This window comes from Nyctereutes procyonoides, unplaced genomic scaffold, assembly GCF_905146905.1.
Source record: "Nyctereutes procyonoides isolate TBG_1078 unplaced genomic scaffold, NYPRO_anot_genome, whole genome shotgun sequence".
Lineage (NCBI taxonomy): Eukaryota > Metazoa > Chordata > Mammalia > Carnivora > Canidae > Nyctereutes > Nyctereutes procyonoides.
The window spans coordinates 32,718,309-32,992,747 of NW_026575020.1; the positions used below are offsets into that span (position 1 = coordinate 32,718,309).

A 274,439-nucleotide genomic window follows, 5' to 3' on the forward strand; every position below is an offset into this window, starting at 1 on the left:
TGCGGAATTTCTGAAGACGAGAGCAGAGGAATCCGTCTGTGCTTCAGAGAGGCTCCCCAGCTCCCACCTTTGGGGGCAGCTGGAAAAAGAAGCTGGGAACACAGGCACCGCATTCCTCATGGATGAAGCACTGTCCCCAGCAGGGAGGAAGTGGTGGCAAACGGCCTGAGTGACTATAGCCTCTCAGTGGCTCCGTGAAGTCGCTTAGACTGATTGTGTTTGACAAGCCTGGTACTCAGTCAGGGCCACAGGACTGTGCACAGCCCCGAATACTGCCGTTGGCTGACGGAGACCACGGGCTATGTCTTCTTCCTCACACTGTCCCTTTCCTTCTTAGCTGGAGGAGGACACCACTGCCCCAGCTGGGCAGCCCTGGGACACAGAGATGAGGAGCCCCTGCCCTGCCCTGCCCTGCCCAGAGAACTTCTGGGTGGTTTCCTCCTGCCCATGACTGCACGCCATCTTCCCCAGAGCCTTTATTGTCTGGTGCAGACTCAGGAGGGATGAAGGCCACAGAGAAGCAGCAGCCTCTCGGGCCCTGGAGTCATTGCTGGAGAAACAGGGCAGCCATCGGGTTCCACACACAGAGGGCAGGGAGAGGACCAACCAGAGGAACCACAAGGAAGAGCCGCCAGGGGGACATGGGTGTGAAGGTGGTGGGGGCAGGAGGCTGTCTGTCCCAGGGACGGTCCACAGTCACAGACAATCCACTCGCGTGTGTGCCTGGCATCATCCTGGGACTCAGCAGACACTGGATGGGTGTTTGAGTCAATGAATAAGAGAGAGAGAGAGAGAGAGAGAGAGAGAGAGAGAGAGAGAGAGAATTCTCTGAGCAAATGCAATTCTCTCCTTCTCCCTAACTCCTTGGCCTCGTGACCACCCTTGGCTTCCCCTCACACCTACTCTGGATCCGGGTTGCTGGCCAGGGTTTGTGTGGTGTGATATGGGTCGTGGATGCACATCACATCGGTGACCTGCACCTGGAACTGGAAGAACGAGGGGACGGCACTTCCTGGCCTACAGGCCCTCCAGAGGCCAGTGTTGTATTAGGGCTTCCTTCCTCGCTGCCCACTCTTGGCCAAGGACGCCTTGTGTAGAGAGAGCTTGGGTGGCTGTCCAGGGCCGAGCCACTGCTTGCAGCTAGGATTTGCATGGGGTTTGTCTTGAACTTGGAATCCGCTCATTCACACCTGACTTCAGTTCCTCCCAGACCGGCTCTCCCCCTGTCACGCTCACACACACACCGGACTGGGATCTTTGGGGCCTGGCGCACAGCGCGATACACGACACAGGTTGGCTGAGCGGGTCAACCCATCACATCTGCTGCTGGCACACTGCTTCTGTCAAGTCTCTGCAGCGAAATAGCCCTCAAAGCCTGGTTTTTAGTTTTATTTTTTTTTTTTTGTTAATAGTTAATATTTTGGGACACTTAGGTTCATTGCAAAACTGAGTGGGAAGTACGGAGATTTCCTGTATTGCCCTGCCCCCCAACCCCATGCACAGCCAACCCCATCATCTGCACCCCCCCCGCCCCAGCCTGGTGTATCTGTTCCAGTGCACAAACCTGCTCTGACTCATTACTATCACCCAACCACGTACCCTGTAGCTCACGTCAGGGCTCGCTCTGGTGCTGCACATTCAATGGGTTTGGGCAAATGTATGATGACACATACCCACCCATATAGTGTCCACCCTTTACAGAGTCGTTTCACTGCCCTAAAATCCCCTGTGCTCTGTGCTTACCCCACTGTCTCCTCAACCCCTGGCAACCACTGGCCCTTTTGCTGTTGCCATAAACACCCACATGCAGGTTTTCACGTGATCATAAATCTTCAGCTCCCTTGGATAAATACCAAGGAGTGTGGTTGCTGGATTGTATGGCAAGAGGATGCTTAGCTTTGTAAGAAACAGCCAAAGTGTCTTCCAAAGTGGCTGCACCACGCTGCATTCCTACCGACAGTGAATGAGAGTTCCTGCTGCTCCACATCCTTGGCAGCATTTGATGTCGGCGCTCCAGCTCTGGGCCATTCTACTACACATGTAGTGCTAGCTCACTGTTTTGCATTTCCCTGATGACGTGTGATGTGGAACATCTTTTCATGGGCTCATTCGCCCATCTGTGTATCTTCTTCGTGAGCTGTCTGCTCATGTCTTTTTTTTTTAATTTTTTTTGTCTGCTCATGTCTTTTGCCCGTTTATTGTAACTGAAGTGTAGTTGACATGCAAAGTTATATTGGTTTCAGGTATCCCAACAGAGAGATTCCACATTTACAGACAGTGACCACCATGAGCGAGCTGGCTGCCCTCTGTCACCATATACAGTAATTACAATATTATTTACTATCTTCCTTATACTGTGCTCTTCTGGCCATTTTATTTTATTTTATTTTAATAAATTTTTATTTATTTATGATAGTCAGAGAGAGAGAGAGAGAGAGAGAGAGAGAGGCAGAGACACAGGCAGAGGGAGAAGCAGGCTCCATGCACTGGGAGCCCGACGTGGGATTCGATCCTGGGTCTCCAGGATCGCGCCCTGGGCCAAAGGCAGGCGCCAAACTGCTGCGCCACCCAGGGATCCCTCTTCTGGCCATTTTAAATCAAGTGGTTCACTTTCTGATTGTTGAGTTTTAAAAGTTCTTTGTGTATTGAGGGTAACAGTCCCTTATTAGCTGTGTCTTTTGCAAATATTTTCTCCATGTCTGTGGCTTCTCTTCTCATTCTCTTGACATTGTCATTCACAGAAGCAGAAGGCTCTAATTTTAAAGCAGTTTAGCTTCATTTCTTTCATTGATTGCTTCTTTGGTGTTGTATCTGAAAAGTCATCTCCAAACCCAAGGTCATCTGGATTTTCTCTTATGTGATCTTCTAGGGGTTTTATAGCTTTGCATTTTATATTTGGTCTATGATCCATTTTGAGTTAATTTTTGTGAAAGGTGTAACATCTGTGTTTAGATTCATTGTTTGTATGTGAGCATCCAGTTGTTGGGCACCATTTGTTGAAAGATTGTCTTTGCTCCATTATACTGCTCTGCCCCTTTGTCCAAAGCTTTATTCTTAGTATTTGATTCACCATGTGTCATATTCTTTGGATATACCATAATATATTTAGCCAGTTTTCATTTTGGATGTTGATTTTGAGTTTTTTAATCATTGTGCAGGTGACAGGCATCATGTCGTGTATTTGCCTTGACCTGCCATCCTTGGGGTGCCATTCTACGAGGGGAATTTCAAGGTCAAAGTATTGAAATACTTTTGTAGCTCGTAGTACAAAATGCCAAATTGTCCTCTGGAAATCAAGAATCAGTTCACTATTAATGGGAAATGTCCATCTTCCCAAAGCTTGCCAACACTGGATTATTCCTGAAAAATCTGAATGAGTCTTGAAGTTATATACTCTTCAGTGTACATTTCTCTGACTACTGGTGAACTTGAACATTGATTTCACAAGTCTGCTGAAGAATTTTGGTATACATTTTCTCCTCCTATCTCCCGAAACCTATGCTTTATTGATCTGTGAAACTCTTGAAAAGCAAAGGATATGAATCTTTGTTTCTCTTACAATTTCCACGTGTTTTACCCAGTTTATCTTTGCCTTTTACTTTGGTTCACCATGTTCTATTACAAACAGAAGTTTAAGTAGTTTAACATTTTCTTTTTTGTCTTCTGCCTTTCTTTTTACACTTATAAATGTCTTTCCCACCTGGAGACTGCATAAATATTGTATCCTACTTTTAATGTTGTTCTGTGTCTTCACTTTTTACTTTTGGCACTTTGATTCATCTGGACTCTGTTCTGGCATAAGATAGAACCCTAACTGACCATTTTTCTGAAGAAGTAACTAATTATCCAACCATTGGCTGCTCTAGGAAGAGTTCTTTCTATCCCACTGATTTGAAAAGCTACTATTACAGGGCCTATTTATAGACCTTTTATTTCATTTTACTGATCTCTAGTTGTGACATGAGAGGGGGCCACACATTTAAAGTATTGAAGATTTATATCATGATTTAATGCATATTAATAAAAATTCTCAGAGAAACAGAACCAATAGGACACATGTGCAGACAGATAAGTTAGATAACTATGAGAGGAGATTTATTATAGGCATTGGTTCACAACAGTATGGAGGCTGAGAAGTTCCAGGATCTGCCTTCAAGAACCAGGAAAGCCAGTGGTAGAATTCAGTCCAGGATCAAAGACCTGGGAATTAAGGGGCTGATGGTATAAGTCTCGGGGTGAGTCTGAGGTCCTGAGACACAGGAATGCTAAGGTCTGAGGGCAGAGGATGGACATCTCAGCTCAAGCAGAGAAATCAAAGTCTCCTTTCCTCTACTTTTTGTTCTATTAGGGTCCTCTGCAGATTGGATGATGCCCGCCCCACCCCCACTGTGCATTTGGGAGGGTGATCTTTACTCAGTTCACAGACTGAAATGCTAATCTCTTCCAGAAACACTCTCAAGATGTGCCCAGTGTAATGTTTTAACAGGCAACTGGCATCCCTTAGCCCAGTCAAGCAGACATCTGACATTAACCATCACAGTGTGGGACAGTGTATGTCATCATTCAGTACTCTTTTTCCCAAAAGATCTTGACTACTAGTCTTTATTCTTTGGGATTAATTTTTAAATCGCTTAGTCAAAGTTCCCTCTTAGCAAGAAAGAAAGGATTCCCTGAAGTAAAACAACTCTGTTTAAGCAGAAACCTGTGCATCAGAATGGGCCTTCACCACATTGACATCAAGTGAAAATTAGCTTCTGTGTTATGGCCTTCCAGGATCCAGGGGACAACCACAGCCTGCCCAAGGAGATTCTAAGACAGCCCATCATTGGGACTCTAAAAGACTCATATCAGTTTGATTAGACATACCCACATGCCCTCGGGCAGTTGGAAAAAACATTTATGATGAATTTGGCACTGACTGGAGAAAAAAAATTCTTCTTGAGAATTCATAAACACAAGCCAGTGCTTACATGGTTTGCAGCACAAGTTCACACTACCTGGGTGGTCCAAAGAGCCTCAACCTAAAAATTTAGCTTACTGTGGCCATGAATTGGCAGCACTTTGAAGTACTTGACAGAAGTGAGTATAAACCCTCTCTGAAGAAATTCACCTTCAAATCAGGTCTCAAAGAACTCTACCAAGTGAAACCACTTCAAGGGGTTGGGGTCTGTAGTCAAAATTACATTATACATGAAGAAACATGGCCCCATGAATAAGACCCAACAGAAAACAAAACACAGTAACTGGAAGAATCACACATCAGACTTCACATACTGGAAGTAGGAGAGAAGAATTTATGTTTGATATGTTTAAAGAAATAAGTGAGATTAAAATAGGGGTAAAGAGAGGGTATAAAAAATTGACCAAGAAGATTTTTTAAAGATCAAATATAATCACTAAAAAGGAAAATCATTCCAACCGAAATTGCAAACTCAGTGGATGAGTTTAACTACAGATGAAACACAATTAAAGAAAGAATCAATAAGCTGAGAAATGGAGCAGTAAAAATTACCCTGAATATAGCACAGAAAGAAAAGCTGTGTAAGATCTTAGAGATGAGAGTGATAGGAATTGAGTGAAGAGACTTAACTCACATTTAATCTGAAGGAGAAGGGACAATATCTGGTGAAAACAAGGCTAAGAATTCCAAGAACCAATGAAAAACACCAATCCTCATATTCATTGAGCCTGTTGAATCCAAAGCAGGACAAATAAAATCCACTCTGCACTCAGAGACATAGGAATGAAAATGCAGAATGCCAAAGAATAAAAGAAGATCTTAAAAGGACTAAAGGAGACAACTTTATTATGAGGAATAACAGTTACATTGACACCTACCTTATCAACACCAATAGCAGATATCAGAAGAGAGTGGAATCATTACTTTTTGGGGGAAAAAAAAAGCTTTGTGCATACTGAAAGAAAATAATCTTTCAGGAATAAGGGAAAAATAAAAACATTTTTAGACAAACGAAAATTTCTCTATCAACAAATCTTCCCTAGAAGAGACTGCAGAGGATGTAGTTCAGGTCGAATGATGGTCATCTCAGGTGGGAGATGAGACAGAAGGAGAAATAGTGACCAAAGAAAGTGGTACCTCTGTGGCAAATGTAATTAGACATTGGCTGTGCAAAATAATAAACATGCCTTACAGAGTTTTAAAAATTGTAATAATAGAATAGTCAGAAAATGAGAAATGATTTGAAGTAGTGTTTTAAATCTTCATTGTTTGAAAATAAATATATTAATTGACTGAATTTTGATAAGTTCATTGTATATGTTAAAATGTTTAGGGAGCCATTAATAGTAGCAAAATTTATGTAACTACAAAGGGAAAGTTGAAATTAAAATATATCAGTAATAGGAGGGAAGTAGGAGAGAGAAGAAAAACCAGAGGCAAGATAAATACCAAATAAAGGACAGAAATGAATCCACATATCAGTGATTAAAATGAATGTAAATGGAATAAAAATTCCATTAAAAGATGAAGATTTCCAAGCCCTGTTTTTAAGAAATCCAATGATAAGTTATTTAAAAGAGAGATATCTAAAACATGAGGGTAGACCAAGTAAACATTAATAATAAAAAAATGACAGATGAATCACAGATGAGAAGACTTTAGACAAAAGAATCTTTACCAGGGTAATTTTCCCCCCAAATGCAAGAATTTGACGCTAGTTTAACTCCATTACACCCATAACCTTTGTACTATTGTTGCCATAAAGTCTGCTCTTTCCTGCATTGTCATCCCATTTCTTATAGTGTGTGAATACTAGTGGCAAACTCTTGAAGGTTTTCTCTTATTATGTGAAAACATCGTTAGGGGCACCTAGATGGCTCATTCAGTTAAGTGTCTGCCTTTGGCTCAGGTCATGATCTCGGGGTCCTGGGATTGAGCCCTGAGTCAGGCTCCCTGCTCAGTGGGGAGCCTGCTTCTCCCTCTCCCTCTAGCCACCCCCTCCACTCCTGCTCTCTCACTCTATCTCAAATAAATAAAAAACATCTTTATTTTATTTCATTTTATGAAATTTCTTTCACCAGTTATAGAATTCTATTTTGGCATTTTTCTTCTTCAAGCATTTTGAAAGTACCATTCCATCGTCTTTTGGTTTCCATGGCTCTGCTGAGAAGTCAGCCATCATGCTTACTGCTGCTTCTTTGAAGATTATGGGCTCCTCCTTCGTGCCATGCCCTGTGGGCTGCTTTTAAGATTTCATTTATGATTTTTGGCATTTTGACCATGATGTGCCTAAGAGACTAATAAATCAAGAATTCCAAAGTATCTAATTCACTGAGGAGCTGATACAGTGGACTGACAAAAAGATTTTTATGGAGACTTGTAAATTAATTCTAAAATTTAGATGGAAACACAAAGGGCCTAGAGTAAATGGCCAAAATAGTTTTGGAGAAGAAAAGGAGAGTTTATACTCCCCAAGTTCAAGACTCATTATAAAGTTAACAGTCCTTAGGGCATGGGGTTTTGGTGCAAAAAAAGACAGATCAGTGGAATAAAATAGAGAATCTGGAAATAGGCTTATATAGGACCAGCTGAATTTAGTTCATTAAATGATAGACATTCATTATCATCAGTGATGGGAAAGTGCAAAGTAAATAAAAAAAAAAGTACACGCTTTCACACCTACCATATGGGTAAAACTTATAAAAATATGAATTTTGGCAAATTGTAAAACAGCAAACATTCTTATAATTGCTTCTCGGAACATAAATTGGTTCAACTTCTGTGGAACAAGAGCATATAATATCATGTTGAGTAGGTACATACCCTGTGACCCAGCAAATCCACGAGAGAATGTGGCTTTAGGATGTCTACCCATGAGCACTCACAAAAGAACTGCTTACAGTGACAACTTGTGAAAAATCACCCAAATACCCATCAACAGTGGAATGGGCACAGAAATAGGATTAGGTTCATATAATGGAGTATTGCAAAAGGGTGAAGATGAATGATAAAGCTGCATTCAACAAAATAGATGACTCTCAAAAATTAAAGTTTGGTCAAAAATGCAGGAGGTGGAGAAATACATAGCGAGAGTACACTCATCAATTTCAAGAGCATAGAAATCCAAGCATTTGGGATATAAGAATATGAGGTAGGTCACCTGGGTGGCTCAGTGGTTGAATGTTTGCTTTTGGCTCAGGGAGTGATCCCGGGGTCCTGGGATCAAGTCCCACATCAGGCTCCCCGCAGGGAGCCTGCTTCTCCCTCTGCCTGTGTCTCTGCCTCTCTCTGTGTGTCTCTCATAAATAAATAAATAAAATCTTAAAAAAATAAGAATGTGAGGTAAAGTTATATGGTGCCATGGGAATGGTAGGATGAAATTTGGAAGTGGGTTCCCTCCAAGGGAGAAAGTAGAGGGCTGGAGAGGGTGCACGGGGTGATGTCCTGTGTCCTCCCCGGGGGTTGGGGTCTGGGTCTTTGCTGTACTTTTTTGTTATACATGACAATGACTTAAGAATTGTAATTTTTAATCAACCTAGTGTTTGGTGAAAACCTTTTTTTAAGAAAATTGCAAAGAGGGATCCCTGGGTGGCGCAGTGGTTTGGCGCCTGTCTTTGGCCCAGGGCGCGATCCTGGAGACCCAGGATCGAATCCCACGTTGGGCTCCCGGTGCATGGAGCCTGATTCTCCCTCTGCCTGTGTCTCTGCCTCTCTCTCTCTCTCTCTCTCTCTCTCTCTCTCTGACTGTCATAAATAAATAAAAATTTAAAAAAAAGAAAATTGCAAAGATGGGAATAATCTCCTAACATTCCTACCTGGTTCTGGCATATTAATCACTTAGCACAGTACTCATTTGATCTACTCTTTTTATTTGGGCTTTTTCCATGTAAATTCATAGGGGAGGCTGTTTGTCGTGAGGCAATGCTTTGCAGAAATTAAGGCCACACTCTCGTGTGTGTACCCTCTGGGTTTGAACTCTGTTCCTGACTCACACCAGCTGTGCCTCGGTTTTCCTTATGTAAAGCAGGTGATAATAATTTTATTCATGCCATTCAACAAATAAAATGCTTCAGGCACTATTTGACCCATAGACGCGCTCTTAATGCTAGTTTTTACTTTCCATTTGTTTGATTTCGACAGAAGGATTATGCAGGTGCATAAAGTGAATTGAAAAGCTTGCATTCCTTTTGTGGTTTGTAGCCATGTGGATAGTCTGGGGATGAAGAGTTCTAGTATGGTAGGATTCCACTAAGAATTCCGAGTGTTTGAAAAAACTGTCATGAAACCGTCAGGGCCCAGAGCTTTTTTGTTGTTTAAAGTGTCGCTCAGACAAGCTCTTTTCCTGTTTCTTCCTGTTGCTTGGGTCTCCCACTTCCTGAAGCACACTGTGTTAGCTGCCTCCCCTGTGTCTCCTTCCCATTCGCTGATGGGCTTGGGAGCTTGCCCTCCTCTGTGTTGTCCATGTCCTCCAGGAACACGGCTGTGCTAGTTTGAGGCAAAAGCCCATGTGTTACAACTGGATTTGGGGCCATGGCCCCTGGAGTGGACAGGAGCGGCAGGCTTTGGGAGGCCTTGCACCTGCTCACTCCAGAGGGAGAAAGGGAAGAATCCATCCCCTGGCCCTGCTCCCTTCGGCCAAAGGGTCACCGTGGGGCATCACCACCTGCAGGTGGGGCTCCAGGTGGCTCGTGCTCGGCTCTGAGTGGCGTTCACAGCAGCGTCCTGAGCCTTTGCCTGGACAGGAAAGCTGGAAGTGGGAGTTGGGAGCATAAGGGGCCAGCAGATGGGGGAGGCCCAGAGTGTCTTTGGCAGCGCCTGAGTCTTATCCGGTTCCATGGCCCCGTCCCTGTCCCAGCCAGTCATGGTGGTTGTGCTCCTGCTCCCTGGAACTGGGGTGGGAATTGTGGCAGAGTGGCAGTCCCGGGAAAGAGCTGAGCTTTTCAGACAGTCCTCAGAAAGACCTAGTGCTCCTGACACTGGTGTGATGCTGGGGGCAGCCTGGGGCCCAGGAGGGCAGTGGGGAGAGCTGGAGTGCGCCCAGGTTTCGAAGGTGCCCCTGAGCTGCTGAGTTGGCCAGCCCTGCAGCCTCCTAAACTTAGCCCCTCCTTGCCCCCCCCAGCCCCCGACATTGTACCCTTGGGCCCTGGGCCTTTAGCTAGACCCCATGACTGCCCACAAAGCCTCCTAGCAGCTCAGACCAGGGTTCCTACTCCTGAGCCCCGCAGAATGTCACACCCTGCTGCTTTGAATGAAATCCTGCAGCCCCTTCCTTCTGCTGGCATCACTGCCTCCGGAATTCCAGGGCCTGTCAGGCCTGCTGGTCCTCCCCCATGCCCGAGAGAGAGCCCATCTCAGCTTCCATTTCATCTCTGAAGACACAGAAAGGAGCAGACCCTCCACCTCCTGTCCCTGTGGCCATGGGAGCCCTCGGACGCATGCACTGCCCTCTCTCCTTCACCCCTGCAGGGCTCCCCTTTCCATCCTAGCTCCAGTCGCTTTTATGAGCGTCCCGCAGGCCTGCACATGTGAGTCCCGGTGGCCAGGACGCCGAGCGCTGGCTCCCGCGCCTGATGCTCAGCCCAGCTGCTCCAAGCCCGCCGGGCCGGCCGGAACCCTCCTTGGCTCTGCTCAGCCCTGCTCTTGGTTCTCCTGCCAGAGAACGGAGCCAGTGATTTCCATTTTCTCAAGTTCACCGGCATTTGTTTGTCCTCAGGCTCATTCACTTCCCTTCCTCGGGACTCTGGGACGTGCCTCGCCTGCCTGGCCGCCTGGCGACCAGGGTGGATGTGGAGTCCAGGTGGTTCCCGTGCAGGCGCCAGGCCCCAGCCCACCTTGCTCTGAGGGTGGCGTGGGTCAGTCCAGGTGGCTGGAAACACCCGCTGGGCTTTGGCCTCTTTGTGGGGGGAAGAGGGGCACACAGGCTTTGGGGTCAGTCGTGGGTCCTGCGGGGATGGTCTAGCAGCTTCTGAGAGAAGTGTGAGAAAGAAGTCGTGTGAAGGATGTGTAGCAGCATGGGTCGAGGGCCTGGCAGGGAGCGGGGTGAGCAGGTGGCCGCAGCTGCACCCCTGCTGCCTGCTGGCTTCACCGCCCTGGGGGCCAGCCTTGCCTCTGGCTACTCTGTGTAGCACCCTGCCCTGGGCGGTGCTGGCCTCTGCCCTGCAATCTGACCAGGTGGCGGCAGGACCTCGCTGATGAGCCTGCGATCAATGGGGGAGTCGGGGTTCACCCAGACCTCATGGGGTACCCGCTGGCGCCTCTTGTCTTCACCATGGTAGACTCTAAGGAATGGGGGTCCTGGCCCGTGTGTGGCCTTGGAACCCCCAGACTGGGTGCAAGCGTGAGGGCTAGAGGGACACACAGGGACCCAGTGACAGCATCCGTGGCGCCCTTTTGTCAGCTTTGACAGGACACAGCACAGTTCCGGTTCCTCCCCCAGGTGGAGCAGGATCACCCAGGTGTGGCTCACCCGGGTGTGCGTGGCAGCCTCCTGCCTGGACCTCTGGTGTGGGGTATAGGGAAGTCGACCTCTGGAAAGACAGACTGTCAGCTTTGGGCTCCCCCGCTTTACCAGGAATCGTCCCTGACACTTGCTGCGTTAGGAGGAGCACTGCTTCGTGGAGACCAGACCAGATTGGATCCGTCCTGAGGACAGAGGAGCCCAGGACAAGACTCAGCTAGGGAGAGGTGCTCCATGCCAGCCCTGGAGGTCACCGGGCACCACCCACTGGACACATGTCTGTGGGTCACTGGGGTCCTCCTCACTCACAGGCTCATGAAGGAGATGACCCACGGGGCACACGGGAGCCAGGATTTGAACCTGCAGCCGCCGGAAGCCGAAGCCCATCTGTTTCCCCTGGACAGTCCTCTCTGATGTGTAGGGTTGGGCTTGAAGAGGACTTTGGGGGCAGGCTCAGTAGGCTGGCAGTGCTGGAATTGGACTCTAGAACAACACCTAGTCCAGTTGCTCCTTTGAAGGCAGATAGAGAGCCAGCCCAGAGCAGGTGACTGGCGTGCCAAGGCCTCTGGCCAGCTGGTTGCTGGGATGGTCCCCGGCCTGACTTGCGGTCAGCTGAGCTGGCACTGGGTGCCCAGCCCAAATTGGGTGCTCCTCACCTGTGTTCCCATCACCCCCAGTCTTCTCCAGTGTGGTGTGCACTCCAGTTGGTCATGATTTTAGGACACACTCAGCTCTTTATACCCACAGGGAAATCCTTTGCAAGGGGCCCTGTGTCTTGTCTGCACATTTTCCTGAGCAAGTGTGAGTGATAAGCAGAGCCGCGCTGGTACATCCGTGTGGATCCGTGGAGCCTGCTGGGGGCAGAGCACAGTGGGGCTTGGTCAGGGCATCCCAGGTCCCTGCGGGCACCCTGGGTTTTGGCCAGGGGAGCTCAGCCAGGGCTGCCTGGGCCTCGTCTTGGAGGCTGCCAGCCCACACGACCTCCGGGGCTCCACCCTCGCCCGCAGCCGACGTGTCCTGCCCTCGGATGAAGCCCTGGGCCGCTGCCTGCCTGGAATCCTAATTGTGACCCCACCTCAGCAACCCCAGATGGAGAGTCTAGTAATTGTGGTTCTCGGGACTCTCTCTGCTGACCTCCAAGTACCAGTTTGGAAGGGCAGATTTATGGATGGGCGTGAAATTGCCATCTTGAGAGAAGGCACAGGCAGGGCTATAAATAGGGCAGCCCGTCCCAGAGGGTAGGACCCTTCCTCAGGGGAGGGTGTCACAGACCAGTGTTGTGCCTGAGGGCAGGACAGCACAGCTGTTGAGCCAGGCCTGGCGGACGGACGTCCTGTCCTGACGGGATTCAGACATGCCAAGTGGCTCCTGTTCTGATAAGCAACGGCCCAGAGGCTTTCCTGACATCACTGTCACATTTTTGGTGACCTTTCTCACCAAGTGGGATTACCCCAGGCCACTAATTAATCCGGCTCTATTCCTGTTCCCTTCTCACTGGCCTGCAGACACCCCCTCCCTCTCCCAGGGGGAGAACTGTGTCTCTTCTCACGTGTGTCCTGGGACAGAGGCTGATGGGGCTGAGCCCCCTCCCACCATCAGGGCATACGACCCAGGACAGGCCACAGTTGCAGCATCAAGGGCTTTGGGGTGGTTGTCCTAGGAATGCCACCATGGCATCACAACGGGACAGATCTGCTAGCACAGCTGCAAAAGGACGTGCTGGGGGGCAAGGCCAACAAATATGGTGCACAGGCCAGATCCACCTGTTGCCTGCGTGTGGCCCATGCGCTATGGATGCTTTTCCATTTTTAGCTGCTTGTTTAGAAGAAGAAGATGAGGACTATTTTATGACACATAAAAATTACATGAAATTCAAATTTCAAGGTCCAGGAGCAAAGTTTTGTTGGAACACAGCCGTACCCATTATTATTATCCGTGTCTGTTTTCACCCTACAACCATGGAGCTGCATAGTTGCGCCAGATTTTTAGATGATGCCAAATGTATTTACCGTGTAACCCTTTACAGAGAAAGTTACTGACGCTTCTAGATCACGGATCTGAACTTGTAAGGGCCGTGGGCCTCTGAGCATCTGTAGTCATTCTCCCTGGAGAAGGTCCTGGGCACCTGAGCACACCCATACGCACAGCTGGAGGAGGGGTGAGACTGGCCAGAAAGGCCAGCCGGGGACTCTACCCAGATCCCGGGATGTCTGTGGCTCTCAACTGAAGGTAGTTTGGCCCCCAGGGGGCATGTGACCACATCTGGATTGGCTGTGTTTTGCCTCAAGTGGGAGCTGCTGGCATTCAATGGGTGGAGTTGGGATGGTGCTCGGGCCTGCGGTGCACAGGATGGCCCACAGCTGAGAGCCTCTGGCCCCATGTCCCCGTGGAGGCTGTGCACCTGCTGTGGAGAAGCATGATCCCCATCTGTGCAGGAGTCGGTGGACCTGTATCGGTGGGACGCAGCAGAAATGGCTCAAGGGGCAGCAGGGCCAGGGTGGTGGCCCTGCTATGATGAGCTGCACCCACCCACGGCTGTTCCCATGTGTCTCCTGTGCGCCGGGCCCTGTGCTCGGGCTCCAGGAGCGGGGATGAAGAAGGCTGGCTCATCCTTTTGGTTCATTCTAATGCCAGTTGGCGGACAGAAATCCACTATTGAGGGCAGACGAGGCCCTTAGTGGTGAACAGCTCCGCACCCGCCATGGCTTCCTGCGTGCCCACCGTCCTCGAAACAAGGGTGCCTACACTCCACCCTGGATGGCCCCATGCACTCCTTGCAGCGGACAAGACAGCCCGTCAGGCCCTGGCCTCCAGTCATCCACTTGGCAAGGCTTTTCTTCCTGGGAAAGCATCCTTCCCCCACCTCTCCCCCTCCCCCTCCCTCTTTCCTCCCCCTCCCCTGTCCTTCCTCCCTCTTTCCCCCACCCCCTCCCTCCTTCCCCTCTCTTTCCCCCCCTTCCTCCTCCTCCCTCCTTTCCCCTTCCATCCCCCCCCCCCCCCCCCCCGTCCATCCTCCCTTTCTCCTCCCCCTTCCTCCTTCCCTCTCTCTCTTTCCCCCTCCCTCCACTTCCCTCCTTCCCCCATTCTCCTCCTGCCCTCCCCGCCTGCCCTGCTCTGCCCTCTCTCTTTCTCCTTCCAGAATTAGTTTCAGCCTCCTGTGGACACACACTACTTTTTTTTCCAGCTTCTCAGGTGGAGCTTTTTGGGGTGCACTGCTGTGAGCTGCAGACTGAGCCCCTCAAGGGCAGGGCCTGTGCTCAGGGCCTCTTCATAGCTGCCATGCCCAGCCCTGGAGACAGCCTGGGCTGATGTTCCACAGCCCTGTGATGGCTGAACGGGGGCCCAGAGCCGTCTGACAGCATGATAGGCATGTGGCCATGTGAGAGAGGCTGGCTGTGGATGGGGACCACCGTGAGCTCCGGTAACTGGGGAGGGATCCTTGGCTGTGGCGGGCCTGCTGCAGGAGGAAGGGCAGGGCTGCCCTGGGCTGGCAGGGCCAGCGACAGACATTCAGAGCCCTCCTCTGGGTCACACTGATGAATTTTCCAGAACTCAAATGAATCCAGAGCGGACTTTACAAAGTCTGAATGGACAGAAATAAGCATCAGTTGTGTGGAGACCAAGGGCCTGACTCAAGCCAAACTGTATGATTCATTTTCAAGAAACTGGTTTTTGGCTCCCTTGCCAGTTCACTCTGTTTGAAAGTCATTTCCATTAAAACATTCTGGAGGGTTGAGGCTATTTTTCAGTGGACAGGGCGCATGCTGAGCTCCATGGCAATTACTGTGTTTCTGAGCCACTGGTTTTAGCGTGGAAATGACTACTTCTGTGCTGCTGCATGCCCAGAGTGCACGATGGTGATCTGGGGAGGCTGGGAGACCCCCTCACCCCGCGGACGTGGAAGCCTCAGAGATGCAGATGGAAAATGGACTGAGCCTTTGGGGCCAGCCGGGCCTGCTCAGTTGATGATGAACATACGTGAGGGAGATCTTGGAGCCAAAGCTCCACGAACGGGGGGCTCGTTCGTAGCTGCAGGGTATGGGGTGAGTCGATGGGTTTCAGTTGCCTCCTGCGTGCAGAGTGTCTATTAGCTTAGTATGTTACTCATCAGATTCACCCAAAGCTTCTTAAACATACAAATCCTGGGCTTTACTATCTGGGCTCCACTGAGCAGAACCTCTAGGGCTGGAGCACGGGGCTCTGCATCTACCCCGTGTCCTGGGTGATTGTGGGCCTGTTCAGGTTCTGAATTTACACTGTCCAGAGTCCAGTAGAACTCCATGTATATCAGCAGAAACCTTTTATATCTGTGCTGTGCATTCGTGGCTGCTAGCTGCCCGTGGCCACCGGCTGTTTGACGTGTGGCTAGTGCAAGTGATGAACTGGATTTTGATTCTAACTTGATTTTAATGAATTTTAATTTGACATTTCAAGAGCTGTGTGTCACGGGTGGTGGGTGGCATTGGGCAGCACAGCTGTGGAAGGACAGCGCTGGTTAGGCCCCGGGCCTCAGGAGCACCATGCAAGGGTCAGGTGTAAATTTTACAGTGGAGACTTGTAGAGTGTGTGGTGTGTGCCCGGTAGGGAGAAATGCGTCATATGAGCTGTTCCAGTTCATTTTCACCAGAACCCAGGAGGGAGGAGCTCAAGTTCAGAGGTGACGGTAAATTGTTGAGGCCACGAGACTGGTCAGGATTTTGTTTGCCTGTGTCTCCCACCATTTGAAGATTCCCACTAACGTGCAGGAGTAAGATAGTTGGCTGTTCCATGTTTGGGTATTCAGATTCTCTCAGATATTCTTTTTTCAGAACTGGAATGGGGCTGGAGAGAGGGGAACCCAAACCCCAAACCTTGTAAAAGAGAATGGGATGAAAATATCAGCTGGCCATCTGGTCTACCTCTCATTGCGTCTATGACAGAGTCACTGCCAGCTTTCCAGAAGCCTCCGGGATACTTTAGAAGTGCTGCAGCAGTGACCATGGGGTCTCAGGAAGGCCAACACCACCCAAGCTTACTTGCTGGCATTCTGCTCAACCTGGCTCAATATCTCTCCTTTTTGCACCTGAATGAGGCTCTCATACTCAGAGTCTACCTGCCTCAAGATTTGCGTGGCTCCAGCCACACCCTTTAGTCACAGCCTGGCCCTGCCGTGGGGTGGAGTGTGTGACGTGCCCTTTGACTCCTCCACACTCCGGCCATTGGGAACAGTCTGTCCCTGCAGGGGATGGGAGCTGCCTCAGTGCTGCCAGATGCCCCCATCCAGGCACAGCTGCTTGGTGCCCAGAGTGACAGAGACTTTCCTGCCCATTGACTCACTCAGCCTGGAGGGTACAGCAGACGGGTGCAGAATCTCACCAGAGCAGTCGGTTTCAACCCAAAGAGGAGGAGGAAAAGTAGGTCAGCCATTTGAATGAGGCAATGAGCTGACCCCACAGGCCCTCCTCCTGGAGCTAATGCTTTCTTGAAGAGACCCAGCAGCCACTCAAAGTCACAACTCCGTGTGCGTTGGAACGTAAGCCTGCACATCCCTTCTGAAGCAGTAGCATGGTTTCACCGACCCTGGTCAAGCCTAAAGGTGGCCTTGACACAGAGACAATTAGTTCGGGTACCCTACACAGCAAGGGTGTCGGGAGCAGGAAGGTAATGACGGAGACTGGGAGTCGGCTGTGGCGCTGGGGAGGCTGGACCAAATCGCAGCCGAGATGCTTCCTCCTCCTCCCCAAGCCTCAGGTTTTGGGGAGGCAAAGGTGACAGTGTCCACATGCTAGGTTTGCTGCAAGAGTAAGACAGGATTTTGCGTCTCAAGTATCTTCATAGTGCTCGGCAGAGAGCAGACACTCAATTCCTGGCATCTTTTACTTGCACTGGGCCATGACTTTTGTGTCATGGGAGCAGCCATTCTACATGAGAACGAAGACTGACCCAGGGGCTGGGATCCCAGGGCGTTTCACGTGTGGCACCAATGTGGGGCTTCCACGCATCTTCTCATTCCTCCTCTGAGTTTCTTGAGCAGTACAAAAGAAATAATATGTTCGAAAGCACTGTATAGACAAGAAGCAAACAGAAGGAACTATTTCCATCCATTGGATAATAACTGTCATTTTTTTTCTGACTTTAACTTAGGATTGATCTTCAGAGAAATGCATCATTGTCCCCTCCAAAGACAGTCTACCTGGTTTAAAATCCATTATTGTTTTAACATGTTTAAAAAGGAGACAAAATGGCATGCTTTGTATCTAGGTTGTCCGGTTGCTGATCTGAATGAAAGCCCATAGATTGCAAACCTGGCCCCAGACCCCCCTGGGACAGGTGACAGTGAGCCTCACCATCCCTGGTGCCTCAGTCAAGGACGATGATAAGGAACCCACCTCCACGGGTGTTTGCCAAGGACCTAAGGTGATGACCTTGGCACTTAGCCCAGCTTTGAGGTTCTACAACTTGATGGACAAAAGGGGCCTGTTGGTCAACATGCCTTGAATGCCTGGCACATGCAGATGGCCAAACAGGAGGGGTTGGGCACCCCTAGGATGAGAGTGTAGGAGGGATCCATTCTCTATGAAAGCATCTGAAAATACGCTGAGTATGGAGAGGCTCTCAGACCAGAAAATCCCCAGGAAGGGTCTCTGCAGTGCTAAGACACACGTGGAACAATAGTAAAATGGTTTCCCCCAAACATCTACCCAGTGCTGCTTCTGTGCTTCTCTGGCACACATGAAATAGCTCCTTTTCCATGGGACAGTCCTTCAAACCTCTGAAGACAGCTGTTTAGAAAAGGCAGCCTCTTAGGAAAGCAGATGGCCGCCCCACAGGAAATCTGGGCTTTTACAGTGGATAAGGGGAAGATCCTGCCTCCCATCCTCCCCTGAGGGCTGGATAGATCACCGAAAGCTTCTGGAGAAAGATGGCGGCCACCTTCTGGGGCTCAAGGAAGTACACCAAGGTCAGGAACCAGCTTAGGGTTACTGGCCAGTGGTTAATGACTGACTCTTTAAGGAGAAAGGCCCAGATGGGTGCTGTCTGCCAATTTCCGGGGTGTGAAAACTCCCACCATGGCCCATTTCAGGAAGCCAGCTGTTGGAGTCTGGACACCCCAGTGCCAGCCCAACACTGAGCCTCTCCTCGAGTGTCTGCAAGTGAATGGATCTTGGGACAGTCCATCAGGGTCAAGAGTAGATTTTCCAGAATCTGCAGAAGTGAAAGAGAGGGGGCTGTCTGTTGGGCAGTGAGAGGGGCTCCCATCAGCTCTCAAATCATGACCAGTGCCTGCTTCCCTGTTGGACTCCCCCAACCCGGCCATAGCCTGATCGATACTAGCAGATGTGGGCCTGATTTTATCCCACAGAATCCTCAGGATGGTTCTGGGAGGCTGGGATGAGGCACAGAGAGGTGAAGTGTCCTTGCCAGGGTGTGCGATGGCTCCCACGAAGCACTTCTGCTCCTTGCCTCTCTCTCCTAAGTTGGGGTAGGGGTCAGCTAGGGTGCCCGGGGGTGGGGGAGGGTGCAGGGCAGCCAGAGGTAGCAGCAGAGGGGCGGTAGGGGGTGGGGGAGGAGCGAGGAGGCGGGAGTGTGGAGGGGCAGGGGGGCCAGGGCAGAGACCCGAGGTCCTCCCCACACCTCCCTTTTTCTCTGTCCTTCCAGCCCCATCCCCTGCACAAAACTCACAGCTGTCCTGGGGTGGAGGTGGGGAGGCAGTTGAGGCTGCAGGAGGGGAAAGTCTGCACCAGGGTTTCTGCTGGTTCCCATTAAAACAAATCTCCTTGTTGACAAAAATAAAGACGCCCGAATCGACGCCAGCGTTTGCCCTCAGCCCCGTGGCTTTTATTCTCCTGCAAGGAGCTGGATCCCATGTTCCAAGCTGGCGCGGCCCTCGGGCTTCAAAGGGGACATTCCTAAGCAGGCAGGGGCTTTGGCTGGGTGCCCTGGTGAATGAAAGTGCCCCCCTGGGGGAGCAGCCGGAGATGCCAGGCCCAGGGTCTCATTAGCAGCTCACACATTCTGTTTCATTTTCCTCAGCGCGGAGTCTGGACTTCCCTGAGCTGAGACGTGGGACGTGAAGGCCGGGTGGACGGTGGTGATGAGCTCGGGCTGCAGAGTCAGCGTGTTGAGCTCAGGCGGGTTGGCCGGCCTGAGATGTCACCAGTGGGTGTCAGGCTCAGGGCGCCTGGATGGGGGACCCTGTGTCACCCGGGGCTCGGGCTGGGGGGAGTTCGGTGAATCTCTCTTATCTTAGAGCTTTGGGTCTGATGATGGGGACGTGGGGGCCACCTGTCCAGTGTGTCTGGGTCCCACAGCTGCCACAGCAGAGTGCCAGAGACAGGGGGGCTTACAGCAGAAACTCATTCTGTCCCAGTTCTGAGGTCAGAAGGAAGTCTGCAGTCAGGTCCCTCCTGGCCTTCCCAGCTCCTGGGGGTGGCCGCATCCTCCAGCCTCTGCCTGCGTGCTCACACGGCCTCCCCCTTCCTTCTGGTGCCTCTCCTCCACCTGACTCTTATGAGGACACTTGTCTTGGACGTAGGGCCACCCTTTGCCTCTCTGAGCCCACCCTCTCCTCCTCTTGGGTCTGGTGCTATATCCCCAGTGCATTTAGGGAGGCCCAGGCCCAGGCCCAGTGCCTTCTCCCATATCCTTCACCCCCAGGGAGGAGACAGGTGCCCCAGGAGTCACTGGGCCATGTCAGCTGAGGGGTCTGGGCACAAGCCACACCTGCCACCTGGTCTGTCCACTTCCCCAGACTCTCTCCCAGGTGCCCTCTGCTCTGGGCCTGTCCACGCGGCTGAGGCTGCAGGGGAGGGGCCTTCCTCATCTCCCTCAGCTTCTGCGGGCCCCAGATGTCCTGTGGCTCATGGCAGTGTCTCTGCAGTCTCTGCTTGAGCTGACCCATCATCTTGCCTTCTGTTTGTCTGTCTTTAATCCTCTCCTGTCTTCCTCTTCCAAGGACACTTCCATGGCATTTAGGGCCCAGCTGGCCAAACCAAGATGATCTCCTTATCTCAAAGCCCTTAACTCAAGCACATCTGCACAGACCCTTTTCCCAAATAAGGGCACATTGTAGGTTCTGGGGATTAGGACATAGAATTGTCTTTGGGAGCCACTGTCAGCCTCCGGCAGCCAGACCCACTGGGGGTCCCCCTGTTAGCTCTGTACCCACGCCTTCTGCACGCTCCTGCCCTGCCCCCCCCAACTCAGGGCCCCGTCCCCGCCCCGCCCCCCATGTCAGGGCAGATCTTATCTGTACCGTTTCTGCTGGAAGGCAGTATGGGCAGAGCATGCATCTGGGGTGGATGGGCCTGGAATGTGACCCTGGCTCCTCCAGCTAAGAACCCGATGGGTCCCAATTCCAGAAATGCTCTAGCTTGAATTCTGACCTGCACATCACAAGCATCCTCCCACTGGCTCTGCTCAAAGGTTCTGAGGAGCAAATGAGTTCGATCTCTGGGTTGGACTCCAGTGTGAGATACTCATTCAAACTTCTACATTCCCTTTTATTTCCTCTTATGGAAGAAAATTTAATGTGGGAGCTATTTCCATTAAAAACATTAGTTTTAATACTAAAAATGAAAACAAATAAAACTGGACCCTACTGGAAAAAACAACAATCCCAGCCGGTGTTTGGCACACCCGGGCAGTGTGCCGTCGCACGCAGGCTTCGACCAGGCTGCCCTGTCCTCTTGCCAACTTGAGCCCTGCCATTGGGGATGTCCCCTGCTCTCAGGCCGCAGGAAGCACAGGGGCTTTTCTACACTTGCACTGAGCTGCACAGAGGTGCCATTCACACCACGGCTGGCTTCCGTGGGTCTTCTCAGCCTCACCGGTGGGGCAGCAGCTCCAGCACCATGATGGGTTGATGGTGGCTCCTGGAAATAGGACCTCGTTTAAAAAGGTGACGGGCTGAGATCCTAGTCAACCTTGTACACCCAGAAGACCCTCTGCTCCAGGCTTCACGGACATCTCCACCTTTGCCTCCCTATGTGGGGTGTCATGTGCTGGGGAAGATCCAATCAGGTCCCGTGTGGGGTGCCACCACAGGCACCCTGGAATTGCTATTTGAATCTGGGGAGCAGCCCGCTGACCACTGGGTAGCTCTCTTTACCTGTACAGATGCTTCTTTGTAAGAGCTAACTAAAGAGATGTTTCCAACTGTATTTTTCCTGGGCTGCAAACCCAGCTTTTATCTATAAGACATCCTCTGGGAGGGTAAGAACTCCAGCAAGTCACAGCCTGGAAGATGTGTATCCGCATTGCACTGTCTGGGTAATTGCAAACTCACTCTCTGTGTCTAGAGTCTTATTGGGCGTCCATCCTGGACTGTTTCGCTTGGAATTTCTATTATCCTGCAAAGTTTACTTGGCCCCTGATAGGAACATTGAGGTTCAGTAAAACCAGGCCTTTGTAAGCATGACACCGAAACCAAGCACAGTGAGGGGCCGCTCCAGCTGATTCAGCCAGGGTGGCATGGCTGGCTGGTGCTGGGCAAGCACCCCTGCATGCTCTGCAATGTGCACTGCCGCTCAATGAGGCGGCCCTGCCGCTGTGGAGAACCCCCCTTCCTGGTCTCCCGCTGACGCCCTGAAGCGCTGATGGAAGAACTTCAGCCTCCTGCAGGCTAGTGTGTTTGGTCTGAATGATGGTGCCCGTGACCGTGACTGTGACTGGTGTGCTCTTGTAGAGTGGTGGTCCTGGCGCCCTTGGGTCCTGAATGTGAGCTCTGGAAGCAAGTAGTTCCCAGAAGGAGCAGGGCTCTGGGTTGGTTGGGGTTGGTGGGGTGGGTATGGGCCTTCACTTCTCAGAGCTGTGGAGGTTTGGATGTGCATGGAGGAGAGCCTCACGGGGAAATCATTTGCATAAGCCCATGGAATTTGAGGTGGAATGAGGGGATGAGGCCCCCCCCCCCCCAGCTCTGAGTGAACACCCGGGCCACAGCACAAGATCCTGATTCCCTGTGTGGCTCTTTCCAGAGCATCCCCACATGCTGTCTGGTTCACTCAGTGGATCAGACAATGGGTTGGCCCAGGGATGCCAATATAAGGCCCTGAGGCTGGCCTGCTGGAGCTGGAGGGAGATGTGTCCATGGCCATGTGGCCTTCTGAGACCTGACTCCCATGATGCTCCAGTGCATCTGCTCACCCACAGACTGTGGCAAAGACAGTGCCGTGCTCCTCTGCACGCCCTGTGCATTTTGGTCCAGGGGTCCGGAAGCAGGCCAGCGACACTTCTTCACAGGAAGGGTAGGGAAGGAGAGAGGAGGATCTGAGAAGGACTCAGGAGACGGCTGTGTCTCAGCCTGTGTGCTGTCCCCCACTCCTCAGCCAGTGTGGACGGCGTCACAGACTAGACGCTCAACTCTGTGTTGCCAAAGGAGCGAGATCATTGGCAGGGCTGGACCAGCCTCCAGGGTGAGATACCATCGGAGGTCCCTCCTGCTGAGACACGGTCCCACCCCCACTCCCATGGGCGTCAGAATGCCCCTATTGTTCTGGAAAACACAGTGCCCTGGATTCCTCCGAAAGGCCCATAGACTGGGATTGCTGAGGTACTGTGGGCTGCAGTGTGCTCCCTTCATTCCTGTGTTGAGGCCCTGACCGCCAACACTCCTGAAAGTGACTGTGGTGATGGGTCCTTTAAAGAGATGATAAGGTTAAAAAAAAATCATCTTCATTTAAGGTGAACTTATCCAATATGACGGTCGTCCTTATAGGAGGAATTTAGGACACAGGAAAAGAAGGAGGATGGCGGTGGGGGAGGGGTAGAAGGCCCTCTACACCCAGAGAGAGGCCTCAGAAGAACCAGTGACACCTTGACTTAGGACTTCCAGCCCCAGGACCCACTGTGAGAGAGTAGTCTCTTCTATTTATGCCCCAGCCCCTGGCACTTTGTGATGGCTGCCCCAGCAGACTGCCGACTGGGGGAGCCTGTTGTTGGGCCCATCAGCCCTTCCTGCCCTCTTCCACTGAGTCCTCTTTGAATGAGGAACGCGTTGAAAACAGGGTGATGATGGGCAGCCCGGGTGGCTCAGCGGTTTGGCGCTGCCTGCAGCCCAGGGCATGATCCTGGAGATCCGGGATGGAGTCCCATGTCAGGCCCCCTGCGTGGAGCCTGCTTCTCCCTCTGCCAGTGTCTCTGCCTCTCTCTCTGTCATGAATAAATAAATAAAATCTTAAAAAAAAAAAAAAGAAAAGAAAAAGAAAACAAGATGATGAAGGACATGCTGTGTCCTTGGCCTTTAAAGTGATGAATTTTGCTGGTACTTGTTCAGAGGTTACCCTGGGATTAATAGTACCAGGCCCCGGTGTGGAGGGAGAGCCCCCCAGGAGCGGCCCAGCATGCCGAGAGCCACAGCCGCACAGTTCAGTGGAGGACTCACTCGTGGCTGCCACTGGGGTCCTAGCCGAGTCTGTGGCTCCCATCTCAGGTCAGCACCTACAGGTGAGGGATGCAGGTTTGGAGCGTCCTCCTCGGGCAGCCAAAGGGAACTCACCCCGGGGATACCTCTAACATCTGTGGGTCGGTGTGGGGGCAGCACTAGCCACTCACTGTGCTGGCGGCAGTCCCCCCAGGTGCCCTGGGTTCACCTTGATGCCAGCAGACTGTGACCTCTTGGAGGGCAAGCAGATACCTGGGCTCCTCCCCCCTTGTCCTAGGGGCTGTGAGCTTCCACCTGCAGAGGGGGATGGAGAGAAGGAACCCTGGGAATGGGCCAGCCATTTCCCAGCCAGGCAATGACTGTGGGAGGCTGAGCAGCCCCCTAGACGGAGGCTGAGGGCTTAAACAGCCTGGGGAGGGCAACACCCAGTGCTCGCATGGATGCTCTGTTGAGAACCATGACTCTGCTGCCTACACAGTATGTGAGGTTTGCTTACAGCGACGGGAGGGCAAGCTGGGTGGTTGGATCCCAGGTGCAAAATTCGGTGCACAGCTGGCCTGTCCCACTGTCCATTGGGCACCATGGGAAGAGTGGCTGGGTGCACAAAGCCCTGGATGGTGGTGAGTCCCTCCCATGACTCGAAGTCCAGGTGCTGGGATGGGCCAGCCAGAAGGTGTGGGAAGGCTACGTGCACACAGGTGGCCACTCCCTACACTGGTGGGTGATGGAGTCTCTGTGCGGCTGTCAGGCCCATGCCGAAAGGACCCTGGCATCTTGCTCACTGCAGACTCTCCTGAGCCAAGAGCAAAATAGTTTTCACAGGCCGTCCGTTTCAATCCATTGCAGGAGGGCCAGGGCAGGGATGCTGACCTTGGGGTCAGCTACCACCAGTCACTGCTGTGTGAATCTGGGCCAGGTGAGCAGCATATTTCATGTCCGAAAGGAAGTCTGCATGTGAATTCTGGCTCCACCACAGATGAGCTGGTACTTTGAGTAAGTCTCTGACCCTCTTGGGTCCCCTATGGGGCGGCTGACCTCACTGTGCCCATGGACATTCAGATCATGACCCAAATAGTCATGTTGTTCTCTTACAGTCCTGGGCTGGCAGGTCAGGCCACTCAGTTTGAGAACTTTTCTCTGAATTTCCTGGTGGGATGGAAACTTGCCTCCCAACCTGGCTCCAGGCTTGGATGGAGAGGAAACTCACCTTTGTCAGCTTGGCCAAGACATCACACTCCTTGCTCTTCAGGGATAGGATCAAACCCATCTGGCCTGTCTGCTCACGGCCACGAGCTGCAAGGCTTCTCATTGCCGAGAGGCAGCCTGGGTGGCCAGTCGCCTGATGGAGGCCCGTGTGACTGTCTGAGAAGGAGTGCCTCGTGTCCTTGCGGAAAAGCTGGAACTCCTCCCTTAAATCTGTACTATTCCCTGGTAACCAAGCCACTGACCTATGTCAGCACCCCAAGTTGTGGAGGGAGGCTGGCCTTCCCACTGGTGGGGAGCACTCTAGGCGCCAGACAGTGCTGGGGGCTGTGGTCTCAGGAGTGTCAGGTGCAATGTCTCATTAAAAGGCATAAAAAAAGGACCAGCTCCAGCTTAGCCCCCCCCCACCCCTCATACATAAACACATGCACACAACACACACACACACACACACACACACACACACACACACACACACTTCCCCTGACCATATATATGATTAATGGAGGTTGGAAAAAAAAAAAAGGGAAAGAAAGTGTTGCTTTACTTAATGTATCTTGTGTATCTTGTACCTCTCCCCCCATCTTGTCCTCTCTGTGTACTGTCCACATCTGGAGGGGTGCACCTGGCAGATAGGAAGCTGACTGTGAAGTTGGGGGCAGCCACCTGCCACCTACCTCAGGAAGCAGCATGTAGCCATCCCAGCAAAGCTAACTCCCCCATCCTTGTTTCTAGAACGGTGGAGGTTAAGGGGATTTGGGGAGTCTCCCACCATTCTGGAGATGGAACTGCAGACCGGGGAGCTGGCCCCAGCCCTGTCCCAGCACCAGGGCAGGAGCTGTTTGCTCAAGGAGGTGGGGGTGGGACAGCTCTGGGGCTTCAAGTCCTTTCATCCACCTTCACCCCTTCTCTTTTTCAGAACCCCGGGCTAAAGCTCTCCCAGAAGGGAAGATTCCTGGGGTGGGGGTGGGGGGGCTGATGGGAAGGGCAGAGACCTCCCCAGGCCTGAAGAAGTAAAGGCAGGTGTCCATCAGGAGTCCCCAGGGCAGCAGGTCCTGACCCCTCGCTCCTTTGCCCGCTGTCACCTCCCCAAGGGGCATCTTCTCTGGTTTCCTTTCGTGGCAGAGGGGTCACCAGGACGTAGGCAGGAGCGAGGAGAGGGGTGGGGGTTGCAGGCCGGCTTCGCCTGATTAAGATCCCAGATGTGCAACCTCCAGGCTCACTGAGGGACCCTTGGGAAGTCAGACCCTAACTTGGGCTCCCACGCCCAATCTGTGGCGAGGGGGAAGGGGGGAAGGTGGAGGGCGGGTCCTCCGGGCGGGATGACAAGTCGGCCACAGTCTTGGGCGCCCCGATCTGGCTGGAGTGGAAATTCAGTCTCCACCCAGAAGAGGAGCTCGGAACTCCTCCACGTAAAAGAAAAAGTTGGGCTGCGCTGCAACTTTTTTTTTTTTTTTTTGTAACCCAAAGTGATCGAACTCGGGGCCCCTCCGGTGTGGCTCCGGGGAGAGGGCCGGGAGGGGGCACCGCGGCGGGAAGGGTCGGGGGCGCGGGTGGGCCGCAGGGCGCGTCGGCGCGCGCTCGCTGGGAGACGGAGGCCGCCCCCGCCCCCGCCCCCGCCCCCAGCCCCGCGTCGCCCCCGCGCCGCGCGGCCCCGGGCCGGCCCCTTCCTCGCCGCGACTCGCCCGCTGGCCCCACCCCCTCGCCCGCGGCGCCCAGTGGGAGGCGGGGGCGGCCCTGCCGAGCGCGGCGCCGGGCTCTGATTTGCTGCGGGCGCGGGGGATCGACAGCCGCGGCGGGTGCCGTCCCGGAGGGAGGGAGCGAGGGCGGGAGGGCAGGGGGAAAAAGCGCTCGGCGCCCGAGGCGAGGTCGGCACTCCCGTCCCCGCGGCTGGCGCAGGACCTCCCTCGAGCGGAGCGCCCACGGGGAGCGGGTCGCGGGGCGGCGGCGGCGGCCAGGAGGCGGCGAGAAGGAGTCGGAGGAGGCGACGAGGCGAGGAGGCGAGCGCGCGGGCCGAGCGGGGTCCCGGCCGCCCCGCGGACCAGAGTCGACCCCCGCCCGTGGGCGAGCGCGCCCGTCGGCCTCGGCCCGAGGGGGAACGCGGCGCCCGCTCCCCATGACTCCCTAGGGCGCGCGGTCCCGCCGAGTCCGCTCCCTCCCGGGCCGTGCCCCGCGCCCCTGCGTCCCCGCGCGCCCCGACCCGCGCCCCGCGGCATGGACGTCCACACCCGCTGGAAAGCGCGCAGCCCGCCGCGCCCGGGCGCCCCGCTGCTGTCCTCGCCGCCGCCGCCGCTGCTGCTGCTGCTGCTGCTGCTGCTGTGGGCGCCGCCTCCGAGCCGCGCAGGTAAGGCGCGGGGCGCGGGGCGCGGGGCGCGGGGGCGCCTGTCATCCCCGGCCTCCCGCGCCGTCCCCCGGGCTCGGGCCGCCGCGGGCCGCCCTCCGAGTGCGCGTCCTGGGCGCCGGGCAGCGGGACGCGCCGGCTGGGACCCCGCGGCCACGGGGCGTTGGGGCGCGGAGGGCCGTCCACGAGGCCGGCAAACTTTGTCCTGAAAGAGAGCTGCTCCCACATCACTCGCGCCGGGCAGCACCACTTCCTCTCCTGAAACCTGGGAAGGGTCGCCCCCTAGAGTCACAGCCCGTCAACTCCGGCCGGGCTCCTGGAGTCAGGGGACCGTGGTCCCTGGTAGGGGAGTCCCAGAAGCTTGAGCTCGAGCACCGCCCCCCCTCGGGGCTTGCACTGCCCGCCTCCAGGCTGGGTCTCTGCTTTCCTAGAGTCTTGCAATCCTGGCCGCGAGGTGCCGTGGGATACTCGGGATACCCAGGAGCCCTGCTCCTAATCCCACCCCAAAACCTCCTAACCCCTCCGGGAGGCAGTTTTTCTTGGGTTTGCCTTCCAGAGATGGGGGGCGTGGAGCAGAGCCAGGAGATGGTGGTGGAGGTCGGGCAGAGTGGCTCAGATGGTGCACAGATGGGGCATTCCTCCTGCCAGAGGTCTGACTTGGAAGGCGCCCTCTCCCTTGGGGAGGCTGGCGGCTGGCGACTCCCTCCAGCTCAGCCTTCTGACCGGACAGTGGATTCTGAGCATCACCTTGGTGGTTACCTGTGGGATGGGCCTTCACACATCAGAGGCCCCAGAAAACCCCCAGAGTCCCCATTAACAGGTGGGGAGGCAAGGCTCATAGCTGCTGCTGTGAGGTCAGGGAAAGTGGGGGGTACAGGGGTGGGGCAGTGGGCTCAGCTGGACCAGCTGGCCCTCCTGCTCCACCGCCCACCCCTTTCCCTCCGCCACTTTGTAATTTGAAGCCCTGTGGGAAGAGTCACTTTCTATGTTCCACTTGCCAGTTAAGATCCTCTCTCCCTTTCTCCTGGCATGCTGAGTGTGTGGTGGGCCAAAGGGGACGAGCAGGAGTCAGGGTGTCCAGCCAACAGGGGCCAGGGGAGACAAGGGGTGCCTAGCCTAGCTCTGGGAACCTGGCGCCCTATCCCCTTGCTGAGCTAACTGACTTGGCAATTCTCCCCGGGGATCAGTTGAAGGTGGAGGACAGTCGTGGTCTCCGGGAAGGTGGTCTGGATTCCACTGGGGGATGTGGTCAGGGGGCCCCACGGTGACCTTAGCCCCTTCCTGCTCCTCAGGTGGGCTTTCCCATGTGCCAGAGCACAGGAGGGAACCCTTCCGGGGAGCTTCCACCCCACGCAGCTGGGGCTGGGTGCTGGCTGGGGAGGGCGCCTTTGCCAGGTTTGCGCTGGCTCTGCCCCTGTGGTCCGGCCCCTGCCTGGATCCCCGCGTCCCCGAGGGCCGACGGCGGCTCCTTGGAAGCCGAATCGCGGCACAGGGGTCCAGGGCTTGCACCCTTGGCTTTGGTCAGACAGTGCGCAGCGTGTGAGCAGCCGCTGTTCTGAGCGGGTTCCCAGACGGGTCCCCACCTCCCAGGGTGGGAGCGGTTTTGAAGTCCCGGGCAGGGCAGCGCGCGGCCGGGCGGGCGGCTGCGCACCCCCGATGCGGGAGGCGGGCGGGAGCCTGTTCTCTCCATTTTGGGACGCGCCAGATGTTTTCCGAGTTTTCTCTGAACATGGCCCCTTTTTCCTACCTTCTCCTTGGCCAAGTGTGTGAAGGAATGAAAAGTAAGATTGCATTTGGGGCCGGTTAAGATTGTAACGGGCGGAGGGGAATATGTGAAATGAAACATGACCCCAATATTTGGAAATTGAGGTCATCTCCTCGGCCGGGCATTGGTCGACTCCGGTCACGTGACGGCTTCTCGCAATAATTTTGTGGGAAGAGTTGTCCAAGTTTTGTGGGACTTGACAGGTCTGAAATGGTTAACTTTCCTCTGACTCAATCGAGTTGGCTGGAAAGACACCCTTTCCATCCGTTCCCCTTCCCCTCCTCCCCAGAAGGGAGCAGTCAGTGGGAGGAGTTCGGGAGCCAGGCCTGCCCGCCCCCCAGGAGCCCTCTCCCCCATCTGGTCCACATTTCAGTGGCTGGAGGGGCGGGGGCTGCGGTCAGTGCCCCGCGGCCGTGACCACCCAGCAGTGGCCGCGGGCAGGAGAGCCTTCCGCTGTGACGCTGCTCCAGGGCTGTTTTGGGGTGCTGGCCACAGCCTGCCCGGTACCCCACCCTTCAGATATTTCTGGACCTCCCCGCGGCCCCGCCCTTAGCCCGGCACAGCTGATGCCCGCCCCGCCCCGCCCCTGCCCTCCGGCCGTCTGGCCCCGCCTCCTCCCCAACACAGACGCGCCGGGTGGAGCCCAGGGGGCGGGGAGCAGATGCCCCCTGCCCTCCCCCGCCCTCCCCCGCCCCCTACTTAATAGCAGGACAGCGGGAGGCCAGACTAGCTTGAGCCCCGAGGGTCAAGAATGAGTCACCCACACCGGGAGGCACCCACACGCTGGAGCCCTGGGCTTGCACTTAGGGAGCGGGGCGGGAGGGGGCGGGATCCCTCCCCGAGAGCTTTGCTCGCGGGCACCCTCGTGATGGATGCGCTGGCACCTGTCGCCCTGGGCCCCCAGCATCTCAAGGGACCCCTACCCGAGTCTGCGGGATAAGGGACCCCAGGTGCTGGGCCTTGAGTGCCCTTCTATCCGCTGCAGGCGAGGCTGCGCCTCAGCATTTCAGGCGTAGAGGGGAAGCGGGGATACCCCTTCACCTCCATTTACCAGCACTCCCCAGGGAGGCCTGTGCCCCAGCAGCAGGCTGGGGGTGGGGCGGTGGGGGGGGGCGTCCACCATCTGTGGCCCCAGGGTGAGCCACAGCGTTTCAGCCCCTCCTTCCTGCCCACCTCCCTCCACCCCTTCCTTCCTTCCTTCCTTCCTTCCTTCCTTCCTTCCTTCCTTCCTTCCTTCCTTCCTTCCTTCCTCTTTCCTCCCTTCCTTCCTTCCTTCCTTCCTTCCTTCCTTCCTTCCTTCCTTCCTTCCTTCCTTCCTTCCTTCCTCTTTCCCTTCTCCCTCCTCCCCCTTCCTCTCTCCCTCCCTGCACTCCTTCCTTCTTTCCTTCCTTCTTCCCCCCACCCCTTCCCTCCCTCCCTCCACCCCTCCTCCCTTTCCTCCCCTCTCCCCCCTCCTTCCTTTTTCACTGGAATGCCTTTGAGAGGGACCACATTGACTGCAGTCTCTACTCCTGTTCCATCTCTCCCTTTCACTCACCCTCAGGACCTGCCTGGACTCTGGAGGCCTGGCCTGGAGGATTATGGGAGGACAGAGGTGCAGGGGATGGGGTTCCTCACTGCAGGACCTCTAAGTCTTCTGGGAGGAGCACAGGGCTTTGTTTCACTGTTCATTTTTCTGCCAAGTATCTCTTTAAATAGTCTGGGGCCCCATTGGGAGATCTGGGGAAGCTTCCTGGAGGAGGTGATGCTAAACTTGATCTTCTCCGATCTTCTTCTCCGTTTTCTTGTTCCCCTTCCTTGGCAGGTGCCCTCATGCACCTCTGGCTTGGTTCTCACCCACCCCTCATTCTTGGCAGGACATCCCAAACTCTGCTGTGGTGTTTGGTGTTCTCTGGGGCTGCTTCCTTGGCTGGAAAGCCCCACGATAGCTCGGTTGGCAGGGCGCCCCCAGCTCTGCTTGTCGTGGGAGGGCTGTGCCAGCAGAAGTGGCTGCTGTGAGAAACATGGGGTCTCTGCAAGGGATGAATGGGGACCCGGGGGCTTCCTTAACCCTCTCTGCCCCTGCGGGTGAGGCTGCTGCTCCAGAGTAGTTGGATGAGTTCTGCAGACAGGCCATGGCTGGGGATGGGGGGCTCCTGTGCTGGGGAACAAGCAGTTAGGCGCAGGAGGGGGTATCTGGTGGCTGAACCCCAAGCGCAGCATTGATAGTTGGGGAGGGGCCTGTGCCAACTGTGTGTTTGCCTCTGAGACCCACTCGAGGTGGCTGGTCTGGGCCAGTCACCCTGCCTCATCTTTCCTGTCTTTTCCGGCTGGTTGTGTGGAATACCTGATGTAGACTGAGCCCCTGAGTCAGGAACGACATGATGTGGCTGCTCTTCTGGATGGTGTTTTTGCAAAAGGAATGGAGCACTGTGTTGCCACAGACCCCCTGTTGCCATCCCAGGAGCAGCACAGCAGAGGGACATGTGGCTGTCCCAGGAGGCACTAGGCACTAGTCCTTGGTCCTTGGACAGCCACACCTCTCCATCCTTCCCACAGGGCTCTCATCCCCAGGCTGGGTCCTCTCATCTCCACATCACTTCCTGGGCCATTTGCATAGGTCCCATGAGGCAGCATATGTGAACATGCTTGACAAGAGCCCCTTGGAGGGCTGGACACACGTGTATGTGTTTCTGGGTGTGTGTGTCCGAGTATGTGCACGTGTATGATGTGCAGATTTGCATGGACCGTGTGTCCGTATGTCATGTGTTGGTGTGTATGTTTGTGGGTGTATGTATGCATGTGTTTACGGGGTTTCCCGGTCCCTGGGGTGTCTGGGGAGCCTGGGGTAAGGTGACATTTCTGTCCTTACCATGGACCAGTGGGAGACACAGAGATGAACCGTGGCCAGGAGGTCTGCTGGGGACCCACGAGGCTGGGGGTCCTGTGGCAGGGCAGGTAGGGTCCTGCTGGGCCTGATCATTTGATGCAATGTTTTTACTCACATGAGGGCGATGTGATATTGTAGTTTCTCTTTCCCCCCTTATTTTGGCTCCCCCCATAGAAGCCACTCCTCTGTTGTCTGCACTCTGCCAAATGTTCCTTTTCAGGTTTCTGGCCTGGCTCAGCTTGTGGGGATCCTGAGGTCTGCAGGTGGAGCTAGCTTTGGCCCTTCTCACAGGCAGACCTGCCTCTGCTGTGGGCACAGCATGAGGACCAGGTGTGGGTGATGCTCAGGGCAGCCGGGCTGGAGGCACACAGCCTGGATTTAGACCCTGGCTCCACTCCTACCGATGGTGCCTTTAACACCACTGTGCCTCAGTTTCCCCATCTTGAAGAAAGGAATGATGATCATAAGTCCCGCAGGGTTCTTTGTGTGGGTTCAATGCATAATGTATGCAGAGCACAGAGTGAGCCCAGTTACCACCGTTTGTCCTGCCCAGACCCTGACGCAGCATGAGGCAGTGGGTATGGGGCCCAGGGCCGAGTTCCTGGCCCTGCTCAGTGGCTGGCCGTGTGAGGGACTCCTCTCTCCTGCGGACAGTGTCACATCAGTGCCTCCCTCGTGGGAGAAACAAGAGAGGTGATGCAGAAAGTGTCCCCTGGTGAGTTTATTAGACCACTTGCCAGGACTTCTGTGGTGTTGAGGCTGGGCGTGGAGATAGCTTCCCTTCCTCCCAGGCCACCCCCACTTTACAAGGAGGAATTGGGGTGCAGGGATGGGAACTGATCTGCCCCCATTCCACCTCAAGGACTCCAGTTTTCTGCCTCCGTGACATGCCCATGAGTGACCACTGGTGCCCTGGATGTGTTTGTGCTGGGGTGGGCGCAGGTGGGGGCTTTGGCAGCTCAAATGCTGCCTGCGCTGCCCCAGGTGGCTGGAAAGCCATGTATGGAACAGATGAATGCACACTTGGATGTGAGTGGGTGTGTGTGGCTGGTGGTGTGGGTCATGGGGGTCACACAGTCTGAGGCATCATCCCATCAGCTTTGACTCACCCAGTAGTTTTCTGGCAGATTCCCCAACCTAAGTAATAGCCCCACATTAGAAGTAAATGTCGCCATTCTTTGGTGATTCAGGCCTAGGAAATGGGACCACAGTCTGACCCAGTTTCTCCAAAGTTTCATGCCACAGAGCTCCAGGGGGGCGCTGCAGTGTCTCTGTGCATGGTCTGGGGGTACCTTTGTTTTCTGTTTCCCACACCTGTGATCCTATGGGGGCGGCACTCATCTGGCCTAGTTTGCCTTGCCAATAGGGATCCTGATGACCTCTTTACTATTCTACCCAATGCCACAAAATGCCATCAGAATGTGTGCATGCAGCAGAATTGGTCTCACATGGTAAAACTCGGAGCCCGCATTGGAAACAGTGATCTCACAATGACAGAGAGTGAGCGTTTTAACGTCACTGGGAGGCAGGAAGCAATCTTCTGGAGGGATCTGGAGTGGTGGTGCATATGCCTGAAGTGTTGGGGGACCTCCAGTGCGACTCGGACCTGTGCGGGGCATGGGGCACGGGTGGCAGGTGCATGGCTGAGTGGCAGATGAGCGTGCTGCAGGCCTCGGGAGCTTCCAGTGCGGTGGGGGCATCAGACTCCGCGCAGGTGATTGGGTCCAGTGGAGGGCAAGGTGGGAGGTGCTTGTGGAACATTCACCTGCAAGGGCTGCCACCGGCTAATCAGAGGGGAGGCACCTTCCAGCCACGGGGTGCTGGCCAATCAGAGGCCAGGCTGCTTTGTCAGACTCTGCTGTCCTGCCCAGAGCGAGTTAGAAGAGTTAGAAGGGAGGCGGGGGAGGCAGGTGTCCCTCCGAGGACCAGATGGCACTTTTCCAGGTGTGTCCCCCTGGATCCTGTACATCTTTAGGGAGGCCCTGTCCCGGGGGTCCCTGGAGCACCTGTGGTCCTCCCTCCGGCCCTGCAGTGGGTGGGGCTGGTTCCATCCTGCAGAGGCAGCCCACGGCCCCCTGGCTCCCAGTGACCAGGGCCCTCAGGATGGTGTGGGACCATCACAGATGCTGGTGTGCCAGGCGAGGGGACTTCGAGGTTTGGGGCTTTGTTTCTGGGTGGTGGCTGCCCTGCCCATGGGGGGTCTTCTGGGAGCCTTGGCATCCCTGTCTCCTTTGTTTCTGATGCTGAGCTGCTCAGTTCCTGCTGCACCAAGCCGGGCCGAAGGTCAAGGCCTTCTTGGGTAGGACAGCGGGGCAGTTGTGCACCCAGTGGGCGCCTGGAGCCCTGGACTGCTAGGAGGGCCACTAGGGAAGGGCCACCTCTCACCCAGGAGCTCAGTTTGGTCCCAGGAAGGCCAAGCTGTATTGGGGCTTCTCCCATCCTCCAGGTCTTGGGGAGAAGTGACCGTGACCTCCTCTCTGTTCAGTTTGTTCCTTGCTTTACTCTGTTCTGTGTTTTCTGGAGACGGTGTGCAGTGCCGAGGGGAGCTCCAGGTTCATCCTGGGGAGGAAGGTGAAGGAGGTGGCCTGGGCAGGGGGCAGCTCCCCGTGGGGACATGCTGTCCTTCTGAGGAGAGTGCAGCAGCATCCCAGCTGGTGTAATGCAGTGGAGGAAGGGACCAGGCTTCTGTGCCTCTTAGGCTGAAAATGCTCGTATCCCAGGGCAGGGGTGACTAGCAGTTCCTAGGATGGAAGTTCCAAAACAGGATTTCTGAATGGAATTATTTTCCAGGGAAGTACTTTGTCATTCAGATTTATAGTTGAGATAAGAGCTGTTATCTCAGAAAGCGCTACTTGCATAGTGGCTCCATTTCACTGACCGCTGGAACCTGTGGATCCTCCTTAGGCACCTGGTGTGGTGGGGCCAGTGTGGGGTGGGCGCCGCTGGGTGGATGAGTGCAGCGAGTGTGCTCTGGGGGAGGAGCTGGAGTCAGCCCAGAGCTGGGGAGCGTTGGGGGCAGACTGGTGCTCCCTCAGGGTCATCCTCTTTCCCCGGAACAGGTCAGTGGCAGGTTTCAGCATAAATGATGGTGGGGACACTTAGGAGCAGAGATGGGCCAGGAGGGAAGAAGGGGCGGCAGGCGCTCCCCTTCCCTGTGTCTGCTCTGCTTTCTTTGGTGTGGCCCCAGTGATCAGGGGAAATTTCAAAGGTAGCACCACAACTCCCACAATCCACATGGGCTGGGCCAGCGTGTGCCCACTGCTAACCCACTCCTCTCCACCCCAACGACTGTGACACTGACCGCTGCGTCACACTTAGCTGGAGACTCTGCTGGCTATGTTCAGCCCAGGACTTCCTCTCTGAGATGTGTCTGTGCGGGAGGGAAGATGAGCATCTCCACCTGAGGGACATGGAGATGAGCAAAGAGTTCCGTGTCCTGGTTTTTAGCTCCCCTAGGGGCTGGGAGGGCGGGGAGCCTGGTCCTATGGTCTGTGCCCAGTGCCCAGGCTCAGCGTGGGTATCTAAGCACCGAGGAGCACCTCACAGTTTCCCCATCTGTGAAATGGGCATAAACCAGTGCCTGTCTCCGAAGCCTGCTGGAAGGATGGGAGGAAATCAGTCAGGACTTGCCTAAGGACTGTCATGGTGCTGGTTCTGGCAGTTATTACTACGGGTGTTGAGTGCTGGATGTGAATGTAGGGCCTCTGTGTTGGTAGTTACTGGGGGAGCTCATTCAGGCCTTGGAGCTGAGCCACTTGGGGTTTGGTAAGGTGCCAAGGGAGAGAAGGCATCACCCATCCTTGTCCTCTTTAGGCCCAAGGAGGACGGGCTGGATTCATGGTGCAGGCTCTGGGCTCTCCACCTGCTGCAGGCCCTGAGTGGGATATTCCTGAGACAGGAGGACACTGGGTGCACTGGTTACGTGAGGCTCTGTGTCCCCGGGGCAGTTGGGGTGCTGGGGCCTGAGAGCAGAGGACAGCGTGTGGCCAGGAGAGGCTCAGCCTGACTGCAGGGAGGCCAGAGGCCCCGCCCTGCTGCCCGGTCACTGTCACTTCAGCTGGAACAGGGTTCCCCTGCCCCTCAGGGATGTCCCAGCCCCAAGGGGTGGTCCTGAGGCAGCAGCTCTGCAGACATTTTGCAGAAGGCTGGGGCTCCCTGGGTCTGGGACCCTGGCCTGGTTCCCTGGTGCTTTCTGGGGTTGACTGGGAGCAACAGAGGTGGGGGGGGGGCAGGTCCAGTTTCCTGTGAGGTGAGGCTTTGAGTGGGCTCAGCGGGGGATCCCCAAAAAACGAGGATGGGAGCAGCACCTCCTCTGGCTGCCCCTCTCCATGGGAGGCCAGCCCCCATCCCTCCTGCAGTCTGCCACTTCTTTGACTTTTGAAAAGGAGGTTCAGGAGATGAGGGTGGGAAGCACAGATGAGTCAGCACCCAGGGAATAGGAGAGTGGCTTCCGAGGCCCAGAGAGCAGGGTGGGGACTCCTGGCTGTGTGACCTGCAGTGCTTTGCTGGACCTCTCTGATCCGAGTTAGCTTATCTCCAAATCGGAGACAATAGCACCAGGCAGGAGGGTGGTGGTGGTGGGGGGGGCAGGGATTAGTGCTGGTGACCTGTGCGTGGACATCGAGCCCTTAGCGGGGTGTCCTGCATTCTGTGTTCAGGGCAGTAGGGCAGGAGGAGTCATGTTAATCCAAGGTCAGAGTTGTCACTGTAGTCGTTAGCATGTCACAATAACATCATATATCGTTGTTATTACTGGCAGAGCTCGGGGAGGCAGGAATCGTCAGGGAAAAGCGGGAATAAAGCTTCTGCTTGCAGGTGCAGGGCTTAGCTGGATTGAGAGGCGGCTGGCCAGCTTGTGCAAAGGGACCAGCTAGTGACGGAGGGGCGCATCCAGGAGGGGTCAGAGTGCATTGGACAGATGATACTCTCCAGGGTGGGGGGTGCTGTCCAAGTTTCTACTGCACTGAATACCCTGGAGCTACTTCAGGCCCATTTCCTTGGTCTAGGGTGGGGGGGGGGGCAGGGGCGGAGACCCCGGCAGCGGACATGCCCAGGGTCCTGGGGAAGGAACTGGAGGTCATTCTGGGAATCAGTGGTCTGGCCTCTAACCTCAGGGTTGTTTTGCTGACTCATCAACTCAGAACTGGAGGGCTTTGGGGTTCTGGGGGCTGTAGGCTGCTGAGATATAGAGGGACCAGACCCCTGGGGTGGGCTTTGTTGCCCAGTGGCCTGCAGCTAGGAGGGGAACCCGGTGGTCTTGGATCTCCACCATCAGGGGGACGGTGCATGAACCTTGTGGATTCCTCCTGGGATTCACAGCCTGAGGCTCTCAGGTCTGTCCCAGGGTTCCTTCCGTCCCAGGTAGGTTTGATGGCCATTGGGACACCCACCATCCTGTGCAGGCTGATGGTACCCGGGATGGAAAGTGCTGGAACCCAGCCTCCAGAGTCCATGGTTTTCACCTGCATGCCACAAACTGTGGAGCTTTCCAAATTCTTAATGCTTCCTTGCTCACCAGAAATACAGTGAAAGCTGCTTCAAAGTGAGGACACTCCCTGTGTTCCTCCCTTGGTGGCTTCCTTCTACATCTGAGCCACCAGGATCTGCCCAGGCAGAGGAGTGTGCTGGGGGCAGTATAGGCCAGGCCTGAGTCGGGTCTCCCGGCTCTGAATCAGCCCAGCCTTCCCCTCCCTGCAGTGCCCTTGGCCCTCCATGTGGACAGGCCCCCAGCTCCCGTTCCAGAGCCTGTCCCATTATAAACAGCAGGCTGGCCCTGGAGCAGGGTCTGTGGCCATGGGGAGGGCTGCTGTCCAGGGGCTGGAAGGCACAGGTGGGGGGTTCTTCTTCCCCCAAGAGGGCTGGGGACAGGGGACAGGCCATTTGGCCTGAATGGCCTACAGGTCCTCGGGCCTGCCCGCTGTTCTGGCCTGCTACAGGTCAGCTGGGGGAGAGTCAGGCTCTGGGCCGGGCGGGGGGTGTTTCTTAGCACCCCACAGCTTCCCCTGGTGAATGGAGTTAGGAAGAGCAGGAGGGAGGCGTGCTTGCTTGCGAAGGGTCTTCCTTCTGTGTCTGTGTGCCTTCTCCTGAGGGCTTTCTCACTGTTTTGCGCCGATGACATCCTCCCAAGGTGAAAGGCCTCACCTCTGTTCTACAGGCCAGAAGACTGAGGCCCAGGAAAGCCCTGCCTCTAGTAAGTGGCAGAGTCGCACCCTCTGAAACAGCATCTCTGTTATGGAGATCTGATTTTGTACAGCCTCTTGGGAACAGGCTCTGTGTGTGGAGTCAGAGGTCAGAGGGCAGACCTCACAGCGGGCAGGAGTGGGGGGTGGCTTTGGGCCCCATCAGAGGCAAGGCCACCTGCTTCTTCTCTGGGGTCTTCGTCCCAGCAGCAGTGGGGAGGGCAGTGGGGAGTGGGGGTTGGTGAAGCCTGATGGTCACCGGGGGTGACCTCTCTGCCTGTCATCTGTCTCCCCAGGTCCTGGTGGGGGTGGGGGCTCCCGGGTCCGAGTTCAGGATGCAGCACCCCTGGGTCCTGGGTCCCACGGCATCCTCCCCATGCCTCTGAGACAGGCTCTGTGGCTCTGTGTTTGGCCGAGGAGAGAGTGTTTGTAGGAGGGGGTGAGCTGCCTGGGTCTGAGTCAGTTTTTCCATCTTAGCGGGAAGGAAGGAAAGGGGAGAAAGGATCACAGCCAGGTAGGTCTTGCCTGTTTAATATCAGTGGACACACAATGAGAGAGACCTGTGGGGATCTGGGCCAGTAAGCCAAACGTTGTAAAAGACTAGGGTGGGGTCACCCCCAGCAGTCGTGCCCTCTCTCCAAGGGCCCCATGGGGGTTGAGCATCTGGTCTGATGTCCCGAGAGCTCAGCTGGGGTGGCTCAGCTGCAGCCTCTCCTTGGCCAGGGGAAGCTAGGCTAGGACCTGACCCACATCTTTAAACCAGGAACATCGCAGTCAAGGAAAATAAAAGCCCTGTGAGAGAACCAGGGCCCCGAGGCCTGATTTCTGAGCCCACACTTTGTCTTATTAGCCCATCGCCTATGATGGATCCGAAAAGCCAGAGGCAGTGTGCAGGACCAGGAGCAGAAGAGTTCTCCTCTTGGTTTCCTCTTGAAATGGGTCGCGAGTCCTAGAGGATTGTTCAGTCCCTCAGAATCTTTGCTGCTTGGGTCACACACCCACCCCGCTGTGCAGGCCAGACAGTGTGACTTGGAAAGATTTAGGGGATCTCCATTTATTTGAAACCAAGGGAGTAGGGCTTGTGTGTGTGTGGTGCTGGGCAGACTTGGTGCCGGGGCCATGTCCACAGGCCCCAAACTTCACGGCTGGGTGTGGGGGTGGTTCAGCCAGAGCCTGGGCTAGACGTGCAAAGACCCAGATGGGGTGTGCGGGGCTGGTGCTGTGGCTCTCCAGGTTCGACCTTGCTCTAATGTGCCTCAGTTTCCCCATGTGCACAGTGGAGCTGAGGATGCCAGCCTCATGGGTTTCAGGAGGCAGGATTTAGAGCTGAGAAAACGGGCGGGGTCTGTGGGCCTCGTGGCCTGGCACAGTGCCCGGGGCGGGCACAGGTGGTCGTGAGGTCGAACCAAGAGCCCCTCACAGACTCTCGGGGTGCTGGCCGATGTGTTCTGAGCTGGATTTCTGAAGGCAGGTGGGTGGGCTTGAAGGGGCCCGGGCTATTCTGGGTGGGAAGGAGGGTACTGTGCCGGCTGGCAGAGGCAGGGACTCGGGATGGGGTGACCCCTGCAGGGGCTGGGGGAGAGAGGAGGCACAGGATTTGGGATTTGGTCCTGCTGGTGTGGAAGACCGCCTCCTGTGGGTGCTCAGGCGAGGGACCAAGTCCAGGAGTCTGCTGGGTTGGGGTCTGTGGCCTGAGTGCCTACCGGATCACCCCACGCTGATGTCAATCTGCACTCAGGGATGTGCCACCAGGCTTCACGCAGCAGTCTGACCATCCCAGGTCTCTTGAAGGATCCCCAAGCAAATGACCAGTTTGTGGTGGGGTGTGTGCATGCACGTGTGACATGAGCAGGCGTGAGCACCATCCTGCTGGTATCTCTGCTCCCGGGAACACAGAGCTGGTCGATGCCCCAAATGCCTCCTGCATTCTGGGGGCTTTACGCTCAGAATTGCTTGCTCCATCCACCAACCCCAGGGGTGGGGTGGGGGGGGTCAGTACTGTGGGGCTTTGTCCGGTGACTCAGCTAACCAGGGGCAGGCCTGAGATTCCAACATGGCTCTGAGCAGCACCCTGGGCCACCTCCTCCTGCCAACCCCCTCCCACTTTGTCTTCTGGATAATTTCCCAGCTGCCACTCGGCTCCTTAGCTGCCATCTCTCCAGATGACCCTCTCCAGACCTACTCACCTCAGGCTCCTTTAATTCCGGGATCAATCATCTCCATCCTGTAAATAACTTCCAGAAACCCTGTCAGCCCTGTTTTGGAATTCCTTAAGTGCTATGAGCTCTGCTTGCTCTATCCAGACCACTTCTCTTCTGGGCTCTTCCCTTGAACCATTTCTGTTCTGCAGAACTTCCAAGTGAGCGATGGGGTGTCTCCTGGTGCCTTAAGGGTACTGCCTCCTGCTCCCCCACCCTGCCCGGAAGGCTGGGATCACGGACACCCCGCTCCAAGCTGCCTCCCCGGCGCGGCTCCTTTGGCAGGGCCTGGACGAGCTCCTCTGCGTCCACCCCTGGTTCTCACGGTCTAGCCCTCCCTGGACTGAATTTAGGCCCCAGTGGAGGCACTGGGCTCTGGGCATGTGCCTTTCTCCATAAACATTGCAGTCTGGTCAATATCTTGGCAAGAAAATAAAAAACAAAAGTCCTCCAAAGAGGGGTAGTCTGGTGTTTTTCCAGTCACTTATTAAAATATTTCCTGATGTGATTTCTACAGTAGTATAAACAGCCAGTGAGGAGCTGCCCCCCCAGAGTGGCCCCAACACCCGTGGCTGGTCTGGGCAGCCCATCTCTGGGGCATGTCAGGCTCCAGGCTCGCGCATTTTTCTCTGACGACTCATGCTTGCTCTCCATCTTGCTGCGCCTTCTTCCCCTCTGTGATCCCCAGCGCCTTGGGAAACTCTGGGCTGCAGTGTCCCGCCCAGATGGGCCCAGCTGTAGGCTCCACTCCCTCTCGGAGGAGCCTTTCCCAGACTGGCCAGCACCCAGTGCTGTGTGTCCAGGGTCCCCCCAGGGATGCGCCTGCCCCTTCCTCGAGCTGCTCTTCCAGGAGCCACTCTCCACCCTCATGTCCTGTCCTGTGGCTCCTGGGCCCTCACGTCCCTTTTCTGTCCTGCTCCTGGCCTCTGCCGTCACAGCTCTCCAAGGAGGGGCAATGTGGCAGCTGCCCATTTGGATGGGAGAGAGATGACTGTCACAGAACACTCTGGCTCAGACCTGGTGCCCTGGATCTGGCGTTAATCCCATGTCCGCTGGGCCGCACAGTCTGTGTCCAGGTCTGTAATTGGACTCCGGAGCTGCTAGCAAGGGAAGGGCCTCATGTGTGTGTGCAGCACACCTGCTGGTGCCCTGCCTGTGGTGCTAGGCTGCGGTCAGAAAGGTGCTGGCACTACTCTCTCTGAATAAACTTGGGGGATACGGTGCGGCCTCCTGTGGCATCGAAGGTATTGTGTGCAGCTTTGCCAAGGGGGTGGTTGAAGACAACTCCTTCCTAAAATGTAGTTCAGCATTTGCTGAGCACCACTGTGTGCACGCTGCTGTGCCCAGTGAATCTGATGCAGGGCCCCTTGAAGGGCACACAGCCTGGCCCCAGGGGGAAGGAGGGGAAGTCCTGGGCTCCTGGTCCCGTGGTCAGTGCACGGTGGCTCCTGGCTTGCCTCCGTCTAAGCAAGGCTCGCCTCCCTTGCGCTGCCCCATCCTGACACCCCAGGAGAGGGAGGGCAGTGCTTGTTGAATGCTGGGGACACTGGGATCAGAGGTCACTTGAGGACCCCCGCTAATGGCATGGGCCAGGTCAGGACCAGGCTGGCCCCTGACCCATCTGGCTCAGTGTCCCCTGCTGCCTCCTTCCTGAACTCTCCTGGGTTTGCACAGTGGCTCTGAGGGCATGTTGGAGCCAGGCTGCTAGTTTGCCTGAGTGGGGACTGGGTGTGTTGACACTTGGGGGTATGCTGATGCTGCCCAGGGCTTCTGGGGGACACGGTGCCAACACTCAGAGGAGAGGCAAGGCCTGGAGGTGTGAGGGGAGCCCCCGGCAGGCCGTGTGGGGAGGGGTGAGTCCTCTCCTTAATGTCTTCCCCCTCTCCTTTTTTGTTCTTTAACTATGTATGTTTTTAAATGAAAACGGATACGTTTTCATTATAGTCATTTTGGAAAACACAGAAAAGTATACAGAAGACAATAGAAATCACCCAAACTCAACCTCTGCTGGGTGTGAGCATGAAGAGTAAGGGAGAGAGGGGAGCACATGGTGGCTGGTCTGGAAATTAGGGCACCTCCACGGAAGGTGGGGGGGGCTCATCCCCACCCAGCATTCTCTCCCTGAAGGCGAAGGCCCTGGAGTTCCGGCCCAGCTCATCTGGACTTTCTTCCTTCACTTTATAAGGACAGCATTCTGTTCTCCGTCATGACTGCTGTAAAAAGCCAGATTCACTGGCAGTGTCTTCCGTGGTTAGACATTGGGTCATTTCCATTTTTGATATTATAAGTGCCTGCGAGTTTGTGAAGCAGGCATGTCTTGAATATTACTTGAGCTGCTCTCCAGCTGCTCTGGGTGGGAGGGAGGGAGGGAGGATGTGTCTGGGAGCACAGAGACACCCCCCCCCTTTGTGGGACGTGAAGGGGGCTGGGTAGCCTTGGCTCTGTGGGTTTTTAGGCACAGCACCCATAGGAATTCAGGGTTTGATAAAGGCAGCATTCATGTTGGCTGGGAAAGAAAGGATTAGTCATTGAAATGGGCTGGGGTAGAAAAGACACCACCTGGGAGAAGGAAGCTGGACCCTGCCTTCTTCTTGCACCAAAATGCATTCCAGATGGAGCAAAGATGGGAACTTTGCAGATGAAACCCTGGAGCTACCAGAAGAAACTGTGGGAGACTGGGTGTTACAAGCTGGGGGTGGAAATGCCATCCCGGTATAACAGAAACCCCAGAAGTTGTAAAAGAAAAAAAAGTTTTACTCCATTAAAAGTCAAGAGTTTTCCTCAGGCTAAAAGAAAACCCCAAACGACCAATCAGTTAAAAAAAAAAAAAAAAAAAAAAAAAGGAATAGGAGCATGGATCACAGAGAAGGGATTGATGTGCTGCAATACTTAAAACTCCTGTAAATCAATAAGAAAAGGCCAGGAAGCTCCCTATTCCCCCTGCAAAATGGACAAAAGACACATATAGTTCTTAGGAAACACAATACAGATAGTTTGTAAATGCACAAGATGATGCTTACTCCCTGGAAAAAGGAATGCAGGTGAAAGCCCAGGGAGATCCCTCCCCCTGCCCACCCACCTGGCCAGATGAGCAAGGAACAGACATCGAACAACACGCACTGTTGACTCCAGGAGGTGCGGGGAAGTGGGTGTTCTCGAAGTTCCCCCTTCTATGAAAGGCAGAGGCAGTATCTCCCTGAATATTAAAATAAAATGCATGTGCTCCTGGACCTGGCAATGCCGCTGGGTCTTGACATTTTCCCTAATGGTACGCGCACACCTGTGTGCGGACACCTGTACGGCGGGGTAGCACCATGTGGAAGTGGCCTGGTCCCGCCATGGGGGCCGTTTGGATAAGAACATCCTGCAGCTAAGAGAATTCTGCTAAGAGAATAGGGCTCTCTTGGTTTTGTGCATCCCGAGAGGGATGGGTCTCCCAGGTACTTTAAAGAAGAGAAGCAAGGTGAGGAGTGCTTCCGTGCTGTGAATCCACCTCTGTGAAAAAGGGAAAACACGTGTCTGGGCTTAGCTATCAGAGATGATGAGGATGGACACACGAGTGTGGGGACTCGTGCTTTGCACCGGAGTGGGCGGCTGGGTGCCGGCGTCCTGTGAGCTGGGCGGAGGGCTCCTTGGAGTGCCTGGGTGGCTGCGAGGTGGGCAGGTGTGCTGCTGACGGGCGGGCGGGCACGTGTGGGCTGGCTGCGCTGCGAGCCTTGGCCTTTCCTGCTGGCAGGCAGCTGCTCTCGGCTGGAATGCCTCGGTCAATTGAAAAAGTTTGTGGTTAAAAAAAAAAAGGAAAGAAAGAAGGAAAGAAATGAGCTATTCAGGAAGGGGCTGAACAGACGACAGGGCATGTAATAGAGATCTTTTGACAGTAGGAACATGCGAGTGTAGAAGAGCCGAAATTGTCCTCCACAACCCAATCTACTCGTGCAGGCGGGGAAACTGAGGCTGCTGATACCTCCTGGAGTCCCACAGCAAGTTCACAGAGTCCATAGACATTGTCTGTTTTAATCCTGAGGTAGATGCTGACAGTGCACATTTCACAAACATGGAGGAGTTGCCCTGCACTGCCCGGCTGAGCGCGGGGTCTGGGATTCAGGAGGGTCCTGCAGTCCCCCAGCACCCCACACCGCGGGCGGTGGGGCCTTGCCCCTTGCAATGCCCACCTGGGGCCCGAAGGCTCGTGCATCCTACCTTCTGCGCAGGTGGCAGCAGTCATGCTGTGAATGGCACCTGCCCCCAGACTGTCCTGCAGATGGAGCTGGGCTGGGTCCTGGGCATCCTCAGGCTGGGGTTGGTGGGAAAAAAAAACAGATGACCACAGATGTGACAGCTTTGACCTGGGAAATGTTCTATGTGATGGTGCTTGAGCTCATGTGCGGTAGTGCAATGGTGGGTGTGGCCCTTGACCTCCAACCCCTTGAGCACCGTCCTGCCTGGATGGTCACCCACTGCGTCATCTCCCCACGCTCCCTTGCCAGGGCAGGGCATGGTCTTTCCAACTGTCCAATAGCTGGGACATCTGCTGTCACTCGGCTTGCCCCTTACCACAGTTCAAGTCACCAGGGTCCTTGGAGTCTCACTTGCCAGCTGATTCTCTGCTCACCCCTGGAAGGCCAGTCTGGACATGAGGCTTTGGGGGGTCCTCAGCTGGTGAGCTAAGGGAGGGGGCTTTGTGGTGTCAGAGAACAACAGAGAGTCCTCTGCCCTAGAGAAGCTGATGCCCCCATTTGTTCCCCAGGGCCCTTCATGTCTTGTTTCTACAAGATCACCACTGGGAAGTCCACCTTGGTCCCCAAACTTCAGCCACTAGTATTCCCACAGGGGAGTTGGTCTGTCCTGGTGGAGCGCAGAGCTGAGACCCCCGTGTTCGCTCACTCATCTGAGAATGGCAGGGTGTGCCAGGCATGTGGCCTAATCATGGCCCCAGATGCTGGACACTAAAATGAGCATGGGCTCCCTGCCCTTGAGCCCCACATCTGGGTGGGATTGGACTGTCACAGGAATATGTTATAGGTCTGTTTGGTTGAACCATGGGGAAGTGGCATTTTATGGGCCAAAATGGCCCAGCAGCCATTTCACGTGGTTTAATCTAGTTCTCCCAAGAGGGAGCACAAAGGAGGGCCAGCAGTTCAGCGTGGGGACCTAAGGACACGTGTCCCTAGAGTGACTGTGTCTGAGCTTGAGGTCTACAAGGTCAGTGGGGACTCACGAGGAGTGGTGGTTGGGGCAATAGGATTGGAGGTTGGAGGATTCCAACTACAGGGAAATGGAATGTGCAACCCCCTTCATGCTGTGTGACCTTGGTCTTTGAATTTGGGGTCTGGTGTGACTGGAGCATAGCAAGAGCACAGGGGCAGGGGAAAGAGTGGCAAGAGATAAGGCTTTGGTGCCTGTAGTTCAGTTTACATTGGCAAAGGTGAATTCCTATCTTTATCCACCATGCATCTACACATTCACCTGCACAGTGTGCCTGCCCACTCATCTGTCCACCTACTCATCCATGCCATTAACCCACCCACTCATTCCCTCATCCATCCAGACCATCAACCCATTCCTCCACCCACCCATCCATCCACCATCAACTCATTCCTCCACCCACCCATCCATCCAGACCATCAACCCATTCCTCCATCCACCCATCCATCCAGACCATCAACCCATTCCTCCACCCACCCATCCAGAACATTTATCCATTCTTCCACCCACCCATCATCCAGGCCACAAATCTGTCCACTCATCCATCCAAACCATCAACCAATTCCACCACTCAGCCATCCATCCAGACCGTCATCCCATTCCTCCACCCACCCATCATCCAGACCATCAACCCATTCCACCACTCAGTCATCCATCCAGACCATCATCCCATTCCTCCACCTAACCACCCACCCATCCATTCAGACCACAAATCTGTCTACCCACCCATGGATCCAGACCATGAGTCTACCCCACCCCCCAGCCCCCATCCTTCCTTCCATCATGGCACTGGGCTGCCCTCTCTACCACACCACATTCCACTTCCACGTCAGGGTGATATGACCCTGCAGATGTCCACTCTCACTCTGGGGACAGAGGGTGAGGAGAGGCTTGAGGGTGAGGAGAGGCTGACTCACTTTAGCTTCTGAGTGCTTACTTAGTATAGTTCCAGGCACAACTGGATTCTCTGGCTGTGTGTGCCGGCTTGAATCAAGAGCCTGGATGCTTTGGGCCGCAGCAGTGGCACACAGTGCAGCCAGGATAACAGTGAGGCACCGCCCATGTGTCAGGGGTTCACTGAGGAAGGGGGCCCATGGCTCTGGACTCACTGGGGAGGTGGGAGGTGGATGTGCTCTTAGCAGAGGTGGGAAAAGGATGGTGGGGGAGCAAGGGAAGCTGTGCAGCTGACCGTGAAATGTCAGAGAAACTCTGTCTAGGGAATGGGGAGGTGGACTGTCTATGTTTCAGGATATTTGGTTATAGATTCCGAAATTCTACTAATTCCCCAAATACCTTTGTTAGCTTTTCTCAACTATAAAAGTAAAGCATACTTATTATGGCAAATTTGGGAAACATAAAACTGCCTTTCACTTTTCTGTTCTTAGTCTGTTTGGGCTGCTATAATAAAATACCACTGACTGGGTGGCTTCTAAACCACAAAGGTTTATTTCTCATGGTTCCAGAGGCCCAGAAGTCCAAGGTCAAGAGCCAGCATGGCTAGGGGAGGACACTTCTTCCGGTTCAGAGCTGGTGCCTTCTCACTGTGTTCTCATGTGGTGGAGGGGATGAGGGAGCTCTCTGGAGCCACTATCTTTGGGGCTGACGATTTCACCGTATGAATTTGGGGGAGGGAGGTCATGAGTATTCAGTGGCACAGCCCTCACGCTTTCCCCTTTCCCTGGCTCAGCTCTGGTAGAAATAGGGTTGCACCTGTCCTGGTCACAGACACTTCCCGTGTCATTACCAGCTGTAAACATCCCCCATGGCCCCCACCATTCGCTGTATACTTGCACTGGACTTTACCTCTCTGCTCCCCTCGTGTTGGACTTGGGGTGTTTCCAGTTGCTTGCTGTTCTAAATAACACCTGGATGAACATCTTTCTGGTAAATCCTTTCTGCCTCTCATTATTTCCTTGGGGTGGATTCCTAGACTCTGACTCATGGCATCAGAACTGAGGAATGTTTTAAAGCCTTTTTATTGCGGAGGCCATTCTAGCCAGCAGCAGGCACTTGTTGCTGGAGCTCCTGTGCCTTGGGCCACATTACCCTGGGTACCGACCCCAGGTGGGCCCATGTGATAGAGCGGGGGTACCCGTGCTGTGAGCTGGGCATTATCCCCTGTGCTCCTGGGGGGCAGAGGGGCTCTGTCATGTAAAGCTTGTGACCTGGCTGGGCTGCCTGGGCCTGTAGGGCTTTGGTTTCCTCATCTGGAACGTGGAGCAGCACTTCCTATCCCACAGTGTATCCTCAGAGCTGGGTTCTTTTTCTTTTTTTTTTTTTTTTAAAGATTTTATTTATTTATTCATAGAGACACACACAGAGAGAGAAAGGCAGAGACACAGGCAGAAGGAGAAGCAGGCTCCATGCAGGGAGCCTGACGTGGGACTCAATCCCAGGTCTCCAGGATCACACCCCGGGCTGCAGGCGGCACTAAACCGCTGTGCCACCGGGGTTGCCCAGAGCTGGGTTCTTAATAATACTTATGCATCATGTATGTTTAGAGCACTAGTTGTCTCCTCCCACTTAGTCCGAAGACATAAGGGAATCTCCAGGACCAAATGGACAATTAGTAGATGCTCATTGTCTCTCCCTATGCCCCCTTCCTCTCTGGTTGTCATGCATTTGCTGCGTCCCTGCCGTGGCCCACTGAGAAGACAGTGGTATTGAGTCCTGCTGACCATAGGGTCCCCTCCCCACCAGGCAGTCACATGGAATGAGTGTGTACTGGAGCAGCAGTGCGGGGGGTGGGGAGGGTTGGGGCTGGTGTTGGGGGTGCGACCGGGGTGGGTGGGAGAGAGGGCTGGCCTGGGCAGGCCCAGGTGTGAAGGGAAGGGCCTGCTTTCATTCGGGTAGTCTCCTAGATGAATTCTTGCTGATGAGCCACCCAGTAGCGAAGGTGGGCTTCATGTAGACCTGCCCACTCTTGTACTTTGCCAGTGTTTGGAGGTACTGACTGAGCCCAGGGTTGTGGAATCTGTGGAGCCTGCACTTGCCACCCCTGGTGAGGTAGGGGGTGGAGGTTGGAACTCCACTTCGTCAATCTGCCAGGCGTGGGCCCAGAGAGTCCAGTGGAACTGGGGGTGGTAGGCTCAGGGGTGAGGGCTGTGCAGGCCAGTTCTGAGTCCTGCCATTACTTTGTGGTGCCTCCTTTGGGGGAGTTCAGTAGTTTTGCACAGTTCTGTGATCATTTGGTGTCCATGTGGCTTTTAGTCATAGTAAGAGTGTTCTGAAGACTTGCTTGGCTCTAGTAATTTAAAAATGCCTTCTGGTCCTGGGGGAAGTAACATAACATATTCCTCCAAAGGTCAGAGTGACCCAGTGCAATATTCTTTTACTTGGATCATATAATTGAATAGCATAATTTCAGAGCTGAATCCTAGAATCAACAAAACTGCACTAGGATCTATCTGTGGCCACGCTCTGGACTGTGTAAGGAGCATTCAAATGGGTATGCAGGGCTTGACTGGATAGACACTGGCTTTAATTTGTAACAGGAAATATTCCTCTTAATTTCACTTATCACATTGTTTGCTTTGTGATATTTAATAGGTGTGACACCATCTCCAAGGGCTAATTTTCTTCTGTTTCTAAAGTTGTCTCTTCCAATGAGAATTTTAAGGCAGCCAATATCAGCGCTGGAAAACCAGTGAGCCAGCAGACACATTTGCCTTTTGTCCACGTTTCAGTCCGGAAGGACAGGGGTGAGGTAGACTTGGGCCTTAGTGGGGTGGGGGAGGGGTGGAGTGGGAGAGTGTGCAGAGGCATGGTGTGGGGTGGCCCACTCCAAATGTGAGACTCAAGAAATGTAACATTCCTGAGAAGTGCAAACACAGTTTTGTTTTATAAGGTTAAAAATTGCCTACTACCAAGGCAAAGGTGAAAAGAAAGCTCTGACAGTCTTGCAGGTTTGGTTTAGGTGAACATGGAAAGAGGACAACTATTTAATCATAGTGCCATTTCCTGTGGGACACTAATTGGCATTTATGATTCCATTGATTTGTTATAAAGGCAATACACACCCGTCCTAGAACTGTTGAAAGCTACTAAACAGTATAAGGAGAAAAATAAAAATGAACCATGATCCCTTCCTTGTTTGAACCATGATTGTGGTGATTGTTTCTTCTATTGAGTGTAGCAAAATAAATTACCAGCGGAACATTTTGATATATTTATTTTCCATTATTTGTTTCATGCCCGCATTTACAAAATTGGAATTACAGGTTACTTTGTAATAGCTTTAAACTTAAAATATGCATAAATCTCAGTAAATGAGGAGTAAAAGGGAATTCCATCAACCTGATAAAGGACATTGATGTAAAATCTACATGCTGATTTCTCTGCTCCCTGGGATCAGGGACATGGCGAGGACACCTGCTCCCACCTTGCCTATTCAACATTGTATGGTGATCCTGGACAGTGCAATAAGGCAAGAAAAGGAAATATGAGGCATGTGGGTTGGAAAGGGAGAAGTGAAACTTCCTTTACTTGCAGGCCACATAATTGTTGATGTTAAAAACTCTATGGGCTTTTTAAGGAAGCATCCAGAAGTAGTAAGTTTAGCATGGTCACAGAAGTCAATGCCAATACAAAAAGTCACTCATATGTCTAGAGTGTAAAGATGAACAGTTGGAAATAGAAATTTAAGCCACCACTGCTGGGGCATTAAAAATACAAAATACTTAGAGATATATTTGACAAGATAATTGTGCACTGGAAATTGTAAAACATCATTTAGAGGTATTAAAGAAAGTCTGAAGAGTTGGAGAGGTATACCGTGCTCATAGACAAGAGGATCTAATATTGCAAAGGTATCATTTTAATCCACAACTGATCTAGAGATTCCGTGTAATGCCAATTAAAATCCCAGAAGGCATTTTTGAAAAATAGACATTGGCAAGTTGATCCTGAAATGTACATGGAAAGGCAAAGGACCTAAAATAAAAAAAAAAAAAGAATTTTGAAAAAGAAGAATTTAAAGGTCTTCTGTTATATGATTATAGGACTTACTATAAAGTTACCATGATTAAAGCATTCTGGTGTTGACATATAGACATGTAGAGCAAGGGAACAAAAGAGAGTCTATAAATAGTCTCACTCCTATATGATTTTTGACAATGGTGCTAAGAAATTTCAGCGGCAAGAGGGTAGTCTTTAGGACAAATGGTGCTGGAACAACTAGACATCCATTTGCAAAATAAATAAATAAATAAATAAACCTGGATCCTTTACTTCAAATCATATATAAAAATTAGGTTGGATCATAGGTGCAAGTGTGAGATTTAAAACTATAAAAATATAACAAGAAAGAAAACACTCCCTTCCTGTTATCTTGAGTTAGTCAAAAATTTCTCGGAAAGTGCACAAGAAGTATGAACCGTAAAAAAATCGACACATTGGACTTGATTGAATTAAGTGCTTCTGCTCTTCAAAAGACACTGTTAGGAAAATGAGAGGGTAAGCCACAGATTGAACTAAAATGTTTGCAAAAACACACATGTAATAAACACATCTAGAAGAGATAAGGGAATGTTGTAGCTCAACAGTGAAAAGACAGATGACCCAATTTAAAGCCAGGCAGAAGAGTTGAACAGACATTTCATCAAAAAAAAAAAAAAATGAATGGTGCATTTGCATATGGAAAGATGCTTCACAGCTGCAGTCATCAGGGAATTACAGATGAAGCCCACAAGCGGGTACCAGAGCACACACAAGCATTGGCGAGTATGTGGAGAAACTGTCATACATTATTGGTGGCAGTGCAAGCTGGTGCAGTCACTTGGGAGGACAGTTTGGCAGGTTTTTATAAAGTCAATCATACTTACAGGGGGCCCAGCAATTCCACTCCTACGCATTTACCCCAGAGACATGAAAACATATGTCTGTGGAAAGACACACGTGTGAATGTTCACATGCTGCTTTATTACCCCAAACTGTGAACAACACAAGTGCCCATCAGTGGGGAGATGGCGAAGCAAACTGTGGTTGACCCATGTGGTAGAATACTTGACAGCAATAGCCAGAGTGGGCACATGAGCATTGTGGGTTCAGAAGTGTTATGTTAAGTGGAAGGCACAGACACAAAAGACTATATGGGGTGCGATTCTATTCATGTGGCATTTGGAAAAAGGCAAAACTATATATAAAAGAAAAGTTAGTGGTTCTTAGAGGCTGGGGGTGGAAGAAGGACATAAGGAGACTTTTTGAGGTGATAGAAATATTCTATATTGTGATGGTGGTGGATGGTTACAGGACCACACATTGGTCAGATTCTCTGGGCTATACACTTACAAAGAAAGAGGTTTTTTTAAAGATTTTATTTATTCATTCATGAGAGACACAGACACAGAGAGAGAGGCAGAGACACAGGCAGAAGGAGAAGCAGGCTCCATGCAGGGAGCCCGATGTGGGACTCGATCCCGGGTCTCCAGGACCACACCCTGGGCCAAAGGTGGTGCTAAACCACTGAGCCACCCGGGCTGCCCAAAGAATGAGTTCTAAAGAATGAATTTTACTACATGCAAATTATACCTCCAAAACCCTGACTTAAATTATTTTAAAAAAATGGGGCACCTGGGTGACTTAGTTAAGCATCTGCCTTTGGCTTAGGTCATGAACTCAGGGCACTGGGATCGACCCCAAGTCGGGCTCTCTGCTCATTGGGGAGTCTGCTTTTTCTCTTCTTCTGCCCCTCCCTCCACTTGTACGCATTCTATCTCTCTCAAATAAATGAATAAAATCTTAAAAAACACCTGGGAACATTTCCCCAGAGGATTAAATATTCCTTTATTACTAATATTAGTGATTACTTAATTAAGCATTAGTAATATTAGTTAACATTAACATAACAATACATAAAGTTAATGAGTGTAGATATTGTGGTTTTCAGATGTACAGTAATATGTTCTTATCCCCCTCCTCCCCAAGTTGGAACATTTAGTTTCTTTCCGTGTTTTTGGCGTTGCACATGATTTTGTGGTGAGGGTCTTGAAATTTTTATACCTCTCTGTCACTCGGTGTTGGAGGTAAACTCCACTGGGTGGAGAGAGTGAACGCTCCCAGCATTTTCAGTACCAAGTCACACTGTCTCTTAGAAGATGTCAATTTGGGATCCCATCTGCACAGAATGAGAATTTTCATCCTTGCCAAACTTTAGTACATTAAAAAAATATTTTGCCAGTTTGATGGGAGACAAAAGAATCTTGCTTTTACTTGGGTTTATTTGGCTACTAGTGACATTGAACATGATTTATTTGCTTGTTTCCCTCCTTTTTAGCTGCAAGAGTTTCATACACATCTATTGGGAGTATTGCTGTTGTAAATCTCAGCCCCTATTTGTTGCTGGTTTATTGTGATTGTCCTTTGCTACCTTAAAACCAACCAGAACTTACTGTCTAAAGAGCGGTCCTCTACTTTAGCAATCCTAGTTGGCTCCGGAGCCTGCGAATGGGGCCAGCAGGCAGGGGCTCTATGTTGCCCGGGCATCTGGTTGAGCTGCTGCACCGGGGCCAGTGAGGTGGCCCTGGGTCCTGGCTGGGGGCTTGGGTTCCCTTCATGGGGCCCCTCGAGGGGCTGCTTGGGCTTCGTTGCAGCATGGAGACTGGGTCCCAGAAACACTGTTCTAAGCTGCTTTAAGCCAGGACCCACAAACCAGCACACAGCACCTCCACGACTCGTCACATGGTCACAGAAACCAGCCCTGCCCCATTCAAGAGAGCATAGATAGCATCTCTTACTGGGCACTTGTGTTAAAGAATTTGTGGCTATTATAAAACTGGACCCTTGAAAAATGTGTTTTGGTATTTTGTGTGTGTGTGTGTGTGTGTTTTTAAGATTTATTTATTTATTTATTCATGAGAAAGAGAGAGAGAGGCAGGGACACAGGCAGAAGGAGAAGCAGGCTCCTTGTAGGGAGCCTGATGCAGGGCTCGATCCCAGATTCCAGGATCACGACCTGAGCTGAGGGCAAGCGCCCAGCTGCTGAGCCACCCAGGCATCCCTGTTGTGGTTGTTAATACAATTATGTAGGTTTTCTGAGGCTGTATTGAGCATTTTTCATAAGTGGGGGTGTATATAGACACATGAGCAGATGTACCCTTTTACCTTCTACACGTGCTCAGCCCCTGCCCAGACAGAAGCCCCTCACTGTTCGGCTGGTATTTTTCTGGGCCTTTCTGTGTGTGCATTTACATGACATGGTTTCAGGTTACATAGACAGCTTTTATTTATTTTAACATGAAAGGGATGGCGCTCTGTGAATGTTTTTGTGATTTGCTCTTTTCACTTAGTGATATGTCTTGACTGTCTGTCTGGGTCAGGCCAACAAGACCAGTCCCTTCCTGTCCAGTCTCTACAGAGGATTTCAGCAGGCAGCTTGTTTATTTTACCAGCTCCCAGCTGGTGGGCTTTTACCTGGTTTCCATTCTTTGCTGCTCTAAATGACTCTGCCTTACACCTTTGCAAGCTTTCTGTAGAATTCAGCCCTAATAGAGGAGAGGGGATCAGAAGGTCAATATGTATGTGCTTCCTAACTGGGCTGCTGTGGAATTGTCCCTAAAGGGTTTTCTCCCTTACTGGATTTATCTTGAGTCCACAGAACACACATCTCATCACTTGTATGTCTGTTGGTTCTGTTCAATGGCTGGTTGGATGGTTAGTTGGTTGGTTGGTTGGGTGGTTGGTTGATTGGTTGGGTGGTTGATTGGTTGGTTGGTTGGGTGGTTGGTTGGTTAGTTAGTTAGTTCACTGTACTATGCATCTATTCTGGGCTAAGCTCTCTCCTCCCACTGTGACTATGGGTGACACCCTTCTCTCAAGGAGCTAACAGTCCAGGAGATGGTAGGTCCCTTGGGGCACCTCCTACCAGCCCAGTGTGGAGAGGGCATGGTGTGTGCAGACTGTGGTGTGGTGCTGGGGTGTCATGGTTAATGATGGGGCCTCTTGCTCTCCTTGAGCTTCATGAAGGAAATGGATCTCTTGTGGACACGACTGTGACTTGTCATGATAACTCTTGAGGGAAGGAAGGAGCCTGATAATCTAGTGTTGTTGGTGCTACTGATTTTGGCTACCATTCAAGGCTTCCTAGGAAAGCCAGGTCCTATTATACCCCTTTTATAGCAGGGAAACTGAGGCTCAGGGTGGTGGAGCTGCTATTGGTTTTGGGATATGCTAGCACCTGATTCCGTGGTATGTCCATTTATTTAGTTCTGAGTCTTGATATGCAGGCCATGGCCACATGCAGAAAGGCCATGCACCTTTGGTGTGCAGGGCCAGTGGGCTGGAAATGCTCAGGCCAGTGCAACTGACATTGCCTGAACTCTGGAATGTTGGGAGGGTTCGTGCAGAAATGATACAGACTTTCCACATGTGCTCAATGCCCAGTAGACCCCAGAGGATATTGCTGCACAAATGAGGCCCCCCAGCATCCCAGTGACATTTCATGGAGCCGGTGGTGAGTCTGTTCTGGGCTGGTACAGTTTTGGCCCATGCCCGCCCTCCCTCATCCGCGAGGCACCCTGAGTGCTCCCTGGGTGCTGGGCCTGGGCGAGGCTGAGGATGCAGAGGGCCCCCTGCCAGTGTGACCCCAGCTGGCCCGATGGCAGCCAGCCCACCCTCTGGGCCTCGTGGAAGCAGGTGGGGCCCCGCAGAGCCTGCGCCTGCAAACGCAGCCAACCCCAGCCCGGTGGAATGTGGCGCTTGGTGCCATCCCCCACCCCTTCCCTTCAGAACAAGGAGATAAATTACCTCAGAGGAAACTAAGATTAATCATCTGGTTCCCCATCACGCCTGCAGGCTCCGCTCCTGGACCGGCTCCTGCTGGCAGCGCCTGTGTGCGCCCAGCCCTGGCCGCCTCCTCTGGCCCACACCATCTCTGCAGCGGCCCCAGGACTCCTGTCCATGCCCTCTTCTGTCAACGGCCGTCCCATGGGGTGGGGGACACATGTAAGCCCCTTTGTTTCCTTTCCATGAGGCCAGATGGAAAGCAGAGATGATGGATGAGAGGAGGAAGGTGCTAAGTGGATGCCGTGAGGAGCTGGACATGTACCCCTGCTCCTCAGGCCAGCAAGAAGATTGTCCTTCAGTTGTGACATTTGCTGTCACTCCTAGGGTGCTCGAGTCCTAGTCTGGTCCGGAGCACCCATAGTCTTTGGCATAATGGGAGCCCAGCCTCCTCTGTGAGGCCTAGCTGCGCTCTGACATCCCCGTGCTGCCCTGCTTGTGGGGGGATTACCCCCTTGTGTGGCCCCAGGCAAGCCTTGGGGGGGGCTTCTGTGTGCTCCCGTAGGATGTCTGCCTTCCTGTCCGCTCCTCCTGCAGGCCTTCTTCCCAGTGATGTGTGTGTGTTGAGGCTTCTCTTCTCATCTGGAGGGTCGGCAGGCTTGGCCACATGTGAGCGCCCTCGGCCTGGGTGCTGGCATGTACATGTGTTTGGGCCCCGTGAGGGCACCTGGCCAGCCGACGGCCACAGTGTGGGGTGATGCGGAGGTGCCAGAGTCCAGACCCTTGGGTCAGCCCCAACTAGGGGTGTAAGATGAGGGTCATAGCCTAAGGAGTGAGTTTCAGACTAGTCCCACCTCTCCTGGGGCTGACCAGCAGGATGACCCCCCCCCCGCAGTCCCCCCTTTAGGAACATTGTGTTCCTAAATAGGGTGGTGTGGATGTACATTGGGCACCTGGGGCCTCGGCTGCCCTCTCCCTGGGTCATGGGGGCACACGGTGGGCACCCAGGGCTGCGGCTGCCCCTCAGGTTAGAGTATGGGGATGCATAGCGGGTGCCCGGGGCCTCAGCTGTCCCCGGCCCCTGCCAGGCTCACTGTACTTGCAGCCCCAGGGTGTCACCTGTTGGGAGGCCCTTGGAGGAGAGGTAGTAGCTGGTGCCAGCTCCGTGACACTGCACCTGCCTCTCCACCTGCTGCTCTCCTGTGCTCTCTGGAGTCTGTGTGCATCCTGGCTGCTATCACTCCTCACTGATTCCCCATTTCCTGGGCATTGCTGGGCAGCTGGGTGGCCGGCAATGACAGCCCAAGTGATCTGACGGGACTCACACCCCTCCAGGGCAACAGGTGCAGCGTGAACAGGATGCCACGGGCATTTGCTGGGAGGAAAAGGCTGGCTAGGCCGCTGTGATGGAGCTCACAGGCCTGGGGCTTCTCCCAAGGCTGAGCTGTGGCCTGGGGGGCTTCTGGGCCCCAGGAGGATGGAGCAGAGATGGAGTTTCCTGGCAGCAGGGGTGGGTGGGGCATGTGGGCTGAGGGCATCCTGCATCTGGCCCTGACCCCCAGTGGCTCTGTGATGGCCTCCAGGTCACCTCTGCTCTCTGCTGTCTGGAAGACCTTCTTAGCTCGTCCTTCCCTTGCCAAGACAACCCTTCACCCTCAGAACGCTGCCATGAAGGTGCAGTGAGGGGCAGGATTGGGCCATCCTCCTCGCTGCCTGAGAGGCTCTTGTGTTTGCTCAGGGAAGGAGTATGGTCCTGCCCTCCTCCCCACACTCTATGGGGGTGGTTGTGGGGGGCAGGGGAGGTGCTTGGTGTTGTCCAGGAGTTTCCGCTCAGGCTGGTGCTGCCCATGCCATGGGGCCATGCATGCCCCAGGCCCACGCCCACCACCATCCCAGGGCAGGCCACCCTCGCAGTATCCCTTCCCTTTCACAGATGGTGACGGGGAGCCCCTGGGTTGGAACCCACTTTCTCCAGGGCCACAAGGCTTGTGGCTGGGGGAGCTGGAACCAGAGGCATATCCATCAACCCTAATTCTGGGGCCTTTAGAGGCCCCTGGGGAGGCAGCATCAGGTAGGCCTGTGCTGGCCATCCAGTCCGGGAGATAGATGCTGCCCCAACGATTTGCACAAATAGTCACACACAATGAAGCTGCCTCCTTCAGTGAAAACATCCCCCAGAAAGCCCTGAGCTCCTCCTTAGAAACTGAGAAATAGGCCTGAAGCAGTGGACGAGCCTGGTGATGTTGAGCATTGCAGGGAAGGCTGAAGGGGTCCTGGCTGGAGGGGTGGGGCCAGCAAGTCCCTGCCAGTTGCGGTCTCCATGCCATGCAGGCCCTTGTGTGAGGCATGCAGGGTGAACAGAGCCAGGCTTGAATCCAGCCCCATCGAGCTGCAAAACTGCCTGCAGGGAGGCCAGGAGTTCTGAGGCCACGTGGGGGGCAGGTCCCTGGGGGTTTGAGCATGGTGGTCATGCCGTGCACTGCGCAAGCCCAGGACTGTGTTCTCAGGGACTTTAATGGAGTCATCCTTGCAACGCTGTGGTCTTGGTGGGGTGGCAGCCGGTGAGAGCCAGGCTCCCTGGGCGGGACCCTGATGTTGGCAGAGGAGCTCATTCTCAGTGATGGGAGCCACTGAAGGGTGGGTGTTCAGGGACCTGTCTTCCCAGTGTGGCAGCAAGCCCCACCTGCCCCAAGGTGATGGGCCAGGGCTCTGTCTCTGACCCCCACAGCCTGGGCGTGGGGAGGGGAGCCTTGGGAGATGGCCTGTTCCAGGCCCATGGTGCATTTGCTACCCACTGCCCTTTTGCTTTGTTCCCATAGTTTGGTCACTGAAGAGGAATGTCAGTTCCAGCCTCCAGAGGCTTGTTTGTTTTTTCAACCTGCTGTGCTGGCCTCCTTGATGGGCCCATGGAGGGCTGGTGGGGGTGCCTCAGCCCTGGGGCGGGGCGGGGGTGCTCTGCCCACCCTGCTTGCTGCCCTCCTTCCCCCCTCCCCACCTCCACCCCCGGAAGCAGAGGGGGGACCTGGTGAGGACAGAGTGAGAGCAGGTGTGCCAGGTGTGCTCCTGCAGGCCGCGGGGAGGGGGGGCAGGGGCGGGCACTCCCCCGACTCCAGGCAGGGGCCACCCCGGGTGGCAATGGCCTTGAGCCTCCTCCGGGCGCCAAGGCGGTATGGGGCCCTCCTGAGTTCTGCAGCCCAGGAGAGCCGATGGATGTGGCACAGGAGCTCGATGTTACCTCCACTAGTGGAAGGACACATCTCCAGGAGCTGTGAGGTGTCCACATGCGCTGTGCTTCAGGGACCCCGATGTGTGTCACCTGCCTCTGCCAAGTGGCAGCTGGTTCAGGACTGGCATGGATCAGAAGCTGAGGGTGGCCCTGTCACAGCCCCAGCTGGCCAGTCCCCTTCTCCACACATACTCACTTTTGGAATAAAGGGCCCTGCCCCAGGGTATCTGTGATCCTTCTAGCTATGACATTAGACAGTTCTGAGGGTTTTGAAGGCATAAACCTTGGTGGTCATTTTGAGAACTCTTGTATTTTCCTTTGGTGACGATGTGGACTCCGAAGTGTGCAGAACCCCCTCCCTGGGCACATCCTGTTAGGGGCACCCAGCAGCCTGTAGGCACTGGGCAGGAGTAGGCCCTGGTCTCTGTCAAGAGATTGGTGCTGGAAATGTGGGCAATGGCCTTGGAGGGAGAGCCATGGAGTTCTGGGGCTGGGGACCTGGGGGCCCCAGCACAGGGACCAAGTCCCACTGGGTGCCAAGGATGCAGGCTGCATGCCTCACACCTCCCAGCAGCCCTGCCTGGGGCCTGCGGTCTTGAGTGTTTGTGCACGTGTCAGGAGGCCACAGCCTTCCTTCACCTGTGAAGGCCGGTGTGCAGACAGGGGCTGTGCAGCTAACCCTGGGGCAGAGATAGACCAGCCCACACCAGCACCTGTGCACAGAGATCCCCGAGCCCAGGGGCTGACGGAGCCCATCCCTGTGGGGGATGCTGCTGATGGTCACCTGATGAGATAAAGGTGCTGTGGTGCCCCCACCCATCCTGCTTGGGCCTGGGCTCTGGTGGAAGCCTGCGACCTGAGAAGGGACCCAGGGCCCTGGGGATCTGCAGGTGGATGGGATGGCATTGGCAAGGACACCCTGATAGGAGAGTAGTGGTGGGCATGGCTCTAACTTGGGGGCCCCGGGACTCGGGGGACGGAGGTAAAGGTCCCCTCCCAGAGGGGTTCCGGTCATGAGTGGAATCCAAGGGCACATTATGGTTCCAGGCCTGGAGAGTAGGTTCTGATAATCCTACCCTCCTCCCTGAGCCCTGGAGGCAACAGTTAGCCCTCGCGCCATCTGGCCGTGGACAGACAGAGCCAGGGACTCACAGGAAGTCTTTGCCAATAGCAAGTGTTTGAGAAAGGCAAATAAATAAATAAATAAATAAATAAATAAATAAATAAATAAATAAATAAATAAATAAATAAATAAATAAATAATAAATAGAGGACTTTGAGCCCAAGGCCGGCTAGCATAGGCAGCCCTGGTGTGCAAGGTGGGGCTGTGTCCTGCCCTCTCGAGGCTCGCTGGCTGGGTGACCATGTGACCCGCTGGCAGTTGGACCCTGAGTGCCCTGGGTGTGCTCAGCTCACCCTTGGTGGCTGCTTTGGTGTCTCGTGTCCTGCAGCCGTGAAATGAGGGGTGTGGAGCGCCGCCATCCCCGATCCACAGGGGCCCCAGGTAGCTGACTTTCCCAGTGACTGTGCAAAGTGCTTCTGGGGGTGGCAGAGGTCACCCTGGTGTCGCTGGTGGACACGTCGCCCCTGGCCGTGGAAACGTTTGGCTCCTTAGCCCACCACTTGTAAGATTTGTCTCTGGGTCCTCTGCATCCTGGTCGGGGCCGCTCACTCCTGCACGGGCTCATCGGGAGACCCCTTGGTGGGTCCCTGCTATGCTTCTGTATTTGGGGGTCACTGCTGTGGCTCCTACATTTCTTTCCTGGGTCCTGGTGCTGCCTTGTGGGGACTTGGCACCTGGAGCTCAGCCACCTCAGTGCTAGGACCCTGTGTGTCCCTGAGCCTCACTGCCGGGGGGGGTCTGGGAAGTGCGGTTTTCAGCTCCCCAGGCTCTGCAAGGTGGGAAGGCACGGGAGCCTGAGTGGGACCAGGGTGCCTGCTGCTCCCAGAATGCGGTGGCCCGGGTGTGGTGAGCATGGCGTGGTCTCATCCTGGTGGCCTGCTTTGCACACTTGGGTCGGGTGTGGGGGCTGCATGGCTGGTTCCCTCTCTGTCTCCACCGGCGGCTGGGACATGCAGGGGTGCTGCCCACCTGGCTGTCATGGAGGGAAGAGGAGGGAGGGCTTGCTGCTTTTCCAGGGAATGTACCAGGGCAGTCTTTGTTGCCAGGGATCCTCTCACCAGCCTTGGCAACCTCCTCCCTGGTGGGGTAACCTCAAGACCTCCTCCCTGGTGGGGTGACATGGGGCTCAAACCCAGGAGCACCTGTCCCCCAAACCAGCGCTACTCCCAGCACCATCCTCATCCTGACAGAGGCTCCAAGGGCCCTGGTTTCTCAAGAAACCTCCTTTTGAAGGGGAGGCTCCTATGTCAGTGGGAAGGAGAGTCCACGGAAGTCCTGTCCTGCCAGATGCCTCCCAGGCCCTTCCCATACCTTCCATAAAACTTGAAGATTTTTTTTAGCTCTGGCACAGGGAGCCCCTGGCCAGCAGGAGGGGTGGCCTTTTCAATTTGTTTAGCAGAGGCCTGTAAATATGTTCCTGAGGCTTCTGGAAAACAGCTCTCTCCCATCAACAATTGAGAAAACAGGTTTGCAGGCTGCCCATCTGGGAAGAGCATCACCAGCTAGTGGGACGGGAGCCCAAGAAACCCCAGCCGCGATCTGTGATCTCTCCCCTTGGCTGCTGCCCGTCTTGGAACTGAGTCTCAGAGATGAGCCAGAGCTTGGTGCCGTGTCGCTGTGGCAGGTGAGCCAGCGGCTGGCATGGCCCATCTCTTCCCACGGGCCGTGTCCAGGCCTGGGCTCTGCTGGGATCTGCATGGATGTCGAGTGGACAGGCACACTGTGAGGGCTGTGGGGAGCCTGTGGGCTGGGGGCAGGGGTCACCGGTGCCACACCAATGCTGGGGGGGGAGCTGACTATGCGGTGTGAGGTCTGGGCCCTGGGTAGGAGCCCAGAGCCACCCAGGAAAATCACAGAGGCCACAAGAAGCAGTGATTCTATCCACGAGTAGAGGTCCTGGGTCCCCACGCTGTCCCCTCCTTAAGGGTTCCCTCCCATCCTCATATTCCCTCGGTTGCAGTGACAGGTCTGCAGCCAAGCTGAGCTGTGGAAGTGACTCCGCTGGGGGCAGAGCTCTGGGATCTGGGTGCCCTGGTGCCTTGCAGGGAACCGTGGGCGGGGGTGCATTTCGTGGTGAAGGAAAGCATCCCCATGTTCTTGGAGCCAGGCCCAGGAGGCTGTCCCGCCCATCCCAGCGCGTCACCGTGTGGCACTGGCACCTGCCAGGGCACCATCCACTGCCCTGAACGCCATGGACCCTTGCGGGCATGGGGTCTCTGTCAGGGCCTTGCTGGACAAGCAGTGGGGGTGCACAGCTTCGGGGTCCCCACATGCCCCCACTCTCTGCCCCCGATGGTTATGCTGAGCTCCAGGTGTAGCAGCTGGCTGCAGGATTCCCGGGACCCGCAAAGGGGAAACCGATACTGTGGCGGGAGGGGTTGTTTCTCACCTCAAATCCTCCACCCATGTTAGACAAGCAAGGCTTTCCTCTTGAGCGAGTCTCAGGCATGTAGTCACCCCTCTGGGGAGGAAGGAGGGTGAGCCAGTGAGCTGGAGAGCCTGTGCCAGTCTTGCGGTCGCCCCCCGCACTGGGTGCTCATTTTATAGTAGCAGGTGTTGAGTCTAAGCCAAGCTGCCCTAAATGTAGGGAGGAACGTGCTGGCTAACGTAGAGGTTCGTTCTTCAGGCACGGCTTGATCCAGGGGTGCGAGCTCTGTGGCAGGAGCCCGTCTCTCTCTCTCCCAGGAGAGGGCTGCCTGCAGCTCCCCATTCATAGTCCATGTGCGGGACCAGCAGAGCAGAGAGGATTGCTCTTTCCTGGAGGAAGAGGCCCAGGATGGAGCCCTGTGGGGCCTGGGCCACTTACGGGCTACCTGGGCACCAACCACGTGGGATGGGAGGTGCTGTGCCCTGATTTGCCCGGTGGAGCTGGAGCTCACATACCCAGTGGTGGGGGCGGGACCAGTCATCAGCCCCACCCACACCCCCGCAGACAGGTGGGTGCTGGCCCCTGGGCTCCCCAAAACCCCAGGGCAGTACCTGCTGCTCACAGGGCCTGTCACTCCAACTCCCAAGTTGGGGTTTATTTTCTCTGCTGGAATGACTGGGGCTTCTTGTCTGTAGTAATGGGAGCTGAGCTTTTCCCCATGAAATGGCCTTTGTTTAGGGCAGGTGTGTGGATCCCAGGCCTGTAGTTTTCAGAGCCTGGAGGTCCTCGCTCTCCCCACTGTGAAGGAGGGAGCCAGGGGCACGGGGAGGCTGTCTCGTCTCTTGCTGAAGGAAGTGCCCTGGCGGAATGCCGTTGGAATGCCCTTGGGAGCTGCTGCCCTGCCCCCCATGGAGGGTTCGGAACTTTCTGGAAGGGATGCAGGGACCTGCTCCTCCCATGTCCTTGGTTCTGCACTGTCTTGCTTGTAAGCATAGGTCTTCTAGGGGAAGTGGAAACTGGCTCTTTGCTATAAACAGTTATGGGAAAAATCACCTTTTAATTGGATAATGATGGGGGGTCGCGTGGGCTCTGCGGGCTCTGTGTCCTAGTCACACAGGATGTGCTGACCCCGGGACCCATACAGCAGAACCCACGAGCCATCAGTGCCCCTGCTCCAGAAGACCTTCTTCCAGGGTCGCTCCCATCAGCAGTGGGGTCCTCGCGGCTTGCGTTCGGGGCGGCTTTCCCACAACCGGGCCAGGGGAGGGTGACTGGGAGCAGGCGTTGGACAGCACCGGCCAGCGGAGGATGCAGAGTGGAGGGGCCGTATCTGCAAAGTTGGGGTGGGGGCGGCCGTGGGCTGTTGCCAGCAGGGGTCTCCTCCTGGTGTGTGGCTGTGGTGGGAGCTGGGCCAGAGTGCGGTTCTGGGGACCCCGATGTGTGCCGCCCCATGCCCCCGAGCGCCTGGCCCCTCGGTTGGTCCTGAGCTGGTTCCCATTCTCCTAATCTGTCCGGGTGCTCCTGGGTGGGCGGCAGGTGCCGTGTGGTGCTCCTCACCTCACCCATAGCTAACCCCCCACCTCCCATTGCCATTTCAGCTCAGCCAGCGGATCTCCTGAAGGTCCTAGATTTTCACAACTTGCCTGATGGAATAACAAAGACAACAGGTTTCTGTGCTACGCGGAGATCTTCCAAAGGCCCAGACGTCGCTTACAGAGTCACGAAAGATGCCCAGCTCAGCGCGCCCACCAAGCAGTTGTATCCTGGTAAGAGACGTGTGTGTGTGTTCAGGCAGGTGGGTGGTGGGTGGTGGGGACAGGTGTGCATGTTCTGTTGGAGGCAATGGCTCTACCTCCCACCTCCAGCCAGGCGCAGAGCTGGAAGACTGTATGGTGGGAGAGGCACGCGTGGTTTTGCTGGAAGCTCTTCTAAGGAGGCTGGTTTGGTGTCATTCTAGTGAAAATGGCCCAGTGGATATCACCCCCCCCCCCCCGAGGTGGGCATGTGAGGCCTCATCTATTCCCCTGGCTTTTCCCAGGCAGGTGTATCTCCAGCTGTAGACAGGCTGCCAGGACTCCAAATGCAAAAAGGTGATGCATGGTTCTGCTGTGATGAGGTTGAGAGAGACCTGGGGTCATGGGAAAGGAAGTGCTCCCACACAGAGGCTTAATTGGGGCAGTGACATTAAGAGACACATGAATCACACGTTGGGGCTCCCAGCAAGAGGGTGCAAGCTTTTAATGAGAAGCAACTGCCAAGGGCCAGATCTCTGCTTTTAATTACGTGCCCGGAGTGGGGGGCAATGTTGGCTGCTAAGATGCAGTGCCTGGTTGTCCCCGTTGACTGGCTGTGGACGCTCTGTGACACCCCCTCCCCATACCCCGACCCCCTCAGGGCTTATCTGAATGTGAGTAATAGCCAATGATTGATCACCTCTCACCTCTGCCTTAAATGAGCTTGTTCTGGTTTAGATCAGAAAGGGAGCAGGGGACCAGGCAGGTATGCTCACCTTCGGAGATGTTCTGTAATTAGTGGAAGACCTGGCTGTGACCCCGACCTGTGACCCCGACGTTGGGCGGTAGCGGCGTCTCTGTGCTCCCACATCCCCACGGGGTCCCCAAGGACACACTCTTTCGGGGCAGTTTATTTGCTTCCGATGCCCCTTGCACTCAGCCAGGCTTTATTTAATTTTTTGAAAGATTTCATTTATTTATTCGAGAGAGAGAGAGAGTGTGAGATTGAGCAGAGGAGGGGTAGAGGGAGAGGGGGAGGGAGAAGCAGACTCCCTGTGGACTCAATCTCAGGACCCCGGATCAGGACCCGAGTGGAAGGCTGATGCTTCACCCCCTGAGCCGCCCAGGTACCCATCAGCTTGCTTTTAGTCCATGGGGCCCTTAGGAGTCTGTTTCCGAGAGATGCCGGGTCGGCCCTTTCCAAGAAGGTCACTGGGGGATACCCTCATTTGGGTAGATGAGGTCAGTGGGGGGCCCAGGTCGCCTCTGGACCTCTCAGGAGTGTATTTCTGCATGCCCAGCCGCCCTGGGCTGCAGACAAGGTCACTCCCCGCAGATCGCCTCCATTCTCCACGTCCCCAGAACACTTCCTCCCCTTTGGGGCTGAGCCTATGTTCCAGAATCATCCGCCAGGTGCCTGCTCTCATTTCTGTCTGGAAGCTGCCCATGTCCTGCCCCACATTCCCCATCCCAGAGAGAGGGCATCTCAGAGAAGGGCTCCGGGGGGGGGGCGGCTGCTTATCTCAAGGCAAGAAATTGCATGATCTCAGGAGATAGACTCATCACTGGGGATCTAGTCTGGATCCCTCAGCAGGCAGACAGGATGTAGGTTTGAAGCCTTCATTCTCCCTGAGCTCTCAAATCAGTGACTCAATTAGACACTGAGCGTGTAAACACACTGGCAGGGTCTTCTGGTCACAATTAGCGTGTGGAGCAGAATGGGTCCCGGCACAGCCAGTGCCTCGTCCAAGCCACATAAAGCTGGAGGTCACCGCGGGCTGATCTGACTAGGAATTTCTACGGGGTCCCCTCTCCAAACCCCACAGTGAGTCCTCAAAAGCTGCCAGGGGTGTGCCTCCAGGTCAGGGTGGTATGATGTGGCCTCAGGTGTGAGGAGGCACACAGCTTCTGTCCCTTCTCTCTGGGAGCCTCTGAGGGAGCCGGATGCCTGTCGGCCTCCTCACTGTGGGGCCCGTCTCCCGGGGCCAGGGTGGCGCGGCTGCACCTTAGCAGCCTGTGTCTCCTGGAAGGGGTGCGTGGTCAGGTGGCTGCTCGCTGCAAGGCCGGGGCACGATGGCCTGAGCTGAGCATGAACGTCTCTGAACGACTCTTTGAGCAAAGGGAAGTCCATGTCCAGGTGACTGTGGCCATGACAGGAAGACCTCAGAGTTGTCCAGTTGTTCTGGAGACACGGGGACCCCCTTCACAGGCTCACAGAGGAGTGCTCGGTGGCCAGGGCCAAGCAGCTCTTTGGGAGCCTTTGTAGGGCTTGCCCTACCTCCAGAGGGGTGCAGGTGGGCAGCTCAGTGCTGCCAGATGGAGACATGTGTCCTCCCTGATTCCAAGACAGCTTCCTCATCTTGCTTACAGCCAGTGGGCAGGTCCTGAGGTCAGTGGGACCCTGGAGCTCCCGTGCACCCATGGACCTTTCCAAACAGTTGGCCCTGGTGGCCCATAAGGATTAAGGCAGAGCCCAGAACTGTGATGCTTTGGGGGGAGAGCATGGCACTGCTTGCCTGGGGATCCCCTGGCCTTGCCACCCTCTGCCCAGGGGCAGGGGACATGGTGTCAAGGGAAGACGGGCCTGATACCCTAGGAGATGCCATCGTGGGCCCTCGAGAATGCAGGAAGCCATGTGTCCCATCAGGGCCTCCCCAGTTTCCTGGATGGGCATCTGCCCTGGGGCCCAGTACCAGGTGCTCCTGCAGCCATGGAACCGGCACGGCCACATCCTCACTGCCCCCTCTGAAGACTCCAGAACATGGCAGGCTTCCCCATGATCACAGGCTTCCTCTGTGATCTCCTCTGTTCTCGTGCTTCAGATTGGGGTCCTCTCTCCATTTTATCCTCTACCTGGCAACCTCATGGCCACAGAGATGCCCTTCATGTTCAGGACCTGAAGCAGGGGTGGGATGCGGCCACAACCCCCCCCCCCCTTAGGCCTTTGCCCCAGACCTTCCCTGCAGGTGGGCCTGGGCCACCACATCAGCTCCTGCCCAGTAGAACGTCCCATCCAGGAGCTGCTGGCTTATGGGACTCGGTTTATTTAACAGATGCTTTTATTAACTTCCTACTGTATACCCAAACTGCCCCAGTGCCCTTGAGCCTCAGCACAGTGAGAAGGAAATGACCTCAGGAAGCAATTGGGCCTCTGCCTGAACCTGCCTCTCTCCTCTATGACTTTGAGAAATCAAGTAGGAAGAGTGGGACCCAGACACAGATGTCTGGCCCAGATGGCCCAGATGGTGTGGGTCAGCATCCGGCTCACATCATGCCTGGCCTAGGCCATCTCTGGAGTGACAATTCAGCCACTGTTGTTTTGCTAGCAGGGAGATTCGTGTCAGACATAATGTACCCCCTCAGGCGCTCTGAGCTGAGATCTACCCCCAGGGATGTGTGAACCTTGGGTCGTGGCATCCTCACGAGCTGGAGAGAGTGGGCCGTGGCCGTCCCCAGGCCGTGCTCCATGCCAGGAAGGGGGCACCCCCTGTCTCTGCCCTTCTCTGTATTTAAGATGGGATGACAGCTGTAGGGTGTCTGAGCTGGGGATGGGGCAGGTGACCCTAGAGATGAGCGCTGCCCTTGATGTGAGCAGTGGCCTCCCCAGGGCCTCAGGTTGACAGCCCCCGCCGGGCCCTTTGGTGCCCTTTCACCCCCAGGGACCCAGTGGGGTCCCGAGGTCCTGCCCTGGCCTTGCTGCAGAGTCTCCCCTTTGGTGGTTCTGCTGGTGGCTTCTCTGACTCTGGTACATCCCCCATTTGGAGGATGGTGCAGAGCTGGTGGCTGTGACTGCTGATCTCTGCACACCTCTTCCCAAAGGCTTCCTGTCTATATGGAAGGGTGGCCTGGGTGGCTCCTCAGGGAAACCAGCCTGTCCCAGTGGAGGGAGAGGCCAGGGCACCCCAAGTGGCAGATGGACAGATGCAGCCTGAGCCCCGGGCAGGGGGCCCTGGGCCTCTCCCTGAGGGTGTCTGAGCTGGGGCTTTGGGGCTTGTGGGGCTGATTTTTCAGCGGCTTTCTTTCTCCCCCTTGGGACCTCACAGGAGTCCCTGAGCTGGCCTTGGAGGGCCAGTCGGTCTCCCTGTAGGGGGCAGCTTTGGCTTCTCTCGCCCTTGGCTCGCCCTGGCAGCCCTCCCCACCCTGGGTCCTGCAGAGGTCACAGAGGTCACACTGCCCCCTACCCCCACCCCCAGGGGAGCCTTAGGACGCCCTGGGCCTGGTGCCTGGGGACCCCCTGGTTCCCAGCATGTGCCCCTCCAGTGGGCAGCAGCCAAGGCCAGCTGCCTGGCCACATGGCACTTCTGTCAGCAGAGGGCGCCCAGGGATAGCGTCCCTGCTGGAAGCTGCAGGGACCCCAACTCTGTTGCCCCCCTGGCCTCTGCCTGGCTGCTTGACCTTGTGAACAGTGGGTCTGATAACAGGGTCACCCCTTCCCCAGGCCCATTAGCCCGGTTCACAGCCCCTCTAGAGTGAGGGTGCTCGTGCTGACGCCTCTCCGAGCACTGCTCCTCCGGGCAGGTTTGCAGAGCGTCTCCAGGTGGTGGCTCCCCTGTGGAGGGAGGGACTGGCCACGCTCTCCGCCCCCCACCCCCTCGCCACCTGGGCCCTGGGCAGAGCTGCTGTCCTCGCCAGGGGGATGGATGGGTGGGGGATAGGCTGGGATTTCCCGTGGTGGTGGCCGAGGTGGCGCGGCCGTGTGGGCAGGTCTGGGGTATGCACTCGGCGGGGTGGCCCGGGTCTGGCAGTTCATGACTTTGTGTTGTTTCTGTCTTGAGTTGTAAGGAGCATTGCCTGCCATTAACATACGGAGTTTGTCTTTTTTTTCTTCCTTTTTAAAATTTGGGTTGAAGTCTTTTGATTTTTTCCTACTTAAAAAAAAAAAAATTATTTGAGAGAGAGAGCACTAGCCAGGGGAAGGGGGCAGAGGGAGAAGGAGAAGCAGGGAGCCCCATGCAGGACTCGACCCCAGGACCCTGGGATCATGACCTGAGCTGAAGACAGATGCTTCACTGATTGAGCACCCCCCGTCGTCCTTCTTTCTACTTTTCTTCTGTTTTGTGTATCAGCCAGGAAATGTGGTCCCTGCCTCGGACCTTCCTCCCCTACTCTCTCTCCTGCTATTGAGCTATAGGAACTGAGGAGATGACACTCAGGGCTCACTGCTGGAAGGACCACTCAGGTTTGCACTTAAACTGCGCCTCCAAGAGGGTAGGCTTGGTCATGTGGTGCTAGGGAAGGGCTGCAGGAACAGTTTAATAAGGGGCAGGTGTGCAGTAGCAGATGGCTGTGCACCACCATATGTACCACAAGTTGCCAGGTCCCCGAGCTGGTTTGTCTGTGGAGCTGTGGCTGGGTGTAGTTAGAGCTTCCCGACTGACTTCTTATCTCTGTCTACCGTTACAGCGTCTTCATTTCCGGAGGATTTCTCCATTCTAACCACTGTGAAAGCCAAGAAAGGCAGCCAGGCCTTCCTGGTCTCCATCTACAACGAGCAGGGCATTCAGCAGATTGGCCTGGAAATGGGCCGCTCTCCGGTCTTCCTCTATGAGGACCACACAGGGAAACCAGGCCCAGAGGATTACCCCCTCTTCAGGGGCATCAACCTGTCGGATGGCAAGTAAGTGGGCACTGCTCAGTGACCCAGTCCTACTGCTCCTGGGGTTCTGGGCAGGCCAACTGAAACCTGCTGGCAGGTGAGGGACCTTATGGCAGGATGTGCTTTATGAAAAGCAGGATGGTGCCACCATGTCCATAGGCGGGCATCAAGCAGAGATGGGACTGGGCTCAAGTTCGGGGGGCCAGGGTCCTGGTCTTAGGACATACTCCCTGCCTTTCTTCTCCCTGGGCCTCTGCTTCCCCTTCAAATGCATTGAAGCATCTCAAACGCTAGACTCCTAGTCTCACAAGCGACATAAAAGATTGTGCAGTTGTATCCCTCTTCTTCTAGGGTACGGACCCATTGGATGTGTGGGCAAATGATTTAAAAAAAAAAAAGAAAAAGAAAAGTCTTTCCAGAATTTCTTTGTTGGGGATCTACCTAAATGCTGGGAGTATGAATGTCAGCTCTTTCACAGCTGACATATCTGAGGCCATGTGTGTGATCCTGGAAGCCCCTCAGGAGGTGGTTCCTTCCATCCATCCTTTCATCCTTCTATCCATCCATCCATCCTGCCATCCATCATCCATCCCGCCATCCATCCATCTATCCATCCTTCCTTCCATCCCACCACTTTCCAGCAAACCCCACCTTCTCCAGCCACCTGCAGCTCCCCACAAGGTTTTGGGGGGTTCACTGAGACAGAACCATGGGATACCCCCTGCTCTTGGCCTGCTGGCGAGCCTGCACTCAGGGTGGCCCCATGAGCTCCCAGGTCCAGACAGGTGAGCTTGTCTGGGAGGCGAGAGGTTGAAGGCCTCCATAGCCTGAGCGGGTCTCCCAGGGGTACGCCGTGTGGCTGGGATCTGCGCCCAACCTGGTCTGATGGCAGAGGCTCAGTTCAGAGCTGCCCAGCCCCACCACGACAGTGCAGGAAATAGTGGTTTGCTGCAGGTCACCTGCACTGGCGTTCTGGAACACAAGCCCCCTCACTCACCTGGGCCATTCCTTTGCAGGTGGCACAGGATCGCTCTCAGCATCCACAAGAAAAATGTCACCTTGATCTTGGACTGTAAAAAGAAGACCACCAAACCCCTGGACCGCAGTGATCACCCCATGATAGATGTCAATGGCATCATCGTGTTTGGCACCCGGATCCTAGATGAGGAAGTATTTGAGGTGAGGTGGAAGGGAGGCTGTCCCAGGGCCTCCTGGGATGTGCGCTGGTGAGTGGTCACTCCTGGATACAGCCACGATGGCTGCTGTTGGCTGCCTATCTCCTCCTCGGGGACAGCTGGCATTTCAACGTGGCCTCTGCCGCTGTCCCAAGAAGTGTTTGTAGCCTGTGGGAGTGCAGAGGCTACATGAGGACGGCAGGGTCCCCCCTCATCTGAGGAGTCCAGGCATGAGCTTGGCAAGGGCAGGGCTTTGGTGAGTGTGGCCCAGGGCTTGTAGACACATGTGGACTCCTGACTTCTGGTATCTGAGGGTCGTCCCGGAAAGGGGTCAGCTGCAGGTAGGGGGACAGTAGGCTGGAGCTGGGCTGGGGGTGGGAACCACCAGCCTTCGGAGGTGCCCTCCCTATGCCCTTGTGCAGCCTGGAAACTGGCTTCCCAGGGAAATGCCTCAGGGACGGGGAAGGGGGCTGAGCAGAGTGCACCTGGGAGCCCCCACTTCAACCTGCAGTTCTGCATTTGTCTCCTTTGAAGATTGGGGTTCAGCGTAAGACAGCATTATAGGACTCTGTCTTACCAGAAGGAGGTCACCTCTGCAGAGGACCAGTGGTTCCCAGATGCCCCAGGGGAGAGCCCTGGAATCACCTGGGGACCCTTGAAAGTTCAGATGCTTAGGCTTTGATCCTGAGGTTCCCAGGCCTCAGACCTGCAGCAGGGCCCTGGGATCTGCATTCAAGAAGGCTCTTCAGGTGGCCTGTGGCCCCTCTGGCTTGGGCGAGGTGACAGCCAGGACCCCTCCACTGGACTTCTTTCTTTTTCATATTCGGGCTCTCTGGAAGGAGATTTGGCTGCCCCCAGGGTACCATGGCTAAAGCGTCTTTGGAGACCACCACGCTGGATGGTATCTGAGGGCTGTCCCAGCTCTTGGATTTTATCCTTGGGGTCCCCAGGGACAGGAGGATGGTGCAGCATTTCCCCTTGACATTCCTGAGCGCCAGCATGTGCTCCCTGGAAGTGCACACCCCCTTGGCCATGTTTGGGAGGCCTGCCCTCTGCCCATCAGCCCTGTGCTCACACCTGACATGGGGTCTCAGATCTGTGCATCTCCTTGGTGAATTGAGACCTGTCCCAGGCTGGACAGGTGTTGAGTGGATCCCGGTGCTCTGTGGGGGCACCAGAGGGAGAGAGTGTGCACCCATGGTTCCCATTTCTATTCTAGTTATGGCGACGCCTCTGAAGGTTCCAGGGTCAGCTGGTGGGGATGTGGTCAGGCCATAGCTTTGCGCAGGTGAAGAATAACTTCCCAAAGTCTCATGTTTCTGAAAAGTCATCATGGGGCATGTGGTATGACCACGAGACATCTCAGGAGGGCGGCTGGCCCGGGCAGGCCCTCTCCTCTGTTGCATGCTGGATTTGGGGCCTCCAGCAAGTTGCTCTAGTACTTCTTAGCCTCAGCTTCCCCGTCTGTGCCGTGGGATCACGAGTGCACTGTGTCACATGGTTGTGGCTCACTGCGTCCCTCAGGGTAAGTGCTTGACAAGCGTTAGCTGCTGGGTTTGGATTTGAGATCAGCTCCAAGGCAGGTGGAAAGGCAGGACAGAGCCCAGTAGGTACGATGGACAAGTGAGGATCAGAACAGCCACAGCTCCCTGAAAACAGGGTGAGAGGGCTGCAAAGAGAAGGCTGGGAGCTGGTGCATGAAGGTGGGTCCAGGGTCTCCAGTGGGTGTGGCAGGCCTGGGTGTGGCAGGCCTCGGCGTGTCCGGGATGCAGGGCGGGATGGAGCCCGGAACCTGCTGGGGCTGCCACGTCCTGCAAGTTCTACAGATCCTCCCTCTGGGCACATTTCTGACCAGACTTGTCCAGAAACCTAGGATGAATTATTGCAGGATGGCTGGGGCTGTGAAAGCCACCTGGGGTGGCTTTGGGGCTCTCCTTGGGGAGCTGTCTTGGGGAGACAGAGGCAAGGGGTCACATAGGCTGGGATTGAGTTATCGCCGGTATAGATCCCTTGTGGGTGACAGGATCCAGGTGAAGCAGGGGACGTTGGTGAGCTTTAGGACTACCACCTGTATGATGTGGGGACCGGTAACAGCATTGCGAGGGATGTCGGGGGGCTCACTGGGGCCCATGTGTGAAGCCCATGTGTGACGGGGAGCCAGGGTCACTGCGGACATACTGCCCATGTTCCTGTTGATTCAAGTCCTGGATCCGGAGGCAGGAAGGTGTGCTGGGGCTGGGCCGTGGCATTGCGGGCTTGAATTAATTTCCTGCGTGGTTGCTTTTCTGTGCTGGGTGACATCTCTAATTTCTGGTGCCTCTTGAGTGCCCATGTGTGCCTGTTACTGTACAGATTCAGGAATAAGCTGTATCTAGCTTTATGAGAATCAGGATCCTACAGCAAATCTTGCTTCCCTGGTATTCTGACCGAGCCCGAAGGAGCTGTGTTCCCAGGAGCAGAAATACGGACACCGTGTTGCTGTAGGGAGGCACTGGGAGAGGTCGGGGTCCCAGTCCCTGCCGTACCGCTTACTGCTGCCGGATGTGGGGTGGGCTGCGTTCCCTGCCCCAGACTTGGGGTGCCCGTCTGCGACACAGGTCGGCGGTCATGTACACCCCGCAGGGCGTGGGAGAGACGCGGCACAGGCTTCTCACTGTGGCTGCGGATGGAGACTGCAGGTCGGGAATGCGTTGGGAAGGGCTGGCGTCCTGTCTGGGCCCAGGCGGCTGCCAGGAATGGGAGGTTTTGTGGATGGCGAGGTGTTCATGCTCTGTGGGAGCTGTTTTCCCAGACCCGGGCTTTCCTGGCTGTTAAGCCCGCTCACTGTGGAAAAGGTGACCTTTCTCTTGCAGCGGAGACCAGGGATAGGGGGGATGCGGTGGTGCCTCAGTGGCCTCGGAGCATTTTGTCTTGCTCTTCTCTTCCCGAAGTGGTGATGGATGGAGCTGGGTGCGTTGGGCTTCGAGGCCCACCCGCCCAGAGTCTCATGGCAAGGAAGGAAGAGGAATACTTTTTTTTTTTCTTTTGAAACAGAAGTGACTTCACTCTTTCCACCAGATTTCAAATAATGGCCTTCCCCATCTTCTCTTGGCTTCTCTAGAAGCTCTTCTGAACGGGGAAGGGGGGGTGGCACTGTTGAAAAATATTTCTCCAGCAGCCTTGTTCTTCCCCTGGAAGGATGCCTTCCCCTCTTTAGAAGCTGCTTTGTCCCACAGCTCCACAAGGGCCTGGGTGAGCAGGAAGGATCTGGGGTGCCCCGGGGAGTGCCCATCAGCACTGGCGCACACCCTAAGTACCATGCATGCACCCTGAGTACCTGAGTACTGTTCTCAGATGGAGGTTTATGAAACTCCAGGGAGCCTATTGGGGCACCAGGGGTTTTCCTGGGGTGCATGAGGCCCCACAGGGGCTGCCTTGTCCAAAGTGAAGTGCTGTCCGGGGTGCAAGGCTGGCACAGGGACCATTGGAGCCACGGTGAAGCCTTCCTCCCAGCAGTCACCTGGGGCTGCCCCACTGGATGGGGGACAGGACATCCTGGTCCCTCCGGAAGCCACCCCAGGAGGGAGGGAGATGCATACAAAGGTCCCACGGGCCTCGGGCCCCCTCCACTTCCTTTCTGGCTGATAACCAGGGGCCCTTTGCTAAACCTCTCCAAGCCCACGTTCTCATCTGGAAAATGGGTGAGTAGGCTAACGCTGTGGATGGAATCTGTGACATGCTGGCACCCCCCGGGCCACTGTAAACCTCGCTGACCCAGACCCTTGGTGGTCGGAGCCAAGGCCATCCTGAGGCCCCTTTGGCTCTTGGTCACTGTTCACCTGCCAGAGGCCTCACCAATGGTTGTGAGTCACACACACTGTCTATGTGGCAGCTTGGGGTCACTGCTGTCCCTTCCCTCCTCTTGTCCAGACTCAGCTTGCAGGTCCAGTGCCAGGACCCTGGCCTCAGAGATAAGGGTCTCCAGCTTGGCAGGCAGAGAGCCCATCTGGAAGGGCTGGCTGAGGGCATGTACACCTGAGCTGGGGTTAGCGCTCCTGGGCCCTGCCATCCCCGCCCCACTGGGGCATGAGCTGTGAGTGGCTGTCCTTGCCCCTACTCCCTCCCCGGCAGGGCCCGGCCCCTGCCCCCGGTCAGGCGGCCAGGCCATCCTAGGGGTGGGGTGGGGTGAGCCAGAGGGGCGCAGGCTGGCTGGCCTGGCTGCTGCCTTGCAGCCCGGCTCGCAGATCCCTGGCCACACGTTCTGAGGTGCAGAGCACACTCTGCAGGGCTGCTCTGGGGTGCTGGGCCACCACTGTATCCTGGGGCGTTGTGTGTCCCGTGTCTGTGTGCTGGGGTCCCGGGGCCTCACTCCTGCCCCCCTCCCTGGTGGACTGAGGGCCCACTGTGAGGGGAGGTCGGGACTGTTGGTCAGAAGTGGGGTCTGGCGGGCCTCCCCGTGCAGGAAAAAGTCTTGTTTTCCTCCAGGGCTTAGGAACGAGCTTTGTGTTTTTGGAAACATGAGCGAGAGTGCCAGGGAGAGTGAGTATATCTGGCAGGAGGTGGGAAGTGGTTGTTTTCCTTCCGTGGTGGAGCCAGGTGGGAGGCCAGCCAGGTCAGTGCTGGCCTGTGGGCCCGCGACCATACTCACCAAGTGCTCTGCCCTCCCATCAAGCCTTGCCACTCCTGGGATGCTGGCACCAGAGAGGACTAACAGCCTATGGAGGTTACCCAGCAAAGCTACAGGGGAGCAGGGCTGGGTCCCGGATCTGTGGTTGCCGGGAGCCTGACAGCCCTGCCCTGATGTCACGACGGCAGAGCGGGGTGCCACCCTCCCAGCAGCCCGTGCCTCTTTCTCTCCCCCTGACCAACGAAACTGGGACCTCAGAACCCTGGGTCCCCCCTTCCCCAGCCAGGGAATCCCAGGAGGCTCCCGATGATGATGCTGGTAGGAGCTTGTTCCCATGGGAACATCACACTGCCCTGACCTGTGGGGTCTGTGAAGGCCCAGAACCTTCCAGGAAGAGCCAGCACAAGCTGCTTGCAGGGTCACCGACAACCTGAGCTGGCCTTCTCTCGTCCCCCGGCCCCTGCTCTAAGACACAGGCTGATTGGGGGACCCGGCATACCCCTGCCCACCCCGGGCTCATCTGCGGGCCTGGCACTGGCGGCTATTCCACATGGAGGGGTCTGGAAGGTGGGGCTCGGCCAGGGGAGGAGAGGGCCTCTGTGGTAGGAAGACCCTTCTCTTCGGTGGTTCACGGGGGAATGGGAGGGAGGCCCACCCCGGGGATGGAGAAGGGGACGGGGGATGGGGAGCCAGGGAGTTCTGGGCCAGGAGCCAAACCCACTTCTAAGCTGTGGTATGTTTCAAGGGGCAACAAGACCAAACAGGTGGCAAATGGGCTTTCTGTGCAAACCCTCGGGTGCCGGCGGGACAAAGATGGCATCACCCCCGAGGGACGGTCCTCCTGTCTGTCCACCCGCCTTTCATTTGGAAAGACAAGGGGTTTACCTCATCCTGATTCCCATTTTCCAGAGGCCTGGCTTTTCCACTGACATGTTCTTTCCTGGAATCCAGCTTTCCTGGGGCAGGAGCGGGCTTCTGCTGGGCAGGGCTTTCTTAGCTGTCCACAGGGCAGCCAGGATCCCTGTTGGGGTGCAGAGCTGCCCTCCCCCGATGGGCCCAGGCTGTGACCTCTGAGCCCTGGGCCTTTCCAGGGGCCATCCCGTCACCTGCCACAGGGCTGCACGCAGGGGACGCAGGGCTGGGGAAACCATGTCTGGTGGGCTCTGAGCCAACAGACGTGTAATCGGTCAATGGGGGGGCGGTCAGAGCGTGAGGAAATGCACAGGGATGGCAGGGCGAGCAGAGCATCTGGGCCGTGACTTGAGAGGTGCAGAGCTAGTTCCAGCACCTGCCCTGTGCCCTGTGGCCCCAGGGGCTGCCTGCTGGGGGACCCATTGTCTCTGTGCTGCCCTGTGACCCTGAGGGTTGCCTGCTGGGGGACCCGTTGCCTCCGTGGTGCCCCATGCCCTGTGACCCCGGAGGCTGCCTGCTGGGGGGCCGGTTCTCTCCGTGGGCACCAGGGCAGCAGCATGGCCCAGCTGGATCTGAAGCACCTCCCTCCTGTGCTTTGTTGTTCATCTGTTCCATCAGCATCCCTACCGTCATTTTGACCCAAATTTCTCTGTGGAAAGGAACCCGCAGAGGTGTTCTGGAATGTGCTTATCCTGCCCTTGGAAGGTGACCGAGAGCGGTGCATCTGTGGGGCTGGTGGGACCCAATCCGAGCTCATACTCAGGCACCAGGCGGATGTGACACGGGGAATCTCTCCCTGTGCCCCCCCACATTCCCACCAGTCAGCAGTGTTCAGTCTGGCATCCCCTGCACCCCCTGTCCCCATCCCCCCTCCTGGTCCCTGAGTGTTTCTCCAGTTGGTGTGGCCAGTTAGACCCATGCTGGGAGCAGGAGGGGCCAGCCTCTGCAGCAGACCCGGCGGGGACTGTGGCTCTGTCTGGAATACCTGCCAGCACGTTCCATTGCTCTGCTGTGAGACTGGTGCTGCAGCCTGAGCCCGCGCCAGATGTGGTCCTCCTGTCTGTGCCCCAAGCCCAAGCTGTGCGGCCACGCAGGCATTCTGAGCACAGGACTCCATCCCTACCCTGCCCTCCCCTGGCCAGGCTGGCGTGGTCCAGTGTGTAGGCCCTCCGACTGGCATGCAGGACAGCAGAGGAGGGAGCCTGCCTGCATGGCACGCTGTCCCTGGTCTAAACCCATGTACCCTGACTTTAGATGGGGCCGTGGAAGCCCCCAGGGTAAGTTGTAGGACTGAGGTAGGGCCCTGGGGGAGAGGGCCACAACTCACACCTCTGTGATCGCAGATTGTGCATCCTGGGTGAGCCCTGCAGCCGCCAGAGTGCAGTGGACGGGCCTGGTCCATCTGACTGTGCCCAGGCTCACATCTTCCCAGTCCCTGACTTTCCTTAGTGTCCCTCTCAGCTTCCCCTAGGAGCACCTCCCTGCAGTGTCTGGCGGTGTGAGGCCCTGCCCCGTACCCACCCAGGCAGCTCTCAGGTGGGGATCCCCGGGGGTGCAGCAGGGGCAGGAGTAGGCGAGGTCAGAGTCTCTCGGCCAGGTCTGCAGCGCTGCCCACGTCCCAGGAACCTTCCCTAATTCCTGGGAAGGGCAGGGATACTGCAGTTCCCACGAGTCTCCACAATGTGGTGGCTCAGAAAGATAAAAATTGAGTCTCTCCTGGTCCTGGAGGCCAAGAGTCTGATGTGTGCTCCCTCCAGAGGACTCGGGGGTGGGGGTCCTTCCTGCCTCTCCCAGTGCCTAGTGGCCCTGGCGTCCCATGGCTCTTGGTCCCATCCTTAAAGGTCTGATTCCATCTGCACGTGGCTTCTCCTCCCTTGTCTGGCTGCTCCTTGTCTGTCTTCTAAGGAAGGACACTTCCCAGGGGACTTAGAGCCACCATCATCCAGGACAGTCTCACCTCGAGACCCTTAATTTCCTAATGGCTGCAACAACCCTGTTCCCAGATAAGGCTCTGTTCCTAGAGTTTGGGGGTTCAGACTTGGAGCTGTCTTTTGGGGTCACTATCTAGTGTGGAAGAGGGTTCACCCAGGAATCCCTCTAGGGCATGTGTGGTGCTTAATTAAGAGCTCTTCTCTGGGCTTGACCATTTGGTTGGTTTCAAATTGAGGCTTTCTTGGGCTGTTGAGTCGGGTCTGGCTGTTGAGTGCTCTGGCGAGACGGTAACCTCTTCCCGGCTTGGACAGGCGACTGACTGGCCCATGAGGACAATGTGCAGGGCGTTGGAGGTATATTTTTATCTCCAGTTCAGGTCCAGCAAGGGCTGGGCAGTGGACAGTGCTGGGCCTGGACTCCTGCCTGGTGTAGGTGGCCAGCAGCCTGCTGGCTGGGGGTCAGTGACCAGCTGGGCATTGGGCATTGGGCAGGATGGCTCTCTAATGGAGGCGGGAGCTGGGTGACAGTGGGTCTCATGTCACTGATGTCTTTGCCGAGGGGCTTCCCTGGGATTGTGCCTCGAGTGGTCGGGGTGTTTGGGGTGGGGACCAAGCTCTGAGGATGTGCCCCTGGAGCTGGCCTGGGTTTTGCTGGGTGCTCATGATCCCTGTTGAGCAGAGCAGCTGGGGTGGGCCGTCCCCTCTATATGGGGTGGGGGACGGTGGTGGCACCTAGGATGGGTCAGGGAGACCCCACAGAGTCAGGAAGGCCCTGCTTCTGCCCACATGCTATGGGGCCTGGCATCTCCTGCTTCCTGGCCTGAAAGGGCTTCAGGTTTGTTCCATGGAAACTGTGAGCAGCAGGACCCTGTCCCAGCCTGGGGGGCTGATGCAGGGCCAGAAGCCCAGCCTTTGTGATGTGCAGAGTCTGTGGGGAGGATTGGCGCCGGGGTTCCAGGGAGGGAATGCCATTTCAAGGTCATCTGCAGTGCTGCAGCGGTATGGGTACGGTAGGCCCATTGGTGTAGGGGAGGAGGATCGATGGCCTTCCTGGAGGGGCAGGGCATTGCAGCCGATGCTTCCAGATGATGCTATACTTCCGGATGGAGTCCTGCTGTATAGCCCATGGTGGTGTGTGGCGGTGGTTGAGGAGAGCCCCCTTGCCTGTGCTTGGAGCCATCCGTGTTGGTGACCAGAGGGCAAGGGGCCACGCTGTGTGTGTAGAGGGGACTTTTTCTTTCCTGCTGCCAGCTGTCAGGGCCGTGGGGAAGCTGCAGCCTCACCCTGGCTTCCACTTGCCGTTGGCCCAGGTTTGGGCTGGCCTGGGACTCAGTTTCCTTGTGCAGCAGATGGGGCTGCCATTGTGAGTGTCCGGGGAGGTGGTGCCTGACGACACTCCCAGCCCAGCCGCACTCCTCATCCCACATGCTGTTGGTGGGCCCGCCACTGTGCACATGTGTTGCCATGAATTGCCAGACTCTCCGCACTGCGCTGGGGGACACGAGCTGTGCATGTTGTGGTCTCAGTGATGATGAGGATTGTTACTGGCGCTACCATCCCTGTGTCACAGGTGGGAGAATCAGAGTGGGGTGGGCAGGTCTGCAAGGCCAGCCGGCAGGTGGGGGAACTGGCATCCACCCCATCCTGCAGACGGCCCATCCACAGGCTGCAGTCGTGGAGGTGTTTGGAAGCTCTCAGTGCTGGGAGGACAGGTGCCGTGAGGCCTGCATCTCATCGCCCCTGCGTCCAAGGAGCCCGGGCAGCAGCTCGAGTGAGGAGGCTTGTCCAGAAACCCCAAGGCCCTGGATGGGGCAGTGGCTGTGCCTCCAAACCTACTCCCTGTGTTCTGTTTGGAAAAGCAAATCATAGTAACAGCCCTCCTGGAGTTAAGGAGGGTGCCTCCTGCCCTGACTGCCCATAGTCTCATCCTGATCGTGGCCCCGATGATTCTTCATAGCAGCCCAGGACGAGGAGTGTGTGCCATGTTGGCTTCTCAGTGCTCATGGGCTGCCTGGGTTCCAGAGAGGAACCTGCCCAGGGTTGCACAGCAGGGAATTGCAGGGCTGGACTTGGTGCCCAGGTGTGAACCCTGTCCTGGATCAGAAGGATATTCCAATTTCCCTGTGAGTTAGCTGCACTGACCCAGCCCGTCTCTGTCGTGTCCAGTAGTGGCTTTTTTTTTTTTTAAGATTTTATTCATTTATTCATGAAAGACACAGAGAGAGAAAGACAGAGACATAGGCAGAGGGAGAAGCAGGCTCCAGGCGGGGAGCCTGACATGGGACTCGATCCCGAGACCGTGGATCACACCCTGAGCCAGGGACAGGTGCTCAACTGCTGAGCCACCCAGGAGTCCCCCAGCAGTGGCTTTTTGCAGCTGGGGGTGGGGGCAGGTTGGGCTGTAGCACAGGACCCTGGCTGGAGCCATGGCCCTGTTGGTGCCTGGCCCTCACCCTGCAGCCTGAAGTGAGGGTGGATTGTGGTGCAGCGTCCTCTCAGTGGGGGGAGTGCTGGTCTGGGGCATGTGGAGCAGCCCGGCCTCCCAGCCACCCTCATAGCCGGGACAAGCGTGTTCTGCATGCAAGTGAGAACCTTCCAGTGGGTGTGCATGTGCAGAGGGACCCCAGTTAGGCCTGACTATCATAGATGATGCCAAGTTACTTTTTTGGTTGACAGATGAGTCTCAGAAAGGTCTTTTAAGCTTGGACCATGCTCTGGAGCCAAGGAAATGAAATTCAGTGGAGGATGAATATGTTTCTGCATTTGGGTTCAAAACAGCCAGCTATGCCCGAGTGGACCAGGGGGATGGTGGTGAAGCATGTCCTGTGGAGGAGATGGAGGGGTCTGTGCATGCCACGTCCATTAGTGACTTCTGTGTGATATGGTGCTATGGTGATACATTTGGGACAGAGGGCTGGATGGTGGCTGGCGTGGACCGTGCCCAGTGGGGGCTGAGCTGAAGAGCTGGGGTTTGAGCCCAGGGTGGGCAAGGCGGGGTGGAGAGAGCTGGTGCCCAGTGGTGGAGAGACTCATCCAGGGGGATAGGGACCACATGGTGGCAGAGCGAGGACCCCAGAGAGGCTATGTGTGGTTGTGAACCTTTAGCATCTACCTCCTCTGCCTGGGCCCAGCTCTGGGGCCACCCCCTCCAGGATGCCTTCCTTGACACTCTCCCCCCCCTGCCCCAGGAGCTGGTCACTCGGTCACCTGGGCTGCCTCCTGAGGAAGCACTAAAGTTTGAGACTTGCAGCCAGAGACTCTGATTTCTTTGTGTCCATAAATGTCATGATGGGGGTGCTAAAGATGCTGAGTGAGTGAGTGAGAGAATGGCTAATCAGACCTTCCTGTAGGAGACATTGAAGAGACTTGGTCTGGGTTTGAGGGCTGATGGCATGGTGGTGGTAGTGCTGGTGTTGGTAGTAACGGTACTGGTGTTGGTGTTGGTAGTAAGGGTAATGGCGGTGGTAGTAACGGTGGTGGTGGTGGTGGTAGTGATGCTGCTGTTGGTAGTGATGCTGGTACTGGTGGTGGTAGTGCTGCTGTTGGTGGTAATGGTGATGGTTAGTAATGGTGATGGTGGTAGTGATACTGGTGTTGGTAGTGATAGTGGTGGTGGTGGTGGTGATGCTGGTGATGCTGGTGGTGTTCATCTGCCCAGGCCCCCCGGGTGCCAGGCCCGCTGAGTTTTCCCTCACGTACCATCACACTCTGTCCTCAGGACACTTCCGCCAGGCAGGCCTCATCATTGTCTTTCACAAATGAACCAATGGAGGCCTAGCTCCAGGCCCCACAGCTGGTAGGAGAAAGATCCAGCACCCCAGCCATGGTGATTGGTGCCCCGTGCCTCTGTACTGTGGCCCATGCTTTTGAGCAGTTTGTCACAAAGTACATGTCACTCACCTCATGCTTGGAGATCTCCCCATGCCCTGTGGTCAGCTCAGTGTCCACGGGCTCATTGCTTTGAAAATCCAGAAGGAGGGCAGCCCGGGTGGCTCAGAGGTTTAGTGCCACCTTCAGCCACAGGGCCTGATCCTAGAGACCCGGGATCGAGTCCCACGTCGGGATCCCTGAATGAAGCCTGCTTCTCCCTGTGCCTGTGTCTCTGCCTCTCTCTCTCTGTGTCTCTCATGAATAAATAAAATCTTAAAAAAAAAAAAAAAGGTCCAGAGTGGGGAGGAAGTGATAGCTTCACTGGTGTGCTGCCCAGGGGGCTGGTGTGGACCTGTGTGGCTAGGCTGGTGGCTAAATGTCCAGAGTGATGTGTCCAGGGCCACACCACCGGAGGGGGAGGATGTGAGACTGGGCCCTGCAGGGAATCTCAGGGGCTTTTGAGGAGGCGGGCCTAATAGCCTGGCCCCGGCCACTGGCTCTGCTTCCTGTCCCTCACTCTGGGGATGGGCTGTTCTCTCTGAGTTCACTAAGCTGACCCTTCAGTCATTGTGGCCAGTTTCAGGGTCTGATGAGGCTGGGACTTGATACCCTACCCCCTGCCACTGTGCCTGGGGCCTGTTGTGGAGATGCGTGTGTGAGCAGACACGACCCTAGACACCCTGCCTGGTGGCACAGGTGGTAACTGAACCGGGGCCAGAGGTGGCCATGTAGTGGGGAAGGTCACAGACTGGGACCACTGGCCAGGCAGCACCTGGAGGGGAGCAGGAGCAGTCTCCTGCCTCGTGGACATATTTGCAGTGTTAAGCTTACTCTCAGACTCTGTGGGTCCTCCAAAAATCATGGAAAAATTTGTTTCAACCTCTTCTGGCTGGGGGCCTTTCTTTTCCAATGCATGTGAGTCACAGGTGAGTAGTCACATAGGATTTTAAACGTGGCTTATTGGGTCCCAAGAGCTTGAACAGAGAAATACGGTGACCTTTTATGTGTGAAGTCTCCAGGGCACCATGGAAGGGGCTGTAGGAGGGCACCCTGGCATCCCCTGGCTGCTGCGTGTTGGTCACGGTGGCCGGAATCCCAAGGCTCCCCCGGGGAGGTGAGCTTTGCCAAGTGGACGATGGTGCTTCGTGCCTGTGTGCATCCCTGGAGCTCTGTGTGTCCCCGAGCTGAGTTACTTGTTGGCAGATGCCGTCCTGCCCCCGCTCCTGTTCAGAGGCTGGGTGGGCTCCCCTCTCCCAGCAACCCCGAGCCTGGTGCTGCTTCCCCCCTCAGATGTGCAAACCGTGGCTTGGTGCCTTTTGGGTTGGAATGGAAACACTGTATGCTAGTGTCCCCACTGCCTTCCTCCGCTGTTCAATGAGAGCCGACCGAGCTGGGGCCCCTGTACGTCTCCACGGTGCAGGTGGCTGCGCCCCGGCGGGGAGTGGAGGCAGGGCCAGCTGCCCCTTGGGGATGACCTGGGAGTTCTGTTGAAAGGAGAGATGCTGAAATCCGGGCCCCGGGAGGGGACAGAAGGTGGCGTGTGACTTGAGGGGCAGCCGCATGGATGCGCCAGGTGGGGATGCCCCCTCCGTTGGGCAGACTTTGACTTCTGGCTCCACAGACCCCCAAGGCTGCAGAGCTCTCCAACAAAAACTTTGCAATTTCCTCGGCTCACAGCAGAAATGCAGGCTGGATGAAATCTCATTATCAGAAAAGCAGAACCGACTCCCTCAGCAAAATGCTTGTGGCTCAACGAGCGCCAAGGACAACATGAGCCCTGCTGTGTCCGAGTGCCTGATGCCGGTCTGTCCCAGCAGGAGGAAGGCCGCTGATTGTCACCTCAGGCATCGAGGCTGTGCTGCGGAGCAGAGTGGCCTTGATGACCACCAGGCACCAGAGCAGAAGCTTCCAGGGGCTGGGCAGAACTTTCCTGACTGACAGGGGGCAGACATAAGGCACGTAGGAGGAGAAATCGGTGATTGGCATCAAGGGAGACTGACAACAGTGAGCACGTGTTTCTCTGGCAGGGGATCTGGGCCACCTCCAGGTAAGCTGCGGGCCTGGGGCCCAGGGGTGGACTCAGGTGCTGCTTCCACCCTGGAGGCTCCTGTGCCCTTGCACCGAGCACCGGGGTGAAGCCATGATGGCTGGACAAGCAGCCCCCCCGCCTTGAACTCCATGGAGGCCAGGCTGCTCTGGGGCGGCAGCTACAGCACAGTGATGGGAGCCCCTCACTCTGTACCCTTGTGAGAGAGACCCCTCCTCTCTGAGCCTCAGTGTGTGCACCTGCAAAATGGGGATAAGAGAAGACACAGGATGAGACCACCTGTGTGAGTAGAGGAGCCACGATGAGGCACATTGGAGCATGCCGTCGTGGGGAGGGGGCCAGGGTCTCCCACTGCAGCCCTGGGACTGGATGGCTGTTGCTGAGGGAGGGGACCAGGGCGCAGGTAGGACAGCTGCCCGGCCAGTGTGGGTAGGGAGCATGACGCCCACTGTCAGGCCATGAGTGGGGCAAGTGCCCTGTGCTTCTGTGGGGAGGCTGGAGGGCGCAGGAGGAGCTGCGTCTTTGGGGGGCCAGGACTTTGTGCACAGCGAGGACAAAGCTAGGCAAGGCTCTGTGCAGGGGGAGGGCTTCTCCTGTCTCAAGGGTGGAGGGGCCGGTCCTCAGGGGTGGTCTGGGGGTGGAGGGTATGGGGAGCAGTGTGATGGGGCTGCGAGTAGGGAGGCCTGAAGCCAGAGAGTGCAGGGGGAGACTGGTATGGTGTGGGAACGCTCCATGGACTCTGACTGCTGTTGGGGAGGTGGCGGTGGCGGCTCAAGTGTAAGAGAGCAGTGGAATGCCACAGGAGTGAGGAACACGCAGTGGGTCTTTCTGGAAAGTTCCTGGACCCCACTGCCTCAGTTTCCCCATCTGTGAATGGGGGTTGTGGGGAGGCTCAGGAGAGACCCACCCAGGAGGTGCCCAGCCACAGGCCTGTTGCTACTTCCTTCAGAGTAGAAGGACTCTTGGCCTTGGATCCTGGAGGTCACCTGCCCCTCAGGCCCCGGGGCCCACGGGGGGACCTGCCCCCCTGACCTCACACTCCTAGTCTGTAAGGTGAGACCATTTACCATGTCTAGAGTTTTGACCTTTATAGCACAACCCTGTAAACCCTTTCTTAACCAGCATCTTATGGGGCAGCCTGGCATGTAAAACCTGTTGGGGACCCCAGGCTCCTGCGTGGGACCACTTTTGAGAAGCTGCAGCAGGGCTGAACTCCCAGGTCCCTGCATCCCGAGGGAGCCCAAGGGGCAGGGAGGCCGTGGGAGCAGGATGCCTGCCCAGCGCTCCCAGGTGTGCCCTGCCAAGAGAAGGCACCGCCCCAGACGGTGAACAGCTCTTGGTTCTAGTTGGGTAACAATCTTGGTTACTGATGGGGTTCACAGAATCACTGAATCATGAATCTCTAGGCCTTAGAGGGAGCCCTGCAGTCTGGCAGCTGACCTTTTCCTGGCTTGCCACTCCCGGGGACAGTGGGAGCATGGGCCATCCCAGGGAGTGGGCCTGGGCCAGAGTGGGAGGCCTCCTCCCCACACTTGGTCACTCCTGGGTGCTCCTGCACACACACACACACACACACACACACACACACACACACGTACAACCCCAGACAACTCCAGATCTTGCAGGGGGGGGGCCATGAATCTTGGAGTTTGGGGGTTGATAGGCTAGTGTCAGGGTAGGAGCAGCAGACTCTTCCAAGGTCAAGGCCAGGGTGGTTGAGGGTTTCTAGTCAGAGTCCCCACCCCCCTGACCCCAGAGGACAGCTGGGTGGAAAAAACCCTGGGCTGCCCTCACTGCTTCCAGGTGGCCAGGGAACCTGCTGGCAACTCTGACCGTTAGCCAGCCTCATAGAGCTGGTGTTTGGCTTCCGAGTGCCCTGGGCTGGGTCCTGAGAAGCTGCAGACCCAGGGCTTTGCCGTGTGTGCTCCTTGTATCCAGGGTGGGGGCATCCCAATTCGGACCCTGGCTCCATCCAGCCTCCTGCCTCATTCCCCCAGACACAGACACAGGGTGGTTCTGCTGACCGCGCCCACTGGGCCCAAGGGGCCAAGTCTAAGTGCAGTGGGGGCCTTTGTGCTGGGCCCCCAGCATCGCCCACCAGCAGCCACTGAGAAGGGCTTTGCTGGGAAGGGGGACCCATGGAGTGAATCTTGGGGTCTGTGGTTTGGAGCTTGCCTCATATCATAGGGGGTGTCATGAAAACGCTCTCAAAATAGTCACAAAGTTGTGAGCATTCATGCGACATGTGAAAGACAGCGTGAACTAGCTTAGAGCCAGCCAAGGGGCGGGCAGTCTCCAAGGTGCTGGGTCACAGCTGCTGGAGGCCCCTGGGCTGGGAAGGATTCTCAGGTTGTGTCTGGTCCCTGGGGGACAACATCTCTGCAAAGAGCACATGGGTATTCGACACCCCAACCTAAAAAAACTGCGTGTGCAGGGAAGGGGTTGGCAGGAGTCCTGGACGAGGGGCCTCCGAGAGGCTCGGACCCACCCCTCCGCTTCCCCTTCTCACCGTGGCACGGGCGATAGATAGATCCCTGCCTTTTAAGAGATGTGCCCACAGAACAAAGGGGCACATGTTTTTGGTGTAGAACCCCCCTTGGGGGTTTGTGGGTGGAATGATTTTCAACAAATGTAGGTGTCCACAGAAGAGGGTGGGCCCTGGGAAGGAAGGGGGCTTCATGCTCTCAGGGCCCTGTGGCCCGGCCTGTAGCTGATCATGTGATTGCATGTTCCCTCTGCGGTTTGGGGAGTGGGCGAGGCAGGCAGGGGGCCGGGGCTGGCTGAGGGTCAGGTCAGCACCTACTGCGTGCCGGGTTCCAGAGCACCAAGAGAGTCCACAGGAAGTGCCCGGCCCTCCCTCCGCCTGTTTGTGGATGCTTTTGCCCCAGCCTCTAGCATTGCTTGCTGTCTGGTGCTGGGAGCAGCATGGGCCATCTCGTGGAGGCCTGTGAAGCCTGGTTCTGGGCGAGGCGCCCTGGGTCCAGAGACACAGATGTGTCACTCATTGCCATGGCCTGAGGACTTGGGCTCTCCGTGGAGGCAGACCCTTTACCAGATGGCTATGGTCCCATGTGCCAGCTGCTTGACTGAGGGGCACACCGGGTACCCGCAGCCACAGCTACACCCAAAGACCCCTGAGCCTCTTCTTCCTTCCAGAGACTGCGTTCAGAGAACATATATTCAGATGTCAAATTGCCAGTCAAAAGAAGAAAATATTTTATTTGAATTGGATGAAATTTGAACTAGAAGCCATGTTGCTTAATGAAAATGTGTGGTTTTGATTCACTATTCCTGTCATATGGTTCTTGTCTGCTGGAGAGTTTACAACATGGATGGGCCAGGAGCTCTGACATCCAAAAGGAGAGAGAGAGAGGCAGAGGGGACAAAGAGGAGGGAGAGAGGCAGGGAAAGGGGGTGACAGACGGAGGGAGGGAGGGAGGTGGGCAGCTCTGCCAGTCACAGGGATGAGCACACCAGAGCCTGGCGAGGGGAGCCCTGCTTTGGGTGCAAGAATGTTTTCACAGGAGTCTCTTCAGAGCCCTCTGTGTGGAGACAGGTCAGCTTGGGGGAGTTCTAAGCTCCTTGCCCATCCTCAAACCCAAGTTGGGAGGGGGGCACATGATTTGGACCCATGTCTCAGGGACCAGGTAGGATGGGTCTTTTCTGGACCCTGAGCCTGTCACCCAGTGGTGCCACTGAGTCATCCCCACTTTACCCCATCTCTGAGCCAGCTTTCCCACAAAAGCTTTGGGAAGCCAGGGAGGGCAGTGATCCTGTCTCTCAGAGTAGCTGGCACTTCGCTTCACAGACCCCGGGAGGCCATCTGGGGATCCACACTTAGTGACTTTGAGTGGCACATCCTCTCAGCCTTCCACTGTCCAGCCTCTTCCAGGGTCCAGCACAGAGAACAGTTCACACACTTTTGGGCAAACAAAGGGCAAGGAGGGAGGGCATAGCTTCCTTTCTTGGGAAGGAAGCACCACCACCTTTGCAAAATGAGCACCACCCCTTTGGTGGTGCTCACAGCTACCATGTTTCTCTTGCTTCACTCATGGCTTTGTCTTGAGGAGCAAAACGTGCCTTTTGTTGGATCATGGGAGAGAGGGTGTGCAGGAGCAGGGGTAACCTCGAGTCTCTGGACAGAAAGGGGTAGTGGGACACAAGGGGCATCAGTGACAACGAGATGAATACATTGTCTGGGTATGCATATTATCTTACCCACGGGGCACAAGCCAAGTGCAAAGATTTAGAGAGAGTGTGGACACTGCCAGGCAGTGGTTCTGGGCCATGGCTACGTCTCTGTGTGTGATGCAGGGACTGGCACTTAATAGGTGCTCAATAATTGCTATTGGACGAATAGATGGATGGATGGATGGTAGATAGTGAATGGTTGATGGATGGTGGATTGGTGGATGGAAGGATAGATGGTAGAAACATGGTGAATAGATGATGGGTGGTGGGTGGTTGATGGATGGATGATGGATGGATGGATGGATGGGTGGATGGGTGATTGGATGGTTGAATGGATGGTGGATGGATGGTGGATGGATGGGTGGATGGTGGATGGATAGATAGATAATGGATGGGTGATGGATGGATGGATGATGGATAGATGGTACATAGATGATAAGTGGATGATGGATGGTGGATGGGTAAATGATGAGTGGATGGATGGTTGGTTGGGTTGATAGATGGTGGATGATGGATGGGTGATGGATGAATGTGGGTGACTAGATGGATGATGGATGATGATGGATGGATGGATAGATGGTGAATGGATGGTGGATGGATGGATGTTTTGTGGATGGATAGATTGATGGTTTGATGAGTGGTGGATGAATGGATGGATTGATAGTGTATGGACATATGGATGTGCATGTGGCAGGATGAACTCTGTCAAAGACCTCAGTGCCTGGCACAGCCCCTAATTATCCTTCACTGGGCACCATCTTTAATGACCTAGTCTCAACATTGGGCATGTTTGTCCATATTCCTCCTTCTCCGTGAGCCCAGCATGTCATGTAGTGATGGATACTGTGCAGGCTGCATTGAGCCCCACCTCATCTGCTGTGTGACTAAGGTCACCAGGCAGGTGACCTCAGGGCTTCAGTTTTCTTAGTTTCAGATGGGAATTAATAGAACACCCTTCATAGAGTTCTTGTGGGTCCAAAGGGAGGGACAGCAGGCAGTTTCTTTGCCCAGTACCTGGTGTATAGTAAACACTATTTAAACATTAGTCATTAATAAAACCATTATGATATCAGGTTATATCCATCTGATTGGGGCCCAAAGATCCTCTGCCAGGGAGATGTCAAACATTTGATAACATTCATGAGACCTATGGTTCTTGTTCCCATTTGTTTGTCTGCTGTTGACACATCTTGAGGAGAAGAATATGGAATAGAATTGTTGCATACTTTTCCCATCTGACATAGTGGGGCTGTTGGCTGCCATGACAGTGAGCTAGAATGATCAGTGGTTGGCAGTGTAGGCTCATCCAGGTGGTAGCACGTGTCTGTACTTGATTCCCTTTCATGGCTGCATAATATTCCAGGGTATAGATGGACCATAATTCGCTTATCTATTCATGCATTGATGGACATTTGGGCTGTTCCCACCTCTTGGCTATTGAGAATACTGCTGTGAGCATGGGTGTCTGTGGACTTACTTGAATACCTATTGCAACTCTTTCTTGAGTGGATTGTTTACCTGTCCTAGTTCATAGGATTAGACTTTCTGGGTCATGTTGTATTTTCTTCTTTAAAAATAAGTCCCATCCCACCCCATAGTTAGGGATGACAGGGAAGAAGGCAGCATATCTCCAAGCCCCCATAGTTTAGGGTGCAGTTTGTAGTTTGCATTTATCACTCACAGTTCACAAAAACTCTGAGTACATGGCTGGCACCTGACAGGTAACCAACAGGTGTCTGATGAATGGATAGAAGGGTGGGTGGGGGGGATGGATGGATGGGTAGGTGGGTGGATGGATGGACAGATGGATGGATGGGTGGATGGATGGATGGGTAGGTGGGTGGATGGAGGGATGGATGGATGGATGGATGGATAGGTGGGTGGCTGGAGGGATGGATGGAGGGATGGATGGATAGGTGGGTGGATGGAGGGATGGATGGAGGGATGGGTAGGTGGGTGGATGGAGGGATGGATGGATGGATAGGTGGGTGGATGGAGGGATGGATGGATGGATGGATGGATGGATGGATGGGTAGGTGGTGGATGGAGGGATGGATGGATGGATGGAGGGATGGAGGGATGGATAGGTGGGTGGATGGAGGGATGGATGGATGGATGGGTAGGTGGGTGGATGGAGGGGATGGATGGAGGGATGGATGGATGGATGGGTAGGTGGGTGGGTGGGCAGGCCATTCTAACTTGAGTGATTAGAGATAGCAGCTCCCTGAGAGAAAGGCTGGTCCTGATGACAAGCTCCCCCCAGGGCGTGTCTGGGCTACTCACCACTTGCCTCCCAGATCTGCATGTGAGTCCCCTGTGCGCCACTTATTCAAGGGCTTTTGTCCTTTTCCAGGGTGACATCCAGCAGCTGCTCTTTGTCTCGGACCACCGGGCGGCTTACGATTACTGCGAGCACTACAGCCCGGACTGTGACACCGCTGTCCCTGACACGCCCCAGTCACAAGACCCCAACCCTGATGAATACGTGAGTCAGCGCCCCTGGTTCATGGTGGGCTTGTAGGCAGACTCTTGGAAAGGGGGCAGGTCAGGCGGGCAGGCAGGGGTAGAGGGATACAACCCCATTTAAAATAAACCCGCCCGGCAAGAATCCGAGGCTCATGGTCGGTGAAGCCTCCTCACCCCCTTGCCCCACACAGGGCAGCACCTTCTTTAAGCCTACTGGCAATTCTCTGCACCATTTTCAAGTGAAGATCCTCTCCCATCACCCGGTCACCAGGGACTCCCATCTTCTGTCACATTCTATCTGCTGTTATGACCCCTCAGAAAAAAGGAAGGGAGGCCCTCTTGAAGCCAAGGTGCTGTGACCCAGGCAGGTCTTTGAAGCCCGGGCTGAGTCCCTGCCGCTGAGGCCCCCTGGCCTGACCCCTGTCCCTATTTTAGGGGTGACACCTTCTCTGTCACTCTGGTTTGGGGCAGGGGACTCTGAGTGTCAGCAGCATTGCCACAGCACCCCCCAGTTAGGCTGGCCATCCTGGCCTTTGGTGGTAAAGGATCAGAATGTCTGCCCCCTTTAGGAGTCAACTTTCTCTGAAGGGGACCTGGGCCCCTCATCCCCTCCCTCATGCTTCTCATGAGGCTGACTCAGCTTCTTGGGGCCACAGACAGGTTCGTGCCTGGGGTGGGGTGCAACTTTCTGGGGTCCACTCTTCCTGGCTGAACCTAGATGGTGAGGATAGCAGCTGGGCTCCTTGTGGGGTCTCACCTTCCTCACATGGCCCCCACCTGCTTTCAGTACCCGGAAGGAGATGGAGAAGGTGATACTTACTACTACGAGTATCCCTACTACGAGGACACAGATGACCCCAGCAAGGAGCCTACCCCCACCAAGAAGCCTGTGGAAGCTGCTAGAGAGACCACGGAGATCGCCGAGGTCTGTGCGGGTGGGCTGCTGGGAGCTGCAGGCCACGGGGGGGAGGCTGGGAGACAGGGAGCTCAGCAGGCCACCAGGGACCCCGGGGGCTGGTGACCATCTGTGTGTCATGCCCCCCGGGGAGGCTGGGCAGGGGGCTCTCCACCTGACATGCTGCCAGGAGATGTAGGTGTGAAGGGGAGCGTGTTGCTCTGGTCTGAGGTCTAACTTTTAAACCTGGAGATACAGTTCACCTTTTTGGTGCAGGATTGGGGTTTTTTAGGGGGTTTAGGCTCTGGGCAGCACTCCCTGTGGCTGGCCATCTCCCCGCATGGACGGTAGCCTCTGCGCCCGGGGTCTGCGGGCTCTTGGTTGGCCACGGGGCCATGCTGTGTGTCCTCTCATGATTCCCCACTCTGTCCCCGGCCCTCAGGAGCAGACCCCACCCACCACGGCAGCCCCTGCAGTGCCTGACATCAGTGAGAGGGCTGGGAAGGAGGAGGACCCTGGCATTGGAGACTACGACTACATGCCCAGTGAGGACTACTACACACCTGCCCCTTATGATGACATGAACTACAACGAGGGCTTCGAGAACCCCGACCAGTCCCCTGACCATGGCGCAGGGGCCGAGGTCCCCACCAGCACAGTCAGCACCACCAACGGCTCCAATGTAATTGCTTATATTCTGAGCGGGCTTGGGGCAGGCGCTGTAGGGCTGGGGGGCTCGGGGCTCCCTCTTTTCTCTGCTTCTGACCTCGGGGGTCCTGGGCTGGCTTTCTGGTTCCCAGACCCTCAGACCCCGGCCCCCAGGGGTGCTGAGCAGCCTTAGGGTCCACGGTTCACTGAGCACATGTCACTGTTTCTGTTTCCCATCTGCAAATTGGGTGGAATGAGCCCCACCCACGCAGACTCTCAGGGTTCAGGTGGGGATGGGTGAGGACATGCATGTTTGCACCATCTCTCTCTGTGGCCTGAGGGGGCCAGCAGGACAAGGGTGGAAGCTGAGGGTCTGGACCAGCAGAGGAGGCACGGGGCCCACTCATGCCGGATATGACCGTGGGCTTTCCTACCTGGCTCCATGCCTCGTCCACTGGCCTGGGAGAGTTTCGTCTCCTCCGGATCCCAGTTGTCATTCACAGGGTGGCACAGGTCGGCCCCTAGGGGTTGTTGGCAGGTTTTCAGATGAGGGAGGAGCTTAGCACAGTGCGCTACACACAGCGAATGCTTCAAAGTAGGCATTGCAGGACGCCAGGCCCTTGACGGCCACAGAGCAGACACCTCTTTCTGATGGGTGCGACCCCTCTGTCAGTGGGATAGGGTAGGGGGCATGTCACCCCAAGATGCAAGGCCCTGGGCCAGGGCACCTGACAGCACACTGACTTCCCCACAGTGTGCAGCCCTAGCTGGCCACGGGGTCCTGTGGGGCTTGGGGTGAAGTCTCCCTGTGGCAAGAGGATGTGTGAAGAGGCTGCTGGGGCCCAAGAGCTGCCCCAACACATTCGACCTGGCTCCAAGGAGGCCCCGTCCTTGGCATCCCCGGGCTGTGGGGCTGGGGAGGGAGGGGGTCTCTGTCCAATGCCGCACTATCCTCCGGTGACCCCTCTTGTCCCTTCCTGCCCAGCCTGCCCCGCCTCCTGAGGATGACCTGGAAGGGGAGTTTACAGAAGAAACCATCCGGAACCTGGATGAGACCTACTATGACCCCTACTATGACCCCACTGTCTCCCCGTCGGAGATAGGGCCGGGCATGCCTGCCAACCAGGACACCATCTACGAAGGGGTGAGAGGCCGCGGGGGCACCTTCCACTGGTACCTTTGGGGCCTGGGGAGGGCGGGCTGTGAGTGGCCCCTGCTTGGTGACTGCAGGGCCTTCCCTTTCCTCCTCTGCTCATCCTCTGTCCACCTGTGTTTTGTGAACCCAGATCGAAGGACCCCGAGGCGAGAAGGGTCAAAAGGGAGAACCTGCCATCATCGAACCAGTAAGGCATTTTCTTATCCCCTCTCTGAGGTCACGGGGCTGCAAGACATGTGGGTCGTGCAGGTCAAGGCCTAGCCAGTGGCGCCGTTCATGGACGCTACACACCGTTTGTGGCTGAGGCTTGAGCAAAGGGGCTCAGGTGGGGGAATGTTCCTGGCCATGACGGAGGCGCCCCTGCCTGGGACTCCAGCTGGTCAGACCTCTGTGCTGTGCGCCTGTGGTCTGGGCACCTCGTTGGGCACCTGCTGGGATGAAAGAGCTTGTGTGAAGGAGGGGAGCCCCTCCAGAGGGGTCAGAGGGTTCACAGGGCACCTCAGATCTAGGCTGGGCAGCACCGGGGGTTAACTGTGGACCCAGCCGCTCCCAGGCCTGGCGTGGCCACCGTGTGGGGTACATTGGTGGAAGCCAGCAATGTGTGGCAGGCTGTCCGTAAAGCCATGGCCGGGGAACTTGAGGAACTCACCCTGCTGGGCGCGGCGTCACAGAGAGTAGACACGATGGCTACTGATGGAGTGGGGGGCTCATGGTCGGGGCCCAGGAGCCGCTTCCTGCTGCCATGGGAGCACGGCTGGGAGCACTGAGGTCCACCCCAAGGCCCGAGAACTGCTGAGGTCAGGCCCTGACCAGGCGGCGAGGCTCCACGTGATCGGCGGGCGGGCCGGCAGCTGCCTGTGGTGGTGAGGCAGTGCGCGCCGGGCGGTGGCTGTGGACATGACAGCGGGGAGGGCCTGGCCGAGGCCCACCCTGCCACGTTGTTCAAGTGCCGGAGGGAGGAGGCCAGTGGCCTGCCCCGAGGCCGGTCACAAGGCGGAGCTGGGCTGAGGGTGGTTCCTGGTGTTGCAGCCTGGGACAGGACATTGTAGATCCCAGGACGTTAGGCCCCTGGATTCCTGGGATGGGGAATTTTGTGGCCTCCATCCTCCCATGGTCCTGGGAAGGTGCTTTTAAAGCCTTGACCTTGGTCTCCCCCAGAGAGACCTGAAGCCCCATGGCCAGGGCAGACGGGACGTGGCCCATCTCTGGGGTGGAACACCCAGCGGGCAGAGTTTCAGCAGCGCCCTTGCGGCTTGGCTCTATGCCTGGCCTTACAAGCATCCGGATGATGGTGAAGGCAGCCCGTGCGGCTCTGTTTTCCCTCTGGGACTGTCCAGGGGTGGGATCCATCAGCCCCACGGGGCTGTGGCCTCTGGACACACGTCCTTTCTCAGGCTGAGAACATCCCCTTCCAGTGCTCTCTGCGGGTCTGAGGAAGATGGCTTATCTGAGGGTAATGTGGGTGCAGGAGAAGGGTGAGCTGGGGGAAGCACGGTGCAGCCAGCAGCTGGGGAGGGGGTGCCCCAGAAGGACAGTGAGTGTGCCGCAGCTGCTATAGGGTGCCCTGGCCAGAGGTGAGCTCTCGCTGGCCTGAGCCTGGCTGGTCTCACTAACCACACGCACATTTCCCCAGATATCCTAGTCCCCAGATGGACCTGCTCTTGACTCAGGGTGCCTTTTATGGGGTCCAGCACAGACAGCGTGTCTACACAAAGTCTGCCTCGTGTCATGAGGGAAACTGAGGCATCTGGACGCAGCTCGGGGAGGGCTCCCTCCTCTGGCCCTGGCGTTCAGCACTGCCCCGCCCCAGCCCATTCTGCTTGTCTGCCAACCCCTTGCTGGGCCCCTGGGGACACTGTGTAAATAGTTGGAATCTCTCAACCCAGAGATGCCCTCAAAGTCTTAGCTCCATAAACAGATGGCCGAGGCCTGGGAGCCGGCTGGTGTGGGCCTCGCAGCAGACTACTGACCACAGAGGGTGGGGTGGCCGCTGCTCTGTCTGTCCCCACCCCGCTCCAGCACCTGCCCTCTGGGAAGAGGGGCTCGTCATGTCAGTGGAGCCCTCGGAAACCAGCTCTTTCTTGCCCTCCGAGCCGCACCTCCTGTCATTCAGCAGCCGGTCAGCAGCTCCTGGAAAGGGCAGCCGCCCTTTCAATTGAGGGGATTTGGGTTTGTGGGTGTCCTGGGACCCCAGGAACTAATCCTCAGACTCAGTGTCTTGTGTCCCCTGGTGAACATCCCGGGCGGCACACGGATCACCGGCTCTCTTCTCCCCTGGGGTTTGATAGAAAGACTTTTGTGCGTGCTTTGAGGGGCGGAGGCACCTGCATTGAGAGCTGTTTTCAGCTGGGCCACGACTACCCTCCCTGCTGAATTCGGGGAAGGTGTCTGCACCCTGGTGGTGGTGGGGTGTGTGTGTGGACTGGCCTAGCACCCCAGAGAGGGCCACCGCTCTCCCTCGTCAGCTGAGCCTTTCTCCCTGCACTGAGCCCTTTTGTCCTGGTGTCTGGCTTCCTTCCCTGGCCTCCATGGACACCTCTGGTCCAGCTTCCATGGAGATCTGTGGCCAATGTTGCCCCAGCTCCCCGAGAACCATGCCAGCATGTCTGGGAAGACATGGCAGGCCCTGGGGCCCGCCGAGGCCAGAGATTGATCCCAGCTCCATGGCCAAGCCTCCCCAGCTGCCTTTGTCAGAGGAGGCAATTTGAAAGCTGTTTGGAGGAGCTGTCTGTGTGCATCCTGAGCACACGTAGTCCTCTGAGTACACATCTGTGTAAACACGCCTTCGTGGTGGCAGGGAGCCCTGGAGGGGAGGCTGGGGGGTCGCAGGGCCCCGCGGCCTGGTGCCCCTCTCCCGTGCGGGTCTTTGAGCTTCGGCTGGGTGTGCACCTGTCCCCCTTGGGAGGCTGTCCCACATGTCTCAAGAGCACTGTCCACTGTGGAAGGACTGTCTGAGCACAGCAGCTCACACCATCCCTAGAGGGAAGCAATCTATGTTTCCTCTGCTCTGGGGGAAGTGGGGGCAGGAGGCCCCCGTCCTTGGCCATAAGTGTGGCTGAAGCTAGGCCAGGCAGATCCTAGCTGGTCCCAGGATGCCCAGCTCCCTCTGCTGCTGCCTTCTCAGCAAGCAAAGCCCTGCAGGGGGCAGGAGACCCCTGCCCTCCCGCACGGTGGTACATTGTCTCAGAGCCCCCTCAAGTGGGTGTGAGACACAGAGGACATTGGAGGTGCCTGGCCCTGGTATCCACTGGGCAGGAGGGAAGGGAGTCCTGCCCTGGGAAGGGGCTGGAAGTGGGGGCACCCCAGTCAGGGAGCCCTGTCTGCTGACCCCTCTGCTACCCACATGGCCTCTCTGGGGTCCAGGCTGATGGGGTGGGGGGCAGGAGGCCTTGTCCCCACTTGGGGGTGAAGACCGTAAGGGTGGGGGGGGGCAGCGGCAGGGAGAGGGGCTTGAGAGGGAGGGCGGCCGAGGGTCCCGTGGACTTGGCAGTCCTTATGCTCTGGGCTGCTGGTGGGCATGCATCCTGACTGTGGTCCTCCTGGAGTCATTCTTTGCAGCCACTATGGGGTGAGCTGACCTCTCATGGGGTCATCCTCACCAGCAGGGTCTGCTGGGATCTCAGGAGCCATGGGCCCTGGGGTCTCAGACACCATCTCCTGTCTTTTCCAGGGCATGCTCATGGAGGGGCCGCCTGGCCCTGAAGGTCCTGCAGTGAGTGTTGTGCTTAGTTCCCCAGGCCTGTGGGAGGTGCTGGGGGTGGTGGGGAATCAGTGACACCCCTTAAAGGGCCTCGATGGAAAAGAGGGGGTGCTCACTGCCCTTTGCAGGCCCCCCGGGGCCCAGCACCATCTGGGCCCACCTCCATCCTTCCAGAATCAAGGTGGGATGGGGTGTTGCCCTATGGCTGTATCTTTGAATTCTGTCCTGACTTTGTTTTTAATTCCAGGGTCTCCCAGGACCTCCAGGAACGATGGGCCCCACTGGCCAAGTGGGTGACCCTGGAGAAAGGGTAAGGGGTGACTCTGCTTGCTGGGATCACCTGCTCCATGGGCTTGTCTGTGGGTCTTCCACTTTGTGGCTGCCATGCTTAAATGTGCAGAGGCAGCCGGTGTGTCAGTGTCCATCTCCACCCTGCCCCTGGCCTGTCAACCTCTCACACCACCCCCCCTTCCTATGTCTGTGTCTATGGATGTTTAGGGAGCTTGACTACTTCCTGGCCCTGTGCCTGGGACAGGTGACACCTGCAAGGGCAGACCCGGCCGGCCCGAGTCCCACGGAGGCTGTTGTGGTCGGCTCAAGGAGGGCCCTGCGGCCCGCGTTAGCATAACGGAATTGACAGTGCTGTGAGGGTCATGTGGGTTTAGGATCTGCATTGACCCTTCCTTCCTCAGTATGTGAGCTTCATGGGACTTGATTTCCCCTCATTCTGTCTTCCTTGTTGGAAATCAAGCAACAGTATGGGAGAGCTTGCTCTGGGTCAAAGGGACCCATCCCGGGGATCCCCCTGGTCATAATGACCTGTCCTGGGGTCACCCCTGGTCAAAGAGATGCATCCTGAGGTCCCCAGATCAAAGGGATATGTCCCCCAGTCAAAAGGACCCCTCATGCCTCCCCCCTGACCATCAGAGAGACTTGTTCTGGGTTTCCTGGTCAAAGGGATACATCCTAAGGTCACCCAAAGGGACGTGTCCCCAAGTTAAAGGAACTCATCCTGGGGCCTCCTGGTTAAAGGGACCTGTCTGGGTTCTCCCGGTCAAAGGGACCTGTCCCTGAGTCAAAGGGACCTGTTTGGGCACCCCATGGTCAAAGAGACATGTTCCCAGGTCAGAGGGACCCGTCCTGCGCCCCCTTGGTCATAAGGACACGTCCCCGGGTCCCAATGGTCCTGGTTGCTGTGGAGCCATGAGGGCTGAGCCCACAATTTCAGTGTGACACCCCGTGGAGCTCTAGGGTACTGCAGCCTCAGGGGCTCTTGGCCAGCGTGGCTTGTGTTTTGTGTCGGTTTTTCCTGCCGGTCTGACGAGTATGGATGTGAGCACAGTCAGATCCAAAGCTAGTAGCAGATGACTAAGCAGCGGACAGGAGAGACCAGGGGCATGTGTGTGTGTGTCCTAGGGGACGTTCATCCCCAGGGCTGGGCACATGGCCCGGAGAGCATGGCCTTAAGGGTGTGGGTGGGTCAGTGGCTGGGTCAGTGGTCAAGTCTGTGGCTGGGTCTGGTCTGTGGGGAGGTGGCTGGGGTCTGCTCCCAAGGCAGCCTGGCGGGCAGCCAGGCTCTGGGGCTCCAGAGTGGTGCTGGAGCCAGGGGGCGGGGTGCCCCATCCTGCGTGCAGGTGAGCACTGAGTGCACCTTCCAGATGGCGTCGATGAGGGTCAGCAGCAGGTTAGCGCTGCAGGAGGTGGTGGCGCTCCTCCGTGTGGCCGGTGACCTCTGGGGAGCAACATTCCCGGCTATGCTGATTATCTATAGCTGGTGGCTCTAGGGGCACACAGAAGGTGGGTCTTTCTCCGTGGTGGAGTCGGGGGGACCGGGATGGCCTTCCCACACCTCCCGGCCCCTCCCCTCTGCCTCATGGCCCCAACTGCAGACATGGGGGCCGCTGCTCCACCCCAGCTCCAGGACCAGACAGCTTGGGTTCTGCAGTCTGTGCCCCAGCTTGCTCTGGACACCATGTCCCCAAAGGTCTGTGTGAGTGGGGGCGACGGCAAGAGGCATCACGGTACCTCGGGACCCCCGTTGAGCATGACTGAGTCCAGTTGTCAGCAAGGGAGGAGCACATGGTATGGTCCCAGAGGGGCAGGAGGAGATGCTGTCCATGGTGTGCATGACATGGTCAGTTGGCCTCTGTGTCGCTGCAAGTGTCCATCCCTCCGCCCACCATCCAGCGATCACACAGTGCTGGGCATGGTCTAGTGCCAAGGACTGTCCACTGTCCAGCGGTCACATGATGCCAGCCATGGTCTAGCACCAAGGATGCACTCTTCCCCACTTGGTCCCTGCCTTTGGGCTGAGCCTGGACAGGGCCAGTGGTGGGTAGCCAGCTGGGGCTTTGTGTACCCCAGACCCCTGACAGCGGAATATCATTGTTTTAAGCAATTGGTATCTCTTAGGTTCAAGCCCAGATCCAGGAGCCTGGGGACTGAGCATGGGGTCAGCAGAGAGACCCATTCCTCTAATGTGTGCTGTCCCAGGGGTTGGAGGGAAACCTACAGCCCACTGGCTGTCCCAGCACCTTTCCAGGTGGAGGTGGGAGCTGGTTTAGGAGCTGAGCACTGCCCACCGCTCCAGGCCCTGCTTAAGCCATCCTTGTCGGGGGAGCTATCCCTGCTCACAGCTCAGCCTCCTCCCAATGCCCAGCTTTCCCAGATGTCTGCTATTTAGCTGGCAAGGGACCCCAGCTGCACAGTCAGGATTCTACACTGACACCACTAGTAGGGACCTCAGAATCCCTTTGGGGGAAGTGGAAAACTTCTCCATCTTCTTACGTTTTGTGATTGGGGAGTGCAAATTAAACTGACCAAAGACCGTGTTGATAGAAGAAAAGGCACATGCTTGTATTACTATTTTAAGTTTCACACATACACGGAGCATCCCAGAAAGGCAGTGCGAACTCAGAGAAGCAGCCTGACCTGAGTGCTCAGGTTCCGTTTCAACCGAGGGTGACCCATGGGGGAGCAGCGACTAGCAAAATACGGGGTGACCAAGGGAAGGGAAAGGTCATTTTGGTAAGGTCTGCTTACGTAGACTTCTGTCCGTGCTGGCTCCCAGTCCCCAGTGGTGGGGTTTCTCCTCCCTGTCCTGGTGCAGAGGACAGTGGGGATACTGGGTGCCATCTTCATGAAGGGAAACGTACGCGCTCTCCTTCTAGGAGGCTGAGGGGGGTGCAGAGGATGTCCATGGATCCTCGGCTGCCTTTGGCTCAGAATAGTCCTTACAGCAGCATGGTGTGTTTTGGGGCAGCACATCCTGATCCCCTCCACCTGCTTGGTTGGGCTCACTTGCTTGTCTGTATGGGAGAGGTCTGGAAGGATCCTGCCCTCCCCCAGCCGGGTTCTACCATCCTGGGATTCTCCAGCCTTTCCTATTACTAATTATCAAGTAGTTCTCTCTCTCTCTCTCTTTTTTTGAAGGTCTATTCATTTATTTTAGAAAGAGAGGGAGGGAGAGAGAGAGAGAACTCTGTTCAGCACAGAGCCAATGCAGGGCTCAATCTCACGACCCCGAGATCAGGACCTGAGCCCAAACTAAGAGTTGGTCACTTAACCAATGAACCACCCAGGCACCCCAATTAGTAATTAGTTCTCATCTAACCTTGACTGGCCGAGCCTGGCTTCCTAACTGGATAGATGGCCGCCAGCTCCCCAAGCCTTGCCCGTGGGTGGTGTCACCGGTGAGAAGGGACCTGAGCCATCACCCCATCCATGCCCCCTTGGTGACAGATGGGCAGGCCCAGCCGTGCAGGCCGAGGGGAGGCAGGGCAGGGCTGGAGCTGGTCTGGCCCCACTCTCCTGGCAGGCGGGTGGGGACACCCCCATTCCTTCCTCAGGGGCTTAGAAGGAAGCCGAGGACAAGAGAGCCGGGTGTCCTGAGGGCACTGGAAGATCCCTTGGGAGAGGAGGCTGAGTGCTCCCCGATTCCAGACATACATCTCCTATCACGATGCTTCATGTCCAGGACGGAGGCCCATTCCTACAGCAGTGCCTCCCTCCATGCAGAATGCGATGCACATCGTAGCCTCGGGGCAGGAGTGGCAAGGGAGGCCCACTCCATCCGTCCCTGGCCGCCTCGTGTGCTCCAGCAGCCCCACAGGGTCTCACTGCCTCCCCACCCCCTGGAAAGCGTGCTTCACAGGTGCCCCTGGCATCCCTGGCACCACCGCTGTGCCACCATGTCCCCTCCTGGCTGGCTGGACTTCCGCCCAGCACCAAGGGAAGGATGCAGGCTAGGCCCCTGCACTATGACAGGCAGAGTCCATTGAGGACCGTGTGAAGCTTGAGCTTCACAGGAGCCATTTCAAGTGCCATTGCCGCAGGTGGCGAGGCAGGTTGGTTTCTTTGCTGTCCCCCTGTCTCCTGGGGATGGGCGTGCGGGTCTGCTCTCCCCTCTCCCTGAGGGCTCCGGGGTGTCAGGACCTCTTATGGGACCACCGTTCAACCCCCAACAGCTGGTTGTTCACATGTACTCCCCCCACCCCCCACCGCAGCCAGGCATCTCTGTGCTTGAGCTCCCAAGGCAGGTCACAGATGGGGTGGGCCTCCCTTGCCGCTGCCGCCCAGCTGGGTAGACGTGCATCCAATTCTGCAGGGAGGGAGACTCTCGTCCCTTGGCATCGCTCTGGTTGTGGTGGAGAGGGTGCCTTCCAGGGCCTTCCCAGCCTGAGCGGGGCTGCAGGCCCAGCATTGTGGCTCCAAAAGAGCAGGGAGGGAGGACACACAGCAGGAGGGTCTTTGGGAGTGGAAGGTGGACAAGGGGCCGCCCCCCGCGTGTCCCAGCTTCCAGTGCCACACGGGTGCACGCAAACCATGAAGACACACAGGGACGGCGTCTGTTCCCTGGGAGACACGGACTATAACACCTGAAGTTGGGGTTTGATTTGGGACCAACTCCCAGGCTTAAGACTCAGCAGCGGGCAGCACCTAGGTTTCCAAGAGGAAAACTTGTTCCCGATGTTTTCTTTTCCATACCTACTTCTCATCTTCTGAGGATTTTTTCCGATATGGCCGAGGCAAGGGCCGTGCCCGTGAGCAGTTCTTTGATACAGAGGTTCTGCTTGCAAGGTTCCCTGAGAAAGCTGTTCACATGCCCCCCACCACAGGACGTGCCCTCAGAGGGCAGGTGGGGGCAAAGACGAGCCCCTCGTGCGTGGGAAACTCTACAGCTGTTAAACAGAATGAGGCCAAGTTCATAATAGGCCGTAGTGTGCAGGGAAGAGAAAGAGCAGATTGCAGGACAGGGTGCTGGGGGGGGGCAGGTTGGAGGGGGTGACCTCCTGGCAAAGGAGAGGCATCCCCCGAGGCCCTTGCCGCGGAGACCTGTGGGTGCGCTCTGTGTCGCCAGCCATCGTGCGTGCTGCCCGCTGTCCCTACAGTGCAGAGCTCCAGCGTTGGGTCCTCCTGCGGGGAGGAGAGGGAGCTTTCCCTTTCCATTTTGTATAAATCGTGTTATACAACAGCTCATGAGAGCAAGGAGTGCGTCTACAGTAAAATAACCAGAGAAGAGAGAAGCAGGTGTTTGTTCAGGCGCGGACTGTTCTGGGATCGTTCCCGGAGAGCCGCAGATTCTCCGTCTTGGCTGGGAACCGGGACCTGATCTGTCTCCCCCGCCTGGAGCATCGCACCGGTGCTGTGGGCGCTCTTGCCGGAGCGCGGCCGAGCTTGGTGCAGAGTGCTGGACCCAACACCATGGCCTGTCGTGGGGTATGGCTCGTGGGGGTCCCTTTCCATCCGGAAGAGGGAGTCAAACCTCCATCTGTGTGCAGAGCAAATCTGCACCCCAGGCTGGTGGGAGTCTGCTGGGATCTATGAAGGAGCCATGCTCATAGAATGTTTCGGGTTTTTTTTTGAAGATAGTGTCATACTCGTTTTACACTTGTAGAGTCCCGCGAGGGCCAGAGTCAGTCCAGAGACTGCAAGGGGTGTCTGCCTGGACCCTGCCTCAGACCAGATTGATGGGGTCTGTGGGGGCCATGGTGTCATCTCCATGCACATGGGCTCTTGAACTTGCTCGAGAGGGGTGTGTATCCTGTGCACATTCCTCGCGTCTGTCCAGCAAGCGGACGCTTAGACCGCCTCCTGTCCAAGTGACCACATGCAGCGTCGGTGGGGGCTGGGTCACAAAGGGCACCTCACTGGCAGGTGGAGGACATGGGCCTTGGGGGCCAGGGGGCGGCCTCACCTGCTGGCATGCAGGCCTGAAGGACACATTCCTGGATGGTAGAGGCCCTGGCTTGGTCTGCTACACAAGTCCTGGAGTCACCTCTGTCCCTGCAGTCCCCGGATTGCAGTCTCCCTCCTCTCTGCTCCTGCAGATCCCTCTGGGTCCAGCTAAGAGCCCATTTGTCCTCATCCCTTTCCCCCTAGAAGCCTTTCCTCATCCTCAGCCCATGGCCAGTGCCCCTCCCTTCCCTGCACTTGGCTTCTGGAACATTCCACGCCATGGGGTCTTGCTTTTCTGTGCTTGCCTCCTAACTTTCCTCGTGGGCTGCAGCTCTGACCTCCTTGTCTGGACATAGCCCTGGTCCATCCCTGTTGCATTCTCACCCAGCTGCCTTGGGTCCTCTGTCCACAGGGTCCCCCTGGACGCCCAGGCCTTCCTGGGGCTGATGGGCTGCCTGGCCCTCCCGGAACCATGCTCATGCTGCCTGTGAGTATCCTTCATTGTGGGTGTGGGTGGCTGGGGTGGGTGGGCTCAGGGCTCGAGATGTGGTGGAAAGGGGGCCCTGAGCTCTGGGTCCGAGGGGGCCATCCCTTGCCACGGAGTCACTCTGATGTGGGCCAGCCATCTTGTAGAAATAGGCTCCTCTGGAATGGACCCTGGTTGGTTGAGGCCTCCAGCTCTCTGCAGGCGCCCAGGGCTGCCCTGTCTAACAGGCGGGAAGTCTGGCTCTGCAAGGAAGCTGAGTGGCATCTGTACATCTCCACTGCGACCTCCATGTGAGCATGCTACCGGCCAGTCCCACCTTGTGCCTGACCTGCCCTTGACCGTGTGGTGTCATCTCCTTTACTGGGAGCCCAGGTCCAGGAGGGCAAGTGTGTGGCACTTGCTGACACTGGGACATCAGTCTTCTGGCTGGTGACCCGGTGCTGCCCAGGAGGCTGGGCACAGCCTGGGGAGACCCCGTGTGAAGCCAGGACCTTCCTGGCTAGGCCTCCCCGCTGCAGGCATTTGCACTGGGCCCTTGGCTCTTTTTTGCAAGAGCTAGGGGCTGCAGGGTTGCAGAGTGAGGTGCCGCAGAAGCCAGAAAGTTTTTCCCAGACTTGGGGCAGGTGTCCAGGTGGCCCCAGGGCTGAGGCTGGCAGGTGGGGCTAGGGCTGTATGTCCCAGGAGGGGCCCGGCGCCAGATGCTGTCCAACCAGACTCCCCCAAGGCTCTGCTGTCACCTCAGGGGCCCTGGGGTCCAGTGTGGGCACCCTCATCAGTGCCTCCGTTGACCTTCTGACTTAACACCCACAGTTCCGCTTCGGAGGGGGTGGCGATGCCGGCTCCAAAGGTCCCATGGTGTCGGCTCAGGAGTCCCAGGCTCAAGCAATTCTGCAGCAGGCTAGGGTAAGTGGTCCTGCCGCCCTGGTGCCCTGGGGTCCAGGGAGGGGTGTGTGTGCTCACCTCTGGGGGATCAGGATGCTGAGGGGACATGCGCTTGTCTAGCTGGGAACCCAGGCTAGCCTTGGGAAGGGGCAGGGAGGTGTCTCAGGGCTCATCCATGCTGAGGGACCAGGCTCCTGGATATGGATGTGCAGGGGCCACCTGCTGTTCCCCATGGGGCTCCAGGGGTGGAGAGACCTGGAAGTGGCTCGCTGCAGGGAGTGGGGCTGAGTCAGAGCCCCTGGGGCTCCCAAGGAGTGTTTGCTCCCTGACTGCTCCACTCTCTGCAAATCAGCCGAGTAGTGAGCCGAGGTTTTCATGGATAATGCGTCAGATTGGAGACTGCAGATGACAAGAGCAAACCCCAGTTCTGTGGGATGGGTGGTGGGTGATCCTTCCGTGGAGCATTGCCTCTAATGGGGCAACTCAGGACGCTTCTGAATAATTCCTTGTTTGGACAATATTTATGTGGCTCTGGCGCAGCGGAGGTGATGTTAATGATCAGAACGTATGGATAATTACAGGATGGCTTGAGTATTGAGCTGTTGCCATGGAATAAAGCATCCGTGTGATGCAACGCAGTGCCGTGCGTGACGAACCCCATAGCCTGCGGCTGGATTTACTGGCTGGGCCTGCCCGGCTGGCCTTTTAATCTGAGTGCTTTAATTGAAGCCAAATGGATGATGGGCTTACAAGATTTTATAATGCAAACAAATCTTTTCCAAAATGAAAATGGCACCGTGCAGGGGCTGGGGGGTAGGGAACTGAGTGCCAGGAGAACTGAGCAGAGGAGATCCTTCAGGAAGGGGGATTGGGCTGGGCTGGGCTGGGGTACGTGGGAGCTGGGCCCTGGAGCCGGGCCCTGGGTGGGGCAGGACAGGTGGCGGTCAGGGGTGCCCTAGGAAGGTATCCATGTGAGGTCTGCAGGTGATGGTGAGCTCCAACAGCTCGCTGTTCCGGGACTTACTTTTTTTACCCACGGAGGGCCCCCAGAACTTTCCCCCACTGCTGGAGGGTGCCGGACGTGTCTCTGGGGTGGGGGGAAGTGTGGTGCTGATGTTGAACATGAGTGCACAAGGGTGTGGGTGCTGGCTGGGGAGGAAGGAAGAGGTCGGCACCCAGGGGGTGGAGTGATGGTCCCCACAGGGGGGACCCCACCCCCGGGTTCTACCCCCACCTCTCCCTCAGCCTTGGTCCTGGGTTTCTGGAGCTCCATCCACCCCCCTCCTGCAGACGCCCCCGTTGGGCCTTCCCTGCCCGGCGGAGGCTCCCCTGCTAGCACCAGCTGTTTCTCAGCCTGCCCCGTTTTCTCTTGCAGCTGGCACTGCGGGGGCCGGCTGGCCCAATGGGTCTTACGGGGAGACCGGGCCCCATGGTGAGTCCTTGGTGGGAAAGAGTGGGGGAGTCTGGTGAGGGCTGGGGCATCCTTTGAGCTCCCAGCTCATCCAGAGAGGGCACACTTCAAGCTCCTATCAAGCACTGATTCTATCAGTGGCACCCCAGTAGACACTGGGGCCCCGGGTATGGGTGGGGTGGGAGGCTGTGGTGGCCGGGGTGCTGGGAAGCCTACCACACCTGCTCTGGCTGTGACCTAGGGAGCCCCAAGCCTTTCTTTCTGACTGTCTTCATCCTTTACAATCATGTTTCCAAAGTTGGGAGTACTTTGGGGGCAGATCTGGGATTCCTTGCGCCGCCCCCTCCCCAGCTGCACAAGCTGTGTGGTGTGTGTGTGCCCAGGCACACTCAGGGTTGGCAGACGAGGTCCCTAGGGAGTGCGGGTGGCCTTTGCAGTTTGCAGGGAGATGGAGGATTTAAACGTGCCCCCCCACCCCGGTTCCCTGGGGTGGACTTGGCTCTCTGCCCTTCCCTGTCTGTGGTGGCTCAGGGCTGCTCCTGCCCCATCATGGCCTGGCGATGCCCACGCATGGCCCTGAGCTGGGGGCTGTGATGGACCCCAGTCATTGTTCTAGAGATAGACAAATGCTTGTGAGGGCTTCGTGGTCCTCATACCATATGCTCCACTGACCATTTTGTTTAAAACCAAGAACACATCTGCGTAACTGGGCAGTTAACTGCTCATCCCTCGGGCTCTGTCCAGGGCAGGCAGGCTGGGCTCCGGGGGCTGAGAGCTCTGTGGGTTCTCAGCGGGAGCCCTGCCCCATGGAGCGACCCCCCCCCCCTGGGGTCTGTGTGATGTGCATTCCTTAACCCAGACCCTGTCTCCCTAGGGCCCTCCGGGCAGTGGAGGTCTGAAGGGAGAGCCGGGAGACATGGGGCCTCAGGTATGTAGGCACCTGCCCTTGCTGCTTGGAGGGGCCCTCCTGGGCACCAGAGGTGGTGGCCACCAGAATGGGGGACACAGCGCTGCATTTTCTCAAGGAAGCCGGTGGGAACTGTCATGGTTTTGTGCAGCATGTGCTGCATGTGGGCGTGCGGCAGAAATAGCTGCGGGGAACAGGCTGGCTGTGCCTTGTTGGGCCCTCACTTGGGCAGCAGGTCCTGTGCCCTGCCCGGAGCTGCTTGTGAGCCGCCTCTGCCGGCTTGCTGAGCATGGGACCAGGCTTTGCTCTTTCCTCTGAGGAACATGGACGCAGCCTGACCCTGTGCTATCTCTGATTCCTGACAGGGTCCCCGAGGTGTGCAGGGCCCGCCTGGCCCCGCCGGAAAGCCTGGAAGAAGGGTGAGTTTAGTGGCTCGGGGACAGCAGCCGGGTCACGCTGGGGGGTGGGGGTGTGTGGCGGGTCTGCTGGTGCCTCCGGTGCCAGGCCTGAGGCCTAAAGCCTGGATTCTCCACTCTCCTCTGAGGGCAGCTATTTTCAAGGCCCAACACCCTTCCCCAGGATGGGAGCTACACCACAGGTGCTCTGCATGCTGGGGCTGGTAACAGCTTGCCCGCCTCTGCTGCTCTGGCCTCTGGCCTCCATCCTGAGCACCTTAATTTTATTTATCAAACATTTTCATGGAGGCAAGTTCCTGGGCCCTTTGGGGGCAAGTATGGAGAAGACAGAGTGATGGGTGGACCTTATTTCCATGGGGTGGCCTCGTTTCCCCAGAAATGGCCTTGGTCTGGGGGGAAAATGGCCCAGTGGATATATGGACCCCTGACGACTTTGGTAGGCAGTGGATCTACTGAATGGAACTAGTTTGTTTCCATGTGACTGTGGCTGCTGAACAGGGTGTGCATTTACAGGTTAGTATGAATTAATGATCCCCATCCAGAGCAGCCAGGGAGAATCTGATGGGCTCATGTCATGCTCTGCTGAGTGGGTCTTTCCAGCCAGAGGAGGCTTCTAGGGGGAAGAGAGGGCTTATTCCCAGGGTGTCCTTGTCCGGCTGTCCCCTGGGGCTGCCCATGCCCCTTTGCTTGGACAGTGTGCAGGTGGACAGGGCTCCTTGGGGGGGGGGGCGGGCTGACAGTAGTCGTGAGCCAGAGTGATGGGGGCATGGTGCTCGTGTGGCTGTCAGGACATGGGTTCCGATGCGTGGGGGATGCAGGCCCCAGGCAGAGTCGGACCCACATCTCCACACGGCCTGCTGATGCCAGATTTGGTGACTCTTGGGTGACAGCCAGGGGTTCATCTTGGATCCGATTCCAGAAAAGGTTTTATTTCATTAAAGATTTCTGTGAGTCTCTGTAAGTGCTTTGTGTCCTGTGTCCCCTGGGGATGGTTCCTGGGCAGACAGGAGGGTGACAGAGAGACGGAGGGGCAGGGAAGGCAGAGAGCCGGTCCTCCCACAGCTGGCAGGGTTCCTCGGCCCGGGGTGAGAGCACCCTGTCTGCAGGAGGAGAGGTGGCAGGAAGCCGGAGGGGCTGCACTGGCCTGGCTGCTTCTCTGGCCGGAGCCCTGGCTGTGACCGTGGGAGCAGCCGCGTGTCCTGCCAGGAAGCCTCCTTTGGTTTCTGAGTGTGTGCATACCTGTGGCGCCCCGCGCCCGCCCTCATTGGTCCCCCCCCCCCGCCCCGTTCCCCTGGCTTGGCTTCTGCGTTTTGCCCTGGAGCTGCGTTGCCTGGGCACCTTTCCTGAGGTGACGTTTCATCCCTGGCAGCTCCACATAACCTTTAACCCCGAGGAAGACAGACCATCTTCTTGTGGTCACCCTGGTCCCTGGCTTCTTTCCTTCTCTGCTGCTGCCCTGTTGCCCCCATTTTCCAAACTTTCTCTGTGCTTGGTGGTGAGTGGCCCAGTGACAGCCTCGTTTGACCAGGGGCTCACGGGACACGGGGAGGAGAGCGGGTGTTGATCTGGCTCAGCCCTTCACACTCGGCTAGCTGACATTGCTCGTTAGTGAGTTGGCACCTGGCTGAGTCCCTGGCCCTGGCCAGGTGGCCTCAAACCTGGCGGGGCTCTCCTGGGGTGATCCTGGGGCCTGCCCTTCATCCTTGTGGCCGGCCGGGTGGAGCCCGTGGGCTTGTCCCTGGCAGTTTGCTGGAAATACCCGGAGGTCCCAGGAGCAGCCTCCATGGATGCAGCATCTTGCTCACAGTGGGCAGCTGTGTGGCTTTCATGAGACAAGCCACCACCGTGGGGCCCAGTTTCTTTCGTAGTCGCTTGGACTAATCCTAGGTGCTTGCTTTCTGAGACTCTCCAGCCAGCAGTCTGGCTTCTGGATGGAGGAAGGGAAGTGGGCTGCGTATTGCGGCTGAGGCATGATCTCTCGAGAGCCACAGACCCCCAGACTCCCAGGCCCGTGGGCGGATGGACAGCGTTGCCTGGCTGCCCTCCTGCCACATGGTCTTACCCCCAAACACAGAGAGGCAGGTAGTATTACCTCTATCTGGCACTTCAGATGGCAAGGCCCAGGAGGACTGGAACCACATCAAGAGGCGTGGAGCAGTTCCAGACCCCAGGCCTGGGTCCTCCCGGCCAGCCTGGCCACATGGGGCTATGTGGCTCAGCTTAGCCTCACCGGAAGCCACCACTCGCCAGTCCCCATGACAGCTTGCCTCCTGTGTTCCAGGGCCGAGCTGGGAGTGACGGAGCCAGAGGGATGCCCGGACAAACTGGCCCCAAGGTAGGCTACACTCACCACCTCCCTGTGTTCTGGGACCATGGCCGCCATCACTGTTGTCATGCTGGTGACGTGGCCAACGTGTTGGTTACACGGTGGATGTAATTTTGGTCACAAGTAATGACTAATGACATTCATGCTCACCTGGGGAGGGGACCTGGGGGGTGAGGAAGGCTCTGCATGGATCCGTCTTTCTGATGTGTTGGCATGAGGATGGACGGGGCTGGTGGGGTGAGTGTCACAAGCAGGTGTGACAGCTGCAGCTGGTTTGCTCAGGGGGCAAATTTGCTCCTTTCAAGAGAGTGGTGAATGTAGGGGGGCAGGGGGCATCCCAGTTATGGAAACCATTCATTCATGGACAAGCAACAGGATCCCACATGGGGGTCAACACAGGAATGCCAAGTGCGCAGGGCAGGGGGCCTTCTTGTCCAGTTTTGGGATGTCTGCCCCTCATTGCAGGGAGCGAGTAGACACTGCATATGGGTCACTGCAGGGCTCATATCTTGGCTCTGGGAGAGCTGTCCTGGGCAGTGTGTGGTGCCAGAGGAAAGGCTTACTTCTCCAGGGAGCACACCATGCTGTGGATGGTCATCTGGACTGGGTGGAGATGGGTTACCAGCCCTGCTGGGTGTCCGAGACACCTGTTCATGCTGTAACTGGTGCGGACGAGCTCAGATGCTCCCTGTGCATCCTGAGCTCACATGAGGCTCTGGTCTCACGTCCCCGGGGCGGCAGGATGGAAGAAAGGCTTCTTGGGTCACTCCCAGTAGACCATGGTCTTCTTCCAACCGACCTGAACTAGCCTGTGCTCAGCCTCACCCCACATGGTTTTGCGATGGCCATGAGACAGGGCAGGGTGGCCAGGGAGCCAGTGTCCCTGAGGGCCAGTGCCGGCCCATCTGCTGGGTAGTATGTGCGCTGAGGGTGTAGTGGCAAACAGGACAGGCACACATGGAGGTGCTGCCGTGGTCACTTGGCCAGCAAGACTCAGAGTCTGTGGCCCAAGGACAAAAGTCACCTCTGTGTTTCTGGCCTTTGTTGGTGTTTGTGGGGAAAAGAGCCTGGGAACCTGGATCCAAGGCAGTGGAACACATGGTGTGTGGAAGCCGGTGGTCACCACATGTGAAGTTCCTGGGGCCCGGGGTGCACTGACACTGCCTGAGCCGTGGCCGAGGGAGAGCAGCTGAGTCGTGTGCGTGGCATGGTCTCTGAGCAGCCTCTCTGTCCCCCTTGCAGGGTGACCGTGGCTTCGATGGCCTGGCTGGACTGCCGGGAGAGAAGGGCCACCGGGTAAGTGTCCTGTCGGAGTGTCCCTGGCACAGAGGTCCCGGTGGAGTCCACACAGTGGATGTTATTTCTTGGGAGGCCCTTCCAGACAGCTGGGGCTGGGTGCCCTCTGGTCTGGGGGGGGGGGGGGGTCACTAAGGAGACTCCGGGTGGGAGAGTGGAAACCAGTGCTGACATGATGCCTTTGTTGGTGGGGGGTCAGCCCAGAGGAAGCTTGTTTCTTCTCTGTGGCTTCTGATGGAAGAGCCCGGCAGGCCTGGCACCCTGGTGGTGCTGATGGGCGAGGGGGGAGCCTTCCTCAGAGACGCCCGCTGCCTGATAAACGGGGCCTGTCATGCCCTCGGTGAAGCGATTTCCAAGCTGCCAAGGACCCTTTGCAGCATCAGTGGTGACTTGGGGCAGCTGGGCATGACCCACGTGGTGCAGTGACAAGGGTGGGCCACGTGCTGTGGCTGGCAGCCCCGGTCTCTCCATGTGATGGCCCCGTGCTGCTCATCGGACATTTTCTCCCTTCCCTGCCCTGTGAGAAGCAGACCATGTCTCTTCTGTACTTCAGCACGTAGTGGACACATGTGCATGTGTGTACACGCATGCACACACACGTTTGTTGGCTGTGTCAGGGGGTTTAGCCATCACGTCCCATGGGGCGTTGAGAGAGGGCTGCAGTAATGTACCAAAGCTGCGTTGTCCACAGTATCCAACCATGACATGGAGACTGGACACAGACAGCCACCACGTTGGGGCCAGTGGGATCCACAGATGTGCATTCATTGAGCACCAGCTGTGTCTGAGGCCTGAAGTGGCCTTGGGCGGGAGGTGGGCTGGCGCTAACCCTTAGGACACTGGCTGTCCAGGATGGTAGCTCTTTCTTGGGGGATCCAGTGGGCTGGGGGTCTTCTTGCTTCCCATAGAGAAGCGGACAAGGGTTGCTCAGGCCCCGCTGCCATGTCCTGAGGTCCCAGGGTGCCCCACGTCCGTGGATCTGCCTGGCCCTACTAGAGCCAGTCAAGCAAACCGGCCTCCCCACACCAGTCTCCCAAATGGCCTCCTGTGGCCCCAGAGTCTCCATGGGCTCAGGATCTCCAGTGTCAGAATCACAGGAAGATGGATGGGCATTTGGGACAGTCATGTGCGGCTGCTCCCGAGTGCTTGACGCTGACCCCTCTTGACTTCTCAGGGTGACCCTGGTCCTTCTGGGCCACCGGGACCTCCAGGAGACGATGGAGAACGGGTATGTACCCTCCTGTCTGCCCCCTCGGGGGGTCTGGGCTAGAAACCACTGGGAAATGCCAGTAGCTATGCGTTTGGCCACCAGGCATGAGGCTAGGGGAGGAGGGGTTGTGGAGGGCATAGCCATGGGATGTGGGGACAGGCCACATGCCACTTCTGAGGATAAAGCAGGTGAAAATTTGTAGCTTGACTGTTGGTCCTGTGCTGCGTGGCGTCCTGGAGCTGCTTTCACTTGCCACTGGTCGCAGAAAGAGGGCCCTTTGGGGAGGCAGGTGCCCAGGTCACCATGAAGGAGGGGTGTCAGGAGAGGTCATGAGCTCAGGGTCTCGGATTGTCTCATGGTCCGGGGGTACGCTGGGGGGTGGCGGAGCCCGGAGATCTGGGGGCTGGGTGGAGAGTCTGGGACAGACCGTCCTTGGTCTGGAGGCCGGTTGGGCAGCTGGCTGGGTGTGTGCAGCGGGAACGATGCTGTGCCTGAGTTTGGACCACGCCTGGAGCTGGGCCTCCCCCGGGGGCTCTGCAGAGTCCCCATGTCTGTCAGGTGTGTCTTCCTGGGGCTGCAGGCTCAGTGTCAGACCAAAGCACAGTTATCCTGAGGCAGAGGAGCTTGGGGGTGGTTAAGTCCCCCATACACCCCAGTCACTTACACTGTGTCCCAGGTATTAGGGGTGTTTTAGGGAAAAGGTTTGAAGCCCTGTGAATAAGAGGAGCAGGTGAGGCATGGGAAGGCCAGGCCCTGGTGGCCACCAGCTCTCAGACTGGTCTTGTCAGGGCACCTTCTCCTATCTGGGCCCCCACGCAGCTCACTGCACTATGAGAAAGGAGGGGAGGGCCCTTCTGGGTATCTGCACCTCTCGAATCAGGAGGTGTGTGCGTGTGTGTGTGTGTGTGTGTGTGTGTGTGTGTGTATACATAACATATGTGCTTGTGTGTGAGTGTGCAGGGTACTTATGACTGCATGTGCATGCACAGTATCCACCCGTGCAGGCCTGGCTGTGTGTACGCATTCGTGTGTGTGTGTGTGTGTGTGTGTGTGTGTGTGTGTGTGTGTGGTGAAGAGAAGGGAGCAGTGTGTTGATCGAGAGCAGCAGAGTGCTGACAAGCAGCTCCTGACCTGGGACCAGTGGAGCCTCAGCAGCATTTCCTTCTCCAGCCAGAAGGAAAAGACTCATCTTGGTTCCTCCCCCAGCTGTGTTTAGGGCCCTGGCAGAGAGGTTAGGGTACCTTGGGGTTGGCCCAGGGGATCTGGTGACCGTCTCTCACTCCTTCCCACCTCAGCTCTGTCACTTGTGTTCCAGTCTGTCATTTACCCCTCTTCTCTCCCCCCTCCCTCCCTCTCTCCCTTCCCCCCTCTTCCTCCCTTGGCCCTTCCCCCTCCTTCCCTAACACCTGTCATCTCCCCCCTCCCTCCTTCCGCGTCTCTCCCCCTCCCTCCCTCCTTCCCTATCACCTGTCATCTCCTCTCTCTCCCCCTCCCTCCTCCCCACCACCCTGTCCTATTTTCTATCTCTTTCTAGCTTTCATCCCTCCATCATTCACTCCTGTCCTTCCCCATCAGGGTAACCAAATCTTTGCTCCCGTGATTCCTCCCGTGCAGCTTTTTCCTCATTGGAGCTGTGGTTTGTACCATCCTGAGCAGAGTGTCCCAGGGCCCCAGATCCCACCTTTTCCCTGCAGCTTTCTGGGAGTGAGGACATTCAGGCCTTCCCAGCAGGTCCCAGGGCTGGTAAATCTGGCATAGGCTGAAGTGGCCCCGGGACAAAGCATCCTTCTGCACAGCCTCAGGGAACATTGTCTCTCTGTCTGGGCTTCTAGAACTTGTCCCTAAAATCCTGCCTCTTTTCTCCCCAACAGGGTGATGATGGAGAAGTTGGGCCCAGAGGACTGCCTGGGGAACCTGTAAGTCTTGATTGGGTTCTGTCTCAGCATGGAGATGGGCTACCTGAGGAAGCCAGGCAGGGCAGAAGCAGGGACTGACCCAGAGTGTAGATTAGAGGGGGGTCAGCCTTGGGACAGACACATCTGGGAGATTCTCAAGGAAGGAAAAAGAGCACATTGGAAAGGCTAGTAGGGCAGATATGACCTTCCACAGAGGAAGAAGCTGAGACTGGAAGGGGTGTGATTGGGACTCCAGGCTGCAGGCATGGTGGGTGTCCAGGGCTATCATGGTGGGTGTCCGGGGTCATCATGGTGGAAGTCTGGGGTCATCATGGTGGGAGTCCAGAGCCATCATGGTAAGTGTTCAGGGTCATCATGGGGGGTGTCCAGGGTCATCATGGGAGGTGTCTAGGGTCATCATGGTGGGAGGCCAGGGCCATCACAAGGGGAGTCAGCGCCACCGTGGTGGGTATCCGGGGCCATCATGGTGGTGTCCAGGCTGCAGGCATGGTAGACACCCAGAGCACACCAGGCACATGTCCAGGGGCAATTGCAGGGACTGATCAGACAGTTTGCCATCCCTTCTCGTGTCTACACCTCCCAGAAATGGAGCCTTCCTTCAGGGTGGCCCTGCCATGGCATCAAACTGCTTTTTTCCCCAAGCTGACCTCTACCCAAGTAGAGGGTCACCTTCATTGGTGACAAAGAACACCATGGTTACTTTTCGAATGTCTCATTTTTGTTGTCCACGTCGCTGTGGCCTTTTGCATCTAGTGATGTTAATCGAGGACACGTACTGTGAACATGGCACAGAGAGAGAGCCCAGGGTTGTGCTCACACGTTTACTGGGGACTAAATTATACCCTGGATGACTGATGAGCCGCTAAGGAGAATCCATTACGCAGTCCTCTCCCTAACATGCACCTAAGCGATACCTCTGGGTTATTAACTCCTAGAAAGCATTTACAGGGCCAGGTATTTAAATAATGAAGGGAACAGTTCCATGGTAATGAGCAGGGGAAGATTCTTCTTCCATGGCCTCTGAAGAGCGTCCATCAACATTAAGGGTGCTCATGCCTTGGTTAAGGGGTGGGTGATCCCCCAGCAGGTGAGGCGGGTGTGAGTGGTTCATGATGGGGCTCCTGCATGTGGTGAGCAATGACTCTGCTATGTCACCTTTTAAATCTCCTGATCTGTGCTGGAGTCGGCACTGCCTTGAGGCTGTGTCCTCGGCCTGCTCATGGGGCTGTCCCTCCATGTACCCCTTGCCACAGGAGAGGGAGAGGCTGAGCTCTGGGCTCTTGTATCCCAGAGAAAACCTGAGCCCTGTGCTTAGTCTCTGTATTTGGTCACCATGTCCCCATCAGTGTGTCCTCCCTCCACCTTCTGGTGTCAGACATGCAGCCGCATGGAGGGATGTGAGAGGGAGCAGTAACGAGACAGGGACAAAAGTGTGCCATGCAGCAGAGCGTCTTTGTGGCCTCTGAGGGGAGAGCTTTTGTGTGCACCTGCCCTGAGCAAGGGTGAAAGAGCCCCCTTGACTTGAAAGGCTCCCCTTGCTCTGAGGGTGCCCTTCAATCTCCTGTCTGAGCCACTGGTTAATTCTGGGCTCCTGCCTCTGCTTCCCAGAGCCCAGGTGGAGACTGAGGTGGGGTGAGGAAGTGAGGCAGGTGAGGACGGTGTGCTGGCCACGCCTCCCAGGGAGATGTGGACACCTGTGTGGCGACAGAGGCTCTGGGAGGAATGGGGCTGCAGGATTTGCCACGAGGCAGGGCCAGAGTGGGGATTCTTGACCAAGTGTGAACAGTCCTTGCTCTTTCCTCTTGCAGGGACCGCGTGGTCTGTTGGGGCCAAAGGGGCCCCCAGGCCCTCCTGGACCTCCGGTAAGGCGTGTCACCTTGTACACTTGCCCAGGGCTAGTTGAGGGGGGGCTCTGATGCTCCCAGGTCGAGGAAGCCCCCCTGCAGGTGTAGCCTCAAGCATGGAGACAGAGGCCTGCTGGCTGTAGGGCTCTCTGCTTTCTCATGCGGCACATGCCATTACAAACAGGCCCCAGATGCCTCGTGTCCCCCTTTGGAGACCTTGCAGCAGCTCCTGTGAAAGATCTGTTGGGAGGCAGCGTGTGGTCCTGGCGGGGCTCTGCCCTGGTGGGTGGCTTCCCTTGGCCTGCCCTGCCTGATGCTGGGGCCTGGCAGCTCCACTGACCCCAGGCCCATCAACCCTTGCCCCTCCCCAGAGGGTGTGTTATCCCCAGACACGTGGCCAGGACGCCAAGCCGGGTCGCATGGGGTTCTCCCTGTGAGCGTCACGAATTCTTTAGCATTCTGTCTTGTTTTTTGCTTTTCTTTCAATCTCATCCAGGGTGTAACGGGTATGGACGGCCAACCAGGCCCAAAAGGAAACGTGGTAAGTCCCGGGGGTCTGCCGCCCGGCTGTTGCCGGCAAACCTGGTGGGGATCCGAGGAGGAGGCCACGGCCCTGAGCCCCGGCCCCCACGGAGCCAGCCGTGGGAGAGCTCACAGCCACGGTCCCATGGCTGTGCTTGCTGCCGCCAGAGCCAGGCCACAGCTGTGCAGGTGTAGAGGGACCTGCCTTCTCCCTGCCCTGTGCTCTCTCTGGTGATGAGCGTGGACTATGAGCCAAGCCCACGACAGATAGGTCCCATGACTCTACTGGGGGACTTGAGCGCATTTTGGGGAATGTTCTACCAAATGGAATACTTTCTGGTCCGTTCCTTTCACGGGCTCCTTCCTGGTGGCCATCTGGCTGCACCGGCAGAGACAACTGAGTGCTGCTGGCATCGGGGTCAGCATGGAGGGCCTTGCAGGTGCCAGGGCCTGGTTCCCCTCTGCCGTGGGGCCACCTGCCTCCTCCTGCCTGGGCACGGTCCTCTGACACTGCTGTTGGGCTGATAGCACGTTGTTCTCCTGCCGGCCCCCTGAAGTCCCCATCCCTTGCTTCTGTTCCCTCTAGGGCCCCCAGGGAGAGCCTGGCCCCCCGGGACAGCAGGGTAACCCAGGCGCCCAGGTAAGCCAGCAGCAGCGGGCAGTGGGCGGGGCAGGTGTTCGGTGGGGTGTCCTGGGCCCTGTGCTGCCAGTCCCGGCCAAAGGGACCTACAGCCTGGATGTGACCTAGAACCGAGTCGTTGGTGTGCAGATGAGGGGGAGGGTGCTGGGGGGAGGTGGACAAGGGGTGGGGAGGAGTTGGGAGCCAACTTCCTTGACCTTTCCTGCCCTACTGTTCCTCTCCTAGGGTCTCCCAGGCCCCCAGGGTGCCATCGGTCCTCCAGGGGAAAAGGTGAGTGGGCTGTGCCAATGTAGGGGGCGCCCCACCTGCCAGAAGGATGTGTTCCTGCCCCCTGGGAAGCTCCCTCTGCCGGAGACCACAGAAGTGCTGGCCCTCCCCCCAAGGAGGGAAGCTCAGCTCGCTGTGCACTGAGAAGATGAGCTCAGGGGAAGATGGGGGATCTCTGCCTTTCATTGATCATAAATTCAGTCAGTCACCCATTCACTCATTGTCTGACTATGTGTGAGGGTTGCCAGATTTAGGAAGAAAAAGAAACGCAGGGCACTCAGTTAAATTTGAATATTTGTCATCTGTCTGACATCCACATTTAAAGGGGCATCTGTTTTCTTGTTGTTTGCTTGTGTTTTGTGTTTGCTAACTCAGGCAACCCTGAGTGTATCCTGGGCACCTGCTGAGTCCTGGGGGCTGGGGGGAGCCCCAGGGCCACGGGTACATCTGCAGGCAGAGCTTGTGCTCAGCCCAGGTGCTTGCCTGGGCAGAGCTACTTGTAAGGCGTGGCTCTCAGTACCACAGAGTGCTGGGCACTTGTCATCACTCAGTGGGCTGATTCTGCTCCTGTAGCAAAGCCTGCAGGCCCAGGAAGCCGCAGAGGGTGAGGGTCCTCCTGCTCTGGGTGCACTGGTTGCTGGAAGCTTCTGTGCCTCCGAGCATCCCTTTCTACAAATGTTCTTTGAGCAGAAAAGTTGAGATGTGCCCTCAGAGGCAGGTGGAGGGTGGGGCAGCCTAGTGGAGGGGCAACCCCAGGGCTCACAGGGTCTCTGGTTTGTTCCAGGGTCCCCTGGGTAAACCAGGATTGCCAGGAATGCCCGGTGCCGATGGACCCCCGGTGAGTACCCTGCTCGTCTCACCCCTTCACAGCCACCCGCCCTGGGGGTCCCCCAGGCCTGCAGCTGCCCCCCTCGCCCCTCGTTTCCTCTCTCCCACCTCCGAGAATGAAGACCGCGCTGATTGCGAGCTTGCTTGCTCAGTAGTCACTGGGCTTCGGACACACTTTTCCCTAATGAACTCCAATCAAGGGGTGGAGACGGCATGAATAGGAGTGTGAGTTATTTATTGGGGGTGCTGCTTCATGAGCAGAACCAGCCTGCATTGTTAACTCCCTGGAGGGCTGGGCTGGGCTCTGAGCCGGGTGCTGTGCCACTGGTTTGAAGGGAAGGACGACACGCGTGCCGAGGGTATTTTTAGCGATCCCACACTGAGAAGGAGGGTATTCACAAGCACGGGCGCATTTTCAAAGTGTGAGCCCAGCTGTGGAGCCAAATTGGGTGGCGCCTCGAAATAGCGAGCCGGTGACAGGTCCAATCTGTGGCTGAGCTGTGGGAGGGAGGGGCGGGGAGGTGACACAGGGTCAGTGTGTGTTACAAGTATGTGTGGATTCATCTGCGCCCATCGCCCTCTTTGCAAGTTGCTGGTGGGATTTGGGGATTTGGGTTATTTTTGGAGGATTCAGGTGATGCTGCCTACACAGCCTGTTTCCAAGGACAAACTGGCTGAATTATCCATTTCAGACACGGCGTATTTTATTGTTCTAATCATGCCGTTAAAAACTAAGCAGCTCAGTATGTTGACAGCGAATTGGTGACTGTGTAAGGCACAACCGTCCTCTTCCCTTTATGGTGGAGTGTGGTTCTGTCCAGGGCATCACACGTCCGTCCCTGCCCTTCCTCCTCTGAGCCGATGGCTCGCCAGCCTACCACGTGCAAGCTGCCCTGGGCCTCCTGTGGCCTCCCGCAGCCACACATCTGCGAGCATGGACACAGCATGTCGCTTACCTTCTTTAACTTATATTCACACTTAATTTCCTCTTCTGATTATAAAATAACACATCTTGTTATGGAAAATTAGCAAAGTAAATGGAATGACAATGAAATGAAAACCACCCTGACGCCATCTCTGAGGCCCAACCCGCTGATAGCAGGGCGGCGCGGCTCCTCGCGTGCATTCTGCTCTCCAACCCCCGCCCTCCCCTGTGCATCTTCTGCAGCATTTGATGTGAGGCCATGTGGGTCTTCTGCAGGGGCTCAAGGGGGGGATGGTGCTGGGAGTGAGGCACTCTGTAGACCCCCACCTCCCTGACCTGACTGCTTCTTCCAGGGACACCCCTGCCCCATCCCCACACTGACACTTCCTCTGACTCACTAGGCACCTCAAAGGGTCCTCAAATCTGTCCTTCTAGATTGTAAGACCCCTGTCTGTGGGGCCCATGGGCTGCCTCTCCTGGACTCTGCCCTTCTCTTCTCCCAACCAGCACTTAAACCTGAAACAGGAACACATGGTAGACCCGTCTGAGTGTGCCTGTGCCGGCTGCACATCGCAGGTGCTTCCCGCTACAGGTGCCGAGGGTGACTGGTTGTCTCCTGTGAATTTGCAAGAATAGAGACATTGAAACACACTCTAGTTATGGAGGCAGCACACTGTTGATCATCCTTAAAGAGAGGGTTTTATTTCCTCCTTCCCTCGGGTTGGCTGGGTTTGGCTTCAGCTACAGAAAGGAAGGTTGATTTAAAACCCTTCAGAAGGTGGGAGTGTTTCAGGGCAGATGCACGCCTAAGCACATTGTTAAATCATCCTGGGGAGCTCAGGACGGAGAGATGGAGACGTGAATTATGGTTTGAAGGAATATTACGGAGCCAGTAAAAACTGACTTTGGGCAAGTATTCCATGACATGAGAAAAGGCCCACCACTCAATATTAAATTAAAAACACATCACGCGATGCCAGTTTAGCATGTATGTGTGCAGAAGATGGATCAGAGGGGCCATATCACACAATTAGCCAGGGTTGCTGCAGGCGGTGAGGTTATTAGGGCCTTCTTCTGCTTTTCCTCTTGCCTGAGGGAGGGTCTATGGGGAACATATATTACTTTTTTAATCAGGAAAGTATCAAATACACATAATTTAAGCTTTATTATTTTTCCATTATACAAGTAATGCTCCTTATAGAGTACTGCAAACGTGTAAACGCACAGAAAGGAGGGGAGATAGTCTGGCCTTGTGCTGGGGAAAAAAAAAATCAATCTCTTGTTTTGATGTATTTCCTTTCAGTGTTTTTCTGTTCCAATATTTTTAGTGAGTCTGCTTTATAAAGCTTTCCCCCCACGAAGTTACTCTCACTCTATACATCTAAGTTAAAATGCACCTAAAGAAATTGGGCCCCAATTCAAATAATGCTGATAATTATGATGATTGCGGATGCATGTTGGCTGCTTGCTGCGTGGTGGGCGCAGTTCTGAGCGCTCTGCAGACCCGCAGGTGGTTGTGCCCACCAGGTGAGTAAGGACGTTACAATGTGGAGGGCATGGCTTTTCCCCCAAGGGGCCGATGTGGGCTCTGCCCTTAGTGTGTGTGTGTACTTGGCTGGGGCTTGAGCACCCACAGATGCCCTCCTGGTGCCCTTGTTTCCTTAATGGAAACATGTCTGTGGTCGATGGAAGCTGGACTAAAATCCCACCAAAGAACCCACATGGCAGAGAGGGGGCAGGATCCCTTCCCTCCCGGTCACCCCAGGGCAGGACACCTTCTCCTTGGCACTGTTTGGGTCCAGTGCGACCACCAAGAGGTGCTGGCCCCATGAGCCTTGTTTCTGAAAGGCAGGATGGTGGGCAGTGCATCCCACCTGGGCCAGAGCAGCAGGTGGGCTGCCTGATTTCCCCCAAAGGTGGCCCCCGCCAAGCTCCCCATGCCCTGAGGCCTCCTAAGGGCACCCTACCCTGCAGAGGAACTTCCATACCCTCCCACTTGCTTCTGCATCAGGGCAGGCCATTTGCAACCACATTGAATCCAATTGCACAACTAATCAAAATAAAAAGAAGGACCCACAAAATCACTGATTCAAAGAGATGAGATTTAGGTCCCCATAATTCTGCTTCTAGTGTTGCAGAAATAGAGCCCTCAACGTTTAGAACACTCGAGCTGAAAGAGCCATTGACACATGAGGAAGTGGAGGCCCAGAGAGGGCGAGTAACTGCCCCAAGGTCACACAGAGGGTCAGGTGTAACCAGGACTAGAGTCAGATGCTTCCCTCACGGCATCCTCACCCTACCGCATGGCCTCTTTACTGGAATCCGTGGGGTACTTCCAGACAGTGAAATGTTTCTCTTTCTGCTTTTATTATGTCTGTTTCCTCAAAAGTAAAACACTAGTGACCAGCCTTGGTTGGAAAAGTCAGAGAGCTCGCATTTCTGATTGGGATTGGTCAGGGCTTGGACAGATGGGGCAGTGACCCAGGGGACACCACCATTTCTGCTGGGCCTTGGCTCCGAACCTGTATCATGGGAATAGGTCCTCCCCTCAGGCTGCATCAGCTCAGAGACTGGGGTCCTCCCTTCAGGCTGCACCAGCTGGGAGGCTGGGGTCCTCTCTTTTAGGTTGCACTGGCCGGGAGGCTGGGAGGCAAACCACGTGAAGACCTGGGGACATACAGGGACCCTGAGTCACATGACAGGACGTAGCCTCTGTCCTGGCACCAGCCTGACTTCCCTCATGTCTCCCAACACAAGAGTCTATGTCCTGCAGATAGCGTGTAGTTCGCTGGTCTGGGAAGCCAGGATATCCAGACCCCTGGTCCCGCATCATCCGTCCTCATTCGGAACAGAATCCTTCATTCTGGGAGTTGTTGAGCAAATGCCTGGTGGTCACCGTCCCTGTTCACCTGCGGTTGGGGGTGGTTTGGGCACTAGTGAGTCGAGTGACACCATCGTGCCCAGATCCTACCCATGGGCTTCCAAGAATGTTCTCCTCCATGCCAACAGGAGGTGTTGCTGGGCCTGCCATGGATGTCACATTACAGATGGTGCCCCTGAGGGTCAGGGCTGAAGGGCTGGCTTGGGCCCACGTGGCTGGGAGTGACCTCTGTGCGCAGCTGCCTGATGGGGGTGTGGGGGAAGGAGATGGGAGACAGCTGTGGGGGGCGGCCAGCAGCTAATGCCCACCTTCTCTCTCCTGACAGGGGCACCCAGGCAAAGAAGGTCCTCCGGGAGAGAAGGGCGGCCAGGTGGGTTCAGGAGGGAATGAGTGGGGGGCAGCTGGGCCCTTCCTCTGGTGTCTGTGCCCCGGGGCACCCAGCCTGGGGGAGTGGGGCCTCCACCCCTTGAGGTCCTTGTGACCCCTCCACACCTTTGGTGACTGCACACAGGGGTGTGGGCATAGCCATCACTTGGCCACACAAAAGCTGGGTGATTGTGCAGGTCCTGGGCCAGGGGCTCCTAATGACCCGTTGCCATTGTTTGTTTTGGGTCCAGGGCTTGGGAGTTTAAAGGTGGGATGGACTTGTCTGCTGCCCTGTTGGTGGCGAAAGTCCATATGCCTGCCTTCCTACTCCTGGCTCCCCCAGGCCCGCACCTGCTGGGTGGGCTGGGGCAGAGGTCAGCGAGGCCCTTTGGCTGTCAATGCCACCCCTTCCCAGCTGGTCAGCCCTGTCCCCTTCTCCCAGCTCGAAGCTGTCCCATGTCATCCAAGGTGCCTTTACTGGGAATGTGCTGCTCTCAGGGCAGCCAGGCCCCCCAAAGCATCAGAGCCCTCTGCCCATCTTGCTCGCTGCCCCACTTGCACTCCCGGACTTGTGGGCTGTGGCCACAGTTGGATTGGTCCGTGGTGTTCTTACTCCTCATGGGACACAGCCTGTGCTTTTGCCTTGCCCGGGGCTGGGTCGAGTGGGAGCAGGTCCTGTGTGTCTCCTGAGGAGGCCGATCTGGACTGTCCCCTCTGCTCAGAGCTGGGGGAGCTTGCTGGCGGAAGGCAGGCATGCTGACTGTGCGGGGAGGACCCAGGAGTGCACCAGACACCACCGCCATGCCTGCCCACCCAAGTCAGAGCTAATGGCATTTCCTTTTTGGTTTCAGGGTCCGCCTGGCCCCCAGGGCCCAATTGGCTATCCGGGTCCTCGAGGAGTCAAGGTGAGATTCTGGCCGCTTCACAACTTCCTGGAGGTCAAGGTTGGGATAGCAGGGCTCAGTAGCCCTGGTTCTCCCAGGCTCGTGGGGAGGCGGGATCCTGGGACAGAGGGCCTGGGCAGGTGGGGCAGGGGCCATCTGGGGCCAGGAGGGGCTGATCCCAAGCAGGGGATGTCTCTCTGGTGCATCTGTGACAACACAGGCAGCAGGACGGCGGCTGTGTGTCCATCCGTGGGGACGCTGTGTTAGTTGTCACCTGTGCCTGCTCCCTTCTAGCCCCTTAGGGCTGCACAGCTCAGCCACAGTGAGGAGCCTGGCGCTCTTTCCCAAGGAAGCTCAGAGAAGTAGTTCCAGGGCCCTTTGCACGTCTAGAGTGAGAGAGCCCGTCCCCCTGGAGAACACCTAGGCTGACCGGGTGGCTAGGGAGGTTCGTGGGAGATGTCCATTTATCCACAATTGTGTTTCTGCCGCCGAAAGCGTCCCAGAACCTGGTTAAACAGGGCGCAGAGCTCCAGAGCAATACCCAGCACACAGGCCCCGGCTGTTCAGCTAGAGCTAACCGTGTTTGCTTTGAGTTGTGTAATGTCATCTCCACTCATGCCACTTTCTCGACTGTGTCGGGCACATTTATATGGAGAGGGATGTGCCCTGAGGAAGGTACATGTGCTGGGTGCGGGTGGGGCTCTGCTTTCTCCGAGAACAACCATGGCATGGCATCTGAAAGCTCTAGGTGGTTCTAGGGCTTGCAAAAGAAGCTAATGGAGTCTTTCCTTCAAAATGATCTTAACTTGATGTGAAAGGAAGTATATACACATGTGTGCACACCCCACTAGCTCAGTCTGAAGAATTCACATGAACACACCCAGCAGCACCTGGGCCCCATCCACACCGTTTCCCATGCTTAATGTTCTGGAGCCTTCTTGCCCATCAGAAGTGTGCAGCTGGCCTGCGATGTGGACGGCGGAGAACCCACGACCTCCGTGCTCAGTAATTTGTCCCAAGTTAGCCTGACATCGATGCCTCCATCAGGACTCAGACCCAAACCTGCGTATTCTGAGCCAAGTGCCCCATGCCGGGCTCCAAGTGGCCCCTACTGCATTTCCCAGGGATCATGGCCTTCTGAGGGCCTGAGCCACTGCAGACAGACTTCCTGGGGCTCAGGGGCCCTAGGTGGGAAGCGGGCTCTTGCAAGCATGCCTAGAGAGTTTCACAAGGATGATTGTTCAGCAGAAATGCTGATTTTGTGAGCTCTGTGCGTGTTTACTTTACAAATTCTTGTCGCATAGCAAAAGTGTCTGCCAGCCCTGAACGTGGCTAATTGCAAAATGCTGTGTCTGTGAGCTAAAAGGTGTTTGCTTTAAAATGTTTATGGAGGATGCTCTTATCTTGTCTATCTGATTAAAATTCATTCACGCCACGAGCGATCCAGTTAGACTTAAAGCGGAGAGTGGGAGGAAAAGCAGAGCTCAATGCTCTTTTCATGGGAGAAATAGATTCTCATTCCCTGGGGTTTTGAAAATGTCAGCGGGGTCCGCAGCCTGGGGAGCAGCAGGCCCCCAGGGGAGGTGACAGCATGGGGTGGACAGGTGGTGGCCTGGCTTTTCTCCACCAGGTCCTGCCTCCCTTCTGGGGCAGCACCCCTCTGCGTGCTTTCCTGTCCTTGCTGAGGGCTAGGCTGCTGCACAGTGGAACCCACTGCCTCCTAAGCCTGCAGGGGCAGGTGGGCAAAAGACCCTGAATACAAGTTGTCTCTGGGCCCTGCACAAAGCCCTGTCCCTCTCTGGGCCCCATGCATTCTGGTCCCTCCGTGCTAGCCCACTTCAGCCATAGCAGATGCTGCCGTCCAGGGTTCTGAACCAACCAGGGCCTATTCGTGCCCCCTGGGGGACACCCGGAGACATTTTTGACTGTCCCGATTTGGCAGGGGTGGGGGGGGTGAGCCTATGGTCATCTAACTGGCAGGTGTCAGAGATGTTGCTCAATATCTCTCCTCCACGTGGGGCAGCCCCTGCAACAAAATGACCCAGCTCAGAGACCTGGCCTGTTTGTCTCCTGGCCTGCAGTCCCCTGGCCTCTGACCGGGTGGTAAAATGGGGGAACATTAGGTCTGGAAGGATGTGGGCAGGGGAAGAGGGAGGAAGCTGGTGCCAGAGCCCCCAGGGCATCAGGGTTTCAGGGTAACAGGGCCTCCCCTCTGCCCTGAGGTATCCGGCCACCTGGGTGGCAGGTGCCTCAGGGGAGGCCGTGCAGCCTGGGCCAGTCCCAGCTCCAGCTTTTCTGAGGGCCCTCTCCTAGGTCCCTGGAAAGAGGCTCAAACTGCGCAGTCTGTGCAAAATTCTTGCCACAAGAGGGCAGTTGGCAGCCTGAGGGTCCCCGGGAGGCTGGCAGCTTTAGCTGGAACAGAGATGGGAGGCCCAGCCTGTCTCGGGTCCTGTGGGCAGCTGGCCCCTGGGGGTCGGTAGTCAGTGTCTGCTTTCTGCTCAGAGGGCTGAGGTCGTGGCCCCTTAACTCCATTCCACAGAGGGCTTTACCTGGCCTGGGTGAGGTGCTGGCTTGGGGGAGGGAGGGGGGAAGGGGACATGTCCCTCCCTTTCAGTTCTTATTGGCACAGAGATGAGGTATGTCCTGAGCTGACTATTGGTGGTGGTAGTATCATTGTTATTAACTGGTAAATAACGAGATTGTACCTGTTATCATTTATCGTAATAATACAAAATGACGATTGCCAGACAGCACATCGCTGTTGTCTATTGAGCACCCACTCTGTGCTGGGGCACTGTCTGGGGGGCTTATCTGGTGTTCTCCTCCCACCAGCAGTAACAGGGTAATGCTTGTTTTCACCCCCACTTTCCAAATGAGAATATTGAGGCAAGGGGCACCTGGGACCTGGGCCAGTCTGCCTGATTGCAGAGCCCAAGCTGAGGCTTCACGTCCCACCTGCTCCTCAGACCTGAGAGAGACAGATGTTTCTGGAAGAGGGTGGCCTGGGGGGACTTGCGTGGGTGCAAGGATGGAGCCCTTCCTTGGAGACTGGGAGCACCAGGGAGCTTGCCTGGGTTGGGGCAGCCAAGCACTTTCCCTCCTTGGCGTTTGGGGCTTAGGCCTTTCTTTTCGAGAGCTCTGGGGAGGCTCTGGCTCACTTCCTTCCCTCTGTGTTTGCACAGGGGGCAGATGGCATCCGCGGTCTGAAGGGCACAAAGGGAGAAAAGGTGAGTGTCCTTTCCATCATGTGGCGGCGGACCAGTGCACGCAGCCCAGCCCAGGTTAGGGCAGGTGACAAGCTAGCCCCGGCGGAGGCTGCTGAGGCCTCTGAGGTCGGGGGGCTTGGCACGCCCCAAGGCACAGACTGTTTGCCAAAGGAAGAAGAGGTGGATGACGACCCGCTGTGGGTGCCCCACCTGGCGGGGCTGAGGGGCTGGAGCTTTGAACCCCCTACCCAAGGCCAAGGCTCTGGCCCAGCACACAGCCCGTGACTCACCTGCAGAGGCCAATGGATGCCCCACTCTCCAGCCCCGGTGGCCACCTTGCAAGCTGCCACAGAGCCGGGTGCAGAGGGGAAGGGGTGTCACCACGGAGCCAGGCACGGGGCCCTCCTGCGCCATCTGCCATTCCTGAGGTGGCTCTTCAGGTGGCCGCACTGGACAAGGGGGACATGGAGGCTGGACCCTCCATGCTATGGTGTTTGCTCAGCCCCCGGCCCCCTCTGCTCTCAGCTGGCTGCCAGGTGGAAGGAGCGGACGCACACACGTGCTGCCTCAGTTCTCTCTGGAGAGTGGCCAGAGCAAGGCAGACCTCTGAACCCTTGTTCTGGGGCCTCAGAAGTGTGGGGACCAAGGCCCGTCAGGGTCAGGGCCAAGAACACCCCCCTGGCCATGTCCCCACTGGCCGGTCCCATCTCCCTGCATTCCTGGCCTGTGGACCCAGGCCCTGCGGCCTGTCAGAGGGGCCTACCCAGAACCCCGCGTGCCCCACTTGTCACTTTGACCTTTAGCCAGAAAAAGGGCTACTGGAGATAATATGGGCTGGGTGGCACAGGGAGGGCCTCTTCTCCAGGAGGGCCACCGCACTGTCCTGAGTCAGATCTGGGGTGGGGGGTGAGGACCCGCCTCCTGGGGCCTTGGCACTCTAAGGCTGCTATAGGGGCGTCCCTGGCACTTAACAGCGGACAGACAAGTCCCATAGCCTGGGGATGTAAGGCTCTCGTCCTGCCCCAGAAAGCTGCCTCCCTCTGGGTATGAGCTCCTGGCAGCCTGGATGTTCAGGGCAATGAGATCCAGACACTGAGAGTGAAGGGTGAGCCAGGTGGCCCTGTGCCAACTCCCTGAGGGTCCTATGGGTGTCTCTGTGGGGACATGAGTGGACAACAGGCCACTGACATCTGTGAATCTCCAAATTCGCACATGACAGGAACACATCCCATGGCCCAGAAGATGCAGGGCTGTATTCACTGCAGGCCGGCCCCGCAGCAGGACTGCCTGGGTCCCAGGCCCTTCCCTACCCTACAGCTCACTGGTCCTGTCCACCAGGCGAGCCAAGGCCTGCAGCTTCTGTGGGGCATCTTCCCCACGTCCCCCCTCCTGTGCTCACTGGTCAGCAGTAACTGGGCCCCAGCAATATCTGGACCGGGTGGTGCTGAGGATGTGGGGATTGAGCTTGAGCCCCAGGCTGACCGCAGAGGGTGAGGGGGATGCCCTTCATGAGGGACACCCTCACCTGGCACGTCCAGGGCTTGTGTGGTAGCCCAAGCACCTGAGCGCTGGGGGCCAGGGTGGATGCTGGGGCCAGGATTGGGGTGGGGTAGGTGCTGAGTGTGGGGGGCCAGCCATCCGAGAGGCAGGCTCCTTCATGCAGCCCAGGCACTGTCTCATCCCTCATCCCTCCTCAGGGTGAAGATGGTTTTCCTGGGTTTAAAGGAGACATGGGCATCAAGGGTGATCGGGTGAGTGTCTCAAGGGTGTCAGGGGCTGGGGGCTGGAAGGATGTAGGGGGCCAAGGGCAGGGCCAGCTGAGGGGAGGGGCCAGTGAAGGGCGGGGCTAGAGGAGGGGCTGTAGGAGGGGCTGTAGCAAGGGACCCATGGAGGTGCCGAGCAGGGGTGAAGGCTGGAGTGTTTGGAGCCACAGAACAGCTTCTCCTAACAGAGGTGACCCCTCTGTGGGGGCTCCTGGCCCACAGGCAGGGACAGCTGGGAGCCAGAGGCCTGGCTCTGTGCATATCAGCCAGAGGCCTGGCTCAGAGCCGCGGGGCTCTCCTCTGGTGTTCACCCCCAGTTACTAGGGTCACTGTGGTCACCTGGCCCCTCTGCCCCATGCCGTCACCTGCACCGGGGTCAGTGGAGACTTGTCCTGTTCCAGTGACACCTTAGCAAAGCAGTTCATTTGGCTCAGATGGGTGGGAGCATTGCAGGGGGATAGGCGGGAAGGGGCTGCAGACGAGCCCTCTGACCAGGGAGGGTGGGGGTCCCTGCCCACCCCCATGGCATGTCCGCCCACCAAGCATTCTTACATATTTTTAGGGCCCCAAGCAGCTCCTGTGTTCCGTAGCCTCATCCTGGGCTATCGGAATCTGCAACAAACCAGTTGTTTTTAATGAATAATTCACCTCAGCCGGAGAGGAAGCGGGTCAGTGCTGGGGGAGGTGGGGGCTTACATGGCAGGTGCCTGACAGAAAGCTGCTGGCTGTGTTTTCATCTAATTGAGGAGAGGGTGATGCAGATGATGCTGGAGGAAGTGTCTGGGTCCTGGGCCTGCTGCCACAGTGGTGCGGGCGCTTTGAAGCTCCCCCCCAAAACTTCTGAGCGAGCCCTGGCCTGAGCAAGAGGGAGTGAGGTGCCTGTGCCGCCTGGTAGGTACGGCCACAGCAGCAGCTGGACGCACACCTTGACGGTCAGCTGTCAGCCGGCGGGGCTGTCACGCGGCCACTGTAATTATGCCCTGACAAGGCGGGCCTGCAGGTGCCTTTTCAGAACACGCCAGAGCCAGAGAGCCCCACACGCTTGGCGCTGTGTCCCAAACTAAAAAGGCAGAAGCAATCTTGGCTTCTATCAAAGGAGGAGGAATAAAAGAGATTCATTTCACAGTAATGTCCCAGTTATATTCCTGCTAAACGCAGCCATTCTAGAACTTTCTCCATGGTGACAAGACTCCCACTCCCACATCTGAAGGGCTTCTCCGTTTGGCTGGTGAAAAGTCCTTTTTATTATGCCTCTGACAATGCGGTACCTGCATTTGGGGTCCCTATTACGAGGATGCTTTTTCAGAGGAGATCGCACAAAAGACGTTTGGCAGTCACATGCCAGGCTCCTGGGGACAGGCTGCTGTTGCAATTAGGTGAGGGTGGGAGTGGGAGCCAGGTGCCTCCTTCACCATGGAGCTGGTGTCATCGGTCTTAATTTCCCCCAGAGAGAAATTTCTGCCCAGCACTGGTACTTTCTAGTTGGTCAGCCAACATGTGAAAGATACTTTTGTTGATTGAGAAAAAGTGCTTCTTAGGGACCAAGGATCTGGTCCTGCAGACAGACACACTGGACCTTACAAATAAGGAAGTTATTGGTCTTTCTCTGTGTGCTGAGCATTTTTGTTGTGGGTGGCACAGCTGTCCCACAGCTGCTCCTGGAAGCCAGAGACCAGAGGGCACTCAGCAGTGGGCAGAGAGGTGGGCGCTCAGATGCTGGCTGGCATGCTGTGTTGACGTCAGCAACCCCCAGACCCTTGGGCTTGGGCCCAGGCCTCCCCATTTGTATGATGGGGAGTTGGTTGGGGCAGTGTTTGGGACCCTGCCATTTGTGGGACACGTCTGTGGTCCCCTGTGTGCCAGCCATGCCCAGATAGATGCCCAGCCAGGGGCTGTGGTCCATTCCTATGCCTCTTGGGGTTTCAAGGGAAAAAGCATCCCCCTGTGCATGAGCTGTTGTGCTGTATTTGGGAAAGTAGCAATTCAGAGCAACCAGTGCAAACCAGTGTTCACCAGTTATCTCAGCCAAAAGAGACTCATTTGGAGAAGGTACCTGGGAAGAGCCACCCACCTCTGTGCAGAGGGATGGGGAAGCCATTCAGCAGAGCCCTATAGCTTGCTGCACCGTGCTTTGCTCTAGTCTGACCCAAGCAGGTTTCATCTGCTTGAGGCCACCTGGTGGGCTGAGCCATCTGAGTGGCTCCTACCGCGAGATCTTACCTGGGACATGGACTCTTAGGCACAGAACAGCCGTGAGTGTCATGTGGTGGGGAGTGAGCCTGGGAGTCTGCCCTCACCTTCTTTTTTCTGACTTGCAGGGGGAGATCGGCCCCCCTGGTCCTCGAGGAGAGGATGGCCCCGAAGGCCCTAAGGGTCGTGGAGGTCCGAATGGCGACCCTGGTCCTCTGGGACCCCCTGGGGAGAAGGTATGTGACACGGGAAGCTCCACCACCTCTCAGGGACAGATCTTCCAATGACCTTGGATGTCTAGCTGGTGACTCAGCGAGGCTGAGACCCCCAGATGGGGATGGGGGAGGTCTGATGCAGGTCCTGTCCCATGTGCTCCCCTGGCACCCTGCCAACCGTCCCAGGGAGATTGTTGACAGGTCGATCCTTTTCTTGTTCTAAGCTGGGACATTCAGAGCACTTGGCCAGCTTCCTGGGAGAGTGCCTTCTTCTAGGCTTTCCCAGCGTGGGGTCTGAGCCCCGGCAACCATGGCAAAAGTCCTTACACCTGCCCTGCCCTTCACCTCCGCCCTGGGCTCTCAGAGTGCCCAAGATGTCCTCCCTGTCTTGCCCCTAACCCTAGCCCTAACCCTAACCCTAACCCTAACCCTAGCCCTAACCCTAACCCTAACCCTAACCCTAACCCTAACCCTAACCCTAACCCTAACCCTGACACAACTACTACTTTTTCACCAGGGAAAGCTCGGAGTGCCAGGATTACCAGGTTACCCAGGAAGACAAGGGCCCAAGGTAATTTATGAGCATGGCCGGTGTTCGGAGACCCCCTCGAGGCTCCTGCCCTCCCTGCCCCTCTAACCGACTCTGGGGGTGCTGCTGTGTCTCCCCCACATTCTGCCCTGCTCACAGCCTTCTGCCTTAGTCTGGCTGAGTTGGAAGGAGGTGCCAGCACAGTTAGTGGAGCCTTTCAGAGAATGCGGCAAAGCCAGGCTGAGCCCAGGGCTGTGTGAGTGGTCCCCGGCACCTGCGCCCGCTACTTTCTCCACACGGAGGACCCGAGAAGCCTCGCTCACCTCTGGTGCTTCACCCTGGGGATTTGAAAGTTATTTGCTCATAACTGAGCCTAAAAGAGAGATGAAACCTTCCTTATATGATATCATGTTCTGCCTTAAGTGAAACAGCTCCTCGAGGCTTTGGAAAGCATTTAAGACATTGTTTTTTTTTCAAATCTCACCTTTTATTATTCATGGCTCTTCCTTAAAAAATACCCAGCCGCCTGCACTAGAGACATAATTAGTGGTGGAAGAGAGCTCCTGTCTCTCCCATCTCTCCTGCCTCCCCAGCCTCAGCACTCTCCAGACTCCCAGCCTCAGTCTTATTAACGGGACGGGCCCTGTGGGCTGGCTGCACTGCAGGGTATTCCCATCCTGGCTAAGGAAACAGCAGCCCTTCCCGTGGAATGCTAATATCCACCCCCAGGGCCTGGACCCTCGCCCTGTGTGCAAGGGGGGCAGGTGGCGTGAAACGGGAGTGTGTTTCATGTCCAGCAATGGCACGCCGAATGTGGCTGTGATGTGCCCACGGCATCTTGGAGAAAGACGGGTTGATGGATGGATCTTCTCTCCTGAAGTGCATGTCTCCTGGGGGGTGGAGCAGAGAGAAGAGAAGTTTGGGGGTATGTGTGGTATGTTCAGGCAGTGTCCTTGGAAGGCAAGGGTAGAACTTCGAAGCTTGCCTGGCCATTTTGAAAGTCCTTGGGAGCGCCTGGATGCAACCCTGTTACCCAGCTCCCACACTGAGCACTGTGGGACCTGAAACCAGGGGTCTTCGGCACAGTCTCCTGCCCCGATTTGCGGGTGGGCATAGGGCCGGGTGGGCCATGCTAGGCCCCTGTGAGAAATGCAAGGCTGGGAAATTTGTGAGCCTTTCATGTTCTAAGCACATGTTCAGGTCAGGATTTTAAGCCACATGGAAGGTAGAGGCCCATTGACAGTAGTCACCACCTCCTGAGTATGTGGGGGGCCAGGGGGCACGTTACAACTCACCTAGGAGATGTCTGGATATTCACCACAACGAAGTCGTGAGTTCATCTTTTGTCTATATGCACCTTGTAGGTTTCTAGAATGAACTAGCTGTTAGTTGCTACAGTCTGCACTAATTTGCATTGATTTCTGATTTTACAAGTTGCCATGCTTTATTTAGAGGTGTTCTGGGAAGATAACAAAACATGACAACAAGGCACGGTAAACAAATATCATAAATGTGAGATTTGCAGATCATCTCCAGTTCATCACTATGCACCCTGTTCTTCCCAAATACTAGCATTGTGAAGACATGGGTGTGGAGAAAGGGAGAAAGGAGAAGCATGGTTAAGACAGCTTTGGTTTTTAGATTTGGAGTCTATGAGATGTTCAGGAAATATTTATTGAGTGGGTGGGTGATGATGATGGGTGGGTGGATGGATCAGTGGAGGGATGAATGGATGAGTGGATGGGTGGATGATGTATATATGGGTAGATAGGTTGGTGGATAGTTGGATGGATGGGTGGAGGGGTGGATGGATGGATGGGTGAACATCTAAGTGTGTGTGTGGGTGGATGGGTGTGTTAGGGGTGGGTAGTTTGTGTCTGAGGCTGTGTACTGGAACATGCAGCTGGCACATGCAGCATAGCCCATCCCCTGGCCCAGCTCTCATGCTTCTTCATTAATTATCTCTCTTTCAGGGTTCTATTGGATTTCCTGGCTTTCCTGGTGCCAACGGAGAGAAAGGTGGCAGGGTAAGGATTGCCTGGCCCCTTGTCAGGTGGCTTGTTCTGCTGCCTTGGTATTTAAAGGGTATACTTTCTAGTATGTCTTGTTTATTCTCACCCACTTTGCTGCCAAAACTGCCTTCCAGACAGCTGACCTTTAGGTCAGGGGCTTGGGCTCCAAGCACGGGGGACTGAAGTCCACATGTGGGGCTGGGTGGGGTGGGGGCAGGAAGGGCAGGAGCAGGAGAGGAAAACATGTGGGGGGCAGGTAGAGAATTCTAATAAACACCACGACCCCGACAGCTCCTCAGGTCATTAGTGAAACCCAGATTCTTCCCTTTCAACCCAACTGACTTTTCCTCCAGGCTAAGTTTAAAAGGAAAGGAAGGGGAAAAAGGAGCTTTCTTCTACTTTGTATGTCACCTGCCCCATGGGTGTGAATTCAGGAAGCCCCTCTGCCCTGTTACTGCCCAGCTGCCATAGTCACAGCACACCTGCCTGGTGCAGTGCACAGTGGTTCCCTCTGTCATCACCATGAACTTCCACATTCTGGGGGCTGGACTGGGGAAGCCATGCCCCCTGCAGCATCCTGACTCCCTGGTGGCCAGGCCTTCTGGCAGGAAGATGACATAGTGCTGCCAGAGCACTGCCCCCTGACAGACACGGGATCCAGGGGGTCATCTTGGTCCTGCAGCTCTGAGCTGGGTGTCCACAGGCATGTGGGGACACGGGGGCTGGTCTGTGAGATATGTACAGGGCATGCCTTGTTGGGCACACCAGGCTTCCGAAGAACTGCAGCCTCCGCGTGTGCTATGCCAGGCCCAGCCCGCTGCCCTGAGCTCCATGCTGGAGCTCCTGGCACAGGTGGGGGATGTACCCCGTCAGATCACCTGCTCCAAAGTGTCCTTACCATGTCTGAGCAGAGACCATGAGCTCTCCTGAAAACAGAGACTTCTAGCCACCAAACCCGTGTGAGCAAACGTTTGTGCCCAGGGGGCCACTCTCAGTACGAGCAGACGTGTGAACACAGGGACAGGATTATCATCTGGATCTGGGTCTGGAGCTGGCTCTCTGCCTGTTAACTCCACATATATCCTGTCTGTGTCTACATCAGTGCATGTGTCTCTGCGTGTGTCTCTTGTCCGTCTATCACTGTCACCATCCGTGTATCCGTCATCTACCCACCCACCTACCTACTTACCTGTCTATCTGGTTCTTCCTTCCAGGGAGAGTCTGATGGATGTCTTTAGGGAAGGCTGTATTCTAGAATATAGAGGCCATGGTGAAGTGTGGTCTGGGGCCCGGGAAGTGTGGGGTGGCGAGGAGATGGCTCCGGTGTTGGTGGAGGCCTCATAACTTTTGACACCACCCTGCCGTGAGACTGTCCAGGAGGGGTCATGACATTCAGAGAGTTTGGTCATATGATTTGACTACAAGTCCTGCTATGGAGGCCTGGCCAGCACCCTAGGGCCACACTCTGGTCCAAGCCCCATTACCCTCTCCCTGCCCCTTGAGCTGCTCAGCCTCCCACCCCTGAGCTCAGAAGGCCGGACAGGTGCCTGGGTCCCCTCCTCCACTCTGAGCCCCGGTGGGCCATCGTCCATGTGTATCAGTGCCGTGGGTCACCGGGGACACAGAGGAAACACAGGTGGTTGGTGAGCGGGGCAGTGTGGGGCCAAGGGTTTGCTCTTGTGGGCTTGGGCTTGTGGTTCCCAGGCTCTGAAGCATGGACACCCCGAGGAAACCATCTACGCCACGAATTTCCAGGGATTTCCTAGCTCGCATGTGGCAGCCACCTCGGTGGGTGTGGGGCCAATGACAAAGATGTCCACTTATACAAAAGGGAATGGCTTTGGCAAGGGCCAAAAAGGACTGGTGAACACGTCCACTCCTTGTGGGAGAGAAAGAGTCCCTGTGCTGCTCCTGAGACGCAAGCGGAGAATCTGCAGGAACATGGTGAAGTGTGTCCCTGGGAAGTGTCCGAGATGGCCCTGCACATGAGCCAAGCAGCGGACTGCTGCCGTGTTACGTGCACGTGGACCAATCACCGCTTGGCTCCTGGGCTCCCCACGCCCCGGTGCCCACGGGAGACTGAGGACCCCTGTCCCCACATGGGAGAGGAACCCTGATTACACACGTCTGCCCGGCTCCCCTCCTGAGAGAGATGTCTGTGTTCTGGAACCTTCCCCAGGAAGGAAGGAGGAGGGATTATCTCCCAGCAACAGTGACCTTCCCTGCGCCCCAGTGCTTTTCACCCCTGCAGTGATGGTGGCAGTCCAGCTGGCTCGCCGCCTCTTCTAAACCAGCTTGTGGGGTTGTTCTCGGCATCCTGTCACAGCGTCTGTCCATCCATCCGTTCAAACAGCAATAATTGAGCACCATCTCAGTCCCCATGTCCTGGATGCTCTTGGGGCCCTGAGGACACAGCAGGAGAAGCCCAGATCCCTGCCCTTGTGAAACTTGCCTTCAGAGGCAGGGGCAGTAAGCAAATCTGAGGGTGGTGTGTGCTAGGAGAAAAAGCAGGGGGACAGGAGGGCAGGTAACTGCAGAGGGAGATAGGGGTCAGGGACAGGTGCCCGGGAGGAACGGCCGAGGCCTGAGTGGGGGGCAGAGTGGGGGTAGGGCCAGGAGCCGTCCCAGGGGCGAGAGGATGTGCAGGTGGTGGAGGCGAGCAGGGGTGGGGTCCTGGGATCAGAGCTCCCACCCCCACCCCTGTGGAGCACGATGCCACTTGACAGACTGGCACTGGCTGCGTTTGAAACGTCCTCCCTGAGGGTTTCAAATGGAGGTCATCCAGATTTAGATGAGAATCTTGGGGAGGGTGGTGAGAAGTAGAAGTTCCTGGTGTGGGTGGAGCCTGCTCCTCGCCTATCCTGAGCCATCCACTGACCAGGAGGGTGGCCCCAAGGGGCTGGTGGCTGAGGGGGACTGGGAGTCCTGAGACGCCACCTGTGTTTGGCTTCTCGGCTGGAGTGTGTGCCTCCCCCATGGGGATGTGAAGACAAGTGCTCACAGGCGAGCTGTCGAGGGGACCGTGGAGGGGTAGGGGGCACCATCTCTGCAGCAGAGTCCATGCCTCTTGGTTTTTGGGTCAGATTACAAAGAGGACCTGGGAAGCCCCAGTGGACCACGGCGGGGATTCTCCTGCTGTCGGTGCCAGGGTGGGTAGTCTCTGTGGGAAGACAGCAGGCCAGGGACCAAGGGCAGGGGTTTGGGTGGAGGCTGGGGTGCGGAGGCATGCACCTGTGTGCACCCACAAATGCCAAGAAGCAGCTGGTACCCAGCCCTGGCGTCGACGCTGGTGAGAGTCTACCATTGGAAGAAAGCAAAGGCTTTATTAATTTTTGTATGCAAATATTTATTTGAAGCCAAAGGATATTGCCGTATAATTAAAGCAGGGAAGCCAGAGTGCATTGTTACAAGGCAACATAATTATCTCATCATCATACGCTGTTTTATTAAATTCATTTCAAGATGAGAGGCTGCAGAAAAGCCGTTTGGATTCTGGCAGCAAACAAGTGAAAGATGGTGAGAGGCAGCGTATCAGGTGGCCTTTAGCGACACAGCCCTGTCTTGGGCTTTATCGTGAGAAACTGTCATAAAATTCTGGAAAATCGGTCGAGAGGCATGGGGACACTGGGGTGGCGTTCAGCCCACTGCTTCCCCATGCCTTAGGTAAACTGCATTTACCAGCTCTCAGAGCTTTGCTTCAGAGGAAAAAAACCACGCATAGCATCTGTTTTCCGTGGTTTGGAAAATGCAAAACAACGACAACAAGAAAAAGGAGTCCAAATTCTATTAGAAGAGAAGCAAATGGCTTTGGGTATATGATTTATATATCGAGTTGCAAGTTTGCTTGTCTGCGGAGCCTGTTGAAAATTTAATGGCTAATATTCTTAACTGTAGCAAAAGTAAATTATGTATGAAAGGGGTTGACGTTCTTTTCTTCTCTTGCAATAATGACCCACTCCCCCCCCCCGCCACCCCCGCCTCTGGGAGAGGGGGGGGTGGGGTGTCGATGCTTGCAGAAAGGAAACCAGATAGGAAACCGGATAATGGTGGTAAACATCCATCAGACTGCAGGAAGAAAATTGGATTTCTACAGGCCTGTGTAGGAATACAAAGCTGTGGGTGTTGAACGTGCGGTGAAGTCTCTCAGCCTGAAAAATCTCCTGTGGAAGCCAAGATAAGGGCAGCGGGCCTTCCCTGCCTCTGTCTTTGAGCGCTCTCCCCATAAGCCACCCAGGCCGTGGCAGGTGTCTTGAGGGACTGACCAGCCCCTTCCTCTCTGGTTCTAGGGCACGCCTGGGAAGCCGGGACCACGGGGGCAACGAGGCCCAACGGTAACCACCCTCTGGGCTTCCAGAAGCGGGAACACATTGTGGGGAGCACACTCGGTGGGAGGGGGCGGGAGGTCCCCAGGGCAGGGACGATCAGAGCTCACCTTTCCTCTGTCTTTCCCCTCGCAGGGTCCGCGGGGTGAACGAGGCCCCCGGGGCATCACTGGGAAGCCTGGCCCCAAGGTAGGTTTTTGGTGTCTTTTGTGGTGCTGCCTACCCACATATCGTGTACCTGCGGGTGACACATGGCCTTTGCATTTGGAGAAACAAACAAAAAGGACTTTTGCTTGAGGGTATTTAAGAAGGAGCTGGCTCAGCAGCCCTCAGACAGTCAGGTTGCATCAAACCCTGTGCCTTGGCCCTGAGAGCAGAGGCAGAAAGGGCCAACCCTACTGGAACCTCTGAGACAGCGGCCCTGAGGCCTCCGGAGGCTGGGCCCTTCGGCCTGTGCACAAATGCCAAACCATCTGGGTACTCACCATCTAATTCTGGTGGGCACGTCCTATTTCTTTTCTTGAAAAGGGTTTTAAGTTATAGAGAGATCTTTGCCAGAAATCAAAAGAAAGTCCTTCCTGCCTTAAGGGAGAGCCTGAGCCTGCCTCCTACATCCCTCCCTCCTGCCAAGAGGCACGGCCACCAACTACCCTGATTATCCGTGTGGCCTGCCCTGTCCTATCAGGTCACCATTCCCAAATGCATCCCCTCCAAGGACGTGGGTCTTGCTGATTGGCTGGGGTGCAGAGCTGGCCTGCCCCCAGGCTACCGGTGTGTGCCCACCAGAGGCCACGATACATTTGTCCACGATGAGCGCTGGGGTGCGTCACATTCCCGGACATGGACTTAACTGTCCTACTAGAGCCACTAGTGCCATGGGGCAGCCGCTGTCACAGCTGTGGGGGCCCGGGGACAGAGACCCGTGTCCTGTCTCCATGTGAGTGTCCGATACATTTCTTGGTGGCAGCACAGACTTTGTCCCCTGCAGGGGACTGTCCTCGGGGAAATGTCACAGCCCTGTAAACAGCAGCACAGTGTCTGAGCTGAGAGGTGAGAGGACAGGTGGCCTTTGGGAGCAGGGATTGTGGCTGGTGCTCTCTGCTCTACAGAGAATCCGGGTGACGGCACAGGTGCATGTGTGCCATACGTGGCTCTGAAGTCCCAGCAAAGCCATGGGCTGGAGTCTTTCTACCACAAGCGGTACTAATATGGATAATCATAAAGCTCTTCTTGCTCTTTCCGTCCCTCCCTAGGGCAACTCCGGAGGCGATGGCCCAGCCGGCCCTCCGGGTGAACGGGTGAGCATTGTGATTGCAGGGCCCACCATGAGCATCTCTGGGCTTGCCTTAAATGTCACTGTCCCTTTCTTCCTGGAGGCGGCTGGGGCAAGGGAGTCATGCCTTTGACTCTGCTGGAGGAGAGGGTTTCCCTGACTTGAACATGGGTCAGTGGTAGCTGTCACTGGGTGTCACGTCTCCTGCCTGTTGACATCAGCGGCCCCTCCCCGAGCCCCTGGTCTTGGGGCTCAGATATGGCTGGGACGCATGGGAAACTGTGAGCCCTCCGCCCCCTGCTGACCCCCTGAGCTTCCCACCTGACCTCCTGTTATATGTTGGTGAGGGTAGGACTGGAATGGATGGAGAAAGGGTCTAGGGGAGCAGAGAGAAATTTTGCTCAGAGAACCAACAACTTGGGAGGCCAGTGGTGGGGGGTGACTGGGCCCCCACATGGAAGGGGAAGGACGTCTGTGCTCAGTGGGCTGATCTCTGTTCCCAGGGACCCAACGGACCCCAAGGACCCACCGGTTTCCCTGGACCCAAGGGCCCCCCTGTAAGTAATGTGTTTTCCTTGTTAGGCGGGGGTTCTGGGGGCTCCATGCAGGCCCCTCCCAGTGGGCCAGCAGGCGGGTGTCATCTGGGAAGCTGGCTGCAGAGAGCTGCTTTTCAGAAGCGTGGACCTCTTTCTCATTTAGACCAATGTGGCCTCCTAGGTGGGCCCCGAGTGAGCATCCTGGGGCCGCTGGGCCACGTTACCACTGACTTGGTCACTTAAAATAGCAGAAATGTGTTCTCTCATCCTCTGGAGGCCAGAAGTCCAAAACCTGGGAGCTGGCAGGCCTGGTCCCTTCCGGGGGCTTCAGGAGAAACTGTCTCCTGCTCTCTCCTGGCCCCCGGGCTTGCTAGCCGTCCATGGCTTGTGCTCTCTTCTCTCCATCTGGCCTCCACCCTCATGTGGCCACCTCCTCTCTGGGCTCCTCTGGGTCTTCAAACCTCTGTCTTGTTATGGGGCCATGTGTCACTGGATTAGGGCCCACTCCAATGCAGTATGACCTTGTCTTGATGACATCGGCAAAGCCCCAGTGTCCCAAGTGAGGTCACCTTCACAGGTGCAGGGGGTTAGGACTTGAACCTGTGTTTTGGGAACACAACTGGATTCAGAACAGGTGCCATATCTCCCTGGCAGTCAGCAATCAGGACACGACAGCCCTGGGTCCCCATGCTGCCTGCCTCAGTATCCCCCCCTGGGCGGAGAAGCGTGGCCCTCAGGAAGGCTGTGCGGGTTCAAGAGGTGACACACAGGTGCTGTGACAAACCATGACTGTTACAGAAATTTTCTGTGAAATGAAGTAGCAGTCACCTGCCCCCCCCCCCCCCCCCGGTCTGGCATTAAATCCCAAAGATGCGTGCTTCTCAGAACCCACTGAAACTTCTTCCTTTGCCTCTTTCTTCAGGGCCCTCCAGGCAAGGACGGGCTCCCAGGACACCCTGGACAGAGAGGAGAGACCGTGAGTACTGGCAGTGCAGGGACAGGGGGACAAGGGGATACAGGCTGGCCGACCTCTCCTGCAGCCCCACATGTGGGCACTGCCTCCTCTTCCTCAGGAAAATCCTCCTGAGTGTGGGAGTTGCACGCATTTAGATGGGAAGGGAGCAGGAAGGGCTGTGTCCTGCTGTGAAGCTGCAGGAGGGCCTCGGACTTGTACTGGTCATAGCCTCATCGCTCTGGGCACTTCTGGCTTCGGGTTGATGGCAAGGGCTGGGCAGGGGGTCCCTTCAAAGAGGCGGGTGGGCTTGCAGCTATGTTCTCCATCAGCAGATTGCTGCCCCACGCCCACTGCCCACCTTCTCCTTCCCTTTAGAAGAGCCCAGAGCAGGTGGTATCTGAGCGTTAAAGATCTCGGTGTTTTCAGTTGGGACAAAAAGCATTTTTCAGAAGTAAGATCAGTTCCTGGTCATGAGCACCATTTGGGATTTGAACCAGTGCACTGCGTCTACTGCAGGCATGTCCTGGGAGGGGGTTGTGGTGAGGTACACCTGTGACCTTGGTAGGGAGGCATGGAGGGTAGACCTGTGACCTTGGTGGGGGGGGCATGGCGAGGTACACCTGTGACCTTGAGTCCCCAGGTTCAGACAGGTAGGGCCCTTTTGTCGCCAGATGGATGGTAGAGGTTGCTGAGAGGCCCCTTTGGCCCTGCAGCCAGTATTTTTGTGGTCACGGATCTCTGAAAGACAGTCACAGCAAATGGGGGCCCTGTGACCAATGAGACCTTGAATGCCAGATTTAACATCTCGGTAGTTGTCTAAAAAAAAAAAAAAAAAAAATCCCTTGTCTCTCTGGTTCATTGTGATGAAACCTCTTTTAATTATACCTTCCCGGTGTTCTGCTGCTTGGTGCATGCTGGCTGATAAATGCAGATTACCCTGTTCTTTTGTTTATAGAAAAAATTAAAACCTTTCATCTGAGCTTTCGCATATGTTTCTCTAATGCTGTTCTGAGGAGGAGACAAGATACAAGGTTTTGCCAAGTGTGTGCTTTTCTCCCTCTGACTTCTCCCAAAGAGAGGCTGGTAGAATGATTAAGCTCCTTGTCTTTGCTGGGAATGGAGTACAGGGACTTTCCAGCTACCTGTGCCGGGCCTGGCTGCCCTCACGGACACAGGAGCATCCCGTCCCCAGGCCGGCCAGGACAGAGGTCTCCAATGTGGGGCGTCCAGACACATCCTCCAGAGAGGTCTTTTGTCAGGTGTTGACTTTGCTCTTTAATAGGAAGTGGATACATGAGAGGCCTATACTTCTAGATGTGAGCCCAAAGTCCATTTCTGGGCAAGGGGTTCAAGTCTGATTCCATCCTGAGCCAGCAGCAATGGTCCTACCCCCGAGGCAGACGGAGAGGCCCTCCTTGCGTTACACACCAGCTCCTGCTCCCCTTGGGCACTTCCGCCTTGGCCCACCAAACAGAGGTGCCCTTGACCTGTCCACCACCCCTTGTTTCTGACCCTGTAAGATGCTGCCTTTAATTCTACTTGAAAAAATGGCCATTTCCATGCATTGCATGGAACTCCCCTGGGCCAAAAGAGAAGAGCCCTCTGAGAATTTGCAGGGATGCTGAATCTGCCATGCATTTGCATGGTCCAGTGGCTAAGCATGAAGTTTCAGATGCCAGCACGGTGGCTGTCCTCACGGGGTGGCAGGGAACTGCCCTTGCCTATCAGCCACGTGGGCCAGTCTGCTTGTCTTCTGGTTCTCGCTGGGGCTTACAACTTCTGCTAATAGCTTCCTGGGCGTCACACCTGCACGTCTCCGCCAGTATTGGATGGCACCTGCAGATAGCGTCTCATTGGTATATGCCATGCTCTGTAGATGCGCCCAGAAATGAAGCCTTCCTCTTCGCAGTCCACTTTCTCCTTGAAGGAAGCGTGTGTAGCGTGGCCAGCATCCACAGTGAAGGCAGGGCCGTTGCCCACGGGCAGTGGGCAGGGCAGAGGGAGAAATTGCTGTGGAATCAGGCTCAGGGCACGCTCGCGTTGCCAAATCATGGAAGCAGCAAGCCCCCGCTGTTTCCTGATTTCCACAGATGCCCAGGGGCTGGTGAGGTCACCTGTCACGCAGCAGAGGCATTAGCGACACACGCGAGACCGTCTCACAGAGCCGCTAATGAGAAACAGCCCAGAGGTAGCTCCCGAGTCGAGCTTCCGGAGGCTGAGAAATGGCACCGAGTCTGCTGGGAAAATGAACACTTAGTGACATTATAAAGATTAACGGTTTTAAAATATATTTCTCAGCACAAAAACACGGCGGCGGAAACCAGCTAGTGAAGCTAACTTGTCTGGCTTCATTATCTTCATGAAATTAATGCACAAACAGCAGGAGAGCTGGGCCCTCTGGAGTGAAGTCGGGAGCGTGTGCAATTTATTCGAGGACGTGGCGGGCGGTTGGGGCACAAGGCTTCTGATGGGAGCCACCCGGCCACCTCAGGCGCTGACTCTCTCCACAGGGGTTCCAAGGCAAGACCGGCCCCCCGGGACCCCCAGGCGTTGTCGGCCCTCAGGTGAGTGGCACCCCCCCCCCCATGTTTTACTGGCAGTTGGTGTTGTGTGCCCACGCAGGAACGGGAGGAAGGGGCCCCAGGATTGGGAAAGTGCAGGTGTAGCTCACAAAGAATCCTGAGCCCCACAAGCTTGTTGACATTCAGAGCTGAGCTTTGCATGGGGAACCAGATGGGGGAATGGGGGAACCGTCTGTTGAACCATCAGCGAGAACCAAGCAGGCAGAACCAACACGGCCCCTGGGCAGTTGGGGCGGGCTTCCTGGGCAGGGCCCCGCCGTACCTGTTCCTCCCTGCCCTCCTGCCCTCCTGCCCTGGGCTCTGGTCAGGGCCGGCCCCTGCTTTTCTGCAGAGCAGACTCGTGGCTTTGAGCAGCAAAACCGGGCAGCAAGCTTGCACCTAATGTAGTGGTAAATAAGATATTGACCCGCTGTGGCCATGGACTGGAGGCAATGTGGGCACACTGCTCACCTCTCAGGTGGCTATCTGGCCACCTTCCCTGCATGTGGCTCCACGTTACATCCTACCCCGTCCACTCTGCTCTTTTTTCTGACTCTTTATGGGAAGGAAGAGATTTGCAAAGCAGGATGAGGTTTGGTGAGCATGCAGTGGGCCCTGTGCCTCCCCGGCCCCGGCCGTCCCTGATTTGGGAAGAGAAAATTGCTTCCTGGCAAGTCTCTTATGAACTTTTGTGGCTGATACCGACTTTCCTCACAGGGTCCCACAGGAGAAACTGGTCCGATGGGCGAGCGTGGCCACCCTGGGCCCCCAGGCCCCCCCGGTGAACAGGGGCTCCCAGGCCTTGCTGGGAAAGAGGGGACAAAGGTGAGTTAGTTGGGCCTTCCGTGCCAGCCTGACTTCCCAACAGGGAGTTTTCTCCTGCTCTAAAATGATCGGAGTAAGTTTTCTCAGACAAATGCCCTTCATGCCAGTCTGCTGCCCAGACCGCAGACTCAGCCCCACTTTCGCCTGGTCTGAAGGAGCACCTGAACTGACTTGCCACAGGGATGGAGGGTGACGGGGCTGGGGGTCAGCCCGTCCTGGGCCTTCTGCCCCTGGGGCCATGTCTCCCATCACCCAGCTTCCACATAACGTGCTCTGATACTTCATGTCTGAAGATAATTGAACAGAAAGTGACCCATTAAAAAGTTTCCCATAATAAGAGGCGTGAGTATAAATAATAAAAGTAGGAAGCGGATGCATTTCTGTCCTACCTCTTAGTGTGGATCCTGCCTTCCCTCTTTATTGCTCAGGGAGCCACCCCCCGAAGCCAGGGGGTCGTAATTCCCGTGTATTGGCTTGAAAATGGCGAGCCACCTCCCCTTGCAGCTTCTCAGTGAGGGACACAGCAGACCCAGCCCTTTGGATGAGCACACACATAAGAGTACCCCCACGATAATGAGAGAGAGCCAGTCAAGTAGAGTAGGGCAGTTGAAAAAATTGCACGCCTATGTAGGTGCACTGAAACACATGTGTGCCATATGCACGTGTGCATGAGTGTGCGATGTGTGTAGACGTAAACGAGCATGTATCCCAGTCACTGAGAGGCTCTCTGAGTTCGGGAAGGAGGCCGAGGGCGTGCTGGTTGGAGAGCCCCTCTACTCCCATGTTTGGCCCTGGAGAAAATTCTAGAAGATATCTGGAACAAGTATCCTGGGTGATAAGTCCGTTTGGAGTGATGCTGCCAATGTTCCTTTACCTGAGAAGTCACGAGAAGCCCCAAATTTATGAAACAGGTAGATGTGGAGGCAGATAGCCACCTGGCCCTCACCTCCCACTCAATTCACTGTGGCCCCAGAGAGATGAAGTCTGTCCCCAAGCCACATGCAGCGCCAGCCCCTGGAACGTGCCCCAGGCGTGAGCACAGGTGGTGTTTCTGTGTGTGGAGCTGCTGGTGAGGAAATCCAGTCACAACTCAGAAGTTCCTTCTGAAGCCGCTGCCCAGGCAGTCTAACCTGATCCCACTCTAACCTGATCCCAGAAAGATCTGGAAGGGGAAGCCCCGCCCAGTTCCCCACCCACCCTGGTCTCGGGCATTGCTTGGAAGGCATCACCTACAAGCTAATCTATGGCTCTGATTTCAGGGTGACCCAGGCCCCGCCGGCCTGCCTGGAAAAGATGGCCCTCCTGGGTTACGTGGCTTCCCCGGGGATCGAGGGCTCCCTGGTCCAGTGGTGAGTGAGGGGCCAGGCGGGGTCGGAGCTGGACACCGCCCAACCCGCGGGCCTCTCCCCATGGTGCCCCGACCTCATTCTCGTTGCTCTGCAGGGAGCACTTGGCCTGAAAGGCAGCGAAGGCCCCCCCGGCCCACCAGGCCCTGCGGTGAGTGCTATCAGTCGCACAGATGTTTTATCCCTTCCTCTTTCTCAAAACCTGGTCTGCAGACAAGACAGGGTGGCCCAAGGGCCAGGAGAGCATGCACGTCAGCCCTGCTCACTATGGGTCCCTGGGGGACAGTGGGCAGGGGCCCCGAGCTGGCAGCCAGGGTGACAACAAGCCAGGGGCATGACCCAAGGTCAGGTAGAGACATGGGTGTGGAGGGAGGGCCGCGTGGTCCTGTGGAGGAGCGGGGAGCATGCTGATGTGCTTAGCGTAGGTCTGGGCAGGGTTGTGGGGACTAAAGGTCTCTCTCACCCCTGAGCCTGGATTCGAGAGTCAGGTGACCTGCACGGCCTGGGCTGCCCATGCAAAGGTGAGCCGGCACAGGTGCAGGTCCATCCCCAGAGCCGAGGGTCAGAGGGCTTCCAGGGTGCTGCCTGCTAGCTGAATGGCCACCCCTCCAGCCTTCAGAGTCCAGCTATGCGAGGTCTGATGATGCAGTGTCCTCAGAGCCGCCTCTGTGGTCTGGGAGAGTGGGGAGCCGCGCGGGGGCTGTGCCGACAGACCCCTGTTCTTGGTCGACACCTGATGGAGATGTGACACCTGCTGTACTTTCCGTGGCCCTTCAGAGGGGGACCATCTCACAGCCCCAACTGCTTCGGGGATGTGGGGCTCTGGGAGCTGCCCTCCAGCCCCCGGCTGGGTCTGGGTGCAGGCCACAAATGGACCCCACCTGTCCCCAGTTGAGTCACGGAGCATTTCAGAGAGATGACAGTTGGGAAGCCAGGCCTTTCTTTGAAACGTTGCCCGTCTTTCCAATAGAGGCTGGCACAAGATGTGGCCTCCCTCTGTGCTGACCCTTGAATTAGGCCAGGTTCCCCCAACCAGCGGTACCCCAGGGGCAGCGCCTCCCCACCAAAACATACAGCACAGGGGAACAGGGCAGAGAGAGCCTTTTGTGGGCAGCAGATCCCACGGGGAAGTGTGGTGCCAGGCCCCAGAGTGGGAGCCCAGAGGGCAAGGATATCACCCCAGGCGAGCGCTTAAGGAGGCCGTGTTCTCAGACCTGGGGCAGGAGAGGCAGGCGTGTGCTTTGGCATTGCAGGAGGGGAGAAGCTGGGAGAAACCCAGAGCCTGAGCACTGGTCTGAGTAGTCTGTGCTGCCCAGGACCCTGGGAGCTACCAAGGGCTCTGGAGTGAGGGTCAGCGGTAGGACCTGGTAGCACTTTGGGAAATTGAATCCATGCATTCAGAGAGCCTCGGAAACAAACTGTTTTCTTGCCCACCCCAGGGATCTCCAGGGGAGAGAGGCCCAGCTGGTGCCGCTGGGCCCATCGGAATCCCAGGGAGACCTGGGCCCCAAGGACCTCCAGGGCCGGCTGGGGAAAAAGGAGCTCCTGTGAGTACTGGCTTGGGGGCTCAGGGGCCCTCCCCGCCTTAGCCCCCTCTGACCTGCCACTGGCAGTCGTGCCCCAGGGGTTTGTGGGATGGGGGAGGTGGGTGGAATGAGTGCTTGTCCCCCAGGAAAGCGTGTGTGTTCCCAGCATCCTCACTGAGGTCCAAGGGTCAGTTCCCAGTGTTGGCTTGCTTCTATCGGGGAATCATCTGAGCTGGAGGGGTGCTAGGGAGCATCTTGGCCGGGCACATGCACACGGAGGGAGGAACTGTGACTGTCCACACATGGCCTTGGTCTCGGTATGGGCTCTGGGTGCTGTGTGTGGACGGGTCTGTTGCCTGCTGTATACCCAGCTCGCCTAGCCGGCAGGAGCCAGGGTGGTCTTTGCGTGAGAAGGGTGGGTGTTTGGGGTGGGAGCCCCCTCCACTGGTCTAGGGGTGGGCATGGAGAAAAGATGGGCTGGGAGGCAAGTGCTGGGAGAAGCAGCTTCTTCTTGGACCCCCATAGCCACACTCTCAGTGACCATGAGTGTGGCCCAGTCACCCGTGGAGGCATCATGAGACCTCCCACCCCAGCCTTGGTGTCCATGGAGGAGATCAACAGGTCTCTTCTTGTCCAGACACCTCCTGGGAACCCGGTGGCTGCCCTCTGCCAAGCACTTTCCCTCAAATAACCGCAAAATGCCCCGACACACTTCTGCCTCGACCGTGTTGCAGGTTCAGCTTCCATCACACGGTTTTGCAAACTCCCACCTGCCCTGCATTCAAACAGCTGTGGAGACAAATTTCAGCTCCATCCTCCCTTTTGCATTCAGATGTCAGAAAGAGCGGAGTTCTAGGGGAGAGGGCAAACATGCACATAGATGATCTCTGACCGAGTCAGGGCACCCATGTGGATAAGTTCCTGTCGGAGAGACACAGTCTTCTCAAGGCTTGGTGGTTCATGGGTGGAAAGGGCCCGGCTGCCTTCCCTGGGCGGGAGCTCCCGCTGGAAACCGCCAGGAATTTGGTCAGTCTGCTATCGGCCATTCTAATGGCATCTAATCATTTCCACTGAGACCACTGGACATCAATCCAGCTGAATTTGGTGCCAGAAACCCACCTTCTGTGGGGCATTGGATACATAAAGCGCACACAGATTCGGGTGGAAACAGTTGGGTTTGTTGCTCCAAGAGACTAAACACTTGAGCAGAAACCTCTCAGAGTTGTACTGTGCACTTGAAAGCTGGTCATTCTCCCCGAATGGCTCGAGAGAGAGAGCAAGCCAGGTATCTAAGCAACCTGACCAGTAATGTCGGACCAGAGGATTCTGGGCACCTTACTTAGGGTAGACGTTTATATCTTACCCTAAGGCAGGAGCTAAGTGGAGGGGCAGGCAGTGAACCATGCAGGCAGGAAAGGATGAGCCAGGGTGCTGACATCCAAGTAGGTACCGGCCGCCCCAGATCCCGAGGCGGAGTGCACATTTCCTCTCCTGTGCCCCCTCCCCAATGCATACCCCCCTTGTTCTGTGCTCTCAGAGTGATCCCCAGACTGGCAAAACTGAGCAAAGCAAGAATAGGGAGGACGTTTGAGCTGGCCAGGGGCATTTTTAAGGGAAATGAGTCAAAATTACAAAAAAAGAGAGATGGGTGTGTGCATGCCTACTGGGCAGGGGGAGTTTGCAGAAAATTGAAAGGGTAGGAGCATTGGTGGAGGCCTGAGCTCAGGTCCTCCTGGCCGTTGGCATAGATGATCCCACACGCAGTCTCAGGAGTCCTGCTGGCTGGGCTGAATCCTGGCTCTACGTTTCACATGCTGTGACTCAGTTTCCTCATTTCCAAAAGAGGAGCCCTTTTTTGGATGGGCACAGATGAGATGCAGTGGTGCACTGGAAGCAGGTGGCATGGGGCTAGACTCTGAGCTGCCCTCTGCATAGCTGGCTGAAATCTGTTAGGACTGTGGCGAGGGTACTGACCCAAACAGCAGGCTCCTCCTCTCTGGGGCGACGAGCTGGTGGTGGGATGTTCCCATGACAAGCTGTGTTTGACCTGAGATCTCTTCCCTGTAGGGTGAGAAAGGTCCCCAAGGCCCAGCTGGCCGAGATGGCCTCCAGGGCCCTGTGGGGCTCCCCGGTCCAGCTGGCCCCGTGGGCCCCCCTGGAGAAGATGGAGATAAGGTAAGGAGGGTTCACACAGGTCCTCTCGCCTGTGGACAACGCACCGTGCTGGCAACTGGGTGACCCCTGTCTGCCCTGCACGCTCTGCGTGCACAATTTCAGTAAAGCCCACGGATCTGTGGTGACAGATGAGATCTCTGGTATGCCGGGGAGGGGGCGGGGGATACTTAGAAACTGCTTCCGTGCCCCCCTCCACCCCCCAAGCACTCTGCTGTTTGCCCAGGACATTGGCCGCTAGTGGCTGGGGCTAGGAGAAATCCTCCCTGCTCTCCAATGCTCGTAGCGGTTCCGAGTGCAGAGGCTGATGCAATGAGGTTTTAGTCTGTATCCATTTTTCAATGTCTCCCCTTGAATCATCCCAGCTCCCTCTCATGAAAAATGTGGCTGCAGGAGCTTATGTTTTATCTCTCATTGAGTAAAGACAGTGAAATTTAGCTCTTTGGTTTCACTTTCCATTTATGATGACTCTCCAGTGACATTTGCAATGTTGTCACCTGTACGCAGAGGACGCCGCCTCTTGGGGCAGGAGATGGCTCCGTGCAGCGGGCGCTGGAGGCTGTCGTGACCCCTCAGGAGCTCCATAGCTCCGCTGTTGGTTACTGTCCTGCTAGGCATGCCCCCGCTTGACAAAGTGCATATGTTCACCAGCACCGAGGTCCTATAGGGCATGAGATCAACGCCTTGCACCCCATTCACTGTTGCATTTGAAGGGAAATCTACCTAATTTATGGAAACATCTCTTCCTAGGAAAGTTCTTGGGCTGCCCCAGAGGGGAGATTAATCTCAATGTCTGAGAAAAATGAATTATGGGGAGCAGCTAACGTGCAGGCAGTTCAGGGCTAATGGACTGTCCTCCTCTTCCCACAGGGAGAGATCGGGGAGCCTGGACAGAAGGGCAGCAAGGGGGACAAAGGCGAGCAGGTACGGGCCACGCACTCACTGCTGGTGTTAATGCTGTTGTTGTCACACCCACCAACCATCCAAGCAGGACGCAACTACCGGGCTTCTGTGGGACTCGTGTGGGGGTGGCATGCACCTTTGAATTGATGCACATGTGTGTCCATATCTGAGGGGACCCCTCCTCATGGACAAGCAGAAGCACTTGCAAGTTTCCTAGAACAGAGCTGGGGGGGTGGGGGTGTCTTATCTGGAGGTTTGGGGTTCTGCAGGCCTGGGTCACAGCCACCCTGCGGTGCTCAGGCTATGAGTGCCCTGCTAGAGCAGTGCCTGGACCTGTCCACTCTGAAGTCCTGGTGTGTCCTTGGGGAAGGCCTGTCACCTGGTTGCTGGCCCCGTCCTTGTTGTGGTGACATGTGTCCGCTCTGCTGCATAGCTGGGCCTCTTCCCGGTGACCAGTGATCCTCTGTGCCAGGGGACCTGCTGCCCCCGGCTGGACACACTCCCCGGGGGCGGTGCTGCCCGGTACCCGCCTTGCCATTTTCTCTCAATCGCTCCATGTGCCAGCAGTGCACTGTGCATAGGGACACGTGGGGGCTGGTATGGCACTGCCAGGAGTGAGCTCTGGGATCATGAGTCCTGCATGTGTGAGCTGCCTGGTGTCCAGCCTTGTTTTTAAAACAGGGCCTGTGGGACCCCGATCCTGGGTGTGTGGTGGGAGCTAGGTGACACTCAGTGGCCATCCCCCGCCCCCGCTACCCGTGATGACCCGCGAGGGCCTGAATCCAGAGCCTGCAGGTAGCCTACAGCTGGCCACCCACATATGGGGGCTGACCGGGCCTCAGACTGTGGACCCCACACCAACCAACCCTCTCCCTCGGCCTCTGCTGCCATCTGAGAAGCAACCGTGTCTGTCTTTTCCCCACAGGGTCCTCCCGGGCCCACTGGTCCGCAGGGCCCCATCGGACAGCCTGGCCCCTCGGTGAGTACCTGCGCCCGGGACCCTTGGCCCATCCCCAGCCCCCCCACCCCGAGCCCGCGGGGTGCCCGCAGCTGCTCCTCACCCATGCCCCACTCTCTCCTGCAGGGAGCCGACGGCGAGCCAGGCCCTCGTGGGCAGCAGGGCCTCTTTGGGCAGAAAGGTGACGAAGGTCCGAGAGGTTTTCCTGGCCCCCCCGGGCCAGTGGGGCTGCAGGTACCTGCAGGTTTTGTGTGGTGGCAGTGGCTGGTCTACCTCACAGGCTTCCACCTCTATGGAGCCTGCCCCACTCTCCCCTTCCTGTTCCCTCCTCTCCCCTCCCGTCCTGACATCATGAGCATGGGGAATCTAAGACTAAGCTTTGGGGGCCTCCCAGGGCTTCCTCAGGAATCAGAAGCAATGCAAGTTCCCATGATTGCAGATGTGTCCATACGTGTGTCTCTTACCCAGCAGTACCTATCTCCGAGCTCCCCATAGAGATGCAGGAAGTGATTGACCAGTTGTAAACCTGTAAAAGGAAACTGCCTGCCCAGGAAGGGTGTGTCCTGCCCAGGAAGGGTGGCTTTGAACGCTCGGGCACATTTCATCTCCCTGCCTTTCTACACGTGTGTTCATGCGCTCGTGTGCACATGTGTGGTTTTGTTTGGCTTTTGCAAAACCTGAATCTGGCTGTGTGTACAGAAAGTTTGTGCAGCTTCTCCCATTCCCCTTTACGAGTTGTGTTCAGTGTTAGTAAATATTCTTTGGACGTGTCCCTTTTTATTTATTTTTCCAAGACATGATTTTTAGTCACCGCATAGCGTGCCAGCATATGGTGGTGACATAATTTATTCAGACATTTCCCTGCTGTTGGCTCATTAGGTTTTACTGTTTAATGGGACACTGCAGCAAGCGCCTTGGTCCATAAATCTCCAAATACTCTCTAATGATTTCCTTGGGCTGGTTCTGAGACTTGGCATCATGGGGGTATCCTCATTTGGCTGGACACTTAGAAGCACATTCGGAGGCTCTTAGGCGCTTGCTTGGCACCGTGGTGGGGAGACCACGAAAGCCATGTGGGGACTGGGGTGGTGTGGTGCTGACCCACTAAGTCTCTGCTGTGTTCCTGCCCAGGGTCTGCCAGGACCTCCCGGAGAGAAGGGCGAGACTGGGGACGTGGGCCAGATGGTAAGTGTCACCAGGACGCACCGACTTCCATTTTGGCCATGGTTGGCATTTTGTCTGTGCTCAATGGTTCTTCTTCCCCTAGGGTCCCCCAGGTCCCCCCGGCCCCCGAGGACCCTCTGGAGCTCCAGGTGCAGATGGGCCACAAGGGCCTCCGGGTGGAATTGGCAACCCCGGTGCCGTGGGAGAGAAGGTGACTCCTGGCCCCTTGCCGTTGCAGTGTCTGATGTGCGAGTGTGTGTGTGTGTGTGTGTGTGTGTGTGTGTGTGTGTGTGTCCAGCTGTGGATACAGAGACCCGCAGGGTGTTGCTGGGCTGTTCCTGTCGAGTGCACTTTGACACTTAGCAGATCTGCATGGTGGAGGTGGGAGTTCTGACCCCTGCCCACCGTGGCCTTTGCAGAATCTCCCAGCCATACACCCAACCAGCAGAACTGGCCCTGCCCCTTCTCCATGACCTGGCTGATGGGTCTACTTCATCCCTGGAAGTACTGGGGTGGCTCCATTGACCGTTCCCCTCATGGTCAATTTCGTCCTCTCAAAGTCTAGGGTCCCCATATGATCTGATTCATTCTAGGGTGTGGGTCCTGGGGATGCCTCCAAGAGCATGGCGGGCTTCTGTGTGCGCACATGTGTGTGCATGCCTGTACATGCATGTGTGCGGTGGGCAGGCCTCCACTGCAGTGCCTGTGAGCATGACCCTACCTCCTTGGGATAAGAGGAATGAAACCAATGTGCTTCCATTCACTGGCATTCCCTGTACACAGTTTTCACAGCTTTCTGACGTCAGCCTGTTAAATTGGAAGAAGTCCTCCATGGCTGGTCATTTTTTATGACATGAGAATTACAGACAAATGTATCCTGCTACCACCATAGATTAATGATGCCCTGCTTCTTCTCAGAGGTGTCCTCCTTTTGGGGCTCCTGCCTCCGCCCGGCAGCCCAGTACCCTCTGCTCTCTGTGTCTGCCTGGCCCGTCCCTCCTGTGTGGTCCTCCCAGCCCTCCCACTGGCTTCTCGTGATTGTCCCCCATAACTTGCTCAGAGCACCATCCATGACATTCCGTGTACTGTGGTCACCTCCTTCGTGTGACCATCACAGCCCGCTGGCATCACTTACCCTGATGTGGATGTGACATGGAGCCCCAGGGGCTGTCAGAGTGCAGTGGATGCTCTCATCCTGGGCTCCCCACCTCTAGGGCCCGACGGCAGGAGGATTTGCTAAGTGCTTGGAGCTTGGGCCACTGATCTCCACGCCGCCATAACAATGTCATGTTTCCTCCTTAGGGTGAACCTGGTGAAGCTGGAGAGCCTGGCCTGCCTGGAGAGGGGGGCCCCCCGGTGAGTGGGCTCACAGGGCGGGAGGTCACCACCATGGACCTCTATAGGGTGGGAAGCACACACTCTGCCTCAGTTTTCTCATCCATGAGATGGGAGCCACGGCTCCCCTCATGCTTAACTCATGGAGTTACTGTAACAAGAGGGAGTGAGATGGGGAGTGAGCAAGTGTGTGTCTGTGTGTGCACACATTTGAGCCTGTGTGCAAGTGTGAGTGTATACGTGTGCAAGCATGCCTGCGTGTGTGAATGCATGCATGTGTGCAAGTACAAGTGTGTGCATGTGTGTATGTGAGCATGCCTATGTGTATGTGCACACACATTTACACATGCACGCAGGTGTGAGTGCCATGAGCACCCATGAGCCAAGACTGTGAGTTGCTCTGCTGTCTGTGGTGTTCCAGACCTGCTCCTGGGCTGCCATGATGTGGAGGCATTGTCCCCTCATCAGCCCAGACCTGGAGTATCCTGACCTTTGCAGGTCAGAAGGGCCCAGGAAGTATGACTCGTGGACAGAGGTCTCCTAGGCCTCTAGCTGCTCCCTCCACCTGCAAACTGGGGAGTGGCCAGGTGGCCTGAGTCCCCGCAGCCCCTCCCACCTAGAAGTTGAGTGTTGTCTCCGAAGGCCCTGTAAGCCAGTGGGCTCCTCAGGCCTGCCTCGTGGTGCCGGCTGGGCCAGACCACATGGGGAGCTGCTGAGGACCGGGGAGCACGAGTACCTGCCAGTCCCCACCTGGCCAAGCCTGTGGCCTCATCAGAGCATGCACTATCCCATGCATGCCAATGAGGGGGCACACTGGAGGCCTGCTCTGAGGACATTGACATTGGCCTTTCCCTCCAGGGACCCAAAGGAGAAAGGGGTGAGAAGGGCGAGTCGGGCCCTTCTGGTGCAGCTGGACCCCCTGGACCCAAAGGCCCTCCTGGGGACGATGGTCCTAAAGGCAGCCCCGTGAGTAGCTCTGAGATGCGCCAGCACCGTGAAACTCTGGGGGGTCTGTGTTGGGTTATTCTCACTCCCACTGGCCGTGCACTAAAGCCTTCTGACTGTTATGGGGCTTGGAGTAACGTCTCTAAAGTTTAGAGGTTTTCATATCAGCTGCCAAGCCAGAGCCGTGAGGGTAGGATGTGTGGGGTGTGAGGCTTTGGGGGCTCCTGTGAGGACCCCGGGAGCTTGCTGAGATGCACTGTGTGAACGGCGGCCTCTCTGGATGCCGCCTTCCCATGGCCTGCCTTGGCTTGGCCCTGGGAGGAGGTTCTACGTGGCACGTTCTAGAAGCCTACAGGTCTAAGCTCCGGCTCAGCCTGAAGCTCTGGGAGCAGGAGTGGGCATGGCACCTGTCCTCCGCGTGCCTTGAGAGTGGAGCACTGAGCCCGTCTGGCTTGGTGTGGTGTGGCTGGGATGGCACGGTGCTCTCCAGAGGGCTTCTGGGCCATCGGGTGCCCACCTGGTGTCAGAACCAGGAGTGTTGTAGAGGCTGGGTGAGGCAGGCGTGTAGGGGTGCGGCAGCAGCAGCTCCATTGCTGAGGGCCCAGATGTGCCTGTTTTTGTTTCTTTCAGGGCCCTGTTGGTTTCCCTGGAGATCCTGGTCCCCCTGGAGAGCCTGGACCCGCGGTAGGTGTCCTGGGCTGCTGAGCCCCAAACCCCCAGGCCCTTCACCTGCCTTTGCCAGCCCTGATTCTTTCTGGTTGTCTTCTATGAATTCTCTTTGGGGCCCAGTGCTTTCCCAAATGGCACCCGTGGTGGTCAGGTGGAGAGAGTGTGTTCCCACAGCGTTGACTTGGATTCTGGGGCAGGAACTAGGGACATGGTGGGCGTTGGCGTGTGACTCAGGTGCCAGCAGGAGGCAGAAGGAACTCGGTTTTGTTCCCACAGGGTCAAGATGGCCCCCCTGGTGACAAAGGGGACGACGGTGAGGCCGGACAAACGGTGAGTCCACTCATGACTTCCAGGGATCCCACACGGCTTCTTGCTGGAAGGTGTCGGGCACTCTTGGGGTTTGCAACTTGCTTTGTTCATTTCTTAGAAAAACCCAAGCCCTGTAAGCTTGTAGGATCGATTCTGAATAGTGACAGGACCATGAGCTCCCTGCACTGTTAGAGGCCAGGGACAGGTGTACCAGTGGTTCAGGACTCACCGCCACGGAGTCTGTGACTGCCCAAGCCTACCATGAAGGTCAGGCCTTATTCCTGCCTGATCAGGCCAGTGCCCTCCTCCAAAGGGCTCCGCCCAGGCCAACCCTTGGGCTGAGATCACACCAGGCCTTACCTCTCGCACCCGACACTGAGTTTCTGCGACATTGCTCACTCTGCACCAGCCGGGTAGACAGCTGCTGGAGGTTTCCTGCCCTCAGGCCCTGGCTGGTGTCACTGGTGTTAGATGAGCAGAAGCAAAGAAAGCTCAAGGGCCCAGCTCTGAGGCCAAGTCCCCTGAAAGATGCCCGAGGACCCCGGCCCCCTGGCCCGTGACTTGGGATGACCCTCATCCTCCTCGTGCCTCAGGTCCCCTTCTGTAGAAGGGGGTGTCTGCAGGAGGTGGTGTGGAGGGAGCCAGCTCCCCGCATAGCCAACATAATGGCTATGTGCTGGGAAAGTGCTCTTTGAAAATGTGACAGCATGGGGGGCCCATGACTCATTTGGGTAAGCGTCCATCTCTCGGTTTCAGCTCAGGTGTGATCTCAGGGTTCTGGGTTCAAACCTCGCGTCGGGCTCCACACTCAATGAGGAGCCTGCTGGAGATGCTCCCTCTGCCCTGACCCCTACGCATGCACGCATTCTCACATGCCCCTCTCTCAAATAAATAAATAGATCTTTAAAAAAATAAAATAAAACGTGGCAGCACCGGTACTGTGAGCCAGGACTCCCCACACTGCCCCACAGCCGCGTTGAGGGCAGAGGTCAGGTACAGGATGATTTCACCTGGGACTTCTTGCGGCAGTAGCTCCCCCCCGACCTGGGACAAGAGAGACAGCCTCAGCGCTGGCCCAGGACAGTACACGGGGGGAACTGTGTGTTTGGTCAGCCTCACGCCAGCGCAGACCTGCCGTGCTGCTGTCTGACCTGCCCTAATTCCTGAATTCTGTGTTCTTTCCCCGACACCAGGGATCTCCAGGCCCCACTGGCGAACCAGGACCGTCTGGGCCTCCAGGAAAAAGGGTAAATGATCCTGCTCGCTGCCCTTGGCCACCCGGCCCTCGTCAGCCCCGCAAGCTCTGGGTGGCCCTGGTAGGGAAGACGCTGCCGTCTGTGGTGTGGGCTCCAGCCTTGCCACATCCTCAGACCCCACACCCGCCAGGTCCATGTCCCCCTGCATGGAGGCGAGGCCAAGATGCCATCAGTAATTCCCATTGTGGGGAAAAGACACCTACAGAGCCGGAAAACGCCTCGCCCTCCGGCTCACACCTTTCCTGAAAATCAGAACCAAAGGGCCGAATGGTGCTTTTCTGTGTGTTGAATTCTTAGCCTTTGCCAGTGCTGCAGTGCAGTGGCCTGTGTGGCATGTGACCAGGAGAGGGGCCCCAGCACTTGGACTAACCCGGAGGTCCTTCCCAGGGCTGGGGTCCCTGAGACTCGCTCTGAGGGCCTGGTCCTTCCTGGCCAGGGGCCTGGGAGCCCCCTCCCCATGCTTCAGGCCCTCCATGTCCTCCCTGCCTGCCCCTCCAGCCTGGGCCTCTTCTCCTCCCGACACTGAGCTCATCGCTCTGGCGTCTGCAAGCAGCTCCTCACGTGTTTTTCCCTTGCTCTGTTCCAGGGTCCCCCAGGCCCCGCAGGCCCCGAAGGCAGACAGGGAGAGAAGGGAGCCAAGGTAACGTGCTTCCCTGCCCAGCTGTGACTGCGGAGCTTCCGGAAGACCGGCTTGCATGTTGGCCGGGTTGGGTGGGAAGCGGAGATGTGTGCATATAGGAGAGCGACAGAGGCAGCAGGGAGCAGGAGGCGGCTCAGGGGGAGGCCCGGCTCTCACTGCAAACCAGGAGGGCGGCAGCTGGCATGCCCCAGGGTGCACAGGCTGTCAATCCCTCCAGCCTGAGGGTGGGGAATGGGTGCTAGTGCACTCAACCTGGCCGCACTGCCCCCGAGCCGTGCCCACTGCCCCCGAGCCGTGCCCACTGAGGGGCCCGTGTCTTGCGGCTGGCTTGCAGCCTGGTGCCTGGGGCCCTCGAGGGACTGCTCCCTGTGATGCTGCTGCCCCTGCCTGCCTCCTGGAGCCATCCCATCGGGAGCAGAGGCAATGGCAGGAGCCGTCCAGCCCCACGCCAGCCCAGGAATGGTGGCCGTGTCCACCGTGAGTGCAGGCCTGGCCGGAACAGCTGAGATTGCCAGAGACTGGGGAGCTCAGCTGGCTGAGGAAATTAGAGGGATGGAGAATTGGTCAGGACAACTCCCATAAAGAATGTGGAGAATTTGGAGCCATCTCAGTGATCTGGGGGCATCTGGGGCTCTCTGAGCAGTGGTCCTGGGCCAGAGTGGTCCTGGGCCAGAGTGATCTGGCCTCTAGCATCTGTGTCCTTGCACCTACAGGGGGAAGCCGGCTTGGAAGGCCCTCCTGGGAAGACTGGCCCCATTGGCCCCCAGGGGGCCCCTGGGAAGCCTGGGCCTGATGGCCTGCGAGGGATCCCAGGCCCTGTGGTGAGTGGATGGGGGCCAGGGAGTGGGGCAGCTGCAGGGGAGGGGCGTGGGCACAGGGATGGGCCCTGTGGAGCTCCTGCTGAGGGCCTGTTGTGTTTCAGGGTGAGCAAGGTCTCCCGGGCTCCCCAGGCCCCGACGGCCCACCTGGCCCCATGGTGAGTGATGACCCCAAGGGGCTCCAGGCAGTGGTGGAGGGTGGAGTTGGGGAGGAGAACTCTGATCCCTCTGCCCCCTCCTGCAGGGACCCCCAGGACTCCCTGGCCTCAAAGGAGATTCTGGCCCCAAAGGGGAAAAGGTAAGATGGGACTCAGGGGCCTCTGAGGCTGTAGCTTGGGGCCCCTCAAACACGTGGGATATCAAACTATCAGCCACTCATCTGGCAGATGCAGGCTGGGGACGGGTCCTGGGAGGCTGGGAAACCCAACCGGCCTGTGCTGTGAGGGACCCTGGAGGCCCGTGTGGAGGTCCCGGTGGAGGGGTGTCCAGGGTCTGAGGAGTGGACGGCAGTCCAGAATGCCTCCCACAGGGAGAGGGCCGAGACCACCCAGCACGGCAAAGCCTGTTTGCTTTCTCTAGTTGAGGTGTTTTTTTCTGCTCAAGCCGATTAATTCACAAATGTAAAGCACACACACAAACCAGACAGTTGCATCTGAAGGACTGGGGACTCTTTCTTTTCTAGCCCATGCCTGTCACCACTGAGCCTGTGAAGTAAGAAAGCTGGAAAAAAACCCTTCTAGAGCCTTTCTATGGGCTCATGTAAAACGAACACATGGAAACTTATGTAGAGAGTTCTTATTGCCTCCCCCAAAAAGTCCACAAGAAATTATTATAGTACCTCTAATCCTCTGTAACTTCACTGAAGTCTGTGGATGTTTCTGTGCACACATTGGCTGTACAAAAACCAGATGTTGCATATGAGACCCATGCAAACGTCACTCAGGAAAACACCCTGTTACCACTTTGGTCTGTGTCTGGGTTTGTGTCTTTCTGCCTCTTTGGCTAGGACATCTACAGAAGGCCAGCTGTGTCACACCTGCTGTCTTGTCACTTGGCCTGCCTGTCAGCTGGGTCCTCTGCCAGGACATGTGGCTGGTGACCCCGTGGCTTCCCTTGTCAGGGACCCCTTCCATGTCCAGCCAGCACACGAGGTTGGCGGTGAGGCACAGCCACAGTGAGTGCCCCTTCCTGCCTTTATTCGTCAACAGGGTCATCCAGGCTTGATCGGACTCATCGGACCTCCGGGTGAACAGGGTGAAAAAGGTGACCGTGGTCTCCCTGGCCCCCAGGGCTCCTCTGGCCCCAAGGGAGAACAGGTGCGTGAAGAGGTGCCCCCACCACACCCCAGCGCGGCTCCTCAGTGGGTGGTGAGAAGCATCTGAGGACCTGGCCTTGGGCCAGTTAGACCCGGAAGGATGTCCTCACGTCTACCATACCTGGATGGGAATGGCAGAGGGGACGACTCGCCCAGGGCACAGGGGGCTGGGATGCAAGTGTGGCCCTGACTGGCTGCCAGCCTCTTGCTCCCTCAGCAGTTCACCTGATGGCCAAGCGAGGGCCTCTTACCCAGCTGACTGCCCAGGTCACTGGTGAGGCCCAACCGTGTGTGCCAGGTACGCAGGGCAGCACCTGCTCCCTGACCACGATGGGCACGCCTGGCCCCAGACCTACCCAGCACTGCAAACCCTAGCCAGAGGGTTCGTCCCTGCCCTACGCAGCCAGCCACTGAAGTGACTCTGTGGTCAGGGTCAGGGCCACGTGTGCCGTGGAGGCAGGCGAGGGCATGTGGCAGGCCTACCGCGTCTGTGCCCTTCCCCACGTGAGGGCAGCATCCCAGGTACAGGTCACTGCTTCCCAAGGTGTGCAAGGCCCTTGACTCCGCCCCCCTTGGCCCACACCTGACCTGCAAGGGGATGGGACTCATGGGGCAGAGCCAGGGAGGCAGGGGATGAAGTAGGACCCCCACTGGGCCCCTGATGGTTGTAGGATGGTGTCCTTGGGAGCCCTGCTTCATCCACCACTGCACTGCTCTCCACATGGCACTGACCATCTCTCCTAAGTAGTGCAGTCCAGGGCCTGGTAGCCTGGTGACCTCGAGAATTAAGAAGATGTCCGGGGCTCCACCACCAGAGCACCTGTCCGTGCCCTCACCACCATCCCTGCAGGGAGGTGCCTGCTTGAGAATCTCTCGGATTCTGACCATGATGAGCTGCCCCAGTTTCTCTGGGGTAGGGGTGGGGGGTGCAGGGTGGGGGTCACTCGCTCTCAGCCTCCCTCTGCCCCCCCTGTCACTTAAGCCCCAGTGGGAAGGTTGTGTGGAATCGGGGTTCCAGGTGAAATGAGCTTAGGGCACCCTTCCACAGCAGGGTGCTTGGTGCTAAAGCTAGGGAGTCTCTGGTGCATGGGCTGGCTGGGCCTGTGTGGACCGAGCGAGGGTCTGCTCAGAGGCTGTGAGCTCCGTGTGGGGCAGAGCATGTGGAGAGGCTGGGCAGGGTGGGCTGCACACACAGGGCCTTAGCACCCTGTTGCCCTTGCCGCCAGGGCCCGTGCAGGGGTGAGGGAGGCGGGGGGTGGGGTGGTCCCAAGCTGGGCGCTGGGCGTGGAGCTTCTGTATTTCAAATCAGGATGTTAGAGGGGATGATGGCAGAAGTCCCCTCCCCGTGGCCCTGGAGACGCCAGATTCCCAGCCTGACCCAGGCAGCCAGGCAGGGGTGCTCAGTGTCCTGGCGCACGTTTGGGCCCCAGCAGGTCCTGCAAGGAGAGATGGCTCCCCATCGAGGCAGCCGGCCCCTCATCGGAGGGTGTCTGCTCGGGGAAAGACCACGTCACCGGAGAGCCGGGGCACTCGGCAGGCATGTGCGTCTGTGACCCTCCCCGTATGATGCTCCAACTATGTTTTCTGCTCCTTTTCAGGGCATCACTGGTCCTTCGGGCCCGATCGGCCCCCCCGGCCCTCCCGGCTTGCCGGTGTGTATCTGGGAGGGGTGGGTGGCTCCGGGTCACACTGGGGAGGCAGGCGAGCCCAGGCTGTGGGCCTCGGCGTGGTGGGAAGGTTATGGGATGGTCAGGAGCACCCGGGTTGGGGCCCAGCACCGAGGGGATGCTGGGCCCAGGGTGGGTTTGCCCATCACCTCCACATCAGGGCCCTGGGTGACAGAAGCTAGGAAGAGGCGTCTCTGGGCCCTGGTTTCAGGAGAGGAGGCAGGCATTTCAGGGATCAGGGATATGCTGGGCCAGGTGAGGAGAGTTGTCCCCATGAGCCTGTAGGATGGCCTGGCCTAGACAAGGGGGGCTGGGGACCATCCATAGGGCAGCCCCCATGTTGCTGGGCCACCCAGCTCCAGAGCCGTCCCCCAGGGCCAGGAGCCTCCACTTGCCCCTCCTGGACCTGGGCCTGGGTCTGCGAGGCCAAGGTGAGGCCATGAGACCCGAGACCCTGCTCTCCTGACTCTCGAGGCCTAACCGGCTTCCCTACTGCGGTGGGGGTGGGGGTCAAGATGACTGGGGTCGGATGGGACAGGACCCTTCTCTGCCTCCCTGTGGCTGAGCGCCAGTCATACCCCCTACCCTGTCAAGCAGGTGCAAGCATGGACTCCTAAGAAAGGGGGCTTGGGTGCAGGCTGGAGGTGAAGAGCCAGCCAGGCCTGAGCAGGAGCGTGGGGTGGGGTGGGCACCCGGAGGTGAAGGGCTGCCTGCACACTGATGCTCTGTCCCTTACTCTCTGCAGGGTCCTCCTGGGCCAAAAGGTGCTAAGGGCTCCTCGGTAAGTGGTGTGCACCCCTGATGGCCCCTCTGCCCTGGATGACAGCCACCCTGGGTCCCCTTTGCCCCCTTGACCGGCGGTGGCACCATCTTCATGCTTCTCCAGTGCCAACCGTCCTGAGCCCATCCCCAGCCACGGTTGCTGCAGACACTCTCACCTTAGCAGGATGGTGCCCCTGAGGTTTCCATATGGGCCATCAGTCTCTCGCATCTGCGCCTGGGGATGGGAGGGTCCCTGCCATCCTCCCCCTGGCGCAGTAGACTTGGCCCCTCGCCGTGTCTGTGCAGGCGTTGGGGGATCATCCTAGAGTACAAAGCAGGTTTAAGTCACATCAGACCTCTGTAATCAAGGTCGGTTCCCTCTTTCTCCCAGGGTCCCACTGGCCCGAAGGGTGAGGCTGGCCACCCAGGACCCCCTGGCCCACCGGTGAGTAGCCTTCAAAGACTTGAAAGTGGGACTGGTGGCTCTCCTGGTGCTGAGGCAGTCATGGGAGCATTGTGTGTGCTATATACCTTCCAGGACTTTGCGGAGGGTGTCCAGATGCCTCTCCCTGGGAGGCCTGGTTGGCCACAGTGTGGGGGGAGAGTGCACGTGGGGGTATCTGTGTGCATGGGCACCTGTGTGGGTGTGACAGTGGGCAGCACCCACCAAGGCCCCCAGCAGTTGGGCAGGGGCCATGGTGAGCCAGATTGCAGGGCACGCTCACTCCATGCATCCCCCCATTTGAGTGAGCAGCCTCTCGATGCCTATCTCCATCCTTGGCTTGGGCTCCTACACCCACAGGCATTTGTGTGGCGCCACCGTACACAGCCCTAGGCTGGGCTGCAGGGGCGAGTGGAGAGCTAGTTGCTTTGAGTCCAGCTGAGGCTAGAACCCCAGGCCACGGCCGGGAGGAGGGGGCTGTGCGTGTAGGTGAGGCCCAGCAGCAGGGACAGGTGTGCAGTGCTCAGGAGCAGCAGAGAGAGAGGAGAAGCATGCTGAGGGGGACAGGTGTCTGCAACCAGAACGTGGGGCTCCAGCTGCCTGGGCACTGCTCCCACCAACACCCACCGGGTCCTTCCACACACAGGGTCCCCCTGGCGAGGTCATCCAGCCCCTGCCAATCCAGGCATCCAGGACCCGGCGGAACATTGATGCCAGCCAGCTGCTGGATGACGGGGCCGGCGAGAGCTATGTGGACTACGCGGACGGCATGGAGGAAATCTTCGGCTCGCTCAACTCCCTGAAGCTGGAGATAGAGCAGATGAAGCGGCCTCTGGGCACGCAGCAGAACCCCGCCCGCACCTGCAAGGACCTGCAGCTCTGTCACCCCGACTTCCCAGACGGTAGGGGTGGCCGCATGCGGGGCAGCGGGGAGGCCTGCGGGGCTCACAGTGCGTGGGAGGGGGCGATGACAGGGCTGCCCAGGCAGCAGGACAGACACAGCCTCTGGGTCCCCATCTGGGCAGCATGTGGCCACCTGGGCATCTCCCCCTGAACCTGATGGAGGCAGCGCAGAACATGGCCAGGTCCTAGGAGGAGGGAAGGAGGGCAAGGCTTTGGGGTGACATGGAGCCTGGTCCTAGTCCAGTCGTAGCCACCGTCTTGTGTGTAAGCTGTGACCCTGGGCCTCGGGTCAGCCTTCCACGGAGAGGGTCCTCCCAGAGGACGGAGTGGAAGAGACAGTGTGTTGCTTGCTCAGCAGGGCATGCCCGACATCGGGGTTGTTGTCAGGGTCAGGTTATACCCGTGCTAACGTCAGTATCAGGGCGCTCCTTGGGACAGCCCTCCATCAAATCCCCTCTCGTTCCTGTCCTCCCGTCCTCTGAGGCCTCCTGTTGAAAGATCCAGCCCCTTAGCCGGCTGTTGCCCCTGGGAAGTGTGGGTGTCTGTCCTCGAGACGTGAGGGGCTCCCAGGCCTCTCTCATCCCAAGTATGTGAATTTCCTAGCTCCACCCACAGCCCCTCTGCATTCCTGTCTCCCTGCCGAGGTGGCTGGGCCACCCTCCACTGTCAGCCAGAGCAGGGGCTCCAGGGGTTTCACCCTCCAGCTGGGTTCTCGGGGATGGGACTGTCATATCTTTGTGCGGATGCAGCAAGGGCACTGGGCAGACCCAGGGACGGGACTGTCATGTCTCTGTGTGGATGCAGCAAGGGCACTGGGCAGACCCGGGGATGGCCCACACTGGTGGCCTGTGGGCCTGGCCCTGTGTCTTACCTGCTGAGCTGACGGCATGTGGCTCCTTCTGGAACCACATAGGGAGCAGCTGACGAATCCGCTCCCTGTCTGCCTTGCAGGTGAATACTGGGTGGATCCTAACCAGGGATGCTCCCGGGACTCCTTCAAAGTTTACTGCAACTTCACAGCTGGAGGGGCAACGTGCGTCTTCCCCGACAAGAAGTCCGAGGGGGTGAGTGCCTGCCTTCCCCTCACAGCAGGGCTGGGGTCAGAGTTGAGGTTTCTCCCCCGGGGGCAGACCCAAGACGTGGGACAGAATTGGCGCAGCCTCATGCTGTGGCTGGTGAGGGGACGGCTGGCTCCTGGGAGGGCTTCCACCTGCCAGCCCCAGGTTGGGATTTCAACTGCTGGGTGTGTGGCTCCTTCCTACATTGACCTTGCAGGTCTGCCCTCAAACCAACCTAACACCCATGGGGACACCTTTGGGGCAAGCACACAGTCCCCCAGATGCATCTCTTAGAGGCTGGCATTTATCTCAGTTCTCGGGGTCAGCTGATGTCTAGGCACCTCCTCCCATCTCTTCCCAGGGCAGTGTGTTTGTCCAAAGTTCTTGCGGTACAGAATCTTGGTCAGCGAGGTTCTGATGCACAGGGACTTGGTGGGAGGTAACAGTCACCTGGTAGGGGGTTTGTATGGAGGGGACAGGAGTGAATGTGTGTGGGGACACAGGCGTGAAGCTGGTGTGTGTGTATGTGAGTGTGTGCATGTGGATGGGCATGTGGATGGGTGTGCAGATGGGCATGTGGACAGGTGTGTGGATGCGTGTGCAGATGGTCATGTGAGTGCATGTGGATGGGCGGGTGGATGGGTGTGCAGATGGGCATGTGTGCATGTGGATGGGCGGGTGGATGGGTGTGCAGATGGGCATGTGTGCATGTGGACGGATGGGTGGATGGGTGTGCAGATGGGTGTGTGAATGGGTATGCAGATGGGCACATGTGTGCATGTGGATAGGCGTGTGGATGGTGTGCAGACAGGCATATGGACGTGGGCTGCTTTCCCCTCTGGCGCAGGACAGTGAGGTGGACAAGGCCTCTAACTAACTGCAAGATGACCGCGACGCGGTGCCCTCTGCGTGGGGCCTGCGCAGAGCTCCATGCGCCCCCAGGCGGCCGGCTGTGCAGACAGGCTTCAGCTCGGGTGTGGAGGGGCCAGGCGGCCTGTGGTCGCAGTCCTCAGTGGCCGCAGTGCCGACAAGCAGCTGTGCTGTGCAGAGATGCCTTCCCCTCACCCCTGAACCTCACTGTGACTGTGGGGGCTCCAGGCCCTTGGACAGAAGGCCGGGCCACCGTCACAGGCACGATTTGGTGACCCCTGGTTTACATGCACACTCCCCAACCCGAAATTTGCAACCCTTGGTAACCTGTATGCCCAGCAACAAATGCCCTGGTGTTCAAAACAAGAAAAAAAATTGCAAGCCTCGGGACCCTCCTGTTTGGCAGAGGCCCAGGAAGAGATTTGGGTGGAAAGACCCTATTTTCTCATCTTTTGCTGGCTCTCTGTCCCTGAAATGTGGCCTTGCTGCTGGAGAGTTAGTGGGCACCCCCCGGAGCCCCAGCTGGTGGTGTCGCTGGGCGGACAGCAGGCTGGGGCACTGAGCGACCCCCACTGCTCCGTGTTCTTCCTCGGGCTCAGCCTCATGCACATAGGGACCCCTCCCCATCAGGCAGCAGGAGGGCGGGGGTTTAACTTCAGCTCCGTGCCGGAGCACATGTTATCTGAGTGCTGAGCTGGGCAGGTCGGGAAGCCCCGGCGAGAGGGCAGCTGGGCACCACTTCCTTCCCTCTCCCCTGTGTGAGGCCAGCTCAGAGGGGAGCCCAGGGGGACAGCACAGGGAGTCAGACTCCTGCTTTTCCACTGTGCATGACTAGCACTGGATGAAACAGGGGGCCCTGGGTCCTGGGAGGCCCATCTGCTGTGCTCCCTGGCTCTGCACCTGCAATGAGTGGCTCCCCATAGCCTGCTCTGCACTCGGCCTGTCCTGGGGAACTGTGCCTGGACCCTGCACAGAGCAGATGCCTGAATGGGAGCCCTCACCTCCCATGGGGGGACAGATGCTCTCCGACCCTGTGACGGTCAGCTTCACGCTGCGTCTTCAGGGAGGCTCCACCCCACCACACACTGGCACATAGGACACACGCATCAAATGAGATCAGATGGGATGGGGGGGTGGCGCGTGTCCTTCCTGCCCCTCAGTGCTGTCTCTTACTGTCCTAAGTGCTGGCGGCCCCGGGAGTCCCTCCACCACTCAGCAGCTCTGAAGCCCCAGGCCCCATACTAGAGGCTGGATATACGCAAATGGCCAAAATGCAGGCTGCTGGCCTGCTGGGTGAAGGCCTGGCTCTCCTCCTGTCCTCATCATGGCCACCAGCCTGTCCCAGGGCGAGCACCCCGACTCTGAAGGAGCCCCTTGGCCACGTGGGGGTGTGGCGCTCAGAGGAGGCCCTGCGGGCGGGATGCGGCGTGTTTGCAGGTGGTGGGGAGCACTCCTCGTGGCGGCGGCGGGAGAAGTAACCCTGTCCTTCTCTGTTTCTCTCCCACCCCCCGCCCGATGTTTAGGCCAGGATCACTTCTTGGCCCAAAGAAAACCCGGGTTCCTGGTTCAGTGAATTCAAGCGTGGTAAACTGGTAAGGCAGCCCCTGGCGTCTCCGTGGTTGTCCTTCACATGCGCCCGTTTCGTATCTTACAGAGTAAAATGGCCCGCTGGCCCAAAGAGCAACCTTCTACCTGGTATAGTCAGTACAAGCGAGGGTCCCTGGTAAGTGGCCACCGGGGCGCTGCCTGCTTGCGGGACGGCCTGGCTCGCGGCTCTGCATGGCTCTCATGGCCGCCGGGCACCGCACCTGCTCTGGCACCTCTGGCAGAGCTGCTCCACGGCACGTGACAGCCAGACTCCACATCGGCGCCCACGCCCGCCACCCCTGACCAGAGTTTGTTTAGCCTGGGAGCAGGTGGATGGAGCAGGGGGATGGAGCCGGGGGCTGCTCTTCCTGTCAGGTCTAGGACAGGAGCATGGTGCTCAGGGTGCCCAGAGCCACCGCAGGACGCCGCCAGGACTTGGGACCAAAGACACCAGGGTTTTACACAGAGGGTTTTACTTTGCGAAGTCCTTGTGGGCAGGTCTTAGGGCCGTCCTTAGGGCCCACCTGGCCGTGGGCTTGTCCTACACCCACTCCACTAGGTCAGTCCCCGCATCAGTTCCTGGGGAGCCAGTCTCCATAACCCGGCCCAGACATGGAAAGACCCTGGCATCCCTTGGAGGAAGCGGCGGTGGTGGTCTGTCACCAGCCCAGAGCCGAGCCCATCTGGACTCCTCCTTCATACGAGGCCGGTGGCTGCTCCCCCATGGTTGGGTGTGTTGCCCTGACTGTCCCAGGGTTTTGGTCCGGGCCCTTCCCTGGAGCATAGTGCAGAGCCCCGTACCCTCTTTCTAGCAAGTGAAAGGGCCAGGGGTCCAGGGTGTGGACATGTTGCAGGCACCTGACTTTGCTCCCTGCCTTCATGTCCTCAGATCTGGTTGTCCTGCCCCCACACGCTCTGGGAGGGGGTCCTTTGTCACCCGGAAGCCAGACTATGGGAGTTCCGTGACTTCCCACCCTGCCATTGCCCACAGTGCGGGCACTGTAGCCTCACGGGGGGCAGGGGAGCACAGAGGCCACGTCCCCCAAGGACTCACAGTGTGGAGGCTTCCAGCTGGCCTTGGCTCTGTCCCACCTCTCAAAACCTCTTGCTCTTAAACCCTGAAGCACTTCCTGGCTAACAATGTCACATGCTCTCCGCGTCCTTGATTCCAAGTCACTCTGGCTCTTGGCAGACACTCTGAAAGTCCGCGCTCACCTCACCACGTCTGTGGAGGCTTCCTCTTATCCCTCCGTGTGGACAACGGGCCTCTCACCTGCTTCTCCGCCTGCTGTCCCTCCTCCCTCCACCCCTGTTGTGCTCACTCAGAGCAGTGGGCACGCAGAAGGACCTGCCTCGGACCCCGCTCAGCATGGGGCAGCCCAGGGAGCAGGGCACCCAGGACAGGTGCACCCCCCGGCGCCCCTTGGGGCCTAACCCCAGCACCTCACTCAGAACACCCCCGTTCTTCCCAGAACTAGGGAGCCCACCTCCTGTCACTTGTCCCATCTCAGACTTTAGACGGAGGTGAAGGCGAAGGGATGGCCCCAGGAGGAGACAGTTTCCCCTTCAGGTTCTCGTCCTGCTGGATTTCCAGCTCTCTCTGGCTGTCCTAGTGGACAGGACATAGACGCAGAAGAAATAGGCTCCCTCTGTGGACCTGGCTGCTCTGGCCGCGGCCCATGAAGACAGTCCTGCAGAGCCCCTCTCCCCTCCCACGGTGGGACAGTGGGGTCCCGGGGCTCAGCACTGGGGGTTTAGGTCCTTCTGTGTCCCACACTGCTCACTGGCCGGCCCCTGTGCATGCATGCTTCCCCAAGTCGAGTGTCCTCCCAGAAGGAGCACCTGATGGCCTGGACTGCGGTTGGTATTGGGTTTCCATCCTCAGGGTCGGACCGTGAGGTATTTGGTCACTGTGTGCAGAGCTGGAGTGGCCCTCCCTCTGAGCCCTAGTGGGGACGGGCAGGGTTGCCAGCTGGGGCCCCCGTTCTCCATGCTCTCTAGTTCCACATACGTGTGTGAGCCAGCGGGCAGCGGGGACCTCGGTGCTCTCTCGTGTGTCTGGCACGGGCCTTGTGGGCTGGGGAAGGGCCAGCCTTGGAACGTGGCCTCAGACCCTGACATCTGCTCCTCCTGCTGATGCTCAGAAATCGCCCGAGCCCTCTGCCTCCTACGGGGGGGGGGGGGGGGTCCTGCAGGGTGCTGCCTGGCAGGGGAGGGGGTCGAGCCCCATCTGGGGGCCAGGGAGGCACCCAAGTGCCTGGGCCGTGTCCAGCTGCTCAGAATGATGCAGACCCTGAGGTGTGGGACACCTCGCCGAGCTCAGCCGCCCATGTTGGGGGTGGGCTGGTGACGCTGGAGAAGGCTCTTGAGAATGGGTACGTCATCTTTCCCTGGTACCCTGCCCTGGGCCTGCTGTCAGCGGGTCTTCTCAGGGAGGGTCACGTCCCCAGAGTGCCCCTGGCTGCCCCCTCTCGGTGTGGGCAACGGGGAGCCCCAACCCCCGGGCCGGGAAGGCCTATCCCGAGTGTCACCCTGTGACTCTAGGAGGGTGCCCGGTCACCCTAGCCCTCCCTCTGGCTCTTGGCCAAATGGCTCAGGACCCTCATGCTTCCAGGTCAGCCAGGTACCCCGTGCCTCCCTGCCAGCCAGCTGAGTTACCCCCAAGACCCCCCTGCCCTCTCTATCTGTGGTTTTCATGGCTCCCTGGCCAGGGCCTAGTGCATCCTTGGCACCCAGAAGATGGTTTTCATCTGTTATCATCATCTCATGGGCGCCTTCCTTTGGTGGATCTCCAGGCACAGTGATGGGAACTATATGCCATGTCTCTGCCCCCAGGGTACTTCCTGTCCGGGGAGGGCTGCAGGCCAGAGCTGGTGTGGAGGGCCTTACAGCCCAGGAGGGAAAGCAGACAGCCAGGCTAAGGTGGGGAAGTACACCTAACCTGGGCAGGCTTCCTGCAAGAGGAGGCACGTGACCAGCCAGGCCAGGAGGGAGGTCTCTAGAAGAAATGAAGTGTTTCGCTCTGTTCCAGGGAGCCCTCGAGTGAGCCAGTGCATTCTGGCCTTGGGGGCGCCGCGTGTGCAGCACGTTTCCAGGGTGGCTCACACTCTGGAGGAGACAGCACGTGGACCAAGGTTGCAAAGGCTGGGCCGTGAGTGGGGCCCTGGCCTCTCAGTGCTGAGCACCCCCCTTGTCCCCCCAGCTCTCCTACGTGGATGCCGAGGGCAACCCTGTGGGTGTGGTCCAGATGACCTTCCTGCGGCTGCTGAGTGCCTCTGCCAACCAGAACATCACCTACAACTGCTACCAGTCAGTAGCCTGGCAGGACGCCGCCACGGGCAGCTACGACAAGGCCATGCGCTTCCTGGGCTCCAACGACGAGGAGATGTCCTACGACAACAGCCCCTACATCCGCGCCCTGGTGGATGGCTGTGCTGTGAGTGACACGTGGTGGCCTGGGGGTGGGGGGAGCCTGCGCGGCGTGTGGGGCAGTGAGGGCGCAGGGGGACACGGGCACCTGACAGGAAGGGCCGGGAGCCGGGTCTGTGGCCCTGTCGGGCTGTGTCGTGGCACCTGTTGCAGTCCGGCCTGGAATTAGAGACTCTGTCCTTAGGACTCTTCCCCAGGAATGGCCAGGATGCAGGCGGGTTCTGGTCCTGGGCATACGCTGGGCTGGGCAGTGCTCTGCGGGTTCAGGGCTGGCCTCGGCTCCCCATGTACCCTGGCCACACGAGGTCGTACCCGGGCCCCATCCACCTGCCGGGAGGGCAGTTCTGCTCGCAGGCCTGATGGGAGGCCTGCTCGGCCCATACAGCCAGGCAGTGCTGGGGTTGCATTTGCTCTTTGGACCCGGGCCCTGGGATGCTTGCTGTCCTCTGCACCCCAGGTGTGGCCTCCCAGAGTGAGGCCTAGGTCCCCCCTGAAGGTCAGCTCCTGGGTGCCCCCTGAGGGTCAGCTATTGGGTCTTCCCTGAGGGTCAGCTCTTGGGTGCCCCCCGAGGGTCACCTCCTGGGTTCCCCCCCCCAAGGGTCAGCTCTTGGGGACTGCCCCTCGGGCCTGGTATCTCCCAGGGTGGGTCTGGGCTGTGTCCTTATGTCTTGGGAGGTGTTTGGGGGGCCACTGGAGGGTGGAGGTTGCCAGGAGGCATCGTCTCTGTGAGTCTCTGTCGCATCCCAGCGCCGGTCCCTCTGTCCTTTAGAGCCCCTGCCCGAGGTGCCCAGGCCAGCCCCCATGGGGACAGGGCTGGCTCCGTGTGCAGGGCCTCCCACCAGGCCAGCACGTGATGCTCTTCTGTGGAAGGCTCACCTCATGGCCAGGCCATCCCAGCGCCAGTTGCAGACAGGGTCCATCCAGCAGACTTCCGGGTGGAAGCTTCTTCTAGTTCTGTTGGGAACTAGAACCTGAGCTTTTTCTAGTTGGCCCCGCTGTGCCACCAGTTGCCTTCCACCCCATGTTGAGAACAGAGCCACCAGGGCACAGGTCGGGGGTGGGCATGGTGTGTTCCAGGCCAGGGAGAGGCATCCCCAGCACTGAGCTGCAAGAAGCCTGCACTCTTGCCTCTGGGTCAGCGCTCCCTGCCACACGTTCCACCCACCCCCTGCCCCCCGCCCTCCCTGGCCTATCACAGCATGCTCAGAATGTGAGTTTTCCCTACTGTCCCCTGTTGAGGCCCAGGGCTGTCCGGGCCAGGCCAGAAGGTCAGGGACAGCTCCGTGGGGCGTCGGGGTCCAGCAGGAAAGTGACTGTGTGGAGCTGCTGGGTGGCCACTGAGAGCAGGACCCCAGCTCACTGCCTGCATCTGCCCTGGCTGAGGCCAGCGCCTGGGCTGCCACCTCCGGCCCCGGGGAACCTCTGTTCCTTCTCATCCTGGATATACCCAGTCCTCCCCATCCCGGGACACCCTCCTCTCCTCCCTGCTCCTGCACACCCTGGGTATGTGTGGGTCAGTCCTTTGGTCTGACTGTGGAATGTGTGGAACCCATCCCCGTTTAAAGCAGAGGAGTCCCACCCTCTGGGAAGGGATCCAGAAACACCCTGGGAAGTGAGGTGGGGGGTACCACCTGCATCTGCTCGGGGTCCTGATGCGCACCCCACACTGCTTTGAGAAGGTTGTGAGGCAGCAAGTAAAATTGTCCCCATGCCTCTGCCGCTTACGTGGGGGAACGGTAATAGCACCTGCTCCATGAGACTGTTCCAGGAGTGCATCTCCTCTCACCTCAGAAGAGCTTGCAATTGTGTTCAGCCTGGCGGAAGCCCCAGAAGAATCAGCTCTGTGACTATTTCCGACTGCACAGCCCAGGCTACGGGGAGGGAGGCAGTGAAGGTGGAGATAGGAGTGTCTTTGGGGTGAGGCAGGACCTCAGGACAGGGCTCAGATTGGAGCAGAAGGGGGAGGAAGTGCCCTGGTGGGGCCAGGACGTGCCACCTGTGGTCACAACTGATGACGGGGCTCACGGGTTCCCAGGAGAGGGGAACATTCCCCACAATGGGTGTCAGGAATCGCGGGGAAAGGGCAGGCCTCCCCAGCTCCCTGCTCCAGCTCAGATAGGCTTTGCTCTGGTGCCCCATCCCTCTTTTTCTGGACATTCCCTGTCCACATCTGGAGCCCCCAAAGTTCCTGGCAGCACATCCCGGAGCCCCTGAAATTGCTAACAGCACGTCCTGGAGACACCAAAGTTCCCAATAGAATACCCCAGAGCCCCCAAAGTTCCTGGCAGCACAACCCGGAGCCCCTGAAGTTCCCAACAGCACAACCTGGAGTCCCTGAAGTTCCCAATGACACATCCTAGAGCCCCCAAAGTTCCCAATGGCACATCCCGGAGCCCCTGAAGTTCCTAACAGCACATCCCGGAGTTCCAAAGTTCCCAGTAGCACATCCCAGAGCCCCCAAAGTTCCCAACAGCACGTCCCAGAGCCCCCAAAGTTCCTGGCAATGGCATCTAACTCAGAGCCCGCCCTCCTGGCTCTGCAGGCATGTCAGTACAAGGTCGAGCTCCCATCTCCCTTAACCCAAGAGCAAATGGCCTCCCTTCTCTGGCCATGTCTTCTGGTGATGTGGCCGTGCTGGCAGCATGTGGCCTCCATGCACCAAACGCCACTAGGATCACTCCAGCCTCTGGGCAAGAGCTGCTGATTGGGGCTTCTCTTTATTGTGCAGAAGCAAAATCTGAGGTCAGGAGGGGTCCAGTGAGCTGCCCAAGGCCCTTAGGCTATGGCCAAACGGATCTCCTAATTCCTGTCCCCTTTCCACCATCGTCCATTTCTGGCATAGCTGCACCTTGAATGCCTCCATTGACAGGGAGCTTGCTCCCACCTGGGCAGCCCAGACCATGGCCACAAAGTCTCAGTGTTAGGAAGCTCTTCTGGGAATTGAGCTAAAATCTTCTTGCTGTAATTCCTACCTCTCTCTCTTGCTTCTGCCCCTTATGTCATGCAGAGGGGACCTGGTTCCATACTAGAGTTGCTCAGCCTTTGGGGCTGGCTGAATCTTTGGGGTGCAAGGGGTTGGGCTGGGGACATCCTGTGCCTTGTAGGATATTGAGCAGCATCTGTGGCCTCGACCCTCTGGATGCTAGTCCCCTACTTAGCTGCCGCAACCCGAAAATGCCCTCAGGCGTTGCCGCGTGCCCCCTGCCCCCCGCCTGGGGGCGCTGCCTCCTACCCAAAGGAGAAAGATTCAAGGGGAGCCCCATGGCTCCCCCTTGCCCAGAGCTGGAAGGACGCAGCTCCTCCTTCTCCACCGTGGGGTCTGAAGAAGCTTCGGAGCCTGGCCCAAACCCACGACCCAACGTGGTTGTGATCCAAGCCATAACCCTGTCCTTCAGAAAACAACCAACCGTGCACCTGCACTGCCCCCCTGACCGCGGTGCCCCCAGGAAGTGGACAGCAGTCGTTTTTGAGCTCTTTGACGGCCCTCGGGGCATCTCTGGGGCCATTGGGAGACCTACGATCATGGGACACTGGATGCGAGGCCAGGAGGAGTGGCCGCTCCCTCCTCAAGAGGTTTTGCTTCTGGAAAGAAAAGAGTTTGTCTCTGAAAAGGGGGAGAGATGGTGTCGATGAGGAGCAAGTCCTGCTGATAGAGAAAGTTGGCCGTGCAGGCAGGAGCGGGAGGTTGGGGCTGGGCCGGGCAGAGCAGGGGGGCCCGCGTTGGGGGGGACACATGGGGGGCACTCCTGGGGAGTTGTGATTGGTGAACCCCATGCCCCCCAGAAGTTCAGCCGGGGCTGTAAAGCCCCACCCCTCCCATGTAAGCATTCAGGAGGTCCTGCGACCCCATAGGCCACCCACATGCATGCTGGCGGTAGAGACGCCCGCCTTGACCCTCAGACCCCCTGTTGCCCCAAGGGTTCCCGCAGAAGTGCTGTGGCTGTGTGCACCCCCCGAGGGGCCTCTGAGCGGGGCCCAGCCCTGTGCACAGACACAGATCACCTGGAAGAGGGCCCGAGGAGCTGTGCCACATAAATCCTGTTGTTTGGTGGGGGGCCACTGCTGGCCCTGTAATGGTCAGTTAGTTAGTTAGTTATAAAGGTTTTATTTATTTACTCATGAGAGACACACAGAGAGAGGCAGAGACACAGGCAGAGGGAGAAGGAGGCTCCCTGCGGGGAGCCTGATGCGGGACTTGATCCTGGGACCCCAGGATCATGCCCTGAGCTGGAGGCAGATGCTCAACCGCTGAGTCACCCGGGGATCCCTGTAATGGTTATTTATGCCGCAGGAATGACAGGGCAGCCTGCTGCCACATGCCCTCTCTACGTGCTCTGGTGATTGCAGCTGTGGGGCCCCATATATCCAGGGGGACTGTCCTGGCCACTCAGCAAGCGCCGCCACCCCTCGGGGGGAGGAAGAGAGGCAGACGTGGTCCCGCAGAGGCTGGTTTGTGGGCCCCCCGTGGGAGGAAGGGGCAGCCCTGCAGCCGAGGTGGCTTGGGTCCCCTGGCAGCCCCTGCCTTCCAGTGGCCCTGACGGCCTCCAGGGCAGCCGTTGCCCTGCTATGTGGTGGCCAGCAGTGAAGACGGAGTCCACAGGGGCAGAGCCTAGGTGGGTGGAGGTAGGCGCCGGTCTGGATGGGGGGAGGTGTGAGGCCACTCCTTCCAGTCAGCACGAGGGTGCAGCTGGGCCCCTGCCACATTGTCCGAAAGTGCCAGCATTCATGGCCCTGAGTTCCCGGTCGTCCCTGAGCAGTCCTTTAGGGCAGTGTCCTGCGTCACGATTGTCTGAGAGGCAGACTGTGTGGACCTAGAGCAATGCCGTCTCTGGGGTGGGCCAGAGCTCACAGTGCTGACAAGCCCCAGGGGACCTCGTAGTGGCTCTGAAGCGCTGTTCCCAGCTTTGAAATAATTGCAGCCAGACCCAGCTGCAGGCAGGATGAGGTTAAGGCAGGGATGTGGTGGGGACGTGGCAGGAACATGATGAGGATGTGGTGGGGACATAGCAGGGACAGATGTCTCCAGGATAAGGAATTTCCAAGAAGGTGTGGCACTCAGGGAAGTCATGAGGCGGCTGCGTGCCAGTGCTCGGCCACCGGGGGCTTCTGTGTGGCAGGCCTGCTGGATGCGCTGGACATGAGGGTCTCTTCCACCACACGGCGGTCTGTGCTGCGGAAAACAGCCACAGAGACAGTTGGCTACCTAGCACTTGTCACACACCGAGCACTGGAAGCCACAAATTTGTGTGGCCTGACTGTTCCTGAGGGTCGGCTCAGGAACTTGGGAGTGGCTCAACCAGGTGGCTGTGGCCCAGAGTGTCCCCATCAGCTCAGGCTGTGTAACAAAACACCCCAGACTTGACGGCTCGTCCATGGCAGCCACAGGCTTCCTACGGCTCTGGAGGCTGGAAGGCTGAGGTCGGGTGCTGGCATAGGCGGGTTCAGCCTGCTTGGGGGGGCTGCCCGCAGTTGAATTCTTGTGCTGGAGAGACCGGCTAGCCTTCCAGTCACTGCCTGTCAGGCACCAGTCATGGGCTCCATCCACATCACCCCGTCCCCTCCCAGAGGTCCCGCCTCCAGACGCCCTCACATTGTGTACAGGACATCAACCCCTGAATGGTGGGGTGGCTGACACTGTGCTGTGTGGCTGCGGGCTGCAATCCAGGGAGGGCTGGCCTGGGGCTGGGGGTGCTGCTCAGTTCTGGCCACATGGGCCCCCCAGAGGAGTGACAGGGGTAGCACAAGCTGGGCCATTGTGCCCACTGCCACCCACAGAGTGGAAGCCACCTAGTAGCCACTCAGCTTCCCATGGCTACCCGTGTGCCACACATGGATCCCAGCACTCCAACCCTGTTCTTCAGGGGGAACTAAGGCTCCCAGAGGCTCTGCGCTCCTCTTTCAGGATGTGTACAGTGCAGGGAGACCCTCTCCAGGACCACAGGCCCTGCGAGTGTGACTCTGTGCTGGGTGCGAGGTAGACGCAGCCGCTCGGGGTGCCCGTGCTGGTCTGCAGGGAGCACGCCGGCCCCGGGGACACTCGCCAGGGGGTGTTGGTTAGAGGGTGGTGTCCCTGTAGCCTTGCATGGAAGGGTCCTGCAGGCTCAGAGCTGAGCTTGGGTGGCTCCTCGGTCCGGGACGACCCTGCACCTCTGCACCCTGTGCTCTGGGACAGGTGGCGGGCAGGGGAGTGGAGATGCCTCTCCTGGGGAAGTTCTGTCCCCTTTGTAGGGCTCACTCTCCTAATTAGCAAGGTGGGGCTTGCAGCCTGACCCGGAATTGAGCTGGGGATGACCTGAGATGCTCACCTGAGCTGCAGGGGACTCAGTGTAGCACGCTGCTCCCTCCCTGCACTGTCCCTGGCCCTCTGTGCCTCAGTTTACCCAGAACTCCTCAAGACCAGGTAGTGGGTAAGGGTCCCCCCTGTCCTCACCCTCCTGCGTGTGATCGCCAAGGGCAGGGCTGGCCATGAGCTCTTACTGTCTCAGAACCTCATTTTGAATGTGGAGCAGCCAGGATCCGGGTACCCCAGGGGAGCAGCATTTCCTGTAGTTGGTCCTGGCAGGGGCACCTTGGGGTGTCCCAGCTGAGCCGGAACTGTGTACCGGCTTAGATTAAATGGGATGTCATGGGGTGCGGTGCGGGGGCACTGCCTGCCCTGGTCTAGCACATTTCCTCCCTCCTCCTGCCCGGAGACACGGCGCAAACCCACTTTCTCCGCGGCTGGTGGAGCGTGCACACGGGAACCCAGGAGCCGGGGCAGGTGTGGCGGGTGAGACTCAAACCCCAGAGGTGCCCCCGTCCCCCTTTTACCCACGTGTGCCTCTCCTCTGCTTCCCAGACGAAGAAAGGGTATCAGAAGACTGTTCTGGAGATCGACACGCCCAAGGTGGAACAAGTGCCCATCGTGGATATTATGTTCAACGATTTCGGTGAAGCATCACAGAAATTTGGATTTGAAGTGGGGCCAGCTTGCTTCCTGGGCTAGGAGCCGTGAGCCCGGCCCCCAAGAGCAACCTCGTGACCTCAGCGCGCCGTCTGCGGGCGTCCTGGACAGTGAAGGCCCCTCGTCCCTCCCCCGACCTCGTCTGCGCCTGGGTCCGCGCCGGGCCAGACCCCAAACCCACAGAGAGCGAAGGGAAAGAGCCGACTCCCCAACCCCGGAGCCGAATCACATGACCTAGACGGCCCACAGCCACCGGGCCCCACTGCTTTGTCAGCCCCATCTGTCCCCACCATGCGCCACTGGGGCGGGGACGGGGCCGCATTTCTGGCCGCCCAGCCGGCCGATCCATCACCTGCGTGGGGAGGTCACCAGGCCGGGCGTGGGGCTGCAGTATTTGGAGATCACGTTTTTTTTTTTTTTAAATTCAACTTGAAGATGCGTATTTCCCCTGACCATCAAAAAAATGTTCGGAGGCAAACCTTGTAAAAAGGTCATCCCCACCCCGCCAGAGCCTCTGTTTTCAACTACACGATCCATTCACAGGCCCAGTGTCATTCTGCATGTGCCTTTCCAATGGATTAAAGGTGCTTTCGTTTTTGTGAGTTTTAAGTAAATATTTGTATTGTATTGTCCTAAGTGTTCAGTGTCCCCGACTTTCAATCACGCATGTCAGCCCGGCTTCAGTCCTGCTGAGAGAGTGGGGTGAAGGGTGGGTGTCCAGTTCTGGTGAGGAAGGAGCAGCCCCGTGCCCCACCTGGCCAGGGACGTGCAATAAGGTGGAGGTTCGCCCGGGGGCGGCAGGAGTGCACACTGCCGTGGCAACAGCGGAGCCCAGGGTGCCCGGGCCCCTTTTCAGACAATTTTTTGATTAGCTTTGGATTTTTTTTTTTTAATGGAGAGGAAAAAAAAAAAGAACTTGATGCTTTGCCTTTCCTACATGCACTTAGATTAAATCACAGGCATAAATTAATTTTAATTGCTTCCTTTTCCCGTTTTTCTACCCGCAGAGCCTGATGGGAGAGTATCCAGGGCAGGGAAACCACACTTTCTGTAGATGATAATTAAATGAAAATTGGTGCTTACTTTTACACTTCTCCTTTGTGGTGCTATCTGTTTTAAGATCTCCTTGCAAAGGGGACACTGGGGTGACCTGGCCGTGCGGCCTCCCGCCTCTCTCGGTCCCCGCCTCTGCCTCCGCGGCGCGGTGGGGACCTGCTGAGGACGGGAGGGTGGACGGGCGGACGCTCGCTCATCGCCTCCCTTCCCAGGGGCCCACGTGTCCCTGCGCTCCCAGAGGGTGGCCAGGCCCGTTTCCAGGATTGGGTTGTGCCTCTGTGATTTGAAAACACACGCGCGCTATAAAAGATGCTGCCCACAGTGTCCGCGGCGTGACGATGAGCAGGTCGTACGCATCCGGTTTGCCGAATGTCTGGTGCTAATTTCTGTGTTTGTTCCAAGAACTGAGCTGAAGCCGCGTGTGCCGTCCCAGCTGGGCTGCCTTTGCCCGGGGGGCCTCAGCCGACGGGGAGTCGTGCAATCAACTCTGTGGGCCGCCTCCCCACACGAGCAACCGGAGTTCCAGCTGCCGGCGTCCTGGGCCGCGGGCCTCCACGCTCCGGAGAGCTCAGGGCTGGCGGGGCTTCGTGAGCGAGGGCAGGGGGCTGCCTGCCGTGGGCGGAGGACCCGAGGGGCCTGCGAGGAAAGGCAACCCCTTCACTGTGAAAAGCTGCCCTCGAGCAATGCCCTTTCCTTCCGTGACGGGAGGAGCAGGTGAGGACCGCGGGCCCTGCTCGGCCCCCTCGGGAGGAGCTGTGACCGTTCCGGTGCTGTCGCCTGCCCACCTGCCCGCCCGCCCGCCCCGCCTGGGAGACCGCAGCAGAGCCTTGCCCCCACCTTGGGCATCACGGAACCACCCACTAGGATTGCCCGCATTCCCGTGGAAATTGAATCTTGCTGTCACCAAAGAAAAGTCTGGCTCGGAGGTTCTTTGGAGCCCAGGATGCCGGCATGCGCCAATGACTCTCACATTTGTCTCTTCCAAAGCAAAGCCATATCCGAGGGCTGCCACGTGGTGCCCTGTGGGTGTTGTCTAGGTCATGTGATTCCGTTTTGCTTCCTCGTCCCTCCTGAGGCCCCCGTCACGCTGTCTTCCTCACCCTCTGGCCCCTTCAAAACTGTTGTCATTTGTACTGAAGTCAAATGTGTCCCGTTCTCCCCAGACCACTTCGCTATGGTATATTGCAATAAAAATTACTTCTTATATTTGCAGATGTTCTCCTGGTGTGATTCTTGTCCTTCCTTCTCTCTATAACTGGACACATATTGATGTAAAGGGGAAAATGATACATGGAAAACCCACGGGAAGGGTCCTGGGGCATTGGGATCTTTAAAATACAATGTCAAGTGACACCTGCCTGTTGCCTAAAAACCCCATAGATCTGTTCCAAAGTTTTAACTGTAATGCCCAGAAAGGGGCATTTTAAAATATTTGAAAACCGTGTGATGGGAAAGTGCTTGTAAGAGCTTCTTAATAAATACAGTTTACTGTTTCCACCGTACACAGACGCGATTGGCTGTCTTCTTTTCTTTATATATAAATTTATTTTTTATTGGTGTTCAATTTGCTAACATATAGAATAACACCCAGTGCTCATCCCGTCAAGTGCCTCCCTCAGTGCCCGTCACCCAGTCACCCCCAGCCCCCACCCACCTCCCCTTCCACCACCCCTAGTTCGTTTCCCAGAGTTAGGAGTCTCTCATGTTCTGTCTCCCTTTCTGATATTTCCCACTCATTTTTTCTCCTTTCCCCTTTATTCCCTTTCACTATTTTTTATATTCCTCAACTGAATGAGACCATATAATGTTTGTCCTTCTCCGATTGGCTGTCTTCTTTTTTAAAATTTTTATTTATTGATAAGCGACACAGAGAGAGAGGCAGAGACACAGGCAGAGGGAGAAGCAGGCTCCCTGCAGGGACCCCGATGTGGGACTCGATCCCAGGACCCCAGGATCACGCCCTGAGCTGAAGGTGCCTCAATTGGCTATCTTCTTAAGGATGAAGGGGCCTCCTCCGGCCTTGAACCACTGTGTGAAGCCAGGGGCCACAGGGGGCCGAGAAAGGGGGTGCCCATTGCCCTACAGGACAGGGCAGAAGAAGGACAGGGGACAGAGCCGCTCCCTGGGGGGCCTGCAGGATGTGGGCAGGTGCCAACTTTGGGGGCGTCCCCTGCTCCTGGGCATCCAGGCCTGGGTGGCATGCAGCCCTCACCCCCCTCCTGGGCCCAGGGACGTCCCTAAGCCTCCCCACTCCGCTGTCCAGCTGCATGTGGGGATCGCACTTCTCGGCCCCTTGGAGCCGGGTGGGCTGTTGGCTCATCCGGCGTCTGACCCTGGCTCTTGGGTCTGCAGTTGGGGCTTCCTGTTGTGTGTCACTGGCCTTGTTCCCTGGGACAGCCGTGTCCCAGCAGACCCGGAGGGGGGTCCTTGGCCCACCTGGGATCCATTAGCAACAGAGTGAGAAACATTTCTGTTGTGTTAAGCAAGAGGACCGTTTGTTGCTGCACCAAAACCCAGACCGGTGGTTTTCAACGTGCCGTCCGGGGACCAGCAGCACCCGCATCATCCCCTTGGTGGAAGTGTGAGTTCTCAGGCCCTGCTGCAGACCTGCTGAATCTGACCCAGGGCGTCAGGTGACTGGCTGCCTGCTGGAGCCCAAGACCCCCTGGCCATCCTGAGCTTGATGGAATTGTCCCCGAAAGCCAGAAACTCCGCCTGGGAAACCGCAGTGTGGCTGACGCAGGCGTGCAGCCTGGACTGTCGTCTGGGTGGAAGGGCCCCATTGCCAGGACAAAACACTTTTTCTGTCATTTGCCCCCCATGGCAGCTGGCAGGCAGGTTCTTCCCTAGGGGAGATGTCAAAACTGGAAGGACAGTGGCCTGGCTGGCCACCCTTGCTGCCCTGGAAGGTTCTACAGGAAGAGATGGGCTCTGGAAGGAGCCAGAGAGGACCCAGGCCTTCCGGAGCTGGAGGACACAGCCCTTCTTCGGGATCAGTGTTGACTCTGAGATGCGCCGAGGGACATGCCAGGCTCGGCTCAGCCTTCGCCTGTACAAGCAGCACATCCTTCTCTTAAACCCCAGCATGGACTGTGATGGTCCCTTGAAGACGCAGGACACGATGATGTGCAGTGGGGCCTCCTCAAAGTCAATGGACCTGATGGTTGCTGCGGTCAACCCCGAGGGAGAGGGGCAGCCGCATGTGTGGGCGCTGTGGGCCCGGGCTGCTGGCTCATGTCCAAGGGGCAGGACGCTGGTTCCCCTCTGTGACAGGTGTCCTGTGGAGACAGCGCCAGCCTCGCCGGATGGCATCAGGGCAGGACTTGCAGTGACCCTGCGCCTGGGCAGCTGCCGCCAGTGCCCAAGGCTGTGCATTCAGCCTCAGTGGTGATGAGACAGCTTTCAGGTAGGGCAGGGAAGAGACTGGTGCTGGAGACCCGGGGCCCCAGTGAGGCCAGGCTGGGTCCCCCCCCCCCCGCTTCTCTGTGTCCCCTCCCTCCTTGAAACCTGCCAAACAGAAGCACCTGCCACTCAGTGGGGTTAAGAGATGAGAGCCAGGGGGTGGGGCCGCAGCCCTGAGCCCAGAGCTCAGTGATGTCTGTGGGTGGGTGTCCCCAGGATGGACTCGGCACCGCTCTCCCGGCCGCAGGGACCCCTGCTCTCCTGCACTGCCATCCATCCCAGCGATTCATCAGCAAGAGCTCGCCCAATGCCTGCAGCCACCACATGTGGGCTGGGCCCCAGAGTGGGGAGTCTTTGCTTTGGCGTCAGGAGAGGCGAGATCTTATGGAAACAACCTTGGCCTGGCCTTGCTGTGAAGGAGTTGAGGCCTCCGTGGCTGTCCTGGGAGCCCCGTTTGTGTGAGGACCCACAGGAGCTGGGTGAGAGCCATCCTTTCCTGTGTCCACTCATGCTGGGCAAGGGGAATGTCTGTCCCCGTGAAGGAGCAAGCAGGTCCTTGTTCATGTCTGGAGCGAAAAATCATCCAAGAAGTTCCCTGTGTTGGAAAAGTGTCCTCAGTCCCCTTAGCCCAGCACTGCAGCCCTGGGTCCGAGGGAGGATGGTAAGGCTGTGTGAGTGCCAGCCTGGCAGCTGGCTTCTGTGGCTGCAGAGCTGGGCTCTAGGGCCCCAGGCATCAGGACATGGGTCCCTGCACACCTGCCAGGGCCTTTGGCCTCCGAGAGCGGCACCTGGTCCCAGCCGGCCTTGGGCAACGCCTCCATTTGGACAACAGGTGGGTCACCTGTGTGGATGGGCGTGGACACACTTGTCATCAAAGCCAACCTGTCTGGCAGGGACCCAGGGGTGTCAGGAGCCTCTTGATACCCTGGGAGAGCCCCCAGGCCTCCCGGGGGCAGGGAAGAGGGTCAGTGCCCACTCCCAGGGGCTTCCACTCCAGGAAGGGGTTTCCGCAGAAAGCACTCTTCCCTCTCTGATTTCTTTGCCCCAACCTCCCCCTCTCACTTCCAAGAGGTTCATTCATTCAGTGACAGTTGACTGACCGCCAGCTGCGCACCAGGTACTGGGACAGTGGAGGAGGAGTCCCGCCTGCTGGGACCTCTTGTTCTGGTGGGAATAGACGTGAGCAGATGTAAGGGAAAAGCCTGTCAAGGGATAAGTGGGAAAGTGCTCAGGAAAAGGAAAATGCATGACGGATGAAGGTGTATGTTTCTCTAAGCGTAAATAAAAAAGTATCAAATGGGAGAGAGGACGTGCACCCATGTACAGGGTGCAGTGTGTACATGGTGTGTCTGTGATGTGTGATGCACCAGGACCCATGATGGGCCTGCGCACTTGGGGTTGTGGGACCCAGGTGAGTGGCAACCATGCAGGGACATGCTGAGAATAGTCACAGTCTGGATGTTTCCAACTCGGAGTCCGCAGGGCTTGCTGGGAGAGGTAGGAAGAGAGCAGGACAGAGACCCCAAGGAGGAGGAGGACGCGGGCTCTGGGACATGACCCTCAGGTCCACGCATGGGCCGTCTCAGTGACGCAGGCTCAGATGCCAGCAACGCCCAGCTCTCTGAGCCTCTGTCTGTCCATCTGTAAGACGGGAGGGTCACCACTGCTCTATGATCAGAAGACAGGTGGCCTGTGTCCTTGAATGGGGAAGGGGACCAGGGGGAAAGAGGTGGGTTTCACAGATTGCTTCAGGCCGAGGGGGAGAGGGCAACTCATGGTTGTGGGATGAAATGGCCCAGTCCCAGAGCGGGACGGTGAGGATGGGTCTGGGGTTCGCCCTCCACTGACAAGGGGCCTGCTATGGCCCCTGGGCAGGTAGGTGTGTTCCGCTAAGGCTGGGTGGGGGGGGACAACGTGGGTCCTCTGGTAATGGCCACAACCTGTATGCCCACCAGCAGCTGTCCTTCGAAGTAACCTGCACAACTTCCTAGGGATGTGATTCTGCGTGGAGCCCTGGGGGTGGGGGGTGGGACCCCTGCAGACACAGCCATGCCCATCCCACCCACCCCGACTTCTGCAGGTGCAGCTCCTTCTCCCACCCTGCCCTCCACATCTGCCCTCGGCCACCCCTCCTACCTCAGCAGCCCCCTGGCTATGAAGCACCAAGTGGCCCGAGCCAGTATCTGCAATGAGTTCACATGCTCAAAATGAGCCGGTTTTTAGAGATCCGAGAAGTCACTCTGAATATGTGCACAAGGTCACATACAGCTTATCCACAAGGATAAAATATAGATACACAGGCAATGGGTAATAGATTTAAGGTTTAAAGCACAGTGCACGTAGATGTCGTGGCAGCTTTAGAGGTTTCTAACCGGACTAAAGCAGTTAGGAGCATTAAAGGTAATCACCTCGTCCAATCCAACAGTCTCACCAATGAGACTTTACCATGAGGTCGATTTCAACGGAAGAGAAAACCACCTGAGGAGCCCCCCGGGAGGGGTGACAAGAAGCTAGCTGCGGGAGCCCTCTCCCTCTGGGCACTTGCCACGCACTGGGGCATCTGCACACCTGCCCTTGCTGCACCCAAGTTGATGTCATGCTCACTAGCCTCTCCAGGCCCTGGGGTCTGTTTTTGTGCCATAGGCAGGAAAATACCACTTTCCAGTAATCTCCCAGGAGTAAATAAAGGCCACATTGTACAAAACATCCTGCTGCTGCTTCTCTTCCCAACCCCCCCCCCCCCAAGAATTGACAAATGATATCTAGTAGGTTTGGGAAAAATCCAATTCCCGGGCATGTGTTGGGAACTGACATGATCACCGGTGCAAGGATCTTGCTGACCCTCTGGGATCTTCTCCCAGATTCATTTTAAAACCCAGAAGCACTCTGAGGAGAGCATCTTGATAGTGTATTTGGAAGACTCCGGTTTCTGGAGACAGACTGAGAAACCACTTCCAGCATTTGTATTATTTATTATGACGTTAAAACTACTCCCCAAAACTTGGAGGTTCAAGTCAGCCCAACCCACATTAGGTCACATTCCCGTGGTCAAGCATCTGGACACAGCCTGCGTGGGTCCTCACTCTGGGGCCTCACAAAACGGCAGGTGCAGTGTCGCCCCCAGCCAATGACTCATCCAGAGACCTGACCAGGGAAAGATCTGCTGGGCTTACGCACGTTGGGGGGCGAGCTTCGCGTCCTCGAGTGCCATTGGACTGAGGGCCTCAGGTCTTCACTGGCAGTTGGCTGGAGGCCTCTTGGGGCCCTGCATAGGGCTTTTCTAACATGGCATCGTGTCCTCAAAACCAGCAAGAGCAAAGGTCCACCAGCCAGATGGAAGCACGACCTTTTGTAAGCTCATCATAGAAGTGATGTCCCATCAACTGCTATAGTCTCTTGCTTGGAAGCAAGTCCTCTGTCCCACCCACATTTAAGGAGAGGGTTCCCCAGTGTGAGAATACCAGGAGGTGGGAGACCCCTGGGGCCAGCGTGGGGTCTGCACACTATAGCGTTCATGAGATGTGAATGCAGATACAGATGTGTTGCTCCTCAATTTGTGATCTCGGGCAAGTCTCTTAGCCCCTCCTTATGCAAGAGGACAGGTCGGAAGTGAGATGCCCACGGCCTGGTTTCTTCGTGTGTAAAATAGAGGTAGTTGGTGTTTCCCCAGGGTGTAGGTCAGATGAAATCATGCATGGGAAGCACTTTGTGCCAGAGCCTCAGCACCAGTGTCCCGTAACAGCTCTGCATCCCCAGCATCCAACCCTATCTGTGCAACTCACCAATTGGTCTCATTGGTGTCAGGCTGCAGGGCATCGCACGGTAAACATTAACCATCAAGGGACTTCTAAGTGTCAAGCCCCCCTCGGGGGTGCAGGCAAGAGCATCCTGCTTGCAATGAGCTTAGGTATGTCCGGAGAGACCAGACTCATGGCTGGGATAGGTCTGTTCTGGGCAGGCTGGACTGTGCGCCAGGAGGAAGTGTGGCATCAGTTCGCCTTCACCCAGCTCCGACCTTGGCTGCTGCAAATGCCATAGGGGTGAACACGGAGGAGCTGCAAGCCCTGCCTTCAGGTGGTGCAGGTGGGGGGGTCAATGTGCATGAGGAAACAGGGAACTCAGGGGTTCACTGTACACCGCCAGGGCTCCATTGCCTAGGAGGCATCCATACGCTGCCATACGAGGCACAGACTCAGAGAGAGAGAGAGTCCCCACAAGTACCCATTGCCAAGAGGCTTCATGGAGGAGAGGATCTGGCCCCGGGCCTGGATGGTTAAGTGGATCTGACTCTTATGATCTTGATTCTTCACCCTCGGCTGGGCTGTGTCTCCCCTCCCAGGGGCTTCCTAGGACCTAAGGATTAGCACACAGCTGGCGAAAATCCTCCCACACCCCTAGTTGTGGGGCAGCGGAAGCAATGCTGGCTTCCCTAGGTGCTGTGGGCCTTGGTTCCACTTGGGAAGTACACGAATCCCACCACATGCTCCCCTAGGCAGGCAGGCCTCCTGAGCTCGTGGCTCTGACTCAGCTCCCTGGAGTCCTGCCCACATGGCCCTCGTGATGGCCGTGGCCATCATTTAGAGGGGTGCCTGGCACATCATAGAGACTGAGCGAGTGAGTGTTAGTCACGGTCACCCCACTGTGCATGTTTTTTAGAGGCAGAGGCGGTAAAACTTGCTGTAAGAGGCTGGTTTGGCCCAGACTTCGGTTCTGGTGACAACCAGTCAGGAGTGGCATGGACTGTCCCATCAGGACTCCAAATCTAGGCTCACGGATGCCACAGAGAATGTGGATCTGGGGCTCTGTGTCTGGGGATGCTGGGACCAGGTGATGCGAGAGATGTGGAGTGAAGGAAGATGGGTTTGGAGAGGAGAGGTGAAGAGGTGGGTATTTCCACAGGTGAGGAGAGGGCATTTCTCCTTCACACTCAAGGAAAGCCTGTGGAGTCAGAGGCCAGGGCCCATGAGTCCCTGGAAAGTGTTGATCCATGGTTCTTACTCTTGAGCCTGGATCAGAGTCCCCTGAAAAGTTTGTCCCACTCGAGGCAGGAGTGGATACCAGGACTCCTGCATAGTCAGCGCCTCCCACACTGGCTCCTCCTTATTCTGACATCTGCCTCCTTGCTCTGGCTCAGATCCACCGAGCTTTAAGACTCCCACCTGAAATGCTGTGTATCTGACTCATGGCTTTCCATTCTCTCCTCAAATGCCACCTCCTCAGAGCGGCCCTATGAAACAAAGAGCTGAGAAGACTCAGTCTGCAGACTCCTAGTGTCTGAAAATTGGGAGACAGCTTACATTATATTAACTCGCCTGCCAATAGAAACAATAAGTTCCAGAGTACCTATGAAAACACAACTATTTAAGGACAATGTGGAGCGACAAGAGGCAGACCCTGGATGTGGGGTAAGCCAGAGAGAAGGGAGCCACATGGGGAAAATGTGTCATCCCCCAACTTTCTCCTGAAGGCCCCCACCCAGTCACGATAATGCAGTGGGAGCATTGCAGAAGGAGGCTGTCTGAGCAGGCTGGGGACTTGGAGTTGGAGATCTGGCTACAGAGCACTGGAGATGAGCTGGGAAACCCTGAAGATATGGAAGCCATGCGGGGAAGCTTCTCACAAAAAGCTGCTCACGCCAGCCTGGCCTGTCCTTGGCTCACTGCTGGTCTGAAGAGGGAAGAGGTGAGGTGCTGGGGGTGTGGTGGAGAGCTGCTGGCAGGCTGGCACAGCTGAGCGGAGATGCCAGCACTATCCAGCTCCTTGAATTCACACGATGGATCAGAGAAACACGTCAGGCTTCCTATTGAAACCCCAGGAGACCAACCCTTGAGTAAAAGGCCTGAAGTTATCCCCTAGGATTAGGAACAGAATAGGGCCTCCCTATCCAGCCTTGGTCCCTTGCTGCCAGCACAAAGCTCAGCTCTCTTCTCAGGAAGAGCACAGAGTCCAGAGTCTCTGTAACATAATGTCCACAGTGTCTCACATAGACTCAAGGTTTACTAGACACACACGAGAGCAGGAAAACGTGACCTGTGATCAAGAGGTAAAATGTCTATAGAAGCAAATGAATGGTGCCTCAGATGTTGGAATTTATAGACATGGACTTCAAAAATAAGTAGATAGATTTCATATAGCATATAAGAAAGATGGATAATGTGGCTGGGGAAGGGAGGGATTTCAAAAGAGATAAGGAAGCTCTAAGAAACGAAATATCAGAAATAAAAACAGTAATATCTGAAATAAAAAAATCCATTGGGTGGACAACTCTGAGAACATGTTGATGCTTTACTCCAAACCGAAATATAGAAGACAAGGGTTACATAAAAAGTGAATAAAACCTTAATTAAGGGGAAGGTACTGAGCCAACTTGCAAGAGTATAGTTGCTGTCAAAAGCTGAAAGGTGTAAGGGGCAAGGGCCCGAAGACTATACGAAGTGTTAGCCCAAAATGTCTACATTCAATCCGCAGCATGGATCTGCAGATCCGAGAACTCTGTGAAACCCACGCAGGGGCACTAGAAGGAAGATCATCCCCAGGCAAGCTGCTAGAAGCCACGGGGGCCGGGCCGGGAGAAGCAGGCGGCAGGGACGAGGCCGGGGAGCTTCTCCTGGCAGCAGCGGGTGGCGGAAGGATGTCCTGAGGTGCTAAGAGGTGGAAATTCCTCACTTAGAATACAATTCTAGCAAAGTCAGTATTCAGGAATGAAGGTGAAGAAAGGACACTTCCAGACAATCATAAGTGACAGGAATCTGTCTTCTGCAGACCCCCATTCCCCGAAGCAAGGAAGGAAGTTCTTCAGGCGGATGGGAAATGATTCCAAGTGGAAATGCAGATCCTGAGGCAGAAATGAAGAGCACAGCAGAGCTGGCAAATATGCACAAAATACCTGCCCCCCTCTCTTTGAGAGAGGCTGTCCAAAGACAATTGAAAAATTTAAGATACAAATAATAGAAATGCATTGTGGAAGCCCGTAATGTCTGTAGCAGCAAAATCCACAACAACTGCAGGATAAAGGGTTGTGTGGCATTCCTATGTGAGTTTGTGGTGACCTGGAGAAATAGTCCCCCGAGGGGACCGTGGTGATGTACAGTGCACCACATGATCCCTGCATGACCGGGGAATCCCACACAAAGAAGTAGAGCCAAAGAGTCAAGGCAGAGAGGTCAACCAAGGAAAGGGGGGAGAGAGAGAAGGATGTGGGGGTAGCAAGTCAAGAGCAAGACGGTAGGCAGTCAAGTGTTGTACTTTGAGTGGCGGGGGGGAGGTGGGTGGTGGGAGGCGGATGAGAACCCGGGACCTGGCACTATGCCCACTTAGGAAAAATGCATCTCCAGGGGTGGGTCAGGATGCGAGTCAATGAGTGGAAGAGCATCTTGGTTAAACAGTGACCTTGAACACGTGTCTCTGGGTAGTGTCAGTCCTTTGTCCCATGTGCTCAGCAACACCTACTTCCTCCGCCCCGCCACCAACCCCCTCCATCGGCACATGACCAGGGGTCAGACAGGCACTGGCCACTGCAGGAGGCAGGGTGAGAGGGAGGCGTGGGGACTACCCCCCACCCCAGGCCTGAAGCTGCCCCTGCACAGCCTCCATGCTCAGCTGGAGTGACGATGACCCTCCGGAGAGGGGCTGCTTGGGGAAGATGGCAGAGACAGCTGCTGGAGAAGATGTGGGTCCCCAAGACGCTTCTGGGAGGGGGGATGCCCACCAGGAGCCCCCACAGTGCGCTGGCATCACTGTCCTGTGGGAAGCCATGGAGAGTTCAGGTTTCACCTGCTTCGGGCTAATGGACCTTGATGATGCTCTCTTCAGGCGTCCTTCCTAGTGCACTTGGCTTTCTCAAGCATATCGTATCCTATCATGTTGTTCTCATGTATTTGTTTGTCTATTTGTTTGTTTTCTGCCTTCCCAAGAGCGCAGGGGCCTGTCTACTTCGGTTCCCGTGGTGCCACAGGGCCTGTACTATGCGTAGTAGGTGCTCACTAAATAGCCCTCCTCTCTCTCTCGCTCGTGAGGCTGATCTGAGTGCAAGCCCTGTCCCCATGCAGGGGGTGGGAGACAGGATAGAGGGAGAAGAACAGAGGGACACAGAGGGTGGCAGCGCGAGCATCCCAGGGACTCCGGGGAGCCAGGTTCTAACCCTGACACTCAGGGTAACAGGCTGTGTGGCCCCTGGCAGCTTCCTTCCTTCTCTGGGCCTCAGTTCCACCATCTAGGACCAGAGATGCCCCTGCGCCTGACCCTTGCCCCATGGACGTAGGTCCCCCCCGAGATGTTTCACGGCTAGGTTTCCTTCGGTTCCTTGCATAGAGAAGGCCACTCGGTGTACTCCTGTCTTTACAAAGAATTCAAATGTGGTTTGTCCTCTGTGTTACGATTACAGCCTTGAAAGTCCAGTGATTCCTTCAGCTTTTAAGTTTGACTTACAAACCTGACTGTACATAACAGGCATGTTCCCATGACTCTCTTCAAGGGACCCATGAATAGTTCTTGTTGCGTTTGCCGACGTAGGAAGTCGGACAGCTGAAAACATCATAGCCGTGTTCACAAAGCGAGTACGTCCCAATTTCCATCCCAACATTTTGGTTTGTCTGCCTTTCAAGAAAGCTTCAAGGCATCAGCTAATTTTTAGAAATCCAATAAGGCAAATATATGAGCACGATGAACTTAGGGCTCTCTTCCCTGTTCCAAGGCTATAAACACAGCACCATTTCCACATGAAATCACCAACCGGTTCCATGAGTCAAGGTCACATTTTCTTTTCTTTTTTTTTCTTAAATATTTTATTTATTTATTCATGAGAGACACAGAGAGAGGCAGAGACATAGGCAGAGGGAGAAGCAGGCTCCCTGCGGGGAGCCCGATGCGGGACTCGATCCCAGGACCCCAGGATCATGCCCTGAGCCGAAGGCAGATGCTCAACTGCTGAGCCACCCAGGTGTCCTAAGGTCACATTTTCAATCGATTATCGGGTTGTACTATAATAGACCGAATTCTCTTAAATATCACCAATACTCAGAACACCAAATTGCCACGGAGTTCGTTATGCTCCACTATCAGGGCTACGCACTTCTGTCCCTTGACCTGTTTACACCCAGAGGGCAGCACACGTACCCATGCCTGACTCGCAGAGCCAGGCCAGGCGGGTAGGACGCAGTGGCTTCCAGACGTGGCTCCAAGGGGCCGCCCCGGCTGTCTGGGTGGGTCCTGCCCAGGACTCTGAGAGCAGACCCTCTGCGGGTCCCCAGGAAGCCACCTCTTCCTGTCACTGGGGTGTGGCATCTCCCTGCCTATGACCAGTCAGAGTTGAGGGCAGCAGGATGTGCCACCCCAACATATGCCACGTTGGCTTGTTATTTTGAGCTTGAGAACACTTGAGAAACCTGGGAGGAGGCTTTCCCTGGACCCTGCATCCACCTGGAGGCAGCTCCTCCCATGGGGGCCTGGATGCCATCCCTCCGGGGGCTCCGTCGGCCAGGTGGGAGGCCAAGGGTGACCCCACGCACAGGCAGCCGGTCACAGACCACCAGACCTTTGGAAGTTCCTCCAGAGCAGGGTTGCCTCTCCTGAAGCCACGTCCTCTCTCCGGGGGCCTGTCCCCCTCTTCTCCCTCGTAAGAGGGCACCTGCACTAAATTCAAAGCTGCCTGGGGCAGCTTAATCACCATTTCCCCTGAGTGTCTCCCTGGGGGACCTGTAAGAACCACACCACCCACGGACACTGAAGTGCTCTCTAGGAGATCCCTGACACCCACGTGGTGTTGTCTGACATGGGTGTCACGATGCTCACGCCATGCCTGGAGGTCGAGGTGGGGATGCAGACGCCCCTGCCTGGGTGTCAAGTGGCCCAGGGTGGCTTCAACGTGACTCCAACCCCTTCCCTGTTGTTTTGGTGACGCTGCTGCCACCAGGCTCACAGACTGTTCTTTGGCCTCGTCCCTGGCCCTGACCCGACCACCCACACGCCCCCCACCCCTTGGCAGTTGGTCGGAGGCCACCCCTCTTCACTCTGGCCAGTGACTCCTACAGACACTCTGCCCTCCCCTGCCCTTCTACCAGCCAGAGACGTGAAGCCTGCTGTAGGCCAGTGAGCAGCTCTCCAAACTCTGCCAACCAGGAAAGGCCTCGGATTATTATCTCGCAGAGCCAGAGAATGAGGAGGGGCCCCAAGTGTTCCTTAGAGACAGGCAGGCTGGGCCTTCTCCACACAGGGCTTTGGGGTCTTCTGCTGGGAAGTGTGTCCCTATGAGGGGAAGGGAGGCCTGTCACACAGGATGCTCGCTATCAGGGCATGGGACTGTGTCACTCTAGCTGGCGCCACAAGCCTCGGAAGGAAGTGGCCCCCCGGGGAAGAGAAATAAAGGCAGGGGTTAAGAGGGGGAGGCCACGGCCTCAGAGAGCCAGGAGCTCCCGCAGCTGCACACACCAGAGTCATGCAGCGGGGCAGACTTGCTGCAGGACCTGCCGTCCTGGCTGTCACTGCCCTCCTGTGCACTGTGGCCTCGACTGAGGACACCTGTCCAGGTGAGTCAGACACCAGGAGAGCAGGCTCAACCTTGATCAGGTCTGGAAGCTGGCAGCCTGCACATGCAAGCCAGGCCTGTGCTCAGCCCTCCGTGAAAACTCTTCATTATTCCTTGGGATGGCGCATTTTAAGTGTCTTTTCCCAGAAGAGGATGGTGGGCAAGTCCAACCCCGAGGTGATGGGCCCAACCCCTGGCCCGCGCTGTCAGCAGGGGACCCTGCGGAGGAATCCTTCTCCTCCGGGGCTCAGGGTCCATGTGCAGGGGGGCAATCACAGGGTCCATGTGCAGGGGGGTGATACAGGGTCCACGTGCAGGGCAGGCAATCACAGGGTCCTGGGGACCTCACACCCAGTACCGAAGGACCGTCAGGCTCTGGGGCAGGGGTGCCCCGCTGTGCCTCTGAGCGGGGAGACAGAGCAGCCTCCTGCCCGCCTTTCCCAGACCTGGGCTCAGGAGCTGTTTCCCCTGCCCTGCGCCCCCTGCCCCCACCCTGACCTGCCGGAGGTCCTGGACCAGGAAGGACAGAACAGGTGTGTTTCCAAGAGTCCAAGTGCCACAGCTGGTGCCAGACTCACCTGGGTCGGCGGGACGGGGAGTGGGATTTACCCGGAGTTGCCAAGAAAGGCCTGGAACCCTCGAGACGGGAAACACCAGGATCCTTCACTGGAAGAACACGGGACAGTAAATTTGTTCCCCTAAACACATTGTGTTTCCTAATTTGTCTAAAATTGCCAACTCTTCTTTATGAATGAGAAAAAATGAAGCAAAGTTTAAAATGAAGCCTACCGTGTTCTGAGCAGTGAGAGGAGGACAGAACAGCACTCCAGGTTGTGGCGGCTCCCTGCCCCCGGCCCCCGCAGGACCCTGTGCTGTCAGGCACCCCCGAGACACCCCCAGGCCTCTGACCCGGATGTTTTGGCTTCGGGATCCACACGATCAAATGCCACCAAGTAAATCAACCTCTGCTCCCAAATCCGAGGACCCTTGCTCTGTGTCCTGGGAGCAAACACATCCCTCTCCAGGGGACCCACAAGGACCCCTGGTGGCTCAGGAATTCTCTGAGCACCTGTCCAAGGGCTGGGGGTGAAATTTCAACATTGACCCAAAATCCCCGAGTTTCCCAGAAATATTTAGGGTTATTAGTAATTGAAAGTCCCCAGTGTTCATGCAGCTCTTTCTAAATGCCACGGATCCTGCTCAGATGGAAACATTTGCAGCATCTAAGGAATCCTCCTCCACAGCCCTCTTCCCATCCTCCTGGAGCCCAGAGGACAGAGGCCCAGGGGGGCGGAGGGATGTGCCCGAGGACACACAGCACTGAGGAGCTGGGCTCCCCTTGGGCAGGGAGGACTCCAAGGCCATCTCCTCCCGCCTGACCAGCACCCATGGACGGGCAATCAGGGGGACAGAGCACGTCTACACCAGAGGCGGGGGAACCCAGGTCCAGGCTGACCGTCCAGTGGTGCGCAGCGGTCAGCCCAGGCTCGGGGTCCCCTCGCAGGGCAGTCTGTCCACAGGATCTGCTGGGGCCTCGGGCCCAGGCAGGGCGCACCCACCGACACTTGGTGTCTCTCTGCAGAGGCGAAGGTGCTAGATCTGGAGGGTTCTGGCAAGCTCACCATCCTCCGAGGCTGCCCGGGGCTGCCAGGGGCCGTGGGGTCCAAGGGAGACGCAGGCGTCGATGGAGCGAGAGGTAGGCACCCCGGGCTCGGGGTGGGGTGACCCAGAGCCTGCTCTTCTCCAGGTAGAGCCCGGGGTGGCCATGCCCCCTGCACTTGCAGGTGGGGGCGCGGGTCTTGCCCTGCACACAGTGGGGTCAGAGCCACGCGGCTCTGCTGTGGGTGGAGTCAGATCCTCGGGGGAGGGGCTCACGATGGCCCGACTTCCACGGCATCCGGGGGGGCAGTGCCCACCGGCTCACCCTGCACGGAACCCACTGCAGGAGAGGCCGGCCGTGTCCCATGGGGACCGGTGGGACAGGATCTCCCGGGATGTGCCCCGTGTTCCAGGCGCTGACTAGACCATAGGGCTCCGTGGGGGCAGCTGGGCCAGGGCCCTGCACACAGGTCAGCGGAGCCAGGGGTCAGCGGTGGCCCTGGGGCCGGGGCTGCAGGTGACTATCTGGTCTCCACTTGGGCCTGGGCTTCTCCCAGGGGCTGCTCGGTGTACCCTAGGGCAGCTCCGTCCACCCCAGGGCAGTTGGGTCCACCCGAGGGGCAGCTCTGTCCATCCAGGGGCAGCTGGGTCCATCCCAGGGCAGCCCCATCCACCCCAGGCAGTTCCGTCCACCCCACGGGCAGCCTTCTGAGGATAAGTAGTGCTGGGTAGACCTTACTACTTGGGGCAAAGAGCTCATGTGGAATCGTTGGGCTGCACCTTTGTCCACGATGCCTGTGTCCTTGGAGTTTGCAGGAGCACCTGGTCCCGCTGGAGTCCCTGGGAAGGCCGGACCACCGGGACCCAAAGGTAACAACATGATAAAGAGTGAGGACCCCTGTGTGGGACCCTGGTCTGTTCATAGAAGATGAGAGAGGAGCACAGACAGAGGACGGGGAGTTTGGGAGAGAGAGACAGGGAGGGACAGAGTGGCAGAGTGACAGGGAGAGACAGGTCATAGGTCCATTTCCAAGGAGCCTGGAGATCGTGTATGACCTGAGTCCTGGGTGGGGGGTCCTGGGTCTCCAGTGACCTCTCCTTTGGGGGGGCAGGATCCCAGGCCTCGGGGTCCCCTTCCCTCCTTGGAGACCCTGACATTAGAAACCTTGGGGATCCAACAGAGCAATGGGGACGTCCAGGCCCTGGGGCAGCCCTGCACTGACCATACCTTCTCTGTCGGGGGTCCTTCCTCCTGTATCTTCTCCAGGAAACCAAGGAGAGAGAGGCGTGCAGGGGCAGAAAGGTGAGCCTGGGCCAGGTTCAGGGGCGCATCCACAGGCTCTGGCCATGCGGGGCTCCCAAGGCCACAGTCAGCCTGGCGGCATCTCGGGGGGAATGGGTTTCAGACCCAAGTTCCTGTCTCTTCAGGGAAATGGCAGGGAAGTGCCCAGGGTCTGGGCCAGGGCTCAGGGTGCCGTCCTTTCTGTGAGGGTCACAGCCCTGCAATCCCCCCACCCGGGACCCTAGTGACAGCCAGAGTCATTACTGCTGAGTGCAGACCTTCCCCCACTTGCCCTCCTGTTTATGCTCCCTCCTGTTTATGCTCCTATTTATGCTCACTTATGAAACGTTGTTATCAAACAACATGTAAGAGACAAACTCCCAAACCCTGAGACCTAGTCGCGTGCTCTGAGCACCAAGAAAAAGCATAGGACTGGGGCACAGACCTGAAAGCCTGTTGTCCCCAGATGTCTCCCCGAGCAGAGGCTCTGAGTCTGAGGGACAGTGGGTGGAGGTGAAAAGTCCATTCCTACCCCACTGAAGACCCGGAGGCCCCAGGCACATGGCCCACCTGGTGGGCACCCAGCGCCCAGAGAGACTGTCTGCTCCTGGGCCAGGAGGACACTGCAGGGCCCTGCAGATCTGTCCCGGGGACCGACAGGCTCACAGCCCTCCCGCCCTGGGCAGACCCCCATTCTGCTTCCCCTGTATTCCTGGGGCTGCAGGGGCCAGGGCTTCTGTTTCCAGGCCCTGATGTGCATGTCCTCTCCTGCCCACAGGAGAGCCTGGGTCACCTCAGTCCTGCGACACAGGTGACCGACCGCGCCACTGCCCCCCCACTCTTGAGCTGACACCTGCTACCCCCACGGAAGGCTCCACCAGACGCCCCCCCCTCGCTCGGGTTCCAGAACTCAAGGACCCCACACTCCAGCCGCAGGTCCCTCCCTGGGTGGCTCAGCAGTGGGCAGCAGGCCCCTGGTGATGTTGTCCAGAAGCTACAACGTCCCCTGCAGGCCAAGGACCCTGGACTGAGCTGGGTGGCCCTGGGGGGACAGGACTGCCAGGGAGACCTGGCTGGGCAGCCTGGGGCTTGGTCCCCATCGGGCCCAGGTCCCTCCGCGCCCGGGCCGACGGGCCCCATCGCCCCAGCCAGGGCTTCCTGCCTGATGGCAGCCCTGGGTGCATCCCCAGCACCTCGGACCTGCAGGGAGCTGCTGACCAGGGGGACCTTTCTGAGCGGCTGGCACACCATCTACCTGCCCGACTGCCGGCCCCTGACTGTGCTGTGCGACATGGACACGGACAGTGGGGGCTGGACCGTGAGTGCAGGGCCCCAGGGAACCGCTCGGGGGGGGGGGCTCAGGAGGGGGATCTGCTTGAGGGTCCCCCAGAGCCCATGTCTGCCAGAGGGAAGACACTGTCCTGTGGCCTTTGTCACACTATCCACCACCCACCCTCAGGCTGACTGAGCCTCTGGTCCAGGGCAGGGAGGACCAGACAGCTCGTGGGGGGTAAATCTTTATGGGGGGGAGTCCAGACTTTGGGGTGAGGCCCAAGGGAGCCCACACCCCCAGCTGTGTGGCTTTGGGCTTGTTGCCCACCCTCTCTGTTCCTCTGTGTCCCCCTCCTCCCTTGCGGGCTCTGTCCTCAGATCCTCTGAGGGACCTGAAATGAGGCCCCGTGGCCGTGTCTGCTGCTCCGCCAGGTTGCCCCCTGAGCTAGGAGGCCTCCCCGTGAGCCGTGACCCTAACAGGGCCTGGGGCCCTGACCCTCTCGCTGTCCACAGGTTTTCCAGCGAAGGACCGATGGCTCCGTGGACTTCTTCCGCGACTGGGCCTCCTACAAGCAGGGCTTCGGCAGTCAGCTGGGGGAGTTCTGGCTGGGGAATGAGAACATCCACGCCCTGACTGCCCAGGGTAGGGCCCGATACCCCGCGTCCTGACCTCAGCCTGGGCCCTGGATTGAAGCCCTTGTCCCTCATCCTGCGGGGGCTGCACTCTGACAGCGGGAGGCACTGATTCTGCACCAGCCTGCTCATGGGGGCTCTGCCTCTGTGCCCAACGTCCGGGGGGAACACATCAAGGCCCCGGGGAGGCTTCATGCATCCAGGGCGCCAATGGAGTCTCAGGTCCTGGGACAGGAGGGACCAGAGGCTTCCGGGGACCCTGCAGTGCCTGCTTGGGGAAGACAGACCGTCCCTCCTCCAGGTCCTCTGTCCCTGACCTGCACGGGTCTGGGTGAGGGCAGCGTCCTGACACTCGGGCTCCTCTGCCTGCTGTGACCACTTGCCGCTGTCCTGGGGAGGCTGCCAGGGGTCCATCTGTCCTCCCTGCACGATCCCCTTGGCCATCCTGCTGCTCCAGTGTGTTCCAGACTGTCCCCCGTGCAGGAACCCTAAGTGGCCCACGGCCCGGGGCTGTGATGTCACACCCTGCCAGGAAAATATGCTTCATTGAGGTAGAACAGTGTCCTGTTCCCTCAGACAGAAACGAGGAGGGGATCAGGTGCCGTAGGAGGACGTGTGGGATGTGGGTCTTCATGGCCCCTCGTATAACCAAGGACTTTGTATCTGAACGTGTGGAGACCTCCCTGGGATGCCGAGTCCACGTGGTCCCTGCACACTTTCCTGCATTCCCACCTCCTGGGGCTGAGATGAGGAGTCCCCGGCTGGGACCTGACAGCCCCTCTGCTCCAGGAACCAGTGAGCTCCGTGTGGACCTCATGGACTTCGAGGGCAACCGCCAGTTTGCCAAGTACACATCGTTCAAGGTGGCGGGTGAGGCTGAGAAGTACAGGCTGGTCCTGGGGGCCTTCGTGGAGGGCAGTGCAGGTGAGGGTCCACCCCGGGCTCGGGGCCCTGCTTCCCCTTCTACCCCTGCGCCACATGGATGGGGTAGTGGCCGCCCGACATGGTCCTTTTTCCATCTGTGAGGATCCTGTCACCCATACCTGCTGGTACCCACAAAAACAACATGTCATGTCCAGTAACAAGTCCAGTGGTGGGGTGGGGGACTGTTCTGTACGGCATCAGCAACACAACCAGGGAAAGGGCAGTAATGTGGTGGTTTCTTGTGGCACCCACGTTCCCACTATGTGATGCCTGGAGCTCCCTGGTGATGCACCAACTGTCCCAGGGCAGTGAGTGGCCTTCCTCCGAGGAAGGACGCTTGCCAGCTGGCAGGGACAGATGGAATGAGAGTACGTGCCAAGGCCACTGTACTAGAGAGCAAGCATCCCCTGGCACCCCCTAGAGTTGTGCAGTGCATGACACACACACCTGGATGGGGCCGGCCTGCCCAGACCTCGCCCCCACTCTCCCCCGTGCAGGCGACTCCCTGTCATACCACAACACCCAGCCCTTCTCCACCAAAGACCAGGACAACGACTCAGCTACGGAAAACTGTGCAGAGCTGTACAAGGGGGGCTGGTGGTACTCTAAGTGCCATCTGTCGAACCTCAATGGTCTCTACCTCCGGGGGCCCCACGACAGCTTTGCCAACGGCGTCAACTGGAAGTCTGGGAGAGGCTACAACTACAGCTACAAGGTGTCGGAGATGAAGCTGCGGCCGGCCTAGCATGGGGCGCTCCATGCACACGGTGGCCTCAGGGAGGCGGTGCGGGCGCTGTCAGGGAAGGGAGCATGGGGTCCCCACCCTGCTCCCTGTGGAGCCCTGTTTCTCTGTTCTGTCTCCTGCACTAAGGCCCTGCCTCCCATCCCCGGGGGTGAGAACAGGGACCCACCAGGTCCCGCCGGCCATGTGTTTTCTCAATAAAGACGTTTGCTTCCTTGTGGGGCGCTCGTGGGTGCCACCACTGCCTGCACAGCCCTGGACACCGACCATGCTGCCTCTGTTCCTTTGGTTGCATCCCCTGGGACCTGACCCGGAGGGGCCCTACTGGCTGAAGGAGGAGTCCCTGGGGGTCTTGGAGAGCAGGGTCTGTGGCTGCGCCCCCTGGGTCGGCATCCTCTGTGGCCACAGTCTGCTGTCCCACAGACGTTAAGCTGCAGACAGAGCTGAGAGGCGGAGACGGAGACCCTGTAACCACAACCCCAGGTCTTAAAATCTTTCCAGGTCAGCCCTTGCAGAAAGTGTCTGCTGACCTGGGCTCAGAAGTGACCCATCTTGTCCCAGACCCCAGCTCTGCCCACTGAGCCATACCACCCTGGCCTCCAGGTTCCTGTGGGGCTCACTCGGGACTGCCCCAGACACTCTGCAAAGGGTGACCCTAGGCCCATGGGTCCTTGACCATGATTGAGACTTCAGGGGGCCAGGCGGGATGTGTGGCTGCTCTGAGCTCCCTGTGGGGGCCTTTGCCCTGAGGGCCGGGCCAGGTCACCCCACACCTGGCCAGCAGGTGCACGGGGCAGGGACAGGCGTCCTGGGAGCCAGCCAGGCCATCTGAGGGATGGCAGTGTCCTCAGGATGGGAGCCTCTGTTTGCTGAGCAGCCTGCCCAGCCGTGTCCCCCTCGGCTACCCACATGCCCTGAGGGGACCCCATCCTCAGCCTGGGTAGCAGGACCCCGCATTGGCTGGTGCTTGACCCTCATGCTGCCGTTTGGGTCCCCCTAACCTCAAGTGACCACGGGGGGCCTTGTCTACTTTGCAGAGAATCTGGGAGGGTCCAGGGGGGAGCCCACCTTCTTGCCCCCAAGGGTCCCTTCGGGGGTCGGGGGGCTTCGCTGGGTGTGAACAATACAGAAGTTGGAGTATTTGGCGTGTGCGGCATGTGTGGCGTGTGTGGATCCCTCTGGCAAAGCCTATGTGGTTTTTTCTCCTTTCTTGGTGGGGGGTTGCTGCTGCCTTCCTGCCCCTGCTCTGAGAGGACCCAGTGCAGGACCCCATCCTCAGCCCTGAACCGGGGAGGGAGGGCTGCATCCTGCCTCAGCCCCACGCAGCCGAGCTCCCAGCCCTGGACCTTGACCTTGTCTTGATCTTGCAGCCCTGGAAACGGGGTCGTCCTGGGAGTGCTCTTCCTTCAGGAAGCCAGGATTTCCAAGAAACAATGAAATCTTGAGAAAACACTTAACCTCTTGAGTGCTGGGTACCTCATGCGGAAGGCAAAAATAAGACCCTTGAGCCTGGAAACTCATTCAGACTGACAAGGCAGGAATTTTTCCTACGTTTTGTTCTAGAAATCTGTTTAATGGAGAGACAGGCTAAGAAGCAAGAAAAAAATAATTTTTATGACTATTTAACGTGATGCTTTGCTTGATTTCGTTTATAAACTCTCTCTTGCTTTTAGGACTTGGTAAGATTTTAGAAAGTCTGTATAAAAATTCAGTCCAAGCTATTTGGAAGCAGGAGAGGCTCATGTTAAGTGACCTCATGGAATAACCAATTTCCCCTTTTCCCTGCACCCCTGCTCCCAGCTCCCAGGAGCCGCCCTTCCTGGCCTGGCTGCCCAGCTAGGGTCCAGCCTCAGTTTCCCCTCTGCCATTCCAATCCAGGTGGAGGAGCCCCTGGCCCCTCGGTGGCGGCTCTACCTGTTTCCCTTGTGACCCCCCACCCCAACGGCTGCTGGGCTGAGTCATGGCTGTTCTGCTGGGGGTGTCGGGGCTCCGCTGTGCGCGCCCCGGGGTTGGAGGGTGGCACCTTCTCTGCCTGCATGGCTGGCTGCCCACACTTGCCGAGGGGGCTGTTGAGGGGCACAGCAGAACCCCGCTGCCTGTGGTCTCTGCAGTCGGAGGGAGAACCTGCTCCTCCCTCGCTGTGTCCCATCCCCCTCCTCGAAGAAAGTGGACATCTGGTGGCTGCGAGGGGCCCCAAACCAGCATTGTGCTCTCACCCTAGCACCCCACCCCCAAATAAAACCCTCTTATTCTGCTCCCTCCTTTCTTTCACCCAGGTTCACGAATTTTTCCAAGGATCCGAAATGCCTTAGAGCGTTTACAAGAATAGGACTTGGAAGGGGTCATCTGGTGGGTTTTAGGCTCAGGCAGGTCTGGGTGGAGCTCGATACTGCTCAGCAGAAAAGGGGTGATGTCTTAGGCTGCATGAATGGGGGCATGATGTCTAGCATTGAGGAGGAGATGCCACAGTTTTGTCTACGCAGCTCAGGCCACACCTGTGCCTTAGGTCCTGAGTGTTGCACTTCAAAGGAACTGGGGAGGGGGCATTGCCTGGGAATGGGGGCATGGAGGCCGCAGCCACACTGAGAAATTTCAGACAGCTGGGGAGAAGGGCAGTGGGTGACACACACGGCTTCACACTAGGAAAACAGCTGCTGCCCTGGGCTCCTGGGGCTCAGAGGTGCCTCTCTGCCCCCCGGCCCCCCCGGGCCTCTGTCCTCTCCCAGTGGCCTCCAATCAAAGAGTAGGAGACCGGCCTGTCCTGGCTCACAGGGGCTGGCAGTGTTAGCACGCTGAGCACTTGCTCTGCTGGGAAAGCACAGCCCAGGACAAAGCAGGATGGTGGCCACCCTGAGGACAGGGCGGTGGCTGATTAAAACCACTGAACCATTGGGAGCACCTGGGAGACTCGGTGGGTGACACATCTGGGCTCAGGTCATGATCCAGGGTCCTAGGAGACTGCCCAGCCAGGAGTCTGCTTTGCTCTCTGCCCCTCTCCCTGCTCACGCTCTCTCTCTCTCATAAGTTAATAAAATCTTTAAAAAAATTAAATAAACAATAAAACTTCCTGAATCATTAGCAGCAAATAAATAAACCTGAACCCAGACCCCTTCCCAAAGCCAAGGGATGGAGAAGGCTTCAGGATTCCTGGGGCTGATCCCCACCTTCCCCTAGCTTCCCTGGGAGGGCTCTGCTCACCGAGTGGGGTGAAGGACAATGCCAGGCCGCACACCCCTGGCCCTCACCTGATGGAAGGTCTGTGGGTGCAAAGCCATCTCTGGGGTACGTGAGAATGCCCCCGGCCCAGCCGGGGATGACACAGTTTCCAGCAGCATGGTAGCCTCGAGCAAACCGTCCTCGCGGGGTCAGGCTTCCCTCCCTCTGTCCTCACTGCACCCCAGCAGAGCATGTGCAGACCCTGCGTCGGGCTGGCCTGGCTCGGCCGCAGTCTCGGGGGGCAGAACCCGGGGGCCCTCGTTGACCATGTGTGCACCTCCCCTTTGGTCAGCACACGGGTGGCCTCGGGCGGGGACCCCCACGGCTGCTGTCCCCGATGACCTTGGACAGTGCGTGGTCTCAGCCACTCCGAGGGAAACCTTTGCAAACCAGACCCTCCATCGTGGTCCTGAGTCTTTACTGTTCTTTAGCCGAATGGGCCTCATGGGAGGAAACAGCCTGGGGGGGAGCACACAGTTTTTGACGAGCAGGATAAAATGGGAAGAGCAGCCCAGGAATTCAAGCTGGAAAGTGCAGAACATTTCTAGACCCCAAAAGGTAAGAGATGGGATTTTTTTTAAAGCCCCCAACGGAAAAGACCCGTGGAATGGGCTGGGGACAGAGCGGCTCCGCCTTGACCATCACCTCTGTCCTCAAGCCTGAGAGCCCAGAGCAGGTATCCCCATGACGATAGAGGCAGAGGGTGGGCACCTCAACCAGCAAGAGACCCAGCGTGAGGAGCGTGTCGGGGAGAGAACACGGAGAAGCCAGCTGGCAGGGTGGGAGGGGGGCCAGGTCCCTACTTGCCCCAGCACTGACTGGCCCCCAGGGGTGCCTGACCTGGACCTGGGACCGAAACAGGTCTGTCTTGTCTTCCAGCTCTGACATCGAAGGCTAAGGAGCTGGTGGTCACTTAACCTCGACAGAGGTGGCCTGGGTAGGGATGGACGGATGGATGGATGTGGGGAGGAGAGACAGGAACCCTGTGCGTGCACCCTCATCCTAAAATGTGCCCTGGGTGTGGAGCCCACATGTGCCCCTTCCCGTTTCCCCAGCCACACGCGAGCTGCTCTGTTTCGTTGTTGTCCCGGTGACTGATCAGCCATATGGGGAGGGGGCGGTCAATTATCTGATTCCTGGAGCTGCACAGAAGGCTGGGAGCACCCACCCCCCCCTCCACCCACCCCGTTACATGGCAGCCGTCCCAGTCAGGAAGGCGGGAGAGGCAGGAACCATCTGGAAATGTCCATCTGTCCCAAAGCAGCGAATACGGCCCTCCTAGAGTCCTGCGCCTTCCACCACCAGAGCAGCTTTCTCAATTGCAACCAGGGTTGAACAGTAAACCGTCAAATCTTGGGATCGGAAAATAAGGGGCAGCTGATCTGGTTCGTGTTTCCATACAGAGCAAGAATCGGTGGCTCCCCAACCCCGGACAGACGGCCATGTGGTCTTGCTCCAAAGACCTGCAGGTGAGAGGCCGCTGCCGTGTTGGGCAGCCTGCCCGGTGCGGCCCGGAGCAGTAGAGCGCCTCCCCTCATGGAGCTGGCCCTGCTCCCTGCAGAACTCAGCCCTGGGGGGCAAGTGGACGTTCAAAGCCCCCAGAAAGGGCCGGCCCTGGGCTGCTGGCCAGGGCCTTGGGGTCAAGGGCAGAATGCACACACATCCAGAGTAGAAGGAACAAAATAACCCTAGCCAACAGTGAGTGACAGGCTCGCACGAGGCCCTGGCCTGCTCGCCTCCATGGGAGGCCCGAGTCTGAGAAGCTTAGGCACCGTGAGTGGCACGGGTGTGGCGCCTAATGTCCACCAGTCCTGTAGCACCTGTCTCCGGGCTGCGTCCTCACGAAGGTTGAGACACATTTGTGCTCAGGCCGGCTGTCCCATCTGGCTCCACCATCCTCTCCCATATAAGCTTTGCTGTGCCCACCACAGGGTGCGGGACTTCCAGTCGCTTGCCCTCCAATCATCAAATGGTGCACAATGATTCCCAAACCTGAGAGTCCCTCAGAACCACCTGGGAGGGCCTTAAAAATACAGAGTCGGGGGCTCATCCCAGACCTGCGAGACCAAGATCTCAGCGGGCACAAGGGTCTGGGTTTGTGGACGGCCTCCTGCTGCCTCTGATGGTGAGCCATGTGGGGAAGCCCATGCGACATGGCAGGTGGCCCACAGAGGACAGGCCCAGTGAGCGTCTGCCTTCCTGCCTCCTCCCACCAGCGAGTCCTCAGAGCAGGAGGTGAGAGCGAGCCCAGACACAAGTAGATGCAAGCACTAAGAATGCTGAGCTGGGACCAGGTCTGCCCGACGTGCTCAAGGGGGAGAATGCCTTGAACTGAGGCGCTGTCGTGATCTTGGCGTTTCCCATGTTGGGTCACTAGGGTCACTTGCATAAAGAAATGTTTAAATGCTTTGAATCAGCAGGCTCACTAGGGGGCTTCTTTCTAGAGAAAACTTCACAGGTGCGGACTGACCGTGGCATAGACGCATCCCATGCTAAGTCACAGATATATGTAAGCCCCTGCCAATAGGAGGATGACTGTCCCCTCAGATGAATACAGGGTGGCCACTTAAACAGGGTGACCAAGGGGAATAGCTGCCGTCAGAAGGCACAGCTGCAGGCACACACTCCTGTTCCCACAAATGCATGAGAAAACAGGGACCGGACTTCATGGTGAACTCATTACTAGAGTGAGGCAAAGTCCATAGATTCTCCGAGGCAATGGCGGTGACCACAGGTGGAACACCCACCAGGACCTGAGGTCGTGGGGACAGAGTAGGTCTTTCCAGGGCTGCCTGGCAAAGGCTGGGGGACTGAGCAGGGGTGGGGGGCTTCACCACTGCCCAGGAGAGAGCTTGGCCGAGAATATGTGGACTGAAGCCAGGGTGGAGGGCAGGTGAAAATGCGGAAAACAGCCGGGAGCCATGGGCACGTAGTAAGAACATCACCCGCACGTGTAAGTGGAGCATTTGAAGCAGGGGGAGCGGATGGTGCGGGAGCAGGCCTCGTGCACGCGTCACAGCACAGCTGGGGGCAAGAGGCAGAGAGGAAACCCTCATAAACAACCCGAGGAAGAGGGTCATCCACCTTCAGAGGGGCAGCCCTAAGACTGTGCAGAAATCGCGGCATCTAGGAACACTGGATGCACACTTTCAGGGGCTGAGAAAAACTGCCCATCTAGAATTCCACCACCAGGTAAGAGGTTCTTTGAAAGGGAGGCAGGATGAAAATGTTTTCAGGAAACTAAAGTGGACCTAATTTATCACCAGTGGACCTGCATCCAAAAAAAGAAAAAGATAAAAAAAAAAAAAACCAACAAAACAGAAAGGGAGAAGGAATAAGATCAAGCCCCACAGGGCAAGGGTGCAGACAGGCAGCGTGAGGCAGAGGGTACGGCGCCATGGCACCAGCATCCCTGTCCGCGGGGCTCGGGCAGGTGGGTGAAGCAGGGTCGCAGCAGTGATGACAAAAGGTAGGAGGGGATGTGGTTATGGGCTTGGGAAGAAGGTCTGCACCGGTGAAGCCATAAAAGGACCACTTCCCTTGGCTGTAAGAGGTGCTCAAGGCTCAGCACTGGGGGAGTAGGACAAGGACGTATGCTGACAGGCTGGTGGGGGCGAGTAATGAAAATACCTGCGGCTACAGATGGGGGCCAGAGAGCAGAAGACAGGTGCTCAGGGTGATGACCCTGCCCCCCGGGAGCCTCGATGACCTGGGCACCCCCGCAGTTCTTGTACTCGTTTCATCCCCCAAACGCCCAGATGGAGCAGATCCAACCAGCACTAAAATGTGCCGATTTGTGCTTAGAAAACTTTTCTTTTGCCTTTTAAAATCAATGCGTGGTTTCTGAAAGCCACGTGATAAAACAACCGAAAACGCAGCTCTTCCCCAATCTTTTCCATTTGGTCTGCAGAGCTTGCTTTTCTATTCATAAGACCTGAAAATCTTAATAGTCAGCTTTTCGGGGCCTTTGGAGGACTACAGGTTTAATTCATTAACTACCTCAACACTTCAGATCGCAATAATAATGTGCAAGAAGAGATTCAAATCCCCTCTTGGGCAGTTCAGTAGTCTAATGCACAGGATCATCCTCGTGCTAATTAATTTCTAGAAACCCGACTAATTTCACTTAGAAATGCAGTGACCCCCAGGTGTCTCACGTATTCTAACCCCGTGTAGACACGCACTAAGATTTCCTTGCAATGTTACAGGACCGAGTCCATTAGTTAATTACCCATCTGGGAGATGGGATTTGGGAGGCTCTCTCTATAACAGGGCAAATGCTTTATTTTATTTTATTTTTTACTATTTTATTTATTTATTCATGAGAGGCACACAGAGAGACAGAGACATAGGCAGAGGGAGAAGCAGGTTCCTTGTGGGGACCCCAATGTGGGACTCAATCTGAAGACCTTGAGATCACACCCTGAGCCCAAGGCAGATGCTCAACCACTGAACCACCCAGGCGTCCCAGGGAAAATTCTTTAAACGTAAGACTGAAAAATCAAACCTGTCCAGATAACTTAACTCAGTAAGTCATAATCCTCTGACTTATTGTATTCACGATTTCTACACTTAATGCAAGTTGTCCCAGGTTCCTAGGATGCTTACCTACTCCGAATGAGAGGCCGTCCCAATGAGCCTGATGATTTGGCTTTCCCAGGAGACTGGCGAGGACCTGGTGGATGGCTTGGGTCCACGAGAAGGCTGCAGGGACTGCCCTGGGTCAAAGACCCCCGAGGGGAGGGAAAGACAGACATGCAAGTCGCCCATGTTCCTGGATTCTGGGAGTGTGCTTTTTTAAAGATAGCTTTAAACTGGGAACGTACTATGTACACACAAGCCGTGAAAAGTGTTGCCCACGTATTTTGATCTCCGTGTAGCCAGCGCACAGTCGACACCCAGGAGAAGAAATGGGACGTGCCAGGAAGCACTACCTGCACCACGTGGGCCACCTACGTCCCTCCCAGGCACCACCCGCCCTGCCCCCCAAAGCAATCGCTGTCTCCTTGTGTCTGTTTACCACTGAGGCATGCATCCCCGGCTACCATGGGGCCATCCTTACTGTTGGGAACAACTCCATGAGGGCCAGGGGGGTCCCCCCCTGCACACCCTCCTGGTGCTTCTCTGGCGGCTGTCCCTAGGCATATGTGTGTGCTTCTGCGTGTGCGGCTGTGCTTCCCAGTGCGTACTGCTGCTCATGCCACCCCCGGGCTCGGGGAGCAGAATTGCCAGGTCACCGGGATGTGTGTCTTCAGTTAGCAGAGTTAATGCCGATAACCCCAGAAGGGTCTACCTGGTTCCGGGCGCTTCTAGCAGCGTGTGAGAATCCCTCTAGAGCACAGCATCACTGGCCCACTTCTGGCCGGCCCACGAGTGTGTTTTGTACCTCCTTTTGGTTACGATGCGCGTTTCCCCAAGAACTGATAACATCGAGAACTTTTACAAAAATATATTCATCCCATGGGTACCATCTTTTGTGATGCATCTGTTCAGATCTCTTACCCACTTTGGACTGAGCCGTTACACATTCTAGATTGATCCGTTGGTGCTCTTCAAGTATTCTGGATATGAGACAGTGCTTTTTCTCTCAATAGTTGGCCATAGCAGAATCATATGCCACCTGCCGACGGTTCCCCGCCCCAGTCCCCAGAACGGGTGGACTGTGTCACCTGACATGGCCAAAGGGACTTGGCAGACGGTGCTAGTTAAGGACCCAATGATGGGGGCCGGCCCTGGATTGTGCAGGGGACCCACCTGATCTCTTGTCCTTCCAGGCAGAGAGGCCTTCCTGGCTCTGCTCAGAGGGAGAAGCGGCATCGGGAGCGGGGTCAGACAGGGGACGTCGCTGACTGTGACATCAGGGGAAGGAGCCTCAAGTCAAGGAATGACAGTGACCTCTAGATGCTGGAAAAAGTGGTGAAACAGGCCCCAGAAGGAACATGGCCCTGCTGGTCACTTGTTTCTGCCCAGCGAGACCTGGTGGGGGGACGTCGAACGTGGGGACGGCATTTCTGTCACTCTAAAGCCACTATGGTTTTGGTAATGAGCCGCAGTGGTGGCAGAGAAAGCCACACATCCATGTGACAGAGCGAGCCTACCCCTCCGTGGCTTCCCTTCTGGTCTCCGGAGGTGCTCTTTGATAAACAGGAGCTCTTGGTTTCAGTGCGGCCGATTGATCAACCCATTCCTTTGTGTCTGGTGCTTGTAAAACCCCAGTTAAGAAGCTATCATAGGTCAGAGGAGGGGACACTGCTCCATAGCCTCGTGTGGGGCTTGCTCAGCCCGGCCCACCCCTGGGCCGCAGGTGCCTGGGTGTGGCCCCACCTCTCGGGGTGGACCAGCAGTTCACGGGGTGCAGTGGCCTGCAGCACCCACTCTGCACCGGTGGAAGCAGAAACATGTCTACTTAACGTTTCTTCCTTTTTAAAGAGAGTTTCCCGAACTAGGGGTGGTGGAAGGGGAGGAGGGCGGGGGGTGGGGGTGAATGGGTGACGGGCACTGAGGGGACACTTGACGGGATGAACACTGGGTGTTATTCTGTATGTTGGTAAATTGAACACCAATAAAAATTAATTTATTAAAAAAATAAAATAAAAAAAAATAGAGAGTTTCCTAGGTTCAAAGGGACGTTCCAGGCTGTGCAAAGATGCTGCAGAGGGAGGGGCTGCCGGAGACCTGGGGTGAGGGAGGGGGCTCCCCGGGTCAATTCATGGGGTTCCTGAGGCTAGGTGCTGCTCACCAGGGGGAAGACCCTTTGCCGTCTCTGGACACAGGGCTTGCATCTGCCAAGTGGGCACTCCCCACCCCGACCGAGTGAGCTCAGGAGCATCTGTTGAACCATAGCTGGGCAAATGCTCTCATGGACTGATTTTAAGAAACCGGACACCCCACCCCCCAAAATCGGGTCTGTTGGAAAGCAAACTCTTAAAAACATCCTCTTGCTTCTGGGGGCGGCTGTGGGCATACATGTTGGGCCCACTGTTGGTGGGAAGGGAAGGGGCTTTGAGATGCTGGGTTTGCAGGGCTGGGAGGTGAGGGGTGACAAGGGACGGGGGGGCGTCGCTGTGCTGGTGGGCTCGTCATGGCCCCACCATTCACCTCTGACACCCCATAGCTCTAACCCTAGCCCATCTGTGACTTCCAGTTGATGCCATTCTCAGAGCTCTTGTGAGGACCCCCCCAGGTAGAGACCATCCAGGTTGGACAGCAGACATCCAGGGTTCCACAGGCTGGAGATCTCAGGTCACTGTCCTGGTCTGTGGTGGAGAAGAAGCAGTCCTTGTGGGACGGCAGAGAATCACCTGCTCGGGGAGGAAGGGTGGGTGGGGGTGCTGGGAAGAGCCCTGCCTCCCTCATCTTGTTAGCATCCCCCTCACTGTGGAGGTGTGTCGACTGAGCTCCCGTCCAGGCCTTGGAAAGAGAGAGGGAGCAGGAGGCACACGACCTGCCCCCCATGGTGCATTGTCCCCCCCCCTCCCACTTCCCCAGGACCCTGACGACTGTCAGGACGGTCCTCTCCGCCTGCCTGTGTCTCTCCTCTGGGGGTCGTCCCCTGTTGGGGTTGCCCTGCTCTGTCGTCAGCCCTAAGCGGGAAGCTCACTTCTGGATCTGCAGCCTCTCCCCTTCCAGCCTCCCTGTACCACCTACAAAATGGGCCCAAGGGGCCCTGCCCTGTGCTTTCCTTGGCATCCCAAGTGAGGCCACGTGAGTCCAGGGTGCACACGCTCCAAGGCCCTCTTCCTGGTCTCCCTCCACCTGCATGTGTCACTCCGGGTTCCTCAGTCACACGGGCTCCTGTTGCTTGTGGTTCTTAGTGCCCACTAGAACCCCCAGCTCTGCAGGAAGTGCTTCCCCTGCTCATACCCCCAGGTAGTCCTTTCAGGGAAGAATGCCCAATGGGGCTTGTGTGCCCTGGAGCATAGCTCTGAAACTGGGCTCTGAGAACAGGGGGGAGGTCGGGATTTTGGTCCATGTGCCATGGGGATGAGAGTTGGGACCTGAGGCCCCACATAGCCCTGGGAGCAGAGCTGACCCTGTCACTGGTCCCCATGCTCACCGAGATGCAGGTATCACAGGAGAAGCTGGAATGGGGGAAGGGAAGCCCAGGGTCACTGAGGGCACACAGAGCCAGGATGTGAAGCAGGTCCATCCTCAGCCCCAGGTGGACCCTCACCTGTACTGCCCTCAACGAAGGCTCCCAGGACCAGCCTGTACTTCTCGGCCTGCTCGCGGCCTTGAATGGTGTGTACTTGCCCTCGAAGTCCACGAGGTCCACACGGAGCTTGCTGGTTCCTGTTGCAGAAAGGTTGTCAGGTCCCAAAAACCTCCTGCTGCCAGGCACAGGAAGTGCCGTGTTTGGGTAAATGCTTAAGGAATGTGTAGGCTTGGCATCCAGGAGCCTTTGAGTGGGAATGTTGAATGTGAGAACCTCCCGGATTATGTTCTGTTCTAAGAATCTTCCCAGCTAGTCTGTAAGCCATGCCTGGAATTTTGAGATTGGTGTCCACTAGATGGAATGAAACCCAACTATTTTTAAAGTATAAATTCTCCTGCAAACACTAGCACACCAGCTTGAGAAGCTGTAATTGTAGTTTTTTCTGCAAAATTTGATGCCCATGAGGGGATCCCTTAGAGGCTGCCCCGGTGCTAAGGGGAAAAGGATCTGCAATTTTGCAGGTACTTTTGGGACCAGCCATGAACATATATTAAGGACAGAGGTGAAAACCCCTCTCTCAGGGTGCAGGGGCCCATGGGCAACTTCCCCATGCCAGACCTGGAGGCAAGGCAGGGGTCTACACAGGCCTAAATTCTGTTTCCATGAAAGACCACCAGGCAGGAGTGGGAGACCCACTAACCTGAATCCCAACCGCCTCAGGGTCACTAGTTGCTCTGGGTCCCAGACACTTGAGACCAGAGCCATGTTCACTCCAATATCCCTGATGCTTCTGACTGTAACGTTCATAGGTTCTAAGCGCCCCCATGCGCAGGCTGGTGCAGATCCAGTGCCTCCTGCTGTCAGAGTGCAGCGCCCGCAGGACGAGGGACAAGGGCCTCGATCCAGGGCCCAGACTGAGGTCAGGGCAGGGGGTGTCGGGCCCTACCCTGGGTGGTCAGTGTGTGGATATTCTCATTCCCCAGCCAGAATTCCCCCAGCTGACTGCCGGAGCCCTGCTTGCAGGAGGCCCAATTGCAGAAGTTCACGGAGCTGTTGGTCCTTCACTGGAAAACCTGTAGACAGTGACAGTCAGGACCAGCTGGCTCCCCAAGGTTTCTAATGTCAGGGTCTCCAAGGAGGGAAGGGGACCCCGAGGCCTGGGATCCTGCCCCCCCAAAGGAGAGGTCACTGGAGACCCAGGACCCCCCACCCAGGACTCAGGTCATACACGATCTCCAGGCTCCTTGGAAATGGACCTATGACCTGTCCCTCCCCGTCACTCTGCCACTCTGTCCCTCCCTGTCTCTCTCTCCCAAACTCCCCGTCCTCTGTCTGTGCTCCTCTCTCATCTTCTATGAACAGACCAGGGTCCCACACAGGGGTCCTCACTCTTTATCATGTTGTTAGCTTTGGGTCCCGGTGGTCCGGCCTTCCCAGGGACTCCAAGGACACAGGCATCGTGGACAAAGGTGCAGCCCAACGATTCCACGTGAGCTCTTTGCCCCAAGTAGTAAGGTCCACCCAGCACTACTTATCCTCAGAAGGCTGCCCACGGGGTGGACGGATCTGCCTGGGGTGGATGGGGCTGCCCTGGGATGAACCCAGCTGCCCCTGGATGGACAGAGTTGCCCCAGGGTGGACAGAGCTGCCCCAGGGTGGATGGAGCTGCCCCTGGGGTGGACCCAGCTGCCCTGGGGTGGACGGAGCTGCCCTAGGGTACACTGAGCAGCCCCTGGGAGAAGCCCAGGCCCAAGTGGAGACCAGATAGTCACCTGCAGCCCCAGCCCCAGGGCCACCGCTGACCCCTGGCTCCGCTGACCTGTGTGCAGGGCCCTGGCCCAGCTGCCCCCATGGAGCCCTATGGTCTAGTCAGCGCCTGGAACACGGGGCACATCCCGGGAGATCCTGTCCCACCGGTCCCCATGGGACACGGCCGGCCTCTCCTGCAGTGGGTTCCGTGCAGGGTGAGCCGGTGGGCACTGCCCCCCCGGATGCCGTGGAAGTCGGGCCATCGTGAGCCCCTCCCCCGAGGATCTGACTCCACCCACAGCAGAGCCGCGTGGCTCTGACCCCACTGTGTGCAGGGCAAGACCCGCGCCCCCACCTGCAAGTGCAGGGGGCATGGCCACCCCGGGCTCTACCTGGAGAAGAGCAGGCTCTGGGTCACCCCACCCCGAGCCCGGAGTGCCTACCTCTCGCTCCATCGACGCCTGCGTCTCCCTTGGACCCCACGGCCCCTGGCAGCCCCGGGCAGCCTCGGAGGATGGTGAGCTTGTCAGAACCCTCCAGATCTAGCACCTTCGCCTCTGCAGAGAGACACCAAGTGTCGGTGGGTGCGCCCTGCCTGGGCCCGAGGCCCCAGCAGATCCTGTGACAGACTGCCCTGCGAGGGGACCCCGAGCCTGGGCTGACTGCTGCGCACCACTGGACGGTCAGCCTGGACCTGGGTTCCCCCGCCTCTGGTGTAGACGTGCTCTGTCCCCCTGATTGCCCGTCCATGGGTGCTGGTCAGGCGGGAGGAGATGGCCTTGGAGTCCTCCCTGCCCAAGGGGAGCCCAGCTCCTCAGTGCTGTGTGTCCTCGGGCACATCCCTCCGCCCCCCTGGGCCTCTGTCCTCTGGGCTCCAGGAGGATGGGAAGAGGGCTGTGGAGGAGGATTCCTTAGATGCTGCAAATGTTTCCATCTGAGCAGGATCCGTGGCATTTAGAAAGAGCTGCATGAACACTGGGGACTTTCAATTACTAATAACCCTAAATATTTCTGGGAAACTCGGGGATTTTGGGTCAATGTTGAAATTTCACCCCCAGCCCTTGGACAGGTGCTCAGAGAATTCCTGAGCCACCAGGGGTCCTTGTGGGTCCCCTGGAGAGGGATGTGTTTGCTCCCAGGACACAGAGCAAGGGTCCTCGGATTTGGGAGCAGAGGTTGATTTACTTGGTGGCATTTGATCGTGTGGATCCCGAAGCCAAAACATCCGGGTCAGAGGCCTGGGGGTGTCTCGGGGGTGCCTGACAGCACAGGGTCCTGCGGGGGCCGAGGGCAGGGAGCCGCCACAACCTGGAGTGTCTCTGCCACGGGCTGGAAGGTGCTATTCGTGCCTCCTCCACAGTTTGCCCTCCCTTTGGAAAGGCTGTTCTCCTGAGGCACAGCTCCATCCAGCTGCTTAGGATCTGGAGTGAGACTCTGCTCCTTTTATCTCTGAATCTGCTGAACCAGACAGTCTGGGGTGACAGCAGGGATGTGCAAGAACAGTTCCCACATGAGCGTGAGAACCCCTGGATTAGAGAATTTGAGGGACACTCTCTGCATGCCCACAGGAAGACAGTGCAAAGGGCACTTTCTGCCTCTTGGTGATAGAGTGGAGACCCAGAGGCGAGGCTCCCGGGGCCCGTCCCAGGCCTGAGAGTGAGCATGTATTACAACCTTGTCCCGCCCTCCCCCCTGGGGCCCTGGTCGGTGTCCTCATCTGAGGATGAAGTCAAGTGTTGGGCGCCCTTGGAAAATGCATGTGGAGGGTGTAACCATGGGCCCTCTACATGGTGGTAAGTGCAGAGTTACCAGCTTCAAGTCCACCTCACCTGGACAGGTGTCCGGAGCCTGGGCAGCTGGTCTCGTTCACAGGCACAGAAGGAGCTGACCTGTGGGCCCCAAGGGCCCTGGCGACTCTACCCAGCATCATGTCCTCAGTTCTTCTACGTCGAAGAGGCTCCCAGCTCTTACAGGGCACAGAAACTAGCCCCAGTCTGCCCACAGTTTCTCAACTCCCAGGGTAATGCTCACTTCCTACTGGCTCTTTGCTTGCACCCCCGGGAGGTATCAGGTGATGCAAAGAGTGTTTCCTTCTAGGTGGAAGAATGCCAACAAAATATGTGTGAATTCTTTGTGTCTCAAGCTATCAAATATGAGCTGAGAGACCCTATGGAACACCAAAGTAATGGAAAGAAGAGTTTATGTTCTTAGATTAGAACACCCGACATTATAAAATGTTAGTTACCTCCTAATTGATGTATAGAGTCACTGCATTGCCAGGTAAGTGCCCATTTTACTGTGAAATGAAGTGACAAGGTGAATTTAAAATCTATAGAAAAGACAAGAGGCCAATAACTAAGATGTTCTGGAGCAGGAACAAAGGAATATGGCTTGTTCTATCCAATTCCAACAATAATTATAAAGACGTATCTGTTTAAAAGTGTGGCACCTGTTCCAGGGTACAGAATAAGCCAGCAGAAGGGAATACAGTCCTGAAACCAGCTCAGGCATTCACTGACCCCTGATTTATGTAAGTGGTGCCCCTACAGAACATCGGGAAAGGGGAAATTCTCAATAAATGGCATGAACTGCTGGATATTCATACGGAAAAACAAGAAGTCCAAGCTGTGACTCATGGTGAAAGAACGGTGGGCCCACTGTGGAAGGTGAGGCAGTAGTTAGCTGTCGATGGTGTTGTAAGATACCAAGCATGTCTGGCAGAGTTTTACACGGGGAAGCGCTGCCTGTAAAGGAGAAGTCTAAGAAGCAAGGTGGATGTGAAGAACTCTTATTTCTGAGGACACATCACCCGGGGAGTGGAAAGATAAGCCCTGGAGGGGAGAGGTGCCCGCAACACGCAGAAGTGACAAAGGGCTCGCTTCCAGAATAACTCAAGGGACCCTTGGAAATCAACAACCGGGAAGGAAGTGGGGGAGCACCTTGCCCACACACTTCCAGGAGAGAGCAATTCAATGGCTGATGGGGCGGTGGGGGGTTGGGGGGGTGGCATTCTGCTTCATCAGCCAAGAGATACAAATTTGAGCCACGGGAGATATATTCAGGCACACTCACAGAAGGGCAGAGCTTCCTCGAGAAGGAGGGCAGGGCCAAGCTTGGGGAGGCTGTGCGCACAGGAGGGGAGCGGTCCTCCAGGGCCGCCAAGTGGGGCTACTGTGCGGCCACTTTGGGGACCAGCATCACCCCCTACAGCTGCACATGCGTTCCCACTCTGTGATGACTGGCTCTGGGAAACTCAGGCCTCCTCCACAGAAGGTGCGCGCCCAGGCATAGGGAGCACCTGCTGCGGAATGCCAGGCTCCAAACTTCAGACAAACAGAACATCTGCCTGGGGCAGGACAGACACGCTGTCCCCCCTGAGGCTCAATCTGCAGGGAAATAACGTGATGGAACCCCGCTTCCTGCAAAAACGTTGTTGAGATTCGCCAACACACATTGAACAAAAAGGAAAGGACATCGTGTGATTGTGTTGGGAGGTTGGCTGTTGCTCCTGGTGCAGAGTGTAAATCCCGACATGGGTCTTTGAGTGACCAGGAGGGTGACTGGCCTGAGGAGGGGCCTCTGGACAGAGGGAGTGCCTGTCCACCTGGGCATGCAGGACAGGAACCACCCCACCCACCCAGGGGCACTGACCCCGTCCATTGGGAGGACAGAAGTGGTCACCCTCTAAAGTTTGATGGCTTATTGCTCAATGATGTGCTATTGCAATAAGCTCAGGACTTAAAGCGCCCACACCCAGTAGCCTACACCCCTTGATAACAACCAAGGCAGCCAGCCAGCATCTAGCCTTCTTCCTCCTGGAGCTTGTGGGACCCAGGAAATTTAACAAAATCCCCTACCCCTGGACAAGCAGAGCAGGACTGACTCTATTTTGGGCTGCACCCGCCTTGTGCTGACCTGCTTATTACTTAGGGCACTGCCCCGCCCTAGTCAGAGACCAGGACACACCCTAATCGGAAATCCGGCTCAGCGGACCAGCATGTCTGTGCAACTTTCTGGGATCCCATTGGCCACTGGCCCCTATAAAGTTGCTAAGCCTCTTAGTCTCGGGGTCCAAGTCCCTGCTCCGCTGAGTCGGGTATACTTGGACCCAGGCTCGAGCTTGTAAATAAACCCTCGTGTGTTTGCATCGGTGTCGGCTCCTTGGTGGTTTCTCGGATTCACGATCTTGGGCACAACAGAGCTGACCTCTCGGAGCCTGGCAGGGGCGAGCTGGCCGAGCATTACTTGTTTCTGGAAACTGGAGAAGTCCTTACAGCTGGTTTATGCTGTGCGGCGGGTGTGCTGTGCCCTGCTCACCAGAGAAGCACCATCAGAGGTACCCCGGAAGTGCTGCCGGCCTGCCCTTGAGGCCCGGGTACCAGGAGCCACATGTGGACGTCCGCACAGAGGGGCGCCAGTGGCCCTTCCCCCTGCATCCCTGCCCCCAGCTCTCAGCAGCCGCCCTCCCTGCCTGGCCACCAGGCCTGGGTCCAGGTTCAGCTTCCAGGGTCCAGGTTCATCTTCCATTCTGATCTACTGTTTCAAAACCCAGACAGAGGAGCCCCCTGGAAGCTGAGGCACCACTGGCCCAGTCCCCACAGCTTTCCTCATGCCTGGCTGCTGGGCTGCGTCATGGCTCTTCTTCTGGGGGTGTTGGAGGCTCCCCTGAGTGCACCCCAGGATCAGGGATGGCACTCCCTCACGTGGACAGGGCTCTACAGAAGCTCTGTGGCCATCCAGCATGGACTGGTCCACAAAACCTTGGGCGCACAGAGTCCACAGCCTGTGACACTTTCAGGGACGCATGAAAAGTATTTTGATTTCTTTTAAAATCAGAAGAAAACAGTAAGATTTGCCCCCAGATGATATTTGTCTCTGGACCTCCATAGTTGTAAAATATGACTTTTAGCATTTGTATGTCATGAAGGCAGAAGTGCTCAGGGCCCCCACAGGGGAGGGCCCCCAGGGTCTATGCTGGGTGGGGTCGGCTCTGCGGGCTGTCGGCTGTCAGAAGGAGGCTCTATCTCTTCACTGTTGCAAATCCTGAAGGTGACCTGACCTCTTGGCCAGCCCTCGATATCTTGCCCATCCCATGTCCCTTCTCCCCTACCCCGGCCCTGGGAGTCTGCAGGCTCGCTGGGCACAGGTGGCCTGGGCGGAAGTGTCCGTGGAGGACTGAGCCGGGCACCTTGGCTCATTGCAAGCTTGGTGTGCGACCTCACCCGTGATCCATGTCTCTGCGCCAAGGACAGTGGGCAGCTGGCACAAGGTCATGCTGCACAGAGGGTACCCCCCCTCAGTTTCACATCTGCCAAGGAAGGGGCTTAAAGACACTGTCAAGAGGTCCTGGTGGAAGGCCAGTGGCGGGGACCCATACCAGGTGCTGAGCAGCTGGCCCCACTTCTGGCTTCAAGGCTGTCCCCTTACAGAAACCGCCCCTCCATCTCCTTAACCTTTTGCTCTTAGGGCCACCACTGCCTTCTCACTGCACTTTGCAGCCGTGAATCGTGTGTTGGTGAAAGACGCTGTAAACATCTTCCATTCTGTAAGCTCTCCACTAATTTTGCCCTGGTAAGTTTTCTGAGCTTACAATTTTTGCTTTTAAAGTTTTGTTGACGAAACCTTTCCTGCCTCCCAAGTCCCAAAGATATGCTCCTGCATCTCGTTTGCTATCCTTCTCCTTCTTCCTCCCGTACCTGGTCCTTCCTTCCACGTATGTCCTTGCCGTGTAAGCCCTGCATGCGAGGATTCACGATTATCCTCCCTTTTGTGTGCCTGTTTCTAGAACCATCTAGCAAACCCTCTCTTTCCTCCATTGGCCCTATGGTGCTACCTTCATGGTGGAAGAGCCCACATATGAGTGCTTGGCCATGTCCCTGAGCTCTTGGCACCAGCACTGTGTAGCATTTGCTTCCCATCCTTGCCGCATGTCTTACTCTTGTAGGACAAGTCCGCCCTATTTACTCTTCTTTTGTAAAGTTGAGGCAGCCATTCATGGTGCTTAATCCCTCCAGGTAAGGCTTAGATCACCTTTGAGTTCTGCAAAACTTTCCATTGGGATTGCATTGAATTTGTGGGTTAATTTAGAGACAGTTGACATCATTATAACATAAGGCCATCCCACCAGGGAGCATGGTGCCTTCCTATTTATTCAGATCAGTTTCCACATCTCATATCAGAATTTTAATTTTCAGTTAGATTAATTCCTAAGTATTTTATGGTTTCTGTTTATACTGTGAATGGCACCTTTTGAAAAATTGTATTTCTAATTGATCATTACTGGAGAAAATAAATGGCATTGTCTTACCTAGATCCAATACATCCAGACATATCTAGTATATCTGTTGATTTTACTGACCCTTTTTCTAGATAAATTATTCCATCAGGAAAAACATCGGTGACTCACTAAAACTGGAGCTGACAACGAACAGCTCCCTTTTTTCCTAGAATGAGAACTCATTCTTTGCATGCACACCCATGCACACACACACAGTGCACAGCCATGCAGACATGTATGCATGTGCACACCCATGCTACATGCACACGTGTGCACACCATGCAGACATGCATGCACATGGACACCCATACATACCCATGCATACATGAACACCCATGCACATACATGCACACATGTGCACACCCCCATGCAAAAACAAACAGGCTCTCTCCTTTCCTGCAGAGTCCTGTGTGTCCTGGCATCATGGCACACATTCTGTCTGCTGTGCACGCCAGTACATAGGTGTGGGCTCCTGCCCTCCGGGAGCTCAAGTCTGACTGGGGAAATACAGCGTGTGGTTGTAAAGGATTACATTCTGTCCAGCATCTCTTTCTTCCGGCCCTGGGGCCTCATGTCCCTTCTCCTCCTGGAGACGTGAGCAGTGGGGGCCTACCAAACATGAAATGCAGGAGCAGACCTAGTCCCTGGCTCCTGATGGCAGATGTCTCTGGAGGTCAGGCATCCCTCTGCCAGATAAGCTCTGCCTCCTGACTGCGGTGCCCCCAAGCAGCCTTGGGCCAGGGCAAGGCCAGGAGACAAACTCAAGCTCCTGCCCCAGCTTCAGGCTTACTATAGCCTCAGGGGCTCCCCCCTCCTTCCTCAGAGCCTCAGTTTCTCTGTTTATAGTGAGGCATCTGCACCAAATATCCTTTCAGATCCTTGTTTGCTGAAGCTGGAGCCTCCGCCTTGCCCACCCTGCTGGCTCTCTGCTGGGACCCCAGGGTCACTGGCCTTCCTTCTGCAGAGTCCTGTGCCACTTGTGGCTCTATTTCTATTACTAAAGCCTCATGCAATGGGTGAGAGTCCCCCACCTGCGGTGAGGAATCTGCTTGGGGTAAAAGATCCCAGTTCTGTAGAGATTGGGTACAATGACAGATGCCCTTGCCCCCCGGTGCTTTGTCCACCCTTGGGGCAAAATGGAGCAACAAGATTGCTCCGGGTTGCTCAGGAACATGGAATGGGCAGCACCTGGAGACCCAGCCGCAGCTCCTGGAACACTGAGCCACCATGTGACCCAGCAATTCCCCTCCGAGGCATCCATGTCCCTGGGAGAGCTGGGAACCCGTCCATACAGAGCTCATCGGCCCGTGTTCACGGCGGTCCTATCCACAACAGCCCAAAGGTGGAAATAGCCCAAGTGTGCGTGAGTTCATGGATGAACAAACCAATTGTGGCTTATCCATACGAGGGACTAGTACCCGAGCAAAGAAGGCATGAAGGGGGGATGCCCTACTGCGTGGATGAACCTGACTACATGCTGAACGAAGAAGCATCACAGAGCACATGCCGTGTGATCCCACTGATGTGAAGCATCCAGAACACACGGGGCCACAGAGACAGCAGATTCGCAGTTGTCACCGGCCAGGGAGAGGGGGACAGAGAGGGGACAGCCAAGGGCATGGGGTTTCTTTTGAGGTGATGACAGTGTTCTGAACCTGCATGTGGGGATGGTGTGAAGATTCCAGCAAGGGCAGGACAGGGAGGGGGGCTCAGGGAGCACGCATTCCATCTCAGGCCGTGGGGTGCTGGGAATAAGGGGATGGGTACCCTGCCGCCCAGGGCCTTAGATACAGAGGCTGGGCCTGAACACCTGGAAGTGAGGGTTCCTCTGCCACAGTGGGGTGGCTTCAGAGGCCCCTGCTTTCTGTACAGCCCAGTCCACCTGGCTTCCTGCGGCTTATCTCCTCCTTTCTGGCTCTACCAGCCTCTCCTTGGCCTGCATGGGCCCCCCAGGCTGGCTGTGTGGCCCAGGCTGACCTATGTCCAAGGTGCTCGGCAGTCCGTGGGGGGAGTGGGTGCTAGGAGTGAGCCTTGGGGTGGGTTGCGGAGAGGAGAGAACCTGGCTGGGGTCAGGTCAACAGGGTGGGGAGCAGGAGCACCTGCTTGGGCAGAAGGGAGCCCTCAGCCGGCACCCCTTGAGTTTTCCCAAGATAATGACGCTGACGCTGAGTATCTGCCAGGCCCCTAGAGACAGGTGGCCAGTGTTTGCAGGGTAATGGTTTGTGTCAGAGTAAATTGGAATTTATATCTCAGGAGGCGGATAATCCCAGTTAGAACTCTCCGGCGTCCCCGGGGCTGGAGGACTTTGCCCAGCACTGCTCTCTGAAGCCCCGAGCAGAGACAGTCCTCCGCGGAGCAGCCCTGGTGCCTGACTCCAATTATAATACCTTAATTGAGTCTGCAATCCCCGAACGCTGTGGAGAAAACAAATCTCACAGGGCGCCTTCCCCCATGCCCCCACCCCCTATTTTCACAGGAATAGAGGTCATTTTCACCTTCTGGAAACTAGAAGAAACCCAGCAGGAGGTAGGAGGATTTGTTCTCTTCTGTTTTGTTTTCTGTGGTGCTTGCTTAGTTTTTTGCGCATTTTTAAAGCTTATGAGCTCACTAGAAAAATCCAGGTGCAGTTCTCACCTAAGTTAGACTACTTTGTAAAATCCCCAAGCCCTCCTCTGCTTTTTGTCCCCAGGGGCCAGTACCCAATCTGATTTGCTCTTGATTGAAGACGCTGACAAGCGGCTGCTGGCTGGCTGGCATGGCAGCATGGCTGGCCCGGGACTGTCATATATAACACATGAAATGAGCTGCAGAGGGACCAAAACCAGGTTGAATGCACATATTATCTGCTCCGGAGCTCTGTTCCCGGAGCCACTGTTCACAGATTTGCTCTGCATGAATGAATGGACTGAGGCTGCCCATGACACGTGCTCACGCAGTAGATTTCATTTCTAAACTTGCACGAGGACAGGACTAACTTTGCAGATGGGCGCTACGGTGTGGGTGGACCATGTGACATGAGACTGGGATACACGCTGCTGCTAGGGCTTCATTATTGCACATTAATGCCTTATTTGTGGCCTCCTACATCCCATATAGTCACCTGGTGGAGCAGGTTCTTAGCCCGGTGGAGCGGGACTTAGGGCAAGAGGCTTCGGCCTGGACACACAGCCCTTCTGTCCATCCTCTGAGCATCCCAAATCCCAGTCATCTCGGTGACAAGGGGTGGTGGGGGCTGGTGGATGGGTCTGCAGACGTGCAGCACACGTGACATCCCTGCCTGAGCTCCTTCTCACCTCTTAGAGGACAGCTCTCTAGAGGGCGGAGAGACTCTCACCACGGTCACAGACAAGTCACCACCATCCCACCCTATGACCAGGGAGGCACAGGATACTATGACTCAGCAACCCACTGAAAACTCCCAGGGAAGCCTCTGATTGGCTGGCCAGCAGCCAATCATCATGAGGGACAGATGTGGGGGCAGAGCTGCTGGGCTGGGCCACCACCAGGGATGTGGACTGTCCCCAGGTCAGCAGTGGAAGTTCCACATCCAAGAAAACCCTTTGGTCTTGGGCAAACCAGATGGCTGGTCATTCAAAGCACAAGAATCCATCTAGAAATTTCCAAACCCGATCAGGGACTTGGGTGAGCCAGCTGGAATGTTTCTCAAATGCTTCGTCTGGGCAATTTCCCCACAAAGTAGTTCAAGAGGAGACATTTCAAGAGGGACTGGAAACAAGCACAGAGACAGGTCAGTCAGAGTGGGGCCTGTGGAATTGTCTTTGGCAGAGGGCAGAGCCCTGAGTCACCTGTGGTTAAGCTGGAAACCTGGGAATCCTGGGTGGCTCAGCGGTTGGGCATCTGCCTTTGGCTCAGGGTGTGACCCCAGGGTCCCGAGATGGAGTCCCACATTGGGCTCCCTTGTGTGGAGCCTGCTTCTCCCTCTGCCTGTGTCTCTGCCTCTCTCTTGGTGTGTCTCTCATGAATGGATGGATAGAATCTTTAAAAAAAAAAAAAAAATGGAAACCTCGTCCCTTATCCAGCGTGGTAGGCTCCACTTTAAGGCGTTCGGTCCAGCTGAGTTGTACACACTTTAGTCTCAGCTGCAATCGTTTTCACTCCTGAAAGTCCTCCTGAGACAAGTCAGCAGAGCGGTCATCACAGCTCCCAGTCCTGCTGGGCTCCATCCTGGGTACGGCACCCGTACCCTACCACCTTTCTTCACCGTCCCAACCCAGTGGGGAGGGATTTGCACATCTGCAGTTTGTATCTGAAGGGCCTGAGGCACAGATCACAGAGCCAGCTGCAGCCCAAGGAGGAGCAGGGGACCTGCGCTCTGCAAGGAGGAAGCCCCCTGCCTTTTCCGGGGTGCTGCCACTGTCCCCCGAGTGTTATCTAGAAGTCTCAGGGGGTGCCCTCCCTGTGAGCTCAGACTTCAAATTAGTTTTGTCTCCTTTGATCAAATCTCTCTGCTTTAGCTCAGCTGATAGGATACAAAAGATGACTTGATCGAAACAACTGACACTCTCCTGTTAGGGTGATGTGCTTCGCCTTTCAGGGAGGGCCCCCCTTCCTTTTGAGCAGACATCCACTCCTAACTGGGAGTCTGAGTCAGGGAGGTGACTGCCTGATTCAAGGTCACGTCCCAGGCTCTAGGCCTACACCCCTGCCCTTGTGCCCACCCCCAAAGTTCCACGGGCTGCAGGAAGGCATGTGCAGGGTGCATTTGGGATTCTGGAATGTTGCCAAGCCCTGCTCTCCAAAGGGAGCTGGTTTTGTTTGGTGGTGCTGGTGGGCATGGTCCCGGATGGCCCTCTACCCCTTCCCTCCCTGCTGTCTCTGCATGGGCCACATCGTGTCACCCTGCAGTTGACAACGATGGATGTGGTCAGAGCGGGAACCAGGCTGCAACCAGCTGGGATTGCCGGCCCGGGCAGCTTAGTGTCTCCGCTGCCCTGCTTCGTGGCTGCAAATCCAAACCTTGGGCTTCTCCACCTGCCAAATGTCTGCGCAGGTCCCGGGAGGTCCACTGCGGCTTCTCGTGGCTCTGGGGCAGGAAGGGCAGGATGGAGTGCTCAGCTCCGTCACGAGGCAGGTGAGGAGGAAGGGGTGCTGCTACCGAGAGCCAGCAGCAGGGATACTCACCATGAGGGTCATTGCTCACCTTTCAAGCAGGTCCTGTGATTATCTCCAGTTTCCAGGGGACAAAACTGAGGCTCTGTTGCAAGACACTCTCTGCCACCACTGCCAGAAATGGGGTCACCCTGCAGCTCCTGGACCCGCGACTGGACCTGTTTATTCAACTTGCTTCTCCGGGCATCTCTCTCACCAGGTTTTATCTGATCTTTGAGACTAGTTCAATGTCCCCTTTCATATAAACCAGATGACAGGACATCTAGTTTGGAGAGGGAAAGGGGTCCCTGGGCATGTTAACAGATGGTAAAGGATGCCCACTGTCCCAGGAAAACTGAGGCACACAGACCCTTCTTATCTACAGAGCATGTGGATGGCACTCACTCATGTGTGGGTGATTTATTTTTTTTTAAGATTTTATTTATTTATTCATGAGAGACACAGAGAGAGAGGCAGACACAGAAAGAGGGAGAAGCAGGCTCCCTGTGGGGAGCCCAATGTGGAACTCGATCCCAGGACCCCGGGATTACACCCTGAGCCAAAGCAGAGGCTCAATCACTGAGCCCCTGTGGGTGACATTTATAATTTAAGGACTTTGACCCATATTTACCCATGACGAGCCTTCAGAAAGGAAAAAGCAGGTGCCCAGTGGATACTGCTTCAGGAAGTGTCCGCAGGCCCGGTCTCTGCCCCCAAAACGCCCCGCTGTGACCAGTGTCTTATCCTCAGAATCTAGCGGGAGGGAGTCAGCAAGAAGTCAATGCCGGGACAAATCTGGGAGCATCCGCACTCACCCCTGACCCCTTCCGGAAGGCTCCCCCAGAGGCCAAGGACACTTCCAGCCAGCTCGGGGGCAAACAGGATCGGTCCTATTTTTAGAACCACAAATGAAGAGCCATTTCTGTCTTTCCCCCATCCGCCCTCACAAGCAATGAGGCCCCGTCTCCACCCGAGGCTGCTTTTTGTTCCTTCTCCTGTGAAAACGCTTGCAGAGCTTTTCAGCTGCTGCAAAGGAGAGCTTTGATTCTCCACGGAGAATCTGCCCCGCAGGCTCCCGAGGGGAGCTGGGGAAATGTCGCTCTGCCGACCATAGGTAATTAAGTCCCCGTGCAGTTATGGAACATGCATTATATGATGATTAATCCTTGGGATGGTGAGGATATTTTTCATTTTCAAAGCTCTCCTGGGTTGCTCATTAATCATCCCAGCACCCCTGGGGGTGGAAGTGCTGGCTCTTTCCCCCAAAAGCAGGGTAACTGAGTCAGCCTGCCTTCCTGCCTGCCCCCACCCCTGTGGCCTTGGTGCAGAGTGGAGGCAGCCCTCGTAGGGCACGCTCTGGGGGCTTCTTGTCCACGTCGCTCCCGCTTGCTTCTCCAGCTTCTCCGGACACAAAAGCAGGAATCAGTAACAGTGTCAATTTTTTTTTTTTAACAATGTCATTTTTAAGGAAAAAGAAAGCCACCGGCTGCTGGCTGCAGAGCTGCCCCCGAGGCCTCCTTCCCTCTGTTGGTTTGCCTTTGTGCTTCTTCTCTCGGCTCACAGGCCCCCTCGGAGAGCTGATGGGCTCACCATTTCCTCAGCGAGCAACCGAAAAGGAAAGCGCTTTTAGCTCCTCCGGTGCTTGGGCTTCCCTTCCCAAGTGGGACAAAGTGCTATAAATACCACGCAATCCTGTTTTGCATTCAAATTGTTGTGGAAGTTTGAGGCTGTAAATAATATTCTCTCGGTGCTCAAGACAGAATTATTATTATTTTCCCACCGTTCTTGGAACGAGTGATAAATTAAACATCTCTTTCACTCCCCCACCCACAGCTGACAGGGCATGTAGAGCCGAGAGTGTGCTGAACCTGCGGGTGGGGGGGTGGGTGGCAGAGTGGGGGAAGGGGATTAGAGGTGGCCACGAGGTCTGCAGGCTGGCAGAGGTGAGGCCCTGCTCCTCGCTCCTCACTCCTCGCTCCTCGGAGCCTGGCTTCTCTTTGAGGTTTTCTCCGGCAATCTTCCAGTAACAAAGGGTAGATCCTCAGAGCTCAGAGGTCATGGTACCCACGCTGGTCATTTTAGACAGGGGAAGGGGTGGGGCGCGACCCAAGGCAGAATGGAGCTTTGTGGAATGAGCCTCTCTTTTTGGACACTGTTATCGACCACAGTCTGCCTGAGGTCAGACCCATACCCCCCCAGGAGGCATCACAGATCCTTGGAAGTGGATTTCCCCTGGGGGTGCTGGGAGGCTGTCCCAGGGTCCTTCCCGTTGCCAACAGAGGCCACGGGAATCTTGGATAGAAAAAGGCTGCTGATCCGGCTCAGGCCTTGCTTGCTGCATGATCTCACTGGGAGTCTCCGTCTCCGGGCCCTGGATGATGATGTTGAGATGAGATGAGACGGGATGAGGAGAACCAGACCTCAGCGGACCCAGGACGACTCAGTGAGGCGCCCAGCACACGAGGCCCCGTGCAGTCAGCTCTGTCTAACGGCCGCCTCCTTCTCCATGGTGGCAAACCTGGTGCCCACTGGGCATCCCTGCCCCAGTGGAAGGTTGTCTGCTGAAGGCAGCGAGGATGTGGAGGGACCCGGAGATCTCAACCCCCCATAAAACCTGTGGGTGCTTCTCCTGTAATGGCTGCAGAGCATCCCCATGGGGCCAGAAGGAAGCTGACTGGGGGACCTGCTCGAGGCGTTCTGGTGGGCAGAATTGGCCCCCGGCGGGGGCGGGGTGGTTCACGCCCACATCTCTTCTGCTTCCACCTCCGCCTCTGCCTCCATCCCCAACCCCAGGGGTCTGGCTGTCCTGTCCTCGCCCAAGTGGGCACCAGCCAGGTAGGTAGAGGGCCTGTCCCTCCCTCCTTTCACTCAGGCCTCCCCAGACAGAATGTGGCCCCTATTCAGATCCTAAGTGGGTGTGGATGCTCAGATGATCCTTCCAAACCGGGCTAGAGTTGGAGCTGGTGAGGCACTTTGGTTCCCTGAGGCCTGGGCAGGGAGCCCAGGAAATAATTGGAGTGTGCCAAGCTGTCTTTCCCTGGGAGCCGTGCCCTCTCCTCAAGCAGTCAGCGGGGCTCCCTGGTGCAGGCCCGTGGGGGCCTCTCCTGGCCACCTCGGACCAGCCTGTGTCTGTGCTTCGCTCTCCTGCTCCAGGGCTATTGACCTCCCAGAGGGGGAAGGAGCAGAGCTGTGGGCGGCCCCCGGCTCCAAGTCACCTTGGACAACAGTGGGATTAAGGTCCGGTGTTGGTTTCAGAAATGTGCTCCCAGGGCCGCAGTGGAGCCGCTCTGTGGGACCAGGAGGGCCATGTCCCTCAAAGGGACACGCTGCACCCGTCTGCTCATTCTGGAGGAATGGCTGGCCTCGTGCACCTGCGGGGGTGCAGGAGAGGCACCAACATCTACCTGTCATCTCACTCAGCCTGCAAGTTTGTGGCCGTGACCCTTTTAGAGAAGAAGAAACTGAGGCCGGCAGGCAAAGAGGGCTCCACCCTGCCTGGCCAGCACTGTCCCCTGAGGCCCCCCTTTGAGGGATGCAGAGCTGTCCCCCCACCCCAGGTAGGAGCAAACCCATCACCAGTGTCCCAGGGGCAGGTGGCACTTGAATGGCCTGTAAACCTTGGGCCGATGGTCAGTGGCTGGGGAGAAGCAGTGAGCCCTCACCTGTCCCACCTTTTGTCACTGAATGGCCTCACCCTGCCCCTGCACTTATAAGATCTGACCCTGGACCTCAAAGAACATGGAGACCCTCTTGCACAAATGCGGAAACCAAGTTACAGGGTGAGAAAGGGGTTGACTCAGGCCACCTGGCTGGACACAGGTGGGCTGGAGTCTGGAGCTCCGGGTTTCTGCCAGAAGCCTCTGGATCCATTGCCTGGGGCTGCAGCGAGGAGGCTACTGAAAGGTAGAGGGCACAGAGCCCAAGGTGAGGAAGCCCCTCGTCCCACCTCTGCACCCACCCCCACCCCTCGATGTGCTGAGCAGAGCCCTGGCATGTCCCTGTTTATAAGACACACTAATGAGTCTCCTGCATGGACCAGGTGCGGGTCTGGAGACAGGGTCACCGGCAATTCAAGTGCACGAGGGTATGTGAACGGCCTCGCAGCAGGAGGATGGGGAGTGGGGGGCCGTGGCAGGTGCGCAGCCACCTGTGCAGCCTCACTGCCCCCGCTCCTGTCCCTGCTCAGAGCCCCCACTTCCCAGATAGGTCTTTGTAGGTGGTGTGGCCTCCAGGCCCCGTGCAGACCCTCCGCTGGCCGTTCAGGAGGACCGTTCGGCTATCCCAAATGCCGCTGCAGGGGGATTGTGAAAGGGTGGCCAGACAGCGTCTTGGGGACACGAGCCGTGGTGCTGTGGCTGAGGCTGGGCGGGCAGGAGCGGGCTGCATGTGATATCTGACTTCTGCTATGCTAAGGCAGCGGGTCAGGTGGTGGCACCCCAGTGTCCCGCACCCAGAGGCCCCCAGGGGACCCTCCTGGTTGGCAGCAGCCCAGGCCAACCCTAGAGGGGCCTGGACTTCCCCAAAGGCGGACCTTTGTTCTGAGACCCCCAGCCTCCTTCTGGGCATTAAAATGTCCTTGCTGTATGAGAGGACAATTTGGAAATTCTGTCTCCAGCCCCTTCCTGGCCCCAAGTGTAAATCAGCTCCACAGAGGAGAAGCATGGGGTGCTGTTGGGGGTCAGACATGGAAATAAATTTGGCTCCCAGTCTAGTCCACCAGACCTTTCAGAGGGCTCGTCCCAGGGATGGTGACCTGGCTGCACCCAGCCACCCTTTGGTGCAGCAGCAGGTGCCAGGTCCCCCCCCCTCCATGGGGGGAGATGACGCACATACATACAAGCCCACAAGCACAACTACACCCCCATGCACACACATGCACATGGCCTTACTTATGCACTCACACAGCTCATGGGCAGGCGCACACGCTCTCCCAGCTGCGCCCCTGTGCACCTTGGCCTCCTGGTCCTGTCACTCTTGCAGGACCTTCCCTGCTAGGCCAGGCGCAGCCAGGGTGCAGCCCACAGCTCCTTCATGCACTCCTCATCCAGAAGTGGCACTCAGTGGGGTGAGCCCAGCCAGCCCTAGCCTCGCCTCCATCCAGGGGGTGTAGGTCCTCCTCCGCCTGCTATGGGACGTTGGGAGGATTGGGCAGCACTGCCCGTGGTGATAAGTACCCCGCATGTGCGGCTTTCAATGCTTTGTCTTGCCGAGCAGCTCCCTCACCTTTGATGGCCCCATGGGGAGGAGGCAGGGTGGGGGTGCTGGACTGTCCTGAAGGATGATGAGCTGTGGTCTCAAGAAGGAAGGAGGGAACGAAGCATGCTGAGCACTGGTCAGCTGCCTGGGTGCACACCAATCCCCTGGCAGATTTCTTAAATTCAGATCCCAGACACCCATCCAAAAGCCGCTGGCCCAGGGTCTGTAAGGCAGAAGTCTTTGGCTCCCTTGGAATATGCTAGAAGGCTCTTCCTGCCTCACGGCACACAGAGGCACCCTTGGGCCCAAACTAGCTGGGTGTAGCCCCCACCATCTGCAGCAGACCCTGGTTTCTCAGGGAGCTCAGGGACCAGAGAGGGTGGTCCTGATGCCCGAAGTGATAGATCCCTCTCCGTAAGACCCAGCACAGAACAGGAACAACAGCTGCCCCCCTGCCCTGACAGGTGCGGCGCTGGGGCCTTTCTCATGTTTCTGCCTCAGGCTCGTTTTCCTCCTCGCCACCTTGGGCTGTCCTGCTGCATGATGCCAGCAGAGTAGACAGGGTGGACAGGGTGGACAAGATGGCTTCACAGAGGAGGACGGAGGTGGTCATGAAGGTCACAGGCAGCAAGCCATGGAGCCTCACTTGGGCTCTACCACACCTGCCCTGACGCCCTCCCCAAGAAGGCAGCTGTGGGAATCACCTCTCAGCCCACGGGCTCCCCCACGGGACTTTGGCACCTCTACCAACTGCTTTGGGTGTCCCCAGCCATGACCCAGCCACAGCAGCCTGTATGTGTTGGCAGGTGCTCTTAACCAACGTTGCCTTGAAAGTTAAGGTGTCACCAAGAAACTACCTTTTTTACAGCAACCAGCCCTGGGACCTGGGGCAGTGTTGTTGTTCTTGACCAGACCCGGCCTCTGTCTATGAATTGAATGTTCTAGGATAGAACATCCAGGCCAGAGCCCAGCACAGGGCCGAGCAGGGGCAGCCTCAGGAAGAACCGGCACTGAAGTATGTGTCTTTCCTCACTATTTGCAGAGAGGATTCTGATCTTATAAATAATGCACACTCATACGAATGTTGGATAAATGCAGATATCAAAGAAGAGAATTGCAAACTACCCTGACTCTAACCCTACATGCAACCCTGCCCTACACCTACTCCAAGCCCTACCCCTAGCCCTATGCCTACCCCAAGCCCTACCTGAAACCCTACCTCCAGCTCCACCCCAACCCTACCACAAACCCTACCCTACACCTGCCCATACACATACCCAAACCCTACCCCTACCCCTACACTTACCCTTACATCTAACCCTTAACCCTAGGCCTCACCAACCCCATCACCAACCCTGCACCCACCGCACCCCTACCCATATGCTTACTCCTACCCCTCACCCTACCCCAACCCTAACCTAGGGTCGCACTCCTGCACTGCCCTCACCATTGTCCCTTCTCAGCTGGGCTCCAGCACAGACTGTGGCTCCTACTGCTGCCTGGCCGTGGCTGGTAAGCATACGCCCGACTTCTGAGAAGCTTGGGGCCATGCACCTGCTGACCCCCTGCACTCACAGCTGCAAGCATCTCTCACCACTATCTGCCTGAGCTTGCCCCTGACCACCTTGCATAGGGGGGGATGGAACAGCCTGTCAGGTTGGACTCACACCCCGTGGCATCCCACTGCCAGCTCACCGCGGGGCACAGGGGCTGAAAGTTTGAGTGGCGTTAGGGAGCAAGCAGGAGGGAAACGTCCTCCCTGTGTCCAGGGGCGGTGGCCCAACAGGTGCGTGGGACCGAAGCCGTGTTCGGCTTTGGCTGTGGCACCCAGGGGCAACCCAACACTGCACACGTGTTGCCCAAAGCTGCTAGGGGCCTCGCCCCAAGTCAGAATAGTGCTTTCAGAGCCTGCTCTGCTTGCAAAGAAAAGGATACAAGTGGTCTCAAGAGAGAATGTGGCACCTCCGGGGCGCTCTTGCTGCAGTGTTGGATACGGTGTCCTGCGGTGGTGGGTTTCCCTCCTCCACCAGGTAACACTGCCTATGCCCTTTGGAGGCCCTGGACCAAACTCTATGGAAAGACAGCAGAAGCAACAACAAAATCTTTCTCCAGATGGGCCCGGAGGAGGCCCAGATGCACAGGAGCCCACGGCCCTGCAGACGGGGAACGCCACCCCCACCGGAGACTCAACCTTAGGGAGGGTGCTGGCAGGGAGAGTGTGTGCCTGTGAGGCTGGCCTGCGGGGTCCAGGGTGCCACGTGGGCACAAAGGGGGATGCACGGCCTCCTGAGACTGCGTCCCTCTGAGCCCAGAATGGACAGACACCCTCCTCTCCCTTCCTCCTCATCTCTAAGACTCACGGCCCAGAGGCAGCCGGGGACAGAAGTGATGGGACATCATCATCCCAGGGAGCTGGTTGCTGATGAGTTACCCCACCTGAAGGGCTTTGTCTCCTGTTACCATCAGCAAGCTTGCAGGGAGGGCGATGCATCAGCGTCCGGGCTCTGCAAATCCTTCTGGAGGCTGGACCCGTGCCTGCCATTCTTTCCCTCATTCTCCATGACCTCCCCAATTTCTGGACAGGTGCCGGGCTCACGGAGAGGCGGACACACAGGCTGCCCCCTACCCCAGGGACCAGTGTCCGGCCGCAAACACCAGTTCCTGAGGCCTGATTGGGATGGGGGACGGATCACCAGCAAGGGCATAGAGGTCCAGACTCTGGGATTCTGCACCAGGTTTGGGGACAGGTGGGGCTGCCCCTTGCCAAGGTGGCTATTCTTGCTCACTGGGGACTCTCCGTGGAATGGCTACCTCCACGGCTCTCACCTGTTACCCTGTGCAGTCTAATATAGACTTGTGTGTACCGAGGTGTTGCAGTTGGTCGCTATCTCGTCCCCACGACAATGAGTTTGTGAGCGCAGGGTGCCCACCATCCAGTCCTTGGATCCGGGTAAGCGCCATGTGTAAATGCCGCCTGAGGTTCCCCGAGGGAAGACATGGGCACATAGGGCCCTCCCTGGTAGCAACACTGGAAGGAGGCACTGGTGACGGAGGTCTGGTAGAGAGAGGGCCTGGCCTGGAGGAGCTCCCCGTGGGGGACACGCAGGCATAGGCCCTGCAATGCAGCTCTCACGAATTTCCCTGGAGACACGGAAACCACGCCGATGAGAACAATGGACCAGGACTATTCATGGCAATGTGGCTCACTATCTCCCCCAAACCGGAAAACCCAAGTGTCCGTCGACTGGTTGGATGGTGAACATTCCAACATGCATGGTGCAGCTGGTGGTGGTGACAGCTGTCAATGTTGGGCACATGCCGCTGGGCTGTGGGTGCACAGAGGGGTGGAGTGGCAGGGGCTCCAGGTTGCTGTGTGCTGAGATGCAAGTGGTCCAGAGGCTGGGATTTAGGGTGGGGATTGCAGGAGCACCCACGACGGTCAACATTTATTACATTAAAATATGTACTTTTTGGTAATTTTTTTTCTCAATGAAAACAGGAAGGAAGACAGCTTTTTGGGGAAATCTCCATGTGCACTTGCTCCGGGGCTGTGCTCCCGCTCCCCCACCCGCTCCACCTTGCCTGCAGCCCCAGTGTGCCCTGACCCCACGTTCATGCCTACATCCTGCTGGTCCCCTCAGGCTCTGGCCAGGGGCGGGTGTGCAGTCTTCGTCAGTCTCTGTGATTTTAAAACCCCTTGATGCAGATGACGCTCCGGAACCACAGCACGAACTCGTTTCAAGCATATGAATGGATGGTTTTGCGTGTTTCCACAGAGCCCTGCCACCAACCGTCACCACAGGCTAACCCTAAGGCCCTCGTCACCCCGCAGAGCAGCCGTGGCCGATCCGTGGTCCCTCCCTGGGCCCCGCGCCCCAGGTCTGCACTCGCTGGGTTTGCCTGTCCTGGACGCAGTGGGTGGTGGCTCGGCTGCCCCCCTGCTGAGGTCGGCGGCCCGGGGCCTTTCCTGCAGGAGGTGGGTCCACTGCCCGCCACGTGGTTGGCCTGTCTGTCCACCTCTGGGTGGAATTTGAGTTGTTTGCACTTTTTGGCAACTGTGAATAGTTCAGCTGTGGACATTTATGCACTGAGCTCGGCTCCTGGTTCAAACTGTCCTAGTGACTCTCTGGGCCCGGCCACAGGTGAGCACAGGGGCTGGACCGGGGGCCACCACGCTGCGTGACAGGCTGGGCACCACAGTCTCTGAGGGGCTTTGGGCCAGGACTCTGCACATTCCTGCCTCTGCCTGCCTCCCCTGGGGCGCTCTCCACTGGGCCTTGGGTGGGTCCTCCTGGGCCCTGTGCCCAGACCTCCTCTGGTGGAGGGGCATGCAGAGCCACCTTCCCCACCCTGACTCGGTTCCCGGCCCCCGCCCCCCTGCCCCTCTAGTTCCCCCCCCCTACTTCCCCTGACTCGGTTCCCAGCCCCCCTGCCCTCCTAGCGCCCCCCCCACTGCCCCTGACTCAGTACTCAGCCACGTGAATCACCCCCACCCCCCCCACCCCGGCCCAGAAGTGCCCAGTTTCCTCACTGGAAGTCCACCGAGCTCAGGCGTGAGGCCTGGACCTGGACCCTCACCTCTACTCCACTCATCTCTGTGTGTCCGTCCCCCACGGGGTGAGAGTGCCCTACATGCTTCTTCGCGATTGTTTTGGCCCTTCTGGGCTCCTTGCTTTTCCTTGTGAATTTTAGTTAGGATCTGCTTGTCTATTTACACACACACACACACACACACACACACACACACACACATACACACACCAGCCAAAGATTTTTGTAGAGATCACACTGAATCTGCGGATGGATTTGAATTTGAGGACTATTGCCATCCTAACGGGGAGTCGTTCCCGTTGAGAACAGGGACTATCTCCCCACTTAGTTACGTGGTATTCAGTTTCTGTCAACAATGTCGTACAATTTTCAGGGTACAAGTCTTGCCTTCCTTTTGCTAACTCTCCTTGGAGGTATTGTAGTCTCGTAAAAGTTATTGAAAATGGAATTTTTTTATCTTCATTTTTTGATTGTTCACTACGAGTGTGTAGGAATATAACTGATCTCTGTATACCGTTCCTGTATCCTTCTTCATCGCCTTTATCACTTAGGAGTTTTTAGTGGCGTATCCGTGTGGATTTCTGGGGATTTTCTGTTGACAAGATCGTGCCATCTGCGAAAGGGCTTCATTTTACTTGTTTCTTTCCTGGCTGTGATGCCTTTATTTCTTTTTCTTGTGTAAGCTCTGTAGCCGAACCTCCTGTGGAGTGTTGGAGGGATGTGGTGGGAGTTGCCATCCTTGTCTGGTGCCTTGTTTTAGGGGAAATGTGTCTAGTGTCTCTGCATTGTGCGTAACCTCAGCTGTGGCACCATGGTGATTGTTAGGTGGTGCCCCGGTCTGCCAGCGGACCTCTTAGGGACCAGGCGTCTCCAGAATCTTCTGCTCTCCTCTGCTCCTTCACACAAACCCACCACCCACCTCTGCCCTTGCTTCTTCAAGATTTTGAACAACACCCACCAGATGCTTCCTACAGGACTTTCTTTTTTTTTTTTCCAAAATAAAATCTGTTTTTCATTTTTTTTATAATAAATTTATTTTTTATTGGTGTTCAATTTGCCAACATACAGAATAACACCCAGTGCTCATCCCGTCAAGTGCCCCAATCCTTCACCTAAGCCAGGCCTCAGGGCCAAGCTGAGGGTTTAGTGACCATGTCCTTAAGCAGAACCATCGGAGGCCTGTAACCCCGGCGTGCTCCTCGGAGGACTGGGGGAGCCCCACACAGATGCCACGACTGGCCTTGGACACTCTTGTCCCTTGTACTTGGAGCTGTCACAGACCCTTCAGGAGTGCACTGCTGGGCAGATGGATGGACGGATGGATGAATAAAGATAGCATGTGCTTTCTGATGAAACAACTGTCAAGTGTCAGGAGAGAGAAGTGGAAGTCTGGGAGCAACATTGACTCTGACAGTTTTTGTTAAAATTCATGCAAAATTTACACAGTTAAGAAATAGTTCCCGAGCTCCTACGATGCTCTGGGCACCCGGAAAATGAGGATGGGGGAGGGAGAGGCCCCCATGAGGGCCCAGCTCTGAGCCTGGTCCTGGTGAGCTGGGCCGGAGGGCCCCTGCCACGTGTCCGCCATGTAGCACCCATGCACAGAACGGACCGTGGAGGGGAGGAGAGGCCGCACACCAAGTGGGAATTGGCGGGGGAGCTCCGTGCCATCCAGTCCCTGCTCCCATGTGACCCTGGTCCAGGGCTGGAGGTGGGGTGTGCACTGCAGGGAAGGCCGGTAGACGGGGAGCCCGAGGGATGGCTCTGCGCCCCTGCTCCTACCACCTGGAAGTGCCAGGGTCGGGGGGAGGTGGGGATTAAGCAGTAAACATGACCACACGTGCTCCCCTTACCGAGTCACAGGGGCCCCAGGGAGCATAGCCACGAAGGTGCGCACACTGGCCAGTTAAGACTGAAAATCGACTTTGGACACAGCAGTAAGTAAAGCCTTCTTGCTGCCGCTGCACGTGTGGCAGGTGGTGCTGGGGGACTGCCCTCTGCCTGGGGGACCTCGGAGCCTGCGCAGTGCGTTGTCTCCACAGGCACCCCACCCTGTGCCACTGCTGACCCCGAGCCCCAGAAGCCCCCCATCCCGCTTCTGGGTCCCACCTTTGCCACCTGTCAGGGGGGCTACAGCCACACTTTCTGGGATCCTTCCTCCCCTTAAAATGTCAAAGAACCAACAGGATTGACAAAGTCCCTCAGGTTTCCTTGGAAGTGTCATTTTTCCTGGGATTGGGTTAAACCTTTGGAATGGGGGTGCAATAAGCCTCTCCATCATTGTGTGTGTGTCTCCGAGTGTACATGTACATCTGCATGTGTGACTGTATATATATCCACAATCCTGTGGTGTGCTTTGATGACACCAGCTGCCCTCTGCACAAGGGGGGCTTAGTCTGCGTGCTTGGAAGGGCAAAGCCAAGTTCTGTGACTTTATGAGGTGTCCTTGTGTGATTCTTTCAGTGAGAAGTCTGGCTGGCCTTGGGCACTGTCACCGTCTACTGATGACTGCTGCATGCACAGAGACAATCTCTCTTCTCCCCTGGGATGAAGAACAGGGCTTCACTATACAGAGACAAGGTTTCTGAAGCCTTTAGTCAGAAAAGCAGAGTCACCAGCAGATATACTTAAAGGGTTTATTATAGGGTTTTGTCCTCCTGCAGTTGTGGGAGCTGGCAACACGGGCTATGGGAGGCTCTCACGTCCCTCTGCTGCCTGAAGCCAGCGGCACATCCAGTCGGGACAGATGAACAGAAGTGGGGGAGCAGGGGGAGCCTGCAAGCTTCAGAGATGGATAGAGCCTCAGGTCTCCCAGCTGAAGCTTCACACCTGGCCCGGGGAGGTAGGGAGCCTGGGGAGGAAGAGTACAGGTGCCAATGATGCTGCCTGGGCCCACAGGGGGGCAAGCACCCAAGCAACAGCATGCCCCAGCCTTCCCAGTGCAAGAGGAACACAGCCAGGCCATGGGCCTCCCCAGTCCAACCGTCTCTGGGGCTCAGGCTCAGCCAGGGCATGCAGCCGAGGGCACTCCAGGCCGTGGGGACACCCCTCAATCCTTCCCTTGTCAACCAGCATCTCTGTAAACCTCATTCACACGGACTTAATGCCCAAATAAAGAGCAAAATCCAAGCTTATGCCTAACGTGAAGGTGCTCTCCTCCATAAAGCTGAAAACATGCCAAGGCCTCATCCCCCAGAGGGCAGAGTCCTTCTACCTGCACTGGGGTGATGTTCATTCACTCCCCTTTTGAGATCCTGTGGCTTCAATACCAAGTGCATTTAGCATCTGTTACCCCCAGACACAGAAGCTTGAGCAATGCACCTGGACCGTCTCTCGATTTCTGTAGATGGGACCCTGGCATGGCTTAGCTGGCTGCCTCTGGTGCCAGACATGGCAGGCACTGCAGGGAAGGACCCACAAGGCTGTGGTCTCATCTGAAGGTCAGATGGGGAGGGTCTTCCCACGCTCGTTCACATAGCAGCTGACCTGAGTGGTGGGGCCCCTGTGACATGGGCTTCTGTGCAGGGCTGCCCGTAACATGGTAGTCACATCTCTCAGCGAGAGGGCTGCAGAAGACAGAGGGTGAGAGAAAGCGGGGCCAGCAGGCGAAGTCGTATTTCTTTGCAGCTGACGGTGAAGGGCTAACCCATCCCTTTTGCTGCTCTAGCCATTGGTCAGCCATTCCTAAGCCAGGAGCACGGCCCACACCCAAGCCCATAAACCTGAAGGTGCTTGCAGCCTGAGTTATATGTCAGATGGGCACACCTCTCGCCGCACTGGTGCACACACAGTCACACCTATATTGGTGTCCACTTTGGATGGGCACACCTCCTGCAGTGCTCGTGCATACAGACCCGTGCCCATATTGGCATGCATGTCAGATGGGCACAGCTCCCCCCATGCTCATGCACACGTTGCGGGCACTGTTTCCCTGTAACCAGTACACTGTGGCCTAACTTCTCTCTGACTTGCTTGACACAAAAAAAGAACTTTGCCTGTGAGGTTCTGCATGCTGAGAACTCACTCCAAATGGGGAATAATTGGCTGTCCAGTGCCAAGTACTGGTGGGGAGATGACACACGCTGTCAGGTCAGAGGGTTGGAAATAAAATCACTAAAAGTGGGATCCAGGGCAGCTAATGAGGGCACATCTGCAGCATTTTAGACAAAATCAGGATCATGGGTAGAAGCTGCAGCTTGCAAGATCAGGGCTGCCGCAGGGGCCTCCTTGGGTCCTCAGAGGCACCAGCCTCGCCCCATGAAGGCCCACGACCTGCCACAGCCAGGCTGCATGCCAGCATGGTCCACGCAGTGCCCTTCGTTGGTTTGCTCATGGCCGTAACGGAGGCTTGAACAACAGAAACTCACTGCCTCCCAGTCCTGGAGGCTGGACGCCTAAGATCAGGGTGCTGAAGGTTGTTTTTCCCCTGAAGCCTCCCTCTGCGACTCGAGGACACCATCCTCTCCCTGTGTCCTCATGTGGCCATCCCTCCACGTGTCTGTGACCTACTTTCACGCTTTTATGAGGACACGGGTTCTACTGGGTGAGGCCCATTCTAATGGCCTCATTTGAACTTGATCCCCTCTGCAAGGATCCTGCCTCCAAACACAGTCACATCCTGAGGTTCTGGGGGTTTGGATTCTGGAGTGGGCATGGGGGGTAACTGTGTGCTGAGCTGGACGGGACAGAGCTGCCCTCTGGAAGCCCAGCGTGTGGTGGACATTAGGAGGGAGTGTGGCTGTGCCCAGAAGGGACAGAGCTAACCAGGCCTGGGGGCAGCATGGCCCTGGGCATCCTCCCCTCTGGGACTGGGGTAATGCAGGCTCTCTCAACACCCTTTTGCTGAGACCTGAGTCTGCTGGGGCAGGCCTCAGTCCAGGAGGGAGGGGACAGCACCAAGAACCAAGGAGAGGGAGCACCCAAGCTCTGGTGGGTGTATCTGGGTGAGCCAAAGCCCTACTTTGTCCGGGGTGGGCCTGCAGAGGCCAGAGGCCAGGCCTGGAGGACCCTTGCAGAGGGAGGACCAGCTGCCCTGTGCAGAGTGTGTCAATGTTAAAATGGCCCAGCTGCCTGCGCCTTGGAGGCCATCTCCGGAGATCACCACATAAGGGCATGGACATGAGTTAAAGTCATCGAATGGTGGTACCAGGAATTAGTCCAGTGCCCATGTACTCAATCAACACTTCCTGGGACATCGTGTGGCCCTGAAATACTACGCAGTTGTGGCAAAGTCACCATACGTGTCTACTCACAGGTGCAGGAACTTCACAACGTGGCTGAATGATGAGGTTAGGGTTCAATGATAAGTCACGTAATATACTCCAGATTCTGAAGATTCGAATGTTTATATCCAGAGATATAAGTCAGCATGGAGAAAGATGGAAAGGTCTTCACAAAAATTTAAAAACGATATTAGAATTTCTTGAGCAATCCTCCCTCCGCGAGGTGTGGCCTGGATGGACTCTGAGGAAGGGAATGTGGAAGATGGGATCTCAAGTGACCTGGGATGCTGTCACCAAACTGCGGCTTGTCACTTGCTCCCTCCCCCAGGCCTTTTGTTCTGTTTCAAGTGAGGACAACGAACCAGCCCAGTGAGAGGCCCACGAGGTGCGAGGAGCTGAAGCTTCCTTCCCAGCCATGTGGGTGCACCATCTTGGAAGTGGCTTCCCAGCCCCACAAGGCCTTCAGATGGCGCAGCCCTGGCTGACCTTCGACCACCAGCTCCCGGGACACCCCAGGCAGGACCAGTCCTCTAAGCTGGCCCTTGAAGACCTGACACACCGAAGCCGTGTGATGAGAAATAGTTGTCAGCACAGCCTCCACATTTGGGGGTGATTTGTTACACAGCAGTAGACAGATAATACACCATCTTTGCAAGGGGAAGGGCCAGGACTCTGACCCTGCCTCCCCCTCAGCCCCTCTGTGTCCTCCAGGGTGGAATTCTGAGAGACCCCTGGCTGGACCCAGGGAATCAGCGGAAGCCAGGCAGCCTGACAGCAGGAACTGACTCCATGGCTGTAAAACCCCAAGCATGGCCTGTTGGGGCCACTCAGGGCAGGTGTGTGGCACCAGGCCCGCTCGTTGTCCTCCCCCAGGCTCTCCTGATTCTCCAGACATCCCTCTGAGGACCTTCGTCTTGAACGTGAGCCTGGGTGAGTCATCGCAGCTGTTGCTTCTCTGAACCCTGTTTCCACCTCTGCCCCTCTATGCGTTGGGCACAGTGAGTGGCAGCAAGACCTGCAGGTTGAGTCAAGGGATGAAGGCCACTCTCTACCACGTGAGCCTTCTATGAGTCATATTTGTGGCTTTTAAAACCAGGGGAAGAAAATAAGAGTAATCGGGCTGATCCTGAAGCCCCTACTGTCTCTGCAATGAGCCGCCAGGAGCAGGACGGGAACACGTGATGCGACCATTGCCTGGCCGGCTGCTGGGGAGACCTCCGTCCACAAGCAAGGAGGGGGAGCCTCCCTAGGACGCGCGGGCTCTGCGTCTGCCGCTGCCTGCCCTCCCATCTCCTCCCGGGGGAGGCAGAGCTGGTTTATGTGTCCTGAGAAGGGGGCGGAAGTGGGCTCCATGCTCAGAAAGAAGAACTCATCCAAATGGATTGGGACCCGAGAAAACGAGGTTAATGGATCCAGCCAAGGAGCATTCTCTGTCACTGGACTGTCCCCGCTTGCTAATGGGCCTTCCTGGAAGGGCTGCCCAGGGGCTGCTCCTGATGCTTTGGGATGGGCTGCGTAGGCACTTAAGGGCCCGAGGCCATAAGAACCATTTCTCCAAATTTCCTGTTTCTTCATGACAAACAGAACTCATTCCATTCACTAGTGGTGTCCAGAGCCTTGCTCTGGGGCGGTCAGCACAGCACAGGTTCCTGGTCTGGAACCTGGTCAGCTGTGCCTGGCACTTGCCCGCGGCAGCCCTGAGCGTGCAGGGCTTGGTGGGTGTTGTCACTGTGGTCTGGGCTGGACATGGCCCTCGGCAACCCTGGGCCCTGCTTTCATGTCTGGGCCCGGTTTCTCCTTTGTGACACGAGGCTGTGGGAGAACTCCATGGGCACAGGTGTCCTGTGCGGGATGGGCCCGGGGGATGGTTTTGGAGTCATAAATACGCCCTCGAGCACTTCCCAGCCCCTGGTAGGGCAGGAAGGGTCACCTGTGAACCCAAACTCAGGTGAGAACAGGGACTTTGGGAGGAAAGCCTCTAGCCAGGTGGTCCCGATGACAGAACCTCCTCTGGGGACCCTGGGCAGCTGGTGTCCCGAAGCTCAGGTTCCTCAATTAGAAGATGGGTCTGGGAAGTGGCCCTCCGTGGCCCCTGGATGCAGAAGCAGGTGATGCTGTAGCTGAGCAGAGTCCGGACTCTGGGGCAGGAGAGGCCTTCACGGCTCACCTTACACACAGCTTCCTGTTCACTCTTTACAATCAGCAGATCATCAAGGTTCCGTGTTGTCAGTGATTTTAGAAGACAAATTAAAATGCTGCTCAGCCATACCTACTCCTCGTCGGGCCTGGAAAGAGCAACTGGACCCCGTGCTTAGCGGGCTCAGTCCCGGCCAGAGGGAGACAGGGCCACCGCCGGGTGCTGTGATGCCCCTTCTCTCCAGAGACCCCTCCCACAGAGACAGACTCTCTGCCTCGCGTTGCAAAGTGGGCCCCATGGGCAGCGCCCATGGCTTGTGGTCACGAGTGGATGCAGCCTCGGCACCAGCAGCCCACCCAGGACATGCCCCCGCCATGCTCCAGATCATCCCGCCACCTGCTCTCCCAGGGAGGGGGCTTCCTGGGGTGTGAATGATTTTCTCTCGTGCTGCTTTCTCTCTAGCTCCATTTCCCACAGTGCTAAATTTGGGTTTCTTTTCCTTAAAAAGCAGAGACGTAATTGGGACAAGCCTTTATCATATGGATTCCCTCTTCGTTGAGCTCAGAGGCACACTTCTACAAAAGCGATTGTTTGCTCCTTAATGGACAAGAGGTCGGTGGCTGCAGAGGAGACGACAAGACCCGTCTCAGCAGAACGTGGGGGGTCCGGCTCGTCCCACCAGTGCCTCCTTCTCCAGGGTCCCCAGGTGGTCCCCTGCCTGGCTTCCCGCCCACCTTGTGTCCTGAAAAGAAATGAAAACCAGATGGAGGTTGAGCCGCAGGAGGGACGCCGGGGGGACTCCAGGCCCCGGAACCTTCCATCTGGTGAGGGTGATGTGTGTGCTCCTGACCCCATCTGGGAAGGTGGTGGCAAATGAGCGCTTCCAGAGACGCTCTGTGCCAGACTGGAACCGCAAATCCAACATTTGGCCCCAGCATGGGCCCAGAGAGGCACCATGAGCTGCTCAAGGTCACATGGCAGCTGAGCAGCAGGGGGAAGCCACTCCACTCTCCCCACCACACCTCGGGGTCCCCTGGGCAGCCCCAGCACATGAAGGCTCCCTCCTGAAAGGCCTTCTCGCTGCCATAGAGACTACAGCTATGCCCAGGACCCAGGGCAAAAGGAAAGTCCCCAAGCCCTCTTCTCTATAGGCCCCAGGCAGCTGGAGGTCCAGAGGCTTCCCTCCCATGAAAGCCGTGTGACCTTCACTAGCCTGTCTCTGCATCTGTGAGAGGGGAGCTGGCTGGTTGTGAGCGTGGCTTGAAATGTGAACCTGGAGGTGCTTAGTAAGCCAGAGCCACTGACAGAGACTAAATCCTCATTATTCTGAGCAGAGGCGAGGCTCCAGGGCAGCCCTTCTGGGTGCAGACGTGGCCTGCTGCCTCCATTGCTCTCAGGCAGGGACAGGAAGAGTGGCTGCGGCCGTCACTCCTGCGCTCCTGACTCCCCGCCCCATCTGCAGCCCAGCGTCAGCCCAGGGACACTGGGGCAGGGGCGGGGGACCAGGCAGGGGGCTTGGGTGTCCTCCCAGAGCTGCATGGCTGGAGAAGCCCAGTGGGGTCTGGGAGGCTATGCATCTGGGCTGAAACCTCACACGGGAACAGGCAAGGGGGCGTGGGAACACAGTCTGGGCCAGAGGGAAATACATCCCGAGGGGAGTGCAGGAGCCCGTGAAGCAGGTGCAGGATCCCTTGGATTGAGCTGACAGCCGCCTGCAACCAAGGGCACCTCCTCCAGGGAGCCTGAGACCTGTCTCCTACATCCCGGATCAGCCATCCTGCACCTGCCCCCTCTCCCCTACACCTGTGATCTGCAATCCCAGGCCTTCAGACCTTCTCTCCTGCCTGCTGTTTGCTGGAGGCTCTGCCTGGAGACTCGACCTCTCTGGAGGTGGGGGGCCGAGCATGGGGGTGTGGCTGCCATGACTTCCTCGAGAAATGCAGGGGCCAGCCCTCCCAGTGTTGCCCATCTTCTAGGGGCGGGCCTGGGCCGGAGGTCTCCCTGACACGGTTCTCTGTGAGCTGCCTTGCTCTCCCACTTACCGAGGGGTGTCGGCGGGCCGGGGGGTGCAGGCTGTTCTCCGTTCCCACGGCCATTCATTACGCCCACGGGAATGAGCGTGTGTGCACCTGCGAGCCTCGATGGGTGCCTCCCTCAGGCTCCTGCAGGCTGGACTTCCTGCCGCCCTAGTCAGGTTGCTCTGACGCCATGAGACCTGGGAGGGCTGTCCCCCACCTTCAACTTCCATCACTTTGCTTTTCGTGATGAAGTAACATAAGCATCTGTCTTAACTACTACGTTGAAATGAAGATCCTCCTGCAGACATTCACCGTGGCCTGAGGGCTGGAGGTTGCGTGAGGGTCTGGGGACCCTGGGCTGGGGGCCCCCACGTCAGGCCTCGTGTCCATGACCCCCACACCAACCTGATTGGCAGCCGGAGCCCTGGCTGCCCTGCCCTGACTCGTGCCTGACCTCCGGGCCGGAGAGAAGGGCCGGCGGCCTCTCCGTAGGCTCTGCTATGGACTCAGAGGAGCAAGGGTAGGATCATTTGTCATTCAATTAATGGTGTCAGCAGAGCCATTATTTAAATGACCAGCCACATGTGTGATCAATCTTTAATGAAATAATAATTGTACTTCCCAGTCAATGAGTGCCCAGCCTCTCCTAAAACCTTCTTGGTATGAATAATAAATGGCAGTGGGTTCCGCCTGCAGGGCCAAGTGGTGATGGGTTGATATTTTCAAGGCGGTTTGAGGCAAGCGTGTCTGAACTAGGGGGAACGGAAGGACCGACCACAGGCAGGGGCTCCTGAGTGGGTGCCAGGACCCGCTCCCGTCCACCTAGCCAGCCCAGTGTCCCCCCCCACCAAGGGCAGTGTCCCCCTCCAGGCAGATGTTCTGCTTAGGGATACTCCGGCTGGCCAGGCAAGGTGGAGGGCATTTGGGATCGGGCATTGGGGATGTGGGCATCGAGGTCCAGCTGCCTGACCTCTCTGTGCACTCACGTCTGAGCCCCACCTGGAGGTGGGGTGGGGGCTGCTTTTGCTCTGACAGCTGTAGCATCAGGGCTGAGGGAGCATGGGGGGGAGGACAGGAGACGCTGCCCCCACTGCAAGTGCGCAGGGGAGTCCTCACTCCCTAGCTGCTTCCTTGGCACCAGCAGCCTGGCTGAGAGTCAGTTTCCTCTGTGCAGAGGTCCTGGACCCTCCTGAGAAGCTGCTCCCCCTGCCCTGTCCCTGGTGCCCCTGGTGTCCCGTTGGCCACTGCCTCCAGCACGCTGATGGGGTGCACCTGTCACCCTGTCACCCAGCTATGGGCTTTCTGGGGCACGGGGCACGTGTTGCATGCACGATAGCTCCCCAGTGTCTGGAACGCACCTGGCGGAGGAAAAGGACAAGGTGGAAACCTGCCGGAAGTTCTCTACACGCTTCTCTAGCTAAGCTCTAGTTTTGATGTGACCTAGAATGATGAGTTTTAACCCATTTAATCCCAAGTTTGTCTGACCGACCCATTGCCCCGAGCACTGTCCTGTTCCTCCGACACCCTGAGAGCTCCTGGTGTGCGTGGGTGCTCGGGGCCATTCGCTGGAGTTGACCAAGTGGAGGCGGACCCTAGGGCCCTGCGCAGCCCAGGCCCAGCCCCCAGCCCCTCCCCGGTGTTTGCTGCCCCTCTTCTTCCCTCATTGCACCCGCCCTCCTGCCCCAGGGACCCCACTGGCCCCTCCACCCTCTGTCTCTCTCCTTCCCTGTGATCCCTGCGGCCACCGTGCACCTACAGATTTACCTGCCCAGCTGGGGAGAGCCTGTGGGGGCCTTTGCCCTTCCCTAAGCCCCAGCAGTTTGTTTGCCTCCCATCGTGCTCAGGCACGTGTCCGCCAAAGAGCTTTGTCTCCTTTGTCCCTCAGCGCTTAGCAGCCGCCCCCAGACCTGGCACATGGGTGCTGCGTGGACATGGGAAGGTGGCAGCTGCAGGGATGAGCTACAGGGAAGCTGCATCTCCCTGGGGATGCTGCAGGTGCAGGAGGTGCTCCAGAGGCCCTGCCCTCCAACCTGCACCCCGACCCTCCACCAGAACGAGCCTGCCTGGTGAATCCCAGTGGCCGTCTGGACCTCTTTCTGCTCTTCTACATAATTCTGCAAATGAACTCATCATAAGTCATTTCCCAAAAATGTACATTTCATGAATAATCACATTGACTTGATCGCATCTGCTCAGATGCTGTCAGCTTTTATAACCCTTGGGTATCATGACTGTAATTAAGCAGCCAGTGTGTGGTGCACTTGATGTCTCTCTCACCTCTGAGGGCAGCGGTCCCATCTGTCCCGCTCCCGCTCTGCTTCCCTGTGCCCAGGCCACTGCCTGGCATATTTACATTTGGTGAATAAATATTTGTGGAGAGGATGTTTCCCGCAAAACCTTTTCATGGCTGGGGGGAATTTAAAAATTAACATAGCTTCCAGCCAAGAAGGAGTAACAGGAACCAGATTACTCTCTCCCTCCTGAGATGGCTAAAAAAAAATCAGGAAAAAAAGATACAGGACAAAAGATATCAAATGATGGTGCTCAGCCGTTTGGACATCAAACAACAAAGGAAATACACCCTGGAACATGTGAGATGAAGGAAGGAAGCCCCAGGACACTTGCACCTGTCTGCCTAGAGAGAGTTTTCATGTTGCAGGCAATAAGGAGGAGTCAGGTGGATCCCCGAGTTCTCGTGGAGTGGAGGAAATGAAACTGGGAGTTCGGGGGGCCCAGATGGCCACCGTCCATGAGGCAGCCCACCAAAGAGGGGGTCAGCAGCAAAGAAGCATCACGGGTTTACAGTGAATCAGCATGTGAGGCCAGGACGGTGGAAATACCTGAAAGGATCATGGGGCATAGTCCCAGGGACACACGCAAGACCAGGAGTAGGGCTTGTTTCCAACACAGGGCATTGGATGGCACACCCACGGGAGTGTGGCCTGCGCAGTGAGGAACACCGACTCTGGAAGGCCCTGTTCTCATCTGGCAAAGCTCGGAAAGGATAATATAGGTTCCCCATAACTTAACTATGTCCCAGAATAAGCTCAAGAACATTTATGGGGTTATATATAGTCTTGAGCATCCAGGATGGTAAAATTCAGGATATCTGGCATCTAACCAAAATGTACCAGGCTTGGAAAAGTCAAGGAAATACCGTCCACATCAAGGAGAAAAAATAACCCGGAAAATGACCTGGAAATGACACAGACAACAGAAGTGGAGAGGAAGGGGTGAGGACCATACAGTCAGTGTCACCGTATCCCTCGTGTTCAAGGAGCCATGGGGAAGAAGGGACATGGCACATAGAGACACGGAAAATGTGAGGGAGCTGAATCAACACACTCTCAACGTGGAAGCTGCAAAGTGTCAGGTGACGTACACCCCGATGGGCTCGGTGCGAGAGCTGACACTGAAGAACAGACGCCTGGTGACTTTAGGGACACAGCCGTGGGAACGGCACAAAGTAAAACGCAGAAAGAGAACAAGACAGAAAGCGCTCGCGGAGCACGGCCACCGTGGGACAGTCTAGCACATCTCGGCAGATTCGTGATCGAAGTCCCCGAGGGAGAGATGAGATGGGATGCCCAAAGGCATTCGAAGATTTAAAATACAAACAGTCTCTAAATGTGATGAAAACTGTAAACCCACAGATCCAAGAATCCCAGTGAAATCCAAGCACAAAAGCCCTGAGCACGGCTACACCGACACAGTGGTACAGAATAATCCACCAATTTAAATGCGCGATAGAATCTCGCAGGTCGCCAGAGCAAAAAGGACACGGCGCACATGGAAGAAGGGAAGAAGGGTCAGATCTTTTGTCTGGAACAACCCAAGGCAGGGAAAAGCAGCATCGCTTGAGTCTGAAAGGAAAATAAGGCTGTAAGGCTGGAACTCTGAGAAGCGACTGACATCCATTACCAGTGAGCGTCAGGTGCGCAGCACGGCGGCTTCATTCACGTCCATGTGAGATGAGGGCCACCCTGGGCTCGGTTGACCTCCCTCATCTCACACACACACACACACACACACACACACACACACACACGATAGGAAGAGAAGGAAATAATTTTCTCCTTGTGATGAGAATGCGTAGGAGCAACTGTCTTGGCAGCTTTCCTCTACGGCCAACAGCCCCATTGACCGTGACCGTGACCAGTGTGCCACCTTTCCACCCCCGTCCACCAGCCCCCTGCCAACCAACCCTGGCCTATGAGAATCACAGATCAAATCTCATTTTCTGCCTTTGGTATTTTAATGCCACATACGAGTGAGATAATATAGTCTTGGTCTAACTTTTTTTTTTTATCATAATGTCTTCAAGGCACATCCACATTGTTGCAAATGGTAGGATATCCTTATTTTTACGACTGAATAATATTTTAGCGTGTGTGTGTGCGCACACCACATTTTCTTTACCCATTCATCCATTGATGGAAACATAGATTGTCTCCGTGTCTTGACTATCGTAGATAATGCTTCAGTGAACATGGAGGGAGGGGCAGATAGCCTTTCAAGGTAGTATTTTTGTTTCCTTTGAGTAAATACCCAGTAGTGCAATTGCTGGGTCATAGGGTAGCTCCACTTTTAACTTTTTGAGGAACCTCCATACTATTTTCCAAAGTGGTTGCACCAGTTTAGACTCCCACCAATAGCACGAGAGGGTCCCCCTTTCTCCACATCCTTGTTAGCACTTGTTTCTTGTGTTGTTGATTTTAGCCATTCTGACAGGTGTGTGAGGTGGTATCTCATTGTGGTTTTGACTTACATTTCCCTGATTATGAGTGATGTTGAGCATTTTTTCGTGGGTCTGTTGGCCACCTGGATGTCCTCTTTGGGAAAATGTCTATTTTCAAGTGGATCACTTGTGGGTTTTTTGCTATTGAGTTGTATGAGCTCTTCATATATTTTAGAAATTAACCCCTCATGAAATATAAGGTTTACAAGTAATTTTTCCCATCCCATCTTTTCACTTTGTTGACCATTTCTTTTGCTTACAGGAGCTTTACAGTTTGATGTGTTTGTTCCCGCTTGTTTATTTTTTGTTTATTTTTTTTGCTTTGTGTGATTTCCAAAACATCCACGTCAATGTGTTTTTTTTTCTTGTTTTCTTCCAGAAGTTTTGTGGTTTCAGACATTACATTTAAGTCTGTAATCCATCCCGAGTTAATTTCTGTGAGCTGTGTAAGATAGGAGTCCAATTTCACTCTTTTACATGTGAAGATACAGTTTTCCCAGCATCACTTGCTGAAGAGACTTATTGATTCCCTGTCAAATATTAGTCTGCCATATATACTTGGGATTTTTTTCTGGGTTCTAAGTTCCATTCTTTGGGTCTTTTTGCCTATTTTTATTCTAGTGTCATCCTGTTTTAGTTCCTACAGCTTTATAGTAAAGCTTGAAATTGGGAAGTATGAGGTCTCCTGCTGTGTTCTTCTTTCTCAGGATTGCTTTGGCTGTTTGGGATCTCTTGTGGTTCCATATAACTTTTAAGGTGGTTTTCTTATTTCATGAAAAAAAAAATGCCATTGGGAATTTGATGGAGATTGCATTGAATCTGTAGACAGTTCTTGGTAGTATTGACACCTTACCAATATCGGTTCTTCCAGTCCATGAGCACAGATATCTTCCCATTTATTTGTGTCTTTCATTTCTTTGATCAATGTCTTATAGTTTTCAAAGTAAGAGATATTTCACTAGTTGCTTAGATTTATTCTGAAGTACCTTACTGTCTTTGATGATAATATAAATGGAATTGAGTTATTTATTTAGTTTCAGAAATGGCACTTTTCAGATACCAAAAAATAAATAAATAAAAATGCTACTGATTCTAATAGCAAGCTGGAATTCTCTTACCAGGAAAATTATCTTTAGAAAATGAAGGTGAAGTAAACAGGGTTTTTTTTGTTTTGTTTTGTTTTTTTCAGCCATGCAACAGCTAAAAGAATCCATCACTAATAGGCCGGCACTACAAGCAGTGCTAAAGGAGTCTTTCAAGCAGAAGGAAAATAGGACCATATGGAAATCTATTTAAATCAAAAACAAAAAAAAAATGCTATGAAGCCTATAACATAGGAAGGGAAAAATGGAAGGACAGTGATGGGATGTTTTTATTCTATAGTGAAATGACATATTATTTGAATGTAGACCTTGGCAAGTTAAATGTGTACATGATAAATCCCAAAGCAACCAATAAAATACTAGAACAAGGGGTTATAGTTAATTAGGCAATAAAAGAGTTAAAATTTTCTTTTAAAAAAATCACAGTTGATTTTTTAAAAAACATTTTGAAAAGAGGACAAAAAGAAAAAAAGACTATAAGGGATAAACAGGAAAAAAAAGCAAGATGATTGATTGAAAACCAGTCCAATAGATAATTGCATAGAGTGTAAATGGTCTAAACGCCCCCAATTAAAAGGCAGAGATTGACAGACTGGGTAAACAAGCTATATCTAGCTTATAAGAAACCCATATTAAATATAAAGACAGAAGTAGCCCAAAAGGACATGAACAAGAAAAGATATATCATGTTAATACTAATCAAAAGAAAGCTGTTTTGGCTATATTAATTAAGACAAAGAATATTTCATAAACAAAGACATCAAAAGAAAGTCTTTTAATAATATCAGTGTGTCAATTAAAAGGGGGCATAATAATCCTCAGCATCTATGCACCTAATAACAGAGCTTCAAAAACACACAAAGCAGAAAAACTAATGGAACCGCAAGGGTGCTGATGGCTGGAGGTTGTGTGCTGACCACTGCCCAAAGCTGGGCATCCAAGCCATCCTGAGGAGAGGGCCTGGGCAGCGCATTTCCATGTCCACCCCGGGCCCTGAGGCCCTTTGAGTCCATGTTGGCTGGGAAAAGAAAGGGCTCTGTCCATTTGTTCCAGGATTGAGCAAAGACAAGGTGGGTGAGGTGGGGAACGAAGCAAGGCTGGGCTTCCTTGCTCCAGTGGATGCTTGTTTCAAGCTTTAAATGTGCTGGTTTTTGAAACATGTGCCAAAGGCCAACACAGACCTGCTCAAGTTCCAGACCCTGAAGGCTGCCTCCTCCGGGTGGGGGGCGGGGGTGAGTTCCCCTCCCTGGGAGGGGCAAGAAGGGGTTAGCTATTGGGACATCATAGGTGGGGGAAGGAGCCCTCAACTGAGCATGTAACAGGATGAGAACAGCAGCTGCATGGAAGGGTGTTGCCATGGTTCAGCATGCTTATATACATAAAGTGCTCAATAAATGTGGACGTGCTTGTGTGAGCATTCCTTCATTTTGATCATTGGCTCCCCAGACATCTTGCTGGGGGCTGATGGGAGTGGAGTCCCTTTGGCTCTGAGTCAGAGACTGAACAGCCCTTCAAGCCAATTCTGGGAATCACACGTGCCCTTGGCACCAACTAATTCCGTGTGTCCACTCGGTTCCCGCCGCCTCCTCCTTCCCACTTGCATGGCTGCCAAAGCCTTCTCCTGCTGGAGTCTTGCTTTCCCAGCCCTGCTGGCCTATGGCTGATGACCCCACAGTGCAGGTGCCATGCACCTTCTTCTTGATATTTGCTCCATTCCCTGATGGCGTGGTCAGGTCGAGTCCTGGGGAGGCCCTGTCTGACCCTAATGGTTTGTGCTGTGGAGGCTTCCCCAAGGCTGTTAGGTCATTTGCTTGGGCTGATGGATGCATTCGTCCCTGAACACAGGCCCCTTAGATGCGTGACTCTGTGGGTCCTTCATCAACGGGTGGAGGCTCTTCCCTGACTCTTGCGTCTGGGCAGAAGGGGCTGCAGATCTCACCCTCCATCTTGCTGGTCCGAGACACCAGTGAGGAAGGCCTATTGCAGAGGACAGAGAGGCCCAGCTAAGAGCCCCTACCGCCCAGCACATGAGTGAGGCCGTGGGGACCATCCAGCTCCAACCCCAGCCCAAACTGCTGCCCACAGACTAGTAAGCATATAAAACGGGGCTGCGTCAGGCCCTAGTGGGAAAGCCTCCCCTCCAGGAAACCCCTTCCCTACGCACACTTGTGCTCCTTCCTCAGAGCTCCTCTACTCATGCTAAGAACCACATCACTTACTAGTTAATCCCCTCTCATCCATGTTGTCTTTGTCGTCGTTCAATGGGCAGACATTTTATCTCCACGACCAGACTGTGAATAATCCAGGATTAGGAATTCATGCAGGGTGGGAATGAGATAAGCAGCTGTTTGCTCTCATTTGTCTTTCTTTACGGTAATATGGAGACCCCAGCAGCGGAGGGTTGGACATGTTTCCTGTGATAGGGATGCAAGAGGTTAACATCTCCAGTGGTTACAGGTAGCTCACCACAGGGCCTTTGCAGGGGGGTCAGCATGGAGGAAATGGGACCATGCAGTGGGATGTAGGTGGTGTCCTTCTGTTATGCATCTAGCTTTTTTGGCGGTGAGGGGTCCCAGTTCATTTATCCACCTGCCAATATGGATTATTTCAGGACTTTGTTTTTAGAAAAGGGTGATTTAACTTAATCGAATTATGCCTGCGGAGCTCTGGTGCCTACAGCTCTGGCTGGCAGGGCAGATGCAGACTGTCTGGAGAGAAATGACAGGATCAAGCTCCCCAGAGAAGTTCAGGACAAGATGGCCTTGGGTGGTGGGGCATCCCTGGAGGGTCCTGGCTTTCTCGCCTGGTGGAGAGAGGGGAGGACCGCTGCTGGGACGAGGTCACAGGCACATTATGGGGTCTTCCTTCAGCTCTTCCCTATGTAGCGGTGGCAGGGGGAGGCTGCAGGAGAGCAGCGGTGTGTGGTGAGTGGCAGGGAATAGGTGAGCAGTGGGTGTGCAGGGAAGGCGCCTTGACAGCATTTGTCTTTCTCCCTTTGCTGCCCCGCGGAGGACACCTGAGCAGCAGGGCAGCGCTCACCTTGCCCTTTGCTGCCATCTCCATCAGCTGCACTGCCAGCATCTCCGCCGTCCTCCCTGCGAGTGTCCCCAGACCTGTGGCGAGGCCCCCCGGTCGGCCTTTTGGGTCTGGGTCGGGACTCACACATTTCCAGCATGGAAAGCTGGGTTTACTGGGGCTTGGTTCCAGCCTTGGTATCAGCACTGTAGCCTCATGAGCTGTCCCCGATGGGGCCCAGCCCTTGCCCCGCAGCCCCGGGGGTGTGCACCCCATTCCAGCTTCCCACGGGACTGCTGAACCCCATCTCCCCAGCAGGTCCCCAAGCCCCACTGCAGCCTACCCCAAACCAATCGGGCCTTCCTCCACCGCCCCAGAGGGTGCAGGTGTGCAGGGGTGGGGGGGACAGGGATTTGGCACATGCACATGAACTCATGTGCAGGTGTGCAGGGGTGGGGGGGACAGGGATTGGGCACATGGCACCCCCTTCCCTGCCGCCCCCATGCCCCCGCCCCCCAGGGGTGCTGTAGGCACCTCCCTGCCCTGCAGCACTATTGCCTCTTGCTGCTGTGCTGTGCTTGCAGGCCACCAGCAGGGTGGGTGCTTCCAGAGCCAGGTTGGAAGATTGGGGGCTTTGCAGGATTAGGGAGAACAAGAACTAACACTCCTCGCTCCCCAGTTCAGGCGCCCTCGTCTGCCCCCAACACCAGACTCAGTCATCGAGATCAAAGCCTCCTGCCCTTCCCCGTGGACCAGGGAGACCGAGGGGTCGTGAGGAGCCTGGCGTGGGCCCAACAGCAAGGCACCTTGAATGGGTAGGGGACCCACCAGCGTGGTGCCGCTTCTCCTCCAGGCCTCTGTGGGCTCCGTGCTTGGGGAGGCTCACGGGACCTGCTGCACCAGGTTTTGGGTTACGACCGAGCCCGGGGCGCGGCCAGCACCTGAGCCCCACCATTCCCTTGCTCTTCCCAGCTGCGGAGTCGGGCTCTTCTGATTTTGGGTCTGGGGACGGCACCCCACTGACCACCCAAGAGGAGCCGTGGTGGAGCTCCGTGGTGTGCCCTGCCATCCCTGTGGCTCAGCTGCGTCCTCATTTCTATTTGTACAAAAGGGATTTACGGATTTCATCGTAATTTAATTTTAAGGCTTAATCCTTAATTAAATAGATTTCTTCAGCCATCCCAGCATGTGTTTACATTACGTAGAAACGACCTTGAATGTCATGGAGGGCATGGGCTCCTGAGGCCCAGGGCAGGCTGTCCACCCCACCCCCACTTCTGCTGCCTCAGTCTCCCCATCCAGCAGTCGAGGGGGTCTGTCCAGGCATGGTGGTTGCAGGTGAAGTGCCTCAGGACAGGTGCCTGGACCTCAGAGTCTGAAATACCTATCTAGGCGTTGCCCTCATGGCCTGGGGACCAGCTGCCAAGGAACCAGAAGAACAGGAAAGATCCAGCCTCTGCCTCCTGGAGCCACGGGTCACCCAGCAGGACAGGATAGGTGGAAACACATGAGGCCAGGGCCCCAGACCCCGCAGAGCCCCCGGAGACCCCCAGGGTCCCCCAGGGCTCTGTTCTCACTCCGTGCTTCCTGCCCCCCGGGGATGCATAACTAAGGACTCCAGCACGGAGCCTGCAGCTGGTGGGAGGTGGAAACCTGACCGGGGTGCCGGGCACCCCTGCGGGAGGACATGGAGTAGGACGTGGGCCGTCACCACTGGCCAAGGGTCCTCTGGCAACATGAGCAGTTTGTCATTTTGCAGTGGATACAAGAGCATCAGCACTCCAGGAAGTCCATTCCTCCTTTTGCACAAGAGTCAGAGAGCTCAGAGTGTCTGTGGCCATCAGGGCCCACCAGTTCTTCTTTTTTTTTTTAATCAATGCCTGGACCTTTTTGAGTTTACCCCTGCTGCATGGCTGGAACAGGCACTGAGGATCTGGACGTGAGTGTGGTGACCCATGCACTTGGGTGCCTGCTGGGGCTGCCGGGAGCTGCACATACACACGTAGGTCCACACCACCCTCCCTCTGCAGAGCACGGGTCCAGGGAGGTGTGAGAAGAGGTGGTCACTGCTTCGCCGCAGCTGGAGGGACAGGAGGGAGCCATTGGCCCTTGGTCAGGAACACAGGCACGGGCTTGCAGGGAGCACCCCGGCTCCCACTACAGGTTCCACTCTGGCACCGGCACCTCCCCACTGGCATGCTGGGGGTGTGGGCATCGTGCTCTGGGCCTGACCCCACCTTGGACACCATCTTGAATTATTGCCCAGTGGTATCTGGGTGAGGCTATAGGCACCCCCGGAAATGGAAGCAGCCCTGTTTCCTCAGCCTCCCCTTTGTAACTCTGAGCCGAGCACCCAAGAATCTGGCTGACGGAGCAGGAGGCGAGGTCCACCCCGTGGGGCTTCCGGAGTCGCCTTCCTCGTAGGAGCCTGGGGAGGGGTGCACACTGGTCTTTCCAGAGGGTCTACCCACAGGCATGGCTCTGCACTCGGCACCTGGTTGTCTGCCAACCAAGCAGCCATCAGCGATTTCACCAGAAATGGCACAGACTCCCCTCCTGGCCCCTGCAGCCTGGTCGCTCATGGCAACTAATTTTACCAAGCACCTCACTGGGTGTCAGGTTCGTCTTTTATTCAATTATATCCTCAGGGTGAACCTACAAGGCTGGCCGTGGATGTACCTGTTTTGTGGATGGGGAAGCTGAGACCCAAGGATGTCCACATCCTTGGGCCCAGGTGGGCCCTGACCACCACCTCCCTGAGGGCGGTCTCCTGGACCCCCAGAGTCCCTGGGGCTTCTCACGGTGACGTCCTAACCTGCAGATTTGCAGCTGGGTTCTCCCCAGAGAGGCGAGCATTCTGGGTGCCCCGGCCATCCAGTGCCGAAGGGTGGGGGTGGCAAATTCAGGGCCCTGGTGAGTGGTGACCTCTGATGTGGGATTCGGAGACACCCATCCACGTGCTCCTGCCCACTCTCTGAGCTTTTCCACCAGGCAGTCATGCATCTAGAAGGTACAGATTAAATTTCCTTTGCAGCAAGAAGCGCTGGTGAAAATTTGCTCTAACCGTTATTTGATCTAAAGCTTTTAAAACCCGACTCCAGGGATCCCTGGGTGGCGCAGCGGTTTGGCGCCTGCCTTTGGCCCGGGGTGCGACCCTGGAGACCTGGGATCGAATCCCACGTCGGGCTCCCGGGGCATGGAGCCTGCTTCTCCCTCTGCCTGTGTCTCTGCCTCTCTCTCTCTCACTGTGTGCCTATCATAAATAAAATAAAAAATAAAAAAATAAAACCCGACTCCAGGGCCCCAGCCCCAGGGGACCCGAGCCCATAGCTCTGGGCGAGGCCTGGGCACCCCTAGGGCTTCTTTACTTGTTTTGTTTTCAACCATTTGTTATGAGCACCTCCACAAATCCCCAAGCAGAGAGGAGCTTGTATGGGTTCCTTGCGTCCCATCTGCCACTGTCATCAAGGACGCGTGACTTTTGCTTGGGTGCCTATACTCCTTGCTTCTTGAGGAAAGGTGGGCCACTGGCCATTTGTCAGGGGGTGGCTGGGAGGACTGGGGGGGCATCAGGGGATGCAGGGGGGATCCCCTCACCAGGCCGGCCACACGGCTGGACCAGACTCTCCATTCCCACCCTTGGCCCCAACGCCGGGACACACTAAGTGGTTTTTCTCTAGGAGATGAGAGGATGGAAGTGGGCGTCTTGCGGGGGAGTGGCCGGTGCCCACAGCCGCTACCGGGGAAGCTGAGCTGCCCCGAGCCCTGCCGCAGGCTCAACAGAGTTTCTAGGGCGCTCGTCTGTTTTCCCAACGTGCTGGCAACACCCCTTGGAGGGCAAGTGTACCGTGAATTAGGTTCGCTGTCCCTTGTCTTCCCAGGCTGGTTTTAGAAAAATCTCAATCTTACGTGCAATCATAATAAGTCATGACCCGTCCCCCGAGGTGTGTTTGCTCAGCTCCCTTGTTCAAACCTTCCCTGACAAGCCTTGCCAGTGCTCAGGACCCACACGATGGCAGCTCGGCCTGGGAGGTCTGGTGTCACTGTGAGCAGGTCCCCAGCATCAGCCTCTTCTCCTCCTCTCGCCTCCCCCTCCCTTCCCCTTCCCTTCCCCTTCCCCTGCCTCTCCCTCCCCTTTCCTCCCCCCTTCCTCTCCTCTCCCTACAATAAGCACATCCTAAGGGTCTGTCAGGCATGGGCTTCAAGGGAACACAATGTTAGGAAAGCTTGTCTCAATCCTTAATATCTCTCCATGAATTAATTTGCTCACTCGTTCATGCTACAGATGCTCCCCCAGCCGTGCGTGAGGCACAGTCAGGACAAGACATCAATAAGTACAAACCCAGCCAAGGGCCTGTCTGGATGGCGGAGTCAGCATGGGGCAGAAATTAGTCTGAGCGGGATGTCAGTGCTGGACAAAATACAAGGACAAGTTGGTCCAGCAGAGAGTCCGGCCCTGCTGCTCTGGACCAAGTCCTGGGGTTTGGAGCTGGCCTAGGCCTGGCCACTCACCCTGACCTCTTGTCCCCACCTTCCCCATTCCTGAGTGTGGTGGCAGACACAAGGATTCCAGGGGCCGTGAGCATTGAATGAAAAGCTCTGAATGAGCGGGGCCTGGCTGGCAGGCCTCCTGACTATTGCCCTGTGCTGGCAAAGCCCCCCATCCTGAGCCTTCCCCAGCCGCCTTCTCTTCAGTGGTCACTCAGTCCCTCCTTCCTCTGCCTACAGAGTCTGCTTAGCTGCCCAAGACCATGCAGAGGACACATAGAGGGCATTAGCAGGGTGACCCTGGGGCTCTACTTGAGCTTCCTCTTGTGACTTTATCTCTGAGGCTCTAAGAGGAAAAACCAAGAGCTGCTAAGTTTGCAAAATTCATCTGAACAGTATTGGATAGTGCTAATTAAAATTGCTCAGGCCTCCATGAACTGAACCAAACCAGCTGCTTTTAGCAAATTAAAGCCTCTTCTTTTCCTCCTTAGCCCATGCTTAGGGGAGCAGGGGGGCAGAGAGCAGGGGAGTAGGGAGGCAAGGAGCAGGGAGAAGGGGGGCAGGGAGCAGGGGGACAGGGAGCAGGGGGTAGGGAGCAGGGGAGCAGGGAGGAGGGGAGCAGGGGTGCAGGGGAGCAAGGAGCAGGGGAGCAGGGGAGCAGGGGAGCAGGGAGAAGGGGAGAAGGGAGCAGGGGAGCAGGGGAACAAGGAGCAAGGGAGCAGGGAGCAGAGGGGCAGGGAGCAGGGGAGTAGGGCGCAGGGAGCAGGGTATCAGGGGAGCAAGGCACAGGGAACAGGGGGCAGGGGCTGGGAGGGCTTGGTAGGGGTGGTAGGGCAGTAGTAGGAAAGTGGGAGGGGAAGGGACAGGATGAGGGAGGCAGCCTCCCCAGGTGTTAAGGGCCAGGAGACAACCTGAGGTTGGCCTAGAAGTGACCAGCTGGGTGCAGCTAACCCTGATGTCCCGGGAGGTGGCAGGAGTGGTGCTGCCCAGGGATGTAAGGACCTGGGGCTCCCAGGGCACAGGCGGAGCCTGGGAGGGTGTTGGACCAGTTGATTGACCTGTACGGTGCTGTGGGTCCCTGGGGGCGGGTGCTGGCCCAGGTGCCAGCTGCAGGAGGAGGAGGAGGGGGAGGAGGGGGAAGGGAGGGGAGGAGGAAACATGTCCACTGCAGCCATTGCTGAATTGCAGCTGGGTTAGGACGGAGCAGCTGGGTGGTGGTGGTGGTGGCCGGGTTGTTCCTGGACCCGTGTCCCTGCCCCGCTGAGCTGTGTGTGCAGCCCCAGGAAGGTGTACGTGCCAGAGAGCCACAGGGAGCTGGGTTCCCAGCAGATGGAGGAGATGGAGGGCTTCCTGGAGGAGGCGGTGTGACAGAAGGCTTGAGGTCTGTGACATTTCTGGGTCAAGAACAGCAGGAGGGGCACAAGGCAGAGGGAACAGCCAAGCAGGGAAGGCTCTGGAGAGACCAGGGAGGTGGGGGACAAGTGGTGCAGGTGTGTCTGGAGGAAGGAAGGAAGTGGATTCTCCCTGGAACCTCCAGGCGCCTTGATTTCAGACTCCCGACCCGAACTGTGGGAGTAGAGGCTGGGATGTTTAGGCCGTGGCACTGGTGATGCTGCTGCTGCAGGAGACACAGGAGCAGGAGGGGAACTGGGGTGCAAACGTTGTACCGCTCCCCCCCTCCACGCCTCGTCTCTGTCCTTGGAGTTCTGTGTGCACACTGGCCACCCGGCCTTAGATGCCCTGCAGCTTCCACTGAACTTGTACGAGTATTTCTCCCACATTACTAATGTCGCTCTGTCCCGGCTGCTCATTATAAGAGTTTTAAAGAGAAGTGGCAACACGATGCACATCACTTTTTGGAAAAAGCACTCTGCACACAGCACCCAGTGCCCACAGCTGGAGCAGGTCCTGGTGGGGAGAGGGGAGCTCACGGCTGGCCTGGGGTGGGGCAGGCCTGAAGCACCAGGGTGCTTGCGTCTCACCTGGTGATGCTAAGAAGGCAGCTGCTGGGCTGACTTCTTGGGGTGGGGGACTCGGGGTGCAGGGCACTCTCGGGTGGCTGCCGGGGTCCCGCAGGGCCTCCAAAGTCGCCCTGCTGGAGGGACATGTGGACACGGAGCTATCTAACTGGGAGGAGGACCCAGTTCCCATGGAGGAAGCTCGTCACCACCCTAAACCCCAATCTCGTGCCCCTGCCCTTGGGCACTGAAGGTGTGGAGGGCAGGTGGTGAGCCAGGGAGCCGGAGCAGCTTCGGACACCTGTCCACTGCATTGGCCACAGGTCCTGGGAGAACTCTCAAGGGCACCGGTGTGTGAGCAGAGAGCGGGGTGCCGAGGTACTGGCTGTCAGGCAGAGGGCAGGAGGTGACACAAGGGACCCTGAGACCCAGGGAAGGACCTGGGACTGGGAAAAAGAAAAGAAAAAGAAGATTTTTTTTTTTTTTTTTTTGTAGATTTAACTGAAGGTCTCAGGGTGAGATCATCCTGGGTTGGGATGGCCCTAAACCCCACGGCAAGTGTCCTTTATAAGACCCATGGCAGAGTCCCAGGAAGAAGAGGCGAGGCCTTGTGAGGGCAGAGCAGGGATGGGAGGGATGCTGCCCCAAGCAAAGGATACCTGGACCCCCGGGAGCTGTGAGAGGCAGGCAGGGCCCTCCCCAGAGCCTCCGGAGGGAGCACAGCCCTGTAGAGGTGCTCCTGGCCTGAGAGCCAGGCCTCTTTTCCCAAGACTAGGGCTGAAGCGGCTCTCACTAGGTGTGGATGGGAGCCCATGGGGTGGGCGCACACCGACACGGAGGACTTGCCTTCAAACATGGGTGGTGTTGTAACTAAGGAAATAATCTCCCAAGAGGAGCTTCCTGTCTTGCAGTCTGCAAAATCATTCATTATTTTGAAACTTCTGCAAGATTTGTTTGATTAAAAAACCATTGAGTACAGATTTAATCCACACATCTGCAGAAAATTCTTGAGGCCGCCAGCGTATTGAAGTGGGGAGATGAGGTTCACAGCAGCTCAGATGACACCCAGTCCCCTCCCCATATTCAATTAGCCAGACGTCCCCAACGACTCAGGATGGGCGTGCAGGACAGACCTGAGATTAATTTTTCATGGGGCAGCAGACTGTAAATGATTTTTCTATTTACTCATGTAACTCGTACATAAAAGATGATGGTATTTAATCAAATACAGACCAACTGCAGATTATACTGAATAAACACTGAAAAAAATTCAGTATGTTCTTAATGTCTGTTTGCACACATACACGTATGTATTATTGATGCACGTTGGAGAGTGACGATCCAGCTCATGCTGTTAACCCTTTGTGAATAGCTGTATGTTTTCGAGGCATTTGCTTGAGGCTTAGGCCATCGTAAATGCGGTGGTGATCCTTATGGTCGTGGGTGGGTGTAGCATTTTCTCCTGACTGGCCCACCGCCTTCAGCACCATGGAGTTTCTGGGAAGACTTCAACCTGCTTGGAAGAGAGGAGTGCTTTTGAATTAATCCTTGCCTCTCTAGCCTCAAACTCAGGAGGTCATTTGGCAATGTCCAGAGTTACTTTGGGTTATCCCAACTTTTCTGGCATCTAGTGGGTAGAGGCCAGGATACAGCTAAACAAAGGATTATCTTCCCTAAAACTGTCAGGTGTGCTGAGGTGGAGAATCCGAGCCGAATGTAATGCCTAATGCTGGTGACAGCCCAGCCACCTCTGGGGCCTGGATCCTTCCTCCTTAGCAGGTGCCCCTCCTTCTTTAAGACACATCCCCAGAAACATCTGCAGGGACAACCCTTCCCTACACCAGTACTTGGGACTCTCCACAGGGCCCCTAGAGCCCCCCATATCCACCGTGATCAGAGCACCACAACACTTGCTAGTTGGGCTAGTGGCAGGCTCCAGTAGGCTCCTGCAATGGCTCATGAAGTCCTGGAGCCATAAACTCCATTTTGTTTATTTCTGTTTCCCATTGGCTGTACAAGGCCCAGAACCTAGTTGGCCTGGAAAAAGTGTTAACTTGCCGGCTGGCTAGCTGGATGTGTAGGTGAATGGATGGTGAATGAGTGGGTGGATGGATGGAAGGAGGATGGTGGATAGATGAGTGGGAGTGGACAGATGATGGATGGATAGATGGCTGGGTGGATAGAAGGATGGATAAAGGATGGATGGATGAATGGATGGATGGATGGATGAAGGGAGGGACAGATGGATAGAAGGTAGATGGATGGGTGGGTGGGGTGACTGGATGATGGATGGATAGATGGCTGGGTGGATGGATAGATGGATAGATGGTAGATGGTTGGGTGGATAGGATAGATGGATGGATGGATGGTGGATGGCTGGATGGAAGGTAGGTGATAGTTAAGTCAGGAGTCTACCTATAGTCTTGTCTTCCACCAACTAGTTATTTGACTCTTGGAAGGTCAACGGGACTCACTAGGATGGCTTCCCCACTTGAACGGTTGGTCTGGAGAAGGCAGGGTCTGTTTCCAAGCAGAGCCATGAGGCTCTTGAGGGCCCCATGGGGGTGGCCTCCAGAGGACTCCTAATTAGATCTGATTTTTTTGTCAGATAAGTAACTTTAATTTTTTAGTGTAAGCATATCTTAAATATTATATGGGGCATACCCATACAAAAAAAGGATTCATTGTTTATCCAACATTAAAATTTAACTAGACATCCTGCCTTTATTTGCTAAACCTGGTGACCCTGCCTGCCAGGGAGGGGAGGAGGAAGGGAAGTTTTCTCCTTCGTGTTCTGTGTGAGGTTCTGATGCAGAGTTCTAAGATTGCTGGCAGAAAAGATCTTTGGGTCCCTCGTGGCTGCCCTCAGGACCTCATGAAGCTGGCAGACAGAGCCGCGACCACCACGTGTACCCCTCCTGTTCCCGGGCAGCTCCGGGGGGACTTTTGCGTGTGGGGCTGGGGGCAGGGAGGGCAGCGCCTAGGCAACCCCATCCTGCTTGGTCCTATCCAGACACCTCCCTTCGCCGTTGGCCGGGGCTCCAGCCCTCCCACCAGGGTTCCAAGGCTTCCATGGGAAGATGAGGGACCTTTGTTTGAATTTTGAGAACAATTCCAGGCTCTTTTCTGTCATCCCAGCTCTGCTTTGAGGTGGCGAGTAATTAACCCCAAAGCCAACAGCAAGAAGCCTGTTGCCAGTTCCTATTTGTTTGGAGATTTTTACATGCCCTAGGAAATCAGCATTTAAAGCTGTGGAGAAATCACTGGGCCCCCGAGGGGTCCTCCAGCTAGAAGGCGGGCAGTGTGGGAGGTACCCCAGGGGAGCAAAGAGACAGCAGCCCAGGAGGGCGCAGACAAGGAACAGGAAGGCTCCATCCACGGTTCCATCAGTAGGGCCCAGAGGACCCCAGAACCCTTGCTGAGTCTTCCCTATTCCTCACCCTACCTGAGCACCAAGACCATGCATCCCCAGGGCACCCCGGGTTTCTAGAATCAAAGCTTTGCCAGATGTGACCCACTTCCTGTCTGTTCCATAAATACCTACCGTGGCCCTGCTCTGTGCTAGGAACTTTGGAACACCTGCTCCTGGCCTTGACCCCTGGGGAGCCAGGGCAGCCGTCAGGGTGGGCCAGGGTGTGACCGGCCTGAAAGAGTCAGGGGTCTCTCCTCAGAGGTGGCTTCTGAGTCCTCAAACCTGGGCAAGTGGCAGGGGAGCAGGACGGGGTGGGAGCAGACCCAGCACGTGGGGTTCTGGAGGACGCAGAGCTCCCAGGTGGAGATGCTAGCCCCAACCTGCAGGTGGCCCTGGGTGTGGGGAGTGGAGGCCCTGGGTGTGGGGAGTGGCGGCCCTGATTGCTGTCTTGGGGGGCCATTTCCTGGATTACAGGAGGCTGAGGAGAACATTCTCGATATGGTGGATCTGAGACACCCATGGAGCACCCAGAGGGATGCCTCCAGAGGGCAGAGGATGACACTCCTGTCTCACCCCCCTCCCAGGCCCTCCAGCTGGTGGCATGTTAGCATTGCCCTGGGAGCCCCGAGAAAGCTTGATGCTAGCCCACACCATCGGAGTCGGTGGAACCCAAGCACCCCCGGGTGGGTGGTGCCGACAGAGGGACCTTGGAGGCACACCTGGAAGTGAGTCATGACCAGACCCTGCAACAGCCCAGCGGAGAGGTGGCGCCCGGCCTCCCCTCAGCTGAGGTCTGCACCAGCGGGGTCAGCCCCACCCCGTTGCAGGCTCTCCCTGCAGGGCCCCGGTTCCCCCAACAACCCCCTCCTGGCCCCACAGCAGCCACCGCCCCTCTGGCTGTCTTCAGCACTTGGACTGAAGGCGGCTGTCACCCCTGGTGAGGCCCAATGCCCTCTCCCTATCCCAATCCCAGGCCTTCACGGTCTTCCTCTGCTGAGCCGTGGGTAATGGCAGGTGCACCCACTGCCGCTGCCGCCACCAGGTTTCTGCTTGCCTGGAATAGATAAATCAAACCGGAATGTGCTAGGGTTTTTGCTTTTATGGGAGCAAACAGGCATCACTTTTTACAAACCCTCGTTAAGGTGGGATTAACAGCACTAGAAACGTTCTCCAAAAATAGACTTCTCAACAGATGCAGTGTGCAGCTATTATTTTTCTTTGGGATCTTAAAAATTCCTTCTCACAAAGATATTTTTTGACTGGCTGAAAATAGCCTCCACTGAGCACGGAGACCGGGCCTCACTGCCTTGGTGGCCCCGTCATGTCTGTTGGGGGGCTCAGGTGGCAAGCACAGGCTTGTATGGGGTGGAGCGGGGCCTGTGCAGGGAGGGTAAAGGAACAGGGCGCGGGGCCCCCCCGAGCAGGGCCACCCCCTCCCCTGCTCGCAGTGAGCAGGAGCTTCGGAGGAGCCACAAGGCCACAGGAGGGCTGGAAGGACACACTAGCCCTTACTGTGCTGCTGAGAGGGGAGAAACGGCCAGGAGAAGAGTCATCCCTGACTAAGGGCTGGGACATCTGCAGCCCACAGGGCCCTGGGCTTTGTGTTCTGCCCCAAACTCACATGTTGAGGTCCCAGCCCCCAAGACCCCGGGAAGTGGCCTTATTTGGACACAAGACCACTGCAGACGTCACTGGCCAGAGGGTGGCCACGGGGGAGGAGGGTGGCCCAAGGGACCCTTGGGGAAGGCTGACGTGCGAGGACAGCAGACGTGCAGGGGAGGAGGCCCCAGGAGGACAGGCAGGACTGGGGGGATGTGTCTACCAGCTTGAAGCTGGGAGAGGTGAGGAACAGACCTCCCCGAAAGCCTCGGGGCAGCGCCAACCCCACCAGCACCTTTACCCCAGGGCTCCTGACTGCCCGACGGAGAAGGAGTCTCTGCTATTGTGCTGACCTGTCACAGCAGCTCTGGACACTGACCCCGTCACCTCCCTGGCCCGGGGAAGCTGGCCTCTGGGCAGCAAGGTGGGCGGCCTCGACTGTATGGGGCCCTTGGTGGATCAGTGATGAGCAGCCCTGGCAGTGAGAAAAGAGGGGCCGGTGGAGACCCGGACAGCAGCCCCTTCCTTCTGGGTCCTCATCATGTGGCTGGGAGTTTTGGACAAAGGGCGCTGTCCCCTGTGTCCAGCAGACCCCGTTCCTCAGGGTCCACGGGTAGGGCCTCACCCTCTCCACTGGGCTTCCTTCCCCTGCACTGTGGGGTGACTGCTCGGGAGAGGCTCCAGGGGCGGGGGGCTCCCAGGGGTATTTGTCCTGGGGGATCATGGCTGGCTCTCCATGGCCTCTAGATGCCCCAGGTGTGACTGGTGACCTGACATCCAGCAGACGTGGGCATGGATTGCTGGGGGCATGTGACCCCAGGGCCTCAGCAGGACAATGCTGGGAGGGACCGTGTGCACGTCCATCAAATCCATCATCCCCAAAGGTCCTGGCTGTGTGCACACAGCGATGGTCCTGCTGCAGGAGAAGCACAAGTGTGGATGCAGGACACAGGGCACTGGAGCTGGAAAGGAGTGTCCCCAGCCGGCACACGGGGCCAAACCACAACGTTGGCTGGTGTGAGGATCCCTCCGGGGGGGTCCCAAGATGTGCACCTCACTGGTCCAGGAGGGCTCGGGGGGTGGGGGGTGCCAGGAACCTGTCCGTTAGAGGTGTGGCCCCCCTATGTTCCTTCCATGGACTTCTCTGGAAGGTGAGCCCGGCCTCTCCCACCCGCCCCCTGGCGGTCCGTGGGTCTTGCAGGCGGCCGGGGACCCTGGGTTCCACGTGGAGCCGCCCTCCTCACCCCGAGCTGCAGTGGGTTTCACGGTTCATGGAGTGGGAAGGCCACGGTGTGCTGAGGAAGGCGTGGGGTGTCCGCACCCGATGCTGGCCCCTGCCATCTGCTGGCCCTGCGCGGCTGTTGGCCGGAACCCTCATGATGAGGAGTGAGCACTCCCAGGCCATGGTTACACACAAGGGCAAGCTGGGGACAATAAACGAGTTTAGAGCCCAACTGTAGAGCTCATGTGGGGGCACTGTGAACGTGCTTTGGGGGCCCCAATTCTGAAAAGAAGAGAAGGAGTGGCAGGGTCCCTGGGGCAGCGGCTAGAGGCCAGTGTCACCGGGAAGGGGCGAGGCTGGGCATCTACAAAGACATACGAATCACACGTGTTGGACTTGCTTGAGATTTACAGGCGAGCCACCGGACAGTACAGAGCCCCGTGCGCCCCCACCCGGCTCCCGTGTGACCGCCCCGTGTGGCCGGGACCCCCATGACACACGGAGAAGCCAACCAGGCCACAACGCACATGTAAACTAGAACTGGCCTTCAGGCCGATGCAGATTTCACCCCATTTCCCTAACCTCCCCCCCGCCCCAACACCTGGGTCCCAGGGTCCTGCCCTGGACTCACCCCACAGGCCTCCGTCCTGGGGGCTGCTCATGCTTTACTCTGTTCCCATGACCTTGACTGCTCTGGGGAGCCCAAGGCAGGCATTTTGCGCAGTGGGCCCTGGGCTGGGATTTGTCTGACGGACAGAGGGGTGGTGGGCCCGGGGAGACCCCAGTGGTCAGGGGCACACACCGCCCCCATGGCTCATCGCTCCTGGTGGGTACCTGGGTCATCGGTGAGGTGGTGCTTGTCAGGTTTTGACTAGGGTTTATTTTATTCTCCTAAACAGGGTGTGTTTTATGTTTGATGTTTCCTATGGAGACTCGCAGGGCAAGGGGCCCTTCCCCGGGTGCTGGAGTGTCCTCCAATGCCCCATGGGCTGTGTGGTCATGACATTGCTGGTGTGAATGTGGGTGCCAGCCCTCAGAGGACCCTCGGAGGATGCTAAGAAGGATCTCTGACTTCCTCCCCCAGAAGGGAAAAACAAATAAAACCCAGAGCAACAGCATCGGAGGATTCACGAGCCTTCTTGACTCGGGAAAATAATCTCCAGGCCTGCCTCCCTGCTGTCTGTCCCAGGACAGCACAGACAGGCCCGTCGCCAACCCCCTCCCTGCACCACCTACCCCTGCCCCCTCTGTCCCTGTGCCCCTTGCCCCCTACACCCCTGACCCTGACCCCCTGCCCCCTGGCCTCCCTGACCCTGCATCCTGTGTCCTATACCCTCCATCCCTGCCCCCTGCACCTCCTAACCCTGCCCCTTCTGCCCCCTGTCCCCTCTGCCCCCTCCTGCTCCCACATCCCTGCACCCTCTACACCTGCATCCCTTGCCCCTACACCCCCTGCCCCTCGCCCTGTACCCTCTGTGCCCTATACCCCCCCGTACCACCTACCCCTGCCCCTCCACCCCCTGCACCTCCTAACTCTACCCTCTCTACCCCTGCCCTCTCTGCCCCCCGTACCCTCTGCCCCTGGCCTCCCTGACCCTGCACCCTCTGCCCTATACCCTCCTCCCCTGTTCCCTGAACCCCCTACCCTGCCCTCTGTGCTCCCTGCCTCCCTTTCCCAGGGCTTCCGCCTGGAGTGCCGGCTCTGCTGAGGTGACGCATGTCAGAGGCTGGGGATGGCGACGAAGCCGTATGCAGTTTCGTGGCTTCCCTGCCCTTTCCAAACACTTATTTCTCAGTCTGCTTTTCATCATTTTGAGGGGGCCTCCATCCTAAAATGGGTGTTTGATTTGGTGCTAATAATGGCACTCGTCGAAGGCTGGCTAGCTCTGACTTTAATTACGGTGACGGGAGGGGCTGGGGCTGAATTATGAATGGAAGGGGTACGTTTCCTCACAGTTCTTTGTTGGACAAGAAGTGGGGCTGCTGACTTCGAGCTTGATCTAGAAATGACCGCAGGGAAGCCCCCCAAGGCATCCAAAGCCAGCTGCTCTTGCTCTCAGGCTGCATCTTGCCTTCCTCCCCTCCCTGCCGCCCTCCTTCTGCACCCCGATGAGTCTCTTCCTTCTCAGAAGCACGCCCCCTCCTAAGGTAACAGCCCCAGACCCACTTGGGGGTTCGGTTTATGTTCGGCCTGCTTCGTGTCCCCCAGATCCACAGCTTGAAGGCTTAAGCCCCAGGACCTCAGCACGCCCCTACATGTGGAGGTTAAACCTTTAGAGGTAACTACGTCCAGATGAGGTCCTTGGGCCCAAATCCATCTGACAGGTGTCCTTATAAGAATAGGAACCGGGATGCAGAGCGAGACCCCAGACACACGCAGACAGAGGAAGGCCGTCCGAGCTCACCGCAGGAAGGCAGGTGGCCCCCCAAGCCCCCGGGGTAGGAAGCGGCACCCCCCCCCGGCACCCTGACCTGGACTCGCAGCGCCCAAAAGGGCCAAAGTGAGTCTGAGGTTGGAGCCACCGGTCCCATCTGGCTTACTGCTCCGGCCGCACAGGGAGGTGCAGACGCTTCAGGGGTTCTGGGGTCTGAGAACACACGGTTCCTGCTCCGTGTCTGCGTCCTCACACAGCCTCTGTGTGGAGGCCCAGGGTAGACGCTGGAAAGTGCCCGCTTCCTGTCCCACTGGTGAGGCTTGCCTGGGGCCCAGGGTGCCGCGGTGGGTCTCAACCTCACACTAGCCACCTTGCCCAGAGTGTGGGCAGGTTAGCACAGCGGCCACTCGCGGGGCCTACACACAGCTTTGCATGCAGCCAGGGGCAGGGCAGCCACGCGTGTTTCCCTGACTTTGCTTCTTTTGAGGGTGAACTCGGGGAAGGAACCCACAGGGCACAGCGGATGGGGCCATGCGCCCCTCACCCACCACAGGATACAGGCCTGGGCAGGGCCAGGAGTGGCCAGACAAAATACAGGACTTCCTATTCAATTTGGAGTTGAGCCACATGACCCAGCAATTTCACTCCTGCGTATCCACTGAAGAGAAATAAAAACAAAATGTCCACACAAAACCCATATGGGAATGCTCAGAGCGGCAGGATTCGGAATAGCCTAAAGATGGAGACACCCCAGGCATCTGTTATAGAAGGAAAACCGTGCGCCGGGCGCCTGTTAAAAACAGCAAGACAGATTTTATGTGAGTCGCTGCAGGAGGGGAGAGAGACATGAGTGTAGCCCTGAGCTCTGCCCGAACAGACCCCACAGCTGGTGGGGCTCAAGCTGAGGAGCAGAGGGAGGGGAAGCAGGTGCCTTAGCCCACGCTTCTCGGAGGAGCAGGAAAACACAGTCAGGGGAGCTGCCACCTGCTGTAATGGGCTTAGCTCCTTGGGGGTGGGTGCAGGGCTCACCAGGCCCTGCGGCATAATCAGGATGGGATCCTGCGCGGCTGGAGGCCCCAACTGGGAAGGGCCAGCTGAGGTCAGGGGCGGGGGTTTGGAGCACGAGCATGGATGAGGGGGGTCTTCTCCTCCCGGACCTCATGGGGACCAGGAGCCGAAGATGCCAGCTGGCGTGTCTGCAGGCCTTGTGAGGACGCACCTGCCACCCAGCAGACGTCAGCACCCTCCCAGTCGGCGTCCCCAGGGCCCGGGCTGGATTCCCCATCCTGGAAGGCTGGTGGAACTCCAGGGCAAGCCAGCTGGGGTGACACCACATGAATCTTAGGAACCGGGGGGCAGATCTGAGGGAGGCCGGGGCTACAAGGAGGAGCACGTACTGGCGCCTGGAGCGTGCCTCCGTGTCTGTACCCCGTGGCTCCCAGGCTCAACCCCACATGTGCCCTGTGGCCAGAGGGAGGCAAACAGCATTTAGGAAGTACTACCTGACGTGTGCCTAGGGAAGGAAAACATACAGGATTCTCCCAAAAGCAGCTACAAGAGGAAAATGCCACCTCTGTGACGGCTGGGCTCTGACATGCGTCCTCTCCGCATTGATTTGTGGACATGTCCCCCAGGAGCTGCACTCTGCTCTCCCCAGGTCCCAGCCTAGCATGGCTGGGCCGGCTCACCCCCGGCCCCCCACGGCCACGTCCTGGTGATGCCAGGCCGGAAGGGTTGATTCTGGAGCCCAGACGGCAGCAGGGAGCCATGGTGGCCAACAACACAGGCAGGAATTCGCTCCCGGCGTGGCTAAGTAACCAAGCGTCCGGAGCCGCGGAGCTATGCTGCTGGAGCATGTTCTCCAGCGACAGGAGCATGGGCCACGTCTGTTGCTCTGCAAGTTGTGTGCTCATTAAACTGTGTTATTCAGGTGACAGGTTCCCTGGAACAACTCCACGTGTCCCTGCATTTCTCAGCAGCCAGCTTCCCCGACAAGACTGGCCATACAGTAGGCTGAGCACCGTGGTCCCCGTTCATAGAGACCTTCCCACAGGCCGGGCTTTAGATCCTGTCAGACCCAGAGCCATCTCCCTCTCTGGGTGACCTGTGAGGTCCCTGAGTTGTCAGCGGGTGGACATTTGAGGTGGCCAGAAGGATAGGTCAAAGGGTCCCCCCGCCTGTGACTCTGTCACATGCATCACCCAGAAAGCATCTCCAGACCCACAGCAGCCTCTCCCTGAGCAGGGGAAACCCACATTGTCCACAGGGTTCTGGGTGACCATCCCACTCAAAGTGAGTGACATGGACAAGGACGGGGTGCTGCCTGTGGTCTTTCTGCCAGGCCCCCTTGCTCGGGGCCAGGTGACCCTTTTAGGAACAGAAGGGCTGCAGGTGTTTCTAACCTAACCTTCCCTGGGGAGCGCTTTCCACCCCTTAGCAGGGAAATTACAGCCTCTCAGAGAGCATCCCCACCAGCGCTGCCTCCAGCCCAAATCTGAGGTCCCTTCTCGCTGCAGGAGGGACAAGCCTCTCACTACGTAGATCTGGGGGGCCGGGCCCATCAAAGTGCAGGAGCGGGAGCCAGGGCTGTGCACCACTGACCCTCCCCTGATCTGAAGGCCTGTTCCAGGGAAGGCAGCAGCCCCTGGCTGGCCTGGGGGCTGGGGTGCCAGGTGCTACAGGCTGGTCCCTGTCCCCTTAAGAAGAACACTCAAGAGGCCATGTCCCAAGGTTGCTGTATCTCCAGGTCCCAAGCCACAGTGGTCTGGGGTGAAGGTGGACATTTGTGGATTGGCCTGCGGGCTGGAGATCCAGCCCAGGGCTTGGAGGGGAGGCCCCTTCCTGGGTAGGTCCTGGCAGGTGTCACGGGAGCTGTGGTGCCCTCTGTTAAGGCCCCGGTGGGATGTCACTGGAAAGAAATTGTAACCACACAGTCAGGATGGGAAAGTGGGTCTCTGGGGATGACGCTGGCCTGGGGGCAGGCTGCTGGGTCCCAGCTGGGCCTGCCATTCACCAGCCCCGAGTCGAGTCCTCACACGCTGGCTCAGGGGGCATGTCCAGCAGGTGGGATGCGCAGTGCCCAGCTCCCTGCCCAGGTTCGCCGAGAGCTGCAGAGGTAACAGATGTGTGCCGGCTCTGGAAGCTGGTGTGCGGTACACTCACAGTGAGGGGTTATTAAATCAATTTATTACCTGGGACGTCCCTTCCAGCCAAATCCATTTCAAACCAATTAAACTGAAAAATGGCTGCAGAGAAATGTGCACCAGGCCTCTGTCAGATGCTTGTCAGAAGGTCCAGCCACAGCCCAGGGACGTGGGCCCTGGGAGCTGTGAGAGGCAGGAAGGACCGGTCCCTGGAGCCTCCGGAGGGAGTGCGGCCCTGCGACACTGATTTCAGGCTCATGTCTTCCACAGTTGGGAGAGAATACATTCCTGTTGTTCCAAGTCCCAGCTTGTGGTGCTTCGTTGCCAACAAACTGCTCTGGAGGAGAAGACTGTTGGGGCCTGAGTGGACGTCTGTCCTGTCCCAATGGCCTGAGGCTTCCCCGCAGCTGATGGAAACAGCTGTCATGCACTGAGGCCAAGCACCCCTGAGCCTGCCCACCTCCGCCTCTCACCTGCTCGGGGTGGTTTGGGATCCCTGTGACTTCTCCACTGGGTCCAGCTGATCCCACTTACTCATTGGGGTGGGGTGGGGTGTGAGACCCCAGAGAGTCCCCATCCTGGGATCTGAAGAGACAGGGTGATGTTTGGACCAGGGATGTCCCTCAGCTCCTGTGTCCTGCACTGGCCAGCCACAGTCTCACCCTGGTCTCACCCTTCAGGGATCTGTCTGCAGGGTGCTTCTCCAAGGCATCGGGGACCCAAATGATCAGGCATGCAGCTGAGCTGGGCTCAGGTGGGAGGACAGAGCCTTGCTCGGGGAGCACTTGGGGCTGGGGCTTTGGGGTCATGGGGGATGGTGAGAGTGCCTCAGGAATGTAGGATGACACTCTCTTCACACATGCTGCCTGAGTCCCAGAATCAGTTCAGCTAAACCTGGAGGTGGGCGACACTCATGAACATGGGTCCTAGGCCAGGGAGGTGGTCACAGCCCCAGAAGCCCATCCGAGGATTCACTGCCTGCTTAGGCTGGACGCACAGCAGGGAGAGAGACCATTCACGGTTCGGGCTCTGAGCTGGGTGGTTGGCATCCCACGGCCCAGCTCACAGCCTGGCTCTGTGGCTCGGAGCTCACTGCGACTCCAGGCACCTGTGGTCACCAGGCCAGCGCGGGGTGACCGTCCAGCCAGCCGGGGCTGGGATGCCGACCAGCAGCCCCTGGGAGCTGGGCTTGGACAGGCATTAGTAATAATTCACAGGTCCCTTCCCCTAAGTTCCATCCTATTAGTGGTTCACCAGTCGCAGGAAGCCTCTTTCTGATTAGATTCCACACTTTTATCTCTTAAGCCCAGAGTCTGAAGACGGCAAGGGATGGGGGAAAGCCCGAGTTAATTTTTTGTGGATGACTCCCTTCCGTATGAAGTTAGGTCTTACGCGCATTCGCTGAAATATAGTGATAATCAAATGCCTTTGGTTATAAGCCTCTTTCCTCCATGGATTTCAAAGCATTTTGGTGCTGAAATATGAGGATTTCTTGGCAGATTGGACTCTCTCGGCAGGCCATCCGTCATCTTTGTGCACTTGGAATAACAATAATTATAGCAATAATAGTAATATTAGCTCGTGTCGGTGTGGTGCTCGATGGCTCACAAAAGCACTTACACATCCTTCATCTCGTCTCGTTCTAGCAGAAGGCCCTGGAGACAGATGGCAGAGGCATGACAGCTTCCACCTTGAGGAAGTGGTGGGAAGGCCTCAGGGGCAAGAGAGGAGGCCTGAGGTACGCTCAGGCCAGAGCCCTGCCTACCCCCTCGACACTCCACTACCCACCCCTGGGATCCCAGCCCCCAGTCTTGGTCCTCTGCCTGCATCTCAGACTTGGGCTCAGCCAGGAGCCTCTCACCCACTTCCCAACATTCCCCAAAAGTAGGCTGCCAAGGGTGAGTGAAGGCCCTGTCGTCCTGGTCTCAGAAACCACCTTGCCTGGTGTTGGGATAGAGGACACCGAAGGGCAGGGGGGATCAGAACTGCAGACCCTCTGCTGTCGTACTGGACGTCTCCCTCCTCGCCTCGGGAGAGCTGGCCTGCTCCGCTGAAGGCTCCACACCCAGGACGCTGGGTCTTGCCGTCCCCTCCTCGCTGAGGTGGGGGCCCCCTGAGGCCAGGAGAAAGGGCTGGCGAGGGCCTCCTCTACCTCCCCGCCACCCCTACTCCCAGGACAGAACCTGCCCTCACCCAGACGCCCGTGGAGTGTGGCTGGGTGCTCCCTCCTACTCTGCCTGGGACCCGGGGCTCACGGGCAGCAGCATCTTCCTAGTCCTAGAGGGGTCCTAGAGGTGGTTGGACGCCGTGCCACAGCCCTGATTGGTGGGGGTCCCACTTACCTTCCGGAGAGCCTCAGAGATGGCCCTGTCTGCCTGCAGAGCAGTCAGTGCTCCTCGCCCCAAAGCAGCACTGGCCTCCTCTACCCCCAGGGGCCCCCCTGCAGCCTCACCCACTCCCACAGCACCTGTGGGTCTCAGGGCCTAACTCTGCTCCCCGGGGAACTAGAGGCAGGTGTGCACACAATTCTGGGAGCAGGGCTCGGAGGCAGAAGCCGTGTGCCCCTTTTGGAAGCATTTCCCAGTTTGCTCCCTGGCGCACATAGACTGAGGGGATTCCTGGGGAAAACCGGCCTCCTCTTCCCACCACAGACTCACCCTGAGCATCTGTACCTGGGCAGGAAAGTGGCCAGGAAGTCTCAGGGTGTGTGGACACTCAGCAAGTGCTGGCATCCGGGCAGGAGAAAGCTGCCAGAGGCGGTCACAACCACAAGCCCTCGGCAGGACTGTGTTCTTTGGGAGGCTGTGCGGATGTCAGGATATTACGTGGGGAACGAAAGATACACCTTTGGTATACACAATGTGACCTCAGCTCCGTAACACACAGGCACACACACAGGCACACCCCCACACACAGGCAAGCAAGTACACACATAGGCACAGGCACCCATACATGTATATACCCGCACAAATGTGCACAAGGCATGCACACACTTGCACAGGCACACACACAAGGATATACACACGTACACGCACACACATAAAGTACACATGTGCACACACACACACATATACATGGCAGCGATAGGAGGGGACAGTGCGCAGAGCTCCGAGCACAGCCACCCTGGGAGGCGTCCTGAGCGGAGGTGGAGGCCCTTAGATGTGGCCTGCGATCTGGCCCCCCACTCCACATACCTTCCCAGGTGCCCGCTCACGGCCAGGGTGCTTCCTCAGCTTTGCTCTGAGTCTCCTCACCAGTACCGTATGGCCAGGGAGGTTAAGGAAAACTTGCACACTTTGGGGAGGACCTGGCATGGCTCACGCACCCTCAGTCTACAACAGTCACGACTGGGATCCCTGCTTGGTGACACTACAGGCTCATTCTTGTCTTTACATGGGTGTATTTTTTTTTTGAAGATTTTATTTATTCATGAGAGACACAGACAGAGAGGCAGAGACACAGGCAAAAGGAGAAGCAGGCTCCCTGCGGGGAAGCCCAATGCGGGACTCGATCCCAGGACCCTGGGATCACGCCCTGAGCGGAAGGCAGATGCTCAACCGCTGAGCCACCCGGGTGTCTCTAGGGGTGTATTTTCCCACCACAGAAAGCAGCTCTGGGTGCACTTTCCAGGCTGGATCCTGACCTGTCCATGTCCCTCCTGTTTGCAGACGGTTTCCTGGCTGCCTTTGCTAACTGGGGCCTCATGTTCCTCCCTGTGCTTCCAGGGGGAGCATCTCTCCCCTCGCTGGCCACAGTCAGGGCCTGTGACCTGCTCTCCACACCCTGCTTAATAACAGCAGCAGCTGGCGACTGCCTTTTTGAAATGGAAATATTGACCTACATGCTTCAAAGCAAGCACAGAGATGCTGTTTGCTGGCACCTCCTTCCCTGACACTGGCTTTGCATTTTTAAAGAACTGTGAAGGACATTTGTTCCCAGAATTTCCAACAAACGTGCGCTGCGCCATCTTCACGAAGCCAATGTGCATTTTCCTGAGCAGCTGCTGCAGGCCTGGAGGGACCCGAGGAGCTTCGCACCCGGGGGCTCCAGGGCCGGGTCTTGGCAGGGAGGGTGAGCCAGGAAGAGGGCGCTCCTGGGAGGGGCTCAGGGTATGGGGGCCTCGGGTCAGGGACAGAAGGAACCCCTGCCCCTCGTCGTGGAAATGAGAGGGATGGTGCAGAGGGGCTGGAGTCTGTGTAAACCGCAGCCGTGGGGGCTAGAGGTGGCGTCAGTCCCCGGACCTGGGCCCCGGCAGCAAGTCTTGCTCTGTCTTGAGCTTCACAGGCGATGTCTGCAGCTGAGCAGTTTCTGGTTATATCGCAAAGCATAAGATAAATATGCATGAGGCCACACTGACCTGAGAAATGACGGAACCGATCAATAAACGGGGAAAAGGAGACACATTTGCAGAAGATTCCCAAATAATGCCTAGTTGCTTGGCCCTCACTCCTGCAAGTGCGGGTAGCACATGGTTATATTCTTCCAAGGAGGCCAGCTTGTCCCTGCCCAGGGCCACATGGACAGGCTCGGGACATGTGGGGTTGTAGCTGCTGCACGGCCCCGAAATCCCAGCGCGTGGGGCCCAGGGGGGCTTCTCTGGGCCGCACCGTGACGGGCTCCGGCCAACCTTCCACAGCAAGCAGCCTCGTCCAGGAAGGCTTCCTGCCACATCCCAGCCGTCGGGTCCTGTGTGTCCTCCACACGCTTGCGGGCACCCCCTGTGCCGCAAGGGGAGCAGCAGCGGGTGACCACCAGCCCTGGCACTCACCACGACAGGATCTGAGCAAACCGTGTTTAAATGTGACTGTGGGCTGCAGCCGCTGCATCTTGCATACTCCCTGCATCACCCCGGGGCGGCCGAAATGAGATGCTTCCCGTCCATGTCATCTTTGAGGAGAAGGTCACCTGGAGTGGCTTTGCCAGGGGCAAGTGGGTTCAGAGGCAGCTGGCTATGCTTTGAGAGCTACCACAGGATCTTTTCCAAGTAAAAATTCTGTGCTCCAACCCCATAGCATGCCTGACGTTCCACCGTGAAATCCAGCTCAGCACGAATATTGTCTCCAGAAGATTCTGAGGGAAAGTCCCAGATGTCTGCAGACATCCCTCTGAAAAGCCCCCCTCCGAGAAGCCCTCAACCACCTGCTCTCCCAGTGGAACCACACTGGCTTCCCCTTGGGCTGTGAAACATGCACCCACCCCTCCTGGGGGCCAGTCACCTGCATTCCGGGCGAGCTGGGCCGGATGTAGGAAAGGTAGCACACCCCACGCCCCCCCACACACACACCCTGTGTGACAGCTGCTTAGCCCCTACAGGGAGAGAGGGAGGCTGGGCAAGTTTGGACAAAGGTTAGGAGAGGAGCAGATCTGGAACTGGGCACCCCTGCTCCTGCCCAGGGAGGTGGCCGGGTGGAGCCCCGAGGACCTGGGACCCAGAAGTCCCTCACAGGTGGGAGAAGCCAGAGGGTGGCTCTGAGGGTGGCTCTGGGGGTGGCCCGTGGGCCAAACTGTGCTGTGCAGCCTCCTGCCTCATGCTGGGCCCTTGTCTGGCCCAGAAACTTCCCATGTGCTTGGAAGACACCCCTGAACGCCCAGCCTGGGCGCTGCTTGCCATGCTTCCCTAGTGGTTTCCAGAGCACTCTGCAGACTCTGCTGCACGGGGGCTTGAGATATGGCAACCAGAGGAACAATGAGTCTCGAGCCTGGACCTCGTCCCCAGCAGTCTCCAGAGCAGGAGTGTTCAGGGCCCAGAGAACACAGGAGGCCAGATCTGAGGGCCTAGCAATAGGATCCACATGCCCCGGGCATGCAGGGCACTGCAGACTTGCCCGATGCCCCTG

The 274,439-nt window shown here is 56.9% G+C and overlaps 2 protein-coding genes and 1 pseudogene across 3 annotated transcripts; 2 read left to right on the forward strand and 1 right to left on the reverse strand.

The window, feature by feature from the left end:
* Window positions 1-26,819: 26,819 nt before the first annotated feature.
* COL5A1 (collagen type V alpha 1 chain) lies at window positions 26,820-178,755 on the forward strand. 2 transcript variants are annotated; one of them, XM_055334639.1, is made up of 66 exons: window positions 26,820-27,325; window positions 63,571-63,738; window positions 69,109-69,322; window positions 70,318-70,480; window positions 90,387-90,518; window positions 91,287-91,424; window positions 91,837-92,076; window positions 93,028-93,186; window positions 93,329-93,385; window positions 96,869-96,910; window positions 97,146-97,208; window positions 103,488-103,562; window positions 104,373-104,465; window positions 105,820-105,876; window positions 106,730-106,783; window positions 107,128-107,181; window positions 109,460-109,513; window positions 110,747-110,800; window positions 111,975-112,028; window positions 113,882-113,926; window positions 115,735-115,788; window positions 116,267-116,311; window positions 116,879-116,932; window positions 117,158-117,202; window positions 117,984-118,037; window positions 122,159-122,203; window positions 123,051-123,104; window positions 126,266-126,310; window positions 127,987-128,040; window positions 130,371-130,478; window positions 130,975-131,028; window positions 132,960-133,013; window positions 137,285-137,329; window positions 137,456-137,509; window positions 138,574-138,618; window positions 139,097-139,150; window positions 140,052-140,105; window positions 142,595-142,648; window positions 143,363-143,470; window positions 144,730-144,819; window positions 144,914-144,967; window positions 146,256-146,363; window positions 148,410-148,517; window positions 149,385-149,438; window positions 150,343-150,396; window positions 150,502-150,609; window positions 151,507-151,560; window positions 151,643-151,750; window positions 152,842-152,895; window positions 153,733-153,840; window positions 154,450-154,503; window positions 154,765-154,818; window positions 155,991-156,044; window positions 156,640-156,693; window positions 157,407-157,514; window positions 157,616-157,669; window positions 157,756-157,809; window positions 158,720-158,827; window positions 160,425-160,478; window positions 161,239-161,274; window positions 161,647-161,700; window positions 162,344-162,599; window positions 163,552-163,664; window positions 166,052-166,120; window positions 169,318-169,551; window positions 176,383-178,755. In XM_055334639.1, exons 1-66 carry the CDS (start codon window positions 27,196-27,198, stop codon window positions 176,527-176,529), a joined length of 5,529 nt encoding a protein of 1,842 aa, XP_055190614.1. In that variant the 5' UTR covers window positions 26,820-27,195; the 3' UTR covers window positions 176,530-178,755. The 2 variants fall into 2 exon arrangements, with proteins under 2 accessions (XP_055190614.1, XP_055190620.1); XM_055334645.1 differs by lacking the exon at window positions 166,052-166,120 and adding an exon at window positions 166,183-166,251.
* Window positions 178,756-191,341: 12,586 nt separating this feature from the next.
* Window positions 191,342-198,186, forward strand: FCN2 (ficolin 2). The gene is made up of 9 exons (XM_055328423.1): window positions 191,342-191,468; window positions 193,050-193,163; window positions 193,883-193,936; window positions 194,334-194,369; window positions 195,127-195,159; window positions 195,539-195,666; window positions 196,134-196,263; window positions 197,043-197,177; window positions 197,675-198,186. Exons 1-9 carry the CDS (start codon window positions 191,378-191,380, stop codon window positions 197,920-197,922), a joined length of 969 nt encoding a protein of 322 aa, XP_055184398.1. The 5' UTR covers window positions 191,342-191,377; the 3' UTR covers window positions 197,923-198,186.
* Window positions 198,187-208,257: 10,071 nt separating this feature from the next.
* On the reverse strand, window positions 208,258-211,494 carry LOC129499137 (ficolin-2-like; annotated as a pseudogene).
* Between the last annotated feature and the right edge of the window lie 62,945 nt (window positions 211,495-274,439).

Bases quoted from the DNA above. Each gene is read 5' to 3' on its own strand.
- COL5A1 (XM_055334639.1), top strand. From the start codon at position 27,196: ATGGACGTCCACACCCGCTGGAAAGCGCGCAGCCCGCCGCGCCCGGGC. The intron at 142,649-143,362 runs GTGAGTGGCACC...CTTTCCTCACAG, and splicing joins CAGGCGTTGTCGGCCCTCAG to GGTCCCACAGGAGAAACTGG. The intron at 161,275-161,646 runs GTAAGTGGTGTG...TCTTTCTCCCAG, and splicing joins AAGGTGCTAAGGGCTCCTCG to GGTCCCACTGGCCCGAAGGG.
- FCN2 (XM_055328423.1), top strand. From the start codon at position 191,378: ATGCAGCGGGGCAGACTTGCTGCAGGACCTGCCGTCCTGGCTGTCACT. The intron at 196,264-197,042 runs GTAGGGCCCGAT...CCTCTGCTCCAG, and splicing joins CCACGCCCTGACTGCCCAGG to GAACCAGTGAGCTCCGTGTG. The intron at 197,178-197,674 runs GTGAGGGTCCAC...TCCCCCGTGCAG, and splicing joins CTTCGTGGAGGGCAGTGCAG to GCGACTCCCTGTCATACCAC.